Genomic DNA, 249,764 nt, shown 5'->3' with positions numbered 1-249,764 from the left:
GTAAAATGTAGTATGTATATATATATATTTTTTTTTTTAATTTATTTTTTGGCTGCATTGGGTCTTCGTTGCTGCACCCGGGCTTTCTCTAGTTGTGGTGAGCGGGGGCTAGTCTTTGTTGCTATGCGCGGGCTTCTCATTGCAGTGGCTTCTCTTATTGCAGAGCACGGGCTCTAGGCGCATAGGCTTCAGTAGTTGTGGCTTGTGGGCTCTAGAGCGCAGACTCAGTAGTTGTGGCGCATGGGCTTAGTTGCTCCGCGGCATGTGGGATCTTCCTGGACCAGGGCTCGAACCCGTGTCCCCTGCATTGGCAGGCGGATTCTTAACCACTGCACCACCAGGGAAGCCCAAAATTTAATATTTTATGTGTTCTATTTTTAATTATCTTTTACATTACCTGGCTTGATATAGAAGACTAAAACTTGGATTGATGAGAAGTCAGAAGACATAGTCTGAAGCCATTGTTTCTGAAATAAGTGTTATATGAAGTTTGGTAAATAAAATCATTTAGCCATGCTAAGTGGGAACTTGAAGTGTGAGCAGCACAGGGTGTGGGTAGTAAAGTATCGAACAATGAAGTTACAGAACTAAGGAGAGGTAAGTATAGAATTTTGAGAATTTAAATGTGTAGAGAGTGGAGGGACCTTAAGGGATTACTGCACGTTCAGTCTGACTGCTACTAGAGGATAGATTTAAGTGTGTCAAGAAGAGGATGTTAGTGCAATATAGTCTCAGGGATGGTTAGAGCCTGAACTAGGATAATGATGGTAGTAAGGATAAAGAAGATTGCAGAGATTGCAGATGTATTTAGGAACTAAAAACAGCAAGACTTGACAGTTGACTGATAAGGTAAAAGAAGACAGTTGTCTAGAACAGCTATCGGGTTTCTCTACTTTAGATGACGAGGTTCAAGTTTAAATATGTTGAAAGTGAGTGCCTATGGGATGTTCAGGTGTTGTGCAAAAGGTGGGAACATGGCACTTTCGGGGGGACGTTTGGTCAGGGGCTACACTTGGGATTCATCAGCCACGGAAGCTGTAGTTACAGCAATCAATGCAGAGCCAAAGAGCAACCTTGGAGGCTACTAACATTTAAGGTGCAGCAAGAAAAAATGCATTTGTGATGGAAGCAGGTGAAATGATTAGAAGACTCTGGAAAGAATCCAGAACTAAGGGATTAGAGAGTTTCCAGAAGGTAGAGAGCAGCACGTGAAATGCCACAGTAAGACTGAGAATGAAAAATGCTTGATCTCGCCGTTCAGGACGTAAATGGTAAATTTTAGGGAGAGTTGTTTCAGGGAGGATGAGAGCAAAGCCAGATGGTGGTTGAGTTGAGAAATAAATGAGAATCAGGGAGAGTGGCAAGGGCGGGAAGAGAGACAACAAGAGTACTGAAATGCTGAGTAGTGAAGCTAGAGAGAAAAGCAGATAATAAAAGGCCTAAAACCCCATATTTAAGAGTTTGGAAGGGCTTTAAACAGTAAATATCCTCAGGGCCGTGGTTCAGAAAAAGCACTCACTGGCTACAATGTGGAGGATTGTGAAGATGCCAAACTGCATTATTTTCCCCAGCAGCACTCAGCTGCACAGCAGGAGTGACTCATCAGTGAGCCAGGGGCAGGCCGGCCTTTGTTGGGGGTATAGTTGAAGAGCTGGATTGAGAGAAAATGGAAAGATCAAAGTTTAGAGGTCTGCATGAAGTGGGAGAGCAAGTAGAATGAGAGTGGCAGAAGCGGAATAGTGGAGTGATAAAGTTGGAGAGAGGAGTGTGGGATTTCTGAGGGAGAGTGGTTCTGGAAACCAGGTAGGGAAGGTGGCCGTAGGAATGAATGAGTCAAGCAAACAGGTGGAGTTTGGTGCTGCAGAGATGAAGGAATCACAGGCTACATTCTGCACTTCTTTCCTGAGCTTAAAGCATTAGATTCTACCTCTTTTTTTCCTGTCATACTCTTTGTCTTGAAGATCACTTGGTATTGACACTGGTTCATTATTTTTAGTTTTTGCAAATTCAGTCATTTTACAAGTATTTGCTGAGTGCATACTATCAGCAACAAACTGTGCTGGACCCATTGGCAACAAGCTTGTGTTTCTAGTGGAAGAGATAGGAAATGAACCACAAAGTACACAATTATACAGTTATTAAGTTACAGTTGAAATGAGTGCTTAAAAGGAAAAGGAAAAGAAATCATGAGAGTATGTAGCACTAAAATAGTCTGGAGGGCTGGGGGAGACCAGAAAGTCTTCCTTCTCCAAGTGAAACGAACGCTCGGATAAAGCCTGACATGTAATATATATAATAGACACCAAATAATGTTGGCTGAACCACTGATAAAAGGGAAAACTTCTCTTTTTTTTTTTTTTTTTTTTTTGTTCCTAGCAGTTCATTCCTTAGGGGACATGATGGTTGAACTCTATAAAGTCTGAGGGGAAAAAAATTAGATGAAAGAAGGGGATGCAAGAAGAATCCCAAATTGATGACATGGCATATGCAAAGGGCCTGAAGAAAAGAGCATATCGCTTAAAGCTTTGCAGTTCCTGTGAATGGCAGAGAAAAAAGAGTAATGATGAAGCTGATGAAATAGATGATGGGCCAAATCATGCTTTTGTAGGCCATGTTAAGGATGTCCTATGAGCAATGGGGAGCCATTAAGAAATTAAGATAGGTGGGAAGTGGAACGGGGATTTGGTTCTGTGAAGTCAGATTTGCATTTTTAATTATTTATTTTTAAATTTATTTATCTTATTTTATTTTGGCTTTATTGGGTCTTCATTGCTGTGCACGGGCTTTTTCTCTAGTTGTGGAGAGCGGGGGCTACTCTTTGGTGCTGTACGAGGGCTTCTCATTGTGGTGGCTTCTCTTGTTGCGGAACCCAGGCTCTAGGCACGCGGGCTTCAGTGGTTGCAGCATGCAGGCTCAGTAGTTGTGGTGCACAGGCTCTAGGGAGCATGGGCTTCAGTAGTTGTGGCGCATGGGCTCAGCAGTTGTGTGGCTCGCAGGCTCTAGAGCGCAGGCTCTGTAGTTGTGGCACATGGGCTCAGTTGATCTGTGGCCTGTGGGATCTTCCCAGACCAGGGATTGAACCCGTGTACCCTGCATTGGCAGGCGGATTCTTAACCACTGCACCACCAGGGAAGTCCAGATTTGCATTTTTTTAAAGAGCACTGACAATGATATGAGGGGGACCAATAACGCCCTGTGGAAGGTGATGATGATAACTCTGGCTGGGGTGGTGGTGGTAGAAGGAGAGAAGTAGCCTTATTTGTAGAAGTGGTTAGGATGTTTAAGTGGGTCACATAGCTTTGGTAGGCTAAAATAATGGCCAACAATTAAAAATTAAATTGTAATGAGGAGAGAACAGGTGTGAATTTCCTTAGTAAGTTTTGATGAGTGAGACAAGTATTCCTGGGTAGATATCCACATAAAAGACAACATGACTTACCCCTGATTCATCTGGAGGACAGCCCATGAGGAATAACCATGATTTGAAGTGAGGAAAGGAACCAAAAAAGAGAAAAATAGTCTTGGATAGCTTAAAACTGTCAACTGAATCTTTAAAATCCTGCTTTTTATACAGTTCAGAGTAATTCCAAGATAGATTTTAATGAGACAGGCTTTTAATATAATTACAGGCAACCACTCTGATTTCTTTGGGTAGTTAACATGCATATTTCTAAAGAATGTACTGTTGCAATTTATTAACTCTGGAACTTAGATATTGAATTATATTATCATCTATTGACTTTTTTTAGTTTATTTTTGCGGCACACGGGATCTTTGTTGAGGCATGTGGGATATTTTGTTGCAGTGTGCAGGCTTCTCTCTAGTTGTGGCATGCAGGCTCTAGAGCACGCGGCCTTAGTTGCCCCACAGCATGTGGGATCTTAGTTCCCTGACCAGGGATCAAATCCGCATCCCCTGAATTGGAAGGTGGATTCTTTATCAGTGGACCAGCAGGGAAGTCCCCTATTGACTTTTTTATAATAGATAAAGACTTGGCTCTTATAGTCTTTCCCTCTCCTCCCAGTATGGATATCACTATATTTAATAAGCATTTGTGTAATATAAAACTATGTAAATATTGTTCAATCAGAGCTGTTTACTATGAATACATTTCCTTTATTGTATATTCTTGTTTTCCTTTTAGTGAAATTGCTTTGCTTTTTCACTTACATAATTTCCACATAGAGCTCCAAAAGAATTGCAGATTTCTTTCATATCATTCATTTGTTTGAGTCTTCTCCCCCCTGCCCCTCCTGCATTCCTCCATCAAGAAACTCCTTCCTGGAGCTGTTCTTACTTTTGCACCAATCTGGACCAATTTTTCAGGACTGCTGCAAAGGTGTTCTACCAGACTTTTTCTACCCCTCTTCTGGTAGGATCCAGAACCCATGTCTCGAACCCAAAACTTCCTCCTTTTTGCTTAAAAATGTTCAGTTTGCTTGAGCATATCCTGCAGTAGTTTCCTAAGAATGGACACATAAGGACAAAATTTTCGAATCATTAGATGTCTGAAAATGTCATTATTCTCACCTCATGGTTGATAGCTGGGTCTAGAATTCTAAATTGAAAATTTTCCCTTTGAAAGTATTTTCACCATAATCTAGCCTGTGTTGTTGCTGTTAAGAGGGCTGCTACCATATTGATGATTATTCCTTTGTTTATGACTTGTGCTTTCCCGCTCTAGAAACTTAGGATATTTTCTCTATTTCTCATATTGTAAAATTTCACTATGAGGTTTCTTAGTGGATCTCTTTGTGAAATTCATTCTACAGGGCATGTTATAGACTTTTGATCTGTGTTCTTAGCTATGGAGAATTTTCTTTGATAATTCCTTCCCCTTGGTTTCTTCTCTCTATAATTTTTTTAAATTTATTTATTTATTTATTTATTTATTGGCTGTGTTGGGTCTTCGTTGCTGCGCACAGGCTTTCTCTAGTTGTGGCGGGCAGGAGCTACTCTTCATTGTGCACGGGCTTCTCATTGCGGTGGCTTCTCTTGTGGAGCATGGGCTCTAGGTGGATGGGCTTCAGTAGTTGTGGCACATGGACTCAGTAGTTGTGGCTCACAGGCTCTAGAGCGTAGACTCAGTAGTTGTGGTGCATGGGCTTAGCTGCTCCGCGGCATGTGGGATCTTCCTGGACCAGGGATTGAACCCGTGTCCCCTGAATTGGCAGGCGGATTCTTAACCACTGCACCACTAGGGAAGCCCCTCTCTATAATTTCTGTTAGATATTATTCTTCCTGGACTGATCTCCTCAGTTACGTTTTTTGTTTTTTTTTTTTTTTTTTGGTCTTTTGAGTCTATCTTTGAGAGTTTTTCAACTTTATCTTCTAACTCTGCTATTAAAATTTTTATTTCAGCTATATTCTAAATTTCAAAGAGTTTCTTCTTGTTCTCTGATTGCTCCTTTCATACAGTAACTTGTTTTATTTTATGAATGCAACAATCTCATATCTATCTATCTGATTAAAAAGTAGCATTGTCACCATTTGGAGGCCTGGGCTCAAGCCACAGCCAATGCTTCACGTGTTCAGATTTAAGGAGGCTGATAAATCACATTCCTCACTCCTTGGAGTTCTGATTAGAATTATAAACTGAAGTCAGATACAGATAAAACTAACAGCTTTATTGTCAGTAGAGCCAGAGTAGAGAACATATTGTAGCCTGGACCGGCAACCACAGTCCAGCTTGCTGCCATTTGCCCCAAATCTAGACACCCACCCATCTTCTGGTGGAGTGCTCTGCCAAGCAAACATTTAATCTACTTAGCTTCCTGAAGTAGCTGCCCCTCACTCATCAAAAGCCAGAAGTAGGGACAAAGAGACCACACATATACTTGGGGAATGCGTGTATACTCGTTTTTAAAATAGGAATCAATTGATGTTGAACTCTTGCCACTCACCAATAAGAAATGTCTTCTTTATTAACAGATATGTGAGAATAGGGCTTCCTCTGTCATTGCCTGAGCCTTCCAATTTGTTAACTTTAAAAAAACCACTTGTTCTATTTCTTGCATGATCTTTTTGTCTGTTATTTTGCCTATTTAATTTTGACTCTCCCTTTCATGAAAAGGGCTTTCTCTTTGCGTCAAGTGATGCCTAACTGTCCATTCAGGTTTTTGAGCAAGGTACTAGAAAGTTTATTGAAGCTCTTTATTGAAGCTCTGAAAGTTTATAGGTGGATTTCATCTGGTGAGCTCTACTCTAGAGCACTGGTTGGCAAACTTTCTCTAGAGTCAGAAAATAAGTATTTTAGGCTTTGCAAGTCACAAGGTCTGTGTAGCAACTATGCAACTCTGCCACTGACGAGCAAAAGCAGCATAGATATCATGTGAATGGATGGGCAGGTTGTCTTTCAGTAAAACTTTATTTACAAGAACAGAAAGCAGGCCAGATTTGCTGATCTCTGCTCTAAGGTAATCAGGTGGGAAGTTGGACTCCTGCCTCGGGCATAGCTACTGGGAGCTCTTTGCACAAGGGATACGGAGATGAGAAGTTGCAACTGTTCTAAGACTTACACCGTGATTGTCTCACTGGGTCCCTTTTTGTGCTTGTCATCTCTGAGTCTTAAATTCACTTTTCATCACTATCCTCTTCTGCACAAATTCAATTATGGCTTCCTCACCCTCTTACACCTCCTGTGACTTCTCTCCTCCGGTGATATCTCCTCTCCAATTCTCTTCGTTTGTGTTGATTTATACATTAAAAAATTCTTTTATTATCCTTTCACTTAGTTCTTAGAAGGAATAAAAATTTATCAGAAGGTAAAATATTTTACCATTTTAAAATTCTTAACGCTGGTTATTTTAATTAGCTTGTTTTTACTTTTACTGACTTTGAATATACTTTAAATACTTCTTTTTAAATTAGTATCAGTTTTTTAAAATCCTACATAAAATTTTTCCCTTCAACTAGGCAACTCCTGCCATGGAAGTTGGCCCTAGGCCCCATATATAAAGATTCATTCCTAACCTACACACTGAGATGTGGCTTTAGTTTAGATATACATGATACTAAATGCTGTATAACATATTTTCTAATAAAAATGTGAGCAAAATAATATTGTTTTGAGAAATTGGGGAATCCTTTTGATAACTGGAGGTATTCCCAAGCATGGTAAGTGATTGAAATCTAGATACGGAAACTGCTTCTTTTAACCCTTGTTTGGAAGGTATGCAGTCTAGACCCTTCCTTGTAAGGATGTTTCCTGTCAGGCACACTACAAAACTGCCATACTGCAGTTTTTTGAAGACTAAGAGAACATATTCAAGCTAGAGGCTGGAGACTGCCTAGGACCATCAGTCTTCTGCTGACATGCTCTACCCTCCTTCAGTCCTTATTTTCAGGTTTGCTGTATGGATGTAAAATTGACTGAGACCAAGACAAGACTTCCACTTGCAGCTATGACAAAGTAACTGGCACGTGACTAGCCTGCATGCCTTAACCAGAAAAATTGGACAAAATATGTGAGGCAACTGCTTTTAGATACTGGACAGCAGCATGCAGTGTGAGGTGGTGATCCCCGAGGGAAGGGAAGCTCATGAGGTAAGTCTCATAAATGCTTGGCTCTCTGCTTTAAGGGTATTATCCCGACTCCAGCATAACGAGCTATGTCCAAGCAGACCACAGTGGTCCCACTGAGCTGACAAGGCAGAGATCAAAGTGCAGAGTAGTAGCAGTGGCCAGACTCTGCAAGGCACCCAAAGCATCCAACTCTTTCTTCCTCCAAGGCTTTTCACGATACAGGGCAGAGGCCAGAAGACCTGGCCCACGTGGAACATGTTTTATTTAGAAGTTCAGGATTAGTGGAAGGTGGCTGGTTCCTTTTCACTCCACAGCCAAGCCCTACACAACTTTAGGATATCGTTTAAAATGGAGTTCATTATTGAGCGTCTCTGGTGAGAGTGTGATTTTCTTCACCTCAATGAAAGAATTTTTTTTTCCTATCAGGTTTACCCAGCTAAGGTGGTTTCTTAAAACTCAGGGGGTAAATGATGAGGCAAGACAGAAGATTTTTATTGAAAGAAGCTTAAATATTATACAAGCTTGGCTTGAAAGGTACTGTTTATTTCACCATTTAAAAAATTATACCTAAAGATAGTAAGTCAAATGCAAAAACATAACACATCTATAGTTAACCCCTTTCCCTTGAAGGCAAACTTATTGAGAAATGTTTATTTTTCCTCTTAAAATGTCTAATCGAGGTAATAATATGCCTGCAGGTGGTAAATTCATATTGCTTCTTTCATTGCTTCTCTCCCTTAAACCCACAAATCTCAGAACTACAACACTGAGCTGCTGGCCTTTGTGTGGAAGCAGAGTGACATTCAGGTCTTACAGGTCCAGGGCCCAGTGGACAGACGGGCTCTTGTCCTCCACACCGGCCACCATATCTTCGAGAGCATCCCAGTCAAGCTTGCTGAGGATGCTGCCCGTGCTCTCAGACAAGCTGTCCGTGCCACCCACCCCAAAAGGAGGCTCTGGCTTTTCTTCAGTTGGTGATGAGTCCTGTCAAATTGAGAAAAACAGTAAGTTGTGGTCCTAGCCTGAGAAAAAATAAATGGAACATGAACTAAATTTTCCAAAGTTTCTAGAGCTGCTCATCCACCCAACACTGAAGGAAATATGAAGGGAACCAGGGCTGTGGTTGCCCAGCACATCTGGCTTGGCAATGGGCTGAATGAACATCACCTGACACAACAAGATGCTGGCACCAGGTCTGAGAGTGGACAGAATAGATTTTTATATCTATAGTACAGTGATCTGTTCTTACATTTTTGTTGTTGTGTCTTGTTTTTTTTTTTTTTTTAGGTTAAAAAGAAAATACACAGTCAAGGAAAATTCTGAATGACAAATGCTGGAGTACTAAGCCCAAAGTGTAGATGCTACTTCAAACTGACCTAATAATCTTTGAGTATGTCTACATCCCACTAAATAAATAAATAAACAAACAAACAAAAAAAACTGACCAACACAAGGAACCACTAGGCAAACTGTAACCTGGAACAACGTGTACCTGTAGAAGGGAACTGTGACTCTCATAGAGAATCGCACGGATGTCTGAAGGTACTGTCCAGGGGCTCACCACAGTCTCCTCTCTCTCATGCTCTAAACATACCTCCTTGGTTTGAGGTGCAAGACCAGCACTTGTGTGATTTTTTGTACACTGCAGACAGGGAGCATTAGACCCTTTCAAGGGAAAAGAACAATGCATACATTAGGACTGATTCATTTATAAGTTTGTTACTTACAGTAACTTTTATCATCAAACCCAAGGCGGTCACACCTTACCTAATATTTAAATCACAAGGTCTGGATATGGTTGGCTTTAGGGTTCTAGCAATTCCTGTTCTGTCTGTGTGAGAGAAGGAAATTGAATTCTGGCCACCTCTTTTGTTTTACTTTTTATTTTATATTGGAGTACAGCTGATTAAAACTGTTGTGTCAGTTTCAGATGTACAGCAAAGTGATTTAGTTATACATATACATGTAACTATTCTTTTTCAACTTCTTTTCCCATTTAGTTTATTACAGAATATTCAGCAGAGTTCCCTGTGCTATAGTAGGTCCTTGTTGGTTATCTATTTTAAATATAGCAAGTGTGTATACATCAATCCCAAACTCCCAATCTATCCCTCCCCCCCACCCCTCTCCCCTGGTAACCATGTTTGTTCTCTAAGTCCGTGAGTCTGTTTTGTAAGTTCATTTGTATCATTTTTTTTTAGATTCCGCATATAAGCGCTATCTTATGATATTTGTCTTTCTCTGTCGGATGTACTTTGCTCAGTATGATAATCTCCAGGTCCATCCATGTTGCTGCAAATGGCATTATTTCATTCTTTTTAATGGCTGAGTAATATTCCATTGTATGTATGTACCACATCTTTATCCATTCTTCTGTTGATGGACATTTGGGTTGCTTCCATGTCTTGGCTATTGTAAACAGCACTGCAATGAACACTGTGGTACATGTATCCTTTCGAACCATGGTTTTCTACAGAAATATGCCCAGGAGTGGGGCTGCTGGATCATATCGTAGCTCTATCTTTAGATTTTTTAGTAACCTCCATACCATTCTCCATAGTGGCTATACGAATTTACATTCCCGCCAACATTCCTTTTCTCCACACCCTCTCCAGCATTTATTGTTTGTAGACTTTTTGACAACGGCCATTTTCACTGGTGTGAAGTGATATCTCATTGTAGTTTTGACTTGCAATTTTCTAATAATTAGCAATGTTGAGCATCTTTTCATGTGCCTCTTGGCCATCTGTATATCTTCTTTGGAGGAATGTCTATTTAGGTTTTCTGCCCACTTTTTTGTGTGTGTGTGGTACGGGGGCCTCTCACTGCTGTGGCCTCTCCTGTTGCAGAGCACAGGCTCTGGATGCGCAGGCTCAGTGGCCATGGCTCACGGGCCTAGCCGCTCCGCGGCATGTGGGATCTTCCCGGACCGGGGCACGAACCCGTGTCCCCTGCATCAGTAGGCGGACTCTCAACCACTGCGCCACCAGGGAAGCCCTACCCACTTTTTGATTGGGTTTTTTTTTTTTATATTGATGAGCTGCACGAGCCGTTTGTAAATTTTGGAGATTAATCCCTTGTTGGTCACATTGTTTGCAAAAATTTTCTTCCATTCTGTGGGTTGTCTTTTGTTTTATGGTTTCTTTTGCTGTGCAAGTTTTTGAGTTTAATGAGGTCCCATTGGTTTATTTTTATTTCCATTACTCTAGGAGAAGGATCAAAAAAGATATTGCTGTGATTTACCTCAAAGAGTGTTCTGCCTATGTTTTCCTCTAAGAGTTTTATAGTATCTGGTCTTAATTTAGGTCTTTAATCCATTTTGAGCTTAGTTTTGTGTATGGTGTTAGGGAGTGTCCTAATTTCATTTTTTTACATGTAGCTGTCCAGTTTTCCCAGCATCATTTATTGAAGAAATTGTCTTTTCTTCACTGTATAGTCTTGCCTCCTTTGTCATAGATTAATTGACCATAGGTGTGTGGGTTTATCTCTGGATTTTCTATACTGTTCCATCGATCTATATTTGTTTTTGTGCCAGTACCATACTGTTTTGATTACTGTAGCTTTGTAGTTTAGTCTTAGGTCAGGGAGCCTGATTCTTCCAACTCTGTTTTGCTTTCTCAAGACTGCTTTGGCTATTTGGGGTCACTTTTGTGTTTCCATACAAATTGTAAAATTTTCTGTTCTAGTTCTGTGAAAAATGCCATTGGTAATTTGATAGGGATTGCACTGAATCTGTAGATTGTCTTAGGTAGTACAGTCATTTTGACAATATTGATTCTTCCAATCCAGGAACATGGTATATCTTTCCATCTATTTGCATCACCTTTGCTTCCATCAGCATCTTATAGTTTTCATAGTACAGATCTTTTTGCCTCCACAGGTAGGTTTATTCCTAGGTATTTTATTCTTTTTGATGCAGTGGCAAATGGGATTGTTTCCTTGATTTCTCTGATTTTTCATTGCTGGTGTATAGGAATGCCAGAGATTTCTGTGCATTAATTTTGTACCCCGCAACTTAACCAAATTCATTGATGAGCTCTAGTAGTTTCCTGGTAGCATCTTTAGGATTTTGTATGTATAGTATCACGTCATCTGCGAACAGTGAGTTTTATTTCTTCTTTTCCATTTGCATTCCTTTTCTTTTTCTTCTCTGATTGCTAGAACTTCCACAACTATGTTGAATAAAAGTGGTGAGAGTGGACATCCTTGTATTGTTCCTGATCTTAAAGGGAATGCTTTCAGCTTTTCACCGTTTTGTGTGATGTTAGCTGTGGGTTTGTCATATATGGCCTTTTTATGTTGAGGTTTGTTCCCTCAATGCCCACTTTCTGGAGAGTTTTTATCATAAATGGGTGTTGAATTTTGTCAAAAGCTTTTCCTGCATCTATTGAGATGATCATATAGTTTTTATTCTTCAATTTGTTGATATGGTATAGCACACTGATTTGCAGATACTGAAAAATCCTTGCATCTTTCAAATAAATCCCACTTGACCATGGTGTATGATCCTTTTAATGTACTGTTGGATTTGAGGTTTTTCGTTTGTTTTTTATTCGGCTGCATTGGGTCTTAGTTGTGGCAGGTGGAATCTTCACTGCAGCATGTGGGATATTTGTGGTGTGCAGGCTCTTCGTTGTGATGTGCAGGCTTCTCTCTAGTTATGGTGCATGGGCTCCAGAGACTGTTGGCTCACTAGTTGCGGCATATGGGCCCGGAACGTGCAGGCTCAGAAGTTGCAGGGCGCGGGCTCTCTAGTTGTGGTGTGCGGGCTCTAGAGTGCAAGGACTCGGTAGTGGTGGCACAGGGCTCACTAGTGGCATGTGGGCTCTAGAGCATACGGGCTCAGTAGTCGCCATGAGTGGGCTTACCTGCCCTGTGGCATGTGGGATCTTAGTTCCCTGACCAGAGATTGAACCTGTGTCCCCTGCACTGGAAGGCGGATTCTTAACCACTGGATCACCAGGGAAGTCTCTGGATTTCGTTTGCTAGTATTCTGTTCAGGATGTTTGCGTCTGTATTCATCAGTGACATTGGCCTGTAATTTTCATTGTGTGTGTGAGTGGTATCTTTGTCTAGATTTGGTATCAGGGTGACAATGGCCTCATAGAATCAGTTTGGGAGTATTCCTTCATCTGCAATTTTTTGGAATAGTTTCAGAAGGATAGGTGTTAACTCTTCTCTGATTGTTTGATAGAATTCACCTGTGAAGCCATTTGGTCCTGGACTTTTGTGTGTTGGAAGTTTTTTAATTGCTATTTCAATTTCAGTGCTTGTATTTGGTCTGTTCATATTTCCATTTCTTCCTGGTTCAGTTTTGGGAGATTGTACCTTTCTAAGAATTTGTCCATTTTTTCCAGGTTGTACATTTTATTGGCATAGAATTGCTTGTAGTAGTCCCTCTGTATTTCCGTGGTGTCTGCTGTAACTTCTTTTTCATTTCTAATTTTACTGATTTGAGCCCTCTTTTTTTCTTGATGAGTCTGGCTAAATATTTATCCATTTTGTTTATCTTCTCAAAGAACAAGCTTTTGGTTTCATTGATCTTTGCTATTGTTTTCTTTGTTTCTATTTATTTCTGCTCTGATTTTTGTGATTTCCTTCTACTAACTTTGGGTTTTGTTTGTTCTTCTTTCTCTAGTTGCTTTAGGTGTAAGGTTAGGTTGTTTACTTGACAGTTTTCTTGTTCCTGAGGTAAGATTGTATTGCTATAAACTTCCCTCTCAGAACTGTGTCCCATAGGTTTTGGATCATTGTGCTTTCACTGTCATTTGTCTCCAGGTATTTTTTGATTTCCTCTGATTTCTTCAGTGATCCATGTTGTTTACTATTATATTGTTTAGCTTCCATATGTTTTGTGTTTTTTACTGTTTTTTCCTTGTAGTTGATTCTAATCTCATAGCATTGGTGTCAGAAAAGATGGTTGACATGATTTCAGTTTTCTTAAATTTACTGAGGCTAGCTTTGTGGCCCAGCATGTGACCAATCCTAGAGAATGTTCCATGTGCACTTGAGAAGAATGTGTATTCTGCTGCTTTTGGATAGAATGCTCTATAAATATCATCAATTATGTCCATCTGGTCTAATGTGTCATTTAAGGCCTCTGTTTCCCTATTAATTTTAGGTCTGGATGATCTGTCCACTGACGAAAGTGTGGTGTTAAAAGTTCCACACTATTATTGTGTTACCGGCAATTTCTCTTTTTATGGCTGTTAGCATTTGCCTTACATACTGAGGTGCTTCTATGTTGGGTGCATATATTTATAAGATCGTTATATCTTCTTCCTGGATTGATCCCTTGATCATTATGTAGTGTCCTTGTCTCTTGTTTTTGTTTTTGTTTTTGCGGTATGCGGGCCTCTCACTGTTGTGGCCTCCCCCGTTGCGGAGCACAGGCTCCGGATGCGCAGGCCCAGCGGCCATGGCTCACGGGCCCAGCCGCTCCGCGGCATATGGGATCCTCCCAGACCGGGGCACGAACCCGTATCCCCTGCATCGGCAGGCGGACTCTCAACCACTGCGCCACCAGGGAGGCCCTAGTGTCCTTGTCTCTTGAAACAGTCTTTATTTTAAAGTCAGTTTTGTCTTATGTGAGTATTGCTACTCCAGCTTTCTTTTGATTTCCATTTGCCTGTAATACCTTTTTCCATCCCCTCACTTTCAGTGTGTATGTGTCCCTAGATCTGAAGTGCATCTCTTGTAGACAGCAGATGTATAGGTCTTGTTTTTGTATCTATTCAGCCAGTCTATATCTTTTGGTTGGAGCATTTAATCCATTTATGTTTAAGGTAATTATTGATATGTTCTGGTTGCCGTTTTGGATTTGTTTTTGTAGGTCTTTTTTCTTCACTTACTCTTGTTCTCTTCTCTTTTGATTTGATGACTACCTTTCATGTTGTGTTTGGATTCCTTTATTTTTTTTTTTGTATATCTATTGTAGATTTTTGGTTTGCGATTACCAAGAGGGTTTGATACAGCAGTCTACATAAACAGGATAGCTTTAAATTGCTGGTCATTTAATCTCAAATTCATTTCCAATATCCTCCATTTGTACTCTCCTCACGATTGCTGGTATTGATATCATACTTGAGTGTGGATGACTTTCTACCTTTACTGTATGTTTGCCTTTACTGGGGAGCATTTCTGTTTATAATTTTCTTGTTTCTATTTGTGGCCTTTTCTTTTCCATCTAGAGAAGTTCCTTTAGCATATATTGCAAAGCTGGTCTGGTAGCACTGAATTCTCTTAGCTTTTGCTTGTCTGTAAAGCTTTTGATTTCTCCATCGAATCTGAGTGAGAGCCTTGCTGGGTAGAGTGTTCTTGGTTGAAGGTTCTTCCCTTTCATCACTTTAAATATATCGTGCAACCCCCTTCTGGCCTGCATACTTTGTGCTGAGGAATCAGCTGACAACCTTTTGGGAATTCCCTTGTATGTTATTTTTTGCTTTCCCTTGTTGCTTTTAATATTTTTTCTTTGTCTTTAATTTTTGCCAATTTGATTACTGTGTGTCTTAGCATGTTCCTCCTTGGGTTTATCCTGCCAGGGACTCTCTGGGCTTCCTTGGACTTCTATGGCTGGTTCCTTTCCCATGTTAGGGAAGTTTTCAGCTATTATCTCTTCAAATATTTTCTCAGGTCCTTTCTCTCCCTCTCCTCCTTCTGGGACCCCTATAATGCAAATGTTGGTGCATTTAATGTTGTCCAAAAGGTCTCTTAGGCTCTCATAATTTCTTTACATTCTTTTTTCTTTATTCTACTCTGCAGCAGTGATTTTCACCATTCTGTCTTCCGGCTCACTTGTCCATTCCTCTGTCTCAGTTATTCTGCCTTGTTTCCTTCCAGTGTATTTTTCATTTCAGTTATTGTATTGTTCATTTCTGTTTGTTCTTTAGTTATTCTAGGTGTTTGTTAAACATTTCTTGTAACTTCTCGATCTGTGCCTGCATTCTTTTCCCAAGAACTTGGATAATCTTTTCTATCATTACTTTGAATTCTTTCTCATGTAGATTGCATGTCTCCACTTCACTCAGCTGTTCTTCTGGGGTTTTATTTTGTTCCTTCACCTGTCTCATTTTGTCTAACTTTCTGCAATGTGGTTTCTGTTCTGCAGGGTGGTAGTTCTTGCTTCTGCTGTGCCCCCTGGTGGGTGATGCTAAGAGGCTTGTTCAGGCTTCCTGGTGGGAGGGACTGGTTCCTGACCACTGGTGGGTGGAGCTGGGTCTTGTCCCTCTGGTGGGCAGGGCCGTGTCAAGGGGTGTGTTTCGTGGGTAGCCATGTGCTCAGGAAGACTTTAAGCAGCCTGTCTGCTAATGGGTGGGGTGGGGCTGTATCCATCCCTGTTGACTGTTTGGCCTGAGGCATCCCAACACTGGAGCCTACAGGCTGTTGGGTGGGGCAAGGTCTTGGAGACAAAACGGCAGCCTCCAGGAGTGCTCACACCGAAGAGTACTCCCCAGAACCACCACTATGTCTTGTCACCACACTGAGCCACAGCTGCCCCCCCACCACCTCTGCAGGAGACACTCCAATAGGAGCAGGTAGGTCTGGCCCAGGCTCTTATGAGGTCACTGCTTTTTTCCCTGGGTCCTGGTGCACACAAGACCTTGTGTGTACCCTCCAATAGAGGAGTTTCTGTTTCTCCCAGTCTTGTGGAATTCCTGCGATCAAACCCCACTAGCCTTCAAAGCCAGATTCTCTGGGGGCTCCTACTCCGGTTGCCGGACCCCCAGGCCGGGGAGCATGACGTGGGGCTCAGAACTTTCACTGTTGTGGGACAGGTTCTGTGGTATAATTATTTTCCATTTTGTGGGTCACCCAAATTTTGTGGGATTTGATTTTATCGCAATTGTGCCCCTCCTACTGTCTCACTGTGGTTTCTCTGGATGTAGGATATCCTTATGGTAGGTTCCAGTGGGGTTTTTTCTTTTTTTTTTTGTCTATGGTCGTTCAGCAGTTGTTATTTTGATGCTTTCCTAAGAAGAGGTGAGCTCACGTTCTTCTCTGCCATCTTGACTCCATCTCCTCTGGCCATCTCTTTTGATTTTAAAAGTAATGGTAACCGAGATTGGTTCGAGATGGCACAGTAGAAGGATGTGTGCTCATTCCCTCTTGCAAGAGCACCGGAGTCACAACTAACTGCTGAACAATCATCGACAGGAAGACACTGGAACTCACCAAAAAAGATACCCCATATCCAAAGACAAAGGAGAAGGCGCAATGAGACGGTAGGAGAGGTGCAATCACAATAAAATCAAATCCCATAACCACTGGGTGGGCAACTCATAAACTGGAGAACAATTATACCACAGAAGTCCACCCACTGGAGTGAAGGTTCTGAGGCCCACGTCAGTCTTCCCAACCTGGGGGTCTGGCAACAGGAGGAGGAATTCCCAGAGAATCGACTTTGAAGTCTAGTGGGATTTGATTCCAGGACTTCAACAGGACTGGGGGAAACAGAGACTCCACTCCCGGAGGGCATAAAGTAGTGTGTGCACCAGGACCCAGGGAGAAGGAGCAGTGACCCCCTAGGAGACTGAATCAGACCTACCTGCTAGTGTTGGAGGGTCTCCTGCAGAGGCGGGGGACGGCGGTGGCTCACCGTGGGGACACGGACACTGGTAGCAGAAGTTCTGGGAAGTACTCCTTGGCATGAGCCCTCCTGGAGTCCGCCATTAGCCCCATTAAAGAGCCTGTAGGCTCCAGTGCTGGGTCACCTCAGGCAAAGCAACAGGGAGGGAACTCAGCCCCACCCATCAGCAGACAAGCATATTAAAGTTTTACTGATCTCTGCCCAACAGATCAACACCCAGCTCTACCCACCACCAGTCCCTCCCATCAGGAAGCTTCCACAAGCCTCTTAGACAGCCTCATCCACCAGAGGGCGGAGAGCAGAAGGAAAAAGAACTACAACCCTGCAGCCTGTGGAATGAAAACCACATTCACAGAAAGTTAGACAAAATGAAAAGGCAGAGGAATATGTACCAGATGAAGGAACAAGATAAAACACCACCAGAAAAAGAACTAAATGAAGTGGAGATAGGCCACCTTCCAGAAAACGAATTCAGAATAATGATAGTGAAGATTATCCAGGACCTCAGAAAAAGAATGGAGGCAAAGATCGAGAAGATGCAAGAAATGTTAAACAAAGACCTAGGAGAATTAAAGAACACGTAGAAGAACCAAAGAGCAAACAAACAGAGATGAACAATACAATAACTGAAATGAAAATACACTAGAAGAAATCAATAGCAGAAAAACTGACGCAGAAGAATGGATAAGTGATCTGGAAGACAGAATAGTGGAATTCAGTGTGGTGGAACAGAAAAAAGAATGAAAAGAGATAAAGACAGCCTAAAAGACCTCTGGGACAACATTAAACTCACCAACATTCACATTATAGCGTTCCCAGAAGGAGAAGAGAGAGAGAAAGGACCAGAGAAAATATTTGAAGAGATTATAGTCAAAAAGTTCCCTAACATGGGAAAGGAAATATCCACTCAAGTCCAGGAACTGCAGAGAGTCCCAGGCAGGATAAACCCAAGGAGAGACACGCCAAGACACACAGTAATCAAATTGACAATCATTAGAGACAAAGAAAACTTATTAAAAGCAACAAGGGAAAAATGACAAATAACATACAAGGGTACTCCCATAAGGTTAACAGCTGATTTCTCAGCAGAAACTCTACAAGCCAGAAGGAAGTGGCACAATATATTTTAAGTGATGAAGGGGAAGAACCTACAACCAAGATTACTCTACCCAGCAAGGATCTCATTCAGATTTGAGGGAGAAATCAAAAGCTTTACAGACAAGCAAAAGCTAAGAGAATTCAGCACCACCAAACCAGCTCTACAACAAATGCTAAAGGAACTTCTCTAAGTGGGAAACACAAGAGAAGAAAAGGACCTACAAAAACAAACCCAGAACAATTAAGAAAATGGTATTAGGAACAAACATATCGATAATTACCTTAAAGGTGAATGGATTAAATGCTCCAACCAGAAGACACAGGCTCACTGAATGGATACAAAAACAAGACCTATATATATTCTGTCTACAAGAGACCCACTTCAGACCTAGGGACACATACAGACTGAAAGTGGCGGGATGGAAAAAGATATTCCATGTAAATGGAAATCAAAAGAAAGCTGGAGTAGCAATACTCATATCACATAAAATAGACACTAAAATAAAGAATGGTACAAGAGACAAGGAAGGACACTACGTAATGGTCAAGGGATCAATCCAGGAAGAAGATATACAATTATAAATATATGTGCACCCAACATAGGAGCACCTCAATACATAAGGCAAATGCTAACAGCTATAAATGAGGAAATTGACAGTAACAGTAATAGTGGGGGACTTTAACACCTCACTTACACCAATGGACAGATCATCCAGATAGGAAATTAATAAGGAAACACAAGCTTTAGATGCCACAATAGACCAGACAGATTTAATTCATACTTATAGGACATTCCATCCGAAAACAGATTACACTTTCGTTTTTTTATTTTTATAAATTTATTTATTTATTTTTATTTTTGGCTGTGTTGCGTCTTTGTTGCTGCACGCAGGCTTTGTCTAGTTGCAAAGAGCGGGGGCTACTCCTCGTTGAGGTGCACAGGCTTCTCACTGCAGTGGCTTCTCTTTGTTGCAGAGCACAGCCTCTAGGCACATGGGCTTCAGTAGGTGTGAAACATGGGCTTCAACAGTTGAGGCTTGCGGGCTGTAGAGCACAGGCTCAGTAGTTGTGGCACATGGGCTTAGCTGCTCTGTGGCATGTGGGATCTTCCTGGACAAGGGATCGAACCATGTCCCCTGCATTGGCAGGCGGATTCTTAACCACTATGCCACCAGGGAAGTCCCTACACTTTCTTCTCAAGTGCATATGGAACATTCTACAGGATCGACCAAATCTTGGGTCACAAATCAAGGCTTGGTAAATTTAAGAAAACTGAAATCATATCAAGCATCTTTTCCAACCACAACGCTATGAGATTAGAAATAAATTACAGGGGAAAAACGTAAAAAAAACCAACACATGGAGGCTAAACAATACGTTACTAAATAACCAAGAGATCAGTGAAGAAATCAAAGAGGAAATCAAAAAATACCTAGAGACAAATGACAACGAAAACACGATCCAAAACATATGGGATGCAGCAAAAGCAAAGTTCTAAGAAGGAAGTTTATAGCAATACAATACTACCTCAAGAAACAAGAAAAGTCTCAAGTAATCAATCTAACCTTACACCTAAAGGAACTAGAAAAAGAAGAACAAACAAAACCCAAAGTTAGTGGAAGGAAAGAAATCATAAAGATCAGGAGCAGAAATAAATGAAACAAAGAAAACAATAGCAAAGATCAATAAAACTAAAAGCTGCTTCTTTGAGAAGATAAACAAAATTGATAAACCTTTAGCCAGACTCACCAAGAAAAAGAGAGAAAGGACTCAAATTAATAAAATTAGAAATGAAAAAGGAGAAGTTACAATGGACATCGCAGAAATACAAAGAAATACAAAGCATCCTAAGAGACTACTACAAGCAACTCTATGCCAATAAAATGGACAACCTGGAAGAAATGGACAAATTCTTATAAAGGTATAACCTTCCAAGACTGAACCAGGAAGAAATAGAAAATATGAACAGACCAATCACAAGTAATGAAATTGAAACCGTGATTTAAAATCTTCCAACAAAAAAAGTCCAGGACCAGATGGCTTCACAGGTGAATTCTATCAAACATTTAGACAAGAGCTAACACCCATCTTTCTCAAACTCTTCCAAAAATTGCAGAGGAAGGAACATTCCCAAACTCGTTCTATGAGGCTACCATCACCTTGATACCAAAACCAGACAAACATATCACAAAAAAAGAAAACTACTGACCAATATCATTGCAGAATATAGATACACAAATCCTCAACAAAGTACTAGCAAACAGAATCCAACAACACATTAAAAGCATCATACACCATAATCAGGTGGGATTTATCCCAGGGATGCAAGGATTCTTCAAATCAGTCAATGTGATACACCATATTAACAAATTAAAGAATAAAAAGCATATGATCATCTCAATAGATGCAGAAAAACTTTTGACAAAATGCAACACCCTTTTATGATAAAAACTCTCCAGAAAGTGGGCATAGAGGGAACCTATCTCAGCATAATAAAGGCCATATATGACAAACCCACAGTAAATATCATTCTCAATGGTGAAAAACAAAGCATTTCCTCTAACATCAGGAAGAAGACAAGGATGTCCACTCTCGCCACTCTTATTCAGCAGTTTTGGAAGTCCTAGCCATGGCCATCAGAGAAGAAAAAGAAATAAAGGGAATACAAATTGGAAAAGAAGAAGTAAAACTGTCACTGTTTCTAGATGACATGATACTGTACATAGATAATCCTAAAGATGCCACCAGAAAACTACTAGAGCTAATCAATGAATTTGATAAAGTTGCAGGATACAAAATTAATGCACAGAAATCTCTGGCATTCCTATACACTAAAGATGAAAGATCAGAAAGAGAAATCAAGGAAACACTTCCATTCACCACTGCAACAAAAAGAATAAAATACCTAGGAATAAACCTGCCTAAGGAGGTCAAAGTCCTGTACTCAGAAAACTATAAGGCACTGATGAAAGAAATCAAAGATGACACAAACAGATGGAGAGATATACCATGTTCTTGGATTGGAAGAATCGATGTTGTGAAAATGACTATACTACCTAAAGCAATCTACAGATTCAATGCAATCCCTATCAAATAACCAATGGCATTTTTTACAGAACTAGAACCAAAAATCTTAAAATTTGTATGGAAACACAAAAGACCCCGAATAGCCAAAGCAATCTTGAGGGAAGAAAATGGAGCTGGAAGAATGAGACTCCCTGACTTCAGACTATACTACAAAACTACAGCAATCAAGACAGTATGGTACTGGCACAAAAACAGAAATATAGATCAATGGAACAGGATAGAAAGCCCAGAGATAAACCCACGCACCTATGGTCAACTAATCTATGACAAAGGAGGCAAGGGTATATATACAGTGGAGAAAAAACAGTCTCTTCAATAAGTGGTGCTGGGAAAACTGGGCAGCTACATGTAAAAGAATGAAATTAGAACATTCTCTAACACCACACACAAAAATAAACTCAAAATGGATTAAAGACCTAAATGTAAGACCGGACACTATAAGGCTCTCAGAGGAAAACACAGGAAGAACACTCTTTGACATAAATCACAGCAAGATATTTTTTGACCCACATCCTAGAGTAATGGAAATAAAAACAAAAATAAACAAATGGGACCTAATGAAATGTAAAAGCTTTTGTATAGCAAAGGAAACTACAAACAAGATGAAAAGACAAACCTCAGAATGGGAGAAAACATTTGCAAACAAATCAGCAGACAAAGGATTAATCTCCAAAATATATAAACAGCTCATGCAACTCAATATTAAAAAAACAAACAACCCAATCAAAAATGGGCAGAAGACCTAAATAGACATTTCTCCAAAGAAGACATACAGATGGCCAAGAAGCACACGAAAAGCTGCTCAGCATCACTAATTATTAGAGAAATGCAAATCAAAACTACAGTGAGGTATCACCTCACACCAGTTAGAATGGGCATCATCAGAAAATCTACAAACAACAAGTGCTGGAGAGGGTGTGGAGAAAAGGGAACCCTCTTGCATAGTTGGTGGGAATGTAAATTGATACAGCCACTATGGAGAAGAGTATGGAGTTTCCTTAAAAAACTAAATATAGAATTAATATATGACCCAGCAATCCCACTACTGGGCATATACCCAGAGAAAACCATAATTCAAAAAGACACATGAGGGCTTCCCTGGTGGCGCAGTGGTTGAGAGTCCACAGGCCAATGCAGGGGACACGGGTTCGTGCCCTGGTCCGGGAAGATCCCACATGCCACGGAGCGGCTGGGCCCGTGAGCCATGGCCTCTGAGCCTGCGCATCCGGAGCCTGTGCTCTGCAACGGGAGAGGCCACAACAGTGAGAGGCCCGCATACCGCAAAAAAAAAAAAAGAAGAGAAACCAACAGGTAGTTAAGCAGTATTGTAACTACAAGGGTAGGCTGTCCCTCCAGAGTAGATGAAAATAACGGAGGCGGGGTGCTGAAGTTGTTCCTTCAAGTCTTCCAGGTATGATAAGAGATTAGCAAAGATTGTGACCATTAACTAATCCCACCCCTATCTCCGCTGCAATTAATTTGGTATCTAATCTTTGCTACTCTTGTTGTGTCAAATGAACATAATTACTGCTATCTAGAAAGAATGACAGATCATCACCAAGTCAGCTGATACTAAGGTTAATAAGCCTACATTTTAGGGTAAACTTTTACCTATGGGGTATCTACAAACCTGGAGAGGTTAACACTGGCTTTCTCTCACCTTGCTTTACACAGGGATGGCTTTGTAATTTCCTTTGCTTCAGATCAAAGTGCATTTCTCTAGATTTATTTGGATATCCAATTTTGAGATAAAAATACAATATGAAAAAAAATTCTGTGAAATGGAGCATGTGCAAAGCTTCTCCTTTGTGGTAGGTGGGGTGTTCCTACCCCAACATGGCCAGGGAAAGCTTTCTAAGGTCAAAGGTAAGTGATATATCAAGAAGAAACCCCACAGTGGAAACTAGTGGGAAAGTGCACCAGCTTCCCCTAAAGTAGCATCTTTCTCTGTAGGAGAGTGAATGCCGCCTCTGTTTCTTTATTGCCAAACAACTCTGTAGACTCTTGCCTGAGGAGTCTGAAACTGAACAGTAACCCTGAGTCCATTAGCTCCACCTCCCCTAGAAGAAAACCCTGCTCCTCCTCTTGCCCAACCTGGGCCAATTATTAGGCCACAGTCTAGACAAACACCCAAGCTAGAAACCTGGAGTCATACTCTCAGGGGCTGGACACTGGACAGTGAAAGAAATACTTCTCTTTGCCTTTATATGGGCAAGGCCTCATGCTAGGTCATAACTCACTTCAAGAACACAAAACCCTGAGTCTCTGGAGGCTTCATAATACAATACAAAGGTACATATAATTTCAGCTATTTTTAGGGGTAACATTGTATGCTATTTTTAGGGGTAACATTGTGTTTTGGGTCATTTTATCTGTTAAAATAAACATTGCTCCATATTTGCTTAGAAAAGAATAAAAAGCTATGGGGTATTCTAAATTAGAAAACATCTTAACAAAAGATTAAAATGAGAGACTTTGAAAGAAAAAAACTAGCCTGGGATTATAAAATTAAAAGCACAGGAAATGATGCTTCTAGGACTCAAATTAATCCCAGTAACTGGAGGCTTGGGTTTTAATGCATACAATGGGGGAAAGTATGGAAAGGACCAAGTAGAATTTCTAGAAGGTATAGCCATCGACATTAAAACTTGATAAATGAGTTAAACAGCAGATTAGACACAGCTGAAGAGAGATGTGATGTGAACTGAAAGAAGAGTCTGCAAAGACAGGAGACAGCAGTGGAGAGAGGCGTCAGAACAGAGTAACTCACATCTCTCATCACTTTTATGGTATATATGAATCAGTGTTTTCATCATTATTCCCATCAAATTTAGTTCTTTAATTCACAGATACCTCACTGGGTTAAATGAGATCATGCACATAAGATGTTAATACAATGCTTGGCATCAAGTAAGTTCTCTGTAACTGCTAGCTGTTCTTTCTACTGTTCTAAGGGGATTTGAGCAGGCTACTTGACTTCTCTACACCTCAGCTTCCTCAGCTGTAAGATGGGGATAAGAGTTGCCCTGACTATCTACCCGGGTTGTTACAGACAGCTAATAGGAGGATGAATGTCAAACTGTTTTTTAAATTGTGGAGAGTAACAGCAGTTGAGGGGTGGGCTCGGGGAGATGTTGGGGACTGAGATAATGACGTATAGTTTCCCTCTCTCTCCATCAGAGCAGAGCTAATTGGGCCAAACTTATGGGTCTGTCTGCTCCATGGCTATGTGATCACAGCACCTTCCTGAGTACTTGTTTTTATGTTCAGCACTGTGCTTATTAAGCCCATTACCACCACCTAGCCACACTCTTCATACTGAAATCCGTACTTGACATTTCTAAGAGTGATTTATGATTTAAAAATTTTTAGTATTAAGCTCAAGAACATTCTAATCTTTATCCCATACCTTTTCGGATGGTAACTGGAGACTGCACAGCCTTTCTTACTGCCATTTTGGCTCCACCAGTTTTCCTCTGTATGGTAAAAGTAGCAGTTCCTATAAAGACAGGTGAAGTTCTTTAGCCTTCCATATGCACCTTTCATGTTGTAGGTTCTTTGAGGACAGAAATCTGCTTAGTAGGGGCCCAATAAATCGTGGTTGATTTGAACCAAGAAAGCAAAACAAAAGTGCAGATGAAGGAAGGGAAAGTCTACTTTGAGACTTGGTATCCTTATAGCACAACCATGGACCTTTCTCATATGGCAAATGTACGCTGACAACATCTCTGGCAACTGGAAAAGCCAGGCATATAAGCCTATTTCCAGTAAACACCTAGACAAAATGCGAAGAGAATGATCAACTAAGGTTTCTTAAATTCCAGGATTAGTAGCAACCATTTACTGTTTATGTTATGTAAAATGTTTTATGTATGATCCTCAACAGCTCTATGTGGTAGGATTTAAAAAACACATCTGAGAGCACAAAGTAAGCGGCAGAGCTGGGCTATGAACCTAGGCCTGGATGATTTCAAAGGCTAGACCTATTATTTACGCTTATAATGCCTCTCAGATACTTATCATATAGTCCTTATGTATTGTTTTTGACAGAATTAAACACAAAACAAGCAAAAAAAAAGAAAGAAAACTCTAACAGTTTGCGCGCAGGGCTGAAGAAGTTAGCCAAAAACTGTATACTGCTTTATAGAACACAGATAGTTGGGACTTTCCTGGTGGCGCCGTGGTTAAGAATCCGCCTGCCAATGCAGGGGGCATGGGTTCGAGCCCTGGTCCGGGAAGATCCCACATGCCGCGGAGCAACTAAGCCCGTGCGCCACAACTACTGAGCCTGCACTCTAGAGCCCACAAGCCACAACTACTGAAGTCGCGCACCTACAGCCCGTGCTCCACAACAAGAGAAGCCACCGCAATGAGGAGCCGGCGCACCACAACAAAGGGTAGCGCCTGCTTGCCGCGACTAGAGAAAAGCCCACCCGCAGCAACGAAGTCCCAACCAGCCAAAAATAAATTAAATAAATAAATAAATAAATAAATAAATAAATAAATAAATAAAAGACAGCAACATATAGTCAAACTCAAAGAATTTTCAGGAAAACTTCTTTTACAGAAGAATTGCAGGGAATTTTAAAATCTTGATGGATCCTCACTTCCCACCTGTGTAACAACTAAACTTGCCCCAGCGGGCTCATGTTGTCTGTATCACTGACTGGAAGAGCCCAGTTTCCCCCATTGCCGCTGAATGTTGTCAGGGGAATGGCTGGGTTCTGGATGTGGCAGAGGCAGTCAGGGAGGTCAGTGTGTTCACAGTCCCTCAAGTTGCCTCTCCTACCTTTGCCTTGGAGGTCCAGGAAGCTGAGTGACGGGTCAGCTCAGATAATAGTTAGGCGTATGGTGTTCTATGACACAGTATAAATACTGCAATACCTGCCCATTAATATTCTTGAACAATAATTAGTTTATAAATAGCTATTTTTAAGCAAAAAAGCTAAATAGGCTTTTTTCCCCCATTTATCCAGTTATTCAATTATTTCGTTTGTTCAATGTGAAGGGGTAACACAAGATGTAGAGAGTGTGGCTACCCTCAAAACATTCAGTCTATCCTGGGACATACCCAAGTTTATAAGTAACTACGACATAAGACCTGTTGCAGTAGTGCCTCAAGTGGGGCAGAAACACATGACTGAGGGTTCAGAGGACAAAAAAATAACTATATTAGTTACCGATGCTACCATTTGTCTCTAATATTCACAACTACCATGCAAGTTAAGTATTGGCCAGTTTAAAAATGAAAATATGGATGTTAAAATTCATTACACTGGGTTGGAAGAGCTAAAGAATTAAAATTAGGGATGTCTTCCAAGACACAGAGGGGAGGCATTTAAGGTATAAGGGAAATTTTCAAGGCAGGAATGGGAGCACACAGCATGCGTCTGGAAAACAAGCCTGTAAGTGCTATGGATCATCTGGATTATATGCGGAAAGGAGGCTAAGGAGGCAGAAGGGGACACATTAAAGGCCAGGGAGAGGGTTTGGACTTATCTGTGTGGGGTACGGGTCACTGAGGACTTCTGAGTCCCTGGGCAGCAGGACCACCTCATCAACCACAGCTCAGCAAGGACAGGTAAAGGGACCAAAGAGCGCCAAGGCCTCAGCCCAGCCAAGTGCAAGGTAACAATACAGGCCTGACATTGGACAGGTCCAAGAAAAAGACATATTTCCACATAATCCAAGACTTTTCCATCTGACGTTAAGAAACCATGATTCAAGTTTAAAATCTTTTCCAATTTTGGATATTTCTTTTATTTAATTTTGGTAAATGTATCAGGTATAAAATAAAACTTAAAAAAAATTTTAAATGGTTACTATTTTGAAATTCTAGTTTAAAAAAGAACAGTGTTTTCTTACTGTAATTCATCAATCAAAAGCAAGAGTTAACCAAACTATAAAGTTCCATCAAAAAGACTGCAATAGAGCTTCCCTGGTGGCGCAGTGGTTGAGAGTCTGCCGGCCGATGCAGCGGACACGGGTTCGTGCCCCGGTCCAGGAGGATCCCACATGCCGCGGAGCGGCTAGGCCCGGAAGCCATGGCTGCTGAGCCTGCGCGTCCGGAGCCTGTGCTCTACAAAGGGAGAGGCCACAACAGTGAGAGGCCCGTGTACCGCAAAAAAAAAAAAAAAAAAAAAAAGACTGCAATATATGGATACTTCAATCTTCTCAGTTAACGTGCATACTAAAGTTCAGGTTCTAGGTGTGGAGGCTCTAGACCCAGACTGGGTTTAAATCTAGACTCTACCACTTCCTAGATATCTGATCTTAGGCAGTTATTTCAACTTTCTCTGCCTTGGCTTTCTCTTGCTTAAAATGGGAACATAATAGTACCTTTCTCACAGAGTTGTAATTCAAGTGCTTAAATGGAACCTGGCACATTAGTTATTATTATACATTCTTAGCTGTATATATGTATACTACATATTAACTATGATTATACATTTTTGAACAAATAAGTATGTTTTACTTTAGTAATCAAAACCCACATATGGCAAAATGAACTAAAGGAAGGCTAGTAATAAATAACAGATACTATAGCTTCAAATGTGGAAAAGAATATTCAAAAAGGGTAAAAACGATACTATTTCAACCTGTGCCTGTTCTATTCCTACTCTATGATATATCCATCCAGAAATCTATCAGAATTTAATTTGTAAAAATGCCTACATCTTTAGCCACACAAAAGAAACAGATTCCCAAATAAGTCATATCACACAGAACTGACTGTTCAAATTCTATTACAAAAAGGCCATTAGTTTAAAAAGATTCCTAGGGTCTTCTCATTTCAAAGCAACAGAACAAAATCCCAGTACCACTAACTCTTTATCAATCCCTTGCATTCTGTTGAAATGGGAACTGCTTTTCACTAAGATTTACAACTTTTACTAACGAAAACACAACTTTGGAGACAAGAAAGAATAGGTCCAAATTACACAAGATAAAAAAAAAGTTTTCAGTCTTACCACATGGCCAAGGTGAGCCTTGAGTTTGCCCCAAAAGTCTCCCCTTTTGGGTATAACTTGGTTTGATGGATATATATCTGACTTTTCCAGGTCTATGTATTGGAAAATTGTGATCATGTCGATTCTCTCTAAAGTAGAAATTACACAGTTATTATATTCCTAGAATCTTCTATCAGTGATAAACTACCATATTTCAAAAGATGTAAATTCCAGCTCAGATTAATACGGTCATTTTGTACCTTAGTGATGCATTCAGTGTATAATTCTCCTCATAGCTCCAACTTCACTCATTTTTTTCCAAAGAAATTGTTTTTATCTCTCTATCCATTTCAACTGCATTTGGCAGTTATTTATGTATTAAATACCATGCATTAGTCTAGGAAATATTCAAGGGGAGTCTCTGCTCTTTTGATTACACCCCAAATTACACACACACAAGTAATCTGATTACATCTAGCTTTGTGTCAGGTAGCATTTCCTCTAGGCTCTTAAGTTACGTGATTATGTTTACAATCCTAATCAATTATTTTGTCAAAGGTGGTAATTTTTAACAACACTATACTGGCAATTCATTTCTTCCTTATGGGTCATTAACAAATATAATTTTGTGTTTGTTTGCCATATATAAGAAACTTTACACTTGGGTACTTTTCTTTAGTATCTATGTTTAATTAATTCTTCCCTAATGAACTAATATCCAAACCTAATGCAGGCCATTAATTTAAGAAGAAACATATAACAGTATCTACAATTGAATCAGCAATAACTGGGTGGGAAGAAGAGGAAAAAGTGGTAAGCTGGTGATGACTATCTGTTTCTACAAGAATGGAGCCCAGCAGAGAAACAAGGGAGCAGTTAGGAGGCAAATTACAGAAGGAATTATTAACAAAAACTACAAAAAAGAAGAAAACAGGATTGAATGGATATAATAATTGTATTAGGCATACAGAAGTGCTTTGTTATATCTTAATTAGACACTTAATGCCATTTTTGTCTTTTTCCTTGGTGATTAAAACTAATGAAGACCTCATAATTACGGCACCATTTTCCCCTTCACTTTATTATAATTCAGAACACGTCCACTGAACTTGAGTCACAACAGCGCTTCACACTTATCACACTTGACATTATCTTGCCAAATGACGTGCCAAACCTTGTCTTACCCTCTTGGAGAAAGGGAGCATTGCCTTCTGGGAATTTGAGCAGGTCTGGGTTTGTTAGGCAATGGTTTCTGTGCAGTTGCTGGAGGCTGTACTGATTCAGATAACAGTTCATTCATCAGACTGTATGCTTGTGAGATTCGACGACTATAGTGGTCAGAGAGCAGCAATCTTTAGAGAAAGAATTAAACAACATTTAGTAAAAGAGTCACTTTCAGTTCATATTTCTAGAGGGAACATAGCATTCAAAGACTACATAGCATTTATTTTCTTCAATGCATTTCAATACAAATTCAAATTTCAGATATCTGAAAACCATTGGGAGGTATTATTAAAGGCATCTGTAGTTATGGCCTTTGGGGTATTTTCAAAATGCACATACATATCTGGATTGTGAGAGGGAGGGGAATAGCAGAAATAAGGTATAAAAATTGAATGGAATAAATAATATTTGAAAGCAAATTCTGAAAAAGGCTATTGGAATCTAATTATTTTCCTTGCAGTTAGCTCCCATAATTTTCTGTTTATCAACAAAAAAGGGACTACTGTGCAAACCAGAATCCCTAAGGCATTATCTATGGCCTTGAGCGAGCAAGCAAGAGAGAGAATGATCAGGGTGCAACCACCAAAATCACCTGTCTTTTTCGTGCTTCATCTTTTGTCTCAGCCTAATTTCCCTTGAAGTCATGTAAAACTGCACAAGAAATAACCAGTTAGTTCATTACTGTTGAGTTCAAATAATTAAACCATTATGACCCTTGGAAAACATGAAAATTCCACTAATATATTTTAATAGGCAGTTAAACCATAATTTTGTTATTTAGTAAACAGTACAAAACACTGTCATATTTGATGAAGCTTACTACCCCAGCACAAAATATGAAAATGTTAAAGCATCATGTAATTAAAATAAAATCCAATTTAATAAATGGAATGCAAAGTCTATTTTAGTAGTTAAACTAATGTATTTTCTCAAAAGGAGAGATCCTTATCAGCTGCATTTAAAATGGAAAATAGGAACATTTTAAGGATGGAGACACCCATACTTTGTACTCTGTCTTATGATTAATCTCACCAACAGCTTGGTTGATAAAAGCAGAAATGAGTCAGACATTTAAAACCATCACTTTAATGTTTTAAAATGTTCACCAGAAACCTACTATAGTGGGTTCATTGTGACTTGTAAACTCTTCAAAACTTATGCACCACAGGGTAAACTGGCCAACATCAGCTATATATGTCTTATTCCAGAACATTAAGAGTTACTGTTGAATTACTAATGAGGGTAAGTCCTTTCACATACAATTATGTATATAAAAACGTACGTGCAGAAGTGGATTCACTTTCTCAAGGTCCTATACAGTAGTCAACAATAAATTTAAGGTCTTATTGATTTCTGATAAAAATGAAAATTCTAATTACATTAACCCCTCACTAGTTCCATACCTTTACCCAAACAGAAGCTAAAAATAAACAATTATCTGCGATACTGAAGGAGATGTCACAAAGTCTATGAACAAAACAGTCCCAATGCCCTCAGAGTTCATTTATTCTAAATTTGGATACAATTCTAACCATCTGGGGAATCTGCTTGGCTGACAGGGAGGGTGATATGCAAACTCACCCTCCGTGGGGTGGAAGAGCACACATATACACCCACACTGTAAGATTCTGGTCTTCGAGTAGCCCTGAAGGTCATTACCATGTCCCCAGAGCTATCAACAAAATGTCATCTAACATCAGCATGCTCTCTCCAGACACACGTAAGTAAATTACACTCTTTAAGTAACAGTTCATCTACTTTTGCACCGTTTGGTGCTGAAATGTGACACCCTTATCTAGAAAATTCACTTACAGAATATGTTCCTCTCATGATGCTGAAAAAAGATGAAGTGCTATTATATTTTATTTCAGGTGACAAAGTAAAAGATAAACTATAATCCAAGTGTAATCTAAATGTGAGTTTCACAGTTACGTAATCATCAAAGTAACATTGCTTTGTTTCACCTTCTGAAGAAAAACACTTCTGACCTGGCCATGGTGATGTCCATAGTCAGGGCTCAGGAAACGAATGTTGACAGTTTAAAGGACAGTTGAAACACACACACAGAAGTGCCACTGTTCTGTGGGTTCATAACTGGACCATACTTTAATAGATTTTTTTGTAGATAACTTATGGAGAGAAAATTGATTTTTAAAATAGCTTTACTACACAAACTGTTGTTCAACTGCCACTGACTTTCTTTGAAGATTAAGGGAGTGACTCCAGCTGGTCACCCAACCCCTCGACCTCTTCATTTGGTTAAAATGCTAGAGCCACGGGACTTCCCTGGCTGTCCAGTGGTTAAGACTCTGTGCTCCCAATGCAGGGGGCCCAGGTTCAATCCCTGCTCAGGGAACTCTATCCCACACGCAGCAACTAAGAGCCCTCATGCCACAACTAAGACCTGGTGCAGCCAAATAAATAAATTAATTAATAAAAAATAAAATAAAATGCTAGAGCCATAATTAGCCTCAGGGAGAAAAAACACTCTAAGATAGTTCAACAGAACATGGTTTGTAGAATTCCCTGCTATATTTTGTTAAGGTAATTTCTTAACTTTTCCAGGCTTAAGTAAAATGCTGACTTTTCTATCAAACAAAAAAATGCATCCAAATGATGTTAATCCTTTTCTTGAATACTTGCCAGGGAAAAAATTACACATATTCTGTGATAATTCCATTACCCTTGACACTGCAGACTTACTGGGTTGCTCCTGGGGCAGAAAGGATGACGCTCTTGCCCTCTCTTTTCTGCTAGCTGATTCAAGTACTCTGCCATCCTTTCTTTTCGTTTTCTTTTCATCCAGACTTGAATCGCTTTTCTCTCCTTCTCAGTTCTTTGTGGACGTCTACCAGAGGAATGCTGAATCCTAAGAAATTTAACCAGCAGGGCATCACTTGATGTTAAATTTGTTATGGAGATAAAAAGTATCACAACTAAATACTGTTTCTTTGGACTGATTCTGCCCCATCTTGAAGAGTCATACACTCATGATGTCTAATCAACTTGCTACAACCTGTCCCATGAAATCCACTGACAATGATCTCAGGTCACTGACAGCCTCTTCAGTCTTCACCTTACTGCACTTCTCTATACATTTGGTACAACTGGCTTCTCCTTCCTGCTTTAAACTCTCTCTTACCTGGGTCTTTCTCTAACTCTCAAAACACGATGCAGCCTCTTAAATTGGTGCCTTTCTTCTCTGCTCACCATGAGATATTAATGTCTTTAAAGGTTCTGGTTTGGATTTCTTCACTTATAATCTATTTCTGGACTATCTCAGTCACTTCCAAAACTTATACTACATAGATGACTTCTAAACTGATGCTTCTCCGGATCTGGCCTCACGTTTGTGCCCAGGCCGCACCTCCCAAGGGCCAATCCGAGCTAACAACCGAGTGTGGAAGGGATGTTGTGGCTGGCCCCGATCTACAGAGACAGGACTCCTCTGATGGGCGATTTTGGCATGATGTCTCACCGCTGACCCAGCTGAAACACGCTTAGAGCTATACTATACTCTGGGATTGCTTACCCAACCCTCTCTCCTTCACAGGCAGGGGTCAGAACTGCATTGGGGTCTGATGCCTCGCCCCACTTCTTATTTTTCCCTTCACAGGCATTTCTCTCAGTAAATCTTTTGTACATCTAATCCCATCTTGGCTTCTACACAAAGAGTACTGAGAGTGGCCCCAAAAAACAGGCGTTGTAGACGGGAATTTGGGGCAGACTCATCACCAAGTATGCGAAGAAGACACCATCCTAACTGGAAGATGGGTCATGCATACAGACAATGTGGCTGATACTGAACACCTGCTTTCCTTCTGAAAGACTGGACTCTTTGTACATGCCAGGCAGAGGGTACCCTACCCAACCAGCCCCCAATGAAGCAATAAGCCAAAAGGCATATGTATCCCAAAGAAGCATTAGTAGAAGAGGCAGCCTTTATTCTATCAAGAACGTGTTGTGGGCCCAGGAAAGGCTACAAGGAAAAACATTTTAACCTAATGTTCCAAGGAAAAGCTGTTTAAAATGTATTCTAAGGGTTCATATTTAGGGTAAAGTACTATGAAATAAATCATTAATCCTTCTAAGAAGAAATAGGATTAAATCTATGTTGTACTCAGGGTGATGAGACCTTGGGAAAACTCAAAGGATACAGATGTGCTATATTAGTTAAATAAAACAGTCTATATATTGGAGGAGGGGGAGGAATGACACACACACCACAAAATGTATTTACAAAGAAAAAAGTCTATTTTAAGCTTTGAATTTGTTTCTTAAAAAATCAGAAAATTAGAAATCAATTAGAAATCAAATACAGGAAAAACAAACTGTAAAAAACACAAATACATGGAGGCTAAACAGTGCACTGCTAAATAACCAAGAGATCACTGAAGAAATCAAAAAAATTTTAAAATACTTAGAAACAAATGACAGTGAAAACACAATGATCCAAAACCTATGGATGCAGCAAAAGCAGTTCTAAGAGGGAAGTTTATAGCAATTCAAGCTCACCTCAAAAAACAAGAAAAACCTCAAATAAACAATCTAACCTTACACCTAAAGCAACTAGAAAAAGAAGAACAAAGAAAACCCAAAGTTAGTAGAAGGAAGGAAATCATAAATATCAGAGCAGAAATAAATGAAATAGAAAAAAAGAAAACAATAGCAAAGATCAATAAAACTAAAAGTTGGTTCTTATAAACAAAATTTATAAACCTTTAGCCAGACTCATCAAGAAAAAAAGGCAGAGAACTCAAATCAATGAAACTAGAAACGAAAAAGGAGAGATTACAACTGACACTGCAGAAATGCAAAGGATCATAAGGGACTACTACAAGCAACTGTATGCCAACAGAATGGACAACCTGGAAGAAATGGACAAATTCTTGGAAAGGTATAACTTTCCAAGATTTAACCAGGAAGAATTAGAAAATATAAACAGACCAATCACAGGTAATGAAATTGAGACTGTAATTAAAAATCTTCCAACAAACAAAAGTCCAGGAAGAGATGGCTTCGCAGGCGAATTCTATCAAACATTTAGAAAAGAGTTTGAACACCTATCCTTCTCAAACTCTTCCAAAAAATTGCAGAGGAAGGAACACTCCCAAACTTGTCCTACAGGGCCACCATCACCCTGATACCAAAACCAGACAAAGATATCACAGAAAAAGAAAATTAGAGACCAATATCACTGATGAACATAGACACAAAAAATCCTCAACAAAATACTAGCAAACAGAATCCAGAAACAGATTAAAAAGATCATACACCATGATGAAGTGGGATTTATCCCAGGTATGCAAGGACTCTGCAATATACGCAAAAAAAATCAATGTGATACACCATATTAACAAATTAAAGAATAAAAACTGGGCTTCCCTGGTGGCACAGTGGTTAAGAATCTGCCTGCAATGCAGGGGACACGGGTTTGAGCTCTGGTCCGGGAAGATCCCACATGCTGTGGAGCAGCTAAGCCTGTGTGCCACAACTTCTGAGCCTGCGCCCTAGAGCCTGCAAGCCACAACTACTGAAGCCCACGCGCCTACGGGCTGTGCTCTGCAACAAGAGAAGCCACCGCAATGAGAAGCCCGCGAACCGCAACGAAGAGTAGCCCCTACTCGCCACAACTAGAGAAAACCCGCGTGCCACAACGAAGACCCAACATAGCCAAAAATAAATAAAATAAATCTATTTTTTTAAAAAAAGAATAAAAACCATATGATCATCTCAGTATACGCAGGAAAAGCTTCTGACAAAATTCAACACCCATTTATGATAAAAACTTTGCAGAAAGTGGGCACTGGGGGAACCTAACTCAACATAATACAGGCCATATACGATAAACCCACAGCAAACATCATTCTCAATGGTGAAAAACTGAAAGCATTTCCTCTAAGATCAGGAACAAGGCAAGGATGTCCACTCTCACCACTCTTATTCAACATACCATTGGAAGTCCTAGCCACAGCAATCAGAGAAGAAAAAGAAATAAAAGGAATACAACTGGAAAAGAAGAAGTAAAACTGTCACTGTTTGCAGATGACATGATACTATACATAGAAAATCCTAAAGATGGCACCAGAAAACTACTGGAACTAATCAATGAATTTGGTAAGGTTGCAGGATACAACATTAATGCACAGAAATCTCTGGCATTCCTATACACTAACAATGAAAGATCAGAAAGAGAAATTAAGGAAACAATCCCATTTACCATCGCAACAAAAAGAATAAAATACCTAGGAATAAACCTACCTAAGGAGGCAAAAGACCTGTACTCAGAAAACTATAAAACACTGATGAAAGAAATCAAAGATGACATTAACAGATGGAGAGGTATACCATGCTCCTGGATTGGAAGAGTCAATGCTGTGAAAATGACTATACTGCCCAAAGCAATCTATAGGTTCAATGCAATCCTTATCAAATTACCAATGCCATTTTTCACAGAGCTAGAACGAGAAATTTTACAATTTGTATGGAAACACAAAAGACCCTGAATAGCCAAAGCAATTTTGAGAAAGAAAAACGGAGCTGGAGGAATCAGGCTCCCGACTTCAGACTATACTAAAAATCTACAGTAATCAAGACAATATGGTACTGGCACAAAAACAGAAATACAGATCAATGGAACAGGATAGAAAGCCCAGAGATAAACCCACACACATATGGTCACCTTATCTTTGACAAAGGAGGCAAGAATATACATGTAGAAAAGACAGCTTTTTCAATAAGTGGTGCAGGGAAAACTGGACAGCTACATGTAAAAGAATGAAATTAGAACACTCCCTAAAACCATACACAAAAATAAACTCAAAATGGATTAAAGACCTAAATGTAAGGCCAGACACTATAAAACTCTTAGAAGAAAACATAGGCAGAACACTCTAGGACATAAATCACAGCAAGATCCTTATTGACCCACCTCCTAGAGAAATGGAAATAAAAACAAAAATAAACAAATGGGACCTAATGAAGCTTAAAAGCTTTTGCACAACAAAGGAAACCATAAACAAGATAAAAAGACAACCCTCAGAATGGGAGAAAATATTTGCAAATGAAGCAACTGACAAAGGATTAATCTCCAAAATATACAGCAGCTCATGTAGCTCAATATTAAAAAAAAACCCAATCCAAAGATGGACGGAGAACCTAAATAGACATTTCTCCAAAGAAAATGTACAGATGGCAAACAAATACATGAAAAGATGCTCTCAACATCACTAATCATTAGAGAAATGCAAATCAAAACCACAGTGAGGTATCACCTCACACCGGTCAGAATAGCTATCATCAAAAAATCTAAAACAATAAATGCTGAAGAGGGTGTGGAGAAAAGGGAACCCTCCTGCACTGTTAGAGGGAATGTAAATTCAGACAGCCACCATGGAGAACAGTATGGAGGTTCCTTAAAAAACTAAAAACAGAACTACCCTATGACCCAGCAGTCCCACTACTGGGCATATACCCTGAGAGAACCATAATTCAAAAAGAGTCATGGACCAAAATGTTCATTGCAGCTCTATGTACAATATCCAGGACATGGCAGCAACCTAAGTGTCCATCGACAGATAAATGGATAAAGAAGATGTGGCACATATATACAATGGAATATTACTCAGCCATAAAAAGGAACTAAACAGAGTTATCTGTAGTGAGGTGGACGGACCTAGAGTCTGTCATAGAGGGAAGTAAGTCAGAAAAAGAAAAACGAATACCGTATGCTAACGCATATATATGGAATCTAAGAAAGCAGTACTGATGAACCAAGTGGCAGGGCAGGAATAAAGATGCAGATGTAGAGAATGGACTTGAGGACACAGTTGGGGAAGGAGAAGCTGGAACAAAGTGAGAGAGTGGCATGGACATATATACACTACCAAACGTAAGGTAGATAGCTAGTGGGAAGCTGCTGCATAGCACAGGGAGATCAGCTCGATGCTTTGTGACCACCTAGAGGGGTGGGATAGGGAGGGTGGGAGGGAAGCTCAAGAGGGATGGGATATAGGGATATATATATACATATAGCTGATTCACTTTGTTGTAAAGCAGAAACTAACACAACATTGTAAAGCAATTATATGCCAATAAAGAGGTAAAAAAATCACATAAAATATGGTCAATTTTAAATATTCTTGAACCATAAACATTTTAAGCAGGTTGAAAATGAATTATTCAATGATTACCTGGAGATGCTCCTCGCCTGTTGTTCTGTTAAGCCAAGCTCTTCACTGGAAACTCCATCTTTTGTTATAAGGTCATTGATAATGTCTGCAATATCAGTCAGTTCACTCATCTGGAGTGGATCTACTGAAACACTTCATTCCCAAATGCAGTATGAGAGATATAAATCAGTATCTACAACTTAATTACATTAAGCAAAAATGAACATGTAAAACTATGCTCTCCAAGAGTATAAATGACCACATAAAATGATAAACATATAACTAATTTCCTTCTATTGCTTTAATTCCAGTAATCCTCGGTGGAAAAGCCTCATCATCAGTAATTGATAACTTCATATGCACTCTCAAAGGAGCAAACATAAGGCCTAGGGGACAATTGGGACAACAACCTGTCCTGCCTATTGAAATATAATACATACTTAGTAAAAGAAAATGTAGCAAATATAAGCTACTGTATTCTAATTACCTATGCTGAACAGTAAGGGATACAATATAACAATCCTCAGTTTCTTAAAACAGGAGGCCCCACCCTGGGGCTGTGGACCACTACCCTGCTACCGGTCCGTGGACTGTTAGGAACAGGGCCACACAGCAGGAGGTGAGCGGTGGGTGAGCGAGAAGCTTCATCTGCCACTTCCCACTGCTCCCATTACTATCTGAACAATACCCATCCCCCAGCCCTGACGTCTGTGGAAAAACTGTCTTCCAAGAAACGGGTCCCTGGTGCCAAAAAGGTTGGGGACTGCTATCTTAAAACACCCCATTCCCAATGTGAATTACCTCCCTTTAATCCACAAAAAATATGTAGTGTAGAAGTTTACATACATATGAACAACAAAATTTCCAGAACACATAATTTATACCTAACTTTAAGTAAAACTGTGAATTAATTCTTAAGATATTTACCTCTCAAATAATTCATCACTGTTATTCACACCTTAAAAAAAAGCAACATTACTATTAATAAAAATTTCAGGTCAGTTATTTTTTCTATTTTCGATTATTAACCTGATCTAGAAATTATATATACAGAAACTGAAATATTTTTAAACCTCCATTTGGTAGTGAATATTGTCCACATTTTAAGATTATTACTTTTCTATCCAGAGTACTCTGAATAATTCATTTTAGGAGGTACAATCTTTCTTTGCTTCATACACAGTTTAGAATACTGGAGTGAGATTTACTAAAAAAAACAAAAAACAAAAACTTCTGATGATCTAACAAGAATACTTTTGGGAGAATATCTAATTTAACTCCAAGAGCCTTTACTTGGAAGAATATGCCCCAAAGAATAATTTTTAAACCTTGTCCAATATTAACAACACGTCTTTAAAGCAAAACACTTGGTCTACTCAATTTTCTGTATGTTTAACCCTCAAAGAGAATTGAGTTAATACAGGGAAAAGTGTCCTGACATCTCTTGTCAAAAACACTTCCTTGTTAAGATTTTCTTATACTAAGATAAATCCACCCTGCCTCTAAGACTTAGAACATCCACATTTTTTTTTTTTTTGGTTTAAGGTCCATGTTCATCATGTCCTTTATTATATCATCCATTCCCACATGTTTTTAATATTAAAACAATTCTGCTTTCTTAAGCACATGTTGTTTTGTTTGTTAATCCTCAAATCAAGGATTTTACATTATCTTTGCTCTCAGAGTCTGGTCCTTTGTGAGTTCTTCGATAATGGTGTATATATAGGCTAACGAGATATAAAAGATCTAAGAAATGAAACAGATTCCTTTCATCAAAAGGCAGAGAAGTGTTATATTCAAATAACTACTTTTGAAAGTAGTTACATAGGAAGATTCTATCCTTACTTCATTTTCAAACCATTTTTGGAACTTTTTCTTTGGGACAGGCTTCACAATTTACTAAACACAATGGATCAGCTTCATTCCTTGATAGTCACAATTCCTTTTTAAAAAAAATTCCAAACAGTGACACTCAGGCTGATCATCTAATTCACTTATCAGAAACACCTCTGAATAACTTATGGCTGTTAACAAAAATTAAATTCATTCTCAGTGACTAAATTATTTGGCACTGATAAGAACACTCAGAAGAATTTGCTAAGAAGTGAAAGTCAATTTCAAAAGAGTAAATTTGAGCTGTTTGTGAGCACTAGAAGTAAAGGAATGACTGCACATCTTTCCAAGAAGCCAACCTTGGAGAAGAAAACACCCATTAGGGCATCTAAATTCTGCACTTCTAAAAAAATACTAATTAGGTTTCTTTTTTAATTTATAATTAAACATTGGATACTAGAGAAAAAACATTTTTATTTATCCATCTTGACATGTGTTATGACATTTATTGACACTTCTCCTTGTTTTTTCCTCTTGCCTTAGAGTTTAAGAAGCTATTACAATCCTGAATGAATCTTCGCCTTAACCTGGTACTCTCAATTTCTCTTCTCCTAGTACTTTCTTTTCTTCTGCCTTTAAACATAAGAGTTTGTATTTATCTCCAACTCAAAATGATCTTTGACTTCATTTCCTTTATCTCATTTCTATCTTCATTCTTCTCATTTCCTTTTACTGTCAGAATTCTTAAGTTGCCTATACTTACAGCTTCTTGAGTCTGTCTTCGTCCCCAACCTGCCTTCTTCTACCCTTGATATTACCCTGAAAGTCCTCTAGTCCTTAAAAAAAACTCAGTCTTCATTCTTGACTTTCTGGCGGCTTGTGAAACTGTTAGCCACTCACTTTTTCTTGAAAATCCCTTTACCAGAGTCTGCTCATCCATTTCCCTCACTGGAGGCGGGGGCTCCCCTTGCTCTCTAATGGGTGGCATTTCACAGGTTGGTCCTCATCTTTTCTCCTTTTTCCATCTTTCTTGCAGAAAACTGATGCACTCTCTAAGTCTTAACTATATAATTAGGTAAAAGGCTCTTACAGCTGTTTATTAAGCCTAAAGCTCTCAGCAAGCTCTACTTCCTTATCAAAAACTAGATCCTAAATATGACATGGCCCTGCATCTCCTTAAATGCTACATGTGGTCCGAAGGTGTCCTAGAGTTTGACGTTAAGACCTGGTGATATCCTTGCTCTTAGTCCAACAATGCTAACTAGCCATTCACGTTCTCCTTCCTTTCCAACCACTTAATCAGTGAGTATCATCAGCTGCCTATTCAGAATGTCTCTTGTTTCTTCTCCTTTCCCACAACACTGCACAGGCCCTCATCACTGCACAGGTCAGATTAATTTAACAGTTCACTAACTGACCCAGGCCTCCATCCTAGTCTTCCTCCTAACCTCCACCGCTCAGAATTTACCAATGATTCCTAAGTACAAAATGGAGTTTAGACTTCTCAGATACAGCTAGAACCCACTAAAGCCTCTTTAACCTAATTTCTCAATTCTCCCCCCACCCATAAGAGGGAAGAGGAAAGATACTGGTAACCAAGAACCTATAGGAATCAAACAGATTCTCAGCTAGTTGCTCTATCTATAGTACTTAATCCTCACAGCAACTCTATGAAGTAAAAATAATTATCACCATGTGATGATGACTGAAATACAAACAGAATCTAGGAAGAACTTAGAGAAAAAAATTTCAAAGTTTAAACCAGCTTCTTAATAGCTTTTGTTTAAATAACAGCAATGTCATTTAAAAATAGCATTTCTTAACTGATTATATTAAGTTAATAATGGTAATAAAACATACTGTAAACATTCAGTAGAATCATCATTATTGACCATAAATATCTGAGGGCAAAAAAAATATTTAAAGCCACTGTTAGTGGTCCAACTGTGATATTTAGTATGCCCTGCTATTTATATGACACCAAGTACTTGTTAGGACCAAGGAATAGCATTTTGAATTGCCAGCTCCAAATGAAATGGAATGAACAGTGGCACTGAACTTGTCTAAGGCTCAATATCCTCAACTGTAAAATGGGGATAATAATGGTAGCTACGTCACAGGTCAGGCTTACACCAGGGTCAATGCATGTAAAACAACAATGTCTGGCACATGGCAGAGGCTCAATAAATTACAGCTATTATTTTGTTTTCAAATCAAAACTCTCATAGTTGACAGAGTTGGAATTTCTTAATTTTTACAAAAATCAAATATTATAGTGTTATAGTATAATATACCAGTATAATGGTATAATACTTTAGTTGCAATGTATTTAACATTAATAAGTTACACAGAGATATGACACATGCTTGCAGTGTATCTTATGAAGGTGACAAGATGACGTAGCTCTTCATGTGAATAGCACATTTTTAACATCCCTTTCCCGAAACTTATAAGTATTGCAAAATGGCTTCACGAATCCTTCACAACTATATTCCTAGTAAGTACTCTTCAGTAAGAGTATTGGAAAATAAGAGTAAATGAAAAAAGTTAAGAACGATACCAGGAGAAGTCACATTCTGGTCACTGGAAAGGCTGACAGCTGAATCGGCAGAAGGAAACACACAGGTTTTCCGACTAGGATGAGTTTCCGTTACTGAAATCTGTTCATTGTCCCTTTGATCTTCTTTATTCATATGAGTCAGGAAATGCACTATCCATAGTATATATTACAATTAAAAGAAAACAGAAGAAAAAAGTCACATGGGAAAGACATAGCACTTAGCTAACACTTCCACATGGCAACAGACACATTAGAAGTTTACAACATATTATTCTGATAGCTTTCTATTTACCCCATAATAAAATAATTTAATACAATATTTAAAATTTAAACTCCCTCATGGTTAAAAAAAAAACTATTAAAGTTACTATCAACTTCAGATTGAGCTACAGTGGATAGGCCCATGCCCTGTTATAAAACAAAGGAGAAATGCTAAATTAAAAAAACAAAACAAAAAAGATTCATACACAACCAAGACCTGTAAATAAAGAAATCTTCTGGTGCCATAAAAGCAAAAGGAATTCAAAGCTGGGCAATAAATGGACAATGATGCTGGCATAGTCCACGGAGGAACAGGAGACGTGGTTTCTGCAGACTGCAGTGAGGGGAACTGAGCTACCTTCCTATGGCTCAGAGTGCTGAAGGACAGTTCTGTCCATAAAATGTGGATAAGAGGGCTTCCCTGGTGGCACAGTGGTGAAGAATCCGCCTGCCAGCGCAGGGGACATGGGTTTGAACCCTGGTCTGGGAAGATCCCACATGCCATGGGACAACTAAGCCTGTGTGCCACAACTACTGAGCCTGAGTTCTAGAGTCTGAGAGCCACAACTACTGAAGCCCATGCACCTAGATCCCATGTTCTGCACCAAGAGACGCCACTGCAATGAGAAGCCCGCGCACCACAACAAAGAGTAGCCCCCGCTCTCCGCAACTAGAGAAAAACCCACGCGCAGCAACGAAGACCCAACGCAGCCAAACAAATAAAATTTTAAAAAAATGAAGATAAGAAAAACTCTGCCCTAAAAAAGCAGCAAAGAAGTTTTCTATCTCTGTGGATAGTGGATGGGACAAAAATAAAAGTCAACTCTGAGAAATAGAAACCCCTGTCTTGCTACAGGCAAATGTGGGATCTGAATTTATACTATCTATGTAGTACAGCAACTCCAAGCCAAAAATATATATATATAAACTTGTCCCCACTTTTTTATACTTCAGTAACAGCAAGAAGTAAATATAAAACCACTCCAAAGAAAAACATATACAACCTAGCAGAACCACCCCCTGCAAAATAAGCTCATGATAAAAAATTAAAACTCACACAAAGAAGGAAGCAACCCTGAGGACAGTATATAGATTTCACAATTGAGAATATGCACACAAGAAATAAAATAACCTGAAAGGGCATAAAATATTACTAAAATAATTAAATTGATGAAATAAGGTATAGAAACCACAATAAAAGAACAGGACAGAGTACATCCAAAGAACAGATAGATTTGAAAAACAAACAAAACTTCTAGACATTAAGAATGCAGTCACCAAAATTAAAATTCTACAGCAAAGGAGACACAGCAGAAGAGAGAATTCGTAAACTAAGAGAGAGAGATCTGAGGAAACATCCTGAGCACATCACTGAGAGATAAAAAGGTGGAAATTAAGAAGTGATTAAAAGACAAGAAATAGACTGAGAAGTTCCAACATACCTCTAACAATTGTTTTAGAAAACAGAACAGAAAGAATGGGGAAGAAGCAATACTCCAAAAGAAATCAGATGAAAAAATCCCAGTGTTAAATCTGCAAATCATTCCTCCGAAGGTTGGTCCCCTGTCCTCCAAAGCCCCCTCCAGGTGGCATGGGTCCTGGGGGCGTAGGAGGGAGACCCGGGGAGATCAGGAGAGGCAGGCAGGAGAGGCCCTCCGGACCGGAGGAGCAGGAGAGGAGAGGAGGGCATTTGCCCCACCCACTTGATGTGGGTCCCTGAGCATTGACCCTGCCCACCACCCAAACCTCACCCTTGCTTAGGACCCACCCTCCACAGCCAAGGCCTTTTCCCTGTTTTTTTTTTTTTCTTATTTTCTTTTCTTTTCCCCTCTTTTCCCTCCTTTTTTTTACTAGTGTGGTACTGTTGTACCTTCTGGTTGTTGATTCAACTATATTTTCATTTTTATATTCTTTCTAACATATCTGTTAGTTTCCTAGTCTAATTTTATTTTTTACTTTTACTCATTTTTTTTTTTTTTTGCCACCACATGCGGCTTGTGGGATCTTGGTTCATGAGTGGGAGGTCAGGCTGAAGCTCCTGTGGTGGGAGCTCCGTGTCGGAACCACTGGACTAACAGAGAACCTCAGACCCCAGGGAATATTCATTGGAGTGAGGTCTCACGGAGGTCCTCATCTCAGCACCAACACCCAGCTCTACCCAACAGCCTATAAGCTCCAGTGTTGGAAGCCTCAGGCCAAACAACCAGTAAGACAGAAACACAATCCCACTTATAAAAAAAAAAATGAGATGGCAAAAAAATATGTCACAGATGAAGGACCAAGGTAAAAACCTACAACACCAAATAAATGAAGAGGAAATAGGCAGTCTACCTGTAAAAGAATTCAGAGTAATGATAGTAAAGATGATCCAGAATCTGGAAGTAGAATGGAGGCACGGATTGAGGAAATATAAGAAATGTTTAACAGTGATCTAGAAGATCTAAAGAACAAACAAACACAGATGAACAACATAGTAACTGAAATGCAAAACACATTAGAAGGAATCAATAAAAGAATAACTGAGGCAGAAGAACAAATAAGTGAGCTGGAAAACAAAATGGTAGAAATAACTGCCAAGGAGCAGAATAAAGAAAAAAAAATGAAAAGAATTGAAGACACCCTTATAGACCTCTGGGAAAACACTAAACGCACCAACATTCTAATTATAGGGGTCCCAGAAGAAAAAGAGAAAAAGAAAGGGTCTGAGAAAACATCTGAAGAGATTATAGTCAAAAACTTCCCTAACATGGGAAAGGAAAGAGTCACCCAAGTCCAGGAAGCCCAGAGAGTCCCATACAGCATTAACCCTAGGAAAAACACAACAAGACACACATTACTCAAAAGAACAAAAATCAAATTCAAAGAAAATATATTAAAAGCAGCAAGGGAAAAACAAAAAATAACATATAAAGGAATCCCCATAAAGTTATCAGCTGATTTTTCAGCAGAAACTCTGCAGGCCAGAAGGGAGCGGCAGGATATACTTAACATGATGAAAGACAAAAACCTGCAACCAAGATTACTCTACACATTAAGGATCTCATTCAGATTTGAGGGAGAAATCAAAAGCTTTTCAGACAAGCAAAAGCTAAGAGAATTCAGCACCACGAAACCAGCTTTACAACAAATGCTAAAGAAACTTCTCTAGGCGGGAAACACAAGAGCAAAAAAAGACCCACAAAAACGAACCCCAAACAAGTAAGAAAATGGTAACAGGAAGATACATATGGATAATAACCTTGAATGTAAATGGATTAAATGCCCCAACCAAAAGACACAGACTGGCTGAATGGATACAAAAACAAAACCCATATATATGCTGTCTACAAGAGACCCACTTCAGACCTAGGGACACCTATGGACTGAGGGGAAGGGATGGAAAAAGATATTCCATACAAATGGAAATCAAAAGAAAGCTGGAGTAGCAATACTCGTGTCCAATAAAATAGACTTTAAAATAAAGACTACTAACAAGAGACAAAGAAGGACACTACATAATGATCAAAGGATCAATCCAAGAAGATATAACAATTATAAATGTTTACGAACCCAAAATAGGAGCACCTCACTACATAAGGCAAATGCTAACAACCACGAAAGGAAAAATTGACAGTAACACAATAATAGAAGGGGACTTTAACACACCATTTAAACCACAACACACCACTTAAACCAATGGACAGATCATCCAAAAAAAAAATAAATAAGGAAACACAAGCTTTAAGTGACACAAAAGACCAGATAGATTTAATCGATATTTATAGAACATTCCACCCAAAAGTGGCAGAATACACTTTCTTCTCAAGTGCACATGGAACATTCTCCAAGACAGATCACACCTTGGGTCACAAATAAAGCCTTGGTAAATTTAAGAAAACTGAAATCATACCAAGCATCTTTTCTGACCACAATGCTATAATACTGCAAATGAATTACAGGAAAAAACACTGTAAAAAACACAAATATATGGAGGCTAAAGAGTGTGCTAGTAAATAACCAAGAGATCACTGAAGAAATCAACAAAGAAATAAAACAATACACTCAAACAAATGACAATGAAAACACGACGACCCAAAAACCAATGGGAGGCAGCAAAAGCAGTTCCAAGAGGGAAGTTTATAGCAATTCAATCTCACCTCAAGAAACAAGAAAAATCTCAAATGAACAATCTAACCCTACACTTAAAACAACTAGAGAGAGCTTCCCTGGTGGCGTAGTGGTTGAGAGTCTGCCTGCCGATGCAGGGGACAGGGGTTTGTGCCCGGGTCCACGAAGATCCCACATGCCGCGGAGCAGCTAGGTCCGTGGGCCATGGCCGCTGTGCCTGCGCGTCCGGAGCCTGTGCTCCGCAACGGGAGAGGCCACAACAGTGAGAGGCCTGTGTACCGAAAAAAACAAACAAACAAACAAAGAAACAACTAGAGAAAGAAGAACAAAGAAAACCCAAACTCTGTAGAAGGAAAGAAATCATAAAAATCAGAGCAGAAATAAATGAAATAGAAACAAAGAAAACAATAGCAAAGATCAATAAAACTAAAAGCTGCTTCTTTGAAAAGATAAACAAAATTGATAAACCCTTATCCAGACTCATCAAGAAAAAAAGGGAGAGGACGCAAATCGATAAAATTACAAATGAAAAAGGAGAAGTCACAACAGACACCTCAGAAATACAAACGAATATAAGAGACTACCAGAAACAGCTATATGTCAATAAAATGGACAACCACGAAGAAATGGACAAATTCTTGGAAAGCTACAGTTTTCCAAGGCTGAACCAGGAAGAATTAGAAAATATAAACAGACCTATCATAAGTAATGAAATTGAAACCGTAATTAAAAATCTTCCAACAAACAAAAGTCCAGGACCAGATGGCTTCACAGGTGAATTCTAGCAAACATTTACAGAAGAGCTAACACCAATCCTTCTCAAACTCTTGCAAAAAATTGCAGAGGAAGAAACACTCCCATTTTCATTCTACGAAGCCACCATCACCCTGACACCAAAACCAGAAAAAGATATCACAAAATAAGAAAATTATAGTCCAATATCACTGATGAACATAGATGCAAAAATCCTGAACAAAACACTAGCAAACAGAATCCAACAGCACATTAAAAGGATCATACACCATGATCAAGTGGGATTTATCCCAGGGATGCAAGGATTCTGCAATATATGCAAATCAATCAATGTGATAACACCACATTAACAAGTTAAGGAATAAAAACCATAAGATCATGTCAATAGATGCAGAAAAAGCTTCTGACAAAATTCAACACACATTTATGATAAAAACTTTCCAGAAAGTGGGCACTGGGGGAACCTACCTCAGCATAATAAAGGCCATATATGACAAACCCACAGCGAACATCATACTCAATGGGGAAAAACTGAAAGCATTTTCACTAAGATCAGGAACAAGACAAGGATTTCCACTCATACCACTTTTTTTTTTTTTTTTTTTGCGGTACGTGGACCTCTCACTGTTGTGGCCTCTCCCGTTGCGGAGCACAGGCTCCAGACGTGCAGGCTCAGCGGCCATGGCTCACGGGCCCAGCCGCTCCACGGCATGTGGGATCTTACCAGACCAGGGCACGAACCCGTGTCCCCTGCATTGGCAGGCGGACTCTCAACCACTGCGCCACCAGGGAAGCCCCTCTCACCACTTTTATTCAACATAGTTTTGGAAGTCCTAGCTACGGCAATCAGAGAAGAAAAAGAAAGAAAGGGAATACAAATTGGAAAAGAAGAAGTAAAACTGTCATTGTTTGCGGATGACATGATACTACAGATAGAAAATCCTAAAGATGCCACTAGAAAACTACTAGAACTAATCAATGAATTTGGTAAGGTTGCAGGATACAACATTAATGCACAGAAATCTCTGGCATTCCTATACACCAACAACGAAATATCAGAAAGAGAAATTAAGGAAACAATCCCATTTACCATCGCAACAAAAAGAATGAAATATCTAGGAATAAACCTGCCAAAGGAGGCGAAAGACTTGTACTCAGAAAACTATAGAACACTGATGAAAGAAATCAAACACAAAATAAATAGATGGAAGGATATACCATGTTCTTGGATTGGAAGAATCAATACTGTGAAAATGACTATACTACCTAAAGCAATCTACAGATTCAATGTGATCCCTATCAAACTGCCAATGGCATTCTTCACAGAATTAGAACAAAAAATGTTACAATTCATATAGAAACACAAAAGACCCCAAATAGTCAAAGCAATCTTGAGAAAGAAAAACGGAGTTGGAGGAATCAGGCTCTCCGACTTCAAACTATACCACAAAGCTACAGTAATCAAGACAGTATGGTCCTGGCACAAAAACAGAAATATAGATCAATGGTACAGGATAGAATGCCCAGAGATAAACCACTGCACATATGGTCACCTAATTGACAACAAGGGAGGCAAGAACATACAATGGAGAAAGGACAGCCTCTTCAATAAGTGGTGCTGGGAAAACTGGACAGGTACATATAAAAGAATGAAATTAGAACACTCCCTAACACCATACACAAAAATAAACTCCAAATGGATTAAAGACCTAAATGTAAGACCAGACACTATAAAACTCTTAGAGGAAAACATAGGAAAAACACTCTTTGACATAAACCACAGCATCATTTTTTTGACCCACCTCCTAGTTTAACAGAAATAAAAACAAACAAAAAAACCAAATGGGACCTAATTAAGCTTAAAAGCTTTTGCACAGCAAAGGAAACCATAAACAAGACAAAAAAACAACCCTCAGAATGGGAGAAAATATTTGCAAATTAAACAACAGACAAAGGATTCATCTCCAAAATATACAAACAGCTCATGGAGATCAATACCAAAAAAAACAAAAAATCCAATTAAAAAATGGGCGGAAGACCTAAATAGACATTTCACCAAGATAGACATAGAGCTGGCCAAGAGGCACATGGAAAGATTCTCAACATCACTAATTATTAGAGAAACGCAAATCAAAACTACAATGAGGTATCACCTCATGCCTGTCAGAATGGCTATTATCAAAAAGTCTAGAAACAATAAATGCTGGAAATGGTGTGGTGAAAAGGGAACCCTCCTGCACTGTTGGTGGGAATGTAAATTGATACAACCACTATGGAAAACAGTATGGAGTTTCCTTAAAAAACTAAAAATAGAACTACCATATGACTCAGCAATCTCACTACTGGGCATATACCTTGAAAATACCATAATAAAAAAAGACATGTACCACAAGGTTCACTGCAGCACTATTCACAATAGCCAGGACATGGAAGCAACCTAAGTGTCCATCCACAGATGAATGGATTAAGAAGATGTGGCACATATATACAATGGAACATTACTCAGCCATAAAAAGAAACAAAATTGAGTTATTTGTAGTGAGGTGGATGGACCTAGAGTCTGTCATACAAAGTGAAGTACGTCCGAAAGAGAAAAACAAATACCGTATTCTAACGCATATATATGGAATCTAAAAAAAAAAAAAAAAAAGGTACCGATGAACCTAGTTTCAGGGCGGGAATAAAGATGTACACATAGAGAATGGACTTGAGGACACGGGGTGGGAGGGGGAAGTTGGGCAAAGTGAGAGTAGCATCGACATATATACACTACTGAACGTAAAATAGATAGCTACTGGGAAGCAGCAGCATAGCACAGGGAGATCAGTTCGGTGCTTTGCGATGACCTAGAGGGGTGGGACAGGGAGGATGCGAGGGAGGCTCAAGAGGGAGGGGATATGGGGACATATGTATGCATATGGCTGACTCGCTTTGGTGTACAACAGAAACTAACACAGTATTGTGAAGCAATTATACTCCAATAAGGATCTATTAAAAAAATAAAAGAATCATTCCTACCCAGACAAAGTGTATCAAAGATGCAAAATAAACCAAACATAAAGAGGAAAACTTTAAAAGGAATAAGAGATTAAAAAACAGCAATTAGAACGACAGCACATAGGTATTATAAACTCAGCAATTAGAGATGTCAGTGGAAAATGGAATAATATCTTTAAAATCCTGAAGGAAAATAAGCATCAATCTAGAATTCTGTACTTGGCTATAAGCCATCACTCACATTTGTAGTAAAATTAAAACTATTTTCAAAGACTGGGAGAACTTGCTACTAACAGACTCTAGTTGAAAGAACTAATAAAGGAAGGAAGAAGAGAACAATCCTCGAAGAAGTGGATGCAAGAAGCAATAATGGCACAGAATAGAAAATGCCAGAGTGCATCTCAGGCAATAGGGACAAGTATTATTTGATGAAACTTGTGTTTTGGTTTCATATATTTATTGTTTACATAAGTACACTATTCAATTACCAACTTTTTAAAAAAGAGAAGCAACTTAGGGGAAAGAAACTGGCAAACGTGCTGATAAATTCAAATTAGTATTTACTTAAAAAAATACAAGACAGTGCAGTGGTTAAGAATCCACCTGCCGATGCAGGGGACACGGGTTCAAGCCCTGGTCCGGGAAGATCCCACACGCCACAGAGCAACTAAGCCCATGCACCACAACTACTGAGCCTGCACTCTAGAGCCCACGAGCCACAACTATTGAGCCCGTGAGCCACAACTACTGAAGCCTGCATGCCTAGAGCCATGCTCTGCAACAAGAGAAGCCACCACAATGAGAAGCCCGCACACGGCAACAAAGAGTAGCCCCTGCTCGCCACAACTAGAGAAAGCCCGGACACAGCAACAAAGGCCCAACCTAGCCAAAAATAAATAAATTAAAACCAAAAAAAAAAAAAACGTTTAACAACAACAACAGCAAAAATACAAGACAAAGGAGACTAAGTGGGTGGGTTAAAAACAAGGTAGAACAAAAATACTAGAGAACAGTATCAGAGAAAATGTGAAAAGGCATATCAGTGTTAAAAGTCTAAAGTCCTTATAGTGTTTGGGAGGTAAATATATTCATCTCAACACTCAACTCTGAATGTTGAAAACTGAAGAATAATCACTAGGAGATTAAAAATAGAATGTATAATTTCTAAACAAATAGGGAAAGAGAGTATATAGAAAACTCAATACAAGAGAAGGAAAGGACAGAAAGTAAAGAAAAAATAAGGAGTAAACAGGAGGCACAAAATAAGATAATAGAAATAAGCACAAATATATCAGTAATCACAGTAAATGGAAACTGATTATACTTGATGATTAAAACACAAATTATGTAATTATTTAAAAGAATGAAATCTAGCTATATGCTGGACACAGCTACAACATAATCACTCAGCTTGAAAGTAAAGGGATGTCTAATGTACAGGAAATACAGGGAATGGAGGAACATGTTAAATGACACGACAGAGATTCAATTAGCAAATTACAGACTCCAAAAAATACTTAAGGACAAACAACGAGGTTTCTTCAACAAATAAACTGGAAGGGAAAAAGAGAGATAAAGGAGTAACACAGAAGTTAAAGGAAACTTTTAAGCCATCAACCAACTGCCATGTATAGACCTTATCTACTCCAACTAGACCAAATAAACTATTTTTTAAAATGAGGCAACTGGCAATAGTCGAACACTAATTAGATACATGACAGTATCAAGACTTTTTAAAAAAGAAATGACGATACTATTATTTTTTAAAAGGAGACCTTACCTCTTAGAGATACATATAAAATATTTATGGATAAAATAATGTGCTGTCTGGAATTTGTTTTAAAATAACTCAGGAAAAGGTAGGAAGAGTGGGTGGGATTGGCCATGAGTTCGTAATTGTTAAAGGTGATTGTTGGGTACATGAAGGTCAATTATACTATTCTGTCTGCTATTGAAATATGCTTGAAATTGTCCATTAAAATTTTTTAAAAATGAAAAGTACTAAAAAAGATATGCCAGGCAAAAGAAAAGCAGGAATGGACATATTAATATTAGACAAAATTGACTTTTGAGTCTAAAAAGCATTACTGCAAATAAAGAGAGTCATTAATGATAAAAGGGACAAAATTCAACAAAAATAATCATCATGAACTATATTCATTTTATAGCATAGCCTCAACTACATAAAAAAACTATTAACAGAATTATAAAAAGAAATAATTAATTCCACAATCATTGTGGGTAATTTTTAAGGCACCCTTCTGAACAGTATAATTTAGAAGTCTGACTATTATATATGTGTGTGTGACTACATATATGAATTTATTTATTAATTTATTTGTTTGTTTGGCTGTGCCGGGTCTTAGTTGTGGCATGTGGGATCTTTGTTGCCATGTGCGGGATCTTCGTTGAGGCATGCAGGATCTTTAGTTGCGGCATGCAGGATCTTTAGTTGCGACATGTAGAATCTTTAGTTGCAGCATGTGCGCTCTTAGTTGCAGCATGCGGGATCTAGTTCCCTGACCAGGGATTGAACCCGGGCCCCCTGCATTGGGAGTGCAGAGTCTTAACAACTGGACCATCAGGGAAGTCCCCACATATGAAATTTTATGTAGGATTTTATGTAGGAGATGTGTGTGTGTACATATATAAACCAACATAAAAGGCTTATTCTTTTCAAATAAACATATAGTATTTACAAAAACTGACTGTATATACTGAGGGAAATTTTAACAAATATCTAAGAATGACATTATTATACACTCATCTAATCACAATACAATGAAAATGGAAATAAATTACAAAAATATAGCCCAAGCCCCATAATATTTGGAAGCTAAAAACTCCTTTTATGAGCTAAAGAAGAAACCTTAATAAAAACTGCTAACTATTTCAATCTGAACACCACCAAAAGATGTAACATATCAACACTCTTATCTGGGTCCTTTCAGAAACATGTTCAGCCTCAAATGCATTTATTAGAAAAAATAAAAAAAGAAAGAATGAAGTTAGGAAAAATCCAACAAGGTAAGGCCCCAAAAGCAGAAAAAATAATAAAGCTAGGAGTAGAAATTTATGAAAAAGAAAATTAAGAAACAATAGAGAGAATCAATGAACTAAAACCTGTTTTTTGGCAAAATGCATTAAACTGCTGACAAGACTCAATGAGAGAATGTAGATAAAAACAACTATAGTTACAGTAGAAATTTATTTAAATAACTACCCTAATTCCATTCATTCAATAAGAAATGAAAAAACTTAATACTTCACCATTGCCGTGTCATTTAACCTGAACCTCAAATTCTAGCTCAGCTGATGACCACAGACAAACAAGCACCTCAGCACAAAGCTCTGTGTGACCCTCAGCAGTGTGTGGCCGCGCAAGGTCCAGCCCACAGTGTCCACCTCTGGTACAAACACCAGGGGAGGGGACAGCATCGGGCTTCTCAGAAACAACACTGGCCTGAGGTGGATGCCCTCATCTAAAAATGAGGGGACGGACGGCTTCAGCTCCCATAAGAAAACTATTCCCAGTTCTGGCACACCAAAAAGAAATACTTATTCTTTCAAAGAAAGGCTTCAGTCCCACCCCCGACCCCTCACAAACCTTCTTCAGGAACGTGAATGGTTTTTGAAGGCAATGGTTTTTCAGATTCGGGGACAGAAGACAGCTCAATGTGATCTACAGGTTCAACCTGTCGAAAAACATGCACAACAAAATAACTGCTACAAATTTTATGGTTTGATAATTTCAAAACATCATAAATGATTTTATGTAGGTTTTACACATTTGTATTAATGCAACAAATGAAAGAACAGCATTAAATCCAATATGAGCTAAATGGTGAGAACTGATGAAGAGGAGTAAATTTTTACTTATTTTGTATCTTAACCGATTTAACCTTTTAAGAGGTTCAGGAAAATTGCATTATAAATTTTACAATGGGGAGGAATGATAACTACCATCTAGACAAAACTTTTCTTTTTTTTTACATAGTTCACCTTTATTTTATTTATTTATTTTTTTATTGAAGTATAGTTGACTTACAATGTTATATTAGTTTCAGGTGTATAACATAGTAATTCAATATTTTTATACACTACACACCATACAAAGTTATACAATATTATTGACTGTTTTTCCTGTGCTGTACATTACATCACCATGACTTACTTTTTTTTTTTTAAATAAATGGTAGTTTGTGCCTCTTAATCCCCTTTACCTATTCCGCCCATCTCCCATCCACCTCCCCTCTGGCAACCACTGGTTTGTTCTCTGTATCTATGAGTCTGTTTCTGTTGTATATGTTTATTTGTTTTGTGTTTTAGACAGTCTCTTCAACAAATGATGTTGGGAAAACTGGACAGCTACATTTAAAAGAATGAAACCATTTTCATAGACCATTTTCTTACACCATACACAAAAATAAACTCAAACTGGATTAAAGACTTATACGTAAGACGTGAAACCATAAAACTCCTAGAAGAAAACAGGCAGTAGGCTCTTGGACATTGGTCTTAGTGATATATTGTTTGGATCTGTCTCCCCAGGTAAGTGCAAGAAAATAAACAGAGACTACATCAAACTAAAAAGCTTTTGCACAGCGACGGAAACCAACAACAAAACAGAAAGGCAACCTACAGACTGGGAGAAAATATTTGCAAATACTATCTCCAATAAGGGATTAATATCTAAAATATTTAAGGAACTCATACAACTCAATATCAAAAAAAACAAACAATCCAATTTAAAAATGGGCACAGGACGTGAACAGACATTTTTCCAAAGACAACATACAGGTGGCCAACAGGCACATGAAAAGATGCTCAACATCACTAATCACCAAGGAAATGCAAATCAAAACCACAATGAGATATCACCTCATGCCACACAGAATGGCTATTATCAAAGACACAAGTATTGACAAGGATGTGGAGAAAAGGGAACCCTTGTGCACTGCTGGTGGGAATGTAAATTAGTGCAGCCACTATGGAAAACAGTATGGAGGTTCTTCAAAAAAAATAAAAATAGGTCTACCATACAATCCAGCAATTCCACTTTGGGGTATTTATCTGAAGAAAACAAAACCTTTCATTTTAAAGATGAGGGAATAAGGCCCAGAGAAATTCAGTGACTTGCAAATCCAGAACATGGACTTGAACCCGTAACTTTAAGGCATGTAGTCGGTGTGTCCACGGTGTCCCTCAGCCTCTTCCAGACCTACAAGCTGTTTTCTTAAACTAAAATGGGCAAGTAAAAATCTTTGTATTTATGTGTGCATTATAATAGGGTGAGAACATTTTAAGCCAATATGCCAAACCTTTCATTTAAATCAATTTTATTTCCTTCAAAGTAGTCACCTCGGAAGAATAGAGTTTGATCAACCATTTTTAGAACTCTTCTTTTGAAATTGTCTCCCAAGCTTGTGCTACAATTACTAATAACTATTCCATTAGTAAGTCTTTATTATATGAACATGATTTTATTTCTGTCAGAATCTAAAAATGAGAGCACAAAAACAGACATTAAATAAAGTTATCAATTGCCTGCCACGCACCAAGCAAAAGACATAATTCCTACCTTCCAGTTTGGAAAGGCTTGGGCTGAGAGGGGACCTGTATCAGAAATTGCGGGAACTTTCAAAAAATACAAGTGTGTGACCTACGCCCTCCTCCTTGCAAAGTCACTCCCCTTCCTCTCTCTCCGCCCCATCCCTTTCAATAGGGTTGGCATGTATATTTTGAAAAAGCATCCCAAGTGATCTTGACATGCACAGCTGTCCTTTTATCTAATGACCCAGATCTGTGGAAATTCTTCTTGAAATTCCTCCTCTGGCTTGCTTTCTCCTGAGCCTCTTTTCTCCCTCAGATTATTCCTTCTTAAGCTTTGTTGTTGAATCCCCATCCTTAAAAGTTAGTGCACCCACAGAATTCTGATCTTAACCCACTTTTTCCTTACTCAATATGCTCTCTCTGGGTGAGTGCCCTCACTATTATAATTTGAACTTTCTCCTATCTGATGACTCTAAAATCTGTACCATCACCCCGGATCTAGCTCCTGAGCTCCAGAAGTACCAATAGATATCCAAATGCCTGCTAATCTCACAGCACCTCAAATTTCACATGGCCCTCAATGAAATCTCTGTCTTACTCCTCCCAAAAGACATACACTTCCTCTACCCTAGTTTAGAAAATGACTCCAACATTCACCCAGGCTGGAAATCTGGACTCTACTGTGAATCTCTGCATTATTCTTCACCTTCCCACAGCCACTCAACCTCTGAATCCTGCGACATTCTCCCTCCATCCCCAGTGCCAAAGTTCAGGTTAGTGGTACTATTCACCAGATCCCAAACACCAATCAACAGACCTGATATAGAGCTAACTGATTAAGAATCATTTATGAAACTTGTTAGTAATACAGATGCCTGGGCTCTAACCCAGACCTACCTAAAATCAGAATTTCATAGGTATGGGGCCCATGAGTTTGCACTTCTGACAAGTTCCCAAGTTGATTCTAACAAACAGCTAGCCTAGAACTACTGTGACCCAACCAATCTCCCTGTTCCTAGTCTTTTCCTCTCCATTCTATTCACCACATGGCTGCCAGAGTGTCTGATCATATCATTTCAGTGCTTAGAATTCCTCAGTGGTTCCCTATTGCCTGCTTATAGAATAAAATCCTACTCTCTTGGCACGGCAAACAACACTTTCCATCCTTCCCTATCTGCCCTACCTACCTCTCCTGCCAGGCATCTTAAAGCCCAGTTCCATCAACTGCTTCCTTCCGCTAACACTGATATAGTTCCCCAAATACTCTATGCCATTCTGCTTTTGCTCACAATGTTTTCATCAGCCCTTGCTCATCGAACTGATGAATATCAATTCATTATCAGTTCAAGAATCACCTCTACGAAGCCTTCTCTGGTGCCATAGCTTCACTTACCTATACAGTCACAACAGGCCATATGTACCTGTGTGTCCTTACAGCACCCTGTTCACACGTATTTTGGGTGCATACATCTATCTTCTTTTATTAGATTCTAAGCTCCTTGAGAGTAGGGACTATGCCTTATTTACTTTCCTATTCCCAGAACTTAGCACAGGGCCTAGCATGTGGTAGAAGGTCGATAAATGTTTGTTAAAGGAATGAATGATTCATGGGTTCTGGAGAGAGTGAACAAGCCAGGAACGAGACTAGATTCAGGTGTAAGTAACATATCTGGCTTTAGATACGCTTAATAAACTAGAAGATAAGGGATTTTGAAAGTGATTCCTTGGAATATGGACTTCCAAGGACAACTCTGACCCTCAACATTAATTTGGATGTAACAGATCTAAACCTGGATTAAAAACAAAAGGAGAACAACCAACAAAACACCATAATGTCATTACTTAATAGTAGTCCTGAAACTAACACAACATTGCAAATCAACTAAACTCCAAAAAAATTTTTTTTAAAACCCCAGTAGTCCTACTTCATGTATTTTTTTCAGTGTAGTTTCACATATGTTTAATCTTAACCTTTTAATAATTGTTAAATGTTTGGATTAAACAAATGCTATAAACCTAATAAATTTATCTTTTAAAATATCAACATCTTAGGAACCTGGAATATTTGTTAGACATGTCACTGATGGAATTCTTTTCCTGCAAACCAATTTGCATTTCTCAATATAAGGCTTTAACACATACAAAATATTTTTACCATTTGTTGGTTAACCATTTTTATATAAATTTTATTTCCTAAAAAAAAGACAGGATGTTTGTGCAAAGTAATTAACGTTTGAGACTTCCTTTCTATTGGTCTAACTACCATGATATACCAATATACATAAACATTAATCTCTTTATTCTGAATACTTTTTAAAGATACAGAAAACTTCTAAGCACTAGTAATCCCATTGTATAAAGTATCTGAAAGAAAGAGAATTCAAAATATAAGGACAGCAATGTTTGTAAAGTTATAAAAATCTTGCTGAAGAAAATGATACTCAATTATGAGCAGGGTTTATCTAAAACCACATTCTGGTTTTGTAATTCATATATTTATTTTCCTGGTAGGAAGCAAGAGTTCACTTCTTAAAAGCTTAATGTTTAAGTGGTTCTCAACTGGGAATGATTTTGTCCCCCAGGGGACATTTGGCAATGCCTGGAGACATTTTTGATTATTATAGCTGAGGGGAATGCTACTGACAGCTAGTGGGTCAAGACCAGGGATGCTACTAATCATCTTACAATGCATGGGACAAAATCCCACAACAAAGAAATATCTGGCTCAAATGTCAACAGTGCTGAGGTTGAGAAACCCTAGCCTAAAGAAACCAAATTTCTCATTATTTTGAAAAATCAAGAGTCTAAAATTATATCACACTACAAATTTAATAAGTAGGTAACAAACAAACAACTAAAATAAAGACAGCCTACCTTAATACAAGGTCGGCCTAGCATGACATGTCTCGGGTAATTCTGCTCTATGTTGTCAGCAATGTTCTGTATTGTTAACAGCTGTTCATCAATTCTCTGAAGCTTTGAGGTGAGATGCTCTAGCCGGCGAGCCGCAGAGCTTGGCGCAGGACGAGTGGCAGAGACATCCTCTTGTAGTTCCCACAGCAGGTAATCTGCGGCATCTGACTTTGAGCTTCGTTCCTTGAATCGAAGATCTGGTTTCAGAGTATCTAAATATTAATAAAGGTAATATCAGAATTGACTACAATTAAAACAGAAGTAGGGCTTCCCTGGTGGTGCAGTGGTTGAGAGTCCGCCTGCCAATGCAGGGGACACAGGTTCGTGCCCCGGTCCAGGAAGATCCCACATGCCGCGGAGCGGCTGGGCCCGTGAGCCATGGCCGCTGAGCCTGCGTGTCCAGAGCCTGTGCTCCCCAATGGGAGAGGCCACAACAGTGAGAGGCCCGCGTACCACAAAAAACAAACAAACAAACAAACAAAAAAGAAGTAGATGCTGATGATCTAATTTTTTGAAGACCTCATTTTAAGTCAGCATAACATTCCCTTCCAAATCAGTTTTAACTTAATATACTTAGAAATACCATTTCAGCTTCTTGACTTCTGAGATTTGTCTTTGTTGTGAGATAAGAATACATAACAGTGTTACCATTACCACGAAGTTCCATATACAATGCAATTTGAATGTTACTTTTATCTTCTGCTACAAAAATACACTTCATCAAAAAGCAACCTTACTATCTTTATGACTTTTTAAAACTCTACTTGAAAACCAACAAAGTAAAACCTAGGTCCAGTGTTGGCCATTACTGCTTCTACGTGGGCTCTTAGGCAAACATTAAACCTCCCAAGGCCATATCAAAGCCAATGACTGACTCTACTCTTAAGCCCAACTGATTCTTGTCCCAAATTTGAAACACTTTTGGCTTCTGGGTCTTCTCCTCCCTATCTCGCTCTCCCTTCTCAGTTGTCGCCTTGGTCTTCCCTTCCACCACCCACTCCTTTTACCCTTCAGTATTTCCAGGGCGCCGGTCTCAGCTCACGTCTCTTCTCACTCCACCCACCCTCTCTGGGTGAGGTCTCAGATGCACTGCTGACTCTCACATCCAAATGGCACTCTTTCTGAGCTCCAGCCCTTAAATCCATCTCTATCCTGGTCATCTCAGTTAGGCTGTCCCCAAAGCATATAAAACCAAACTCATCACTTCAGCCCTTTCACCTTGCTCCTTCCTCCTGATTCCCCAGCTCAGGGAGTAGCACTATCATTCACCCAGCTTCCCAAGCCAGAGGCCTGAGACACATTCGAGGTTCTTCCTTCCTTCAGTTCCAACGTGACACCAAATACTGAGGATCCACGTACCTATCATCTCCTCATTCCTACTACCAGTGCTTAGCTGAAGCTTTCACGACCAATGAACCCCAAACAGTATCCTTATCTCTAACTTATTTCACTTCTCTCTAGCCCAACTTCCACACAGGCCCTAGAGAAATCTTTTAAAACACAAATCTGGTATTTTTCCTTTTCCACTTGAAATCGTTCAGCGTTTCTCTAATGCCTTCACCTTAAAAGTTCAAATGTCTCAGTATGAGAGACAATGGCATTGTCTTTCCTTGGCCTACCTATCCAGCTCATTTCTCGCTATTTCTTAAAAAAAAATTCCAAGCACACTGAACTTTAATTTTCTCAAACTCAGCAAGCTCCATCAAACCTCTGAGTCACTGCACAATCTATTCTCTACATCTGTATGAACCTTTCCCCCGCTAGATCCTACTTTTAAGATTCCATTTAGGTGGCTCTCCCCTAAATAGCCCCAATCCTCCCCAGATATGGATTAAACGCTATATTTCCCAACAATCTCATCCTTTTCACCATAACTGCACTTACCATGCTGTATCATAATCACCTCTTTACTTCCCTGCCTTCCTGCCCCCCATATATGAGCCCAAGGACACAGAGCCTGGTATTACTCTCTTCTTCAGTCCCAATATATTGTCCCTAACTTACTGTTGAGTGAAGAGTTGGTCAAATGACGATTATGATGCCTGTCCTACCTAACTCATAGAGGTTTTGTGAAGATCAAATTATCCAAGAAAATACTCTGAAAACTGTGAATTACTAAACAAATGTTAAGTAGTGATTATATTTCAGTCCCAGTATAAGGAGAAGCTTCCCATGAGAAGATAAAGGTAAATTCCAGTGTTGGCAATGGCAGTCACATAATCTTTCCCTACCTGTTTTGGCCCTACCCTTTTTTTAGCTTGACTCTCACAGTACTTTGCCACCTATCCTTCTTGTTTCTTGGCAGCCTGCAGTATCTCCCTTATTCACATAGGAAAGAACCTGGTGTGCAAACTTCAAGTAGAAAATACAGCAAAAAGAGATGGATGTGCTCAAAACCTGGAATGGCTTACATACATAATGAAACTAGTTTCCCTTCCTATAGAGAAACTGTTCCACTCTAGCTGACTAACTGAAAAAAAATCACCTAGGAGGTGATTTATTTATTTATTTATTATTATTTTTTTTTTTGCTATTTTTAAATTTTTATTTATTTTTTTAATTTAACAAATTTAATCAGTTATACATATACATATGTTCCCATATCCCCTCCCTTTTGCGTCTCCGTCCCACCCTCCCTATCCCACCCCTCCAGGTGGTCACAAAGCACCGAGCTGATCTCCCTGTGCTATGCGGCTACTTCCCACTAGCTATCAACCTTACGTTTGGTAGTGTATATATGCCCATGCCGCTCTTTCACTTTGTCACAGCTTACCCTTCCCCCTCCCCATATCCTCAAGTCCATTCTCTAGTAGATCTGTGTCTTTATTCCTGTCTTACCCCTATGTTCTTCATGATATTTTTTTTCTTAAATTCCATATATATGTGTCAGCATACAGTATTTGTCTTTCTCTTTCTGACTTACTTAACTCTGTATGACAGACTCTAGGTCCATCCACCTCATTACAAATAGCTCAGTTTCGTTTCTTTTTATGGCTGAGTACTATTCCATTGCATATATGTGCCACATCTTCTTTACCCATTCATCCGATGATGGACACTTAGGTTGTTTCAATCTCCTGGCTATTGTAAATAGGGCTGCTATGAACATTTTGCTACATGACTCTTTTTGAATTATGGTTTTCTCAGGGTATATGCCCAGTAGTGGGATTGCTGGGTCATATGGTAGTTCTATTTGTAGTTTTTTAAGGAACCTCCATACTGTTCCCCATAGTGGCTGTACCAATTCACATTCCCACCAGCAGTGCAAGAGTGTTCCCTTTTCTCCACACCCTCTCCAGCATTTATTGTTTCTAGATTTTTTGATGATGGCCATTCTGACTGGTGTGAGATGATATCTCATTGTAGTTTTGATTTGCATTTCTCTAATGAGTAAAGATGTTGAGCATCCTTTCATGTGTTTGTTGACAGTCTGTATATCTTCTGTGGAGAAATGTCTATTTAGGTCTTCTGCCCATTTTTGGATTGGGTTGTTTGTTTTTTTGTTATTGAGCTGCATGAGCTGTTTATAAATTTTGGAGATTAATCCTTTGTCAGTTGCTTCATTTGCAAATATTTTCTCCCATTCTGAGGGTTGACTTTTGGTCTTGTTTATGGTTTCCTTTGCTGTGCAAAAGCTTTTAAGTTTCATTAAGTCCCATGTGTTTATTTTGTCTTTATTTCCATTTATCTAGGAGGTGGGTCAAAAAGGATCTTGCTGTGATTTATGACATAGAGTGTTCTGCCTATGTTTTCCTCTAAGAGTTTGATAGTGTCTGGCCTTACATTTAGGTCTTTAATCCATTTTGAGCTTATTTTTGTGTATGGTGTTAGGGAGTGATTTAATCTCATACTTTTAAATGTCCCTGTCCAGTTTTCCCAGCACAACTTACTGAAGAGACTGTCCTTTCTCCACTGTACATTCCTGCCTCCTTTATCAAAGATAAGGTGACCATATGTGCGTGGGTTTATCTCTGGGCTTTCTATCCTGTTCCATTGATCTATCTTTCTGTTTTTGTGCCAGTACCATACTGTCTTGATTACTGTAGCTTTGTAGTATAGTCTGAAGTCAGGGAGCCTGATTCCTACAGCTCCGTTTTTCGTTCTCAAGATTGCTTTGGCTATTCGGGGTCTTTTGTGTTTCCATACAAATTGTGAAATTTTTTGTTCTAGTTCTGTGAAAAATGCCAGTGGTAGTTTGAAAGGGATTGCATTGAATCTGTAGATTGCTTTGGGTAGTAGAGTCATTTTCACAATGTTGATTCTTCCAATCCAAGAACATGGTATATCTCTCCATCTATTTGTATCATCTTTAATTTCTTTCATCAGTGTCTTATAGTTTTCTGCATACAGGTCTTTTGTCTCCTTAGGTAGGTTTATTCCTAGATATTTTATTCTTTTTGTTGCAATGGTAAATGGGAGTGTTTCCTTGATTTCACGTTCAGATTTTTCATCATTAGTATATAGGAATGCCAGAGATTTCTGTGCATTAATTTTGTATCCTGCTACTTTACCAAATTCATTGATTAGCTCTAGTAGTTTTCTGGTAGCATCTTTAGGATTCTCTATGTATAGTATCATGTCATCTGCAAACAGTGACAGCTTTACTTCTTCTTTTCCGATTTGGATTCCGTTTATTTCCTTTTCTTCTCTGATTGCTCTGGTTAAAACTTCCAAAACTATGTTGAATAAGAGTGGTGAGAGTGGGCAACCTTGTCTTGTTCCTGATCTTAGTGGAAATGGTTTCAGTTTTTCACCACTGAGGACGATGCTGGCTGTGGGTTTGTCATATATGGCCTTTATTATGTTGAGGAAAGTTCCCTCTATGCCTACTTTCTGCAGGGTTTTTATCATAAATGGGTGTTGAATTTTGTCGAAAGCTTTCTCTGCATCAATTGAGATGATCATATGGTTTTTCTCCTTCAATTTGTTAATATGGTGTATCACGTTGATTGATTTGCATATATTGAAGAATCCTTGCATTCCTGGGATAAACCCCACTTGATCATGGTGTATGATCCTTTTAATGTGCTGTTGGATTCTGTTTGCTAGTATTTTGTTGAGGATTTTTGCATCTATGTTCATCAGTGATATTGGCCTGTAGTTTTCTTTCTTTGTGACATCCTTGTCTGGTTTTGGTATCAAGGTGATGGTGGCCTCGTAGAATGAGTTTGGGAGTGTTCCTCCCTCTGCTATATTTTGGAAGAGTTTCAGAAGGATAGGTGTTAGCTCTTCTCTAAATGCTTGATAGAATTCGCCTGTGAAGCCATCTGGTCCTGGGCTTTTGTTTGTTGGAAGATTTTTTATCACAGTTTCAATTTCAGTGCTTGCGATTGGTCTGTTCATATTTTCTATTTCTTCCTGATTCAGTCTTGGCAGGTTGTGCATTTCTAAGAATTTGTCCATTTCTTCCAGGTTGTCCATTTTATTGGCATAGAGTTGCTTGTAATAATCTCTCATGATCTTTTGTATTTCTGCAGTGTCAGTTGTTACTTCTCCTTTTTCATTTCTAATTCTATTGATTTGAGTCTTCTCTCTTTTTTTCTTGATGAGTCTGGCTGATGGTTTATCAATTTTGTTTATCTTCTCAAAGAACAAGCTTTTAGTTTTATTGATCTTTGCTATCGTTTCCTTCATTTCTTTTTATTTCTGATCTGATTTTTATGATTTCTTTCCTTCTGCTAACTTTGGGATGTTTTTGTTCTTCTTTCTCTAATTGCTTTAGGTGCAAGGTTAGGTTGTTTATTCGAGATGTTTCCTGTTTCTTAAGGTAGGATTGTATTGCTATAAACTTCCCTCTTAGAACTGCTTTTGCTGCATCCCATAGGTTTTGGGCCTTCGTGTCTCCATTGTCATTTGTTTCTAGGTATTTTTTAATTTCCTCTTTGATTTCTTCAGTGAGCACTTCGTTATTAAGTAGTGTATTGTTTAGTCTCCATGTGTTTGTATTTTTTACAGATCTTTTCCTGTAATTGATATCTAGTCTCATAGCATTGTGGTCGGAAAAGATACTTGATACAATTTCAATTTTCTTAAATTTACCAAGGCTTGATTTGTGACCCAAGATATGATCTATCCTGGAGAATGTTCATGAGCACTTGAGAAGAATGTGTATTCTGTTGTTTTTGGATCAAATGTCCTATAAATATCAATTAAGTCCATCTTGTTTAATGTATCATTTAAAGCTTGTGTTTCCTTATTTATTTTCATTTTGGATGATCTGTTCATTGGTGAAAGTGAGGTGTTAAAGTCCCCTACTATGATTGTGTTACTGTCGATTTCTCCTTTTATGGCTGTTAGTATTTGCCTTATGTATTGAGGTGCTCCTATATTGGGTGCATAAATATTTACAATTGTTATATCTTCTTCTTGAATCGATCCCTTGATCATTACGTAGTGTCCTTCTTTGTCTCTTCTAATAGTCTTTATTTTAAAGTCTATTTTGTATATGAGAATTGCTACTCCAGCTTTCTTTTGGTTTCCACTTGCATGGAATATCTTTTTCCATCCCCTTACTTTCAGTCTGTTTGTGTCTCTAGGTCTGAAGTGGGTCTCTTGTAGACAGCATATATATGGGTCTTGTTTTTGTATCCATTCAGCCAATCTGTGTCTTTTGGTGGGAGCATTTAATCCATTTACATTTAAGGTAATTATTGATATGTATGTTCCTATTCCCATTTTCTTAATTGCTTTGGGTTCGTTATTGTAGGTCTTTTCCCTCTGTTGTGTTTCTTGCCTAGAGAAGTTCCTTTAGCATTTGTTGTAAAGCTGGTTTGGTGGTGCTGAACTCTCTCAGCTTTTGCTTGTCTGTAAACGTTTTAATTTCTCCATCAAATCTGAATGAGATCCTTGCTGGGTAGAGTTAATATTGGTTGCAGGTTTTTCTCCTTCATCACTTTAATTATGTCCTGCCACTCCCTTCTGGCTTGCAGAGTTTCTGCTGAGAGATCAGCTGTTATCCTGATGGGGATTCCCTTGTGTGTTATTTTTTGTTTTTCCCTTGCTGCTTTTAATATGATTTCTCTGTTTTTAATTTTTGACAGTTTGATTAATATGTGTCTTGGCATATTTCTCCTTGGATTTATTCTGTATGGGACTCTCTGTGCCTCCTGGACTTGATTAACTATTTCCTTTCCCATATTAGGGAAGTTTTCAACTATAATCTCTTCAAATATTTTCTCAGTCCCTTTCTTTTTCTCTTCTTCTTCTGGAACCCCTATAATTCGAATGTTGGTGCGTTTAATGTTGTCCCAGAGGTCTCTGAGACTGTCTGTTCTTTTCATTCTTTTTTCTTTATTTTGCTCTGCATCAGTTATTTCCACTATTTTATCTTCCACCTCACTTATCCGTTCTTCCGCCTCAGTTATTCTGCTATTGATCCCATCTAGAATATTTTTCATTTCATTTATTGTGTTTTTAATCGATGCTTGATTCATCTTTAGTTCTTCTAGGTCCTTGTTAACTGTTTCTTGCATTTTGTCTATTCTATTTCCAAGATTTTGGATCTTGGAAATAGAATCTTGGATCATCTTTACTATCATTATTCTGAATTCTTTTTCAGGTAGACTGCCTATTACCTCTTCATTTGTTAGGTCTGGTGGGTTTTTATCTTGCTCCTTCTCCTGCTGTGTGTTTTTTTGTCTTCTCATTTTGCTTATGTTACTGTGTTTGGGGTCTCCTTTTTGCAGGCTGCAGGTTCGTAGTTCCCGTTGTTTTTGGTGTCTGTCCCCAGTGGCTAAGGTTGGTTTAGTGGGCTGTGTAGGCTTCCTGGTGGAGGGGACTAGTGCCTGTGTTCTGGTGGATGAGGCTGGATCTTGTCTTTCTGGTGGGCAGATCCACGTCTGGTGGTGTGTTTTGGGGTGTCTGTGGACTTTTTATGATTTTAGGCCACCTCTCTGCTAATGGGTGGCGTTGTGTTCCTGTCTTGCTAGTTGTTTGGCATAGGGTGTCCAGCACTGTAGCTTGCTGGTCGTTGAGTGAAGCTGGGTGCTGGTGTTGAGATGGAGATCTCTGGAAGATTTTCGCCGTTTGATATTATGTGGAGCTGGGAGGTCTCTTGTGGACCAGTGTCCTGAAGTTGGCTCTCCCACCTCAGAGGCACAGCACTGACTCCTGGCTCCTCAATTTGGGATGATTTGTTGTCTATTCATGTATTCCACAGATGCAGGGTACATCAAGTTGATTGTGGAGCTTTAATCCACTGCTTCTGAGGCTGCTGGGAGAGATTTCCCTTTTCTTTGTTCCCACAGCCCCCGGGTCTCAGCTTTGGATTTGGCCACGCCTCTGCGTGTAGGTCGCCGGAGGGCGTCTGTTCTTAGCTTAGACAGGATAGGGTTAAAGGAGCAGCTGCTTTGGGGACTCTGGCTCACTCAGGCCGGGCGGGAGGGAGGGGCACGGAGTGCGGGGCGAGCCTGCAGCGGCAGAGGCCGGCGTGACGTTGCACCAGCCCGAGGCGCGCCGTGCGTTCTCCCAGGGAAGCTGTCCCTGGATCCCGGGACCCCGGCAGTGACGGGCTGCACAGGCTCCCAGAAGGGCGGTGTGGACAGTGACCTGCGCTCGCACACAGGCCTCTTGGTGGCAACAGCAGCAGCCCCAGCGTCCCACGCCCGTCTCTGGGCTCTGCGCTTTCAGCTGCAGCTCAGGCCCGTCTGTGGGGCTCCTTTAAGCAGCGCTCTTAATCCCCTCTCCTCGCGCACCAGGAAACCAAGAGAGAAGAAATAGTCTCTTGCCTCTTCGGCAGCTCCAGAGCTTTCCCGGACTCCCTCCCGGGTAGCTGTGGCGCACTAGCCCCCTTCAGGCTGAGTTCTCGCCGCCAGCCCCCGTCTTCTCCCTGCGCTCTGACCGAAGCCCGAGCCTCAGCTTCCAGCACCGCCCGCCCCGGCGGGCGAGCAGAGAAGCCTCTCGGGCTGGTGAGTGCCGGTCGGCACCGATCCTCTGTGCGGGAATCTCTCCGCTTTGCCCTTCCCAGGTACGTGGGGAGTTTCTTGCCTTTTGGGAGGTCTGAGGTCTTCTGCCAGCGTTCAGTAGGTGGTCTGTAGGAGTTGTTCCACGTGTAGCTATATTTCTGGTGTATCTGTGGGGAGGAAGGTGATCTCCGCGTCTTACTCTTCCGCCATCTTCCCCGGAAGTCGGATAGCACTTTTTTATAGGAGGTTATTTAAAATGTTGAGTTCCACGGACCCTGCAATGCTCTCCCTCTGCCTAGCAAAGCTCTGCTTGCTGTTACTGATAGTATTCCTGTTGGACATGGTTTCAAAAATAGTAAGCTACTGTCATTCAAAATGGTGAGGTCTCACTAAAACATAAATGTATTGTTTGTTTGGCTTTTGCTTTTGTTTTAAATACCTAAGAACCCTGTCCCTCCCTTCTCCCAGCCTTTTCTTATAATACAAATTCCACTCAACTTTACTGTGACTATATTCTGAGTCTTTAAAGCATACTATGTATATACCATGATGGAATTTAATTTCAAAATATAAAACTCTTCCTTTTAAATTGGCATTTTTAAGTTATCTTTAGTAATAGTAGAATGGTCCACTGACATATTTTCATGACCGACCTCCTCAGAGAAGGATCTTCCAAAAGGTTGAATATAGACTTGATCTCACTGATGGAGGAAATTAACCTGTAGCTTATAGTCATTTAAAATGCTGTCCTAAGATATTCTGAGGTCACAGGGAGATCAGTCCGGTTCTAGTTTGTCAGAATTTCAAAAGTCAAGTTGGTGTGAAAATGAAGGGAAACTAACAGGGTACTTAAGTGGTCACAGGCATTTGGCTAGATGCAACCCTCATGACAACCCTATAAGGCTGTATCCTACAGAGATACAAGTGAGGATTGGATAAAGTTAATTACCTGCAAAAAGTCTCCAAGCTATTAAGTAACAGGGCTGAGATTGAAAGCCAGGTCTGTCCTATTTGAATCTACTGATAAAAGCCAAGGTCCTTTCATTTCCCCACACACTTCCCCAGCCTGAAAGACTGTCAGCTTCATACATCCTCCCTCCACGACCCATGCACCTAGCAGTCCCATGGCAGGGGAGAGAGAGGGCAAAGGCTTCAAAATCTGAAATGCTGGCACTTATTGTATACACAGCTGTAATACACATGCTCTAACACATCCTAAGGTGAAGTTTCCCTGCTACCCATCCCTTCCTTGCTCCTCACATCTCCTGAGTGTCTGCTGTTGATGCACAATGAAAGGGCAGTGCTGGACTTTGCACCCAAGCAGCTGATGACCACAAGGCTAGGTCCATTCCTCCCAACAGTTGTGGAAGCCAGAAGAGGCATTAGGTCTCTGCTGCAGGAAGTCTGATTACATACTAGATTAACCTAATAATTCGCAGCATGTAGTAAGTTTAGGTTTTGGAGAAACATTCTTCTAAATCTTGCAAATATTTTACAATAATGCAACCTAATTTATGACTATAAAACTGAATATTTTGCTAATACAGTACTATTGGCTACCAAGCCTGTGTATTTTCTATGTGCTATTCTAGAACTTCCCACCTTCTAAAATATGAGAATTCCTTTTTAACACCAAAACTCTCATGAATTTCCACAGGATATTTATTTTTAGCCTCATTAATTGAGAAAAGACATATGCACAAACAGATCTGTAGCTTCCTTGCACAATATCCCTGGGTCCCAGGCTTGGAACCTATCTGCCCCTACTCTCCTTAGCAAGGGAAAAACCCTTCTTCTGGTTTCCTCTGCAATGATCAAGTTTTAGTGCTTATTTCTAATATAACAGTAATTCAGAGAAAGGGGAAAGTTATGCTATAAATCTAGGGCATGCACCTTTGTCCTGCTGTATGTCTGATGGTGGAGGTGAGGTGATGCAAGGCTCCTTCACTTCTGGAATGCCTGCTCTCCAGCTTCTTCCATCTAGACAGGTTGGAGACACTTGTGCAGGTTTAAAAAATAAATCCATAGCGGAATTCCCAGATTCTATCAAGAATACGAAAGGCATAAAAAGATCGATTCTAAACTTATAAACAAGGTATTTAAAAGATTAATAGAACATTTCTAAATGTGAATATAAACATCTAAAATTACAGTGAATTTGGACTTCCCTGGTGGCACAGTGGTTGAGAATCCACCTGCCAATGCAGGGTACATGGGCTCGAGCCCTGGTCCAGGAAGTTCCCACATGCCATGGAGCAACTGAGCCCATGTGCCACAGCTACTTAGCCTGTGCTCTAGAGCCTGCAAGCCACAACTACTGAGCCCATGTGCCACAACTGCTGAGGCCCACGTGCCTGGAACCCGTGCTCCGCAACAAGAGAGGCCACTGCAGTGAGAGGCCCGCACACTCCAACGAAGAGTGGCTCCCATTCGCCACAACTAGAGGAGGCCCGTACATAGCAACAAAGACCCAACACAGCTAAAAATAAATAAATAAATAAATAAATAAATAAATACGTTTATTAAAAAAATAAATAAAATAAAATTACAGTGGATTTGGAGGAGGAGAGCTAAGAGACATAAGTAGGGGTAACAATGCTATATTAAAGAATTTTTCAAAATGTTTTAAATTTATTTTAAAAGTAGAAAAAATTATTACCTTGACTCTTAAAATTGTGCAGGGGAAGAGCATTAGTAACTGAAGCTGCCACGTAATGTAATTGTGCAGAAGATGGGACTTTTAGATGATCGCTTTGCTGTTTGATACTATTATCATCTGAAGGCTCTTCTCTAACAGGTAACTTGTGTAGATCATCAGCTTCAATGTCAATAACATTTATGTAAGTGTGTCCAATCTGAACCAAAACACACAAAATCAATGAGGGTTACATTCTTTTTACTTATAGTACGGCCACTGTACCCTACCCCTGCCCCAAAAAGGTTTAATTCTCAAGGCAAGAAGAGCTTATATAAGCCTAACTTAGGGCAAACTGCAGGAAGTATGTGTGATGGTCTTAGTTTACAGTATTTGGGGGCACAATATTTAAATTTTAAACTAATTTTTGACCTTTCCAACAAATCTATGTAGATGAGATTTTTGGCCTCATTTCACCTATACAACTGAATAATGCAGATGACCATAATAAAATTTAGCACAAAGGTATTGTTAAAACTTCTTATTAAAACTTCCAAATTTAGTACCGTTTCACTTGTTGAAGGTGACAGAGGTTTCTCTGATATTTCAGTGGAAAGTCTGAGATTCAGATATACATCTGGTGCCAAAAGTTGAGGAACACTGAAAGATTCGCGTTCTAAAAATAAGAAAAATCAGGATAGTAAAAAAATCTGTAAATAGCTCTATGTCATTAACTTGGTAAGAAAAAGTTAGCAACAAACAACATTAAAGACATTTGTTGGAGGGACTTCCCTGGTGGTGCAGTGGTTAAGAATCCACCTGCCAATGCAGGGGACACGGGTTCAATCCCTGGTCTGGGAAGATCCCACATGCTGCAGAGCAACTAAGCCCGTGCGCCACAACTACTAAGCCTGTGCTCTAGAGTCCATGAGCCACAACTACTGAGCATGCGTACCACAACTACTGAAGCCCGCACACCCTAGGGCCTGTGTGCCGCAACTACTGAGCCCACGCACTGCAGCTACTGACACCGGCGTGCTCTAGGGCCCGTGCTCTGCAACAAGAGAAGCCACCGCAGTGAGAAGCCTGCACACCACAACAAAAAGTAGCCCCTGCTCGCTGCAACTAGAGAAAGCCTGCACGCAGCAACAAAGACCCAACACAACCAAAAAAAAAAAAAAGGATATTTGTTGAAAATCTAAGTAGAAGTTTCATAGATATAAATAAAGCAAATTGTATTCTATTCTAAGGGCAAACTACTCTAGAATAATCCAGAATTGATGCATATTGACTATTGCTTTTCTCATATGAATGGCTCACATGAATAATGAAATATCTAAGTCATACCAAGAAAATGCTATAATTTCATTTTTTAATTTCAGATATATTAAGTCATTTTTGCTTGTTTAAAATTTCAATAAAACCAGGCTTTAGGAAATTAATCATAACTAATTTATTCTTTTTACTTTCAACACTGTTTCTTGTTGTTTGTTCACTTGTTTAACCAGCTTTGAGATGTAATTCACCTCCTTTAAAAATGTACAATTCAGTGGTTCTTAGTATATATAAAGACCATAGCTAAATTTTACCACTTAAAATGTTTAATATCTTAATTTTACAAAAGTCATTAGCTTCTTATTCAAAACAATATAGAAGCCTGTCACAATAAGTCAGCAGTCTAACACTGTGCCTTTTGTCCTACAACTGTAATCTTATTTCCTAGCATTGTATTTTTAATAGAACATTACTTTCAAGTTTCACAAGCAAAATATAACTCGTCGCAATACTAAGTACTGGAAACTTGGCACCAAGGCTTGAACTTAAACCACATGACAACCAAAAAACTAGAAAAAAAAAGGGCTTCCCTGGTGGCACAGTGGTTAAGAATCCACCTGCCAATGCAGGGGACACAGACAGGTTCGAGCCCTGGTCCAGGAAGATCCCCCCATGCTGTGGAGCAACTAAGCCCATGCGCCACAACTGCTGAGCCTGCGCTCTAGAGCCCAGAAGCCACAGCTACTGAGCCCACGTGCTACAACAACTGAAGCCCGCGTTCCTAGAGCCCATGCTCTGCAACAAGAGAAGCTACTGCAATGAGAACCTGATGCACTGCAACGAAGAGTAGCCCCTGCTCGCCGCAACTACAGAAAGCCTCCGTGCAGCAACAAAGACCCAATGCAGCCAAAAATAAATGAATAAAATAAACACATTTTTTTAAAAACTAGAAAAAAAGAAAGTGAAAATACTTAAATTATCTTTCTATCTCTATTAAATCAATTGATTGGTTTAATTGCTTTTTTTATGGGGGTCGGTAACTCCTGTTTCAGCCGTCATGCAGACATAACCTTTAACTAGTCATGGTGTTCTCAGAAAAAAAAAAGAAAGAAATCACACCTGATGAGGAAGAAATGATTTGCTGATTTTTATGACATTCAGAAACAACTTCTTGAGAAGCAGCATCTTTATCTTGTAGTCAATTAGGAGATTTGGAACAAAAAGAAAACAGAAAAAGGATTTCACAAGCACAGAAAAAATTAAATATACAAGTGCAGATTTTTATATATTGTGTATAAAACATGGTAGAAAAGTAGACTGACAGCTTAAGAATTTAATTTTTTAATTAATATGATAATTTTAGATTTTATTACTATTTATATCTTGGGCCTGATCACCTGAATGAATAACAAACTTCTAGCAAATAGGCTGCTGACTTTAGAAGACTACAGAGCAGTCAAGTACCTCCAAGGCTTTCTCAAAGCTACATTTAAGAATGTTTCTCAAATGCGCACTCACCATTTGCATCAAAAAAATCTTATTAAAAAAAACCTGTACATGCTCAACCTCATTCAGAAAGAAATAAAAATTAAAATAACAGTTAGAGGCCTTTTTCTTTAATCTACTGGATTGGTAAAGGATAAAAGAGTTAGCTAAATCATAGTGATGAACAATGACAACAAAAAAGGCTCTATGCAAGAAGTTACTCATTGAAGCATCATTCATAGGAGAAAAATACTGGAAACCACCTAATACATTCATTCATTACATTAATGAAGAAGTCTGTCAGGCAAAATTCGAAATAATAGCTCCTCCAACATTTATTTCCTCTATTTTTGGACACAGTTACATATATTCTTCCCACACTAAACCCAATCTAGTCCTTCTCTTCCTAACTCAACTTCAGTAGCCACGGCTTCAGGCCTCTCAATCTTAGGCATGAAATTCTAGTAAAGTCAATTATGGCACAGAGAACCCAAATTCAAAATATTATTTCTACCAGGACTTCCCTGGCGATCCAATGGTTAAGACTCCGCTCTTCCAATGCAGTGGGTGCGGTTCAATCCTTGGTCAGGGAACTAAGATCCTATATGCCGCATGGCGCAGCCAAAAAATAAAAAATTTTAGAATATATATATATTATTTCTACTGATTTAGGATGTAGTCCATGGCATTTTAAAACAAATACCTATTACATTTTAATAAAGTTACCATAAATTCAATTTAAAATTTAATTTTAGTTTAAAATTTGTAAAGTATACACCAGGGCTGGGGACAAGAAGCTGGGATGAGTAACTAATATCACATAATTTTATTCATTTATATTTTACTTAAATATTTATTTATTTATTTGGCTGCGCTGGGTTTTAGTTGAGGCATGTGGAATCTTCATCGCCATGTACGGGACCTTTAGTTGTGGCATGCAGGATCTCTCAGTTGAGGCATTCGGGATCTAGTTCCATGACCAGGGATTGAACACAGGTCCCCTGCATTGGTAGTGTGGAGTCTTAACCACTGGACCACCAGGGAAGTCCCTATCACATAATTTTAAATTCCCTTTAAATCACTGCTTTGAAAAAAAAAGTTGATATATTAAATATTGCAAAATGTAATGAATTTTAAAAATTAAAGTGAAATAGCATTTTACCTGGGTCTGTATTTGTACTTGCATCCTGACATTCTTTAACTTTCTTTTTTACAGAGGCCATGAAATGCAATCCAGCTGAAGTATTAACATCATCCTGGAGCTTTTCTTAAATATAACAACAAAACATTGGAAGCAATCATTAAGAAGCCAACATATTACCAGGAGCCCAGAAGCAGAGTACCTAACTCAAGGGAGGTGAGGAATTCAGTGTCAAGATGTTACTAAAATGGACTTTCTGAGTGAAGTGGTATCTAAGTTGACCCTCACAGGCAGCTCAGTAGAATTAAAACCAAAATTGTGAAGGACTCTGTATGCCCAGGCTAGAAACCTATTCTTCTGACTGATGAAGATCCAGTAGAAGTTGTTGAGCAGGGAAATGATATGCTCAGACTGATGTTCCAGAGAAACCACTGCAGCCAGTGTGTGGAAAATAAATTTCAGTGGATAAAATTAAAGTAAGGCAATCAGATAGATGAGGCTGCTGCAGCAGTCCAAGTAAGTACCCAGTAATGGTGAGGAATAGACAAGAGAGGATAAATTTAAGAATTACAATGATAGTAAAATAGGCAAGAACTGGCTACTGACTGGTTGAGAGGGGGAAGGGGAAAGCAGAACTCAGAATAATGTGTGTTTTGATGTTAAGTTGGTAGTGACACAAATGGAGATAGAGAACACAGAAGAACAAACCAGTTGGTAGGGAAGGGATAATGAATTCAGACTGCACATGCTGTACCTGAGGTAATTTCCACCCTGGAGGAAACATTCAGCAGGAAGTAGAGTCAAAGTCCAAAGACTATTATGGGAGTTTAGGTTTTGATGTGGATATTCCTGGGAGAGTACCCAGGGAGTCTAAGTAGAATAAAAGAGTATCAATGATGGCTCTTGGTAGTATAATAAAAAATATTTGTATTTGGTCTTTGTCCTTGGTTCCAGGAACAAAACTCCTTACACCCTTGGATTTTCCTGAGTGGTAGGAGTATGTTTTGTTATTCATGATGAGCCCCTTTTGATCATATCTGAGTTTAGGCTAATGACTCCTGGCAGGCCCCTAGATAGTTTCAGGATGGGTGCTGGTCACCAGAGGAACCAACTATCAGCCCCGCCTTACCCCCGCCTCCATGGAAGGGAGAGCAGCTGGAGTTCAATCACCAATGGCCAATGATGTAATCAATCATGCCTATGCAATGAAATTTCAGTAAAAACCCTGAGACAACGAGGCTAAGGGGGCTTCTAGGTTGATGATTAAGTGGATGTGCTGGGAGTTGGTGCACCCAGAAAGGGTGTGGGAGCTCTGTGTCCTCAAACCCCATACCTTGCCCTATGCATCTCTCCCATTTGGCTGTTCCTGAGTTGTATCCTTTATAATGAAACTGTATCCACAAATAAAGTGCTTTTGTGAGTTCTAGAGTTGTTCTAGAGAATTAGTAAACCTGGTGGCAGGGGGTGGGGGTGTCATGGGAATCCCTGAATTTATATTTGACCAGACAAAAATGCAGGTGTTGGGGGACCCCATTTGCAGATGGTGTCTAAAGGGAGTCTTTTGGGACTGATTCCTTAACCTCTAGAGTCTGTGCTAACTCTAGGTTATTAGTGGTAGAATGGAACTGAATTATAGGACACCCAGTAGATGTCACAGAATTGGAGAATTGTTGTTGTTTGGAATGACACAATATACATTCACTGGAGTACTACGCAGTCATTTTAAATGACATTGTAGAAGAGTATCTAGTAAAATGGGAAGATATATACCTTAATACTAGTATGTAAAAACAAGTAAGTTATAAACAAGTAGAGGAGGTATTCTTTTTATATATAAATATATACACACACACACATATATATATATATTTATAGATATATAGAGTAGGGATATTCAGAAAAATAAACCCTAGAAGAATATTAACACTGGTTATCCCTAGACAGAAGGATTATTGGAGATTTTAATATTGGTCTTATTTTCTACTTGCATTTTCTAAATTTTCTCCAGTGAATATGTACCACCTTTGTGAAGAGAAAGAATGTTATCATGAATGAAAAAGAAAATGGTTTTAAGACAAGTGCATGGAAAAGAAGAACACCAGACAGATTAAGAAGCTGAGAAACAGAAGCTAACCAGGTCAGTGAGGAGACAACTGCTCAGCACACAGAGGCCTGATGCTGGGTCATGGCACCGAGAAAGGGAGGGAGCACCAGGTCAAGGATTAAGTGAAGGAATGGGGTAACAGACATGAGGGATAAATCAGGGGTGACTTCCAAGGTAAAAATCTTGTCCAATCAAATGAGTGGTGATATCACTAATAGGAAAATGCCAGTTTACAATGTGGACATGTTTTTTTTTTTGTTTTTGTTTTGGCCACGCCGTGCAGCTTGTGGGATCTCAGTTCCCCAACTAGGAATTGAACCCGGGGCCACCACAGTGAAAGCCCAGAATCCTAACCACTAGGCCACCAAAGAACTCCCGTGAACATGTTGAATTTAAGGGGAAAGTAGAAAAGAAAGAGAGGGAAGGTGTATATTTGAATGTCACCAAAAAAATTTAAAAGCTGAAGTCATGAGAGTGAATGGTTGCAGAGGCACAAGAGTGTTTGTGTGTATATGTGTGAAAAATACTGAAGAGAAAGGCTTGGAGAACATGTACATTCAGTGGCAAGAAATGAATTGACCAATTCAAGAAAGAAAAGAATTTACTATGTATAAACAAGTTCTTTTTTCTGAACTGATGCCTTTACTTTAATGTACATGTATTTTCTATGATTAATTTGACTCCAGGCGCGTTTTCCAATAATTTCCTTTTAGGCCTTATATATCAATATCTTATTTGAGATTCTAATTAATTGCATTGCTCTACTATAGGGGTTGGTAAACTCTGTAAAGGGCCAGATGATAAATATTTTACGCTTTGTGAACCATATGGTCCCTTTTGCAATAAATGGAACCTGCTGCAATGCGAAAGCTGTCATAGACAATGTGTAAATAAATGGGCATTGACTGTGTTTCACTAAAACTTGATTCACAAAAGCAGGTGTAATCCAGATCTGGTCTGTGGGCCATACTTTGTCAACCACTGCTCTAACGGATAACACATCAAAACAAACACATGTGCATACATACACACATATACACCATCCTGTCAAAGATAACATTAAAGCAATTTGGTCTCATTTTTATCTACGTATTTTTATATTTATTTTTTGTTTTATTTTTTTTCATATATCATAACTAACATTTTAACAGTGCTTACAACATACAACACTTACATAAACATTTCCACTTTTCCCAGTATCCCTGGGAAATGGGTAGGTATCTACATATTTTTAGAAAGCTGATTTTAACTCTGAATGGAGACATGACATTAATCATGCATATACATACCAAAAGGAATGTCAAAGTCTTCCAAAGGCTGGGAACCATGATGTTCTTGTTGCTCCTAAATGAATTCCCAAATGATCAAGTTATGATTAACTCAAAGACAGTCATTATTTTGAAAAAAAATATTCAATAGCTATGAGAAATGTTGATTTTTTAGGTATAGTTTAAAATCCTTTAATTCTAGAAATATTTATTCTATCAAATTATTTACTCTATCAAAGTAACTCCACAAAGATGCTTATGAAATTCACAAGTCAAACAATAAAAAAGAGGATTACCAATTTAATGCAGTTACTAAATTACAATATGCAATTCTCTCCTGCAAGACTAGCTTTAACTCACAAATAATAACAAAACTGTTCATGGACTCAAAATTTTACTAAGTGCCTCTAGACATGTTCTTGAGGACTTACTGAAAAAAGGGTGCTAAGATTCAAGTAAACAAAACTATTTCTGTTTATTTAAACTCTTGTTGCAAATACAGGTAAATAGTCACCAAATTTAGAATGAATGTTTGCAAAGATCTGATATAAAATATAGGTTGCATAACAAACCTATGTTTGGGAAATCCTAGAGGCACCTAAAAGAGTGAGGTGAAACTATCATAGGAGAAACCCAAATAACATGATATGCATTAAGATGTCATAGAAAAAAGGCAGAGTGATTTCAAATATAAGTCACACAAGCAGATGCTCTAAACTACAGTTTTTGATTTACCAACAAGTTGCTTTTCACATTCACAACTGTTTGTCTACTGTTGCACAGAGGGATGCAGCAGAGATTTATGTGCTTAATGATGTTAAGGTTCTCCTAGTCACTATCAGAAGCTTCCAGCAATCAGACAACTAGATAAACCACAGACATTCCAAACTCTGTGTACATGCAGACCAGGGAAGAATGTATTATAGTTTTTCTATACCTTGGGTTTCATAACTATTTCTGAATCATTATCATTAATGATGAAATCCTCTGGTTGGAAAGTCACATTTAGTTTTCTCCTTAGTTTCTCTGATCTTTTTTCTTGCAGCTCTTTTTCAGCTCGTCGTCTTTGTCTATTAAAAACAATAGTGTAAAATATATTTTTACTATTTTAGTAACATCAGTTTTTCATTTGTATCATGCTATGCAGTGGGGCAGTTATCAAAATTTTGTCAATAAATTATTTTCAGTGCCATTTAATTAAATTAGCAAGATATTCTGCTAGAATACAAGCAAATATAAGCAGAAGTCAGGGACCCATGAAAGTTATTTCTAGCTCCTTTAATACTGAACTGACTTTTCTGTGTTAGTCACTAGAGTCCCAGGTTAGAGTTACACCTTTTAGGTAATTTTCAAATTCTCTTTTCTGCAGATTCTAAGCTGGCCCCAGAAACCCTACTGGATACCTCCATTCACCTATCTGAAGAAGTTAGGCAAACTGAGTCACCTCAGCAAGGAGGAAATCCCAGCAAGGAGGAAGGAGAGCCCAAAAAGTTAAGGTGAAAACTTACTTTGAAGAGGGTTTACCTGGAAAAGATGGAAGGAAAGACCATTTCTGGAAAGAGAGCACTGGTAGTAGATTTTAGGGTCTGATAAATGTAAAATTGTTAAAGTATTTTCTAAACTAAGTAATAATCTACCAGTTAATACATGTTTTGAACATCCATTATGAGTAAAACATTATAAATGCTCTTCATTAGAAGTCACAGCCTTGCTTTTTACATGCGCATTTCTTAGTGCCCTGAAACAATTCACATCACTGCTTCCTGTAAGAGTCTGGAGGATATGGTAAGATGAATAACAATTAACGTTACTTCAGTGTATTGGACAGTATACGGAAGATTTCATGATATCAAATATTTGTGCTGCAAAAGATGACTGCTCATCCTGTTAGAGAAAAATGTAAAAAGAAACCTCTAGCCTATGAATGCCAGGAAAGAATTCCTTAATAAAATGTAAACAAAAATAGTATTTGTTTCTCACATTATAGGAATTTTTCTCATCACAAGATGTGTTCAAATGCATGACACTTGACAAGGAAACTGAATATGCAATTGTGTCAGGCTGGGAGGTTGAACCAGATAACTTCTGTCTTATAACTATATTATTGTCACTAATAATAAACTTGCAGGTACGTTTGCAGGTATATGCTCAAATAAAATTTCACGTAAAACTTGCCTTTTTTTACTGTCCTTTCCTTGTCTCAATTCAGATGATTCTATTTTGACCTGTAGAAGCTGGAGGTGTCCAGGATTGCCTTGTTCAAATAAATTATGTGTTAATTTTTGTTGCATTTGTTTAAATGCAATAAGGTTTTCAAGTGGAATAAGTTGTGGGTTTTGGTACTATAAGAAAGAAACAAAGCATAGTAATTTAAAATTACAAACCTCAATTAGGCAATATGTTAATAAAAAATTGAGAAAAACATTGGTTTAAATTAAACTAAGATGTGCAAGAGATAGAACATATCAAAGAAAACAAACTGATTTGGACTGGTAAGACGAGTACGCACATCTTAAAGTACAAATGATTTTAGAAATCATTTCCTGAAATTTTCAACTGGGCATTTTATTTCAGAAATTATGTTAAAAGTCCTCATCTTCTTAATTTCTTTTTCATATTAAAAATCTTCCTTAAAATTATAAACGAAGTTATATAACATCTAGCTTTGATTTAAAATTCTTTGGAATAGGGAGGATGGACACAGGTGGAGATTATGGATGGAACAGAGTAGCAATATGTTGATAACCACTGATGCTGGGTGATGGTAACTTGGGGGTTCATTATACTATTCTAATTAAACATATTTCTTTAGAACCTTCCCAAAATGTCTACTTTTCCACTCCTTTAATCCTTTCTTTTTTGTTCATAATACATTCAGAAGAAAGGAAGGCACGATAAGTACTTTTTCTAAGGAATGACCATTTCTTTTCCCGGCACTATTTTCAAATCTTAAAAGTGTACCAGAGAATGAATTACTCAATTACTCAACTATACTGACTTACAAAACTAGAACCTAAACAGTCTTAATTTCATAAGTCAAAGGTTACAACTTTAAAGATGATTTGGTAGATTTATAAAGCTTTAATCTTTGTGTTTAAAGTATTTTAAAAAGATACAATTTTTTAGTATGTAAAACTACTTACAGATCTGGGTCTAAATTTAACAATTTTAACCTGTAGTAGATTTGAAGGGAATCATATCACAATTGCTAGGAACCCCAAACAATGCTCTCTCTCTAGACAGACAGATACACACACACACACACACACACAGAACGCTGGTCATTTTACTTCTTATTTCTTCTCTGAGAAGAATCTCAGAAACATCTTTTTGAAAGAGTCTAGAAAACTCTGGTACTGATATACGAAAAAGACCTAAAACCTTTAAGGAACTCCATTATTATTTTAAACCAAATTTTGTATGTTGTTTTCAATAACAGAAGCATTATTTCTTTAAAAAGAAGTGTGTAAGAGCTTTTCACTGAGTGTATATTTATGGTATGAAAAAGGCAGGACTGTGCTTTCGTATCACTCTGCAAAAATCATTACCATATTTCCTTGGGATAGACATGAATGAAGTAGTGATAGTCTTGGGTATTTGCTTTCTTCTGCTACAGTTCTAATAGGTATTGATGGAACTGTAACTGATGCTCTTGAGGCAGAGGAAAATACAGAAGGAGGTTTAAGTTGCAGGTGCAATAATGGAAGTCCAAAAGAATTCTGAGGAGATATCTCAAAGGGCCCTGGCTTAACATCAAACAGTTTTTCTGGTTTTATAAATGTTGGAGAGTCCTGCTGAGGTGTCAAGTTTTCTTGTCCAACATACTGATCCAAGTTCACATGCTTAGGGATTTCTGTAATTATTGTTTCTGTCCATTTCTTCGGCTCAACTGCTTTTTTTATGGCTTCAGTATTATACTGGCTCAAATTCAAATGGGACATTGAAGTAGTGTCCATTGCTCTCTTTGGCAAAGGAGGCTGGAAGAAATCAGATAATCCCCAAGCCACTCTTGGCTGTGGCGGAGGACTGAAGGGAACTTGAGGAACTCTTTCTGTATGGAAGGAAAGGGGCTTAAATTCAGGCTTGGGCTGAAATTGAAGCAAAGGAAAACCATCACCAGGTCTGAAAGCTTTTGCAATGGGGATAAGTTCAGGTGTCTTCAGAATGGCAGAAGGCATAGACAAAAGGTGGAGGTGAGTATTTCCAGCAGGGGCTGGAGACAACGAAGTGGTTGGTAAGCTCTGAGATGCTGGAGTTAGTCCTCTATTCTGGGTTTGGCCTTCTAATTGACAAAAAGGAACACTCTTATGTGGAACATTCTGGAAGAGAAAAAAATATTATGTAAGATTAAAATATATTACGAACTCTTACTTTTTAAATGATGTTCAATATGTTTTGGAGGAGGTGGAATATAATTACTAAATAAGTTATTTACTCAAATAACCAACAACTGAACTACTAGGACAACTTTAATGGTACTTTAAGATGCATAACCTGTAAATTTCCATTACTATTTTCATCAGATTGCACAATTTCTTTATGGCAGTGTGGGCTGTTCTTGCCAGGCTCTCTGGTGTACTCTCCCATGGGTTGTGGTTTAACGAAAAATCTCTCCTTCAGATTTCTACTGGTGTCTTCAACATCATTACTCCCTCTTGTGGGGTTTGATCCCTGGCTTCCCACCAAATGCACAGACTGAGACTGCTGTAGAAGTTGATGTATATCCGGGAGGTTAGCAAAGGATGATCCTACTATTTGCATTAGGCTCATGAAGTTGATCTGTTGCAGCTAGGATAAAATAAAAATTAAAGAAACATCTTAAAATATAATGAAAAGAACCTAAAGAAGCAACAATAATTATATGAGTATTCCAGAATAGTCATACTTCCGTCTTAGTAACTGCTGGACCCATAAATGCTGAATAGGAAGCAGAGCTGGGAGAGATTTAAAAAAAAAAAAACCGGAAAAGAAGAATAGCTTCCTGTCCTTAAGGAGCTGTCAACTAGGAATATGAACTCCTAGTGAGACTTGGGACTATCTGTAAAGCAGTTTACATAAACATCCCTGGGACCATAAAGGAGTGGTCTGATGGAGTGGGTGAGGATAATTAAAGAATTCCTAAAATGGGTGTGTTGTGACCAGGTTTTTCAGGAAAGAAAAAAGCAGAGATTAGCAACAGGTGAAGAGAGAGGAATTCCTGTGGAAGGGCTGACCCAGTGAAAGGCAAAGGTATGCACTGTGGCTGACAAACCTTGAATGACAAAATCACTTGAGGAGCATTTAAAAAGTCCCAATGGCCAGGTCACACCCTCTACCAATAAAATCAGAGTATCCGGGGGATGTGAGCCAGGATTAGTATTTTTTAAGATGACTAGGTGATTTCAATGTACAGAAAAGCTTGGGAACCCCTAGCATGTACACTGGCTCAGATGGAGCAGGAAATTTATAGCTCATGAGGAGAGAGGTTAGTACAGTGGTTCCCAAACTGTAGCATGCATCAGAGCCACCTGTAGGGCTTCTAAAAGCACTCTTTGTTGAGCCCCATCCCCAGAGGTTGATTCCAGTAGGTCTGGGATGGCAGCCTGAGAATTTGTGTTCCTAATATCTAAGTGATGCTGATGTTAATGGTTCAGGGCCCACACTTTGAGAACCACTGGACTTGTGAGAGTATGGTGGGAAAAGAGGGAAGATAAAAGCTGTCCATGGGGGTCTTTCAAGCCCAACAGAGGAATCTGCACTTCTTAAAACAAGCCAATAAGGAAACACTGCGGTTTTTTTAAAAAAAATGTAGGTCCCTTCAATTACAAAAGAAATATATGCTTATTACAGAAAAAAAGGATAAAAAAGAAAATAAGAATGATTCATCTTATTCCCAAAGATAACTAGTATTAACGTTTTTTAGTGTATATCCTTTCATTCCTCGTATTTATTTATTTGTTTGTTTATTTATTTATTTTTGGCTGCTTTGGGTCTTCGTTGCTGTGGGCTTTCTCTAGTTGTGGCGAGTGGGGGCTACTCCTCATTGCGGTGCACATGCTTCTCACTGTGGTGTCTTCTCTTGTTGTGGAGCATGAACTCTAGGCACATGGGCTTCAGTAGTTGAGGCATGTGGGCTCAGCAGTTGTGGCTCATGGGCTCTAGAGCACAGGCTCAGTAGTTGTGGCGCATGGGGTTAGTTGCTCTGCAGCATGCGCCATCTTCCCAGATCAGGGCTCGAACCCGTGTCCCCTGCATTGGCAGGCAGATTCCTAACCACTGCGCCACCAGGGAAGTTCCATTCTTTGTATTTTTAAAACATGATTGATATCATATAGTATACAAATTTGTGCCTGAAATTTACTGAAGATTTTAAAGCAGGAAAATAAGAGTATTAAAACAATATCTGGGGAAAAATGTCTCAGAAATGCATATATGACACAATGGAAGTATGAAGTTCTAAGAACCTAAGGTTGGCTACCACTATAGAAATAGCAAGTAACTGTACTGACATACAATGTGGGCAAAAGAGTCAAGAGGGCACAGTACAACACTGGATATGTGTAGTGAAAGAAGGTGAAGATGACTCTCTAAGGCAGTGATTCTCAATCTTCTCCAGAATCATCTGGAGAATGTGTTAGATATACAGGGCAGTGACCAGCAAAGTCCCTAGGTAATCCAAAAAACAAGTTTGACAAATGCTTCTAAAACCTTAAGCAGGTAAAATAGGTCATGCTAGTAAACAGAAAAGGGAAAGAAGAGACTCAGAAGAATAAGAATAAAATCACTTTCAGTAAGTTCCATGGGACAGTGGGACATGCTGAAAAAGTATTCCCATCAGGACCCATAGTTCAAAGATTTTTTTTTTTTAGTATAAACATCCCAGCAACAGCACATGGGGAGCTGTCACGGAGGGCATAGGTCTCTATTGGAGGAGGGGTGTGGGCAGGGCATGAGGAGGGGTATGGGCATGCTAGGAGGATGGGAACAGTCCTGGCTGCCCCACAGTGGGATGTGTGAGGGTCTCTGGCCAGGCCACAGTCCACATGGGAAGACACCAATCAGTCATGAAGTCATGGGAACGCCACACAAGCCTGGCTGTGAGCCCAGGCACCACACAGGCACATTCACTGTTAAACTATACAGGATGAGGTTGTACATGAGTTAATTACAAAAGAGTTGTATTTATAAAAATCGGTACACATATTTGAAAAACTCACAAAATTAGTGCCCAGAATTATCCATATAAAAATGGTATACTGCATCACATAAAAGGATATGAGGACTTCCAGGGTGTTGCAGTGGTTAAGAATCTGCCTGCCAGTGCAGGGGACATGGGTTCACGCCCTGGTCCATGAAGATGCCACATGCCGCAGAGCAACTAAGCCCGTGCGCCACAACCACTGAGCCTGCGCTCTAGAGCCCACAAGCCACAACCACTGAGCCCACGTGCCACAGCTACTGAAGCCCGTGTGCCTAGAGCCCATGCTCTGCAACAAGAGAAGCCACTGCAATGAGAAGCCCATGCACTGCAACGAAGAGTAGCCCCTGCTCGCCGCAACTAGAGGAAACCCACGCACAGCAATGAAGACCCAATGCAGTGAAAAATAAAATAAATAAATAAATAAGAAAATTGTACAATTAAAAACAAAAAGGATATGAAAGTGAACGTAGAACACATGAAGAGAAGATAAGATCTGAGGGAAATTAATGTTTAAGGAATAAAATAGAAAAGGGAAATATTTAAAAATTGTTGGTAGACAGAGGAAAGGATAACCAGGTGAGAAAAAGATGATGGAAGGCAAAGTGAACAATACTTTTAAAATGCAGCTGACAATTTCAAACCAAGCCAACATTTGGTTTGGGGATGATAAATGTGATGTGACAGACTGTGTTAAAAAATGAACTTTGGGCACCTTTGAGCAGGGGCCGCTGGTCTGGTTTGATTATCCCCCACCTCACTTTTGTGAGCAGCTCTGCATCCCCAAGAGCTCAGTAAAAAAGTCGTCATGGGAAGTAGGGAACTCAGCCTAGACCCTAGTCCCTAGAGTTAGGACTTCTGAATAACAAAGCAAGAGTGCCCAAAGCAGAGAAGCCCTGCAATTCAATTTTAACTTGTCCGTCTCTGGAAGTTTGTTCATATTTTAAAAGCTTACATATATATCATGTGTAGACTTACTTGTTTATATGAAGATGTGCTTACCTGAACTAATTTAAACATTTCATCTTGAAGCATTTGCCTAACAGAATCGGAATAATATGATAACTGAGCCCTGGGTTCGTTTCTCTGGGTTGGCTGAGCTGTTGGCCCAGGTGTTTGTGAAGCAACAGTGACTCTATTTGATACCAAAGGTGGCGCTGAGGAAGATTTATCTTTACATGCAGAGATCCGTGCACTATGTGGAAGCATATAAATAAAAAACACACATTAATCAAGAAAGAAACAAATTAGATGTCTATGAGCTGAGTATTTTGATCCTACTTTTTTATTCTACTTTAAAAGCTTTCTGGAAGTTTTCAGGAAATTTAAACCCTAAAGCCGATCTCACTCTATCCCTCAGCCCCCAGACACATTTGTCCTCAGCACAGTTATTCATCCAAATGCTGTAATTAAGGGACATGTGATGTCTAGTCAGCCATGGTCCCCTCCCTATGGTGTTACAACCCAGGACAGTTCTCACGTTCATTTTATTTGCCTGGGCCCTACAGGCATCTGAGTTTGAGACCTGTGCAATCATTCTGATTAGGTGTACAGAGTACATAATTTTGCTTAGGAATATATTTCTTGGACTAAATTTAATGATCCAGAATGGATTTAAGAAAACTGTGGAAAGTATGGGTTAAAAAAATGTTTAATTCTAACATGGATAGAGCAAACTCCTGTCGTTCTTCATTAAATGTGAAACAACAGTATTGTGAACATTTCATTTCCAAACAAATCAGAGAGTTGATGTTAATAATTAAACCCTAACAAAAATGCTTATTTAGAAATAAAAGTTAAAAATCAAAGTCAGTTTTGTTTTATAAAATGATTGTTTGGGGATGATTCCTTAAAACACAGAAGGGGCTCAATGTTGTACAAGCAAATCAATTTTATAACCTAAATTAGGGAACATGCACTATCATGTCCAAATAAACTGATCATTGTCTCTAAAACGAAAATAACACATTAAACTGTGTTTATATTTATTTGGATTTACATTCATTCCCTTTCAGCAATAACATTTGCCTTTTATCAAGCATCTCACATCCTTAATAACAAAACTATATTTGGGAAATCCATAAAAAAACAGGCGTTACAACTGACCTGCCTATTTTAAGACAACTTTATTGGCCTTTGCTTTCAACAAGTAACGAGATAAATTCTAATACTGGAGAATTTTTTTAAAGTAAATTTGTGCTATATCATTCTCCTATTTCAACATGATTTGTAAACACTAAACACACTGTTCAACTCCTGTAAAACAAATTCAGAAGACAACTGGATGACTCTTTTCTATGAGAGAATTAGAAGCATTTCATATGCTATTAGAGATCTGCTAGAGGCTGAAAATGAGCAAGAACTACATCTTTCAATAATATATCCACTACTTCTTTTTTCCAGAAAAGATTTGTTCTAAAATAGTTCCTGCATGTCTTTAAAACACAACTGTTAGAGGAAAATCTTTTACTCTCTTAGTTTTTGGTCAAGATCTTAGTAATTATTTCAAAATGGTACAGTAGGCATCATTTCATTCTCTTATCTATTTGTAATTATATCAATATGGTGCAGTATGCAAAAATTCTCACCTAGAAACTTCTGAACTTGTATCTACACCAAATGAATGAGGAGTGATGTGTTCTGGATCTATAGAGCCTTCGATCATACTACAATTAAAGATTAATAATCAATTAGGAAGCAAGATATTCTTCACATTATCTAAGGTCCAGGTGATCTAATGCTCCGCGATCTAAGAGTCTAAACATCCTCTAATCTTCTGTAATGCTTAGCTCGTAATTACAATCTATTTACATCCGTCTCTATAGCAATAGTAACAGATTCAAACAAAAGCAAAGAATATGTCTGGATGGCTTTAATATACGACTTGAACACTATTAAATGCTTGGCAACAGAAATAATATAATCTAAAATGAGTGGAAATGAAGTTAGCTGGGACCTCAAATTTTACCTAGGAAGAAGCAGACACTTTGCTCAGGAACACTACAGAGCCCATTATCACATCTGAAACTGTAACGACTAGTTTTTTATTAATAGAAATATCTATATTACTTGTAAAGGCACAGGACATTAAACATATTTTTTTGTTAATTATCCACAGAAGACCCGAACAAAAAAGAAGAGAAAGAAAATCTAATTATGTTGCCTCTCTTATCTGAGGTAATTCTAAAATTCTAAAACATCAAAAATTCTAAAAATTAAGAAATCATGCCCAAACTGCAACAAATGAAAACTGCCTGCAGCTATCCTTGAAGCAATAATAAGCTAGCGGGCTTCCCTGGTGGCACAGTGGTTGAGAGTCCGCCTGCCGATGCAGGCGACACAGGTTCATGCCCCAGTCTGGGAAGATCCCACATGCCGCGGAGCAGCTGGGCCCGTGAGCCATGGCTGCTGAGCCTGTGCACCCGGAGCCTGTGCTCCGCAACGGGAGAGATCACAATAGTGAGAGGCCTGCGTACCGCAAAAAAAAAAAAAAAAAAAAATAATAATAATAATAAAAAGCTAGCAGAGTATGTGTCCATCAAAGCCCTATGGACAGCATGCAGTAATCATACCATAACAGTGAAAGATTATACATATATGACTCATAATGATTCTTTACTTGACCCATGAAAAGTGGAATTAGTATGGAAAGGGAGTACCCTAATTAGCAGCTGAATAAACTCTGGTCTATTCATAGCTATATTTTACTTTAAGGTTGATAGTGACAGGAGAACAAAAAGCATTTTAGACATCATTATTTATTTCACTCTACCAAGATTTAGAAGTATAGAATTTACTAAAAATCATCACTACCACTACTATTAAATTGAGGTTACAATTTCACTAGGAACACAGTATCACCATAAAATATATACTGTTAATGATGAGGAAAAAAAAACCCCTCTTCATCAAGTTAATCCCAGATGAGCTTTGAAAGCTTTCCATACTTTTTCCCCCTTACCCTTTCTGTTCAGTTGATTTTTCCTCCATACATGTCTCTAACAGTTCTTCCCTTGGACACTGAACCTCTCCTGTGGAATGCTGTTAAAATTAATAGCACCCAAAAAGAAAACAGGTGAAACAAACAGGTATTACTGTCTTAGTTATCTTGAGTTTCACATTAGCCATTCGCCTGGAATAAAAACAGTCTAAAAGCAAGTGCGAAACCAAACATTAAAATGTACTCCCAGTCCTGCTCTGACTAGACCTTTATATTGTGATGCCTTTGGCCCATCACCCTGAGCCATTGAGCATATTAAACTACAAAGACAAATGATGTCACTAGAAATCATTCACAATGTATTTACAATGTATTTGTAAATTACACACACATCACTGCATAAGTAAGTACAACTGACCTTTGAACAACACTGGTCTGAACTAAGGGGGTGCACTTATATCAGATTTTTTTCAGTAAATACACTACACCATCTGGGGTTGGTTGAATCCACGCCAGGTCCTGGAACCAATCCTCCGTGAATACTAAGGGATGAATGGATGAGGATTTTTTACTGCATGGGGGTCAAAGCCCTTAACTGCCATGTTGTTCAAGGGCCAACTGTACGCTGTGAAAACAACTAGAAAATCAGAAAAAAAAAATCCTTCTTAAAGGAATTGTTTCAATAATTAGAGATGTCTGTGTTCTACCTGGAAATCCAGCGTATAGAGTTTTGAGAAAACAAGTAATACATAAAAGTCCATGTATGTGTAAAAACTGCACACTATTGCTGAATTATACATTCTGAATATGGAACACTTGCATCACTCTTGATTAAATTAATTTAGTACAGCAGTTTATGAAATTAACATTTCATTGCCTGAAATTATTAGACATCTAACTAATAATAGAATTTCAGTGAAAGAAAAATGCTGCATGGCTACACTCTACAGCCCACAGTACACTTTTAAGAGATAATAGCCTTGGTTGGATATATTGAATAAAACACTATAGTGTTACCATAGCATAATTTAACTTTATCCACTACTTATAGACTTACTTCTTCTAAATGCTGTGGTAAAGTCTGCATCTGCATGTAAGAGGCAATACTGGGACTTTTAACAATTCCAACAGATTCTTTGGCGGATTCTACACGGAAACAAGAAGGAAGAGAAAACTGACCTTTTGAAAAATAATCAATTTTCTTTTTAGAATGTTCAGAAATATTATAGGAAACAAATATAATGGCAGAAACATTTTCTATCCTCCTTACAAAAATATCTTTAAACACCTAGAGACAACCCCTCTTCATCAAGTGAATCACAGGTGAGCCTTGAGAGGCCTCATATCAGTGTGTATAACTCCACATAAAGCTCTGAGAGTTTCTGTTTTAAAGAAGACTGCCAAGGAAAGGTTCATAGAATTGGTTCACAGCAATGAGGAGACCCATAATAATTACACAGCAAGGCAAAAGGCCCCAAAATTGTATATTCAGGTTATAAGTTAATATGCTTAACGTTTCATAAATATTAAATACTCTTTAAATATTTGGCTTTAGGCTATTATAAACATGCCAATTTAGATGTAAGACTAAGTTATCTCAGATAATCATTCACCAATATCAAATTAGTAAGGTCAAACAAAAAGATTAGCTAAATGAACTGACCTTCATAGTCTGATGAGTATATATCCATTTCCTCCTGTGTAAATGTTTCTACTTCTAAAAGATCCTCCTCAATATCTACAAATACTTTTTCAGTATCATCAGTGACAGAAATAATCTCATCATTGGTTCCTTTTATTTCAGGATTTTTTACTTCAGTTGGCATTCTACTGACAAAAATGAAGCAGCTAAAATTATAACTCATTCTTGGGAACAAAGAGCTTGCTTTCAATTGATTCAGTTTATTGAAAAAGAACAAACTAAGCTTTCGTATTTATAAAGTTTGTTTTTTAACCATGTATGGCAAATACTAGAAGCTTAATAAAAGGTTGTTCAATGAGTAGCTGAACGTCCCGTTTTTATTTACTCAAAGGATTAGAATAATTTCGACTTTTCTAAATTTGCCATTCTCACAAAGGAATCTTCCTGCTACCAAGGCTTCAGCTTTAGTATTCAAAGATACATTACTCGTAATATTACTTAATATGTAAAAATGGATGAGATGATTAGTTCAACTTCCTCTGACACAGGAAATCAATGAACATAATAAAGGGATCTCTTGGGATGAATTAGCTCCTCTCTTACAAGATATAAGCTAGACCAACACGTAAAGAAACAAAATTTGTAATGAATTGTTAAAGTACTTCAGAAAGCACTCTCTTACCGCTTCTCTAGTTCAAAGAAATGCTCATTTCTTTAACTTTCAAGGGTTCAATTCGCCTTTAAGCCCAAACACCATCAAACAAGGTATTTGAAAAGGAAGGTATAATCAGCAACTTACTTCAAGATACTTTGACGAGATTCATTCTGATCATTTCTTTCCTCACTCTCACCTTGAGTGGATACTGAAACTGAACAGCCAGCATCTGTTTTAAAATCACTCTCTATATTGGGTCCATTCTGAGGCTCAGGGTAATTATTCTCTAGCACCTAAAACAAACCATTTATAGTACTTAATATTCATTTAATTTTCATTATATATATATATATATATATTTTTTTTTTTTTTTTTGCGGTACGCGGGCCTCTCACTGTTGTGGCCTCACCCACTGTGGAGCACAGGCTCCGGACGCGCAGGCTCAGCGGCCATGGCTCACGGGCCCAGCCGCTCCGCAGCATGCGGGATCCTCCCGGACCGGGGCACGAACCTGTGTCCCCTGCATCGCCAGGCGGACTCTCAACCACTGCGCCACCAGAGAAGCCCTCATTATATTTTTAGATTATTAATACTTTCTACAGAACTTCTCCTGATTAAGTCTCTTATTCATTTACCAAGTATTTACTGCATTTCTAATACTCAATATTTGATGCTGAAGCAATGTCTGTCTTTATTCCACCTAGAAAAAATAAGCTTGACTACCTAAAGAGTATTCAAAAGAAATCAGCCTTACAAACTTGAAAGGTATATCACCAGTGTTTTCAGGCACAGAACAATAGCAATAAAAATGTAAAGTTGCTTTCATTTCACTCTCTTTACAGTTATAAAGACATTTAGTAATTATTTCAAAATGACATAGTGGGCAAAAATATATGCAGCTAAAAATACAAGGGATGTATCTCTTTTGTTTTACTTAGAAATTTAGGTATGCATCACCTAGAAACACTTAAAAATTTCTATGACAACAAATATCACAGTATCTTCTAAACTACCTTACAATAACAGAAACTGATCTCAAAAAAAGGAAAAAAAATACAAAAAGAAAACATAAAACAAAACAAAATTTCTTCAACCCAGAATAAACTAGTTTAAAATGAAGGCAATTCAAAAAAGAACAAATGAAGAATTAAAAAGTGTGGAGGGGTGTTGACCAAGACGGCAACACAGGAGGCTCCTGAATTCTCCTCCTCTCACAGACACACTGAATGTACAACTACACACAGAAAATTACCACTGAAAGAAATCCAGAAACTCACTGAGTGACTCCTACACATCAGGGGAATAGGAAAACACATGTTGAAACAGGTAGTTAAGGCTGAAACACAATCTGGCCATAAACCCCAACCCTGGAACAGCACTCTACAAGCGGGAGGGAACTTCTAACTTCCAGCTTCTAAAAAGCAAAGGGTTTGGACCCTACATTTAGTGCCCAGACTTTTAAGACTCCTACTTGAGAGTCAGGCCCCCAAAACACCTAGCTCTGAGAGCCAAAGAGTCTTGTATCCATGAAACCCACAAGAGTATAGCAAACAAAGCAGCAGTTATTAACAAGTGTGTGAGCACTCCACTGCAGCTATCCCCACAGGGCTTAGCACAGAGGGGTGGGCAAAAACAGCCATCTCCCAGTCTTCCCCTGGAATGAGTCCATCCGCATACTTTGTAAGCTGCTGCCTGGGGAGCCCGCACCTGAGCACTCATCTAGGCCTGGCTACAGCCTTCCCCAGAGACCAGGGAAGCCAATGGACACCTCCTCTATCTTCTCTATCTAGCCTGCTCCAAGTCACCAGTATCTCCCTAGAAGGAGCCTATACACACATATGTTGCCCCAGTTTTTGCAGCTGCTGACTGAGGGGGAGGTCCCTGGATCACCTGCCTCTGATAGCCAGTAGGGCTTGTATTCACAAGTCCTACAGAACTGTAGCAAACAAAGAAGCAGTTCTTAATGGGTGCAGGAATACCCACAATGGCTATATACGTGGGCCCAGACCACAGGGAGCAGGCAAAAATACCCATCTCCCGGTTACTCCCCAGGAAGGGCTTAACTACATACTTTGCCACATGCTGTCTGAGGGTCTGGCTTCCAATCAGCCTGCATCTGGTGCTAAATGCGATCTACCCCTTTGGGACACTGACAGTCTTCACATAACCTCAATTACTAGGAATCACTAAGAACAAAGGAGGCTTAGATAATCACAAAGGTTTCAGAGACAACCAAAAGCTCAGGCCAGGTTAACTGATGAGGTTCATCTCCTACATAAGACCACTCTGTTCAGACTGGGCGATGTGGCTATTTTATCTAATGCTCAGAAATCAACAAAGAGACTCAAAGAAAATAAAGAAACAGAAGAATATGTTCCAAACAAATGAATAAGATAAATCTCCAGAAACAGATCTTAATGAAAGAGATAAGTGATTTACCTGACAGAGATCTAAAAGAACAATCACTGAGATGAGGGGAACAATGCATGAACAAAGTGATACTTTCAAGGAAGAGATAGAAAATACAAAAAAAGTACAAAACGTAAATTAGTACTGAAGAACACAATAGCTGAACTGAAAAAGTCACTGAAGGGATTCAGTAACTGACTAAATCAAGCAGAAAAAAGGACCAGAGAACTCAAAAATAGGGCAGTGGAATCAAAGAAGCAAGAAGGAAGAAGAATAAAAGAGTGCAGATAACTTAAGGGTACATTACAGAGGTCCCAGAAAGAAAGAAAGGGGCAAAAAGCTTATTCAAAGAATTAATGGCTGAAAACTACTCAAACCTGGGGAAAGAAACAGACATCAGATCCAAAAAGCCTATAGAGTTCAAAATAACATAAATCCAAAGAGACCTACACCAAGAGACAAAAGTTAAAAACAAGGAGAGAATCTTAAAAGCAGCAAAAGAAAAACAATTTGTTACCTATAGAGGAACCCCTATAATGTTATCAGTAGATTTTTCAGCAGAAATTCTGTAGTCCAGAAGCGAATGGCATGATATATTAAAAGGGCTGAAAGAAAAAAACTGCCAACCGAGAATACTCTACCCAGCAAAGCTGTCCTTCAGAATTGAAGGAAAGATAGTTTTCCAGACAAGCAAAAGCTGAAGGAGTTCATGACCACTAAACCAGCCTTACAAGAAAAGTTAAAAAGAGTTCTTCAAGCTGAAACAAATAGATGCTAATTAGTAGCAGAAAAACATACGAAAGTATAAAACTCATTGGTAAAGGTAAATATATAGGTAAATTCAGAATATTCTAGTGTTGTAATGGTGGTGGGTTAAACACTCATAACTGTACTATGAAGAATAAATCACAAAAGTATTAAAGATAACTATAACTACAATAATTAATGGATACACAATGTAAAAAGATATAAATTGTTACATCAAAAATATAAAATGCAGGGAGAGGGGTACTGTAATAAATATGCAGAGCTTTTGTATGCATTCGAAGTTAAGTTATCAGCTTAAAACAGACTATTACAAATATAACTTGTTTTAGTATAAGCCTCATGGTAACCACAAAGCAAAAGCCTATAGTAAACAAGCAAACAAAAAACCCACAAAAGATTTTTTAAAAGGAATCCAAGCATACCTCTACAGAAAATATTCAAATCTCAAAGAATAGAGCAAAAGAGGAAGAGGGAGTTCCCTGGTGGCCTAGTGGTTAGGATTTGCACTGTCACTGCTGTGGCCTGGGTTCAATCCCTGGTTGGGAAAGAAACTGAGATCCTGTAAGCCATGCGGCATGGCCAAAAAAAAAAAGCAAGAGAGGAAGAAAAGAACAAAGGAAATACAAAACAACCAGAAAACAATGAACAAAATGGCAGTATTAAGCCCATACATATCCATACATATCTATAATTGATTTAAAGGTAAATGGACTAAATTCTCCAATCAGAAGACATGGAGTAGTTAAAAGGATTAAAAAAAAGACCCAACTGAATACTGCCTACAAGAGACTCACTTCAGCTTTAAGGACACACACATACTGAAAGTGAAGAGATAGAAAAGTATTCCACGCAAGCAGAAACCAAAGGAAAACAGGGGTAGCTATATTTAGACAAAACAAACTTTAAGCCAAAGACTATAACAACAGACAAAGAAGCTCGTTATATAATGATAAAGGGGCCAATTGATCAAGAATATATAACATCAATTAATATTTATGCAGCCAACATAGAAGCCAACACAAAAATTAACTCAAAATGGATTAAAGACTTGAAAGTAAGACCTGAAACCATAAAGCTCCTAGAAGAAAAGACGGGCAGTTAAGCTCCTTGATGATGATTTTTTGGACACCAAAAGCAAAGGAAACAAAAGCAAATTTGAATTATACCTCAATAAAACTGAAAAAAAGAACAAATTTAGATACTATTGGAATTCTCCAAATATTAAAAAAAAAGTCCATGTCCCAACTACTTTACCATATAGAAATTTGTTTTCCAAGAAATTCACCTCCATCTTTTTCTGGAGTACAACAGCAAGTACTCAATCAAAAGATATTTATGAAAAAAATACTTGCCTTGCAAACAGTTAGGTTAAAAGAGCAGCCTTTTACTTGCCACTGGGTAGAGAAAAGAAAGAATAGCCCGGGCTGCCCTGGTGGTTGAGAGTCCACCTGCCGATGCAGGGGACACGGGTTTGTGCCCCGGTCCGGAACGATCCCACATGCCGCAGAGCGGCTGGGCCCGTGAGCCATGGCTGCTGAGCCTGCGCGTCCGGAGCCTGTGCTCCGCAACGGGAGAGGCCACAGCAGTGAGAGGCCCGCATACCACACACACAAAAAAAGAATAGCCCATAAGCATTAATTTCTCTACTGATATCCATCTGCCTTTCTAAGTTTGGTCCTCCAACTTCATCTGCCAGATAGTATAAGAAAAGATGATCCCCTAATACATACGATGAGATATCAGTAATAAAAACTGGACAGCTGCCTAGTTCTTCCTCATCTGAACAAAACCCTAAAACTTTAAAAAGAAATAACAGAAATGTAATACCACTTATAATATAACTTAAAATTATCTCTTCTTTTTTTTTTTTTTTTTTTATTTTGGCCATGCCATGCAGCTTGCAGGATATATCAGTTTCACGACCAGGGATTGAATCTGGGCCATGGCAGTGAAAGCACCAAATCCTAACCACTAGACCACCAGGGAACTCTTTTTCTTTTTTATAAACACACATGAAACCTCAAAACCTCACAGCCTCTCTGAAAGCACTTTAACCCTAATTTATCATTTTTAAGAATTAAAGGAACCACTTTAAAAAATTAGGTGATACAGGTTATAATCAGCATTGTCACTAACTTTGTTACTTAGTGACTCTTTATTAGATAGGGAAATATAAATACAGTTTTAATCTAAAATGAGAATTCTCATTTGTATGTAATTAACAATTCAAGTATTTACCTTAATAATGGCATTTTTTGCCTTATATGTAGCAAAGTAGGGTTGTTTCAAAAGCCACAATGATGTAAGAATGGCAGCCGTAGAGGTCTTTACACGAATGACAGGACTGTACTCACAGGATGACGCAGTGAGACCAAAATCACAGAGCAGTCTTCTATCAGACCATCTTATCATCCATTCCAACAGCCTTCTTATACTGCCAAATGTGTTATTTAGTGCTAGAGGAAGATCTTCTTGAGGGTTAATATCGTTGCATTGAATTGCTTTGAAAATACATCTTCTAGTTTCAGTAGACTTGGGAGTGCAAAAACTATGGTTTGACCACCTCTGTATTAAAGTTTTCTCTGCATTGTCATCTTGTATTCTGTAAACTGACTTCTGTTTTAAACCAAACAACCCACTCTTCCCTTCATTTTTATTGACTTCATTCAAAGGGTTCTCTAAAAAAGGCTTGATCCCTTGATTAACCAGTACAGAAGCCGAAAGTGTCTGGTTTTCTGATTTTTCATACTCATATGACTCAGGAGCAACAACAAAGCAAGAGCCAGCTCTAAACACATTCTGGCTTTTGGTTTTGCCCTGACGTCGTTTTAATGTTGTATGTACATCAAAAAGTAAAGAATTAAGTTCATGTTCTCTAAGATGTCCAGAAAAGCTAGTTAGAAATGGAATGCCAGCATCCTTGGAACCAAGTAGGTCTCTTTCAAGAACATAACTCAAGAAGAGTTCAAGGAATTTAATATATTCATCATCGTCACGTTCAAATTCCCAAACACCTATTATAGGAAGTGCATTTTGTAACAACTTTTCATGATCTTCTTTTCTTTTAGGGTTTTCCTTCTGATTACATATTTTCTTTTTTCCATTGGGCTTACCAGTCAATGTTAATTCCATGTGATTTGGGGCATTCCTATAGCAAAATAAAATTTAAAAAGACAAAATTAAGATCACTTAATCACTAAAAATGATCTTAGCATTGACAATAAAAATTCTCTCTGCTGGTTAAGTCATACCTCTTGTTTTCTGATGCCTTGGTAACCTATCTTTCAAATAAGGGGCAAAGATCTCTAAGTAGTCACTCGAGCTGAACATTCTGAGTCCAAAAAATATAACAGATTAATATCAAAAGGGAAATTTTATGTTAAAAAAGATTAAAAGGTGTTCATAGAAATTTCACTATTAAAAAAAACATGACTTTTTCTGGGAAAAAAAAAGCTGGTCCTCTAACAGGTCAGAATTTAGAAATACTATACAAAGTCAATAAAAAATCACAAGCCACCAATACACATCATAGTTTACAGTTTTCTGTTTCTCTCTTGCATCCACCCCTTTCAGCTTCCCTGTATGATATGCAAGAAGCAGGACTGCCCTCAGGATTCCACAGGATACCACACAAAAGTTGGGTATTTTTCTAAACACTTTCTGCTGCTATTAACCTGTTGGGCAGGCACCTAACTGCCAGCCATAATTACTTTTAAATCTGTTTCCTTTCAACATGGTTCTTAGGGCAGAACACAGATCCCTAGTTCCCTCAATAAAAGAAAGCTTCCAGTTAGGCACATGGGCTGAAGCCTCCATGTCTCTTCCTATTAAGAATGCAAAATAAGCAGTCTCCAAGGTATTCCTGTGCTAACACTGAAGTTGTTTGGTGAAACAAGCACATCATTTATGACACTACCAGATACAGTTTAAGCAGACGTTTGAAGTAGATGATACTATTTCACTTAAGCAAGATTATGGTTGATTATATAGTCTTTCAGTCACAAGAAGGATAAACTGCATTGTAGATACTGAATTATAAAGAAAAAAATCTGCTTAAATCAAAGTAACAGAGGTTTAACTGATAAGCAAGAATTTCTCAACAATTTACAGACAAGCTTCAAAGATGAATGTGCAAAAAAAAAAAAAAGATGAATTTGCAAATTCCTTCCCTGGAAACTCTAAAAATAATATAGCTAACCAAATAATCCTGAACTATTTAAGCCTAAAATTGCTAAAAGAACTAAAAGTCCTCCAGTGAACTCTAGAATTTCATCTACTCATTTTATTTTATACCTTCAGGTGGCAAAATTATTTTGTATCTCAGTAATATTTTAAATGGATTTTCAACAGTCTCATCTTACACTCCTCACATTCTTGTGGGTATGGAGGGTGGTAATAATACAATCAGTGAGGTTGCTGGAAATAAAAATCAGGTCATCAGTTGCATGAAAATACTGAAAGTACTTTGTTCCCAAAGGAAGTGAATGCTTTCTATTACGAGATCTCAATTGTACCTTTGAGAGAAATGTATCCTACTTTTTTCTTCAGCCAACAAAGCTTCTGAGAAAGTATCAGCTGTATCTGCATCACTGTGGACCAGAGAATTCCCTGGTTCTGTGAGTGTGCTCCTGCTCAAACTAGTTCCCAAGGAAAACTTGTCAAAACCTAGAACCTCAGCTGGTTTTTCTTCTTCAGTTGGCTCCCATATATTCATCTCAAAAGAACCTATATTTCTCTGCACACGTTTCAGAGCTTTCACCCTCACTTTATGGATAGAATGCATGATAACAGACATCATTTCCTGAGTTTGGGGACCTAGAAAGAAAAGAACAAAAGGCCTTAAAGTTCATTATAATGTTTCAACTCAAGACATAAGGGGATCCAATTCTGGTCCCCCCTGGGAACATGAAATCTAACTGATGGCTAAGGCTTAGTTCTACAATCTTACAGATCATACTTTTTTTCAATATCTGTTAGAAAGGTACGGTCCATATTTTTAAGGCAGAACAGCAGAAGCTAGAAAAGGTCCATTAAAGAACAATAAAAGTGACTCCATAAAAAAGTATGCCCTGGAAAACAAAAAATTTAGAAGCAATTTAACTGTTTCAAAAATCGGATAATTAGAGAAAGAATCACTAACATTCTTCTCATTCCCACAGAGTGGCACACAAGAGAAAATAAGTATAATTTTAGCCAAAGAAACAAAAACACCTTTCTGACTTCAAGTAACAGAAAACAACAGAAAGGGAAGTTTTTCAAGACTGCCTACATAAAAATTTTTAAATATCAGTAATACATTAACATGACATTTTAGAGATTTCAAAAAAGTCTGAAAAAATATAAATCACAAATACAATGTAAGTACATTAATGCAATAATGTACATCATAGGATATTACTAGACTTAAATAACTAGACTATAGTTCTAAAACAGAGAGTAATTTTAATTCTTTAAAAATTTCTATATTATGAATACCTCATTTTATTATACTTCACAGATATTGCATGTTTTACAAATTGCAATATCTGTGAAGGTTTGGGGCAACCTTCAAGCAAGTCTACTGGTGCCATTTTTCCAGCAGCATTTGCTCACTTCATGTCTCTGTGTCACATATTGCTAATTCTCACAGCATTTCAAACTTTTTCATTATTATGAGATTTGTTTTGGTGACCTGTGATCAGTGATCTTTAATGCTACTACTGCAAAAAGATTATAACTTGCTTATGATTATGACTCGGATAATGGTTAGCATTTTTTAGCAAAAGTACTTTTTTAATTAAGGTATATACATTGTCTTTTTTTAGAGCACACTTAATAGACTATAGTATACTGCAAACATAACTTTTATATGCACTAGGAAACCAAAAAATTCATGTGACTTGCATTACTGCATTATTCACTTTATTATGGTGGTCTGGAACCAAACCTGCAATATCTCCAAGGTATGCCTGTGCTTAATGCCATTGAACTGTACACTTAAAAATGGTAAATTTTATATTATTTATATTTTACCACAATAAAAAAATTTTTCATAAGGTCATCTTGAATGCATAGTATAAAATAAGGAGCATAAATAACCATAAAAGGAGAATACTAGTCTTCAATAAAATATCTGATTATACAAAGCATTATATATTCATTTTATATATTTTATCTTGTTTAATCCTCTTTCAATACATATTCATAAAGAAATATTAATATACTCATTTTACAAATAAGGAAAAGAGGCTCAGAGATACCGAGCAACTTGCCTATGGTCACACAGTTACTAACTGACAGAGCCATGACATGAAGTCAGCTTTGTCTGGTTCCAAAGCAACAGAATTGGTGCTTCCGTAATGGGGAAGTGCTTCTGACTTCTCATACTCCTATCTCCAAAGAGAAATGCATAAAAACATAAGCACTAGAAAATAAATGCTTTCAAAACAAAATGAGAATCTTCAGCAATTTATCTAACAGATATCTAAGAAATGACAGATCATACCTTTCACAACATAGTGTCTGAGTCTCTGTTGAAGAGAGTGATATTTTTCTCTTAAAGGAACTCTTATGTCCTCAGGATTGGGAAATGCTTTCACAAAAATTTCTGCTACCTTCAGAAAAATTTAAAAATGAGTTTTATGAGCATCATTCTTAATTATAAATAAAATTAAAATTTTTTAAAGTCTCTGATTCTGATTTAGTTTATTTTCACCTACATTTACATTACCTCTCTGATTGGTGGCAGTTCTCCAATGAGGCTCAAAATTAGATCCTGAATAAGTTCTTCAATATTAGAAAACCGAGAGAACGGTAGCATTCTACAAGCCCATTCCACTGCACTGAGACAGTGCTCAACCATACAAGAATCAAACTTCACTTCGAGGTCCTAAATGGATATTGAAAGATATCATTTCCTTTTCACTTTAGATGGATAGACTAGATTCTTCGATCAAGCAATTATTTCCCAAGTAATATTTATTATTCTTATTCTTGTGTAATTGATACCTTTTTTCCCTCCACATTTTCTCTTGCCTTCTGATATTGCCTGCAACTATAGGATAACTTATCACGGACATGCAGCATCCAACACAAAGCACAAAGTTCTCTGAAGCAACCTAAATCAGGAATGGAAATATGAAAGAAGACTGCATGAGTATATACATTAATATTATAACAACTGTTGGTTATTTTTTTTCCAAAATAAATGTCTTTATACTGTTGATTATAAAAGAAACATGTTCATCCTCAATACTTTATATAAAAGTTGTGGAGATCCCTACAGAATTTTTACACATATTATTCCAGAATATTTCATACATGTCACACTCACATGAAAATATTAAAAACACTTTATAGAGTAAATAAGCTACTCTATTTATTGGTAGTTTACTTCCTTTAAACTTAGAGTATATTGTAGATATTTTTCAAAGCCAATACACATAGCTCTACTTAATACCATATTGCTAATTTATTTGGAAAATCACTTATTAATAGGCATTTAAGGGACTTCCTGGTGGCACAGTGGTTAAGAATCCGCCTGCCAATGCAGGGGACACAGGTTTGAGCTCTGGTCCGGGAAGATTCCGTATGCCACAGAGCAACTAAGCCCATGCGCCACAACTACTGAGCCTACACTCTAGAGTCCACGAGCCACAACTGCTGAGCCCGTGTGCCACAACTGCTGAAGCTCACGTGCCTAAAGCCTGTACTCCACAACAAGAGAAGCCACTGCAATGAGAAGCCTGCAACAAAGGGTAGCCCCTGTTCACCACAGCTAGAGAGGGCCTGAGCACAGCAACAAAGACCCAACACAGCCAAAAATAAATAAATAAATTTATTTATTTAAAAAAAAATAGGCATTTAAGTTAAAAATTTTTCAATATTAGAAGTATAACTTCCAATATAAATTCCAATAATATAATTTCCAATATAAAACAATTTTTATTAAAAGTAATACAAGTACACAAAGATATATAAAATCATACTATGTATATACAGTTTTGCAACTATCTCTTTTTTTTCCACCTAATGTATCTTAGATATATTTCCTTTCTTTTTTTTTTCCCTGGCCGCACCACGAGGCACGCGGGATCTTAGTTCCCCAACTAGGGATCAAACCTGTGCCTCCTGCAGTGGAAGCGCAGATTCTTGACCACTGGACCACCAGGTAAGTCCCTCAGATATATTTCCATGGTGGCAACATACACATACGGTCTTTTCATTATCAGCACAGTATTCTGTTACATGAAACTTCCCCAAATCAAATGTAAAATATATCATTACTAATATTTAGGCCTAATTTATAAGCAAGCAGCTCATTTTGGACAAACCTATTGCTTTAATGGACACTTCATCAAGCTTGCGGTCTCCAGTTGCCCCAGGTCGAAAGAATCCTACACCTTCTTTACAGAAATTAAGTAACGACTGAGGGAAAGGACTCAATGAAGGAAGGGATCCTTTCATTCGAATCTGAAAGTAAAGAAATAATATGTTAATTACCAGTCATATAAGTCAACTTTTAAGGAAACTATAAAGCAACAAACAAGGCAGGTAAGATAAACCATAAAGAGTGGAAAACACAGCATGGTTCCCATACTATGTAAGAAAATATCCCTGAAATCACTTGTTCTTTCAGAAACTTAGCTCACAAATTTAACCAACAAATTCACTAGGCTAAATCTCAAAGGGAAAAAAAAAGGTTCTATCCAAATTAACCTCTCTTGTCACTCAGTTTTGCCTAAAAAGTTCTGTATAGAAAGAATTTAATGCTATTTGCCCTGACTTCCCCCAAAGGAATAGTAAAGAAAATAAACTTAAGTATCTAACTCTACCTATGTGCATTACCTAAAAACTAATACAGAAAAAGGTATATCTACATACAAAACTTTAAAAAACTAATCTATAAGTGACAGAATTATAAAGTCATCATTTGGCAACTCCTAATAAAAAAAATGACTCTAGCGAGGATCATCAATAAATGCTAAATTAAGTGAAAAATTGATGGGTTGATGGAGGACATGATAGTGGGTGGAACATGACCCAAATTCATTGATCCATCTCACTATCATGAAAAGTGAAAGAAAAAAACGTATGTGCAACATGATATGCTGCAGAAGGGAAGTATACAATACCACTTATGAAGGATTCAATTCTAAGAAAATGTTAACCTGAATTTAATCAAACCTGTCTACTTTGATGAGGATAGATTAATTACCAGCTTATAGAAAATGAAAAGAAAGAGGAACAACTTAAATGACACTAAATGAAAAAATGACAGACAAATCCAAAATATGGTTTAGGACCAACTACCTAATCTCTCTAACAAATCAAGAATAGAAAATAAAGGAAACTACTGTGTGTTAAAAGGAAACTGTGATAGAATGAAAGAAAAGGGGGACTTCCCTGGTGGCACAGTGGTTAAGAATCTGCCTGACAATGCAGGGAACACGGGTTCGAGCCCTGGTCCGGGAAGATCCCACATGCCGTGGAGCAACTAAGCCCGTGTGCCACAACTACTGAGCCTGCGCTCTAGAGCCCATGAGCCACAACTACTGAGCCCATGTGCCACAACTACTGAAGCTCACGCACCTAGAGCCCGTGCTCCACAACAAGAGAAGCCAACGCAATGAGAAGCAAGTGCAGTGCAAAGAAGAGTAGCCCCCACTCGCTGCAACTAGAGAAAGCCCGCACGCAGCAACAAAAACCAAATGCAGCCAAAAATAAATAAATAAAAATAAATAAACTTATTAAAAAAAAAATAAAAGAAAAGGGATCTAAGAAACATAAACCTGGGAAGAAAAGGATTAACAGTAGGCTTGTAATCTATTTTCTCCCTCTATTATTCACTTCCAGAAAGACATGATCTAGTCAAATCCCCATGTAAGCATGCAAAGGACAGACTTCTTGTCAAACAAATTAATGGTATTTACCAGACGTACAGAGTCTGTCTAGGCTGGTTATTAGAAACAAATCTAGAATGTATGGATTTATGGAGTATGACCCATGGAAAATGTTACACAAGCTATATAATTAGAGAGATATAAAATGGAGATGTTAAATAACTGAAATAGCTCCCTTTTGTGTCATGACGTTAAAAAAAAAAACCAGGACACATTCTTCTACAGTGAGAAAAGACTTGGAGTGGTGTATGCAATTCCAGAGTTCGCTACATTTCATCTGTATCTTTTGGCTACCTATATCCTTGCAATTATTGGTGCAGTTTGACCCATGGATGAAAAACATGTGTCTACACAAAAACTTACACATAGGGGCTTCCCTGGTGGCACAGTGGTTAAGAATCCGCCTGACAATGCAGGGGACACGGGTTCAATCCCTGGTCCGGGAAGATCCCACATGCTGCGGAGCAACTAAGCCCATGCACCACAACTACTGAGCCTGCACTCTAGAGCCCATGAGCCACAACTACTGAAGCCCGCGTGCCTAGAGCCCATGCTCCACAACAAGAGAAGCCACTGCAAGGAGAAGCCTGCGCACCGCAACCAAGAGTAGCCCCCCACTCAACACAATTAGAGAAAGCCCGTGAGCAGCAACAAAGACCCAACGCAGCAATCAATCAATCAATCAATAAATACACTGCACCCCCCCAAAAAAAACTTATACATAAATGTTCATAGCAGCATTACTCATAATAGCTAAAAAGTGGAAGCAATCCAAATGTCCATCAATGGATGAATAAACAAAATGTTATATATCCATACAATGGAATATTATTCAGCCAGAAAAAGGAATAAAGTACTGACTCATGCTACAACATGAATGAACTTTAAAACCATTATGCTAAGTGAAAGAAGCCAGTCACAAAAGGCCACATGTTGTATAATTTCACTTATATAAAATGTCTATAGTAGGCCAATTCGTAGAGACAGAAAGTAAATTAATGGTTGCCAGGGGCTGGAAAGACAAGGAAATGGAAGTTACTACTAATGTGTTTCGTTTTTGGGGTGAAGAAAATATTCTGGAATTAAACAGTGGTGATGGCTGCACAACTCTGTGAATATACTAAAAACCAAGGGATTGTACATTTTTAAAAGGTGAATTTTATGGAATGTAATTTATATATCAATTAAAAAATAGTAAAGAAATTAGCTAAAATAAAGATTCTGCATTATATTAGTTTCCTATTACTACCCTAAAAAATTACCAGAAATGTGATGGCTGAAACCAACACCCATTTAATATCACACAGTTTTTGTGGATCAGAAGTCTAGGTACAGCTCAGCTGGCTCCTTGCTTAGAGTCTCACAAAGTCAGTCAAAGTAACAGCAGGGCTGCCTTCCTTTTTAGAGATTCTAGGGGAAATTTATTTCCAGGCTCATTCAGGTTGTTGACAGAATTCCATTCCACATGGTTACAGAACTGAGGTCCCCCATTTCCTTACTGGCTATAGGCTGGGGAAACATTTTCAGTTTCTAAAAGCTGCCTTCTTTCCTCGGATAATGGCCCTCTTCAAACCAGCAAGGTTATCACTCTTCTAATCCTCCCTTGTGCCTCATTTCTCCTGCCTTCCTTTTCCACATTTCACTTGCCTAGAGCCTGTGCTCCGCAACGAGAAGCCACCACAGTGAGAAGCCCGCGCACCGCAACGAAGAGTCGCCTCCCCTCGCCGCAACTAGAGAAAGCCCATGCGCAAAAAAAAAAAAGAATAAAGGAAACCGTTTTCTACAACAAGCAATTTTTAAAATAAAGTTTCCTATAACAAACACTCAGGCTCAACAGATCTTGAAACTATTAAAAACAATCTTTCAATAATACAGGAAAACTCTTTGCCCTTCTTAGTAAACATCCTTAAAAACACCTTTGGGATAACAAGATATAGAATGAGTATAGTTTTAATAGTTTTAACTTGTACTTTTATGGTAGCTGTATGCAAATTTCACAAACCTTTCTCTCTAAAAAAGGATAATTTTCAAAAACAACTTGATAAACAACTTCTCATTCTCTCTTAGGGTTTCTACTAAAATAAGCTGTAAACTCTCGTTACATTTAGTAATTTAATCAAGGGCCAAATTTTAGATTTTGGGGGCTAATAATATTTAGCTCCACATTTTACAGAGAGACAGACAACAAAGGAATTGCAGCTGGGTAAGGGATATAGAAGCAGATGTCCCATCTGGCTGCAGATCAGGCAAGAATGCAGCTACATCTCAGCTGAAGTCAGTGTAGAAAAGGATGACAGCCCCAGAATCAAACTGAACTGCCCATCTCCAAAGACAGGAGGGGGAGACTCTGACTGGGGGTGACTACTGCAAGGAAACACACCACCAAGAACTAACTCTAATGCTCCACGGTTTGACACCACAGAAGCCCCCACGGAACACAGATAACGTCTCAGGAAGAAGTGGGGTAAACCCTGAACTAAGCTCAAATCTTCAATGACTGTGGGAAAAGAAAGTAACTAGGGGAAAAAAAAAAATAACTGAAATTACCTAGAATTAACTGACTAGGTTACACTTTCTATTGTCAGACCACATGGGACTAACACTGAGCTCCAGTTCAGAGTCCTTATCTTTCAGCAGAAACCACCCGGTCTGTCCAGGTTTTGTACTATAAATAAGCCTGAAATTTATGGATTTACAGGGCAGGACTCCTTGGGAAAATATCACAATTATAAATATTAATAAATATTACTATATTTAAATTGTTTACCATACCTTTACCGAGTCTAAGCTCATACTGCTTGCTGCACTACAGGCCAATAATCGAGAAATGAGTTCTTGGGGCAAGGAGTAACGACTTTATTCGGAAAGCCAGCAAACCGAGAAGATGGTGGGCTCATGCCGCAAGAACCATCTTGCCTGAGTTAGAATTCAGGCTCCTTTTATACTAAAAGGGGAGGGAGTAAAGTCAAACACTTCCTGGTTCCCATCAGCCTCTGGAGGGCATGTGTTAATTTCTTCCTCCCTGCAGTCATTCACAGGTGGGCCTGGTCGGGACGTTTCCTGTTAGCTAAAAAGAGGTATTTTAGCTTAATGCTCATTACCAGTGAAGCAGGGTTCCCAAAGATGGGCCATTATGTATAATTTAAGGTTAGAGGCAACAACCCTTTAGTGATTAACTTGTAATAGAATACAAAAGGTTCTTCCCTATTTCAATAGCACATAAGTGACTAGGACATTTCCATACCTTCTGCATGACTTTTCTTGCCCATCTCAACTGCAAGATGTACCACTGTGCTATAGGAAAAGAACACCGAGCTGCCCGGAAAAGCAAGAGAACACGTTGAAGGATTCCAGACACCTTTTGGCGATTAGCTTTTTCAGCTTTTAAAAGAAGATCACCACCATCTTCCTAAAAAAAAAACAGTAACAATTTTAGTAGCTACTAAAACTTAAACTTAAAATGTTAAAGTGAAAATAAAGATAGTGCTTCTCAAAGTAGAATACTCCTGGACATTTATAAAGGAAGTTTTCAGGCATGGCCTCAGAGATTAACTATAGCTATTTCTAGTGTCAAGGAAACACTTCTCTCACCTCAAACAATGTAAAGGGATAAGTCGACCCTAATCCCAAGTCTTCTACTACAACAGTTGAAGCCATCACCCCCGACTCCATGGGTGGAATGTTACAGAGAAAGCTCCTTTCAAAAAGAATGACTTTTCCCTTCCTCTTCTTGGAAAAATCCCATTATATTTCAATGTCACCTCCTCTGTGAAGCCCTCCCATTCTGTGCTACTATGACACTTTGCTCAGACTTCCATTATAGCTTTCACTAATCTATTCTTGCTGATTTATGTATCTGTTTCCCACACTATTGAGAACTACCCAGGAGCAAAGGCCTTGTCATATAGTGCATAGAGTAAACTCCAATATGTGGTAGGATCCAACAAATGTTTCTTGAATAAACACAATTCAAGTCAGTAGCTACAGATTAATTTCCCAGAGAATGAGATAATGTGAGTACTGTAAACATTTGCTTCCCCAACCTTCTCCTACCATTGTCACTTCTTAAGAGTATTCAGTTTTTATTTGGGTATCTGCCCCTCTCCTACATAGCCAAATGATTCAAGGAGAGCTAATCCCATATCCCTAGCTGCCAAGGAAGGCCCTAGTCAACTGGCAAGCAGTACCTTGCATTAGCCCTAGCCAAGGTGTTTGATTTGAGGACAGGGAAGTGACCTCAGTCGGGCTTACAAGAGTAACTCTCAGTACTCTTGCTTGGAATGCTGGGAGAGAAATACTTTTACTGCTTTTCTTTCTCCCCTTCCCACTCCCTTTGGACATGGACAAGGTACCCTTAGAAGCTACTGGCAGCTATCCTGCTCCCACAAAGGGAGCCAGCCTTAAACTGAAGCTGACACCTTAGAAAACAAACTAAAAGAAAGAGCCCAAGCCTTTGGTAACATAACTGGGCTTCTCAATTATGCCAGCCAATATTTACCAAGTTTTCTGTTACTTACAACCCAAAGGGTTCTAACTGATACAGAGGGACATTTAAGAGAAATCCTACCATTGGAGATTATTTTACTGAAAAATAATAAAATGAAGTACTACTAAGGATAGTTACCAAACTAATATCAGCATAGCATATCCAAAAATATCTTAAATGCTATTTCTAATTCCTAAACCAACATACGGAAGACTCAGATACGAGAGGAAAGAGGAATTACTGAGAAATACCATGGACTACTTATTCTTTCCATTTGTAATATATTACACCTGAAATATCAACAAATGAAATATTTTAACCTACTGAAACGTAACTTGAAATATAACAATGAGAATACAGCAAATAAGTCTAAAAAAAGAAAAAGAAAAAAAGTTGCTAATTCTGGGCTTCCCTGCTGGCGCACTAGCTGGGGGTCTGCCTGCCGATGCAGGGGACGCGGGTTCGTGCCCCGGTCAGGGAGGATCCCACATGCTGCGGAGCGGCTGGGCCCGTGGGCCATGGCCGCTGAGCCTGCGCGTCCAGAGCCTGTGCTCCGCAACGGGAGAGGCCACGGCGGTGGGAGGCCCGCATACCGCAAAAAAAAAAAAAAAGTTGCTAATTCTGAAAAAGTAGTAAAGAAACAATACCAGAATCAATTTAAACTGCTAATTGAATATTAAAACAATTTAAATGTAAATAATTTACATTAACACTTTAAATCCTAAAACCAGCTATGTTAAGATTTTCAATAAGAGCAGAGGAAAAGCTCCTGAGAGGAATACAGTATTGCTATTTATAAGACAGAACTATCAATTGAAAAGTGTAGGAGAAAAAAATGATCTTTCAAATCAAAGAAAAATCAAACTAAGTCTTTCAAAAGAGGCACAGACAATGAGATGAATAAAAGACTAAAATAATGTATGGCTTGGGACTTCCCTGGTGGTGCAGTGGTTAAGAATCCACCGGCCAATGTACGGGATACAGGTTCAAGCCCTGGTCCTGGAAGATCCCACATGCCACAGAGCAACTAAGCCCAAGCGCCACAACTACTGAGCCTGCACTCTAGAGCCTGGGAGCTGCAACTACTGAGCCCACATGCCACAACTACTGAAGCCCGCATGCCTAGATCCCATGCTCCACAACAAGAGAAGCCACCGCAATGAGAAGCCCACGCACCACAACAAAGAGTAGCCCCCACTCGCCACAACTACAGAAAGCCCGCACACAGCAACGAAGACCCAACACAGCCAAAAATAAATAAATAAATAAATAATAATGTATGGCTTCTAAATTCTGACATTCTTTTTGCTACCCTAAACAAATGTTTATTTTTTAAAAATCTGGATACAGAGAAATATCTCTTAATTTTGTTTTATTATTGAAATAATTTTAACATTTATTGAATGCTTACTATGTGTCCTAGGCCCTAAAGTAAAAGCTTTTTACAGGATATCTCATTTAATACTCTCAGTAATGCTGTCAGAGGTACTACCATCTTCATTTTACAGATAAGGAAACTTAAACATCAGTTTAGTACATTGCCCAATATTACACAATAAATAAACAGCAAAGCTGGAATCCAGAAGTTAGCTTCAGAGCCTGCATTTTTAACTTGATGATTATTATCAAGTTGATTATGTTAAAAACTGGACAAAATCAACTTTAAATTAATTAAAAGATTAAGCACTAAGCTTACTTCACTAAGAATAGCTGGCTGAGGACAATATAATGGAGGAGCTGGAAGATACAAGCCGACCGGCACTAAGCCCCACAGTCTCTGACTGAAGTCCTTGGCAGAGTTTATCAGAAGCTGAAATGTCTCTGAAAGAATATCTGCATCAGCCATAACTGCTGCTTTCAGTACTTCCTGCACAGAACCAAATAGCAGATCTGCATCTTCTTCTTCAATGGGATCTAGCAAATACACAATTAGGTAAAGTAGTTAAAATTTATATTATACTTTTCATGCTATTTTGTAGGATAAAATTTCATATCTGAAAAAGCTGATTGCCAAAAATGAACATATTGGTTGACATGCAAAACACCCAAACTTCTAGACAGAAACTTAATAAAGGTTCTCTTACTTTTAAGATTATAGGTAATCAGAGCACAAAGACTTTTCCAAAATTATACGAGACACTGTAATAACAATTATATAATAAAAATATTCTTGGAATATAGTCGTGACTCAAAAATAATAATAAAAGAAAAAAATATTAATGGGAAAAATAAAATGACAAGACTCCAAAATAATATACAACATTACATGAAGGCAGTGAGAGAGTAATTATTTTCTTTTTCATAATGGTCCATCACAGTACTTTTATAATAAAAAGGACTTGTGAAGCTAAAAAAAAACCCAGAAATATAGAAAATAGTCATATAGTACAGCTTCAATTATATAAGTGTATGTATATATGGAGACATGTTCCAGAAGGCAAAATGCAGAGATGCAGGTGGCAGAATTGGAGACTTACGCACTTTTATATTAGGAAATATTTTAAGCATACTTCAAGGTATAGAATATAATATGAAAACACTCACGTACTGACTTTTCATCCTTGTCTGATATTAACATGTTTCCTACATTCAATTTCGATTAAAAAAAATGTTGCAAATACAGCTGAAATTCCTTAGGTACCAGTCCTATTTCACTTCCTCTCTCCAGAGGTAGTCACTATCCAGAATTTGGTGTGGCTCTATTGAAACTCCTATTAGACATATGTTGTGTCTTCCACCACATTCTATACAAAGTTTAACTTCTCTTTCATATTTTCCAACTCTTTTCTTTATATCTATACGTTTTTATCTCTCTCTATATATTTGTGTGTGTGTGTATATATACAGAGATAGATCAAATTCATTTTCCAGTTCACTAACCATCTGCTGAGTTTTTTTTTTAAATCAGTTTGTTGAGGTATAATTTACATACACTAAAATTTATCCTTTTTAAGTGTACAGTTCAATGAGTTTTGTTTGTTTTTTATTTTTTTTATTTTTTATTTATTTATTTTTTTTTTTGTGGTATGCGGGCCTCTCACCGTTGTGGCCTCTCCCGTGGTGGAGCGCAGGCTCCGGACGCACAGGCTCGGCGGCCATGGCTCACGGGCGCAGCCGCTCCGCGGCACGTGGGATCCTCCCGGACCGGGGCACGAACCCGCGTCCCCTGCATCGGCAGGTGGACTCCCAACCACTTGCACCACCAGGGGAGCCCTGTTTGTTTTTTAAACTATTTGTTTGGCTGCGCTAGGTCTTAGCTGTGGCACGCGGCTTAGTTGTGGCATGTGGGATCCAGTTCCCTGACCACGGATGGAATCTGGGCCCCTTGCCCTAGGAGTGCAGAGTCTTAACCACTGCACCACCAGGGAAGTCCCCAGTTCAATGAGGTTAGGCAAATCTATACAGCCTATAAGAACACTTTCATCACTCCAAAAAAGTTCTTATACCCTTTTGTTGTCAATTCCCCCCTTACTCCCATGTAACCATTGATCTGTTTCTTGTCCCTATAGTGCTGCTTTTTATAAGATCACATAAATGGAATCACACAGTGTGGTTTTATTTCTGAGTTCTTTCATTCAGCATAATGGTTCTTCAAGTCATCCATGTTGTTGCATGTTATCAGTAGTTTGCTACTCTTTATTATTTATTATTCCATTGTACAGATAAATTGCAATTGGTTCTTCCATCCACAAGTTGATAAGCATTTGGGTTGTTTCAAGTTTTTGGCTATTATGAAAAAGCTGCTATGAACATTCATATACAGGTTTTTCAGTGGACCTATGTTTTTATTTTTCTTGGGTAAATACCTAGGGGTGGAAATCACTGACTTCTTCTCTTTGTTTCTGACCCCTGGAAATTTCCCTTACTTTCTTTAAATCTTAGCCTTTAAATGCATATCTTTATAGTTTATCTAGAAACACACTGTATCTATGTATTTACTGTGGGAGAGTTTTCAGATCATCTAAAACAATATATTGCCAGAACTGGAAGTTCAGACTGGGAATTTTTTAGTCCTTTTTTTCAAAATCAACTTTCATGTAGATACATTATCTTTTCATTTACTTAAAAAAAAATTTGACACAAAATTATCAAAGAAACTTTCAGTCTGATTTCCAAGTATTATGAATTCTTTCCAGAAAGAGAAGTTATAATTAATAAGCTCTAGGAATCTAGAGAAGTCTTACTCCTTAATGGAGACAAGCACTAATAAAACAAAACAGCTATCCTGGTTTTATCATTAAATATATGACTTTAAATAACAGACTTCATTATTTTTTGTCTACATTTCCCCATCTTTAAAACAGACGAGTTTTATAGGGCTCCTGGGTAAATCTATACATTACATGTAATATTATATTATTTTTTTATAATACCACTCAGAACTTTTCAAATTAAAAGCAAAAAACAACTCTGATTTATTCATTAGGCAAGAGGTCTAAGTACGCCTCGACGTCTGAGATTCTACGATTCTATGACTGCAAAAGAAAACAATCTATATGCAGCAAAATACCACTAGTATAAAGAAATGTTATGTATGGAAAATCAGAATATCATTCAGATACTGAACATTGTATTTTGAACTGCATCAGTTTGGGATGCTCCCATTATTAAGAATAAATAGCAAAATTTTATTTTTGATAAGCTTATTACTTCAAAGCATTAATATATGTGTGGGTACTTAAAAGCTTTTTAAAATACCATAAGCTTTATATTAATTAAGCTGATACATGTGTCGACCATACATAGGTAACACACCTGTAAACTGTTTGTATTTTGAGCCCATTTCATTTTTTGCTTCCAAAGAGGCTGGCTGACCTAAAAAACACTGCAGTTTTTCCTGGAAAATCTGTGCTGGAGTCATATTTAATGGTAGATTCAGACCCTTCTTCCTGGACCTGAAATCACATCAAATTAAGGGAAAAGAATACAAATTTTGAAAAAAGGAAACATACACACATCAAGAGCTAAACATGAAATTTTAAAGAACAGAGATATTCACTTTATTCATCCTGTATTTAGACAAGAAATAAGCAAGGAAATACTGTATTAAGGATAGTATTAAGGTTTTCCATAATTATGGTACTAATATATCTCCTCATCCTTACCTCCCACTGCTGCCCTACATATGTACTCTATCCAAACCAAACCAAACTTGCTTTTGCCATATGCCTTTGCTCACATTTGGAATGTTCTCTCTCCCTACAGCTACTCAGTTTGTCAAGATGCCATCTTCCCTTCAATGCCCATCTCAAATGACATCTCCCACATAAAGTATTTCCTCTCCTTCCCTCACTTGATATTACTGCTCTCCCTACTGTACCACGGGCACTTTTCTTACCATACTATGTAAATTGTAATAATGTTTTATCCTGTTTTCTCTATTAAACTATAAATGCCTAAGCATAGAAACTTTGTACCATTTAAGTTTACAATCCACTAAAATACCTGGCATAGAGCTTGATACAGAGTTACCTAATAAATAAACATATATTGAATTATTGAATTAAAAAATATAGAAGACACAGAAATACCATAACCTTCAGAATAGTTAAAATATAGGGATTAGTTTGATTAGCTTAAAACTCAAATCCTTGGGCCTCCCTGGTGGCGCAGTGGTTGAGAGTCCGCCTGCTGATGCAGGGGATACGGGTTCGTGCCCCGGTCTGGGAGGATCCCATATGCCGCGGAGCGGCTGGGCCCGTGAGCCATGGCCGCTGGGCCTGCGCATCCGGAGCCTGTGCTCCGCAGCGGGAGAGGCCACAACAGTGAGAGGCCCGCATACCGCAAAAAGAAAAAAAAAAAAAAAACTCAAATCCTGTTTGGGAAAGACAAACTTTCCCATTGACTATAGGCCCTTTGAGGGCACTACTAACAAATTAATGTGCTAAACATATGTTTTAACACCATAAGTAAGCCTCTGATCTGTCCAATACAGTAGCCACTAGCTGCATATAGCTTTCTAAATTTAAATTAATTAAAATTAGATGGAAAATCCAGTTCCTTGGTCTTACTATCCACATTTCAAGTGCTCAATAAATACATGTGGCTACTAGCTATCAGATTGGATAGCACATATAGAATAGTTCCATTACTGAAAAAAGTTCTATTGGACAATGCTGAACTAAGGATTCCACAAAATGTGTAAATACCAGCAATGAGTGAAATAAAAAATATTTTAGATGACACCATCATACTTTCCTAAAAATACATACCTTGTGAAATTGCTATCATGTTTACAGAACAGTTGCAAGGCCACACCAATGGAAACAGACGTCTTCCAGTCTCCAAGTTTCTGTGCCAACCACACAGCTTCTGGAACCAGGCCACCAATAAATAATAACTCAAGGGCATATTCAACTGTCCACACATTAGAAAGATTCTGCGCTCTAACAACACTGGCCACCTTCGAGTGTTGCAGAGGAATAAGTCGAAAGGGCTGCTCTGTGAGTAAATTAAAGAAAATGGATTTTACAGTTATATATACAAGAACTCATATCTCCTTTTATAGATCTCTTCAATCAGTATTTCCTACACAAAACCACAACAAGGAAGATACATACAAAATGGCCTAAAACAATGCTTAACATACTCTAGAATAGTTTTTTCAACATAGAACACTGTGTCTCTCTAGTGGGTCATGAAGCAAATGTCAGCATTCCTAAAAACATGAAACAGAGTAGACACAGAAACAAAAGAGACAGTATCAGAGGGCATTACACAAAATAAAGGTAAATAAGTACAGTTTAATGAAACTTTTTGGTCAGATAATATAAACGTACACACACACGTAAATGTACCGGTCACAGTGTACAGTTTACTACTGTGGGCTGCTCTGAAATATATAGCTATTTTTCCTACTGCATTATGAAATCTGGAGGGCAGAGACTGCATTTTACCTGACTTTTCATTCCTCATAGTGCCATGGGATAAAAATCTAGTTTGAGGTAATACTCAAGCATATGAAATGTTCAATGTATTAGTGTTTAACAGAAAGTAGAAAACTGTGATTTTCAGTAATCCTGAACAAATGACAAGATTTCAGTCCGGCCTGAGATTAAATACAAAGGGTAATAATATCTTTCTCCCCAGCCTTCTGTATCTTTCCCTAATTAAAGTAACTTGAATGAGACATTTGAAAATACTATGACAGAACTGTTATCTTTTAAAAAATACATATTGCTAAGATTTTCACTCACTCCCTCAAAATAAAACTGGTAATTAGTATCTGTAGGTTTTTGCTCCTTGAAATGAAATGATGAGTTTCTTATGTGATCTGCATAGGCTCTGCCCACAACAAGCACTAACATTTTAGCTCTTTGACAAAGATATGGAAAGAAAGGAAAAATTTAGTCAGTTGATGACTGTTTGATTCTGCATAGGCAAACAGCCAGGAGATTGATGAAATTTTTCCAGTTTTTAATTTACTATGAGTAAGGCACTGTACCATTAAAAGAACTTGAATGATTTAATTTTCTGAAATTTTTACTGCTTTCACACAGCAAACATCATACCAAATAAGCAACTCAAATCCCCAGTACATTCTGCCACTAGTTCTGATTTAAAAGATTAACATGAAATATATTCTAAGTCAAGCCTGCTAATATCATTTTTCAAGACAGAGGGAGATTAAAGAAATTAAAGGATATATAACAAGTTTCAGATATTTAAATTTTCAACAATCATAGTCTAGTCTCGGGCATAGGAAAAGAACACAAAGTCTTCTCTCCTACTCTCTCCTCTAACTGGGAAGATATTTATGTAGGGAATAAAAAGGTGTGTCTCTGAGCTTTTATGAATGTTTATGAATCTGCCCAGAAACAATTCAATAACTCTGCCACTTTTCTTCACAAAGTGTGATAAATATCAGTCTCCCTTAGGTATGTAAAGTCATCTGTAAAGATAAAAATCATTAGCAAAGGGCAAAAGTCCTATAAATACTGTAGGACAGAAAGATAAGAAATTGAGATAAATCTTCTGAATATCAGGATTGTACCTTTTTTTTTTTAGATTTTTCTAAAAACCACATGAGGGCTTCCCTGGTGGCGCAGTGGTTAAGAATCCGCCTGCCAATGCATGGGGCACAGGTTCGAGCCCTGGTCCAGGAAGATCCCACGTGCCGCAGAGCAACTAAGCCCGTGCGCCACAGCTACTGAAACTGTGCTCTAGAGCCCACAAGCCACAACTACTGGGCCCACGTGCCACAACTACTGAAGCCCGCATACCTAGAGCCCGTGCTCCGCAACAAGAGAAGCCACCACAATGAGAAGCCCACGCACGGCAACGAAGACCCAACGCAGCCATAAATAAATAAATAATATATTTAAAAAAATAAAAATAAAAACCACATGAGTTCTGCCTCTCTCCTTCAGTAAAATTATATGGATTAAGGATACAATTTGTTATCAGAACCATTATTACCAAAAATAGGGAGCACAAGTAGTAAATACCTCAGTTGTGACAAAATAAAGAGGGCTTAAATAAAAAACTATTGTAATAATTAGTGTCAAATGTACAAGGAAATAAGTAATATCCAACTGAGAGGGGTTCAGTCAGAGGAAAGCATAAAGGTCAGAGAAAGCAGCACAGGCTGTTCTCAGGGAGAAAAGGAGGGAGCATCAGCTGAAACTGAGTTAGTGGCCAATGGAGACGGAAAGGGGAGAAGGTAGATCCTGGAAAATCAGAGCACCTGTTTCTCTGTTTACACCAGTTCCCTAAGAGAAGCCATAATCAGGTCAGGGCCAACTTTTCTTCCCCAGGGAAGCAGATACCTATGAAAAGGAACCTCTAGACAATTTCCTTTCTGATCCTACCTTACATATAAGGCTCTCTAGGGTCTTAGAAGCTCCTGAAAACCCTGATGACACTAGAGTCTAACACTACTGTTGAAGCACCCAAGTGGGTGAGGACAGTCCTCCACTCCCACCCACACCCTGAGAAAATTACATTAGAGTCCGAACACATAGTTCAAAATCCACAGTTCTGTGATTAAATCTGATGACCACTTGTTGCTACTTCTACTAAACTTCTAATTATATTACAACTTGTACTACTCTCATCTATGTGTGCCTTGTACCTGTTTATCGGTTCATGTTATTTCTTGCTTAAAGCCCTCCAATAACTTCCCACTGTACCTCAAATAAAATTCAGATTTCACACCCTGGCTTACATCACCTGGCCGTCTATCTCTGTCTTCATCTCACACCACTCTCTACCTCACCCTCTGTGCTCCAGCTACACCAGTCTTTCAGTTTCTCAGACACATCAAGTTTGTCCTTGCTCTAGAGCCTTTGCACAGGCTCACATTATAATGCTCTAAGTCCTACGCGTCCATGGCTGGCTCTTTCCTGTCATTAAGAGTTCAGCTTAAATGTCACCCCCGCAGAGAGCTCTTCCCTAAAGTCACCACCTCAACTACCGACTCAGTCACGATACATTTCTCTACTTCAGTTCTCTGCAGGATAATTATCACCATTTGATAGATCTTTGTTTATATATGCATCTATTTCATTTTCTGTCTCAATCTATTAGAGGTACTTCCATAAAAGAACAGGTATTTCATCTGCTTTGGTCATGGCAGTTAGGATAAATCTGTTCCAAATGTCAAGACAAGACTACAGATGTTTTCATATTATTAATTTCATGTGGTGCGAGCTAATATATCTCCAGCACCCACAACACTACCTGACACTTAGCAGGCACTAGTACACAGCATTGGACTGAAGGAATATCGTAGAAATCCGTGGACATGTCTACGTCCATTACGGTAGGGCACTTACCTCACACAGATTAGGTACATGTTGACTCTATTAGTCAAAGGAGTAAGTAGAGCAAAGAAAATGATCCAAATAAAATTATAAAAGTAAACTGTCCACATAAAATTAAATTCTAAATTAGCATACTCAAAATTTGTTAAATTACCACATTTTTATAGCCCTTTTACTTTAAAAATGGAAACTTTATAAATGACGATGTGTCCAAAATTTGCAATTTAAAAATACATATTCAGGGCTTCCCTGGTGGCACAGTGGTTGAGAATCCGCCTGCCGATGCAGGGGACACGGGTTCATGCCCCGGTCTGGGAAGATCGCACATGCCGCGGAGCGGCTGGGCCCGTGAGCCATGGCCGCTGAGCCTGCGCGTCCGGAGCCTGTGCTCCGCAACGGGGGAGGCCACAACAGTGAGAGGCCCGCGTACCGCCAAAAAAAAAAAAAAAAAAAAAAAAAACATATTCAATAAAAACAAGTCCAAAGCAATTACCTTTCTCAGATTATATTCATTCGTAAATAGTCACTTGTGTATCTCCTCTTACCGTTCAGGCACTGAGCTAGAACAGTTGTATTTCCATAGACTAATGATCACCGTATAATATGATTTTAAATATTACGTGCAAAAACAAGGGGAGAAGATTATTTACCTGTTTTAATATGAAGGGGAGGAAGAACATTCACATGGTGAGGTGGCAAAATGCAAAGCAGCCGATTGGTGAAATAGGCAGCCATGAAGCGAGCCATGGACTGGATAACCCTCAGCGCCGCTTCAGGATGAACATTTCCAGTCACTCCAAACTCACAATGAGACTTCTCAGGAACTGCAGGATACACCAAATGACCAAAGGAGATTCTGATCAAACTATCAAAAGTAGTAATATTTAAGTTCCCAACATTACGCAAGAAGAAAATTATAATTACAACTTTTTTCTGAGATGAACACCCATGGCCTACACAAGTTAATTTATAATAGCTATCTACACTTCTTGAAGACAATAGAACAAAAATAATTAGCTCATAATTATGAGCACATACACTTAGGAACTCTTTTAACCTCAAGCTTCTAGTTTTATCTAAAAACACGGAAGCATCTATACAAACAATCCAGCCATAATGGACTTGCAAGTTTAGCATTTCATTATTTATTTTCCCTTCTTTCTTCCCTTTCTAATTTTCTTTCTTTAATGAAAGGAGGCAGGGTTTACTACAAAGATAATCTGAAAAGCACCAGAGCAGTGATTCTTCATGCTTTTTTCTGTACCGTTAGGTCTGGATATTATGATATACTTCCATTAGTAAGAGTAAGTCCTTACCATAAGATTCTTCTGGGAGGTATGGACAAAAGCAACACGTGGAGTGGAGGGAGAAGGCAGGGGAGGGAGAGAGTTACATCACTATCTCTAGGGTGATTCTGACATAAACTAGTAGAAGCAAACATGTGTCATCCCTATTTGAAAATCAAAACTCAATAATATAAACTGGCATTCAGATATATGAAAATAAACAGTTAAAACTATTAAACACAGATAAATACTAAGTTAACATTAATTTTTATAAAATGTATGGCCCCAACAATGGCAAAGTATCTTTCTTTCTCAGAAGTCACTTGGGGGAATTCCCTGGTGGGCCAATGGTTAGGACTCTGTGCTTCCACTGCAGGGGTCCCGGGTTTGATCCCTGGTTGTGAGAACTAAGATCCCACAAGCCACATGGCACAGCCAAAAGAAAAAAGAAAAAAAAGAAAGGAAGTCACTTGGTAGGTATTCACAATAATATTAAGTTCTATATGTGTATGGCCATTTCTATCTTGTCACTTCTTGGAAGCTTGTGCCTGGTTTCCTCCGGACTTCACCCCATGCTCCTTATCCCTTTGCTGATTTTGCTTTGTATCCTTTCATTGTAATGAATCATAGGTGTGAGTACAACTATATACTAGGCCCTGTGAGTCCTCCCTGTGAATCCCTGAACGTGGGGGTAGTCTTGGGGACTCCTGACCCAGTAGGGATATGATTAATATACTCTAAACAATTGTCATTAAAAATTAAAACAAACACATTACAATAGGTTCAACTTATCTTGAAATTTATTATGTCATGACAATACTACTGAAAAAAAAAAGAATATCAGTCAGTTAAAAAGTCACACATAAAAAAAAAAAAGTCACACATAAAAGTCTTCCACTCATACACAGCTACCAGTCCTTTTGGAGGGAAATTTGACACCAGGCATCAGAAGTCTTAAAACCATGGATTCTCTTTGATCCTGTAACCTCATTTCTCAAAATTTAACCTAGAGATATTATTAGTAATGTTCACAAAAATTTATGTACACTACAGCATTATTTAAAATATCAATAGTAAATAGGTGGCACCAATCTAAAATGTGCAATAATGAGGAAAAGGCTTAATAGGTTTTTAAAAAGAATATTATTTACATTGGAAAATATTCATCATAATATTAAGTTTAAAAGATTACAAAACAGAATATACATATATAAATGTATATAGACAAAAAGTGGTAGAATTAAGTGATTTTATTTTCTTCTTTAAACCTTTCCATATTTCAAAATTGTCTAAAATGAACTTGTATTACTTCTGTAATGAACACAAAAATTTAAAAAGACAAATATCACCAAAAGTAAGAAATCTATAAACAGTGGCTGCATATGACATCACTTATATGTGGAATCTAAAAAGATGATACAAATGAACTTATTTACAAAACAGAAACAGACTCACAGACATCGAAAACAAACTTATGGTTACCAAAGGGGAAAAGTGAGGGGGAGGGATAAATTAGGAGGTTGGGATTAACAGATACACACTACTATATAAAAACTAGATAATCAAGAAGGACCTACTGTATAGCTCAGGGAGCTCTACTCAGTATTCTGTAATAACCTACATGGGAAAAGAATCTGAAAAAAAATGGATATACGTATAACTGAACCACTTTGCTGTATACCTGAAACTAACACAACATTGTAAATCAGCTATACCCTAGTATAAAATAAAAATTAAATTTAAAATGCAGAGAAAATATGAATACCAGAATAAAAATGTCATGGTATTCTACCATCTATCTCACCTCAAAAAAACAAAACAAAACAACAACAACAAAAAAAAACAGTGGCTGAAGCCAAAGAAACTAACACTGTTCTGATAAACTAGTGAAAATCAATTCAAAGAAAGGGTTTTACGTAAGAGATGGGCCCCATTTCTCCAACTATTTTTAGAAGTCTTTGTAAACTAACTTCTTTTGATCACTATTTTCCAAGAGTAAAATGATGTTCTAAACCAATAAATAATCAGTTATTAGAAAAAAAAACAAAACAAACAAACAAAACTCCATTAGAGTCATGAACTCCATTTAGAAAGTTCTGATACATTGAGCCTTTCTGACACATTCATACGCATAGTATACATCTAACGGTCTATGACCGTATAACCATTATAACTATATTATGTGTTCATTCATATATATCTTTTTTTTTTTTTTTGCGGTATGTGGGCCTCTCACTGTTGTGGCCTCTCCCGTTGCGGAGCACAGGCTCCGGACACGCAGGCTCAGCGGCCATGGCTCACAGGCCAAGCCGCTCCGCAGCATGTGGGATCCTCCCAGACCGGGGCACGAACCCGCGTCCCCTGCATCGGCAGGCGGACTCTCAACCACTGCGCCACCAGGGAAGCCCCATATATATCTTTTACTCTGGTTACTGCTTAATTTAAATACACCTCTTTAAAAAGGACAATCCAAGTATTCTGCAGCCTATTAAGCAATTTTAAAAAGACTCAGAATACCTCAGAAAGTGATTTTCATCACTTTACTAAACAACCTTAAGCAACCATTAAAGAAAATATAAAAATATCAAGGAAAAGTACTTGGGTAGCTGATATTATGTCTAACAAATAGGGCTGTGATACAACAATTGTATCAGTTCAGCAGGCAATTACTGCTAAGCCTAGAGACCCAAAGATTAAAAACAAACAAAAACATGATCCTTGCTACTGAGAAGCTGACAGTCCAAAATTTACCACAATAGGGCAGAGCAACCAACTTTTATGCATAAGCAATTTCATATCTACACTTATAAATACAAATTACTAACATTAAACATACTGATTTTTGAAAAGCATACCTGAACAATCTTCATTTTCTTTTACAGGTAGGTGGGACGATATCAGTATTTCTCTTACTAGCTGATCACATAATCCTTGAGCATCATTTAAATTATAGTTATACAGATGGCAGTACAAAAGGGAAAGATAATAGCGTATCTGAAGAAAACATATCCTTCTTCCTCCTTAAACAGGGAAGAATTACACTTACATTAAAAACATGTTAGCTAGGTAATGTTCTTGATATGGGTGCTGGGTAGACAGGAATGTTCAGTTTATAAAAATTCATCAAGCTGTACATTCATGTTATGTGAACTTTTCTGCACCTGTTTTATACTTTAATAAAAAAACAGGTAAGCAATATTTTGTTCTTTTTCATTTTAAGCTCTGAACAATTTTATTTTCTTTGATCAGGCCCTAGGCTGACTAAGAATTTATCCAAAGAGAGGTGCACATCCTCCTCATCTTGGTACTAAGGTCCACTAACGACATCTATCTCAAGTACACATGGTATGAAACAGAGGGGAACATGCTAAAAATAAAAATTTTTTTAAACCACACAAGAAATCATACAAATATCAAACAGTCAGTCAAAGAGACTTTCCAAAGGAGAAGAAACACTACCCAATAAGATAGGAGCCCCTGACCACTGCCTTCAAACATCTGAAGGGTGCTTAGGACTGAGACTGCTGGCTGCCTACTCCTTATCTATTCTTTCTGAGTAAAAGAATTTTAATTTTATTTGAGGTTACAATGCACCCAGATCACAATTTCTTGCTAGATGTGGCCATGTGAAAATATGACAAGTTCTGAAGCAAGAGATAATATTGTATAGAACTGCTAGAAAAGCTGCTTCAAGAGAGGTAACTCAATAGGAGGTACACCCTTTCTTACCCTTCCTGCCTTCCTCCTTTCTGTTAACTAGATTATGTACATGATGCCTGAGACTTCAGCACCCATCTTAACTCATGTAATGGCCTTGAGACAGGAAGCAACGCACTAAGCACGACGGTGTAGAAAAACTAAAGGAGCGCGAGTCCTTGATGAGACCACAGAAACACCGAATCAGCCCCAGCCTATCAACTTCTGGCCTCATTTCCTAAGAGAAATAAACTTCTTTCTTGTTGAAGCCAGTTATTTTCAGTCTCTATTACAAGAATCCATACCAACTGGATACAGTTGGAAATGAAATTAAATGAAAAGGTCTACAATGAGACTCACTATGAAAACTTTTCTTCATGAGAACTTATCACCTTGAATGCCACTCTTCTTCACCCAGTTGGACAATCCCCAAATCTGAGAACTACATTAGACTTCTTTCTCTACTCAAGTCCAATTGATCAAACCTCTTAAATGTCTGACAAATGTGACTTCTGTCCTCCAGTACTCTTGACGTTGCTTTGGTTCAGGACCTCCTCAAATAACTGTCTTGCTTCTAGGTAAAACCCACATCTCTACACCACACTCCTACAAATGGCCCTCCATAATGTACTAAAGTGATCTTTCCAAATGGCCTATATTTATTTGAAAAGTTCTCTTTATTACATAAAGTATCTTAACTGACCCCACTGTCTTCAGGATAAAATCTTAATCCCATGGCACTGCAGAATATCCTCCTTTTTCATCTGTTCTCTACCTCTCACTTTAGCACTCGCCACCCTATCCTCAATATTACACACATATTTCAAATAATCTGGTCCTGTTAAAACTACCTGCAGTTTACCAAACTGCCATGGTTTCTCATGCCTTTTTGCTTTAGGAATGCTATATCATTTGTTAAACCATTCCCACTCCTTCAATTGGACAATTCACTCAATTTTAAATGTCAGCTCCTCCAGGTTTTCCCCAGACTGATGTTTGCACTCCAGCTCAGACTGTGTGCTTTCCCGGCACCTACCATAAAACATAATTAGAAACATGCTAGTTGTTTATATGATCTCTCCTCCAGATTGTAGGCAACTTTAGGGTAAACTTGTTTATTTCAGTTATTCCTATTGCCTAATACACATAGCAGGCCCTCAATAAATACCGGTTAAGTAAATAAATTAATGAAACATACAAAGCCACATCAGTCAGAAAATAAATTTAATAATTGGCCAAACCTGACCAGGTAGTAGCTGCAGTCAAGGATAGCTCCAAGGTCACTAGCTGAGAACCTCTGTCACCCTACTCATACCCTCAGCCCTATATCATAAAAGCTATCACCAGTTTCTAGAATCAACACCCCTAGATTCTCATCAAAAACTCCATGTAGGAGACCTTCCCTGTTGGTCCAGTGGTTAAGAAACCGCCTTCCAATGCAGCAGACACAGGTTCAATCCCTGGTTGGGGAACTAAGATCTCACATGTCACGGGGCAACTAAGCCTGCACACCGCAACTTCTGAGCCTGCGAAACGCAACTACTGAGCCCATACGCTCCAGAGCCTGAGTGCCACAACTAGAGAGAAGCCCACGTGCTGCAATGAAGATCCTGCGTGCTGCAACCAAAACCCAATGCAGCCAAATAAATAAATATTAAAAAAAAATTCCATGTAGCCCATAATAAGTCTAACTCACAGGAAATTCTTTTTAAATTCTTTAATTTATTTTATTTTTGGCTGCGTTGGGTCTTGGTTGCTGCGTGCGGGCTTTCTCTAGTTGCAGTGAGCAGGGGCTGCTCTTCATTGCAGTACATGGGCTTCTCTTTGTTGCATAGAACGGGGTCTAGGGGTGCAGGCTTCCGCAGTTGTAGCACACAGGCTCGGTAGTTGTGGAACGCGGGTCCAGTTGCCCCATGGCATGTGGGATCTTCCCAGACCAGGGCTCGAACCCGTGTCCCCTGCACTGGCAGGCGGATTCTTAACCACTGCGCTACCAGGGAGGTCCCACAGGAAGTTCTTAAAGTTGAATTACTTAAGAGCAGAGAGCCTTAGCTCCATGTTTCTATAAGTCTGTAATAAGGTGACAAATTATCTGACCCATAGTTTCTCGTTTAGATACTTACAGTCCACTAAATGACAAAATATATATTTTTTTAATTTGGGATTAAGTCTCATTTTTTCCCGATCAACAATCAATCACAGGTTCCACCACTAACCAAAAAAAGGACAGAGAAGCCTTATCTATGGATAACAGAAAAAATTCTTAGTGCTACAATTTCCGAGACTAAGAATAATTTTAAATAATTATTTCTGACAGTAAAGGTACCTACAATATGTATGCTATTTGAGCATTAAGAAATTGTGAGCACTCAGAAATCTGAAATAATTTTAAAGCTCAACAGCATGCTAAAATATGGTCCTACCAATATTATGGCAAATATTATTTTTTAACACTCCCCTACCTTTCTCTTGGGTTTCTTGAAGAGCTTTCTTCCATAGTTGAACAGACTTTTCATATGATCCTAATAGGAAACACTCTTCCCCTACAAAGTTTTTAACCAAAAATTAGTGCTGGTTCATTAAATTCCTTTATAAACATGTACTTATTTTAAAATTTAGTGGATACAGCTCCACCAGAAATTATTTTGAAAAGCAAATAATTGCAACCAATTAATAAAATCAAAGTCCAACTAACTATATCACTTATTCCTGGAGTTAGAAATTGTTTATAAGATACTGACCATTGATAGATTTAAGTTCTAAGGCCTGGTTCAAGAGAACTCCAGCAGTCTGTAATTTAGCCTGTATATGACATAACAGGGACTTGACAGTAGATGCTTCGTCTGTCATCTTTTCAGTTAACTGTACGTCATCTTCAGGAACTCTTTGACTTAATTGTGTTTGATACCATAAAGTTTTTCTGTACAATACTCTCCAGAGAACAATCAATCTGCACACAAAATTAGGCAGTCATAAAAATCAAATTTCAGACTAGGGATAAGAATGAATATAGCCTCCTCATTAGCCTTTTTTTTCTGCATGTATTCTTCACTGAGGTAATAACATGTATACAAACTGATCAGATTTAAATATACAACAAAGTCCACTGATCGAAAAATGCATATTTTTAAAACTTTCATAAATGCTTTATGTACCTGTGGTCATTTTTCTATAGCGCTTATCTAAACCAAAATCCTTCAACAGTATCATAGATGCCCAAGACTAATAAAATATATGTGTTGAATAATATTTGGCATAAATCCTATAACGTAAAATCTATAATGCTGAGTGCTAATGGGTACAAGGTTTCTTTTGAGGGTGATAAAAATATTCTGGAATTTGTGCTAATAGTTCTACAAGCCTGTGACTATACTAAAGATCACTGAATTGTACACTTTAAAATGGAGAATTTTACAGTATGGGAATTATATCTCAATTTTGAAAAATCTATAAAGCTGATGGTCTCCTAATATTAAAGTCATTATACCTGTGTCCTGGCTGTTGAACAAAATTTAATGTTTGAGGACGAATCTTGAAAGATGAATTCCATGACAAGTTTTTCCAAGCACCACTATCTTGAAACATTTGAAAAATGGGTACCACCAATGAGTCTTGCTTTGCTGTTCTACTTCCATCAGTTGATGCTGAAATAACTTCTGGTTGAAGACTGTATATGCCATTTAAATGATCAGCTACCATTCTGAGTAAATGAAAACAGGCTAAAAGCTTCTTTGAGAATAACTGATTCTGTTGTTGCTGTGTCAGCAAAAGCTTTATAGTATTTGAGGTCAGCTTTACCAAATGTCCTACATCTTGTCTGTATCTCATATCCCAGTACTGGATTGATAAACACTGATGAAAAAGTTGAAAGATACAAAGTACCCATGCATTACGTCTTGGGCTCTTGCTTAAAAAAAGATCAAGTTTGGGGAAAGGACATTTTATAAATTGAAGAATGTACAAAAAATGAGTGATACAAATTACTGTGTAATTTAACATTAAGTTTTTTTCTATCACATTTTTTGAAATTCCTATAGTCCATGCTGCAAGGAGATTTTTCTGGACAGAATGCAGTTCTGTAACAGTTTTATCTGTCTCCTCAGTATTATCTTTTGCATGTATGGTATCAAACATAGAGGCAAATTCCAATCTTCCTTCTTTGGCACTACTAAACAATAGATGATTCTTTTGGTTCCAAAAAGAAAATAAGTTGTTTGGAAAATGTTCGCCTTCATTAGTTTCTTCGGCTTCAAAATCCTAAAACATGAGTGAAAAAAATTATACTTAATATCATTTGATTCCTTACAAGTAGAATCACTTTAGTGCTCTCAAATTTCTCTTCCCTTTAATGAAAGAAAAAGAAAATATGTTTCTTGGAATAAAGTCAATATGTAACTGTTCAAAGTAAATAAAACATTGTTACTAAGTACCTGCAAATCTGCTGTTTTTTCATTTAACTTCATTGTTTCTTCTGCCTGCAAGAATCTGGGAACAGTAGAATCAGCTAAATTTTCATTTCTGTGGTGTTTTAACAAGCTAGATCTTAGGGAATCCAGTGATTGCAAGTTCAGCCCTTGGCCTTTTGGCTATAGAAGAAAAAAGATTTCCAAAGCAAAATTTTATCGATAATTGTACTACAAACAATTAAAACATCTATAGATAACTGTATACAATCCAAGGCTATCAGTACAGTTTTAAATTTGAAAGGACTAAGAAGTCAACTTTTACTAGTGGTACCAAAAAGCACTATACCTTAGACAATATCAAACTTCCGTATGTTTTCTCAAGCCTCTGTGTTGAATCAAGTAGAAGGGATCTCATGAGCACTGATGGAGACAGATTATCAAGAAATCGAAGGGTTGTGACCATGTATCCATCAGAAATAATGAGGTAGGGTAACCGTGAATGTGCTTTTATAGAAAATCTCTGTCTCATAGGGTCACTATCAGAAGCTGATGAATCTACAGAATTATCTGAATCTTGAAGTGTAAACTGCTGTGGTCTAGCAAACAAACACCAAAATTCAAGAATTAGTAAGAGAAAAATCTTAAAGGAAACAATTATGTTATTCCAAAGAAAAAACAAAACAATTAAAAGTTCCAGAATGATGAAAAAGCAAGCAAATTAAATGCAAAAATATTAAATGTGCATATATCTGTGAGGAAAACATAAGTGATTAAATAATACAGAGGTTTATGTGTTTTTTAAAATTTTCCCAGCGTTGTGGCACTTACTCTGTCTTGCTTTTTGTTTTTGTATTTTTGCGGTACGCGGGCCTCTCACTGTTGTGGCCTCTCCCACTGCGGAGCACAGGCTCCAGACGCGCAGGCTCAGCGGCCATGGCTCACGGGCCCAGCCGCTCCACGGCATGTGGGATCTTCCCGGACCGGGGCACGAACCCGTGTCCCCTGCATCGGCAGGCGGACTCTCAACCACTGCACCACCAGGGAAGCCCTCTGTCTTGTTTTTAATCTAGTTTTATACAACCTTTTTCAGAAAATAATTGAGGCAGTTCATTTTTACTATTAAAGAGTTAGTTACCTTTCCTTCTTACTATCTATTTAAATATACTTATAAGAATATAATTAGGAGCTATGAGTATATTTGTTATTAAGGAGGAGAAAGAAAAGAAACAGGACATTTGGAGAGGATGGTGATAAGTATAATTTTATCAGCTTAAGATTAAATCTGACTGAGTTTCCACATAAGTGTAGTTATTTATTTTTATGGTGGAGTACCTGATTCTGATTACTTAATATCACTGATTTTTAACTTTGGAGCTTTATAAATATAAAGAGAATAAAGAAAATATAATTTTTTTTCTGGTTAGGAAACTAATCAAATATAGATTTTATTAGCCAAATGATCCACAATAGAAGATTGGTTTCAGAATGTACATGCTGTGAAATTTATAAAACCATTAAAAAGTGACTCCATGGAAAGATGTATGACATACTGTTATATCAAAAAAGCAAAATAGTAAACAACATATATCATATAATTTATTTTGTTTTAAAAAAGAAACTAATATTGTTATAAATGTAATATAAAATTTTAAAATTTAGAGGACAACACACTAAAATGCTAATAATTGCTATCTCTGAGGAACAGGATTACAAGTCTCACTTTCTTCATTATTTACTTTTGTAGCATTTGATTTTTAAGTTTTTTTTAAAACAATGAATATGTATTATTTTTGTAATCAAAAAAAGCAATCCATTTTGAAAGCCCCTAAATACTCATTTTAAAGGAAAATGTGAGGAAATTTAAGTCAATTATGAATCAGACCATAAGAAATAAGGAAAAACACTTTCACTGCACAAAGTGACAAGTTTTTCCATTAGAACTTTCTATTGCTAAAAATTAAGCAAAACTTTTGCTAAATATAATCAAGGACACATCCCTCCTCAGTTTCTTTTCTATACAGCAAAGGGAATGGATTAGTTTCAAAGACCTTTTCCAATGCTTTTGATTTGTAAATAGGTGTCTATATGTGTCTAGCCATATATAATAATATTAACATCAATAACAGCAAATATTTACTGACCACTTATTTTATGCCAGAACAGTGTTAAAGCAATTTATAATTATTTACTATCTTACTTCATTCCCTCAACTCTAAGAGACAATTACGGTCATCTTCATTTCACAGTAAAAGAAACAGAGTCTTAAGAATAACTTACCCGAAGTCACACAACTAATAAGTAGAACCAAGGTTTGAATCTTGTTCTGACTCCAAAGCCAAAATGCTTCATGATCTCACAAGTAGAAATTAAAATGTGGCTAAATTCTAAAGTCTACTACCCATTTCCAACAACTTTTCTCCTTTTTCCCTCTGGGAGAAAAGTAGATACATATGTGCTCTGCTTTTCAAACAATAAAAGATATACCACACTCCTATTAATTGTTATATCAAAGAAGTTACTTTTTTTAGTGCTATTAAATATTTAAATAACATATACTTACATAGTCACAATGTCAAATTTTCACCAGGATTAAGCCACAAAAAGAAACAGAAGAAAACTATAAATAAGAAGCGGATAGTGAGATGACAGACTCAAAGAAAGAATAAGACAATTTGAAAGACGAAATTATATTTTAAAAATACACAGTAAAGTAATACCAAAAGAGAAAAACTTCTGTAAATATATTAAAACAATTCAAATGTCTCACCTATATGTTATTAGTGGGTGAAGAGGAATAAATTCTGCTGGCCCAAATTCTATAGAGCAACCAAACGTAATTAACGTTAGCAATTCACCTTGGCAGGTCAATAAAACCAGGGAGCCACGTTTTAACACACAAGCCAGAAAAAGACTATCATGAGTCCAGCTGATATCACCTACCCAGTAGGACCTAGAAAAAACAAGACAATATGTTTAGAAAAGGACTCTCTACAATGTCTTTGACAATTTATAATGGCCAAGAAGGGCTGAGACGCTTTGAAAAATAAGGTCAAAAGAATGAATAGTAGGCAAATGTCACATACATTTCATGTATTTTACTTCCCAGAAAAAAAGGTAAGAAAAAAGGAGTTCGCTCATAAACATCTACTCCATACAACATGCAAATTATAAATTTACTTAGATTCATAAGCAAATCATAAGATGAAAATAAGACCTAACAAAGTAAAGTTTTTGTCACTTACATTATAATTAGAACAACTTCTAATCCTAGTGGTGTCCAAAACTAAGATCTACTGGTAGATTTGAAGGTCAATACCACACCTGTCTTCTCTGCAGCCTGCCAGAGCTCCACTCAGTAGCAGACTCCCTCTTCCCAAAGCCATCTTTACTACTCCTTAACTATCTGGTAATATTAATGTTTCTTTCATGGAGACAAAAAATAGCTCCTCCTCATGTGAATGATGGATACCCTAAGTCAAACAGACCACTGAACTGAGACTAGTAATATTTCTAGAAAGGAGATTTTGGGGAGAGAAAGAAAATAAAAAGGCAAGGCTGGATGAACCTGAAAACTCTGGAAATTCAGAGAGCAGCAGAGAAAACAATTCAGAATAGGAACTTAGAGGAAACTTTCCTACTCTATAATCCTTCATAGGTCCATGTGCCATCCAAAATCACCACTTATGGTACTATCCACCCGTATGCAGAGAATGTTAACTTTGTTTAAAAAGCTAGAAACACCTCAGCCTGAGTATACAATGGTCTTCCCAACCCAGGTTTTTTCATTTCAGCCTCTCTAACTTAGCCCAGTATTTCTCTACCCAGTCATAACTCCACTCTTCCCAAGATAACACAGAAAGAAATAAGAGAGAAAAGAAAATGAGTTCATGTATCTTCCACCCTTCCTTAAAGTATTTAAGCCTTTCCTTATACAAAGCAATTTTTAGAATCTATCAAGCACAAATGCTGAAAGTTGCATCACCTATCTAAACATCTATTTAGACACCTACTGAATTATCAGTGCCTTAAACTTATTAAACTATTAAAAAAGAAAATAAAAACACTATTCAGAAATACAAAAAAAACCCTTACCTGATAAGTGTAGCTGGAACCACAGGATTCTTATTACTACATCCTTTAAGGCTACCACAGAGTGTAACAAAATTCAGTGTGTTTATAAATAATACCTGAGTTGCCTAGAAAGAAAAAAAAAAGATTAAAAAAACCATTAAAATTATTTTACTTATAATTCTGAAGACCTAGAGATCTATTATATCAATGAACTACCTAGTCTTTGCCAACTGGCAAGATAATACTGACCACCTATAACTTTTCTCTCTTTTATACTACATTTTAAGAATATCAGTTACCACTTTGCCCTTCTTTCTTCCTTTTCCATTATCCTCTTTTCACCTCTGAAGGCCAAATTCTGAAAATTATGGCAGCTAATGTAAATAACTTTACCAATTTACAATGTTGAGGTGGATCAGAAAACACCAATTTAAAGAATATAAAGTAATATTAAGGAAAAAAACTATACTCAGGGGGAAAAAGATCTCAAAACTGAACTAAACTCTCTCTTTTACAGGTTACTTCCAAGACAGATTACATTTACTGACCTTTGGGTCTTTCTGATTAAGAGTTACTGCCAGGGTAATGCCATCTCTTGAAAATGCAGAAATTAGAGCTCCTCTTGACTTTACTGGTTCACATTTAGGAATCAGACTGCACAGAAGGCAATCTTGTTGTGCCCACTGAACATGGTATGTCAATGATCTAAGTAGTGAAATCATTGAAAACAGAAAGTATAGTAACTTTTAAATTAACATATACTTCATTACAAAAAATTAAAGGGTTCAACTAAATTCGTACACGTGCACATATATTTGGGGTCTCGTAGCAACTGTTCACAAGTTTTATCCAGGACACAAAAGAGCAATTGCTAGTTAAACAAGGTCCGTATCAGAGTTTTGTTAATAATGGCATGTTCTGTAGCCAGCCCCAAACACATCTGCATCCACTAAAAGTTTAGATACACATATTTCTACATTATTACAAACATTTTTACAGGTATTAAATAGGTGAGAAGAGGGGATTTTTAGGATAGTGGCAATGTTCTATATTTGATATGAGGATGGTTACAGGCGTATGTATATTTATCGAAGTCCACCTAGTTGTACATTTAAGATTTGTTCATTTTACTTTATATAAATTACACCCAAACAACTGCTAGCATAAAAAATAAACAGAAAAAAACAAAAAACCTCACTATTTTACTAAATCTTAGTCATTATATGCTTTTAATGCATTCTTTCTATTTCATTGGGCTTTTTAAAATAAATAAAATTACTTTTAATTGAAAAAATACTTGAGCATTTAAAAGGTACAGTAGTAAATTCAAGTTATTTCCTTTTCAAAATTCAATTGATTTGGAACTTCCCTGGTGGCACAGTGGTTAAGAATCCGCCTGCCAATGCAGGGGACATGGGTTCGAGCCCTGGTCTGGGAAGATCCCACATGCCGCGGAGCAACTAAGCCTGTGCACCACAACTACTGAGCCTGCACTCTAGAGCCTGTGAGCCACAATCATTGAGCCCGTGAGCCACACTACTGAAGTCCGCACACCTACAGCCCATGCTCCGCAACAAGAGAAGCGACTGCAATGAGAAACCCGTGCACTGCAACGAAGAGTAGCCCCCACTCACTGCAACTAGAGAAAGCCCGTGTGCAGCAAAGACCCAATGCAGCCAAAAATAAATAAATAAATAAATTTATTTATTTTAAAAAATTCAATTGAATTACTTTTCAAAGGAGTTATTTTTATAGTCTTAATACAAGTAAGACCAGAGTCTGTCTGCCTTACCTTTTATGTGTTCTTGATTCCAAGAAGAGAAACAAAATAAAAACAAGAAAAACTTTCTATAATAGACATTCAAAATGAAAAGTAAAGAAATAGAACAATACTTACAGGAAGAAAGAATTTGTAAAGCCTCAGAAGTTGATATTCACATTTCACTTACTAATCTTATTACATATTTATGGGCCAAAAGATAACAATGTTTTAAAAGGGATAGAGGGACCTCCCTGGTGGTCCAGTGGTTAAGACTCCATGCTTCCAATGCAGAGGCACAGGTTCAATCCCTGATAGGGGAACTAAGATCCCACATGCTGCATGGAGTGGCCAAAAAAAAAAAAGCAGATAGAAAACTAGGAAGAAGAAACATTTACCTCACCTTATAGATGTAAATACATTTTCATGCCAGCGAATTGCTAGAAATGTTAACTTCAGGCATTCCCCGGAATAGAAAGTAAATGAACACAAGCAGCAGTCTCCAAATAACTGTAGATAAATTTAATATACTTTAGTATATAATTAATCTGAAAATAAATCAAGAGGACCTAGAGATTGTCATACTGAGTGAAGTCAGACAAAGAAAGAGAAATATCCTATGATATAGCTTATATGCGGAATCAAAAAAAAAGAAAATGATACAAATGAACTTATTTACAAAACAGAAACAGACTCACAGACTTAGGGAACGAATTTATGGTTACCAGGGGGTAAGGGTGGGGAGGAGGAATAGTTAGGATGTTTGGGATTCACATGTACACACTGGTATGTTTAAAATAAATAACCAACAAGGAAAAAAAATAAAATAAACTAATTAAACTATAAATAAAATAAACTAATGCCTGAAAGAACAGCAAAAAAAAAAAAACCAAACAACAAACCCCCCCCACATATTTCTCATCATAAATAAAATAAATGAAATATATCAAGAGCCTGCTCATATTTTTATTAACATGTAGCTGAACATTAAGCTAAAGACTAAGTAATTAATTTCTGAGCCACAGGCATATCTCAAATGGGAAATCAAGGTGCAGTTTACTCTCTTTAGAAAACACTGCCTTTACTCTGGCTATAACTGGAAATATTCTAATATATTTATTTTTCTCTTCTTTTACAGTTACATATTATTTATTTATTTGTAATTAATTTATTTTATTTATTTGGCTGTGTTGGGCCTTAGTTGTGGCATGCGGATCTTCGTTGCAGCGTGCGGGCTTTTCTCTAGTTGTGGCTTATGGACTCTAGAGAGCACAGGCTCAGTAACTGTGGCTCTCGGACTTAGCTGCCCTGCAGCACGTGGGACCAGGGATCGAACCCACATCCCCTGCATTGGAAGGTGGATTCTTAGCCACTGGACCACCAGGGAAGTCCCTATAGTTACATATTATTTAAATTAGGGCACTACCCATGGGGCTGGAGGAAAACAACAGAAGTTCAAAATGCAATTTCTAACAATAGTAGATTGGGTAATAAAATGTTGGTCCATACATACAAAGAGTACCATGCAGCTATTCTGAATGCTTTTAGTTAATGAACGTGTTATTTCCTGGGAATTAAATGGCTTACTTAATATCACTAATTCTAGCTTTTTTGAAATCCTTCCAACAAATATTTATTTATTTTTTTATTTATTATTGCAGTATAGTTTCTTTACACTGCTGTGTCAGTTTCTGCTGTAGAGCAAAGTGAAACAGCCATATGTATAAATATATCCCCTTTTTTGGATTTGCTTCCCATTTAGGTCATGACAGAACACCAAGTAGAGTTCCCTGTGCTATACAATAGGTTCTCATTAGTTATCATTTTATATTTAGAAGTGTACATATGTCAAACCCAATCTCCCAATTCATCCCACCACCCCCTTCCCCCTTGGTATCCATCCATGTTTGTTCTCTACATCTGTGTCTCTATTTCTGCTTTGTAAATAAGATCATCTATACCATTTTTCTAGATTCCACATATATGCGTTAATACACGATATTTGTTTTTCTCTTTATTACAAAACTAGTTATATTCTAAAACTAGGGAAAAGTATAACTAGGAAGCTCTAAGTTCAAACCATTTTTAATAAACATCTTTTAAAATGTGACCAAGAAATATAAAAATACCTTTTCTGTGATAATTTCACCATTACTATGACAATTAATGATGCCTGGAGATATATACCTATGCCATTACACACTGCTCAACAGCTTCCCAGATGGTGTCTGTTCTTAGAGTCTGAGATCTCCACCACTTCTGATTTGGATTTTACCTCATTTTTTATAAAAACAGCATGCACTACAGCTTCTTTATCTTCAGTGGAAGGCAAATGAACTGCTTCTTCAGGTACGATCTGGGACCACTGGCCCACCAATGAAGGGCTTTTAGAAGATAAGATATTCTTGAATTCCAAATGTTCCCAAAGAAATAGGCATCCCGAAGGAGTTATAAGCAGAACTCTTTTCCCATTGCCAGATACATACAAGTACAGTCTCAAAGAGCTTGCTAGAAAACAATAAAAAAAAGTAATTACACCTCTGAAGTCTGAATTCCCACAAAAAAGTACAAATTTTATCTATTCTGACAATAAGGAACCTAAATGATGCTTCCATTCAGAATGTAAAACTAAGACACTAGTAATAAACTAAAAGTACAAATTATAACATTTATCATGTACTCATATGTGGTATTAGGAACCCACTGTTATCACAGATATGTAAGGCATGCCAGATTTTTCTTCTTCAAGATGAACCTAATTGTCACAAATAAACAACACCAAAAAAATACTTACAGATATAAGGAAAAATACATATATATACAGACATATATATTTACAGAGATATATTTCTTTTCTCCTATATATCAAGTTAAACCAATTTAAACAAATAAAAAACTCCCACCTACTGCAGCTTTAATCATTTCTTTAGGCTTTTCAGTTGCTTGTATAGTTTTCAAACAATCTTGATCTTTGTTCCAGAGGAAAAGCTCCCCTGTAGTAAGTACCCCAGCCAGCCAGGCATCTGCTTCCAAAAAGGAAACACAATACTTATAATCTAACATTTCCCTTAATATTACTCCCAAAATTATTTTTAAAAATACAGTTAATCTAGCCTTTTGAAAATATCAGTACTACTTAACCATTACTGGACGTTGTTAGGACTGTAACATCCTTCAACAAAGGCTGAAGACTGGGAATTTTCTTCTTTGTCCTTCCTGATAGCAAATTAATTTCATTTATGAATTTATCATCCAAAAGAAAAACAGCTTCATTTTCCTAAGAGAAGAAACACGTGAGAGACTTAAGAGATGCCAGAAGTTAATTCAGCCTCTTACCTAAGTAAGTTATCCCAGAAAAGAAAACAAAGTGACATTTAAGAAAGATTGTATATTTGTACTACACATCATAAAATGAACAATAAGGTTGATTATGTAACCTTAAGATTTTTCATTCTATCTTAAAGTACCTCTTACTAGAATTACTAGGTAGGATGACCTAACAGTTGCACTGAGATTTCTTTGGAGTTTAAAATTATAGGAGTGTCTTCCAATTCTGCTAGCCCAAACTGAGTTACCTGCTGTTATCTCATCAATCTGAACAGTAGTACGGGTAAGTTTTAAATTATTTACTTAGATTAAAATAGACATGGCTTCTCATGTCTGAAGCAGTGACATGCTGCTCCTAGACTTCAGTTTTAGAAAACATCGAGAAAATGATCTGAGCTTACTGGAAACCTTCCAGTTGGACACCACACTGCTTCATCACCTGTGTGGGCGTTCCAAGATTCACCAGGACATGAAACTCACCAAACATGTGCCTTTACTCAAAAAGACCCTGTAGTTGTTAGTATGCAGAGTGAAAGCCATGCTCATCCTCAGCAACTGCAGAGAGGTCTTCTGGCTGTGCAATCTCAAAAACCGGGACTTGCAGGGTGAAGAAATTATGTCCCAGCATTCCCAGGAGAGCACAGCAAATGAGAGTGAGGATGATACATCATCCCAGGTCTCCAAGAGCAAAGAAACAGAGGACTGTGAAGAAGATTAAGCAAGTTTATGGAGAAAAGGAGCAAGAGAGTGATGAGAGTGGTGGCAACTCTGATTAGACCACAGAAAGACTGATGCTCCCTCCCCACCTCTGCCAGCCTGTTACCACACAAATACACAAAACCCTGTTCAGTAGGCAGGTGATCCTTCTACAGATGATACTGTATTTTGTGAAGGCCATAGAACATTCTTTGATCTTAGAGGCAAAGCACACAGTTAACACATATTAGAACTGATATTGTAGGATTAAAGAAAAACCTACCTGTCCCAACCAGGAGACTCGTGGCCAGGGTTTTTTCTGCTTGATACTCGTTGAGGTCAAAACTTCTAATCTTATCTCCATGCTTGCTGAGATATCAATGACCAATTAAGTCAAAAGTCACAAGATGCTGTAAAAATCAAAACAAACAAAAAAATGATAATAGCCCATAATACTTACTGAGGATCTTAATTTAGAATTTTCATAAAGTTTTAGTAGATTACTTTTTCATCAGCTCAAGTTAACTCTTTTTAAGGTAAGATGCTGACAATTTATTCGTATCTCATCTTGAATAGTCAGACAAAATGTATTTGCTTTTCGACAAGTTATTTCTCAGACTATGAAGATAAACATGAACTAGGAGAACATCTTGACAATATAGTTTCTATGTGATTTGATTTTCTCAGTGTGGCAGGTTGTATTTTCCAAAGATGGCCACAAAAATACCTCCCATCCCATATGCTCTTCTTACACTATGACTTTAATACTCCTCTCATTGAGAGCTCTGGTCTATGCCTCATCCCTTGAATTTGGGTGGTTTTTGACTACTTTGACCAAGAGTAAAATGGAAGTGATGCTATGCACTTCCCAAGGCTAGCTCATATAAGGCAATACAACTTTTACCTTACTCTATGGAATAATCACTCTTAAAGCCTTCAATCACCACATAAACAGTCAAACTGCCCTAAGTCACAGAGCTGTAAGAAAGTCCAAACTAGTTGACGTAAAAATGAAGCCTTGAGATAATATGAAGTAAAGATGCCCAGCAAGTCCCCATGCTGGTTGTGGGGATAGTGTGGTAGAGGCCATGAACAGTTTGTTAGAGCCCTATTTGGGTGAGGGAAGCATAATCTTGGGTGAATGGTCCATTCTTGAGTGAATCTTGGGAGGATGTTCACACCGTGGAAGAGCCTGGTACAGTGTATTGGAGCCAGGCACAGTTGAGGACACAGAAGCCATAATGAAAGGGATCCCATAGACCAAACTGAGGACAATTTGAGCATCAAAACAATTATATTAATGGATTTAAAATCCATGGAATAGGGACTTCCCTGGTGGTCCAGCAGATAAGACTCCATGCTCCCAATGCAGGGGGCCCAGTTTCAGTCTCTGGTCAGGGAACTAGATCCCGCAGGCGTGCCACAACTTAAGAGTTCACATGCCACAACTAAAGATCCCACATGCCGCAACTAAGACCTGGAGCAGCCAAAATAATAAATAAATAAATAAATAAATATTTAAAAATAATAAATAGGGGGCTTCCCTGGTGGCGCACTGGTTGAGAGTCCGCCTGCGATGCAGGGGACATGGGTTCATGCCCCGGTCTGGGAGGATCCCACACGCCGCGGAGCGGCTGGACCCATGAGCCATGGCCGCTGAGCCTGCGCGTCCGGAGACTGTGCTCCGCAACGGGAGAGGCCACAACAGTGAGAGGCCCGTGTACCGCAAAAACAAAACAAAACAAAAAAAACAAGAATGGGGGGAACTAAAACGTAATACAAAGAAAAGTAAATAAATAAATAAATTTTAAAAACCACACTGAAGAGAAAAAGAATTCAAGCAACTTTTACGACAGTATTTTGACTATATACTCTCAAACTAAAAATAAAAAGAACTACAAACGAACCTCAAATTCTTTTTAGTAGGTTTATTTTTCCTAGGGGTATGAGTATAGATTTATGAAGCAATTTTGTGTGTAGTTTAGGATTGAGTAAATCAGCAAATCAGCACGCAATTGACCTTGAACAACTCGGGGGTTAGGGGCACTGATCCTCTGTGCAGTTGAAAATCCAAGTATATAGTCAGCCCTCTGTACCTGCAGTTCCTTTGTACCCAAGGATTCAACCACCTGCAGATCTTGTAGTACTGTAGTATTTACTACTGACAAAAATCCAAGTATAAGTGGACCCACACAGTTCAAACCTGTGTTGTTCAAGGGTCAACAATATACTGACAATGAGAGCTACCATCTTCATTGTGGAAGAAAGGGGAAACAATTATAGAACAGGGAAAGGTAAGGAAGAGCCCTAAGGGGCTGGATTAGAATTGGAGGTACAGTATAAAAATCATGATTTCTAGCTCTGTCCCCTAAAAGGGCCTAGAAGCAACGACACCCCAGTAACCATGAGCAAAGTTAACACCCAGATCTCGGTTTCCAAATACCATTCTTCAGTAGGAGGAACCAGAGCTCCTAGGAGAACCTGGTGATTTCAAGGCTGGGGTAGGAAAGGAACCAGAAGAACCTGGAACATCTTGTTGTTTCAAAGTGAGGAAGCAGACACACAATGGGGCGGGGGGGGGGGGCGCGGATGTCAAAAAGAAAGAGAAATGAGATTGGTGGTGTGTGGTAATTCTATTTTTTTTTTTTTTAGAACCCCACCTCTCCCAGATATGAGAGATTCTGTCTATACTTAAGTATTTATGCCAGGGATTTGCTTTAAAATACTCCCTTTAAATCCTTATGAGTTTGTCAATTAAAATGTAAAGGATAGGAGCTTCCCTGGCAGTTCAGTGGTTAAGACTTGGTGCTTCTACTGTAAGGGGCACAGGTTCCATCCCTGCTCACGGAACTAAGATCCCGCATGCCAGGAGGCCAAAAAAAAAAAAAAAAAAAAAAAAAAAAAAGTAAAGGATAAAAAGATAGCTAATCATTTCAAGATGTAAAGACAGAGCCCAAAAGAATTTGATGATGGATGGTCTTCTATCTTTTACAACTCTGAAAATCACCTGTTATATAGCAAAGGTTATTTCTGCCTCATACCAAACTGGCATTCAAAACAATAATGTTACGTACGGATGGATACTAAAAAACATCACGAAACAAGTCAAATTAGTTCATGGAAGAAAGAGATAAAAGGAAGCTCGATCACACTCACAAAATATGTGAGGAGGAGAAACATGTTAAGTCTACCCCCCCTCCAAAGTACCTTTATTTAAAACACATTAAAAACTGCGAAAGCAGTTTCAAGTGAATCCAATTGACACGTACACACTGCTATATTTAAAATGGATAACCAACAAGGACCTACTGTATAGCTCAGGGAACTCTGCTCAATAAAAGAGAGAGAGAGAGAGAGAGAGAGAGAGAGAGAGAGAGAGAGAGAGAGAGAGAGAGAAGAGGAGAGGAGAGGAGAGGGAGAGAAATCCAAGTTGTTCTGTGGCTTCCACTACAGACGAGTCTGAGAAATCGTGTCCATTCATCCGTGCTCAATTTATCACCCACTAAGGTCAAACACAGGAGCTTCCCCACTTCGCACAAGTCATCCCCAGGGGACCCCTGAGATTCCCTACCCAACCCCGCGGGGCAGCGCCGCCCTCTGCCCCGAGAGGTGCCACCGCGGTGCCCACCCGGGACAGGGCGGGAGCTGGAGGACCCCGGTGCGGGGCCGAGGTCTGGCCCGAACCGGGCGTCGTTCCCAGCCATCCGGGGGGAGACCCGGGCCCCTCGGAGCCGCCCAGCCTCCGTCAGGCTGAGGGTGCGGCGTCCGGAGGACGACTCCGGGGAAGCTGGGGGACCGGGCAGTGGGAAAGGACGAGGGAGCTGGGTGCGGCGGGGGATGGCGGGGCTGGGGAGGTCGCGGGCGCGCAACACTCTAGCGGGTGAGAGAGACGGAGGAGCCCGAGGACCCCGCGGGCCGGACAGCGTGGGGAAGAGGCTGGGGCCGTGAGGGGCAGGAATCTGCGGGCAGTTACCTCCGCCAGGGTCCGGCCCATCCGGGAAGGGGGAAGCGCGGGGAGGCAGAAGGCGAAGCCGGCAGCGCAGGGTAGAAAGCACAGGGTGACGGCCGAGGGCCCAGCCGCCGGCGAAGACGCGAGCCTGCGCCCTGGCGACGGCGGAGGTGGGGGAGGGGACGCGAGCGAGCGCCGCCAGTGCGCCTGCCCCGAGCCGGCCGGGAGCGCGGGCGGGAAGCTGGAAGTGCTCCTCCCTCCTTTTCTCCTCCCGGTCTCCTCGGGTTTCCCCCGCCCCTTCCTCTCAGCTGTCCCGCATCCCCTCCAATCGGCCGCTCCTCCTCCCGTTCCCGGTCTCCTCCTCAGCTTCCGCGGGTCCTTCTGTGTTCACCGTCTCCGTGCGTTCCTCAGACACTCGCCTTTGAGTGCCCAGGCGATGCGCGCCGCGACTAAGATGTAAATCACGGGATGTCAGCACGCTAGTGGATTCCTCTAGAGACCTGAGAATGAACGGGTTGTACACTGCCCTCCACGGATCAAGTGGGCAACTTAAAGCGCTAAGGAAAGCGTTTCTGTACTCACACTCCTAGTGACTTCTATTTACAGCACTGTTTTCGCTCCTGTCCCGCTCCTGCGCACGGTCTGGAAACAGGGGGCAAGAACACGCAGCTCGAGATCTATATTTGGTCTGGAAAAGCATTTTTCTGTACCTTACATTTGTATGCCTTAGGCAGGGGCAAGCGTTCCGTTCCCTAGCCGCCCTCCTCTTCACTCACTGATGTCACTGGCCTGGTGTTTGAAGGCATTTTGGCTTGTTACCTTTGGCTAGGCTAGGTATGTTCTGCTGAGTAAATCGCTCAGCCCTTTCAAATGGAAAGATATCGTTATCAGATTGGTTTATCTTGGCACAAGCAAAGGGTACTGGGCAGGAGGACTTCCCACAGCATCGTAAATCACAACTCTCCCTGTGTCTCGGTGTGGGATAAGTGGCAGCTGGGATAATTACCACTTAGCACCATTTACGTCAAAGGTTATAGAACTGAAGTGGTCCAAGGCTACTCAAATCACAAACATCTTACATAAATCTTGCTGGAGTTAGCCCAAGAAGTCTGAAGCAGAACAAAGAAATCCTAACTTATTCCCACAATTTTGTGTTTCTATTTCTAGGTCTTCAGATGTGATAACAATAGGATAACTGTGGCTGACTTTGCTGTGTGGCCATCAGAACTACGGGTATTGGTGCAATTCTGGAGTTGACTGTTGTGCACATTTATTCTTTAAAATTTCATGGGAATGCCTACAATTGGCTAACATAGAAATTATTGGATTCCTATTACGTGTCATGTGTCAAACATGATGCTAGGTGTAAAGAGAGGAAGACGATGCTGTTCCTATTCAAAAGAGATTCACAGACACTTAAATTACAGTGCAGTGATAAATTTCATGATAGCAGTATGCACAGAACACATTTTTTTTCTCTCTGGGAGATGGGCAGGTCAGAAGTATCTAAGCTAGTTTTTCAACAAGGAATAGTTCAATTTGAAGCACATTCATTTTGTGGTGCCTCGTGGACTTGCAGGTGAGCAATTAGAGTCATGGTTCAGAAGCCCAATGGGAGAACTGTAGATGTAGGACATGTAACCTAACCATCTGTCTCTCCATCAGCCTGCCCTGCACTTTTTTAAAGGTCACCTCTCTTTAATATATATTGATGAATAAGGGTTTAATGGAGAAGACCACTTCTTATGAGAGCATCAGAGGGGTGAAGAGAACCAAAAAAGTGGTGTCAGGAAGGCATGAAAGCCTAGGAGGGAAGAGTCTAGGAAGGAGTGGTCAACCATGGGAAAGTCTGAGTAAAGTGAAATAGAAATAAGCTCGAAAATTCCCCCATCAGATTTGGTGTTTCACAGTTATAGTGCAAGATATATAATAACCTAGGTCCTTTATGTAGCAGATAGTGAAATCAAATCTTACTAGCTTGAGCAAGAGAAGGAATTTATTGTAGGGAGTGTGGAGTATCCCACCGAATCTAAGGAATGATTTCAATAACCAGTTCTTAGGAAGTACTGCAACCAGGACAGATCATAGACTTTCTCTCTAAAAGAATGCTATCCAGTAGAAATTTCTGTGATGATGAAAATGTTCTATGTCTGCTTTGTCCAATATGGTAGCCATTAGCAACAAATGCTATTGAGCACATAAAATGTAGCTAGTGCAACTGAGGCCCCGAATTTTTTATTTTAATTAAATTCAAATAGCCACATGTGGCTTGTGGTTCCTGTATTGTACAGTGCAGCTTTAAAGCCTTTCCATTAACGTGACTCAGCTCCAATTTTTCTCAGCCTGTGTCTCAGTTCAGAATTGCACATCTCTTGGAGGGAAAAATGCAAGTGATGCAGTTTGGGTAAGAGATCTACTCCTGGAGCAGTCAGCTATGGCTAGGATCACATAGTGCAGAAATGGCTGCTGAGGTCTTGTCTGTGCGTATCTGAGGCCATTCTCCCCTGACAAGGGGAATCATTATAAGCTGAGATCTATTATAAGATGGAGTTGTGAGTTATTTAGGGTAAGAGTAGGCTGCCATATCAAAAAGCCTCTACCATAAATTAGTGGCCTAGAGAACATAGGCAATTATTTCTTTCTTGCGTAACTGTTACAAGGTGAGTGATTCAGTTTGTTAGGGTAGCTTTGCTCCACACAATTATTCAGAGATCTGGGTTCCTTCGACCTACTCACTCTGTAATTCTCCAGTATCTTGTTGCATAATCAAGACTGGGTTCCAGTGGATTCCAGCCAAAGGAAAGGAGAAAAAGAGAGAGCATACCCACAGGTTTGAGACCTGGGCCCAGAAGTGGTACACAGTATTTCTGGTTATGTTGTATTGGAGAGAACTTTATCACCTGGCCATACCTAACTGCAAAGCAGGCTGGGAAATGTAGATTAGCAACATACCCAGTAAGACTGAAAGAATAATTTTGGTGGTCAATTAGCAGTTTTCATCACAAGTGGTTAGAATATAAAAAATAGTAATACGTATTTCCTGCCTTCAAGGGTATCACAGGTTTGGTGAGGAGATAGAAGAGTACGTAACTAGCAATGAATAAGGAACATGCTGTAAGAACCCAAAGAAAAGAGTGACTTAAAACTATTTCTCAAACTTTAATGTACCTATGAATCATCTGGGAATCTTGTTAAAAATGCAGATTCTGATTCAGTAGGTCTGGGGTGGGTGGGGCCTTAAGATCTGCTCTCCTAAGAAGCCCCCAGGTGATGCTGATTCTGCCAGTCCTTGGACCATACCTTGAGTAGCAAGCAGTTGCAGGTGCAGCAAACACCACAGAGGGAATGGCATTTGAGCTTTGTATTATGGTACAGTGATTAAGAGTCAAATTTTGAATGTTAGACATTTTCCGTTCAATTCCCAACTTTGACTTACTGGCTGATTTAAATTGCTTATCTTTAAGCCTAATAAATATCTTAAGTAATAGAGAACCCCACACAAACTAGATTTAGCAATAAGAGACGTTGATTGTCTCATTAACCCAGGGGTTCAGCAGGTTTCTTGCAAGTTTTGATCAGGCAGGGCTCTTGTTCTATTTTTCGCGAATTCTCTTCTCTCTGCTCTTTGTCTTCAGGCTGGCTTCTCTTGTGGTAAAGTAAGAAGATGGCACATTTACACTTATTTTGCAAGGAAAATGTAGTTTAAAATTTTTTTCTGTAATTAAACATTCTTCTTGAGCCTCCAACCCAATGTATAGCAGGGAAAGTCTTTACCTTGACAATTAATGGTACTTCCATTTCTTCTTTGGTAAAGTCTCTTTCAAATAAATGCTGTATCTTGCAGATTGTCTTTTTCTCATTCTGCTCAATCTACAGGGTAGATTCATAAGTGATAGTGGTAGGAGGGCAATGGGGGAAAGAGTGCTTGCATTCAAATTTTGTTTTTTATATTCTTAGTCATCCCTGCTTCCGGATGTCTGATGTTGGCTCCTGGGTCTCTTGCATTGGTGTCTACTGTGGTGTCTATAGCTAGAGAGTCTCTAATTTCTCCCTGGATGATGCCACTATGCCCACGAAGCCTCAGCCACATCCTTCATCTGTCTATTCTGTTGCCTTTACAGTGGGGTCCCCTTGCTCTCAAGTCCCCCAGAGCATGTGAGAATGTTCTATGTCTTGAACTAGACGTAAGAGCTGAGAGCAGGTCAGGAATGATGACTAAACTCTTTTCTCTAATGATGACACGTTACCATGTTTTATTCTGCTGGGATCACCCCCTCCCCCCATATTGGGAAAGGGGGAACATCCTAAAGGATAATCTTTTCCAATAATTTGGAAAAGCTACTCTGCTCTCAACATTCTCGTCAACCCCATCCCCATGAGATTTTACCCTGAAATACATGCATGTCTGATTCCTTGTTTCCACTAAGCCAGAGGGGCTTTCTTCTTCCTCCTGGAGAGTGTCCCTCTTATGTATTTTCTGAGTCGTCTCGTGATTGTCCCTGCATTGTGGCAAAATTCCATATTCAGACTTTAATGCATTGTATTTGATATAACAAGAAATTTAGAGAGTCCCTTTCTCTGTGAATAAAGGTGACTTTTTTAGTATGTGCAAAGAACGGGTGTGTTACCCTGGAGGGCAGTGGCTGTTAGGCAGAGGGGGCCCAGTCCCCCTGAGGGTCTCTCAGGGGTTCAGGATGACATCAGGAGCTGAATTGCAGGGCCTGAGACCAAGGAGTTGATTCACAGCAAACTCTTTGGCTTGATGATGGCCCGCTCTCAAGGCTTCCATGCCCTGAAGCATACATGTTTGGCTGCTGACATACAGACAGAGGTGAAGCAAATGAAACAGAGGCAAGATACCTCGCAGGGTCTCAGGTAGCATTGCCCTTGTCCCCTGTGAGCCTGTGCACCTTCCTCAGGCATGCGTGTGTCTTCTTACCCCCACCTAGGAAAAAAGAAAAAAAAAGTGAACTATTTAGACAGTTGTCTCGCTAAGGAATTGAATAATAATTTTGCTTGGAGACTTGAAGCTGAAAACAAACCTTTGTTCTAGGTGGTTTCTATCTTCTCTACAAAGAGGTGAATGCCATTGATTCAATGAATGGGTAGTGTGGTGGCTTTATAATGTGTCAACTTGGCTAGGCTGAACTACCTTTCCCAGAATTCCCTTCCCTGTGTGTTGCTAGGTAGAACAGAACACAGGAGAGATTATTATGGGAGATTTGAGGGCAGAATGAAGCAGCAGCTATTTTGGAGCTCACATATGTGGTCACTGCTAAGGCAGTGGGAGAACTTGCAGCTGCTCTAACTTCCTTTGGATCCTCTTTCAGAGGCTCCAACTCCTGTGACAGGTGTAAATATTTAGCTCCAGGAAGGTCCCAGCCTCTGCAGGACACCAACACCATTAAGGTGACAAACAACAAGAACTGACAGGGATTTGGGTCCATCCTCATGAACTCCAGCTCAAGCTTTCAGGTCCCAGACTTCCATTACTCTCTTCCACTTTGCAGCCATCTTCTCTTGCTGATCAACTGCTCTGTGAACTTCACGCTCCAGCATCTGACACAAAGACAACAGTTGTACAGAGACTACTTGAACCAACTCTCATGACTGTGTAAGGTCAAATTCCTGTAAACATGCACACACACACACACACACATTTTCTGGTGCTCCTTTCTCTTTGATTGAACCCTGACTGATATAGTGTGCAAAGCAACAAGATTTAACAAATATAAAATTAATTTCCAAAATATTCTTTTAAAATATCATCTCTGTTTTGGTAGCAAAGAGGCTACAGATGAACCAGACCTTAGACTGTCACACCCTACTATCTAGAAAAAAAGATCTATTTCCCCAACCTGGGCTTCACTCTGATTGGAACAACTTAAGTCACATACTCACTTTGAGTCAATCATCTGGCCTTAAAAACAATGCATTGATTGCTTTAGGCTTTAGTTAAGTGTCACTGTAACAATGTGAGTTGCAGGACTGCAGTGGCAATAGTTAATCCCAGACTTTCCCTGTCACCTGAAAGGCAGCCATTTTACATTTTAAGTATGCCTTCCATTACTTGTCAGGTGGAGGGTTAATTTATCACATACTTGGACAAATAATGAGCAGGTGGCCAGAAGCCATTTTGACTATTAAACTTAGTTATATAATCAGTTGGAGTTGCCAGAGTTGTCAGAGACAAAGGACTTTCTCATGGTGAGTGCTATGGATCCGTATGTCATCCCAAGAGTAGAGACCATCCTCCGATTTCTCTTCCAAGGTTCTGCTTCAGAAAGTGGACCCAACAACTGTAACCTGGTAAATGAGTGGCTATGCAGGGATGCCTCAATAGTTTATCCAGCCACTGTTTGGACCTTATCTTTAGATGAGTGTAACAGTACCATCATAACATGCAACCTTTTAATTTCAAGTCCTAAGTTATCTTCTTGTTTAAATGGCAGTTGGAGTTATTCTACTTCCAGAAAACCCGTCAGAAGGAAAAAGACAACCATTATGGAGGGAAAAAGTAAGTCAAATACTAAGACCTGGGCTGTCAGGACAGGAAACAGGAAAGAACATGTGCTTTTAGATAAGGTTCTGTATTTTGATTGAGGTGGTAGTTAAACAAGTGTGTTCACTTTAAGAAAACTTAATATTCTATGATTTGTGTACCCTTCTGTACACTATTTCAAGTAAAAGTTTGTTTTTTATTTTTATTTATTTTTTAAAAATATTTTATTTATTTATTTTGGCTGCACTGGGTCTTAGTTATGGCATGCAGGGTCTTTTCATTGCGGCATGCGAGCTCTTAGTTGTGGCATGCATGTGGGATCTAGTTCCCCGACCAGGGATGGAACCCGGGCCCCCTGCATTGGGAGCGTGGAGTCTTATCCACTGGACCACCAGTGAAGTCCCAAAAGTTTGTTTTTTAAAAACATGTTGAAAGCTACAAAACAAAAATAAAAATTAAAGTGGTCCTCTATTGGCTCCCAAACAGATTCACCTTTAAAGGATGAGTAGGACTTTGATAGCAAAGTGGAGAAAGATTGTGATTTCAGTTACATCATATGGAACGAATGTAGGACATATTCAGGGAATGTAAAGTGAGCTCCTGTGGCAGATTCTAAATACAAGGCATATTTTGGGTGCTACCTTAGCAGACTCTCTCTTTGAGAACTGCTGTTCTACACACTCAGAGGTGGATCTTAGCAGCCATAACCCTGTCCTCTCATGTCGTCCCATCCCCAGCTAACTAACTAGCCCGATAGGAGTTAAGGCAGTGGCAGATTGGTAAATATGTAACAAGCTTCTCTAGGAGGTGGGGGAGATGTCATGATTTATAGCATTTGCTAATTTCTGTGGGGTAAATTTTCCCACCATGACTGCTTTCAAGTTAAAGCCTGACATCAACCGGCTCACAAATTTCCTGAAAATTTAACAATCAGCTCTCAAAACCCAGTACTAGGGGCCCCAGAATACCACTGACTTGACTTAAGGCAGGCAAGCCACAATCATCCTGAGAAGGAGAACAATCCTTTTAATAGATTTATCAGAAGAGTGAAGAAGTGTCTTTCCCATAAGCCCACCTCCCCTCACATCTCATTCACCTAGATTGAATCACATGCCCTGGATATAATGTGTCTCAGGTTTCATGAGACACAGACACTGTGTGAAGATGGGTAGGTTGTGTTGGCTTTTACCTGTGAGGACCTACTCTGGTGTATGCAGGGGAAGGGAAGATAATCTAATGAAACTGGGTTCCTGTTAGGAAGGTGAAAGAGAAAATGAATGGATAGAGTTTAAAATTCATTATACCAGACTTCCCTGGTGGTGCAGTGGTTAAGAATTTGCCTGCCAAGGCAGGGGACACGGGTTCGAGCCCTGGTCCAGGAAGATCCCACATGCCGCGGAGCAACTAAACCTGTGCGCCACAACTACTGAGCCGGCACTCTAGAGCCCGTGAGCCACAACTACTGAGCCCGTGTGCCACAACGACTGAAGCCTGTGCGCCTAAAGCCCGTGCTCCACAACAAGAGAGGCCACCGCAATGAGAAGCCCACGCACCACAACGAAGAGTAGCCCCCGCTCGCTGCAACTAAAGAAAGCCCGCGCGCAGCAGCAAAGACCCAAAGCGGCCAATAAATAAATAAATAAATTATTTTTAAAAATTCATTATACCAAGTTCCCTTATAATTAGGTACCCCAAATCAGGTTGCTAATCAGGAAGCTGAAGAACGGGTCATGAATAAACAAAAAATATCCATTATACCAAGTACTGTATCCATTCTAAGATGCACTGCCCATTTCAACATCTCAAACTGGGATGAGTTTTAGAACAGTTGTCAGCCAGGTGGCGGTAATTGCCTTGGTATGCATGTCAAAATCTGCAAAATGGCTGTCAGCAGCTTGGCAGGAAATTCGTGAGTCATTAGTAGAACACTTTTTTTTTTCAGGAATATATATATATACATATATTCTTTTTCATATTCTTTTCCATTATTGTTTATCATAGGATATTGAATATGGTTCCCTGTGCTATACAGTTGGACCTTGTTATTTATCCATCCTGTATACACTAGTTTGCATCTGCTGATCCCAAACTCCCACTCCATCCCTCTCCCACCCCGCCTTCCCCTTGGCAACTACAAGTCTGAGTAAAACACTTGTAAGAAATACCTCATCACCATTTTTGATGGTCATAAATTGTTATTTTCAGGGTTTGTGAAGATTGGGATTTTACCCTACTCACAAGCTAACAAGCTCTCCTGTTACTGTTTTTCATGGATGCTGGCAGAAAACATCAGACTCCTGTGGTTAGAGAGAAAGGACTTTATTTCTTAAGGCAAAAGCAGTAGGCAAAGTGTCAGTATGATATTCATGAGGTTCCCCGTGACTCCCAGTTCCCACAGGGGCAGCACAGGTGCCTAGATGGATGAAGAGGGTTGTGTTACAGGAGAGGAATGTTGAGCTGGAGGATTTCCTGCTTTTATAGTGAGTGACAAGTAAGGCCAGCTCGTTGTTTGGGACATTACCTCAGCAAAACCCTCAGAAATGGCCCGGACAAAGAGCAGTCTGGGTTTTGCATTCTTGGCATATCCTGCAAGGGCATAGGACGCACAGGGTCCTGGCGGATTGCCTATCCCATCAGTGAGTCCAAATATAATTCAGAAGACTTGGTCTGATAGTGGAAAACAATCTAAAAAAGAATATATATGTATATGTATAACTGAATCACTTTGCTGTACACCTGAAACTAACACAACATTATAAATCAACTATATTTCAATAAAAATTAAAAAAAAAAAGAGTGATGCCCCACCCCAGAAGAGTTAGTCTGTCAGTGTAAAATCGTTTTAGGAATACGTTAACTGATTTATTTAGCTTCTATTTTCTTTTTTATGAATGTGCAAAAATGATATAAAACTCTATTTTATAAATCTAATGATCTCTCAATAAACATAAAATAAAAATTCTAAGTGATGAGTCCATTATGTCAGCTTGATTGGCAACATTTTTTCCTTCTTGGTAGTACATTAAAAAATTAATTGATGGCATTTGAGACTAATTAATTAATTGATGGCATTTGAGACTAAATGAAATATTTAATATTTCCCATCATTAGGCATGTCATTACTTTCACTATAAACTCTATTTTTTTTTTTTTAGATGTTGGGGGTAGGAGTTTATTAATTAATTAATTAATTTTTGCTGTGTTGGGTCTTCGTTTCTGTGCGAGGGCTTTCTCTAGTTGTGGCAAGCGGGGGCCACTCTTCATCGCGGTGCACGGGCCTCTCACTATCGCGGCCTCTCGTTGCGGAGCACAGGCTCCAGACGCACAGGCTCAGTAGTTGTGGCTCACGGGCCCAGTTGCTCCGCGGCATGTGGGATCCTCCCAGACCAGGGCTCGAACCCGTGTCCCCTGCATTAGCAGGCAGATTCTCAACCACTGCGCCACCAGGGAAGCCCTATAAACTCTATTTTTTAACTGGAGTATGGAAATACATTGTAGTCAATTTACCCTACGATGTTGCTAGCCCTCTTATTTTCTTATCACATTGTGTTTTTGATTCACTTAGTTTCTCAAAATATGTAATCATGTTGCCTTCACGTGGAATTATTTTGAGACTTTTACTTATATTTATCCTTTTACATTATGAAGTTTATAGAATTCTTTTTTTGTGTATCTTATTACAATTGCTAGCATCTGAATTATTGTGTTCACTAAAAATGGTGTCAGAATGGATGGACTCTAGTCCTTTTTCTTCAGGATATGAATTATACAAGAGAACAAATACACTGGCAAAACGTTAACTGTGACAATATGTGAAAACAACGGGTACTTTGATTTGATCTGCAAAATTCTTATGACTCATAAAAGATTGTGTTGTCCTGGTCTGGACATTGTTTTGAAACATGGAATTTAGGAATTAATGTGTATTTAAGTCACTTCTCAGAAGTGACATAATCACATGGATATAGTCTCCATTAATCTGACCCAGTACATTATTAATTCTAAAGCTATCATGTAAAGTTATTTTTATTATAAAATATGTATTAATTCAATTCAGCAAACATTTGATGAGGCTCCTATTACATGTAGACCATTTGTTAGGCTGAGAAATAGATACAGAGGAGAATATGACAGTCCTTGTCCTTAAAAAGCTTGTGTGTTGTTTTTTTTTAAACATCTTTATTGGAGTATAATTGCTTTACAATGGTGTGTTAGTTTCTGCTGTATAACAAAGTGAATCAGCTATACATATACATATATCCCCATATCTCCTCCCTCTTGCATCTCCCTCCCACCGTCCCTATCCCAACCGTCTAGGCGGACACAAAGCACTGAGCTGATCTCCCTGTGCTATGTGGCTGCTTCCCACTAACTACCTATTTCACATTTGGTAGTGTATATATGTCCGTGCCACTCTCTCACTTCATCCCAGCTTACTCTTCTCCCTCCCTGTGTCCTCAAGTCCGTTCTCTATGTCTGTGTCTTTATTCCTCTCCTGCCCCTAGGTTCTTCAGAAACTTTTTCTTTTTTTTTTTTTAGATTCCATACATATGTGTTAGTATACAGTATTTCTTTTTCTCTTTCAGACTTACTTCATTCTGTATGACAGTCTCTACATCCATCCACCCCACTACAAATAACTCAGTTTTGTTTCTTTTTATGGCTGAGTAATATTCCATTGTATATATGTGCTACATCTTCTTTATCCATTCATCCGATGATGGACACTTAGGTTGCTTCCATGTCCTGGCCATTGCCTCGGCAGGCGGACTCTCAACCACTGTGCCACCAGGGAAGCCCTATTTCCACTATTTTATCTTCCAGGTCACTTATCAGTTCTTCTGCCTCAGTTATTCTGCTACTGATTCCTTCTAGAGAATTCTTAATTTCATTTATTGTGTTGTTCATCAGTTTGTTTCCTCTTTAGTTCTAGTTCCTTGTTAAATGTTTCTTGTATTTTCTCCATTCTACTTCCAAGATTTTGGATCGTCTTTACTATCATTACTTTGAATTCTTTTTCAGGTAGACTGCCTATTTCCTCTTCATTTGTTTGGTCTGGTGGGTTTTTACCTTGTTCCTTCATCTGCTGTGTAGTTCTCTGTCTTCTCATTTTGCTTAACTTACTGTGTTTGGGGTCTCCTTTTCACAGGGTGCAGGTTCATAGTTCCTGTTGTTTTTGTTGTCTGCTCCCTGTGGCTAAGTTTGGTTCAATGGGTTGTGTAGGCTTCCTGGTGGAGGGGACTGGTGCCTGTGTTCTGGTGGATGAGGCTGGATCTTGTCTTTCTGGTGGGCAGGACCACGTCCCGTGGTGTGTTTTGGGGTGTCAATGATCTTATTATGATTTTAGGCAGCCTGTCTGCTAATGGGTGGGTTGTGTTCCTGTTTTGCTAGTTGTTTGGCATAGGGTGTCCAGCACTGTAGCTTGCTGGTCATTCAGTGGAGCTGGGTTTAGCATCGAGATGGAGATCTCTGGGAGAGCTTTCGCCGTTTGATATTACATGGGGCCGGGAGGTCTCTGGTGGACAAGTGTCCTGAACTCGGCTCTCCCACCTCAGAGGCTCAGGCCTGACACCCAGCCAGAGCACCAAGACCCTGTCAGCATCACAGCTCAGAAGAAAAGGGAGAAAAAGAAAGAAAGAAAATAAAAAATAAAGTTATTAAAATTAAAAAAAATTATTAGAAATAAAAAAAGTAATTAAAAAAAAGAAAGAGTGAAAGAAAGAAGAGATCAACCACACCAAAAAACAAATCCACCAATGATAACAAGTGCTAAAAACTATACTAAAAAGAAAAATGGACAGTCAGAACCCTAGGACAAATGGCAAAAGCAAAGCTATACAGACAAAATCACAAAAAGAAGCATACACATACACACTCACAGAAAGAGAAAAAGGAAAAAAATATATATATACATATGTGTGTATATATATATATAAAGGAAGAGAGCAACCAAATCAATAAACAAATCTACTGATCATAATTAACTCTAAATACTAAACTAAGAGATACATAAAACCAGAAACAAATTAGATGCAGAAAGCAAACCCCAAGTCTACAGTTGCTCCCAAAGTCCACCGCCTCAATTTTGGGATGATTTGTTGTCTATTCAGGTATTCCACAATTGCAGGGTACATCAAGTTGATTGTGGAGATTTAATCTGCTGCTCCTGAGGCTGCTGGGAGAGATTTCCCTTTCTCTTCTTTGTTTGCACAGCTCCTGGGGTTCAGCTTTTGATTGACCCCACCTCTGTGTGTAGGTTGCCCAAGGGCATCTGTTCCTTTTGGGAAGTCTGAGGTCTTCTGCCAGCGTTCAGTAGGTGTTCTGTAGGAGTTGTTCCACGTGTAGATGTAGTTTTGATGTATTTGTGGGGAGGAAGGTGATCTCCATGTCTTATTCCTCCACCATCTTGAAGGCACCACCAAAGCTCGTGTTTAAGTGCTTTATTTACAATGACTAAATGATTTATAATAATTCGTTCAAAGGTTTGTTTTCATTTAATTGTAAAATGTAGTATATACACAGAAGTATATATAAAATACATATGTAAGGTTTATAAAATATGGAGTAAATATCTATGACACATTACCAACCAGGTCAAGAAAGAACATTAACTTCCTAGAAGGCATGCACATCCCATACCCATGAAGTTCCCCTCTCTCCCCACAACCATCTCTCTCCCTACTTTCTGGAAGTAACCACTAGACCAACTTTTATGATAACCTTGGTTTCTTTAAGGTTTTGCCACCTATGTATACATATCTAAACAATCCAGGGCAGTTTTTTTGTTATTGTCTGTTCTTGAACTTTGTGTAAATGGAAACATACTGCATATATTCTTTTTGCTACTTAACTCTCTCTTAACACCATATTGTTGCTTATACTGGTATGGTACTTCATTGCATGACTATACTACAATTTATTATTTATTCAACTGTTGTTGGAGATTTTGGTTGTTTCAGTTTCTGGCTATAATGAGTAAAGCTGTTATGAACATTCTCATACAAGTTTTTCTGTGGACCTAAGTTTTTATTTCTCTTGAGTAAATATTTGGAGCAATAACTAGGATTACAGGGTCACAAGAGTATATGGTTAACCTTAACAGAAACTGCTGGTTTTCCAAAGTGGCTATACTGTTTTGCATTCCTACTAATCATATACAAGTTCCAGTTACTCTGCATCCTTGCCAATGGCCAATCTTTTAAAATTCTAGCCCTTTTTGTAGACGTCTAGTGGCATCTTATTATATTACATTTCCCTTGTAACAATGTTGAGCATGTTTTAGTGGGCTTATTTGCCATTCAGATATTTTCTTGGGTAAAGTATCCAAATCATTTTGCCCTCATTTATTTTTTGGGGGGTGGGGGGTTGTCTCTTTATTGAGATCAAGTGTTTTATCAGATCTGTGGTTTGCAAATATTTTATTCCAGTCTGTGGCCTGGCTTTTCATTTTCTTAATGTGTTTTTTTGAAGAGCAGATGTTTTAAATTACAGTGATGTTCAATTTATCAGCTTTTTCTGATTTGGGTTTTTTTTTTTTTTTTGTCCTAAGAATTCTGCCTAAAGTCACAAGATTTTTTTTATCCAGTTTTCTTCCAGAAGTTTCATAATTTTACATTTTATATTTAGGTCTGTGATGCATATTAAGGTAATTTTTGTATATGTTATGAGGTAAGGGTTGAGGATTTATTTCCATGTAGTCAATGGTTCCTGCACCATTTATTGAAAAGACTGTTCTTTCTCCTACTGAATTACCTTGCCACCTTTGTTGAAAATCCATTGTCCATATATGTGTGCATCTAATTCTGTACTCTTACTTTGTTCCATTGATGTGTATATCCTTATACCGATGCCACATTATCACAATTACTGTAGTTTTATAACAAAATCTTGAAATCAGAGTATATTCTCAAATTTTATTCTTTTTCAAAACTGTTTTGGCTATCCTAGGACCTCTGATTTCCATTTAAATTTTAGAATCAGCTTGTCAATTTCTACAAGAAAGTGTACTGGAAATCTGGTTGACAGTGCATCAAATCTATATATCCATTTGATGAGATTTCATGGTTAATAAGTTTAGCCTTCCAATCCATGAGTATTGTATATTTCTCATTTAGGGTTTCTTTAATTTCTTCCAGCACTATCTTATAGTTTCCAATGTATAGGTCTTATATATATTTGGTTAACATTAATCTTATTTAATGGTTTTTCATGATATTTTCAGTATTTAAGATTTGATTACTTGCTGCTAGTATATTGAAATGCAATTGGTTTTTATACATTGACCTTATATCCTGTGATCTTTGCTAAACTAGTTCTAGCAGTTTGTTCTAGTTAGTAGTTCTACTATTTTCTGTATATTCTATAGGATTTTTTACATAATTATGTTGTTTGTGAATAAGCACACCTTTAATTCTGCTTTTCCAATTCGTGTTTCATTTCCTTTGCCAAATTGCACTGATCAGGACCTCCAATCCTATGTTGAATAGAAACATTCGTATTTTGTTCTCAACTTTAAGGAAAAAGTGTTTAGTCTTCCACCATTAAGTGTAATGTTAGCTGTACATTTTTTCATAGATGTCTTTTATCAGGCTGAGGAAGTTCTTTTATTTCTAGTTTGCTGAGAATTTGATTATATTGTGCTTAGGTGTGATTTTGTGTCTGTCCTACTCTGGGTTCATTGAGTTTCTTGGATCTATGCTTTTATAGTTTCCATCAAAACACAAGGAATTTAGTGGTAAGTAAGGTAGGTGGTCAGATACAGTGGACTGATGTGTGCCGAACATCCAGTTCTTTAGGAAAGCATTTCTTTCCTGTTATGTATAGTTTGGGAATGATTATGTACCCCAAAACTGAGTCCATAACTCAAGCTGGGTCAATCAGCACCCTTCCTGGGACTTGTCTGTTGACTATACCTCTGGGTTAGATTAAATAGAATGAAGTAACTTGACATTGCCTGCACTCTCCCAGGGCTTATGGAGCAAACTGCAGAAAGACAAAAAAATAAAGATGGAAAGAAAAGCAGAATTGACCTAGAGACAGCTGTGAAGATATTGAGGTTCTGGATCTAGTCATGTGGAAGTAGCTCTACATTTGGACTTCTTAGTTTTGAGGGCCAATAAATCCTTTGTTTGCTTAAACTAACTTGAGATTCTTGTTATTTTTATTTTTGTCAACTTCAGTGGAGTCCTTGTACGTCACACCAGGAATCTGAAATTTCTTCTGAAGAAGGTGGGGGTATAATATATTTAGGTTTACATTTTTAAAAGAAAACTCTGACTTTAGTGCAGGGGAAAAATGAAGACGGGGTCCAATTAGAGGTGGGAAAACCACTTAGACACTATTGTAAGCATCCAAGTGAAATAGGGTACCTGATTAAACTCTAAAAAACTAAAATAGTGAGGTAACTGGACAGATATTTCTTCATCAAGTAAATAGACTTGCTTAGAAATTGGTGACTAACTGGATTTGGAGGGAGGGGAAGGAATTTAAAGATGAGACCTGTATTTCTGATTTGAGTAATTAGATGATAAAGACAGGTAGAAAATAGAGGAGGAACAGGAGGAGGCAAAGGGCAGAGAGATAGAGGAATGAGTGCAGATTTGGTCACATTTTGAATGAGGATCTTTGGCAGTCATTCAAGTGGAAATGTTGATTACACAAGTAGACACTCAGGTGTGGGCTGCAGATATGATAGTCCTAGTTCCCACATGGCAAACTGATTAAACTTAAAAAGTTATTCTTCCTGCTAATAGGAGCTGCCAAAATACAAGCATAGCTGAGTTCTAAAACAAATGTTTAATTTCATACATGCCATAATGCAGTAGAAATGTTTATTTGAAATGAAAAAGAGTAAAAACAATAGTATTTTAACTAATATGTGAAGCAGAACAACAAAACTGAATAAAAATAGATTACATTAGTTCTTACAAATTTTTGGATTTAAAGAAGTCTTATCATTTAGCTTCAACCTCCTTATGAGGAAACTTTCCTTATGAGGAAAATAAAACTTCAAAGAGTTTAAATGATATACTAGAAGACTCAAAAATATTCTGCAAAATTTTTTTATTAAGAGAATTTAAATGAAAAAACTGATAGAAAATGAAAGGAAAGCATGTGCCTTTCAAGACCTTCAGATTCAATGTTCTATTTCTTTATTTTCCTGATACAACTGTATCACTATCATAATTTCCCCCTCATGAATAACAGGAAAAAAGATGGAGGTGGGAAGTATCCTGAGGAAAAGAATGAGTAATATGTGAGTCCTGAGATGAAATCAACTATAAAACATATAAGTGGAGGAAGTTTATGTGGTTAGCAGAGAGGTTTTCAATGAACAAGTCACTAGTAAGTCCAGGTATATTATACTGAAGAAATGCTGAACGTACATTTCATGAATTTCAGGATCAATATCCCATACCTTGTACAGTTAACTCAAAATAGATTTTTCTCTTTCCTAAACATTTTGCCATACTAAAATGATGTCTAAAATATAAATATATGTCAAAACCAAGACTTTCAGTGACTCCTCACTGCCTACAATGAATGCACTGTTTCATACGTTCCACTTATTATTCATTGCCTATATATGTTTAATAGTCACTATAAAGAAATACTGTGTTGAATGAACACCAAATACAAAACGTATAAATGAAGTGGATGAATGTGCTAGAACAATGCTACTCCAAGTCTGATCCACTTACCAGTTTCATCATCACATTGAAGGTGGAACATGTTTTAACAGGCTATCGAAGTGATTCTTATGAAAAAGTTTTAGAAACACTCTTCTAGACAACTAAAAAGGAGGGGATCTTAATTTCTCTTAGAAATCTTACCACCCTCCAAAGGATACTGAAAAGATCTGCTGTGTGGTTAGAATTCTTAAACCCTCTCAAAAGATGTTATGTAAATGAAAGAAACAGGGTTCAGATTTCTGATTCTTAAGGACCATTTAGCCACATTAGCCCTAATGAAAGATGTAGCTTCATTATTTTCAGTTCAGTATACTTAACATATATATTAATGTGCTTATATGTAAATGTGCTTAAAACAAAAACATGTAGCAGAACTGGAGTTGTGGCTAAGTACAGCATTTAAGCAAGACTTTCATTTTAAGTAGATATGACAGAATTTTAAATTTACAGAATTAACAATGTGTAGCATACATTCATTTTACATATTCAAAAAATCTAAACTCAGGGAACTGAAAAGCTGAAAAACATGAGAGGTAGTGGTACCTAATGAGTGGTATTTTGACATTCTATTAAATATTATAAATTAGAAGATTATAGGAGAAAGGGAGTTAAATTCTAAGAGAATATGGAAAGGGCAACTCATGGTCTTGGGAAAAACAAGTGCAAGGAAAAATATTTTCAAAATGTATTTTGAAAATTGTTAGACATACATTAGTGACAACAGGTAGAAGGTAATTACTCTTGGTAGCATAAAAGGTAAGAGGAAAGGAGTCCATGTTCTTGCTTTTTCGTTAGACCTGGCCATTCCCACTTTTTTCTCCCTCCCTGTTGCCATGACTTGGGGGCACTTGGTTTTGTCATCCTAATTTTGAAGATAAAAAACTATTTTTAAACTATTTTTATATTACTATTTTGCTTCATATATGGTGTGTCTTGGGTGAAACGTGTGTTGTGGTTATTGATGGGGGAGGGAGGAGGAGGAATCAGATAGGGAGCTCAATCCATAAACTAGTGTATCTTCTAATGCAATGGTTCTCAAACCTGACATGTACCAGAATGTCCTGAAGGGCTTATTAAAACGGAGTGCTGGGACTCATCCCAAAGTTTTGGGTTCAGCAGGTTTGGGACTGGGCTGGAGAATTTGAATTTTTAACAAATTCCCAGATGATGCTGATGTGATAGTTGGGTGCATACATTTTGATAACCACTGCTTTAAAGGAATCAGTAGTCCCAGGCCAAAGAAGAGCTAGGTGAACACTGAGGGAAAACAGTATCTCCCTGCATAGGTTTTTAAGACATAGAACATTAGTTACAAGTTTATCACTTGCTCAGAAAACAACCAGGTGTGTATTACAAGGACTGTAACTGACCAAATCAGTAGTTGGAAGAAATTTCTTTCCAAGGTTAAACCCAAAACCTAAATAACTTCTAAAAAGAGACAGTGTTTATTTGCCTATTTAGGAACTGTTGTAGAATCTAGTATTATGGGACTGGACCCGCTCAGCTAGCCTATTTAAGTTTTGACACTTGAACTAACTTGAAAATGAATACTATAGATTCAAAATAAGAGTTTTTTATTTTTTATCTTTGTGTTAAAATCATAATCTTATTTCGTTTGTTTAAACTGATTATTAAAAAACAAAATAGTATTATGTAGTAAAAAAGAATTCACCTGCAAATGTACTGTCTGCTGATACCAGCCACTTATTAAAAACATGTTTCTACTAAAATTAGTCTTAAATTCTTAGATTTATAGCACCTGAAATCTGGACCCAACTGAGCTTTTATTTTACAGATCAAAACGCATGGATGAAAATACATTACAATAATTAATGAAGCCGTTCTAGTTTAGCCTGAAGAGATTTAAAATTCCCAGTGATGGCCTGTACTGCTACTGAGGAGCTCATAGACTGGAGCTCAACCAGATAACCACAAACGGCATCCAGGCAGAGATTTGTGAATCTTCTCCTGTAATGAAAAAGACACCTGATCAACCATCTACATATTTAGAAACATTTCCTCCTATAGGACTTCCCTTCAACTTCTGCTAACCTTACTTTATTATAGTCCCACATGAGAGCAAGGATCATGTGATTAAGTAAATGGCAAATAAATGAAAATAGAGAAGGAAACTCAGGGGGTAGGTGGATTATACCACATCATCACCATTTCCCTTTTGAAGATAATTATAATGAGAAGGAGGCAGTAAGGGATGACCCCTTAAATTAATATTATTTACATTCATTTGGCCTTTTCAAACAAATGTATCTTGAAATGGCCATTAATATCACAAATACATAATTGAACTTCTTAGGCCACTAATTCAAAGTGAAAGGAGTTTAGGAGTAATTCATTAATTTTATCCTGTCACCTTTAGAAAGCCTTCAGGGCAAGGGTTGAAAAATGGAAAGAACTCTAACCTTTCATAAATACTGACTGATATCATTCAAATAGTTATTGCAAATATGCACAAGAGCTTACATCTCCCATACTTCTTTTAGTTTCCATGTCATGCCCCACTGTCTCCAAATGTGTTACCCAGGTATTTATTAGGTGCATTTAAAAGCCTTTGGTATATAATAAAGTATATCTAATTCATACTTACCTCTCACAGTTTAAAACTTGGCTAGGATTTTCAACATATCTTGTCAATAGTACATGTATACAATCCAAAAGGTGCAGTGGCTTCTTCATTCTGTTCCAGAATGGATCCTATAAAGAAAAAACACATCATGAGTTGTAAGGCAAATTGTGTCAAATGATTTTTTAATCATTTACGTTAGTTAAAATAGTCATCAATGTCCAAAGCAAAATTTACTGATATTAAAATAAGCATTTAATATTATGTGGTTACTAAATTATATATCTGATTATGGTTAATAATGAATAGCACTGAAAACTTCATTGTGATGTTATTTAGAAAGAATATTTGATGTATCGATCTACTGTGTAGAGCATATAAATTTCCTGCTTAGGAACCTGAAGAGAAGAAAATCCATCTGTTCCTATTGGCTGTGACACCATTTTTACTTTGAACTTATGCAGACTTAATCCGATAGTGTGAATAAGAGACTAAATCAGTAGTCAGAGAATCTTTTTTTTTTTTTTTTTTTTTTTGGTGGTATGTGGGCCTCTCACTGTTGTGGCCTCTCCCGTTGCGGAGCACAGGCTCCGGACGCGCAGGCTCAGCAGCCACGGCTCACGGGCCCAGCCGCTCCACGGCATGTGGGATCTTCCCGGACCGGGGCACGAACCCGTGTCCCCTGCATCAGCAGGCGGACTCTCAACCACTGTGCCACCAGGGAAGCCCAAAGAGAATCTTAATTCTAGTTCTGGCTTCATCATTACTAGCCATGTGACTTGAGCAGGTTATTTAACCTCTCTGCCCTTGTCAGATGCAGTAGAAGATGGGGATACTCCTACTTGCTCATTTCCATCATGGGCTCATTGTGAGTTTTAATGAGATATACAAGTGCCTTGTAAAGCACTGTATGAATGTTTTGACGATGGTACTATAATCATGACTAGTATTAAATGCAATCCAGTTCAACAGGTTTTGTTTGGTTTTTGATCTTAGGATAAAAATTACAAAATATACAGTCCAATAAGGTTAAATATGGTGAGAAAGATCATTTTAAAAAAAATTGAGGTATAATTGACATATAACATTATATTGGTTTCAGGTGTACAATACAGTGATTCACTGTTCGCATTCACTGCAAAATGATCACCACAGTAAGTCTAGTTACCACCCGTCACCATACATAGTTAAATTTTCTTGTGGAAAGATCTTTAAGCACTGATATTTTATATGAGGTTACAGTGAATAAATACACTGATATTTTGTTCCTTTAAAGTAAATGATAATTCTTCATGTATTTAGCCTGTTCCACTAAAAGTAAAGCATATATAATTATGTTTATTAATATTAAAAAATATTTGATTTTTATCACGATATATAGCAAAGCAACTCTCATTATCGGTTTTAAAAGTCTGAAGCATAATTTGCTTAACCAATGAAGCAAATTTCTGATACAACTGTATTAGATGAGGTACTTACAAACACACAAGCAAAATACTCCGCTCCTGTATCTAGAAAGTTAATTGATTTAACTAAATAAATTATTTTATTTTATTTAATATTTTCCTTACCCGTGACTTGAACAAGTGATCATATACTTCCAGTAGTCTAGGTAATGGCACTCCGATTTCATTCATTGTCTGTATCACAAAACCCACATCCCAGTTCAAAGTACAAACTTGCTGCTCTAAGAACTGCACAATAAAATCTGGGGAGAGAAAAGGACCAGAAGTTGGGATTGTTAACTCTTTTTTTGCCCCCAGTGTTACTGAGATATAATTGACATGTAACGCTATCTAAGTTGAAGGTATAAATGTGATAATTTGATATACATATATATTGCAAAATGTTTTCCACAATAAGGTTAGTTAACATGTCCTTCACCTCATATAATTACCATTTTTTTGTTGTTGTAGAATTGTTAACTCTTCATACTAAAAAGTAGACCTTACTCATAATTGAACAGTTTCTACAGGAAACTCTTTTAAAAAACAATTTAAAAAATTTTTAATAAAAAATAAGGCATATACCAAAATATAGGCAAACCTATAGAGATAGAAAGTAGAACAGTGGTTGCCTAGGGCTGAAGGTGGATATAATTTCTTTTTTGGGGTGATGAAAATAGTCTAAATTTAATTGTGATGGTGGTTGCACAACTCTGTAAATATGCTAAAACCATTCAATTACACACTTTAAAGCTATTAGAGAAAAAACTTATTATAGTGAATTTGGAAAACAGCAAAAGAACAAGAAGAAAATAGAGACCATTCACAATTCCACTATTGGAGAGGACCCACTGATAACATTTAATATCTTGAAATACTATATCTTCAATTTAACAGCTTTTCAGAAAAGCACTACTGCATCCAGATTTTAGAAATATTAAATGTAATATTCATAAGATTCATAAGTTATTTATTTTGATGATTGTAATTGTGGTCCCAGTCTCACTTTTTACTACCTGTTACATCATAAATAAGATTTTTTGTTTTAAATTGATTGATTGATTGATTGTTGCGTTGGGTCTTCGTTGCTGCGCGTGGGCTTTCTCTAGTTGCGTCCAGCGGGGGCTACTCTTCGTTGCGGTACGTGGGCTTCTCATAGCAGTGGCTTCTCTTGTCGTGGCTCACGGGCTCTAGTGCGCAGGCTCAGTAGTTGTGGCACATGGGCTTAGTTGCTCTGCGGCATGTGGCATCTTCCTGGACCAGGGATCGAACCCATGTCCCGTGCATTGGCAGGCAGATTCTTAACCACTGTGCCACCAGGGAAGTCCCATAAATAAGATCTTAACAGTAAGAATCAAATTCTTATTTATGGTACCTAAAATCTGAGACTGACCAATGTGAGTAACCATGGGCAAGAGGAGTCACTGAAAAAAGTGCCACTGAACCTGCATCTCCCCTACAAGTTACCATACAGAGATTCTGGAAAGGTAATAAAAATTCTAAAGACTCAATTTGTTCTAGTTTGAAGCCCCCTGGAACCTGTTTGCCATTGAGAGAGTGATAGAAAAAGGAAGGCCTCTTCTACCCTAAATTTTATTGGGTTCAACAATTAAAAATCTTAAGTCAAAGCAGAAATACCCTCAAAAGGGATTGTGTACAATGTGGCCTTTTTGCTATTAAAATTGTCAGGTTTCACATACTCATAAGACATATATATACAGTTGCTCTTTATTTTCTCTTTATTTTCCTGATCAGTGAAATGGCATGGCGTTTTTTTGTTTTTTTGGCATGGCAGTTTTTAATACTGTACTTACAAGAAATAATGGTATGATTATAATAGTTTTATTTCTTACCATGTCCAGGGAATAAACCCTAAATCAGAAAAGGTCTATAAACAAGTCTGGATCTTCATATTTTAAAAACAATTTGATGTTATGTTATAAGCGTTTTCATGTTTCTCAACATTTTTCAAAAACAGAAAGTGCTTATTTAACATTCTACTGTATGATTACATTTATGTTGAATCTATTGTTTTACAACCGAAGAAGACATTATAGGTTGGCAAATGGCTTATAACAGAGTCTCCTACATAACAAATAAGTCAGTATATCTGGTTAAGAAAGGAGTTCAAAAAAATTACATTTTTAACACAACTACTTGCTATTTTAAAGAAAAATATGCCCCCAATATAATAGGGGGCAGTTGAATCAATCACAGATCATCCATGCACAAAAACATCAGCTATTTTTCCCTTCTCTTCAAGCGTGTATAAGGTTACCAATAACATAACCACTATGGTCTGTTAGTCAGACTATCCCAAGATAGATATATCAACTTGGAAGGTCAAGCAAAGAGAGTTTCATACCCAACTATTCATCAACAAATTCTGCTATTCTTTGGAGGTGTCTCTTTCTGGAGAGGTAGAATGAAACTGCAGAGCTAATAAATAGCAACAACAAAATGATTTTGCCCTACAAACCATTATTTTTCCATGTCAATGAAGAAAACCATCAAAACAAAAAGATAAAAGCCCCACGACCGTAGCTAAGGTCATGGCTTACCTAGAGGAAAGAAACGAGGTGTGCCGGCATACATCTTGCCAAGGAGCACAATCTTGAGACTAAGAGCATGCATCCTGTCTGGGGAGCTCAATGTCACGCTTTCATTCAGTTCTGTAAGAAAGAGATATGTCATTAGAAACCCAAACTGTTTTTATTGTGAAAATTTTAAATTGACGATTTTATTCTGTTTCAAGGTACAAAATACTAGAACTTGTACGTACGTTAATATAATGAGCAGATTCTGTGTTTCTGTTACTGTCTGATATACTTTCCACTTACCAGGGCACTAGTTATGAGATTCCGAGCTAAGAGTCTCAGAATCCCTTATTAAGCAGTATAAACCACCAAAAATGACACATCTTTTCTGAGGGTCCTCTCAAATATTTACTGGGATCATTCTCTACGGGATCGCCCTCCACCATATCAAGTACCCTCTACTTCCCTCTGTTTAGGTATATACAATTCTCATGAGCCCTAAATGTATGACCGTTAGCAGCTTGCATTCACTCTTCTACTACGTCACTAAATAACGTACAGCTAATACACCTATAAATGAACACTTACCTTTCTCTATGATATCTTGCCAAAGTGTCTGCACCAGTATAGGGTCTGAATAACCGGCACAATGAATTATTGCAAGCTTACATTCTGCAAGTTTAAATGGGTCAGCAAATTCCCCATAAAGCTGTAGGAGAAAATGTCAACATTCAGACAGAGATTAGTATTCAGAAATTAACAGTGAAGAACTCCCTCAAAGTTAAAAGTAACCAAAGATTTTATCTAAAGTTCCAAAAATATGATACAAAGATGTGATGACACGTAGGTGGTCGTAATGCCAGGTTAAGAATGGTAAATGCATGGAAAACACATTTAAACAGATTTAAATATGTGTGCCTTTTTTTTTCTTGGCTGAGAGCAAGATACTGCAATGACATTTCTTTTAGAATTAGTGTCTAAACTAAGGTTTGAAAAATCACGGAAATACTGACAAATCTAACGGTGCTTCAGGGTACTTAGAGAAATGTCCATGAATAATTGAAAAAGAAACTGTTCAGAAGGGTACAGAGTGGGAGAGGCTTGGAGAGTTAAGCAAAGATAAATTACTTTTTCAAGATAAGAAATAAGGCCATAAAATAGGTGGCAGGAGTTTTAACAAAGCCCCATGTGAGGCTGATAGATTCTTGATAGAAATTGGCCTGGAAAGAGAAACATAGCTTTTTCTAAGAGTGAGATACCACAGTGGTGATGTGTCAGCCCAGTGATGTGCTTCCAAAGATGGCTTATCTTAAACACAAAATAAAATGCAAAAGAAACAAGATAATAGGTGACTACTATAGGAATTTCACTTGCTTTTTTATTACCTTAGTTATGTCCATTAGCTCAGAGTCCAGCTGAGAAATTGCATCCTGTACAGAAGAATGATGGGAATATTGCCTTTGTAGTGTCTCTTGTATCTGAAGTTGGATCCTAGCAACCTAGTTTGGGTAGAAAAAAATCAAATCTTAAGTTCTTCATGATAAATCACCAGGTACTTGAAGGAATGACTCCTAGTATCTGACTTTAAGTTTGTTAAAATAAAAATAATATATAAATAACAGCATAGTGACTACAGTTAATCATACTGTGTTGCATATTTTGAAAGTTGCTAAAAGAGTAGGTCTGAAAAAGTTCTCATCACAAGAAAATTAATTTTTTTGTAATCATTTATGGTGACAGATGCTAACTAGACTTACTGTGGTGATCATTTTGCAATATACAGAAAAATTTAATCATTATGTTGTATACCTTAGCAACTGTTATATGTCAATTCTACCCAAATTTAAAAAAATGTATAAATAAAGACTTTTATCATAACAGACTAGCAACCCTTCATTACAACATAGAAGATTACATAGGGACTGTGCTGTGACAGAGAGCCTTTGCTACTCACCAACACCTGTTTTGCCCATGATTATAGCCAGACAAAATGGCCAGCCTCTACTTCCCAGCCTCCTCTGCTAGGAGTATGGCCGTAAGACTATGTTCTCTTCAAAGGAATGTGAACAGAAGTACAGTATGGCACTTCAGGGTTGAGGTTTTTTAAGAGTGAATGTGCTTCTTACACGCGCTTTTCACCCTTCCTCCCTTTGATCAAAGAAAAAGGTAAGGCCATTGGAATGGTAGAGCCAGAAAATAGAACTTGGGAACTGACATCAACCAAGTGGAAGAAAGCCACATGCCAATCAGGAACACCAACTCTGGATTTTGTGAATGAGAAATAAGCTTTTGTATGTGGACCATTATACATTTTTGTGTCTCTTAGTAAAGGCAGTTTAGCCCACTCTACACATCTACTTATTAGCCTCCAGAATAAACGGTGAATGTGACATAATCTGCTTGATGTTAGAATAGTTAGAATAAATCTTTAGAAATGCCATAGAGGAAACTTTTAGATTACAGCAATGTCCTAGGACCCAAATGCTGTATCATTAAAATCTTTTAAAAGAGTTATATATAAATATGAAAAGAAAAAAAGAAGGTATAAGAGATTAAAATTAATACTGACTGCTACAGACCTATTATTTACTAGGGGAAGAGAGGAAGTGGACTAACACGTGGCTACTAATCAATGTGGATAAGACTTAAGTGTCGTTAGCACTTACTTCCATTTTTTCTTCTAATTCATGAAGGAATTCACCATCTGCAGCTATTGATGAAATGGCAGTGGAACTTTTGGCACTAAGAATGGCACGAGCAATGTACTCTAGTCGCTGCTGAAGTGAAATTTCTGTGCTGGGGGGAAAATCCTTATTTTTATTCATGTGAATTCTTAAGGATCCAATATACATATATATCAGCGATGATGTACTATTTATGCCAAATTAACATAAAAAGCCATTTGAAACTTGAAAAATTAGAGGATTTCTAATAAAAGAGATCCACAATTTAAGTCAACACATAAATACTTATATTTACATCCAAAAAGTAACTTCCTATTTTAAAACTTCAGTATATTAAAACTTGGATTATTCTAAAATTAAATTAAACTTTTTATTATTCCTCATATTCTTCACTTCTCTACCTTAATGTGGCAAATACTACATTTCATTTTCCACACAGCAACTAGAGTGACCTCTTAAAAACAAAAATCAGGGCCTCCCTGGTGGCGCAGTGGTTGAGAGTCCGCCTGCCGATGCAGGGGATGCGGGTTCGTGCCCCGGTCTGGGAGGATCCCATATGCCGCGGAGCGGCTGGGCCCGTGAGCCATGGCCGCTGGGCCTGCGCGTCCGGAGCCTGTGCTCCGCAACGGGAGAGGCCACAACAGTGAGAGGCCCGCATACCGCAAAAAGAAAAAAAAAACAAAAAAAAAACAAAAAAAACACAAAAATCAGATCACGTCACATGCTTTCTTAAGACCCTCCAATCTCCTTTACCTACTCCTCCAACCTCATCTCATTCCTCCCTTGTTCACCATTTCCAACCCCACTGGCTTTCTTTTTTGTACCCTAAACATGATAAACTTAAATCTGATGCAGTGCCTCTTCAGAGACCATCGCTTCTGTGCTTAAACCACTTCCTCCATTTCTTTAATAGCTGCCTCTTCCTGTCATTTGAGAATCAATTTTAATGACAATTTGCCTGAGGCCTTCTCTGACCAATCTTAACTAAAGCAGCTCCCCATTCCCCAAGGCACTTTCTACTGTAATATCCTGTTTTTACTGTATTTATAGAATCTGAACTTGTCTGTCTATGGTCTTTGCCCACTAGAATGAGAGCTCCTTAGGAGCAGAGATGGTGTCTATCTTGTTCACTACTCCCTTCCTCAATGCCTTGAATTATCACTGGTACTCAAAATCTATTTGCTGGCTGACTGACTGACAGGTGTCAGAAAGCCCTAAGCATGTATCCACCTCCATGATTACCATCTTCAGTCCTTTCTAATCCCCTAAGTCCATCAGACCTGGTTCTTTGACATTATAAAGCAACTTGGCATTAAAAACAAACATACTAACTCATTTAGCTGTTGGCAACCCCTCAGATCAACCAGTATTAAATGAAACTTTTGATATCCCCACTAATGCCAATCTGAATCAGGAAAAAACTGGCTTTCTTTTACTTTCAGAGAAGGTCTTACTTAAAAAACTGTCCTTCTACATAGCTATGGCTCCTGTAAGTTTTCCCCTTCCAAAAAGAAACCAAAAGAAAGGATTAACTCCTTTCTCCTATCTTGCAAAGTACGTGTGTGGATGACAGTTAATTAGCACTGACCATCTCTTAAGATCAAATATAAAGGACTCTGTACCTTTAGGAGCTTTGCTTCTAAAAGGCTTTCCTTTACCTCCCCTCTCATCTCTTAAAAAAACCCCACTTGAAACAAACATTTTAAACATGGGTAATATTTCCAAATTATTTACAGTAGAACACTCTATAGCCGCCAACTTACTTGGTGCAGCCTACGTATGTAAAAAGAGTGTCGTGAGGGCTTCCCTGGTGGTGCAGTGGTTAAGAATCCACCTGCCAATGCAGGGGACACGGATTCGAGCCCTGGTCCAGGAAGATCCCACATGCCGCGTAGCAACTAAGCCCGTGCACCACAACTACTGAGCTTGTGCTCTAGAACCCATGAGCCACTACTGAAACCTGTGTGCCTAGAGCCCGTGCTCCACAACAAGAGAAGCCACTGAAATGAGAAGCCCGTGCACTGCAACGAAGAGTATCCTCCCGCTTGCTGCAACTAGAGAAAGCCCACACACAGCAACAAAGACCCAACGCAGCCAAAAATAAATTAATAAATGAAAAAAAAAAGTGTAGTGAGAAAGAGAGTAACATAATAGTCGGAAAAAGATTTTATTGTGGAAAGAGATGGTAAGCTGAGAGCTGGTAAGACGTATAGGGTCTCTCACATGAGGAGGAAATTAGGTTATGTGTTTGTGTGTGAAGCAGATATGAACAATGGGCACTGTTCTTAAAAGTTAGAGGATTTCTGAATATTTTATAACAAGAATATAGTAACTGTTATAACAAGGAACAAGGTCAGTAAATATTAATGAAAGGGCAATTAAGAGCCACTCTAGGGGACTTCTGTGGTGGCACAGTGGTTAAGAATCCACCTGCCAATGCAGGGAAAATGGGTTCGAGCCCTGGTCCGGGAAGATCCCACATGCCGTGGAGCAACTAAGCCCGAGCACCACAACTACTGAGCCTGCACTCGTATAGCCTGCAAGCCACAACTACTGAGCCTGTGTGCCACAATTACTGAAGCCCGTGCGTCTAGAGCCTGTGCTCCACAACAAGAGAAGCCACCGCAATGAGAAGCCCACACACCACAACAAAGAGTAGCCCCTGCTTGCCGCAACTAGAGAAAGCCTGTGTGCAGCAACAAAGACCCAACACAGCCAAAAATAAATAAATAAATGTGTGTGTGTGTGTGAGTGTGTGTGTGTGTGTGTGTGTATGTATGTATAAAAAGAGCCACTCTAGGGAATTCCCTGGCAGTCCAGTGGTTAGGACTCTGCGCTTCCACTGCAGGGGGCCCAGGTTCGATCCCTGGTTGGGGAACTGGTATCCTGCAAGTTGCAAGGTGCGGCCAAAAAAAAAAAGAGTCACTCTAACATTGAAAGCATTGAGCAGCATGACAGAAATGACTTACAAAGATTTGTATAGTAATGGTATCTAGGATGCACTAAGAAAAATGACAAGAGTAATCCAGAAATGAGATACTGAAGGCCTGGATAAGGGCACAGTCCACACGTGCCTCTGAGTACAGAAAATAATAGGCATTCAAACACTGGATAAAGGAATGAATTACATAACCTTAAGACAGAGCTACAGTGAATTAAATATTTAATAATGCTTTCAATTTTTTTTTATTTGAACTTTTTTTTTCCTTTTTTTAAACATCTTTTTTTTTTTTTTTTTTTGCGGTACGTGGGCCTCTCACTGTTTTGGCGTCTCCCGTTGCGGAGCGCAGGCTCTGGATGCGCAGGCTCAGCGGCCATGGCTCACGGGCCCAGCTGCTCCGCGGCATGTGGGATCTTCCCGGACCGGGGCACGAACCCGTGTCCCCTGCATCAGCAGGCGGACTCTCAACCACTGCGCCACCAGGGAAGCCCTAAACATCTTTATTGGAGTATAATTGCTTTACATTGTTGTTTTAGTTTCTGCTGTATAACAAACTGAAGCAGCTATACATATACTTATATCCCCATAGCCCCTCCCTCTTGCGTCTCCCTCTCAATTCTTAATTGTATAAAAACTATGAATTGACCAAGGCCTTTACTAGAAACTACCTTTTAGGCCTTTACTAGCTTAAATTCCTTTTCTTTCCTTTTATTAAATCAAAGACAAAGAAATTAAAGTCACTTCGATACATGTGAGAGAAGATGTATATGAAGGGAACTTATAAAAACCAAATGACTGGGCTTCCCTCGTGGCACAGTGGTTAAGAATCTGCCTGCCAATGTAGGGGACACGGGTTCAAGTGCTGGTCCGGGAAGATCCCACAGGCCGCGGAGCAACTAAGCCCGTATGCCATAGCTACTGAAGCCCGCGAGCCTAGAGCCCATGCTCTGCAACAAGAGAAACCACTGCAATGAGAAGCCCGTGCACTGCAACGAAGAGTAGCCCCCACTCGCCACAACTAGAGAAAGCCCACGCACAGCAACAAAGACCCAACACAGCCAAAAATAAAAAAAATAAAAAAAGGAAAAAACCAAATGACTATTATGACCAAAGACAGCAAGAAGACCAAAAATGCCTTGGGCCCATACATGCAATAATTACAACTGCATGAGCACACACACACAGATACACAAACTCTCACACTTGCTATTAGCCATATCTGGGTGATTTAAGTAACCATTCTGATTAACTTGGTTTAATAACAACCTTGTCTCAAACACCTCCTTGTCCTAACTTAACCAATCTCCAGATTTTAGAAATAGCACTGCACTATTGTGGCAAAGAAAATTCCAAATGAAAAGAGGGTCAAATTAATGATCTGTCCAAAATTTTAAGTTGTCTTTTGATACGACAATCTAATTAGAAATTTCAATGCACTGTTTAACAGGACTCTTAACAATCCTCAATACATATGCTCCAAGACCTATTCAGTAATTTAAAGAGAGTAGAGGAAACTGGCCTGGAATTTGTTAAACGTTTAAAAATATAAAGACTTTGAGAAGTATTTTTTGTCCTTTAGTTAAGAATAGTAATTAAGGGACTTCCCTGGCAATGCTGTGGTTAAGATTCCACGGTCCCAAGGCAGAGGGCCCGGGTTCAATCCCTGGTAAGGGAATTAGATCTCACATGCATGCCACAACTAAGGAGCCAGTGAGCCGAAACTAAGGAGCCCACATGCCACAACTAAGCAGCCCGCCTGCCTCAATTAAGACCCAGCGCAACCAAATAAAAATAAATAAATATTAAAAAAGAAAAAGAATAGTAATTAATTGCTGTTAATAGGAAAGAATCTAAAGACATACTTTAAAGAAAAGGATTTACAGGACAGTTTGAATAGAGAGTCTATTTAGTAGGAGGTATTTGGTACCTGCTACACATTATTAAAAACAAATAAAAAGAGAAAACTATAAACTTTAGGTAAATCCAAGTAAAAGCATAAAAATTCTATATATCTATAACCTGAATAAGGTTTTATTTAATATCTAAAATCTGGATGTAACTAGATATAGCCCAGTTATCAATTATTTGTCACAGTGAGAATATTAGGCCATACCTATGCATGTCAGCCAATTTGGATAGGACACGAGCAGCATTGCTAAAACTTCTGTTCTTCTCATAATACCTCCAGAGTAAATCCATGTAACGAACTTTGTTTTGATCAACTTTGGCCATTCGGACTAGATGTGGCTCCAGAAATGGAGAAGCAATCTGGAAATTGTAAAGTTACTCAGAAACATTTTCTGACTACCCACTTGCTCTTCAGATAGTAAATATATCATTTTATAGGTGTGCCTTGTTTTATGAATACATAAGCAATATTATAATCCAGTAACAGATAAGAGAGGGCAATTTTTCTCATTATAAATGATTGTTTTACCACAGTTAATCAAAGAATTGCTATGATAGTTGCATTAGGTTGATAAAAACAATTTATTACAATCCAATTACAAATCTTTTAATAAACTTTGAGAACACAGCTATTGATTCCTAGATTCTGAGTTCAAAAGCATCTTTGCAATTATCAAATGCCATATATTCATTTTACAGAATGAGGAACACTATGACTTAGGGTAGTGAAAGGACATTTATTTGTGAAGTGGCTTAATGGCAGGGCTACGACAAAGTTCATGTCTCCTAACTCATAATCCATTGATTTTCACCCCACAATATAAACAATCCCAATCAGCTTCTAAATAACAAGAAAACTAGACCAACAGACTACCTTGCTCACTAGGAAAAGGTATTACATTACTTGGCTTTTCACTAATACCTAACGGTTGGTACAGGGTGAAATACTGAATTTCCTTATGACTATATATGTGCTTAACCCACTGAGTTATGCTACTTAAAACTATAAATTAACAACATTGGTATAAAAAATATTTTTTACCTGTAGCAGTTTATCTGCAAGGTCAGCTTGTATTAACCAATTATACAGGGCAATACTAAAGAGTTCATCTTTGGATCTTTGAGACAATTTAAGCATTTGTTCAAACTAAAATAAAGAAAACAGTAAAAAACAGTAAAAACAGTAAAAAAACAGTTAAAGGCTCGACATGACTCCTTAGCCTTATAAGCTTCTGGTAAGAAATCAAGAATCCTTAAATGGTAAGTTCTAAGAGTTACTACCCTTTCCAAGATGATTATGCCGCCACCACCACACAGAACATCTAAACACAGTGTATTTTCAGAACGAAAATATGCTATGTCCCTTACATGATGGCCTGCTTCTTCATTACTCAGCATATTGGGATCAGATGACAACACTGGAGGTCCGGGTTTTTTGGGCACGCTGGGAGACTGAGGAGCAGCCTTACTTTGATTTACCAGTTCTTGAAGTGTATCTGTAATACACTTGTAACTGTTTAATCTGAAAAAGAATGAAAAAGGAGCAATTCCATGATTTAGTTATCAATTGGTTTATCTTATCTAATTGAAATATAAACTAAAGAGAATTTTGGAGAAAATACACACACACACACAATTTGGTGTTAAAAGTAATACAAATCATTAGTTATCTATTTTATACATAGTATCCATAGTTGAGAACCTACTGTGTAGCACAGTGAACTCTACTCAATGCTCTGTAGTGACCTAAATGGGAAGGATATCCAAAAAAGAGAGGATATATGTATATGTATAGCTGATGCACTTTGCTGTACAGTAGAAAGTAACACAACACTGTAAAGCAACTATACTCCAATAAAATTAAAAATAAATAAATAAAAATAAAAACAATACAAATCATATGCTTTTTCAATAGGTTTGAGAAGCACTTCTTTAAAAGGGTAAAGTCATAAAAATGAAACACATCTTAGATTGGTTATCTATTTCCTTTATGGACATACTTTTTAAAAAATATTGCTTATTTTACTGTTTTTTTTTTTTTTTTTTAAATAAATTTATTTATTTATTTTTGGCTGCATTGGGTCTTCATTGCTGTGCACTGGCTTTCTCTGGTTGCAGCGAGCGGGGGCTACTCTTTGTTGTGGTGCGTGGGTTCTCATGGTGGTGGCTTCTCTTGTTGTGGAGCACGGGCTCTAGGCGCACAGGCTTCAGTAGTTGTGGCACGCGGGCTCTAGAGCGTAGGCTCAGTAGTTGTGGCACACGGGCTTAGTTGCTCTGCGGCATGTGGGATCTTCCCGGACCAGGGCTCGAACTCGTATCCCCTGCATTGGCAGGCGATTCGTAACCACTGCGCCACCAGGGAAGCCCTGGACATACTTTTTTTTTTTTTTTAAAAACAGTCTCTAATAATCTGTGAACATTTAAAAATCATCCTTTAAAATACTAATCCTCATCCAGAACCAGACATTGGGGGTGGGGCGGGTGAGACAGCAATTTTGTTTCCAAAGTTGTTCTTGCATTTCCAATTGACATTAATACAACCTCAGGAAAACCAGAGGCAAGTTCAAAAACATTTAGGTCCTTAAGAATTCCCACCGGGCTATAATTTTATCCCTAGGCTAATAATTAGAATACTGATTCACACCTTTGATAAAACAAGACATTTTTAGCTGAAAGCATAATTCAATTTTATGAGTGGTACTTGAAATATTATTTTCCTAATAGCATCAATCAAACTTGACACAAAGAAAAGTCTATATCCATAAAGTTGCATCTGCTAAGGTGATAAAACTCACCTTTCTTGGAAAGCCTGAAGTCCTACGATGTCTTCTTCTGGTTCTCCATGTTTATAGAAATGAAGTCCAAGACCCTGAGGATCTTTTTTCTCTGCAGAAGTAAGAGAGAGCTCCACCACACCCTCATAAAAACGCACTAATAGGAAAGACAAAGGACAAAGAGTTAAGGCATATTATTAAGTGGATACATTTTCCTTAGATGGCTTATAAAAATACTGATCAAGGTTATTATGTTGACTACTATGAGGTTTCTACTGTATATCCGTCACCCAGGTGATAACATCATATAAAATATTTCTGATGAGTCTACCGAAGAACTAGGTTCCAGCATGCCTAAAAGGCAGCTATTAAATGTATTTTCTTCATTGCAAAAAAATGTCATATTTAAAATAGCAAAAAGGAGGGTTGCAGTTCCTTGATGGAAAAAAAATCTTAGGATTCAAAGTAGTACCTGTACTAACAGTTACTACATTATGTTAAACTTGATTTAAAGTAATTTTAAAGTGAGCAGACAGGCAGTATTTTTAAAATGAATCAAAAGAATCTAAAGCGGGACTTCCCTGGTGGCGCAGTGGTTAAGAATCCGCCTGCCAATGCAGGGGACACGGGTTTGAGCCCTGGTCCGGGGGGATCCCACATGCCGCAGAGCAACTGGGCCCGTGCACCACAACTCCTGAGCCCGTGCACCACAACTCCTGAGCCTGCGCTCTGGAGCCCGCGAGCCACAACTACTGAGCACGTGTGCCACAACTACTGAAGCCTGTGCGCCAAGAGCCCATGCTCTGCAACAAGAGAAGCCACTGCAATGAGAAGCCCGCGCAACGCAACGAAGACCCAACGCAGCCAAAAATAAATAAATAAATAAATACATTTATCAAAAAAAAAAAAAAAAAAAAAAGAATCTAAAGCATCTGAAAAATAAATGTAACCCAGAAAGCAATCTAACACAGGTAGTAGTTTAACTGGAATAGGACCGAAACCCCAATGTTAAAAAGTTACACATTTCAAGACATAAAAAGAGAGTTATAGCTTTTGTAGAAGCTGGTGCAGTCATCAAATACTAAGACATAAGAAATGAATTCCCTGTGTCATATCACTTGGGCTACTGAAAGCTGAAGGAAGATCTCCCTCTGAGTTAAGCAGAAGGTATGAAGAACATTTTGTTTCTCACCTTGTCTATACTGAGCACAAACACTGGACAGGTCCACTTGATTGCTGATTTTTTGATACTCCTTTAATGATTCCCTTAACATTCTTTCCTTTTCAATCTTATTTTGAACTTGTCGGGAACGCTGGAGAAGCTCATTTGCCTAGAAGCAGAGATGACAAGAACTTAAAAAGATACAAGCACATGGACGATGCTGTCAATACAAGTTTTGTTTAGTCTATGTCTAAATTTACATCCGGTTGATTATCATCAAAGATAAAAACAACTCTACAAACTTACTTCTTCTTAATTTTAGGCAGAAAAGTTTTTGACCAAAAAATGCTAGCTATTCTTAATTCCTCTCACAAACATGTAAGCAAGACAGCTTTTGACTGGTAAATCTCTTGCCTAGTCAATACATTATTGGTCAGCAGGCAGTCCGAGCGACACTGATTTTTAAAATTTTTTTCACCTGTAGGAAAGGATCAATAAAAATTGCCCAATTAGCTCTAATTTATTACAGACAAAGTTGTAGTGATTTTTTCTTACTTTTTAAGGAAAGGCATAGTTAACCATTTTTAAAATACAATCTAGAAATACTATCAAAGATTCTTTATGAAGAATTTATATACGGATTTTAAGAAATAATATATTCCAATGTCTTTCTTACACAGATGAGGATCCTGACGCCACAGAAGGTTAAAAGACCTACCCAAGGTCGTATGTCAAACAAAAGACAACAGTTCCTGATTACAATTCTAGTGTGCTTTCATCATACCATGAAACCTCCTGTAGGAAACACTGAAACGGGTAACAGAGCATCATACCTTAGAACAAACTGCATCATCAGTGCTATACAGAAGTGGGCAGATGTCCTGTAAGTGTAAACTAATGCCATCAACAGCAGCATTATCTCTGATGTAACAGTTGATTAGAGAAGCAATTAATGCCCCAGTCAGTTCCTTGTCTCTGATTACCAGATCTTTAAAGGTGGTGATTTTCAACTGTTCTTGAAATTCCTAGGAGTATAAAAGAAAATCCTCTTCCGATCAAAAATATAGGAATATTGTATTTCCACACAGAATGAAATTTCTTTAATAATTTAAAATATCAAAACATTAATAGACTCTATAATTCAAAGATAAAATATACTAAACTATAAAAAATAATAAAATTTTACAGATTTTCATAGAATCATTGAGAATTGTAAAAGAACCCACAGTATGCCTATCCCAAATCTCTCACTTTACGAATGAGAAAAGCAAAACCCAGGTGGAGTCAAAATTCGAGACAGGCCTCCTGACTTTAGTTATAACCAGGAAAAAACAATCAGCTACATTAAAAAATCTTGGGCTTACATTTATTTTTCCAAAATAACATTTGAATTCTATTATTCAAGGACTTCTGACATTAGAGTTTGATCTTATTTAAACAAATCTGCTTGCTAAAATGGAGTTCTAAAGTATTGAGGTGATTTATACTATAGTAACATTCTGTTTAGTGATCTGACGGCTATTTCTTTTTTCTAAATTTCAGCAAATATACAATCTATGTTCAAATTTTTTGGATTAATATTTAATTTGCATTCCTTGAGCATATAGGGAAGGAAAGCTTTGAAGGTGGATCACAAAAAAGATACCTAGCTAAAAACTGACCTACATTATTCTTACCAGCCAATAAAACTAAAAATCATTATTCTACCTGGCATGGAAAAGGAAATAGCTTTCATAATTAAACATATTCACTTGAGTTTTTAAAAGAGGAAAAAAAGTATGTGCTATTCTTTCGCAAATAAATGGACCTGGGGATTCCCTGGTGGCACAGTGGTTAAGAATTCGCCTGCCAATGCAGGGGGCATGGGTTCGAGCCCTGATCTGGGAAGATCCCACATGACGCAGCGCAACTAAGCCCATGTGCCACAACTGCTGAGCCTGTGATCTACAGCCCATGAGCCACAACTACTGAGCCCGTGTGCCACAACTACTGAAGCCCATGCACCTAAAGCCTGTGCTCCGCAATAAGAGAAGCCACCGCAATGAGAAGCCCATGCACCGCAATGAAGAGTAGCTCCCACTTGCTGCAACTACAGAGAGCCCGTGCGCAGGAACAAAGACCCAATGTAGCCAAAAATAAAATACATAAAATACATAAAAAACAAACAAACAACAAAAAACCCTGAACTTATCAAGCCTCTGTAGATTTGACTTCCATTTCATAGAAAATTCAGGAAATAGACGAATAAGTTCACTACAAGTAAGGTAAAGACAACCTCAGAATGTTGGGATTCTACAAGATTGATGACCCGATGCCTACAAGGCAATAGCAACACCCCCCCACCAAAAAGAGAGAGACAGAGAAAATTGCTCTAGACTGAGAGGTTTAAGAGAAAAAACAACCAAATTCAATGAGTGAACCAACTGTTCAGATTTTGATTAGAATGAACCAATCTATAAAGATATTTTTAAGACACAGAAATTTCATTATTTTAGATGTTACCCAAAAGAATTAGTGGTAATATTGTTAAATGTGATAATGACATTGGTATTCAAGAAAATGGCCAAAGGAATACATATTAAAATATACAGGAATGAAAGGACATGATGTTAGGGATCTACTTTAAAATAATTCAGTAAAGAAAAAGAAAATAAGGCAGAGATTAAGTAAAGTTGGTAAAATTGTGAAAATGTTGAATGCAAATAAATTGTGTATGGGGGATTAGTTGTACTTGCTGTACTTTTGTGATGTTTAGAAATGCTCACAATTAAATTAATAGGTGGGAATACATTCCCCCTAAATGACCTAACATTTAGATAAATGCAAATTACCTTTATCCTTAAAAAGGATTCCAATGAGGACAGCAAGAACCATTCATTTTCCACAGTGGCAAACATTTTTCTTTAAAGTAGGAATGTTTAATTTTAATTTAGGTCACTGGACTTCTTGAAATTACATGCAAAAATTTTATGTATGTATCTTTATGCATTCTTTGAAGGTGGGGAGAAAGAGTTTTGATCAGATTCCCAAAGGGATCTGTAGCCCAAGTAAAGGTTACAATCTACTGTTTGAAAAATATTTTTGGTAAAGTAAGAGTTCATTCACATATCACAACAAAGTTCTCATATACTGTAATAACTTGTGGTTTTGATAATGAATCCCTCAAGTTATCATGCTTTAGTGCAATTTTCTCATAACACATTAATTTGATCATAACCTAAATGCTTCCCCAAATAATGATCATAACCTAAATGCTTCCCAAAATAATCTCCTTCTGAACCTAAGTGAAAGATTACAGCTCACGCAAAAGCAGACAAACTGGGATTCCCTGGTGGTGCAGTGGTTGAGAGCCCGCCTGCCGATGCAGGGGACACGGGTTCGTGCCCGGCTCTGGGAAGATCCCACATGCCGCAGAGTGGCTGGGCCTGTGAGCCATGGCTGCTGAGCCTGCGCGTCCGAAGCCTGTGCTCCGCAATGGGAGAGGCCACAACAGTGAGAGGCCTGCGTACCGCAAAAAAAAAAAAAAAAAAAAAGCAGACAAACTAAGCACGGAATTAACAGTACGATCTTAGGGGGAAAAGTATCCTACCTTCTGAAGTTCTCCTACAAGGGCAGTGAACTGATGTTCACAAAGAAGTTTCCATAAAGCCAGAGCCTGGTATGATTTTCGAACCAACTGCTGGATTGCCTGAAGTGAAACCTTTTCACTCAGTTGAGCCTCTAGTTACAAAACACAACTCATGAAGTTTTGAAAAATGACAGGTTAAGTTGTTTTAAGTAAAACACTTTATCTCAAATAACAACAACTACAGTTAAGGTTGAAATCCTCATTGTTCTCCTTCCTCCCCTCATAGGCAACCATGATCGTGAGTTGTTGAATTCAGTTTTATCCTCTCACTATATATAAGTGCTTCTGTGTGTACGCATACATAAACAGTAAAAATGTTGCTGTTTTTAGACAAGTTACACCATTGCTTTTTCTGCCCAGTTATATTTTCACAGGCTACCCATACTGATAAGTAAAAATCTAGTATCAATACATTTATTTTAATTGCTGAGTGTTCCATTATGTCAGTATACCACAATTAGGTCCATTTTCCACATGAAGGACATTTCTGTTGTTTCCAATGTTTTGCTACTACAACAATAATGCAATAAATATCCTTAAAAAAGGTCTCCTCAAAAACACAGTCAGGTTTTGCTATGACTGTTTTTCAAATTAAGATGCATTGGTGAATCATGAAATCAATTCAGTCAATCATGACAGATTTTTTTCCCCCTTAAAAAGGAAATAGAATGAAAAAGGAAAAAAAAATATTAGAGTATAAACTAGGTATAGTTATTTCTTAAAATTTTGTTGTGTGTACATGCTTTTAAACATCTGGGTCACAATATAAAAATTATTACTTATTGTGGGAAAAACGTCTGGTAAAGACTGTTCCTGAATATATACCTAGAAGTGAAACTGCTGGCTTTGAATGCATATGCATTTTTAGCTTTTAATATATATGATCAAATTGCTCTCCAAAGTGGTTATTTCAGTGCATACTGTCAGCAATTTGAATGCTCCCCTTTGTATAAATCCTTACCAATGCTTGTATTTTGTCAAGTTTACTTGAAAAGAAGCACTGAAAGAAGAATTTACAAAATAGTGCACAGAAAACTAGGTCCAGCAGGAAGGAAAGGAAGTACGTTGGAACAAAAGTAAATAGCTGAGTCTTAACTAGCAAAGTTCTATCAGCCTGAATAACTGGCTCAAACAATAGAAGGCAAAAGAACTTAAAACAAACCCTGAATGGCAGGCAAAATTTAAACAATATTTTATTACTATGCCAATTCACATCTGGAATAATTATTGGTTATAAGAACTTTTCAGTTCCCTTGCTATTTCCTTAGTTGTTACTTTTTTATAATAAATAAAAAAACACAACCTAACATTTGATTCACATTTTTAACTCTCCAAGAAATACCACTTCACACACATTAGGATAGAAATGTTTTTAAAAAAAAAGAAAAAGAAAAATTATTGGTGACAATGTGGAGGAATTGGAGTATTTTGTGTACTACCGGTGGAAATGTACCAATACAAGGGTATAGTTGCTATGGAAAAGTTATGGTGGCTCCTCAAAAAATTAAAAACAGAATTACACATAATCCAGCAATTACACTTCTGGATATATAATAAAACAATTAAAAGTAGGGACTCAAATTTCTATTGTACACCATGTTCATAGCAGGATTATTCACAATACCCCAAAGATGAAGGCAACCTAAGTGTCCACCAGCAAATGAAAGGATAAGCAAAATGTGGTTGATACACACAATGGAGTACTATTCAGTCTCAGAAAGGAAGGAGATTCTGACACATGCCACTACACATGTGAACTCTGAAGACATTATATGCTAAGTGAAATAAGGCAGTCACAAAAAAACAAATACTATATGACTCCGCTTACATGAGGTACACAGGGTAGTAAAATTCAAAGACAGGAAAAAAAAAAGGTGACTGTCAGGAGCTGGGGGCAAGGGAAAACAGGGAGTTATTGTTTCATGGGTACAGAGTTTCAGACTAGAAAGATGAAAACATTCTGGAGATGGATAGTGGTGCTTTTTGCAATCACCATGCTACAGGACATCATGTGAACTTAACTTACTGAATGCCACTGAACTGTACACTTAGAAATGGTTAAAACGGTAAATTTTATGTTATATATATTTTAGTACAATAAAAAAATTCATTAGAAAAAGGTGTGTATTGGGGAATTCCCTGGTGGTCCAGTGGTTAGGACTCCTCACTTCCATTGCAGGGGCCCTGGGTTCGATCCCTCGTCGGGGAACTAAGATCCCACAGGCCACGGGATGCAGCTCCCCCACTGCCCCCAAAAAAGGTTAAAAAAAAAAAAGTGTGTATCATGTTTTCTGGTGGAAGAAATGAAAACCTTTTATGAGCTGAAAGTTGTGGAAATACATGATGTCCATATCATCTTACTTTTCAAATCACACTAATATTATTTTAATAAAAATATTTGTTACCACAAATGATCTTATCAAGAGATGTCCACTGTTTTCTATTCACCTAATAAAACTCTTTACTGGGGTCATGTACATTTAACTGATCAGAAGCAATAATTTACCATGAAACTTCCTCTGCAGCTCCTGTTGCATTTGCTGGGTATTTCCATTTTCAGGGCGCATGAATCCTGTCAGCCTCTGCTGCACTTTGGCAGTAGTACTGAAACAAAAATTCCAGAAAGTATATTCATAGGGTTGTGCAACTATCACCACAACTTAATTTTAGAACATTTTTACTCACTTTCCATTAACAGTCAATTCTCATTTCCCCCGCCCTACCCTAAGCAACAGCTAATCTACTTTCTGATTCTATAAATTTGCCTATTCTGCATATAATGAACTGGAATATGTTGTAAATATTCTTTTCCTCTGTAGATTAGTGAAATAATCACTGACAAATCAATACAACAATTTACACCTGGAGCATTTTAATCTCTCAGATGCTTAAATTTTCACTGAGAGTAAATGGTTAATAACAATAGCTTCCATTTATCAAACACTTGCTCTCTGTCCCCACCAATGATTTAACGTAATACAACAACTCTATAAGGTACGTATTATTGAGAATACCATTTTACAGATATGAAAACTTCAGGACAAAAGTGAAAAGCAAAGAACCTGCTGTCAGGAAATACTGGTCACTGAGAGATATGAGCTAATAAAAGCATTTGGTACTCATTTGGTGAAGAATCTGATTATTTCAGCTCTTAATGCAACTTCAGGGATGCAAAGAAAAGAATGATGAACTTAAACAAAAAATCTATATGCAAAACAGAAACAGACTCACAGGCATAGAAAACAAACTAGTGGTTACTAAGTGGGAGAGAGAAGAGGGGAGGGGCAAATTACAGGTATGAGATTAAGAGATACAAAATACTATGTAAAAATTAGATAAGCAAAAAGGATGTACTGTATAGCACAGGGAATTACAGCCATTATTTTGTAATAACTTCCAATGGAGTATAATCTGTAAAAATACTGAATCACAATGCTGTACACCTGAAACCAATATAATACTGTAAATGGACTATACTTCCATTTAAAATAAAAAAGAGGGGGCTTCCCTGGTGGCGCAGTGGTTGAGAGTCCGCCTGCTGATGCAGGGGACACGGGTTCGTGCCCCAGTCCGGGAGGATTCCACATGCCGCGGAGTGGCTGGGCCCATGAGCCATGGCCGCGGAGCCTGCGCATCTGGAGCCTGTGCTCCGCGACGGGAGAGGCCACAACAGTGAGAGCCCGCGTACAGCAAAAAATAAATAAATAAATAATAAAAAAATAAAAAAGAGGGACTTCCCTGGCAGTCCAGTGGTTAAGACTCCATGCAGGGAGCATGGGTTCGATCCCTGATCGGGGAACTAAGATCCTGCAAGCCATGGAGCATGGCAAAAAAAAAAAAAAGTATGACTACTGAAGCTATAATAGGTACACTGTCGGATGAAGTTCATAAGTGAATATGTCAATGTTGTTAGAAAACAAAATTTTTAGGGTAAAAGCAATACACCTATACTATAAAAGAAACTGAGCAAATTCCCTTTAACCTTAAATCTGAACTGAAAAACAATACAAACTCATAATTTTGTTTTACTAAAAAAAATAAAAAACAAAACAACATACAGCATGACCAGTAGGAATTAATACCTCTAGCTGTAGTCTCTAATACCCTTTCCTACCAAAAGAAACCAGGGCTCCCTAGAGAAATGGCCAAATCCAGTTCTAGGGCAAGAATTGTACCAAATGAGCCTGAAATGTCCTGACATGCTAGAAAGCAAAGACGCTACCAAATACTGTCAAAAAGGACTCCAGAGCAGTTAGAAGAGGCAAGAGGTTGGGATAATTTTCCATTGAAAAAACAACCTGCAATGGATTGAAACACATTAAATACGTTTGAAACCAGATCCACATAATGATACTAAATAAAAAACTCAACTGATGGTGCTGGCCAAGATGGAGTAAGCCTGTTGCAGTCTCTCTCACTGACTACAAGTGGGAACTTTGGACACTATACGAAAAGCAACTATTCACCTGAGGACTCTAATAGCACACAGATTGATGAGGGGAAGTCAAAACTCGAATGATAATCCATATGGAGGTGAGTATACTGGGTTCCCCCCCACTCCTTTATCTTCAGGCTTTGTCCAAAGGTGAACTGAGTCTCCAAACAGTATGGTGAGGGCTTCCCTGGTGGCACAGTGGTTGAGAGTCCGCCTGCCGATTCAGGGGACACGGGTTCGTGCCCCGGTCCGGGAGGATCCCACATGCCGCGGAGCGGCTAGGCCTGTGAGCCATGGCCGCTGAGCCTGTGCGCCCGGAGCCTATGCTCCACAACGGGACAGGCCACAACAGTGAGAAGACCGCGTACCACACACACACACACACACAAACAAACCAGTATGGTGAGTAAAACTCCCAAGGAACATTCAGCAACGTCTGGAGACATTTTGAGTCATAACTGGGGAGAGCTACTGGTATCTAGTAGGCAGAGGCCGAGGATAATCCTAAACATCCTACAATGCACAAGACAGCCCCCAGCACAAAGAATTATCTAGTCTACAATGTCTACAGTGCCAAGGTTGAGAAACACTGGAGCAGAAGAACTGAGAAAAGGGGGCCGTGTGGTCCAAAAAGTCTGGAGGGAATCAGTTATCTCTCTTGATGCTTTGCCCCAAAGGCACCACCACTTCTGCAAAGCTGTATGACAAGACAGTGAAAACTGAGAGAAAACACTGACATTCTATCCAGAGGACCAGTAAAAGAGGCCTCTGGGACCTAGGGAATATATGGGAAATCAGAGCAAGAAGAGGCTGGAGGAGGAGATCCCCTAATTCTGAGGAAGATGAACACAGCTTCTGGGCTCACCTCCCAGGCTGTATGTGCATGGAACATACCCAAAGAAGCAAAGCAAAGATACTAAGTCTCTGAAGACCACACACTGTATGATTCCATTTATATGAAATGTCAAGAACATGTATATCTACAGAGATAGAACACATTAGTAATTGTTTGGGGCTGAAGGGTAGAAATGGGGAGTGAGTGCAAATGAACAAGATGGATGTGGTCTAAAAATGGATTGTTATCATGACTGAAGAAATTCTATATATTTACTAAATCACTGAACCGATTTAAAACAAGTGAATTTTATGGTATGTAAGTTTTATCTCAAAAAGCTATTTAAAAATTCCCATACTCAGTGAGACTAATGTTGTGAGGGTTGGTTGAAATTAGGAAATCTCTTAATAAAGGTAAGGAAAAAAATTATACAATCATCTCTATAAGATGTAGACAATACATTTGACATACTTCAATACTCACTTTATAAAAATACTCAGTAAAATTGAAATGAATGGATACTTTCTTATCATGTTAAACTATATCTAGGCATCTTCTTTAGTGGGGAAACACTACACACTTTCCCATTAAAGTCAGGAATAAGGGCAGGATGCGCACCATTATCTCCACTCTTTAACACTATGTTGGAGATATTAGCCTATGCAGACAGGAGAAAGCAACTAGAGTTATAAAGAAAATGGTAGAACTATCTCTATTTGTAGATGACAGGATGACATATTTGAAAAATCCAAAAAACTCAATGAAAAAAAACTACTAAAAACAGTAAAGAGAAATTAGCAAAGCAGTAGGTTACAAAATCGAAGGTTATAATTGAGGCTATAATTGTAAATTCAATAAACTGCTTAGAAACTATTAACAGAAGAATATAATGGTGGAAAAGAAAAAGAAAAAAACCCACTTTCCAACTAAAATTCCAGCTATGTAGGAAGAAGGACAGTGGTAGAGGGCAGGGGAAGGAGGTAAGATAACAGATTCTGTTCAATTATTAATGATGACTGGGATGTATATTTTTCAAAATTTAAAACTATCAGAAGAAGAAAAGTCATACATAAAACTTTTAATCAATCCAGTAAAATGGAAGGGGAGAAAAAAACCCAAACAAACCCAAAACCACAACAAAGCCCACAAGTTCAGGATGGTGAGAAATAGATCAAACATTTAATTAACCCCAACAAAATGAGATGGGGTTAAAAAGACAAAGATTCTTAAACTGAATTAAAAAGTGGCAGGGGCTAGAAATCAATATATACATGTTAAGATACACTTAAAGGAGTTCTGAAGGCTAAAAATAATTGGTATAACCTTCTCAGGGGACAACCGAATACTACATACCAATATTTTTAAAAGCTCTTATATCCCAATATTTTACTTCTAAAGAAATTCATCTGAATATTACTGAACAAGTACACAAACATGTATAAAGAATACTCACTGAACCCTGTTTATACCATCAAGAAGTAGAAACAACCTAATTACGCATAGAGTTATACCACTAATTGCTTGAATATAATGGAATAACATGCAGCCAATACAAACAAAATTTATTCTATTGATTTGGAATGCTCTAAAGAATATAATGAATGTAAACAATGTTTCACAAAAAGTATGCCTATGGGCTTCCCTGGTGGCGCAGTGGTTGAGAGTCCGCCTGCTGATGCAGGGGACATGGGTTCATGCCCCGGTCCGGGAGGATCCCACATGCCGCGGAGCGGCTGGGCCCGTGAGCCATGGCTGCTGAGCCTGCGCATCTGGAGCCTGTGCTCCGCCACGGGGGAGGCCACAACAGTGAGAGGCCCGCGTACTGCAAAAAAAAAAAAAAAAAAAAAAAAGTATGCCTACTTAGATCCTATTTTTACAGTGGACTACTACTCAGCCATAAAAAAGAATGAAATTTTGTCATCTGCAGCAACATGTATGGACTTGCAGAGCATTATGCTAAGTGAAATAAATCAGAGAAAGACAAATACTGCATGATATCACTTATATGTGGAATCTAAAAAATACACAAGCTGGTGGATATAACAAAAAAGAAGCAGACTCACAGATATAGAGAACAAACAAGTGGTCACCAGTGGGGAGGGGGTGGGGGGGTGGGCAATATAAGGGTAGGGGAGTGAGAGGTACAAACTTCTCGGTATAAGACAGGCTATGAGGATGTATTGTAGAACACAAGAAATATAGCCAATTATTTTTTAATAACTGTAAATGGAGTATAAGCTTTAAAAATTGTATTAAAAAAGAAATGTAGGGGCTTCCCTGGTGGCACAGTGGTTGAGAGTCAGCCTGCTAATGCAGGGGACACAGGTTCGAGCCCTGGTCTGGGAGGATCCCACATGCCGCGGAGCAACTAGGCCCGTGAGCCACAACAACTGAACCTGCGTGTCTGGAGCCTGTGCTCCACAACAAGAGAGGCCACGATAGTGTGAGGCCCGCGCACTGCGATGAAAACTGGCCCCCATTTGCCACAACTAGAGAAAGCCCTCGCACAGAAACGAAGACCCAACATAGCAAAAATAAATAAATAATTTAATAAACTCCTACCCCCAACATCTAAAAAAAAAAAAAAAGAAAGAAATGTATATTCATATATGAATATACATTCATATACATATGTGTAAATTCACATATTCATGTATGTTCACATATGATTTGAAAGTTTATATTGTCATACTTCAAATTAATTCATCAGGGGAGTGATGTGAATTTTTTACAAGTCCATATTACTTTTATAACAACAGCAACAAAAAATGTTCATCCTAAACATGTGTCCACACAAAAATTTTTACAGGAATGTCCATATCAGCATTATTCATAATAGCCAAAAAGCTGAAACACAACATTGTAAATCAACTATACTTCAATAAAAAACAAAAAATCAATTAAAAAAAAGAAAAAAAAAAAGGTGAAACAAGACAAATGTGCATCAAACTATGAACTGAAAAATGAAACCAAGTACTGATATACACTACAATATATGAACATGAAAATATTATGCTAAGAGAAAAGCCAGAAACAAAAGGCCACATACTGTGTATCTGCATTTACATAAAAGATCCAAAATATGGCAGATCCATAGAAACAGAGAGTGGATTAGTATTTGCCAGGGACTAGGGGAAAGACAACTTTGCAGTGTTACCGACTGAATGTTTGTGTCCCACCAAATTCATAGTAATCCCCAAAGCGATGGTATTTTGGGAGGTATGGCCTTTGGGAGGTAATTAAGTTTAGGTGAGCTCATGAAGGTGGAAACCCATGATAAGATTATTACCCTTCTAAGAAAAAACCAGAGGACTTGCTGTCTGCTTTTCTCTCTGCCATGTAAGGACACAAAAAGAAAGCAGCTGTCTGCAAACCAGGAAGAAGGTCCTCACCAGAACCTGACCGTGCTGGCACCCTATCTCAGACTTCCAGCCTCCAGAACTACGAAAAATAAATGTCTGTTGTCTAAGCCAGTCAGTTTATGGTACCTTTGTTATTTCAGCTTGAATTAAGACATGGAGTGACTGCTAATGGGCATAGGGTTTCTTTTTGGTGTGATGCGAATGTTCTGGAACTAGATAGTGGTGATGATAGTTTAACCTTATGAATATATTAAAAACCATGAAACTTTTTAAAAGGATGAATTTTATAACATGTAAATTAAATCTCAGAAAAAAAAAGGGAAATAAATCTTATTTATTCCTACTTTGGATTTCCTAATGGTCCTCCTGTAAACTGGGAGTTTCTGTCTAGAAATTCTTGCAAACCTTTCAGTTCCTGTAGCACTGACTCCAGCAGCTGGGAAGGAACACTACTTTCAATCTGAAAGAAGGGAAATAGTTTCAAACATTTAAAAACAGTGAAAAAAAAGTTTCTATAAAAAACACATATGCTGTATACCCATAATTGAACATGGAGTTTTAATTCTGAGGTACCCTATCTTCATAAACAGTAAAGTTATTTCTTTTATCAGTTTATACTTGGTGACCAGAATAAAGGGCTAGACACCCACATCCCTCCACCCCCTGCTGCTCTGGTTTTAATGAGGTATAATTTACAGACAGTAAAATACACAAATCTTAAGTGAATACCTTGATAACTTTTTACATCTTTATATAGTCACCACCCAGATCACAACATAGGGTATTTCCAACACCCAAAAAAGTTCCCTATTGCCCCTTTTCTAGTCATTAGTCATTCTACCTCCTAGGTAACCGACCACTTTTCTTACCTCTATCATAGAATATAGACTGGTTTTGCCTGTTCGAAACGCACACAAATGGAATCACATACTATGTTAAGTAAATACATTCTGAGTCTGAGAAACTTTAAAATTTAGAACTTTAAAATAGAGTATCAGAGTTAAGAAGATATTTAGTATCTTTCCATTTTAAAAAGAAAAAAAGCTTAAAATAAACTGCATGCATACTTCACATTAAAAAAAAAACCCTTAATACCTGAATTTATGATAGTACAATTTTCTGTGTTTCTTAAAGCACTCTGGAAAGTACGCCAATACATGGAAATTAGTGCTAGGTTCTTGGAGTTTGGGGGCATATAAGCAAAACATTAAATTGTAACTTTGAGCAATATTAAGTATTAGGACTGATTCTATTTAGCCCTCATAACAATGTTATGAGGGAGATACATTCTCATTTTACTGTGAGATATCAGGCTCTGAAATGTTAAGAAATTTACTCATCATTAGTAAGTGACAGAGCTGAGATGTAACTCAGGGGGTGAACAGTTTACTAGATGAGGACACAACCATGTATATAAAGGAATAATCATTGCATGTTGTTTATAACATCAAGAAATATGAAACAATCTACTTCTCCATTAATAACATAAACTGGCTCCACAGAGATAATGGAATACTGTTATTTATATAACGCACTTACTGCAGTGATCTCTCTGTTGCCACTCTTGAATACTCTCTCCACAACTAAACTAGCATCCCAGATGTTTCTGGAACAAAAAATGTTTTAATGATTGTGCTGTAGATGAATAAAAACAATTACAATAAGTAGTAAATTCCTTTCTATGTGTTTATTTAGTTTTTAAAGTGTAGCAATGACTTAACATTTTACTAAGTTATCTGAAAGAACCAAAAAAAAACAGGAAAATTTCCAAACCTGACAGATCTAAGTCATTTCACATAATGAAATACTGTTGAAGAAAAATCAAAGACCCTGGGTAATAAATTGTAAACAAGGAAGCTTATAAATTGAGTTCTGCACTGCTTCCCATTTCTATGCAAATGATTCATATGAAAGCATACATCTCAATTCTAAGAAAAATACACACCAGACATGATAATTAAGTGGATCTGGTAGAATGATTGAAAAATGGCTGTAATTCTTTATCCCTCCCTACACCTATCCTCTTTACAATATGACTCTGATGCCTCCCTTATAACGAGGAGTCCATTTCCCACCTTTTGAATCTGGGCTGGCTTGGAGATGTCCCCCTGCCAAGTAAGTCAGGCAGAAGTGATAGTAGACCAATTCTGAGCCCAGGCATCCTGAGGCTCTGCAAGTTTCTACTCTCTTTCATGTAACCTTGCCACCACCAAGTCTATGATCCCTGACTAGCGTGCTAGAGGATGAGAGACCATGTGGAGAACAATCCAGCTGTCCCAGCTGAGGCCATTCTAGACCAACACACAAACATAAGCCTAAACATGTGAGAGTCCAGCAAGAGTGACAGAACTCTCTTCAACCTCAATGCTGATTTCAAATGCACTGTGCACCTAGCCAAGACCAGAACTGCCTAACTGACTTGCAGACACATGTCACTGAGTTATGTGGTGGTTTGTTACACTACATATTAGTATATGTAGATATATTTTGAAGATATATATACATATATAAAACACAGTAACAAATATAGATGGTTAGATAATAAAAAAGCTGAATGACAGAAAACAATCTTATTAATGGACAAGTGAGCTTAAACTATAAGTAAAATTTAGTAGGGACAAATGATGTCCCAAATTTAAAGTTAAAAATGTTCAACTATACACAATAGAACAAGGTAAGCAATAGTTAATTATCCCATGAAAAACTTACCCCATGATTCGAGAAAAGTAAATGCAAATACCATTGTGTTTTCCAGAGTACACAATCTCTGGTCCAGCCATACAACTCATACTTGTGGCCTGAGTTGCTGGATTTCCCACAGTACACACTGGAGTTGACATAGCAGGAGGATGAACACCTTGTACACACGTAAGAAAAACAAATCTTAAAATTTAACCTTAAATATTCAGAATTCTCAATAACCCAAGTCAGTTGTCCCTAGACCCATAGGTAAAAACAATTACAGAAGTACTGAAATAAATAGTTATTTAATTTGGTTTTCCTCGATAAGAAGAGAGATTTAGACTTGGAGAGGAACTCCCAAGTTGGCTTTCAAGCGTGGGCAATGCAGGATGAAAAGGAAAGCAAGCTTGCAATCACTGCACCTTAATGCTGGGAGTAAAACAGGACTAATTATACAGTTCAGGGCTGGTAATTAAGGTCCTGATACTCAAAAAGGGGGCTTTCCAGGTCCACTAAGTAAAGGCATTCATGGTCAAACGCCAATACTTGCTTGGATGCCACTTCTATTAAACTACATTATTTTCAGGGGAATAGGACAGGTTGATCTTTCCCACTCTAAGCATTAAGAATAATAATTCACAATGTTAGCTTCTCAAAAAGAATAGTAGTAGCAACCTAAAACAAAGAAAAGAGGTACCTTGAGATGGTGTTCCCAAAAAGGATGGATTCAGGTATGTACTACCACTAGGAACCAGAGAACCTAAAAAGAAAGAAGAATATAAAGATTTATAAAATTATCACCCAATTTTTTGGTATCTGATCAAAATTAGACACAGAAACTGGTTCTAAGCGTAAGAGTGAGGAGTGGCACCACCCATAATATATTCAAGAGTTAGGGACTCATTCCCCAGCAACTTTCTAACAATCCCACTTTGGAAAACACTGAGGTGGGAGCTTGTTATTAAACCACTCAACTCTTTCCTTTTGAATAAATAACAAATGAGTTCTGTAAATACTACTGGTTATATCTTATTTTGTTTCCCAGTACACACTAAAGATTCAATATTAATATATCATAACACTAAGAGTCAGACATCTATAGAATTATTCCCTAATAATGCAGGAGCAGTAAAGAAAATACAATGAAGTTTTTTATCCATTAAAATATGCTACAAAGCTTCTAAAATTCAACTCTATTAGAAATAGTTTCATTTCAATGTTTCATACTCACCAGAGTAGACAGGAGACCCCAGGATGGGACCAACATTACTCGGAGTGGGGAGAGTGGCTGGAAATCTCATCTGTGCTTCACCACCATACCTATTTTTATGACAACAGGGGCTGAGTTTATTCAGTGAAACTATACACCTTAAAAGCTAGAACTGTTTCAAGTCCTGCTTAGCTGCAAAATAAATGCTTTAAACACTAGAGACTTTCCTGGTGGCACAGTGGTTAAGAATCGGCCTGTCAATGCAGGGGACATGGGTTCAATCCCTGGTCCAGGAAGATCCCACACGTCACAGAGCAACTAAGCCCGTGCACCACAACTACTGAGCCTGCGCTCTAAAGCCAGCAAGCCACGACTACTGAGCCCGAGCGCCACAACTACTGAAGCCCACGCGCCTACAGCCCATGCTCTGCAACAAGAGAAGCCACTGCAATGAAAAGCCTGTGCACCTCAATGAAGAGGAGTCCCCTTTCGCTGTAACTAGAGAAAGCCCGCATGCAGCAACAAAGACCCGACGCAGCCATAAATAAATAAATAAATAAATAAATAAATATTAAAAAAAATTAGAGACTTTAAATGCATTGTGTAGACAGTGAAATATACACAGATACATAATAAAATACTTATTTAGTAAATGTTGACTTCAAATTGCTAACAAGAAGAATCGTAAGGGACTCTGGCAATTTCTAAAAGAGTCTGTAATGCATAGAATGTATTTAATAAGTATATGGTACTATCATTTTCATACTAGATTATGGTTAGACCACTCAAAAAATTCTTTTAAACAAAACTGCATTTTAAATTTATTCTTAGCTAAATATTTTCCAAATAATCTCTCTTTGATACCACGTTTTCTTGAGGTGACTCAATCTCTCGGTGCAAATGATACACATAAAGCAACAAATGGTAGTGTTTGAAGTAGAAAAGATAGAGGAGATAATAACTGAGGTGGAAGACTAGACAAAAGAAGTTGGAGAAGAGAATCCAGAGGAAGAGTAGCAATGCGCACATTACGCTCATCTAGTTGCTTCCAGTAGTATTATCACCTTTCCAGTTTAAATGTTACTAAGTTGCCTATATAGTTGCTCAACTGTTTTGCAAACCCTTAAACAACCACATTAGCCAATGCAACCATTAAAAAAAGTGGCCAAGAACAAAAGGAAAGTGATATATACCTGAAGAAAGCCCGAGTGGCCCAAGCAGATACTTCTCTGTCACAGGCAGCAGTGGAACAAGCAAGAATAAGGCAAGTTGCACAGGCCTGGTCTTCCTGTAAAAAAAGAGTATCTTTCCTTATGTAAAACATAAACATTTCAAAAGAAGTTTTGTTTACTTCTGTATCCAATGTTTAAACCCATGCCTAGCACAGAGCAGGTACTTGATAAATAATTGCTGAATGAATGAAATCAGCTGGTATGAAGAAGGAGAAGTAAACACTATTGGTTTTAAAGTTTGTCATAGGCGCTGTTATTAAAGGATGTTCTCTTTTTCTTTTTATCTAGATTCTACTTTAGTATCTGGTTTAGTCCCCCACCCCCACCCCGGGTTTTTTTCTCATGGTGTTTTAACCTTTTAGAAAATAACAATAATAGCTAACATTTATTAAGTACTTGTCATGTGCCAGGCACTACTTTAAGAGTTTAGAGCATATTAATCCTCACTCCACATATTATAATTTAATACACATTTTACACATGAGGAAATGGAAGCTCAGAGAATTCAAATAATCTACTCTGATGGAGGAGCTGTTAGTTTGAATTCGGAGTGTGTATATTTAACTTTGATCTGATACTCCTGATGTTAAACTAAGCATTCCCAGTTTTACCTCATCATTTCTAGTTGTGGCTTTAAAATACTAAAGTCCCCATCATTACTGCCTCAAGTTTTTTCCTCATGTCATTAAGCAAAAAAAAAAAAGCAAAAAAAGTTTTTAATTAAAAAAGTTATTTATCTATAAATATCTTGTCCTTTTAATAAAAATACATTCATCATATAATTTGAACATCACACTCTTATTAGTACACTTTAATGATAAGAATTTATCAAAAACAGAACAAAAATCTGACCATTTACCATAAACCCTTATAGCATGTTAATACTGCCCCCAAGTACCAGTACACATACAGTGATTAAGGCAAAGAAAGGAAGACTGGTATTAATCACAGTATTTTGATCCTAACTTACATAATATCATCACAATAAAAAAAAAAGGTACAAATAATTACCTGATGTAATTTAAAGAATCTTTCAATCTCTTCTCCATCTCCACCCACATTACTCACAAGTAGATGTCTCAGTTGATCTACAGGTCTAAGTTTATGAAACATAAGACTCCCCTAAGAAGTTAAAAAAGAAAGAGGATGAATAATAGATTTATCAAGCATAGCTAGTAAGCAACTGACCTTGCTACCTTATTTAATAAAAGCAATGAAACAAAAAAATAACTTCAAGAATACGAAGTAAACTGGTCAAAAAGATCATCTACATTTCAATTCCTAACCTATACTAGATCTATATATCCATGCAGAAAACTTAATAAGAGAACACTGCCCTTTCCCCCTAAAAAGTAAAGCAAAAGGGTGCAGGCTCTGTCAGACAGAAACACATTATAAACCTTTATCTTATGCATGGTATTAGCACATGAATAAAGAGTCAGATAAGTGGAACAAAACAAAGTTCTGATATAGGCTCAAGTAAGCACTAGAATTTAATATATGATAAAAAGCTGCCCTCCAAACTAAAGGATCAAAGTTAGATTATTCATTAATCATGTTAGCACAAGTATGTCCCCTTAGGGAAAAAATGAAGCTGGATCCATACTCATACTTAAAACAGGATAAATTCCAAACAGACAGGACAAAATAAAATTGTAACAGTACTGGAAGCAACTCTGGGTGAATTATTTTATGAACTTCAGAGTGTGGACTTTTTTTTTTTAAACTTTAATAGAAATCCCCCCCCAAAACTGAATATTTCAACTACTTATAAACTTATCCACACGAGGAAAAAAAATCTCAGTAAACAAAATAAGATGGCAAACCAGGAAAAATGTTTGAGACTAAATCACAAAAAGTTAGTTTCCTTGACATATAAAGAGCCTCTATAAATAAAAAAGAAAAAGACAACTTAATAGAAAAGTGGATATAGAATAGGAACAGATAATTCACAGAAAAATAAACACTAGAACAGACAGTCAATCTCACTCTTAATAAGATGGCATATTGTACTTGCACAGGATGTAAGGAAACAAGCACTCAACATTCACTGATAGTGAATGTATGTGTATATACAGGGAACCTGGCAACATCTATCAAATTGATAAATACACATACTTTTTGATCCAGCAGATGTAATTCTACAGCTTTACTCACACACAGGCAAAACGATATATGCACAAGGTTGCAGCATTATTATTTTTTATTTTTTTATTTTTTTGTGGTACGCGGGCCTCTCACTGTTGTGGCCTCTCCCGTTGTGGAGCACAGGCTCCGGATGCGCAGGCTCAGCGGCCATGGCTCACGGGCCTAGCCGCTCTGCGGCATGTGGGATCTTCCCGGACTGGGGCACGAACCCGTGTCCCCTGCAGCGGCAGGCGGACTCTCAACCACTGCGCCACCAGGGAAGCCCGCAGCATCATTTTTAAAGGCAAAAGATGATCTATTAATAGGGGCCTAGTTAAATATGGTACATCCATATAAAGGAATGTCTTTCAAATATAAAATAGAATGAGAAAGTTCTTTATATATTACTATGTAAAGATATCTAAAATGTATCTTTGAAACATAAAAAGCAAAGTATAAAACAGTGCACACAATATGCTATTGTTTGTTTATAAACATACTTGTATTGTTTGTATATTGATATCATAACATATCTCTGGAAAGATATAGATTCTGATGACATGGGTGTCTGTAGGGAGGGGACCCAAACCAGAAGGGAGATTTTATTGCGTATACCCCTCTGCTTACCAGTGGGATTTTGTTAATGCATTGCTACTCAAAAAATAAATATTAAAAAATTGTTTTTTTAACAAGTGAGGACTACATGATAAGAAATAAACATAGCTTGTTTTACTAATTTTATGCTGAATACTATTGATAGAAATGCTACTTTAGAAAAAGTATAATATCAATACTTTATAAACAGCAAGTTCTTGGGACTTCCCTGGTGGCGCAGTGGTTAAGAATCCGCCTGCCAATGCAGGGGACACAGTTTGAGCCCTGGTCCAGGAAGATCCCACATGCCGCGGAGCAACTACTGAGCCTGCACTCTAGAGCTCTAGAGCCTGCGAGCCACAACTACTGAGCCCACATGCCACAACTACTGAAGCCCGTGTGCCTAGAGCCCATGCTCCACAACAAAGAGAAGCCAACGCAATGAGAAGCCTGTGCACTGCAACGAAGAGTAGTCCCCCCTTGCCACAACTAGAGAAGGCCCGCATTTTTGGTATTTATAAACTATTCCTTAAGAATATTTTAAGAATAAACATTCCTAAGTACTTAGGTAAACAACTCTATTAAGCAACTACTGCAGAATACTTTGACCAAAACGTTACATATGGCTTCTCTTCTTTTTCTCTCCACCTTAACAGATGATGTACATACCTGTGCTGAGAGGAGAACAAACTTCTTTGGAGGCAACATGTGCTGCTGTACAACAACTGGTGAGTCAGTTATGGGAATATGATCCTTATTTAAAGGTGTGATTATCTTATCTACTTTGAACTCATCTATTGCAGAAAGAGCCCAGGAATGACCATCAACACGAGTAGTCATCTATGTAGAAGAAATAAACGTTTTATACATATTATTAAAGTTACATGAGGCAAAACCTTCTAAAAAGAAAAAAAATACAATCTTTAAATAATGTAGGGTTTAACAGATTAATAATAATACATTAGCATGAATATGCTCAAAAGTCTGTATTTAATTTTCTAATGTCTATTCTTTTAATCAGGCAGCTTCTATGACAGTAAACCTTTTCATACCAGAAGACAAAGGCAAAATTTTCTTACGATAAACTATAAATAGTATTTACTAAAATTATAATTTTTTCAATAACTGAAGACTATACCTTCTATGCTCTTTCCAGGGTAAATTGATCTACACTGGTAGGTTCAGTGCTTAAATCTGCTGACATACAGTTTTTGTTTTCTTCTGAAGTTATATCTGCTTTCTAAACTAAAATATCTCTAAAAAAAAGTGTCTAGTCTTCTAAAATATTTTATTATTAAAAATTTTAAGCATTAATAAAATGTTGAAAGTACAATAAATGTCCATATGCCTGATACCTAGATTCAACAGTTGACAGCATTTTGCCCTATTTGCTTTCTTCTTTCTATATTTTTTCATTAACTGAACCATTTGAAAGTTATGAATATCATGTCACCACTAAATACTTTTGCATGCACCTCTTAAAAATAAGGATGTTTTCTAACATAACTGCTATACTATCCTAACATGTAAGAATATTAACATTTCTCTAATACAATCTGATGCCCAGTCAATACAGAATTTTTCCATTGACCTAATGTCTTTTACAGCTGTTTTTGGGAGACCAGAATTTGATTAAAGTTCATGAGCTATATTTATATATTTATATATATATATATTTAAAGTCCACATTTGTTTGAGAACTCAAGTATTATAGAGATGAAGTGATATGATGTATAGTATCTACTTTAAAAGTAAAAACGATAGCTAACGTTTATCGAGTGCTTCCTGTGTGCCAGGTAGTGTTCTGAGCACCTTACACACATGAACTCATTTAATCCCACAACCACCCCACAGAGGTAGGTACCATTAAAACTGTTATAGATTAGGAAATTGAGGACCAGAGACATGTTAGTCCTTTGAGTCACTGCTTTGAGGAAACAGAGCCAGATTTCAAACCTGCACCCCCTAACACTGTGCTCCCATCAAGACAGGGTTTATATCTTCCTGAGTTCTGAATCCTTACAGTCTGTCGCATAATGAGGCGACACAGTATGTGCTCAGTAAAGTTCAAAGGATAAAGAAAAGAATTTGAGAAAGGTGCTCCTTGCCTCCATACCTACCTCCTGACTCTACCCCAGCTGCTTAGGCCATGTCAGAAACTTGGAAGAGCCCAAACTATGCCCCCATTCCCAGGAATTGGTTCTTCCTCCTCCCATCTATACACACCTTTTCCCACTCCCCCTCACCAGAAGGGTTCATGTTTGAAAATAACCAGAAGCAGCTAGTGACACTAGAACCAAAATGCCTTTAGAGATGGCTCCAAAGAGAGTCTCAGACATTCACACACTAGTGGGGGTTGGTCTATCTCGTTTGATCAGCAGCCTCTGGGGGCAGGTAACATGAGCTATGCTAGGGCATCTAGGACAGATGGGAGTGGAGTAGGGGACAGCAAGGGAAGTGAGTAGAGATGGCCTCCTCTCAGTATCTCCTGGGCTGGGGGCTGGGGTGGGTGGCCTAGGTGTGGGATTGGGCCAGGATAGGCCGGGGCTGCACCTCTCACCTAGGACCTCTCCGCTGACTTCGTGGTATACATGATATTTACTTTTAAAATACAATCATGTGTTTGTGTGTATACATTTATATATGTGGGGAAGAGATATGAAACAAGATGGAGAAATGGGTAACTTCTTAATGTGGAGTTCAGTTTACCATTCTATTTTTTGCATATATTTGAAATATTCTATAATTAAAAGAAAAAACGTTAAATGTTTAGGTGGAACTACAAATTAAAGAGATCATAAGAATAAAATTCTAAGTCATAACTATAATGGATGGCCTCATAATAACTAAAAATATATTTAAGTGGGACAAAGATCATTTCAGAAAAGATATAGGCATTTTCAGGTACATTATGAAGAACATTCTAAAAGGGTTCCAATGTTTTTGTTAAAGGTTTTTTTAACGAGTACCATAATGACTTCTAATCTCACAGAGGAAAAACAAAAAATTAACAGTATATACTTCTTTTCAGTATGACTGCTAATCATATAAGATTATTAGAAGCAAACAGTAATAAATCAGAAGATAAAGTTTCTCATAATTTTATTCTCCACTTAAAATTATGTAAAAAATTCTTTATAATCTCTCAGGATAACTTACCTGGGTTTCCATCATTGGCTTTTGGAAAGGAAATGTATCATGGTTGACACACCACAAAATGTCATTATCTTCATTTTCTGAGGCTGCCATCAGTAGAATACCTAAAAGTTTAATATGTAAAATCTTATATGATGTCAAATAATATATATCCTCAATAATCATAATTATTATGATTAGTGACATTAATACAAATACATAAATATACAGCATTAATCTTTATAAATAAACAAGTCGCAAAATAAACAAAAATAAATCCCCTAAAAGGATATATAATTAGTGCCAGGGTAGCATTATTAAGTGTTCTAGACCTTATACTGCATTTCTTTCAGGTAAACACAACTTTTTTTTTTTTTCACATTTTAACATTTCTAAAGTTACCATATGATCCAGCATTCCATTCTGAGGTACATAGCCAAAAGAAATGAAAATATGTCCACTCAAAAACTTGTGCATAAATGTTTATAACAACATCATTCATAATAGCCAAAAAATAGAAACAACCCAAATGCCCACCAAATGATGAATGGGTAATTATAATGTGGTACACTCACACAATGAATTATTCAGCAAAAAAAAAAAAAGAACCTGCTACAATAGATAAACCTTGAAAGCATTATGCTAAGTGAAAGAAGCCAGTCCTGTATTTTCCAACTCCATTTAAATGAAATGTCCAAAAGAGGCAAATCCATAGAAACAGAAAGTAGACTAGTGATTTCCCAGGGCTGGGAGAAGGGGGAAATAGGGAGTGACAGCTAATGGGTACAGGGTTTCTTTCTGCAGTGATGAAAATGTTCCGAAATTAGATAGTAGTGATGGTTGTACAACTCCGTGAATAAACTAAACACTAATAGATTGTACATTTTAAAAGGTATGTAAATTATATCTCAATTAAAGCTGTTATTAAAAATGCTATGAAGGTACACGACACAATGTACTTGAAAAAATTCTATTTGTAAAGGAAAGTTTAATTTGGGTGTTGAAAAATAAAATATTAGAAGACACAGTAGAATAAGCAGAGAAGAGGCTTTAAAATGATTGGAAAATAAAAACAAATTGTTTTACAAATGCTTTCTCATATTGGGGAAAACCACATACAGATTTTTCAAGTTTTGATGTTTAACTAGAATCTCATTTTTTAAACTTGATTATGAATCCAAAAGAGTTTGTTATTAAAATTTCATATTTTGACAGGCAAAACTCTCCATATCCATAAAGACACTGACAAAGCAGGCATGGTATCAGAAAAGTCATTTTAAATTTATAACTGTTTATAACAGTTTATAACACTGATTTTGACCAGTGAGTTCATGTACAAGACTAATAAAACAATTTTAAAAGTACTTAGATACTTTAAAAAACTATATTTTTAATATATATGCCAATGAAAAATCTGAAATATAAGCTAATATAAAAAAAGAGTTCCTGGATTAAAAAAACCCAAAACATCCTGAACTTCACTGGAAATCTGTTATTTTCAAATGCCTCAAAATGCATTCTAATTTTAATAATTTTAAGAATCTAATATTACATCTGATAGTATTTCAGAACTTACCTTTACTATAAAGAGCTTTATGTACTTTTGAAGGCTTTTCCACCGTTGAAGATGCTGAGAATCCAGGAGGTAAGCGGATGTGGACCAGTGTCAATGTATTAGGGCGTGCCCATGGCTGTCTGAACGGACAAGTGCTGAAATATAGTCTTACACCTGATGATGGGGTAAAATTATCCATCATTAACAGGAAATAAAAGACATGAGGTACATGTGTTGTTAAAACAATTCCACAGAAAAACACAGAACTCTGTTAAAGCCATACATCACTTTCCTGACTGATCTTAAATCACCAAGCGTACTACCAGCTGAAGTGGTTTCTAAGACATCACTTGGAATTGAGAGGTAAATCAACACATTTCAGTAGAAAGAACCTACAAGTATAAGACAAGGGAGTCTGCGTTCCAGTTCAGGCTCTGTCACTAAATGTTAGCCACTTTACCTTTCAGGCCTGGTTTTACATCTATAAAATGAGGAGACAGAGGGAGTGGAATCTTCTGATTTTTCAAAAGACTTAATTTTATGAATTATTAACATGGCTTATAATTGATACAGAAGTAAAAACATATTTTCAGTCATAAATTTCCAAACCTGAAAATTATAAAAAGTTATCACACTAAGAGCACACATATAAATAAAACAACATACCTGCATGTGTGACAGCCAATAACTGACAGTCCAGTGATTCGGAGTTTTCAATCACTGCTATTTGAACAATTGGTTTAAAAACAGAACGATCTATGGTCCTAGAAGAAAGAAAAACTAAAGTTTATTCTTAAAATATATCTATTCAATTACAAGGAATATATTCCACCAGGATTTTTTTTTTTTTTTTTTTTTTTTTTTTTTTTTTTTTTGCGGTACGCGGGCCTCTCACTGTTGTGGCCTCTCCCGTTGCGGAGCACAGGCTCCGGACGCGCAGGCTCAGTGGCCATGGCTCACGGGGCTAGCCGCTCCGCGGCATGTGGGATCTTCCCGGACCGGGGCACAAACCTGTGTCCTCTCCATCGGAAAGCAGACTCTCAACCACTGAGCCACCAGGGAAGCCCCTCCACCAGGATTTTTACACGTTTAAACATGCTAAAATAGTTTTAAGGCTACTTTTTTAGGAAAGTAGTGGAAAAGGAGCAAGAATTGGCAAAAACCCTTGAATGTGTGTTCTTCACATTAATATTGTTAAGAGTAACCTTTTTTCAAAGACTATAAAAGAAGGCTAAATCCATTGGGTGAATGGTTAATGGGGAATAAGGTGTTCTTAGAGCATCAAAATATCATTGAAAAGATTATCACTAATTAAAAAGGAGGAGGGTTTCCCTGGTGAGGCAGTGGTTGAGAGTCCGCCTGCCGATGCAGGGGACACGGGTTCGTGCCCCGGTCCGGGAAGATCCCACATGCCACGAAGCGGCTAGGCCCGTGAGCCATGGCCGCTGAGCCTGCACATCCAGAGCCTGTGCTCCGCAACGGGAGAGGCCACAACAGTGAGAGGCCCACGTACCGCAAAAAAAAAAGGCGGGGGAAATGAACCTTCATAATGGTGAGATCTGGTGAATACCACTTTAACCAAGTGTTCATAATAGGAGAACTGGTACTATGTGCCTCTTAATGTAATACCGTAAGAAATTCGCATCATGTATGTGATATTGGCTAAAAACAATATTATCCTGGGACTTCCCTGGTGGCGCAGTGGATAAGACTCTGTGCTCCCAAACCTGGGGGCCTGGATTTGATCCCTGCTCAGGGAACTAGATCCCACATGCATGCTGCAACTATGAGTTCTCATGCCACAACTAAGGAGGCCTCGTGCCGCAACTAAGGAGCCCTGGAGCCACAACTAAGACCTGGCAAAATCAAATAAATAAATAAATAAATAAATAAATAAATAAATAAATAAACAAAAGACAATATTACCCTGAATCTATAGATAAGGAAAAAAAAATTCAGAAAATGGGATATTCTACAAATAACTCTCCTGCCCCTCCCCACTAAATGTCAACATTTGAAAAAGGCAATAAGAGGTCCGTTTTATATTAAAAAGACTAATGACCAACGTAGCTCATGTGCTCTGGCTGCATGTGGAGAAAAATGTAAAGAAAAACAGCTATGAAAGATTTGGGGGAGTACTGAATAATTTTAATATGAACTATATAATTAGGATAACATTACAAAATTATTAATTTTTTAGGTGTGGTAATGATAATGTAGTATATAAGAGCTTAGAAGATGGAAGCTGAAGGATTTAAGGGTGAAAGTCATGTCTGCAACTTACTTTCAAATAGGTTTTAAGAGTGAGCAAATAAGGCAAAATGTTAACAACTGGTGAATTTAGATAAAGGGTATATCAGATTTTATCATGCTATTCTTTTCATTTTTCTGTGGATTTGAAAAAATCTTTCCCCAAAAAATTAGGAGAAGAAAAAGGAAACTTTGTTTCAAATTGCCTGCCTTGAGAATTTTTTGGTCATTGAAGACCAAGGAAAACATGCTATCACTAGGATATCTGATTGTAGCAGTGACCCAGGCACACAGAAAACAGAAATGGAAAATCTGAGGTCTTTGTTAGGTGATGAGAGTTTCTGCAGCTAAGTCACTTGTGACATATGCAAATAGCAGTGTATAGTGTCTGAAAACTTGGCTTTTAGGTTGGATCTCAGCACTTACTTAGGAGTTAGACCTCAGGCAAATCCTAACAGCCTTAGTTTTAGTTTCCTCAAGAATACAGTGAGGCTAATACAACTGTGAAATTCTGTATTTCCCGAAACGTACTTGTGTCCATTATCAGACCAATGAAACTACCATGTAGACCTGTTAAAAGGGTGGAGTAGTTACAAAAGGGGAAATTTTGAGACTTGCAGTTTCCTAGTCATAATACCTATAATGCCTGCACAGACCACTTAGAGCATAATTTCAAACTCCAAGGAAAATCACAGGTCAAGCTGTCCTTTACACTGTAAAACCAGTCTGCTTTGTGTTTCAAACCATCCAACATAAGAATAAAAGGAAGCATTGCTAGCAACTGTTTCAAACATAACCTACAATGTCACCTCCTTCAACGTTTCTTATTTTCTGGAGATATTTCGAGGAGGTAATAATTTTAGTATACTGCATATAAATAATATAATTATGCCTGCAAATGAAATGCCTGAGAATAAATTACATATTACCTAGCAATGTTTCCAGCAGCAGAAACAATAGAATTCTGTGACACTGAGGCAACTCTGTTCATTCCTTGTCCATCATGGCCCAAATCATACACCTGTGAATAAAAAATCATACCCACTTAACATGATTATAAACTGTATACACTTTATAAAATAACCTTTTAAATAAACTTTTATTAAATAAACTATTCCTTTTTAGGGATCATTTAATTTTGGTACTTCATATAAGTATGAAAACATTCAGAGATTAACAATTTCATAAAAAGGGGGCCTTAAGAAGCGGTTTGGGTTTTTTTTTTTTTTTTTAAAGCACACAGTTCATAGGAAAAGCCCAAGAGTGACTAAATCTTGTTCCTTAAAAACAGGGATGGGGCCTTCCCTGGTGGCGCAGTGGTTGAGAGTCCTCCTGCCGATGCAGGGGACACGGGTTCGTGCCCCAGTCCGGGAAGATTCCACATGCCGCGGAGCGGCTGGGCCTGCGGGCCATGGCCGCTGGGCCTGCGCGTCCGGAGCCTGTGCTCCGCGATGGGGGAGGCCACAGCAGTGAGAGGCCCGCATACCGAAAAACAAACAAACAAACAAACAAACAAAAACAGGGATGTTCTTCCCCTCTTACATGGTGGTATAATATTAATACTTACCTGTATTACTCCTTTCTCTGAACGTGTATATAAAATATTTCTTGAATTATCAATTGCAATTTGAACAATAGGATCTAAAATAAGACAGAGGAAGAAAAAAAAAACAGAGGTTAACAAATCAAACACAGTAGCCACTTACAACAAATTAAAATTGCTGATTTACATTCAGGGCTTTTCTTTTGTTTTGTAGGTAAGTCTTAGGGTAGTTGCACAAGGACAAGGCCAAGAAGCATTCAGGTCAGACAGCACGCGAAAGAAAGCAAACATCAAATACTGTGACTGGGTTAAGAGCATCACGAATAAGTTATTCTGTCCTTTAAATTAATTTTAAGCCAAACCAAAAACAAGTTCCAAATTATTCCTTCATTCAACATTTAATGAATGCTTACTATATGCTAGAAACACAAAATAATTATACCTGGTCCATTCCTTCAAGAAACTTCCAGTTTAGTTTAATAATTCATTGTGTAAAAGAAAATAATTAAAAAATTCAGTCATATTAACATTTTTAGATATATTTATCTTACTTTACTGAAGCATTTTAAAATTACTTCACCTGCCTAAATCTCTCAATTAAAAACTCAGATATATTCATTTTATGCTGGGAATTTCTTTCAGACCAGGCAAAACATGTATTAAATGTCTGAAGGTCTAACTCTCTCACAAATACAGACACGGGTGGTTTAAGTATATATAGCTATTGTAGACACATGTTCTATGGTGCTACATTTATAGGAACTTGGGTTCCTATAAACTCATGCTGTCTGTTTTATCATCCCTTCTCCCTTTAAAAGATGATATGAATATATAACAAATACTGTTTAGTAGGAAACTGTTTCAATTAAGAATGAGAATTTCTGAAGAAAATGTTAGGTCAGTGATTTGTTAAAATTTTTTGTTTGCCAAATTTGTTTTCTACTCACCATCTTCTGAGAATGTGAACTGTAGTAATGAAGGAACAAGGAAAGAAAGTGTACTCTTTGAGTGGTTTATTTTCCTACACCTCTGGCTAAACCAGCCTGCTTCTGCCTTAAAAGAAAAAATTGAAAGACATAAGACTTGTAAATGTAGGTACCTCCATCATAGCAACTATTATATACTCATGTTTATAAAGATTCTCAAATCTTAGTAAAATACCAATAATTGTAAAGTAAGACATACTACTCAAAAATAAGTACTGAGAAGTACTGAGTTCAGTCCTGTAATTAAAAATAGAAAATGTATTTAACGAAAATCAAATAAATCACTGCTCTCAATGAAATCAGCTATGTCTATTCCAGCAACCTCAGTAATGCTATGTTAGTGAACTCATTTTAATTATCTTAAAAACTCCTATTTGAAAGCAGTAAGGGGAATAATAAGCATAGTTTATAAGTGTCAAAAGTACACAGGACAGAGGTATTTTTATCTCTTCCCACTACTGCTAAAAGGAAATTTAAAAAATAGTAGCCACCACCATCATAATCTACAGTCTGCCCCTCAATGATCGAGTTTTGCCATACTAAAATCTACAACAAAATCTTTTTTTTGTAGTTAACAAAACCAAGAGAAATTGGGTAAGGAAGGGATACAATATAACATAAAAAAGCTAATCTCAGTTCTAATCCTATCTCTGCCACTAATTAGCTGTGTGCCTATGAGAATACTTCTCTTACCAGTTTCCTACTGTTTACCTTATGATAAAGGCAACAGTACAGTAGGGGGAAAAAATAATGGAGCAAAGGATACAAAGACATTTCAGAGTAAACACAAATGACCAATAAATACATGAAAAGATGCTCAACCCAACCAGTAATAAAAAACAATTGTCTTCTATCTGACTGGTCAAAATTAGTAAGTTATAAAATACCAGGGTTAGTGAGAGTGAGGAGGGAGAGGAAAGGGATACAATCACAGATGCCTGCTAAGAGTCTAAAACTCTTAAGAGGGCAAAATGAAAATAGAAAATTCAGTTTTAAATACACATATACTATAATACAACTATTAGAATTCTAAGTCTCCACACTAGAAAACTCGTACACGTGTGCACAAGGAGGCTTGCAAAAGAACACTTATCACACCATCACTTCTGAAAGGTTTAATAAAAACCTAGAAGTCTATCAAGAAAGGAATTGTTCAATCATGTATCAATACATCCATTTTACGGACAATCATGCAGCAATCACAAAACATAACACATATCTATCTACCAGATACTGACAAGGAAAGACTTTCAAGGCACAGTTAAATGAAAAAAGCCAATTATGGGAATTCCCTGGTGGTCCATTGGTTAGGGCGCGCCACTTTCACTGCCTTGGCCCAGTTTCAATCCCTGGTCGGGGAACAAAGATCCCGCAAGCCACATGGCGTGGGGAAGAAACAAACAAATTAAAAAAAAAAAGGCAGAAAAAGGAAAAAAAAGCCAATATGAAACAAAACTTAAGCAATAATACAAGTAAAAACATACATACACAGAAGTGTACTATGTATTAATATACATGTATACACACAAATAAATACATATGTATTATCTATAGATATTTAAAGACAGTTATAGGTATTTAGAAATGTATGCATCATATTCTACAAGGACATATACAGAACTGATAATGGCTGTTATCTTTGCGGGGAGGACGGGGTTTTACAGGTATGGTGTAGTCATGAAGGACTACAGCTTTAACTGCATGTTTGACTACTTACCATAAGAATATATTAACGTGCTATATAATTAGAAGATAAAGACTAAAGCATATCAGAAACTAACACAACACTGTAAATCAACTATCCTCCAATAAAAAAATTAATTAAAAAAAAAGACAGAAGCTTAGCTATTCTTACTCCATCAAGAGGGAGGAAAATGAAAATGTTTACAAATGCCAGACTTACTTGGTATGCTACTTCATATAAACAGCCATCCTTTCCAGCCAAGAAAATTCTGCCATTATCAGTGGAAGTTATTGTTAAAAGGTAAGTATTATCAGTAGGAAGAGAATACAAAGGATCTGGAAGTAACTGCATTCCACCACACATACTGTCATTGAGAACTCCAGAACCTATTTTTTTTAAAAGAAAGAATATAGGAATCACTTTAAGAGTTTTTTAAAAGTTTTAAAACAATCACTGTATTATCTTCAGAATTGATATTCTTACTGAATTCATGATATGCTCAAAAATTTCAAAATAATGTATGTATAACATACATTTCAAAATTACTATAAAAAGTCTGATATGAACAGTTTTATAATTCATGTTAAATAGAACCTACAGTATGTATATATAACACATGTAAAATATATAGCACATATATATATAACATAGTAAAACATCAAACAAAAAAACTAACCCGAAGTATTAAATTTTGGAAAAAAGCCTAGGGATACGGTAGTAATAATCATTAATTTTTTCTTTTTTCCTCCCACCCCACCCCAATAATCATCAATTTGAGGCTCTGAAATTCAACATTATTTTACCTAAAACACTGGCAGAATGCAAAAGAAACCACTGAATGTGCATGTAATAAATTAATTAATGGCTTCTTACTTTAAGGGAAAGAATAATATATATTTCAATGTTCCATATGTTAAAATGGCCATTCAAAAAATTAAAAATAAAGAAATTGAAGGCATTTAAAAAATATTACTGGGGAAACTATTTCTCTTCTACTACCTTTCCTTTATATTGGACATTTAAGGAATGTACACTGATATGGTAAATAAATCCAAAATAATTTCTGGTGGAGTTATTAACCTGAAAGATACCATACCTACAGGGAAATATTTTCCTATGAGCAAATAGCCCAGAAAGTTAACTTAGTGAAAAAGATTAGTTTTCAATTATAATATTAAATTGGGCAACATATTTTTATTTTAAAAAACACAACATGTGGGGACTTCCCTGGTGGTCCAGTGGTTAAGACTCCGCACTTCCACTGCAGGGGGTTCGGGTTCCATCCCTGGTTGGGGAAGTTCCACATGCTATGCAGGATGTGGCCAAAAAAAAAACCCCCCAAACCCCCACGACACATGCGGGTTGCTATACCTGTTTGCAAATTAGTATAACTGAGTCCAAGAATCACTATATCCACAGGGGTTGCCAAAACCAGAAGATGTCGTACGTGAGGTTGAAAGATGCCTAAGATAAAGTAAACATGAGTTAGGCACTATTTTCTGGAAAACACTCATCATTTAAGCATTAACAGAATATGGTTACCTTTAATATGAGCTATGGGTTAACCAGCATATGAAAAGTGTGAAGCTAATTAAGTTAATGTTGATGTTAAAACATTACCACTTTTGATCATTTAAATAAGTAGATACTAGTAAAAAACCAACCAAACAAACAAGAAACCCAAATCTTAGACACAAACACTTCAGTATTTAATGACATTTAAAATCAGTGTTACAACAATCATAGTAGGGGACTTTAACACCCCACTTTCACCAATGGACAGATCATCCAAAATGAAAATAAATAAGGAAACACAAGCTTTAAATGATACATTAAACAAGATGGACTTAATTGATAGTTATAGGACATTCCATCCAAAAACAACAGAATACACTTTCTTCTCAAGTGCTCATGGAACATTCTCCAAGAGAGATCATATCTTGGGTCACAAATCAAGCCTTGTTAAATTTAAGAAAATCGAAATTGTATCAAGTATCTTTTCCGACCACAATGGTATGAGACCAGATATCAATTACAGGAAAAAAAAAACTGGAAAAAACACAAACACATGGAGGCTAAACAATACACTACTTAATAAACAAGAAATCACTGAAGAAATCAAAGAGGAAATAAAAAAACACCTAGAAACAAATGACAATGAAAACAGGACGACCCAAAACCTATGCAATACAGCAAAAGAAGTTCTAAGAGGGAAGTTTATAGCAATACAATCCTATCTTAAGAAACAAGAAACATCTTAAATAAACAACCTAATCTTATACCGAAAACAATGAGAGAAAGAAGAACAAAAATCCCCCAAAGTTAGCAGAAGGAAAAAAATCATAAAGATCAGATCAGAAATAAATGAAAAAGAAATGAATGAAACAATATCAAAGATCAATAAAACTAAAGCTGCTTCTTTGAGAAGATAAACAAAATTGATAAACCATTATCCAGACTCATCAAGAAAAAAAGGCAGAAGATTCAAATCAATAGAATTAGAAATGAAAAAGGAGAAGTAAAACCTGACACTGCAGAAATACACAGGATCATGAAAGATTACTACAAGCAACTATATGCCAATAAAGTGGACAACCTGGAAGAAATGGACAAATTCTTAGAAAAGCACAACCTTCCGAGACTGATCCAGGAAAAAACAGAAAATATAAACAAACCAATCACAAGCACTGAAATTGAGACTGTGACTAAAAATCTTCCAGCAAACAAAAGCCCAGGACCAGATGTCTTCACAGGGGAATTCTATCAAATATTTAGAGAAGAGCTAACACCTATTCTTCTCAAACTCTTCCAAAATGTAAGAGGAAGGAACACTCCCAAACTCATTCTACAAGGCCACCATCAACCTGATACTAAAACCAGACAAAGATGTCACAAAAAAAGAAAACTACAGGCCAATATCTCTGATGAACATAGATGCAAAAATCCTCAACAAAGTACTAGCAAACAGAATCCAACAGCACATTAAAAGGATCATACACCATAATCAAGTGGGGTTCATCCCAAGAATGCAAGGATTCTTCAATATACGCAAATCAATCAGTGTGATAAACCATATTAACAAATTGAAGGAGAAAAACCATATGATCATCTCAATAGATGCACAAAAAGCTTTCGACAAAATTCAACACCCATTTATGATTAAAAACTCTCCAGGGCTTCCGTGGTGGCGCAGTGGTTGAGAGTCCGCCTGCTGATGCAGGGGACACAGGTTTGTGCCCCGGTCCAGGAAGACCCCACATGCCACTGAGCGGCTGGGTCCATGAGCCATGGTTGCTGAGCCTGCGCGTCCGGAGCCTGTGCTCCACAATGGGAGAGGCCACAACAGTGAGAGGCCTGCGTACCGCAAAAAAAAACAAAAAACAAAAAACAAACCAAAAAAACACAACTCTCCAGAAAGTGGGCACAGAGGGAACTTACCTCAACATAATAAAGGTCATATATGACAAACCCATAGCCAACATCATTCTAAATGGTAAAAAAATGAAACCATTTCCTCTAAGACCAGGAACAAGACAAGGCTGTCCAATCTCACCACTACTATTCAACATAATTTGGGAATTTTTAGCCACAGCAATCAGAGAAGAAAAAGAAATAAAAGGAATCCAAGTCAGAAAAGAAAAAGTAAAGCTGTCACTGTTTGCAGATGACATGATACTATACACAGAGAATCCTAAAGATGCTACCAGAAAACTACTAGAGCTAATTAATGAATTTGGTAAAGTAGCAGGATACAAAAGTAATGCACAGAAAACTCTTGCATTCCTATACACTAATACTGAAAAATCTGAAAGAGAAATTATGGAAACACTCCTATTTACCACTGCAACAAAAAGAATAGAATACCTAGGAATAAACCTACCTAAGGAGACAAAAGACCTGTATGCAGAAAACTATAAGACAATGATGAAAGAAATTAAAGATGAAACAAAAGATGGAGAGATATACCATGTTCTTGGATTGGAAGAATCAACGTTGTGAAAATGACTATACTACACAAAGCAATCTACAGATCCAATGCAATCCCTATCAAACTACCAATGGCATTTTTCACAGAACTAGAACAAACAATTTCACAATTTGTATGGAAACACAAAAGACCCTGCATAGCCAAAGCAATCTTGAGAAAGAAAAACAGAGCTGGAGGAATCAGGCTCCTGGACTTCAGACTACACTACAAAGCTACAGTAATCAAGACAGTATGGTACTGGCACAAAAACAGAAATAAAGATCAGTGGAACAGGACAGAAAGCCCAGAGATAAACCCATGCACCTATGGTCACCTTATCGTTGATAAAGGAAGTAAGAATATACAAAGGAGAAAAGACAGCCTCTTCAGTAAGTGGTGCTGGGAAAACTGGACAGCTACGTGTAAAAGAATGAAATTAGAACACTCCCTAACACCATACACAAAAATAAACTCCAAATGGATTAAAGATCTAAATGTAAGGCCAGACACTGTCAAACTCTTAGAGGAAAACCTAGGCAGAACACTCTATGACATAAATCACAGCAAGATCCTTTTGACCCACCTCCTAGAGAAATGGAAATAAAAACAAAAATAAACAAATGGGACCTAATGAAACTTAAAAGCTTTTGCACAGCAAAGGAAACCATAAACAGGACGAAAACACAACCCTCAGTATGGGAGAAAATATTTGCAAATGAAGAAACTGACAGAGGATTAATCTCCAAAATTTATAAGCAGCTCATGCAGCTCAATATCAAAAAAAAAACAAACAACCCAAACCAAAAATGGGCAGAAGACCTAAACAGACATTTCTCCAAAGAAGATATACAGATTGTCAACAAACACATGAAAGGATGCTCAACATCACTAATCATTAGAGAAATGCAAATCCAAACTATAATGAGGTATCACCGCACACTGGTCAGAATGGCGGTCATTAAAAAATCTACAAACAATAAATGCTGGACAGGGTGTGGAGAAAAGGGAACCCTCTTGCACTGTTGGTGGGAATGTAAATTGATACAGCCACTAGGGAGAACAGTATGGAGGTTCCTTAAAAAACTAAAAATAGAACTACCATACGACCCAGCAATCCCACTACTGGACCATAATTCAAAAAGAGAAAACCGTAACTCAAAAAGAATCATGGACAACAATGTTCATTGCAGCTCTCTTTACAATAGCCAGGACATGGAAGCAACCTAGGTGTCCATCAGCAGATGAATGGATAAAGAAGATGTGGCACATATATACAATGGAATATTACTCAGTCATAAAAAGAAACGAAATTAGTTACTTGTAGTGAGGTGGATGGACCTAGAGACTATCATACAGAGTGAAGTCAGAAAGAGAAAAACAAATACCGTATGCTGACACATATATATGGAATCTAAAAAAAAAAAAAAAAGGTCATGAAGAACCTCGGGGCAGGACGGGAATAAAGATGCAGACCTACTAGAGAATGGACTTGAGGACACGGGGAGGGGGAAGGGTAAGCTGGGACGGAGTGAGAGGGTGGCGTGGACATATATACACTACCAAATGTAAAATAGACAGCTAGTGGGAAGCAGCCGCATAACACAGGGAGATCAGCTCAGTGCTTTGTGACCACCAAGAGGGGTGGGATAGGGAGGGTGGGAGGGAGGGAGACGCAAGAGGGAAGAGATATGGGAACATATGTATATGTATAGCCGATTCACTTTGTTATAAAGCAGAAACTAACACACCATTGTAAAGCAATTATACTCCAATGAAGATGTTAAAAGAAAAAATGGGTAGGCAAATGTAACATAGATAACTAGTGGGAAGCAGCTGCATTGCACAGAGAGATCAGCTTGGTGCTTTGTGACCACCTAGAGGGGTGGGATAGGGAGGGTGGGAGGGAGACACAAGAGGGAGGGGATACAGGGATATACGTATACATATAGGTGATTCACTTTGTTATACAGCAGAAACTGACACAACACTGTAAAGCAATTATACTCCAATAAAGATGTTAAAGAAAAAAAAAAGAAGATATGGCACATGTATACAATGGAATATTACTCAGCCATAAAAAGAAACGTAACTGAGTTATTTGTAGTGAGGTGGATGGACTTAGAGACTGTCATACAGAGTGAAGTAAGTCAGAAAGAGAAAAACAAATACTGTATGCTAACACATATATACGGAATCTTAAAAAAAAATGGTTCTGAGGAACCTAGGGGCAGGACAGGAATAAAGATGCAGTCGTAGAGAATGGACTTGAGGACATGGGGAGGGGCAAGGGTAAGCTGGGACGAAGTGAGAGAGTGGCATGGACATATATACACTACCAAACGTAAAACAGATAGCTAGTGGGAAGCAGCCGCATAGCACAGGGATATTAGCTCGGTGCTCTGTGACTACCTAGAGGGGTGGTCTAGGGAGGGTGGGAGGGAGACGCAAGAGGGAGGAGATATGGGGATATACGTATATGCATAGCTGATTCACTTTGTTATAAAGTAGAAACTAACACACCATTGTAAAGCAATTATACTCCAATAAAGATTTTTTAAAAAATAAAGAAAAATAAAATCAGTGTTACATTACAAAACAGTTCAGGTTTACTACAATATAAAAATTTCTATTTGTATACTCATGTTCATAGCATTATTCACAATACCCAAATGGTGGAAACAACTCAAGCGACCATCAACAGATAAATGGATAAACCAAATGTGGTATGTATATACATGGAATATTACTAGAACTTAAAAAAAAAGGAAATTCTGACATATCCTACAATAGCGATGAACCTTGAGGACATCATACTAGGTGAAACAAGCCAGTCACAAAAAGATAATACTATATAATTCCACTTATATGAAGTTCCTGGAATAGTCAAATTCATAGACACAGAAATGAGTTTATAGATCAAATGAGTTTATGTACCAAAGCTGGAAAATTTACAGTTTCGGAGAGGGCATGAAACCAAGAACAAAATTTTTAAATGTTAATTCACTCTAAGGTATCATTTAACTTTAAAGAGTGGTATGAGATGCTATGTGTAATTATGACTCTCTTCATGTTATAACATCCAAAAATAGTGTCACTGATAAGAATAAAAGGAAATATATCTTATCTTATGATAATGGACATCTCTTTATATGTATACGTTTGGGTGTTAAATGTCAGAAAATTCAACAAAGCTCCTATTATCACTTGGTTTTACTTTCACTGATGAATACCAAGGGGCACAAAGGCCACAATTGTTTGTTTCAAGGTTCAAGTCAATAAAGCTGAAGGTGCAGACCTTCTACTTAATGACCTCAAAATATACCTGATATTTCAGGATTTGATTTTAAAAAGCTTGAGCTTTATGAAAACTTATCAAAGATAACACCTTTGCTGCCAAATCAAAGACTATGCCATTTCAATTCTGTACTGAAATTTACATTTGAATACAACAAAATTTTACTATTTGTTTCAGACGGACAATCAATATTTATTATGATAGAGAGCATGAACAGGTGTTGATGTGTATATGAATAAACTTTTAAATTAAGGAACAAGATAGAGAAACATACAACTGGGTAAAGACTGCTTTAAAATTCTATGTAAAGGAAATACATTTCCAATGCAATCACATAAAAACAGTGTATAAAACTGCATGTTGGGGCTTCCCTGGTGGCGCAGTGGTTGAGAGTCCGCCTGCCGATGCAGGGGACACGGGTTCGTGCCCCGGTCTGGGAGGATCCCACATGCCGCGGAGCGGCTGGGCCCGTGAGCCATAGCCGCTGAGCCTGCGCGTCCGGAGCCTGTGCTCCGCAATGGGAGAGGCCACAACGGTGAGAGGCCCGCGTACCGCAAAAAAAACAAAACAAAACAAAACTGCATGTTTATATTTATGTGAATTAGTATAATTTCAGAATGGCTGTGACCTTCAAAATTCCTATTTAGGCCTTGTAAACAAGTAAATTTCATCTATTATTTCCTCTTGTAGGAAGTTGCTTTCAAGGGATGTATATTAAATTTAAATCAATCAATTCTGCTTATCAGTGGCTATGATAAAAGATCTAGTGTACTGAAGTTGAAATTGTAAGTTAAACAATGCTCGTGACTTCTCTTAGGATTTATTCTGAACTCTATTCTCACTTCCATGGGCTATCAGGACTAAAAAAATACAGAGACAAAAATGGTTTTAACATTAAATTCAGTAATTAGTGAAAAATGTATAATGCAAAAAACTTTAGGTAAATCAAGAAAAACTAAGAAAAAGCAAGATAAAATTCAAGAATTATAGTTTAACAATTTTAAAGGCAGACTCACTTATACCATAAGGTGAGTAAATTGTTAAATATTCCTAATCACTTTTTATATTTCTAATTAAAAGTAATTTAGAACAAAACTTCAATAGGAAATTTAATTACTTAAAATATGATATCATTTAGTCCTAAAACATTTGGAATCTTATGTACAAACATAATTTAATCTTTATATTTTTATTTCTTACCAGCTTTTGGTTTCACAAGCCCCACAGCAAGAATAGTCTCATTAAGTCCATCAAAATAGGCAAGGTCTCCTCTGTCAACAGTTGAAGAAAAACATGTTATACATGTAAAGGAAAAAGTTTTATAATGTTCTTCAAGACTATGGAATATAAAAAACTGTTTTAGTTCCAAGACTCAGGCACACAGCCCTACCTAAGGCTAAGCATAAACCAGGAAAAAGGGGAATGCTGGTCCCCATTCCAAACATCCCCCCACCAGGTTGCAAGTCTCAATAACAACAATCTACTGCTGCGGCAGGGGCAAGAGGACCCTCTCAGAACAGGCTCACAGGGAGAGCCTATTGCTGGGGGAGAAACAGGAACACTGAGAAAAAATCCATCAACCCAGTCTGTACGCCAAGTGCAAAATAATTCTAAAGGAATTTGAAACCTGTGGTCCACTGAAGGTAACCACTGCAACAACAAAACCACTCGGCTTAACTCCTGACTTGGAAAAAGTCAACTCCCTCACAGTAAAGGCCTACCTGCTAAGCTCCAGCAAAGGAAGAGACATGCCCATTTCTAAGGATAAAGGGTATTTATTGCAGTATTCACTGTCCTATACATGGTGTCTGGTTTTGAGTAACAAAACATGAGCAAAAAAGCAAGCAAAAAAAAGCCCCAATGTCAAGAAACAAAGCAATCAACAGAACCAGAGTCAGATGTCTGAACTATCAGACAGGAAATTTAAAATAAATATAATCAATATAGTATAGGCTCTAATAAAAAACATGAGCAATATGTATAAACAGGTAAGGAATTTCAGCAGAGCAATGAAAATAATTAGAAATAAGCCAGTGAAAATGTTAGAAATAAAAAGCACAGCACAAAGAATGTCTTATATGGACTTTTCAGTAGACTTGAGGAAAGAATCAGTAAACATGAAGTTAAAGGTCAATAGAAATTGTCCAAATTGAAATAAAAAGAGAAAAAGGAGTGGAGCATCCAAACAGAGCATCCAAAATTTGTTGGAAAACATCAAGCAGTCTAACAAAAGCATAACAAATCTCAGAAGAGAAAGGAAGAGAACAGGAAAGAACAAATACTTTAGTAAGACAATGGTTGAAAAATTTTCAAAAATAACAAAGACTTCAAATCTAGATCCAATAAACTCAGAGAACAGCAAGCAGGATAAATACCAAGAAAAAAAATGATCCAGACTTTGAGGAAAACTTCTGGTTGTCCTGCAAAGGGCCACACAAGTGGACAGAAAACACCTACATGGCAACCTACGTGGGGCCAGGTTTCCCCATTTTCCCAATGCTGTGGAATTACACAGGCTCCTTCAACAACTGACACAGCCCCCAGAACTAAGAACAATATTGGGAGAGCTGGGGATTAGAGAACAGTGAGTTGAACAACATTATGTTTCTATCATCCAGATGGAATTGGGATTTATAATAGAAAGCTATCGGAATAACTGAAATTAAGGCTAAGGTTTTTACAGAATTGAATTTAGGAAGTAAAGATTTATATCCAGTACCTGTGTCTTGATTTTTTTCAATAAACACAATGTTCAAATAATTTTTCTTTAAATGAGTTTAGTTTGAACACTCAATAAGGTTGAACCACACTTTCCATGTGGGCAGGGACTATGTTTATTCAGTACTGTTCAAGCACAAAAAGTGTCTGATACATGATAAGCTCAATGTGGTTGTTAAATGAATAAGTTAGAAGTCAATGGAAATATAAAAATTTCATTGAAGTGAAAACCCTTTTCAATGAAATTATTCTCACATTTATCCATTTTGTAATTTTCTTGTATTAGGTTTTCTTGAAGAGATCAATGCCTAAATGAACAGGTTCTACTCTTTAGTATAAAAATGAATATGTTATGTGTAATATAACAAACTGGGGCAACGTTTATGATACTTGAAGAACAATCACAACCTTATATCACTATTATTATGACTACCATTTCAACAATAAAAATAGCTAGGAAAATTTCTAATTAAAAAAAAAGCAGCAAACAAAAATGGTTTAAGCTACAAGTTCTCATATAGTGTCAATTTTGATTCAATGACACTGTATGTTTCTAACAAGTATGTTAATTACTCAGGAGCAAGAGTAGCATCTTAATATGGATCTTCCTCTGGTTATCTCACCCCTCACCTAAAGATAATATGATGGAGAACTGGAAGGTAAAATTTTTCTCCAAATAGCCAAGAGTAAGTTCATCAGATCAATAAACTTTATTTAAGCAAGAATGCCTTCGGACTTCACTCAGACTCTTTTATACAAATTTAATTTACACAAGGTCAAGCCCACAGAATAACAAAACTGTTAAGATACTTCAGTAAACATCCTCCCACTCCATGATATGCAGGAAAAACAGAGGTCTTTAAAAATCTCAAACCGTCCCTCAAAGAATTACTGATAGACTATCATTATTATAGGAGTTTGGGAAATAAGACTGCTGCTACTCAGAGTGGTACCCAGATCCCCAGCATCACCTGGGAGCTTTTTACAAATGCAGACTCCTGAGCCTTAATGACTAAAACATAATCCACATTTTAACCCCATCCCCAGGTTGCTACGTATACTGAGAAGCACTGACCCGGATGTTAGAAGAATGAAAGATAAACCAGGCGGCTTTTAATGAGTAGAATACTAGTTGTAATAAAGATAATTTAAATTCTAATCATGCTAAAGCAAACCAGTCATAAATACATACCCATCTTCGTAGTTCCACATGAATATGTCACTGTCGATTGTGAGCCAAGCTCTACTGATAGGAGGGAACACGCCCATCATGCAGTTACACTGCATATCTGAGGTAGTATGGATGTAAGGTAGAAAGATTTCAATCCCACCTTTCTTAAACTTGTTTCAAAAGATTTGATTTAAAATGTATGATTAAAAAATCATGACTTATTCACTCTTCAATCAAAAGAGCAAATGAAATATCTTTATTTCCAATGAGTTTAATGAAAGCCATAGTGTATGACAAAAATATTTATTATAATTTCTAAATAAAGCTATCTGACCATTTAAAATGTACTCTAAATAACAAATGTAATGTTTTTGCCATTACTAACAAAAAAATATTGATTCTGAGTAATACCATTGGACTTTAACAGTATAAACTGTTTCACTGGACCAGTTTTTCCAATGGTATAAAAGAGTGATAAAAAAAAACAAAAAAACCCAAAAAACAGGGACTTCTCTGGTGGTGCAGTGAATGAGAATCCGCCTGCCAATGCAGGGGACACGGGTTCGATCCCTGGTCCAGGAAGATCCCACATGTCGCGGAGCAACGAAGCCCGTGCGCCACAACTACCGAAGCCTGCAAGTCTAGAGCCCGTGCTCTGCAACAAGAGAAGCCCCCGCTCGCCACAAGCAGAGAAAGCCTGCACCCAGCAACAAAGACCCAACGCAGCCAAAAATAAAAATAAATAAATTTATAAAAAAAGAAAAAACAAAGAAAAACAGTCGGCATGCTAAAGTCACAGCCAGGTGACAATCTACAAGCCTTGTATAAACTGAAAAATAGACAAAGAATTATTTACGTAATTATAAGGAAACAATTGTGAAAACAAAATAATTTCCGAATTAAAGAAATATCCCTTGTAGATAGTATAGTATTATCAGAGAATTAAAGAATATTAAGAAACTAAGCAATGGTAGAGTATATGATAAGGTGTATTATTTATTTAATAACACTATTTTACAAAGTCTCAGAGAAACAATGAAAATATAGATTAGATTTTACTAGTTTTTCTATTTCTTTTACAAGCATTTTCCCTAATTTTTCATTTTTTTTTCTAAATCACACTGTATTGAAATATGAAGCCCTTTACCCGCAACAGATTAACATACTTTTAAAAGTCAGATTAAATTTTTATATAGCATCTTGATGTCTTTATTATGAGAATTACAGACTGATTTTTATAAAAGCTTCCTAGCAAAGAACTATAAATATAGTCCTGCCAGGAGGGGTGGGATAGGGAGGGTGGGAGGGAGGGAGACGCAAGAGGGAAGGGATGTGGGAACAGATGTATATGTATGACTGATTCACTTTGTTATAAAGCAGAAACTAATAAAAAAATATATATATATATAGTCCTTTTATAGGGTATGCCACACTTTAAGAAAAACAAATAAAATCTTATTTTTAGAGGATAAGAAAACTCCTCTAACTTCTCAGTCTATGAAGATGGCATTAGTATCAATACTTCAGTTTCTTATACCTTTAGATACAGATTCTTACTGTAATCCTTAGAAATACAATAAATTATAAACTTCAACTCTAAGACACCAGTAAGTGTAAAAACACACCAAAACTGGGGCTTCCCTGGTGGCGCAGTGGTTGAGAGTCCGCCTGCCAATGCAGGGGACACGGGTTCGTGCCCCAGCCCGGGAGGATCCCACATGCCGTGGAGCGGCTGGGCCCGTGAGCCACGGCCACTGAGCCTGTGCGTCCGGAGCTTGTGCTCCACAACGGGAGAGGCCACAACAGTGAGAGGCTCGCGTACCACAAAAAAAAAAAAAAAAAAAAAAAACCACCAAAACTTTTTGGGGGGTATTTCTAGGAGAGAATACCTAGCAGTTTTATTTTAAACATTTTCAGAGCCACTTCCCAGTTTTAAAATGTTAACATACAGGAAAAAATAAAAACAAAAATCATGGGTCTTTGAACTGAAGAAGAGTGGTAGTAAAAAATTCCCTGTATAGCACTTAATTGGAAAGTAATGCCTTGCTATATGTCATTCAAAAATGCAGAGTTGCTTGTAAACAATTTATTCTCCTCAATGTCCCCAAACAATTAAAATGTGACTCAATTTTCAACATTCAATTTTACATGACATTTTCTAGGCACATGGCAAACTACCCACATACTTAAAATGTACTTTAAATAAAACCTTATATGAACTTATACACAATGTGCTAATTAAACACAAAACTAGAATTATAATAATGAGAATACCAATTTTTAAATTTTTTAAAGAGTTAAACACAAAGTAATAGGATACGGCCAAACTGTTCAACAAGTTCAGGTGGAAGAGGAACTCTTCGAATGGAACTGATCTCTGGCAGGTTGGGAACTGACAGCAAACCAGGTCCTTGTAGAGGATAATCCATATCTGACATGCCAGAAACAGTGGAATTATCTACAAAAAATAAAATAAAATAAAGCATTTATTTAAAATAATAATGTATTGGGCATCAAATGGGCATACAGAAGTATTGCAAGCTACAAAAAAATTGTGCATCTGGTTCTAAAGGTATACGGAGAATAAAGTAGTTCTGATCTGACACAAAGGAGGCCTGAGAAATTCCAATGTTAAGATGGGGTGCAATTACTGGTTTCAACACTGAACAGAAGGTTATCTTTCACAAAGACTTTCTCCATAAGAAGAGAAATGTTTAGTTCAATAATTTATAGTGTTTTCCTACTATTTTACTAATCTGAAATGGGAAAAAAATTATAAAACCGCTTTGTTATTCTCAGATAAAAACAACTGTGGACAAACAAAATACTGACTGGGGAAAATACAGCATTTCCTTTCCCACTTAAAAATTTAAAGATTAAAACAATCCATGCCTTTTCCCATTATGTATCCACCCCCCACCCTCAGACCAATATACAAATAAAGGCATACCTCAGATATGTTGTGGGTTTGGTTCCAGACCACTGCAATAAAATGAACATGCCCAGAAGCGAGTCACTAAATTTTTTGGTTTTCCGGTGCATGTAAAAGTTATGTTTACACTATACTGACGTCTAAGAGTGCAACAGCATTATGTCTAAAAAAAACAATGTACACACCTTAATTTAAAAAATATTACTAAAAAATGCTGTCACCTGACAAGGCAGGGGTGCCACCAACCTACTGTTAAAAAAACCAGTATCTGCAAAGCGCAATAAAACAAAGCACAATAAGATGAGGTATGCCTGTAATACCACAAAAGCAATATTTTATGGCGGGGGGGAGTGGGAGAGAATCAGACTACTCTATAAACTGCTCTCAACTGGCAACCTTCTCTTCCTCTAAAGCCCAGACACTAAGGGCAAGAGCAGGCTGGTCTATTCAGCCTGTCCTTCCTAGTCCTGAGCAAGGTGTTTTAGTTCTATTTACTATTACTATTTACTCAGGCACCTTTTCAGCCTCTCTAAAGTACAAAGATGTTGGGGGAAACTGACATATAAAACAAATTTTTAAATGTATTATGAAAAATTTTTAAATTTATACAACTAGAGAACAAATGCAATCAATCCCTATGTATTGAGTATCCAGTTTCAAAAATTACCAGTAACATGCCCAGTCATATTTCGTATGTCAGTCACTATCCACTTTTTCCCTAATGTATTTTTTGAAGCAAATCCCAGACGTTCCATTTAATCTTAAAACATAATTTTAATAGAACATTACACATCTTAAACTGCAGCAGGAACACAAAGGATGGAGTTAGTAACTCTGGTGAGGATATAAACCTCACCAGAGTTATTTCTGGTTGAGAAAGCCTTCACAGAGAATGTGGTATTTAACGGAGTCTGGAAGAATAGCTTGTCAGGCAAAGAAGAACATTCTAGAAATGATGAAGAGTACATGTAAAATGAAATCCTGAAGAGGGGGTTCTTATGGAAAACCTGTTAAATTTGGTATAACTGGAACAAGGAAGTCGAGAATAGGATGGAAGAGGGAAAGGAAATTTGGTTGAAGAGGTGCATGTGTGTAAAGGTGGATAGGTTGGACTGGGGTCAGATATGATGAGAAGACCAGAATGTATGGACTGTTTTTACACCTTGCTTTCAGAAATAAGGAGTACAAAGGGAAGAGTGCTATTCAGGATGAGAGCTGCTAATAGGCCACTCAGTTCTTTTAAGACAAGCCCACTGGTAAGTAGCTGTCAGGAGTAAATACTCTTTGCTTTGTTTCTGTCTTTTCTCTGATTATAAGTCAATTAATAACTTTTTATAAATCGTCAGAGCTGTCTTTTAGGTTTACATTGCAGATTAACCTGGTTAGATTATCTTGGTTCTTGCTTACCCCAAATCTTGTTTGTATCTTACTTACTCTTCTCCAATTTCCACCTCACAAAGGGGGTCACTTTTTTTCTAGCAACTTGTGTGATTCTATATGCCTTGAGGAGCCTGGCCTTAATTTAAAACCGATAAACAGAATATTTTACGGACACCTCTCTTTGTTGGCACAAAAATCTGCTTTACCCTCCGTGTTCACCCATCATCAGTGCTGATTTCCCTATTCCCTTCCTTCATTGCGCTGGTAGTTCTTTTTAACACCTTTAACACCTTCATATTACATTAACTCCATACATAACAAAGCATATCTCTGAGCGAACACAGTAAATTTCCAAATTAACTCCGTATGCTCTTCAATTTTACTCCAACATTAATATGAGGTATTAACAAGAATGAGAATTGGATCAGGTGAACCTTCTCATCTGGTCTTAGCGATACACACTTGGAGGCCATGAGAAGCTCATTAAGGTTGGAAACTTTGCCTCTTTCTGCTTCAAATGGGGGCTTGCTCCTCATTCCTATCCCCTGAGGTGCCTGTAACGAAGAAAGTGAGAGAAGGAAAAACATTGAAAATGGGCTCTTTTCCGCCCTTCAAAATGCAGCAAACAGCGTTCCAGATCTCAGGATATCTTCGCCGATTCACCCTGCGGATAAGGACCTATTTAGGGAGTCAGACGAGAGTCTTTTGGGTTGAGAAACAGTCACCAACTGGGCAACGATCACTCACTTGGGGCAGACACCATGAGCAGATCGGAAAGGTCCGGGTACATGCGGTCTTCTTGCAACTGACGGTCGATGAGCCGCCCCGCATTTTCCAAAGCTTCCTGCAGGGCTGCGGCCGACGTGGAGGCCGGCATTACCGAGCCCAGCAAAGAAGACGGCATATCGAAAATCGGAGACAACAGCGACCGGAGAAAGTCAAAAAGCGAGGAGAAATAAGAGAAAAATCCAAGAAGCTAGGTCAGCCCCAAAGCTTAGGGCGCGCGCGCCAAACAAGCGCCCCGGCGCCAGTGCATGACGCACTTCTGGTTCATGGGGCGGGGAATTTGAAGCCAGTTTTTCGGCTCTGGGAAGAGGAAGCTGTTAGAGGGGGCTGGACGTTGAGGGTGGAGCTAGTGAGCGGGAGGTGCTTCGAAGTGGGCTGGCTGGTTGTTCTGGGCGGGAGGGGGAGATCGGTGGTGGGAGTGGAGGAAGGGAGGGAAGGAGGGAGGAAGGGGAAAGGGGAGGGACTGGGGAAGGGGAGAGGTGGGACGGGGTCGGTAGGGGTGGGGAGGAGGAAGGAGCGGGGTCCGGGAGGGTGGGAGTCGGTTGTGCGGGGGCAGCGCAGGCTGCTCGGGTTCTGGTGGGTTTAGCGCGCGCTTGGATCTGAGTACCTCGAGCTTCGGGGATCGGAAACCGGCAACTGCAACTATTTTGAGTATGCGTGTCAATTTGGTGCTGCAAATAACTTGTCTTCTGAGAGTGGATAGGAGTTGGTAGCTGTTTGTTAGAAAAAGTTTACATATAAACCAAAATTTCACTAGAAATATGGGCTTCGGTGTAAATTAAAATTCATCAGGTTTTCTATTTCTGTGTCGTTACCACTTGACTTTGTGGTACGTTACTGTGAAAAATTATGTTTATGGAATCTTCACAGCGTGCAGGGACCTGATGCCTTGCTTTATTTCCCATTTCAGAGGGGAAGCAGGTGGTTCTTATTCACTGCTTCATCCCCAGCACATAGTAGAGGGACTGGTATAGAGTAGGCCACTTAATATATCATTTTCTACAGCAACTGAATTCTGAATTTGTGTCAGGCATTGTACCTGTGCAGGGAATATCAAACTGAAACAGCATTCCTCTTCTCCAGGTGCTTTATGCAGGGACACACAGGCAAAAAAAAAACAGTGTGCATCACCATATTTTGTCTATGGGGTATGTATTAACTGCAGTAAAAGGGTAAGAGAAATGAGTGAGGAGAGGCAGGATGGGCTTCATTTCATGCAGAAGGCAGCTGGAGTGGTTAAAACAAAGCAGTAGTCTTCAAAGAGCAGTCCTTATTTAGAATACTTAGAATTAGTCCTTATTTAGAATCTCACCTAAGTTACTTCCGATTATATTCATAGTTTAGCAAATCAATAGCTGAATTGCTCTGAAGTGGTCTTTTGCTATTTGAATTGCTTTTTACTGCCTCAAATAAAGGGTTGACTAAATTTCTGAATATTAAAAATACTGTGATATTACAGATCTATACATATAATTTAAGACATAGCAAGTACACCAAGAAAAATTAGATTTGTATTACCGGTAGATAAATAGGCAGAGGGGTCGCCAGTTGTCAATTTTCTTTTATTTGGTAGACTACAGATTGAAAACTGACAGTCTGTCACGGGGTTGGTTTGTTTTTAATTTGAGACAAAAAAAATACAATAGAAAGTTTTCACCTCTACAAATTGGATATCTAACAATACTGGTCTAATAGTCCTGCACACAGCAACAGCATTTCCAAGGGTCTTAAGTCCAAGACCCTCCATTCATTTACATATTGCAGTGGCTGCTTTTCAGCTGCAACTGTTGAGTTGAATAGTTGGTACACAGACCACATGGACTCAAAGCCTCAGATATTTACCATCCAGACCTTTATGTGAAAATTTTGCTGAAGACGTCTCAAGAATAAAGATTCTAAAACTTTTGATACCTTTAAAAATTATTAAGGAGGGCTTCCCTGGGGGTGCCGTGGTTGAGAGTCCGCCTGCCGATGCAGGGGACACGGGTTCGTGCTCTGGTCCGGGAGGATCCCACATGCCCTCGAGCGGCTGGGCCCGTGGGCCATGGCCACTGAGCCTGCACGTCCGGAGCCTTTGCTCCGCAGTGGGAGAGGCCGCAACAGTGAGAGGCCCGCGTACCGCAAAAAAAAAAAAAAAAAAATTATTAAGGAGTCCAAAGAGGTTTGGTTTTTGTGTGGATTGTTGAAAAAAAGTTAATCAGTCGATCTAAAAAAGAAATGGAAAATTTTATTTGTGCCAAGCTGAGGATTATAACCCAAAACAACATCTCAGAAAGCTCTAAGGACTGTTCCGCTCATTAGAAGTCAAAACACAGTTATATGTTTTTCGAAACAGAGGGCTGTACATTAAATGATGTATTACTGACAGTTTACACAATCCAGCTCTAACCATCATCTTGGCCACTTTCAAGATCAAGAAGGAACGTTATCTTTTAGGGAGTTGTCTTGTTGATGCTAGGAGAATGTTGCTCTTTATGGTTGAGCAGGTATTTCTGCTGATGGAGGAGCTTTGGTTGATACAAAATGCATATACACAATGCACAGTAGAGGGGAGAGAGGAGGTCAAAAGGCAGAGAAATGTTTTTGTGTTTGAATTTTTCTTGTCTTGCGATAAAATATGAATTTTATTTCATAGGGTTATTTTTGTTAATAATTGCTATCTCATAAAAATGAGAAATTTAAAAATAACTTATTTAAAAGAATAAGCCTAATCCTCGTTTATATAAATAACACATATTTTATGAAAAATCGCCATAGTTTCTAAAACTAAACCATTAGTGAGAAGAATGCTGTTATTTTACATTTTTGCAGATCTCTTAAATGTTTGGCTAAATAAGATATAACCAGATTTCATATCTCTTGTTGTTACTTGTTTAGTTGAAGTCTACGAAGAAAAGGGGGCCTCACAGAGTTATGTAGCTGGAAATGGGAGTATTTTAATAACCTTTTTAGACACTTGTGAATATTCTCTGACAGCATACCAAAACTTAACAAATGGTAGTCTCTTAGTGGTTAGTTGTGACGTGGAATTTGAAGCCATCTTTAGATTTCTGAGGATTAAGTGTCACCTTGGCAGTAAACGCGTCTCTTGTGGAGCACGGGCTCTAGGCACGTGGGCTTCAGTAGGTGTGGCGCGTGGGCTCAGTAGTTGTGGCTCGTGGGCTCTACAGAGCAGGCTCAGTAGCTGTGGCACACGGGCTTAGTTGCTCAGCGGTATGTGGAGTCTTCCCAGACCAGGGCTCGAGCCGATGTTCGCCGAGTTGGCTGGCGGATTCTTAGCCGCTGCGCCACTAGGAAAGCCCCGATAAATACGTCTTACAAAGTAAAAAGTGTTACAGAAACTCCAGATACTATTCCCCTTCCTGTGGGTTCAATTTGAAGCCAGCTTCTGTGGCGCTTATACTCCGCCAGCCCGCTAGGGCGGCGCTGCTTAGGAGGCCTCTTTCCCTCCGCGGAAGGCGCCGCTCTTGGCCTTGGCGGCGAGGCTGACGCTCCGAGGCGATACTTCCTGCCTGGTTTACCGCTAGTCTTTAGCAGCTGTTTGGGCTGTGGGTGTTGCTGGTTCCGTCGCGGGTGGCAGACCATGGAGCGCCCCGGACCCAGCGGCGGTGGGTTCAGTGAGGCGAGCGCCGGCGGGGTGGGTCGGGCAGGGCCGGCGGCGCTGGGGGCGCCGCACTAACAAGGCCTTCTCTCTTTTCTCTTGTCCCAGTGACAGGCTCAGACGCATCAGGACCGGACCCGCAGCTGGCGGTCACCATGGGCTTCACGGGGTTCGGTGAGTGACTGCCCTAGGCATGGTCCCGTTTCATTTTGCGGAGATTTTAAGAGCCGCAGGTTGGAAGGGGGGCCCGAGCTGTCACCTGTGTTCCGCCCCTTCCGCAGTGCTAAGTTCTCATTACTTCAGCTCTAATGTGTTTATCTTGCAATTTTTAGACACAGTCTTCCCCATCCATTTTCTAACTCCTGCCTGTCTCTTGGGACCAGCTCAGGTGACACTTATGAGAAGGCTAGTGGGAAAGAAAGATTGCTTTGTGACCCACGCGGTGGAGGGTGTTGGTTGATGGAGGGAGTTGTCTCTTTGCCTCCTGAGACTGAGCGCTAACCACTGACTGTGGTCTGTAATAAGGTGGCCCTTTTGGCAACAAATGGGCCATTAGGTGATGTTATAATAGTAAATCTTTTATTAAGTTATAGTTGATTTATAATGTCATGTTAGTTTTAGGTGTACAGCACAGTGATTCAGTTATATATATTCCCTTATATATGAATATTCTTTTCCCTTTTAGGTTATTACAAAATATTGAGTATAGTTCCCTGTGCTATACAGTAGGTCCTTGTAGGTTAGTAAGTCTTTTTTGATTCCAGGTTTTCTACTCCAGAATCTTCATTTCAGTCTCTCTTTTGTTCATTCATACATTCATTTATTCTGGTAATGTCTTGAGCCACAAAACATATTTACTATCTCCTAGGTGGTCATGGCTACAAAAGTACTGTATACTTCTGTAGTATTTTGGTACTTATTTTTGTTTCAGTTCTTTTAAATAGCTTTCTCCCTAATTTCTAAAGGAGCACATGTAAATAGCAGGAAAATATAAAGAACCCAATAAATAAGAAGGAAGAAAGTAAAATCATTCATAATTTCATGATCTAGAAATCAAGACTTAAAAGTTAGTTTGTTTTCCAGTTTTTCCTGTTGTAAGATCGTATATATGTACAGTTTTATATTATTCTTAATTATATAGAATTTGTTTAATTCTTAATATTTTGAGGATTTTCCCATATTATAAAATGCTTTTCCAAAACATGATTTTTAATGGTTGAATAGTAGATAGAAGTGCTATAATTTGTAATATTTTTAACTTTATCCCACATAGTTTCTTTTATCAGTAATACTAAAATAAACATTTTTATAAATAACTCTTTTATCTCCTTTTGTAAAAGGAGTTTTATGCATATTTCCATAGGGTAGATCTAAAAGAGGGACTACTTTGATAAAAAATACAGATATTAAAAAGTAACAAAAAATTGGGCATATAGCTTTTAAAGCTTCTTGATATATATTGTCATAATGCTGTTCAGAAAGGTGGTTTCAGTTTATAACAAAGTCAGTAGTGTGTAAGAAAGCCATTTTTACCATATTCTGGCAAACAAACACAGAATAGGTATTACTATTAAAAAAAAAAAAGGCAGTAAAAGCAAATACAACATTGCTTCCAAGCAGATTCAGGTTGTCAGAATGTCAGTTCCTTGTGGTTTCCTTATTTCCTTATTGACTGTCTGGTGGGAGTTTCTTAGCTCTTTTAGATACCTGCATTACTTGTCTTCTTGCCCCCTTCATCTTCAAAGGAACTGCAGCTCTTCTCAAGTTTGAGGTCTCTCTGACTTCTGCTATATCTATTCTGCATCTTTGCATGTAATGGCTCCTGTGATTAGATTGGGCTGGCCAGGATAATCTCCCAGTTTTTAAGTCCATAACCTTAATTAATCTGCAGAGTCCCTTTTACCCTGTAATGTAATATATTCACAGGTTTCAGGGATTAGGATATGAACATTGTCTATTCTGCCTAGCACACCAGTGTTGTAGTTTCAAGGAGTAGGGTCTAGATGAATTACAGGAGGATGGGAAAGTTGGCTGGTTAATGTTATTTAGCGATGAGATTGTAATTAAAAATTCCCTGGGAAGTTAACTCTTTCTTCATTGATATTTTATGGTTATTTTGTAGCCCCACTATAAATTAGGTAGACTTAAGTGGTTATTGGTCAGTCAGTAAGTATTTATTTAGTACCTAAAGTTTGGCCGACTTAGTTCAGGAAAATCATAGTCTGCTACTTATTTCTGTTTTAGGGAAAAAAGCTCGCACATTTGATTTGGAAGCAATGTTTGAACAAACTCGAAGAACAGCAGTGGAAAGAAGTCGGAAAACACTGGGTAAGAAGTTCAGTTACTTGCTCTTTTATAGGATTAAATACTGTATCCAGCTTACACCAGTGTCCTACCAGTTATAAAATTATAAGACTGAAAAAAATTTCAAAATTGTTAAAAGACCATATGTGCTGGTTCCTTTGGAAGCAGACGCTTTTTTGTCTTCGTTTTTTAAAACACGATCAAAGTTGCATCTAAACAGGATAAGAAGGTCTGAGAGCTAAAATCTTTTAGTACTGTGAGCTATGAACAAACAAGGATTCAAAATTAATTTATAAGAATCAGAATAGTGGTTTCTTTATTACCTCTTCTCCCCCCCTCTATCTGATTCTCATTTCATTTTTTTCTTTCCTGCTTACAGCGGAACCAGTATTTGGAAGGCTGGGCGAGAGGTGGCTCTCAGAGCTGTGTACACCACTGACCGTTGACCCAGACAGTATAGAAAATTGAGACATACAGTGAATGTGGCTGCTGCTGTTGAATCTCTGCATTAATAAGTTGTATCAGATATTTAATGAAGGCCTTAACTTCCAGACTGTGTGGTTTGATACCAGGTGGTTAGCAATTCTAGATACCACCTCAGGGTCTTAGAAGGAGACTGACTCCTCTACCGCTTTCTTTAGATCTGATTCAGATCATTCTTACACTAGAGAAAGGATAGATGTAACCTGACACAGCAGAAGGGGCTAGAAGCCAGAGACAGGACTCCTGGAAAAATTTAAGTGCATGTTATTCCAGCAGTTGTCATTGTTGGTTTTAAAATGATAAATTGTATAGCAGTAATATCTCATATTTGGGAAGTGCACTTGACATGAAATGTTTTTGGTTTTTGGAAGAATAACAGTTTTTGTTGTGTATGTGTTGTGAAAAGACAGCTAGCTATCTACATATAGTATGTATAGTATGTATTGTTTTTTTTAAAAAACACTTTCATTTCTACATGCAGTGTAACATAGTAATGAACTCCCATATACCTATCACACAGATTTAACTACTGTAACAGTTCATGGCCAGTGTTAGTTCCATTTACTTCTCCTCTCAGATTACTTTGACACAAATCCTAGGTACATTATTTCACCCATAAATATTTTAGTATGTCTTTAAGAGATAAGGATTTGGAAAAATCTTAACCAAAATACTGTTACTACACCTAAAAATATTAAATAATTTAATATCATCAAACAATACGTAAAGACATGCTATCTGCAGCATATACACGAATGCGTTATACACTTAATTTTTAAATGTTTTAGTGAACGCATATATGTTACAGTGTAACTTTCTTGTATTTACCTCTTTCAGTGTGTGATACAAAATGCTTTGAATAGGAATTGTCTTATTCCCCTACCTAAGTTTTATAGTCCCCAGTACCATGCCTTCCAAGATAGTTTCTCAATATATATTTGTGAAGACTGAATTGAATTTAAAACTGCAATACTGCCTTTAAAAAAATAAATCCTGCATCTTTGGAGAATGTTTTTAAATGGCATGATGAATAGTAAAGAGTTTGGGATTTGGAGGTGGAGGATGCAAGTTTAAGGGTTAGCCCCACATTCCACTAGATGAATGACATTGGATGGATTTTCAAATTTCAGATCCTTAATTTCCCCATCAGTTTGGTGGCAATAATAATAAGATCTCTCTTAGAAGATTCTTGAAGGAATTATGATGTTGGGCAGAGTACTTTTTAAACAGCAGTGTTATAAATATCACCTTTAATTCCTGTCATTTTTCTTAGTGAAGTATGTATGCATTTAGCACCTAAGAGGAATTCCAGTAAAGTTATTACATTTTTAAAATTTTGAAAAATTATCTCAAGACCATGTACTCCTATTGATATTTGTGGATGAATTAAATGCATTGAACTTTCTTGATTTAGTGTTACAGTCTTGGATATGGACTGCTGTTTCTACCCCTGATCTAAACTCAAGAATCCAAAGTTTGACTTACTTTTCTTAAAAGAAAAGTTAAAAAATTCTGATATGGGCATATTTTATTTAATGATTGGTATTGGAGTCTTTTCCTGGGCTTTGACATCAGACTTGAGGAAAATAAGAACTTTGGTCCCTTTTAATGGCAAGTTTAATTGTCTGTGTATACGGACGTGAAATTTTGGTTGTTAAATGCTCTAACAGAAAGGATGAGTTACTGTAAAACTTCAATAAAATATGTGTTATGTAAAATGTCAGGGAATAATGTTTCAAATTTTTTTCTTGTTAATCTTTTACTTTTAAAAAATTAATTAAGTATATGTTTTGGCTGCATTGGGTCTTGGTTGCTGCACACAGGCTTTCTCTAGTTGCAGTGTGCGAGCTTCTCATTGCTGTGGCTTCTCTTGTTGCGGAGCAGGGACCCTAGGCGCACAGGCTTCAGTAGTTGTGGCACGCGGGCTCAGTAGTTGGGGCCCGTGGGCTCTAGAGCACAGCCTCAGTAGTTGTGGCACCCGGGCTTAGTTGCTCCAAGGCATGTGGGATCTTCTTGGACCAGGGATCGAACCTGTGTCTCCTGCATTGGCAGGCGGATTCTTAACCACTGTGCCACCAGGCAAGTCCTTGGCTAGTTTGCTGTTAACCTAAATGAGAGTTGCATACATCTGGGGTGCTTTTGCAGAAATGGCTATCCAAAATTGGTAACTATCTGAGAGTAGAGAGTTAACAATAAAATGAGGTACTTGGAAGAATAAAATGAGGTGATCGGGGGTAGGTTAATTCACTTTTGTTAAGGGAACATGTGGAGCATTTTTAGAGTGTTTACAGTGTACTTGGTCCTACGTTCAGTAAAAATACATGAAAATGATCCCCTTGGTCAGGGAGCTGCAGTTTATTGAATTATGTTTCATTTTGGTTTGTCCTCAGTCAACAATGAGGAAAAAAATAGTTTTTTCCTCAAAAATGTCTTTTCTTTTTTTTTTCTTCTTTTATGAAGCAGCAGGTGACAGCAGAAGCCTCTCTGAATAGAAAATCCTTACTATTGTTTAAAAAAAAGTTAAATTTTAAATTAAAAAGTTAGATCTTCACCAGGATGGGGCAAATAACTTGGAGTATTCATCCCCTGGGAAGGAACTCTAGTTAGGTGGGTGGGTCATAGTTCCCAGATAGTCTGGAGACAAGTAAGCAATAAAGGGCTGTACTTTATGGCCCATTGGAGAGAGAGGCAGGCTCACTGTTTTATAAGGTAGGTGGTAGTCGGATAATTTTACAGTCTCTGGAAAGTCTGGTCACATCAAGGAAAGTTGCAGTTGTGGAGCCTCAATTCACTGCTTTGAGGCTTAATAGCTCTATTCTCTGCCTTGGATTCGTCAACTATAAAGTGAGGATAGTAGTATCTACTTCAACTGTATTGTATAATTGAAATTTGCTAGGATAGTAGAACTTAAATGTTATTCCCCCCCCCCAAAAAAGGTAAATATGTGGGGTGATGGTTGTGTTCATTGACTCCATGGGGAGAATTCTATCACAATGTATTTTTGTACCAAATCATCACATTGTGCACTTTACATATCTCACAGTTTTATTTGTTAATTTTACTCCAATAAAGGTGAAGAAAAAAAGTTTCTACTTCAGGGATTGTTATGAAGATTAAAGGAGTTAATTTTTTTTAACATCTTTATTGGAGTATAATTGCTTTATAATGGTGTGTTAGTTTCTGCTTTATAACAAAGTGAATCAGCCATACATATACATATATCCCCATATCTCCTCCCTCTTTCGTCTCCCTCGCACCCTCTCTAGACCACCCCTCTAGGCGGTCACAGAGCACTGAGCTGATCTCTGTGTGCTATGCAGCTGCTTCCCACTAGGTATCTGTTTTACATTTGTTAGTATATATAAGTCCATGCCACTCTCTCACTTCGTCCCAACTTACCCTTTCCCCTCATGTCCTCAAGTCCATTCTCTACGTCTGCGTTAAAGGAGTTAATTTACAGGAAATGCTTAAAACAATACCTAGTGCATAGCATAGTAAGCTCCATGTATTAGTTGCTATTATTTTTGTTAAATTAAGGTTGATATTAAGATGCTAATGGCTACTTTCAAAGAAGTCATAGAAGACCTAATAAAAAATTGCTTAAATAAGAAAGGTTTAGTATTGCACTATGACAAGAACTCTGGAGTGGGGCTGGTCTGTCTTCTGCGTCCTGATATGAAGGACATGAAGTTTTTTCCCCTTTTTTCTGCTTTGACAGCTTTAGAGTGTTGGCTTGTCCTAAGCAGACTGTCCTCATGTCTCAAAATTTTGTCAGCTAAATTTTGTTACATGCAGGTGACCACCTCCACAGGCTGAAAGGAGACTTCTATGTAACACTTTTTAGGAGCAAGAAAACCTTTCTCAAATGTACCTTCAGCTGACTTCCCCTCACATGTTATTAGCCGGTATTAGTGTGGCACATCAGTTGCAATAAACAGCCATTGCAAGAGCACAATGGTTGACTTGGAATCAAACTTCAGCCCTCCTGGGCAGGGAGGGGCCCAGCAGCTCCTGAAACACAGTGTTGATTCTTACCTAGGGAGAACTGTGGTTTTCTTAGCAAGGAGAAAGCAAGAAGTGGCTGTTGTGTAGGTGGCTAATAATGTGCCTTAGTATCGTTTCCTGATTAGGGTCAGAACTGCCCCTAAGACCTGAGCCTACAGTCCCAAGTGTGGCCTTCCCTGCTTCACTCTCCAATCCCCCCTTACCCTAGAGGGAATGGAGGGAATGTCTGGAGAAGCAGGATGAAGGTAGGAGCCCAGCAGGCTCACTCTTAAATTTGGGCATTATCCTTCTCTTATTGTTTTCAGCCTCCTCCAGCATCAGAGTGCCAAACTCCTAACCCAGCCCAGTGGAGAGCACAAAAAAATTAACCTGAGCTATGCCTTACCTCTTCCTGGAGAGTTTTATCTTCCATGTTTGAAACAAAAGACTAGTTGACACTAGTTGCTGCCTATCTCCTTGTTACTCATCCTCTACATCCTAGCAACAAAAGACCTAAAGAGTACAACATTCCAATTAATAAGTGCCCTTTGATACCACTTAACTTTGGGTGTATTATTCTTCATTATTAAGAAATAAATGTTAAAGATTATCTCAGGTTATTGAGGATGGTGGCAATTGAGAACAAGCCTTATTCATATAATTAATTTCCTTCCTATGTGCTTCCCGCCCCAATTGTTGAGTGAGATTATCAGAGGAGAAAGATAAGATTTCCTTGGATAAATTTTTTTTTGTCTTTCCAAGGTAGACAACTCTGGAAGCTAAATGTAATTCAACTTTCCTCATAATTTTGGTAGGAAGTCTCTGACCAAAAATCCAGTTTGGGAAATTCATAAAGGAATGAAGTACTGAATTTTTGGTTTAAAACATTAAAAGTAAAAGGTGAGATTACCTAAAATCTTACCTTTGAATACTTTCTTCTGGTCACTTGCCACATCTTTTTACATAGTACAGTCATGGTTCATACACTGTTCACGTGTTAATTTTGCTTAGCATATCTGTTTATATTTTCTCAGATTTGTACATTTTCCATTACTATTTTTTTTTTTTTTTTGGCTGTGCTGTGTGGCTTGTAGGATCTTAGTTCCCTGACCAGGGATTGAACTCAGGCCACTGCAGTGAAAGCACTGAGTCTTAACCACTAGACTGCCAGGAATTTCTCTTCTATCACTATTTTTATTGGCTGTATTTCATATTATGTTGATACACAGTAAACTTCAATTATTTTCTCAGTGTTGGGCATTTAGATTGATAATTTTTTTGCTGTTACTGGTAACATGTCTATGTTACATCTTTGTAACTATGTTAATTTATAGTGTTTTAAATAATAACAAATTTTGAAGCCTAACTGTTGAAAAAATTTTATCATCTTTTCAGAAGCAAGAGAAAAAGAGGAAGAAATGAACAGAGAGAAAGAATTAAGAAGGCAAAGCGAAGATCTTGAACCAACATCTTCAGGCTCAAATGTGGCCAGAGATTGCTCTAAATCATCTTCCAGGTGCTTGTCTTTCTCAAAAGAATGCTTTTAAACTACCTTTTTGTAGGCGTTCATAACACAATTTAGGCAAAGTTCCTGATACTAAAAGCTTGCATAATTTCTCCCATTTCAGGCAATTGTGTATGTCTAGGATCAGGAAAAAGTCATTTGTCACATTGTAAATCAATTGACTTTTTCTAAAGTATTCCAGATGTAGTATTAAAATCTATGCCTTTTGACTGCAGAGCATAACTATGTAAAGTTGGAAAGATGTTGACAAGTTTATTATTTTTTTCATGTTTATTTTGTCATTTACATCTTTTGTCCCTTTCCCCAGACTCTGCATTCATAACCTTTTTTGGTAGGATCCTTTATGGAAATAGATAATAAGAAAGAATATAAATAGAGGCACATTATAAAGTTTATCGACTTAGAGGAGAAAGCAGCCATTAAAATTACTTTAAATTGAAATTTAATACTATGTAACTTAATTACTAAGAACTTTAAACAATATAAATAAGTATATAGATATCAAATCTGGGTAGAATAATATGAGAATTCTAATGTTGTTTAGATATATATATATATATATATTTTTTTTTTTTTGCCGTATGCAGGCTTCTCACTGTTGTGGCCTCTCCCATTGCGGAGCACAGGCTCCGGACGTGCAGGCTTAGCGGCCATGGCTCGCGGGCCCAGCCGCTCCGCGGCATGTGGGATCTTCCCAGACTGGGGCACGAACCCGTGTCCCCTGCATCGGCAGGCGGACTCTCAACCACTGTGCCACCAGGGAATAATCAAATTGGTTACATAAACTATTCATGGCAAATTTCACCAGTGGATTTCATTATTTCCTCTTTTTACAGTAGAAAAACATAAAATATCTAAATACACAAAATATCACTTATACTATGTAATTTCATTTTTTGTTCACCCAGAAGGTGCATTCTTTGGTATCTCAGTCTAGGCTCTTGAGCAGAATATCTCTCCATAAGAGTGTTGGTTAGGGCTTCCCTGGTGGCGCAATGGTTGAGAGTCCGCCTGCCGATGCAGGGGACACGGGTTCGTGCCCCGGTCCGGGAAGATCCCACATGCCGCGGAGCGGCTGGGCCCGTGAGCCATGGCCGCTGAGCCTGCGCATCCGGAGCCTGTGCTCCGCAACGGAAGAGGCCACAGCAGTGAGAAGCCGGCGTACCGCAAAAAAAAAAAAAAAGAGTGTTGGTTAGTCTTTTCTATAGCTTCTCTTTGCGGAGGGAGGGGATATCTATATGGGACTACAAGTCTGGTTCTCCCTTTTCATAGACGACACGTAAATGAATGGGCTTATCTGTGTTCAGTAAATCTTTAAAAAACAAACACTGGGCCAAAGTTTACCAACCCCTGCTATAGAGTGTCCTTTCTTTATATTAGTCAAAAAATTCAGTTTAGCATTATCTATGGTTTTATATCAGTTATCAGTCTCACAATGTCCTTGGGTTTCAATATGATAGGAAAAAAAACCCTTTTTCCTAAGAGGAACATTTAGTATTTACCTTTAGTTTCTTACTTTTGGGATGATTTAAGATGTCAAAAAACTACTGTTGTGTTTTTGGAAATTTATCTTATTGCTAAGGTTTTGACAAACAAATGATTCCATTAATTGAAAATTGTAAAAATTTCAGTAGTTTCATTGATTCTGTTTTTTCTGCAATACTAACTTTAAAGTCCAAAGATAAAGAACGTGCAGTATTGGTATTGAGAATAAATTTTATTGATATAACAAAACCCAGCATTACTTTTGTCATTAGTGATTAAAATTACAGAACTACTGTTAAGATTATAATTACAGATCTTCTTGACTTATGATGGGGTTATGTCCAGATAAACCCATCATAAATTGCAAATATTATAAGTTGAAAATGCATTTAATACACCTAACCTACTGAATATCAAAGCTTAGCCTAGTCTACCTTAAACATGCTTGGAACACTTATATTAGCCTACATCTGGGCAAAACCATAGAACACAAAGCCTATTTTATAATAAAGTATTGGCTATCTCATGTAATTTATTAAATACTATACTAAAGTGAAAAACAGAATGGTTGTATGGGTACAGAATGGTTGTAGGTGTACTGATTGTTTACCCTGATGATTGCGTGGCTGACTGGGAGCTGTGGCTTGCTGCCACTGCCCAGCATCATGAGAGAGTTTGGTACTGTTTATCGCCAGTCCTGGAAAAGATCAAAATTCAGTGCATGGTTTCTACTGAATGCTTATTGCTTTCACACCATTGTAGAGCTGAAAAATCGTTAAGTCTAAATTGTAAGTGGGGACCATCTATATCAAATATAAAGATAGAAATGATCATCAAGAAAAATAAAATAATACAACTTTATTACAGTATTTTGTTGATCAAAAGAATGGAAGTTTACTTATCCCTGTTTCAGAAGGCCTCGAATGAATAATCCATGGTAGATGAATAAGCCTGTCAGAAGCTTAACTGAGACTATATTAATATCAGATATATTTTATGTAGATTTTCTATCTCTGTTATAGGAGTCTTTAAGCTATTTCTGCTTAAGCATTGAATCATGTTACTATGAAATAATTTCACTGTGGCTAAATTAAATTTGAAGTCCGTTTTAAAAAAATAGCCATTTTAAGAACATCTTTAGGGACTTCCCTGGTTGCGCAGTGGTTAGGAATCCACCTGCCAATGCAGGGACACGGGTTCGAGCCCTGGTCCGGGAAGATCCCACATGCCCTGGAGCAACTAAGCCCGTGCTCCACAACTACTAAGCCTGGGCTCTAGAGCCCGCGAGCCACAACTACGGAAGCCCACGTGCCTAGATCCCGTGCTCCATAACAAAAGAAGCCACCGCAATGAGAAGCCGGCGCACCGCAACGAAGAGTAGCCCCCGCTCGCCACAACTAGAGAAAGCCCGTGTGCAGCAACAAAGACCCAGCGCAGCCCAAAATAAATAAATTTTAAAAAAAGAACATCTTTATTCACTACAAGTTGTAGTCCAAGATATTTTCTTTCTTTTTTTAAAATTAATTTTATTTATTTATTTTTTGGCTGTGTTGGGTCTTTGTTGCTGCACACGGGCTTTCTCTAGTTGCGGCGAGCGGGGGGCTACTCTTCGTTGCAGTGCGCGGGCTTCTCCTTGCGGTGGCTTCTCTTGTTGCGGAGCACGGGCTCTAGGTGCTCGGGCTGCAGTAGTTGTGGCACGTGGGCCCTAGAGAGCAGGCTCAGTAGTTGTGGTGCATGGGCTTAGTTGCTGTGCAGTATGTGGGATCTTCCCGGACCAGGGCTCGAACCTGTGTCCCCTGCATCGGCAGGCGGACTCTCAACCACTGCGCCACCAGGGAAGCCCGACAAAAAATTTTTGTTATGGAGTTTGTCATACATATAAAACTTTAGATATCCTTCATTTAAAGTAAAGAGAACAATGAAACAAACATCCAACATGTGAGACAGTTGTAGAGCTTTATCAGTGCTTTGAAATTCTACTCCTTTGCTCCACAAGGGAAACCTTCCTTGTATTTATCTTTCCCCCCTCTTTTTAATAATTTTATTATATATGAGTGTATTCCTAAATACATGTTGTTTTGTATGATTTCTATTTTATATAGATGTCATTAATGCTGTAATGAATGTGTTTTTCCAATTTGCTTTTTTTATTCAACAAGAGGTTTTTCACATTCGTGTTGACAAGTGAATCTATAGTTCATTTCATTTTCAGTGCATTTTAGTTTTCCACTTAGAAATATATTACAGTTTATCCATTGTCTAGTCAATTTAGGTTGCTGTTTTTCTATACTATTATAAACTATGCTTTTAGAGATCTCCTTATAGCTATCCTCTGTTTTACTGTACAAAAGTTTCTATAGAGTATATACCTAGTAGTGGACTTGCTAGGTCTTTGAGTAAGTACACATTTATCTTTAGATTTGGCTCAGTTGTTTTCTAAAGAGTTTGTACCCACTTACTTTCCCACCAGCAGAGTGTAAGAGTTCCCGTTGCTCCACATCCTCATCAACACTTGTTACTGTTAGACATTTTTATTTGTGCCAATCTGATTGTTGTGAGGTGGTATCCTTATAGTGTTCATTTGCATTTTGATGATTACCAGCGTGGTTGTACATCATCATTTCAAAAGTTTATTCGTCATATATTTTTTCTTCTGAAGATATAGTAAGAACTATGTCTTCTGCAAGATTTTCTGTCAGGTTCCTTGTGTTCTCCCCTTAATTGGTGGTTTACTATGACTTTTTTTGTTTTTCAGTGGTATTTTTTAAAAAAATAAGTTTCAAATGTTAATATATTCTCATTTTAACCTTTTCTTTTGTGATGTGTGCTTTTGTGTTTTGTTTAAGAAATTAGTCCTTACTCTGAGGACATAAAGATAACTTTCTATATTTTTATCTAAAGTTTTTAAGTTTTATTTTCCATATTTAGGTCTTAAATCAACATAGGATTAATTTTTTGTGGATAATGTAAAGATGTTATTCATTTTTATTTTTTGCTCCATATGAATAATCAATTTCCCCAGCCCCTTTATTTTTAATTAAAAAAATTTAGTAGAGTTTTTTTTAGAGCAGTTTTAGGTTCACAACAAAATTGAGCCGAAGGTACAGAGAGTTTTCCATATATCACCTGGCCCAGTACATGCATAGCCTCCTCCATTATCAACAGCCCCCACCAGAGTGGTATATTTGTTACAGTTGGTGAACCTACACTGACACATCTTCATCACTCAGAATCCAGAGTTTACATGAGGGTTCACTCTTTGATGTTGTACCTTCTGTCAGTTTGCACAAATTTGTAATGATGTTTATCCACCACTATGGTATCAATCAGAGTAGTTTCACTGCCTTCACCATCCTCTGTGTTCCACCTCTTCATCCCTCCCTCCCCACAAACCCTTAGCAACCACTGATCTTTTAAATTTTTATCGAAGTAGGGTATACACATTACAAAGTCAAACATTATAAAGTCTCATTTCTCCCTGCTCATGATTCTTGCTTCCCAGAGGAAATGATTAAAATTTTTTTTAGCATTTTTTTTCTTCAATTTACCTCTGTATTTCTAAATGTTTTCTTTTACTATGGTGTCTTGATTTTTTGAATTGGGGCAAAAATGTTTTTAACATAAGAATTTCCATTTTAAACAATTTAAAGTATACAGTTTAGAGGCATTAGTAATGTTTATAATGTTGTACAGCCATCATCACTGTTTCCAAAAATGTTATCACTCCAAACAGAAACTTTAGCCATCAAGCAGTAATTCCCCATCTTTCATTGATGAACACTTGGGTTTCCATCTTTTGGGTATTGTGAGTGCAGTGAACACTGACATACAAGTATCTGTTTCAGTCTTTGATTTTAATTCTTTTGGGTATATGCCTACGAGTGAAATTTCTGGGTCATATGGTAACTTTATGTTTAGCTTTTTGAAAAACTGCCAAGCTGTTTTCCACTATGGCTGCCCCATTTTACGTTCCCAGCAGCAACGTGTGAGGGTTCCAATTTCTCCACATTCTTGCCATCACTTGTTACTTTCCATTTTTTGTTTTGTTTCTATTATAGTCATCCCGGTAGGTGAGAAGTGGTATCTCCTTGTAGTTTTTTTTTTTTTTTAAATATATTTATTTATTTTTGGCTGTGTCAGGTCTTGGTTGCTGCTTGCGGGACCTTTCGTTGCAGCATGCGGGCTTCTCTCTAGTTGTAGTGTGTGGGCTCCAGAGCACATGGGCTCTGTAGCTGGGGTACGTGGGCTCTCTAGGTGTGATGCGTGGGCTTAGTTGTCCCGCTGCATGTGGGATCCTAGTTCCCCGACCAGGGATTGAACCCACGTCCCCTGCATTGGAAGACAGATTCTTAACCATTGGACCACCAAGGAAGTCCCTCCTTGTAGTTTTTATTTTCATTTCCCTAATGTCTAATGATGTTGAGCATTTTTTGATATGCTTATTGATCATTTGTATATCTTCTTTTGAGAAATGTATATTCAAGTCCTTTGCCCATTTAAAAATTGTGTTGTTTGTATTTCTGTTGTTAAGTTGTAGGAATTCTTTATACATTTTGGTTATTAACTCATCAGATATGTGATCTGCAAATATTTTATTCATTCTTTAGATTGTTTTTTTACTTTCTTAATAATATCCTTTGATGCATGAAAGCTTTTAATTTTGGTGAAGTCCAACTTACCTATTTTTTCTTTTTGTTGATCTTGTTTTTCATGTCATATCTAAGAAGCCATTGCCAAATTATAGGTCATGAAGATTTCTCCTGCTTTCATCTAAAAAAACATAGCTTTAGCTCTTACATTTTGCTTATTGATCCATTTTGAGTTCATTATGTATATGATGTGAGGTAGGGGTCCAACTTTTTTTGTTTTTGTTTTATTTTTGACCCATCTTGGTGATTCTTTTTTTTTGTTTTTTTTAAAATAAATTTATTTTATTTATTTTTGGCTGCATTGGGTCTTTGTTGCTGCGCGTGGGCTTTCTCTAGTTGTGGCAAGCGGGGGCTACTCTTCATTGCGGTGCATGGGCTTCTCATTGCAGTGGCTTCTCTTGTTGTGGAGCACGGGCTCTAGGTGGGCAGGCTGCAGTAGTTGTGGTGTGTGGGCTTCAGTAGTTGTGGCTTGCGGGCTCTAGAGCGCAGGCTCAGTAGTTGCTCCGCGGCATGTGGGATCTTCCCAGACCAGGGCTCGAACCTGCGTCCCCTGCATTGGCAGGCAGATTCTTAACCACTACGCCACCAGGGAAGTCCCGTCTTGGTGATTCTAATGTGTAACGTAAGGTGTGATTCCAGAGTAGTTTTCTGTTTTATTTTATGAGTGTTCAGCATTCATTATATGGTGATCATTTTCTTCACTGTTTTTTTTAAATGCACACTTATTATATATAAGTTACTTATTATAATTTGAATTCAGTTCTGGAATTGGTCTTCTGCTCTCTTGGCTGTATTTCATTTGGGCCTATATATTTTAAGTATGTTTCATGTTAGTTTTTCTCCTTTGTAGCATGTTGAGAGTCTGTTTCACAATGCATACAGATAATTTAAAAAACGTCTACAATGTTGTTAAAATTTGGTTTAGAGAAAGACAGTAATCTAAAACTACCCTTTTTATTGGCTTAAAGAAATATTATATGGGTGTAAGTTATCATTCAGAAATCAACTACTGAGAAGAAATACATCATTTATCCTATGAAAAATAGCTGTAGGATAGTAGAGAAATACTGATATACTCCAGATTTGTAAGGTAGGAATCATTTAGACATTTGCACTTCCTTTTAAGAAAGTAGTACCAGAAACAATGAATTTTGCCTATGAATTTAATGAAATTGTACAACCATACATCTTATTTAATGCCTAGCTAAAATCTCACTTAAAAAGTCAGGTGGAAAAAAAAGTCAGCCGAGGAAAACGTTAGGATTGACTCAACTGTTTTCTCATTGAGTACATATTGTTTCTCAGGCTCTGGTTCATATTTGGGTACCACATTGAATCAAGGCATATTTTAAACATGGAATGTATTCTGTTTTCAGTCAGGGACATTTTTGGACATAATTTCATGGACTTTGTTTCTCAGGATATTGAAAATATGTTAAAAATGCTTCATTTTTTTTTTTGGCTTGTGCACATTAGCAGCAAAAAGCCAGAAGCAGAATTAGAAGCTTATACATTCTATCAAGTTTCATGTGGGTATTAGGCCTGCATAATCAGCCATGAAATCTATATGGATCTGTTTAGTTCTCAGTTCAATGATTATTTTTGAACTGGTTAACTGGGTTAAAGCATGGGTGCTAAGGGTTAACATTTCAATTTAGAGCTCTCCGTGGCCTTAATTTTGCATTAAGGAAGTCTGTGACTTGTAACCAGTACAGTCAGAAATTTGTGATCTGATCACAAGAGAGAAAATTTGGGAGCATGAATACTTTAATACAAATTTATTCAGTAATTCAAGTATTTATTGAACATCTTCTGTGGGTTAGGCACTGCTTTAAAAATTGGGGGTATAGCATTTAACAAGTCAGATGAGATCTCAGCTCATATTGCTGTGGGGACATTTGAGGGGATGGATAACAGATTACAAACAACTAAATAACTAATCAAACAATATAATTTAGCAATGTACATAATAAAGACCATCAAAGTAAGGTAATTAAGGTAATGGTGACTGATGGGGGTGTGTTTGAAAGTTTAGAAAGGGGTGTGTGTCTGAAGGCCTCTTTGAGGAGGTGACATTTGAGGAGAACTGAATGATGAGAAAGAGGCCATGTAACAAGTGTTTTAGCAGAGGGAGCTGCGAGTGCAAAGACCCTCAGGCTGAACCAAGCTTCAAGTGTTCGGTTATGAAGAAGGCCTGTGGGGCTGGAGCACCTTGAGCTTAACTGTTGAAAAAAAGAGATATTCTCTTTATGGAGGTTTGCTAGCTCCTGTCTTTGTATAAGGATAACATGTATGTGAGTATGTATTCCTTTTAATATTGAACCTAGATGAAAATAAAAAGAAAAATCCCATTTTTTTTTCTTCAGTAGATATTGACTGCCTATGTCAGGCATCATGTAGGTGCTAGAGCCACAGCAATGAACACAACAGACAAATTTCTGCTTTCATTGAGCTTATATTCTAGAGATACTTCATTAGAAGGCAGTGACACTTTGAATCCTAGAAAATATTTGATAGATTAATTGATACAATTAGGAATGCAATTCTCCACCTTTTGGGACGGGGTGGGAGGTAGAGGGATGGTGGATGGTGGTGGCTTCGGAATGTATAGAGGTGTTTCATATAGACTTTAATGAGAGTGTGTAATAGTCCTCAGGTGTGTTGGGTAGAAAAACAGTTGAGAATCAATATGATACTCCCTAGGGTAAGGTATCTTTACAATCCAGGACAGCTATCAATATGTTTAACATTCTAGCAACTCAGCAAACTTGGATTAGCACTGAGAAATAATTTGTATTTCAGAAAATATATTGAAACATTTTGACAGTAATATTAACTTTCTTACACGACTGACTTTACTTACTCCTATGGCAAACAGTGATCGTATTCACATATAGTGAATAGAAACATTGGTTATCTCAGTAGTTTTCTTTCTTATGGTGTAGTATCTAGTAGTTTTTCTTCCACATTCCAGTTGTTCTGCTGGCTCTTTATGAATGAGGATTATCTAATGGGCCTCTAACATGTAATTGCTCTGAGCTTTTGTCTCTGACTTTATATTTAGGCAAGATAGATAAAAGAAGTTTTTTACTTTCTTTAGGTGAAATAATATTTGAGTCACACATTCAATGTTTGAATTACAAATTTAAAAACATTTAAAAAACTCAGTTGTTTAAAGGAGAGTCAGGGTTTCCTGAGATATCAGTATTATCTCCAGAGTACGTTCTTTGTTTCAGCAAAGGCAATGAGTTTCTGTTTCTGTATTTTCAGGGATACAAGCAGCAGTGAAAGTGAAGCGAGTTCTGAATCTTCTGATGATGAGTTAATTGGCCCCCCTTTACCCCTTAAAATGGCAGAAGAACCAGTTAATCATATGGAGGAAGATATCCTCGGTCCTTTACCTCCACCTCTTGGTGAAGATGTGGAAGAAGAAGAAGAAGATGATGATGATGATGATGATGATTCAGAAGAGGAGGAAGTAAGTATTTCAGTAGTAATTTAAGAATTCAGTGGAGTAGTGTCTTTTAGAGTAATGTAGAGATCAGTTCCCTGCTAGACAGTTATTCATGAATGAGATCAAATAAAAAAAAAATCTGAGTTTACTGCTGACAGCCCCTTGTTGAAAGAACTCTAAAGAATGTATTTCAGGATAAAGAAGTAGAACTCAAAAATAATAAATGGACAGTAGGAAGCAATGTGTTAAAAAGCTAATAAGCATTTTGTTAAGTTTATGTAGCCTTGAGTGTAATGTTGATGATGAATAAATCTGGGAAGATTTAAAAATAAAGTGGATCTAATATTATTTTGAACAATAATGTGGAAGATAGGAGAGTGGAATCAGTTCAATCATTTTGAAGTCATATTATTTGGGTGAAGGCTAGAGATGTTAGTTAATTTTAGATTAGCTTAGGTCAAGTTGCAAGTTACAATTTTAAGAGTAAATGCCCAAAAAATAGAAATTGTGTAACCTCTAAAATAGTAAAAGGAAAAACATATAAAGAAAACCATTGATGTACTTTGTATTTTTGATACCTAGAATGGATCATTTTTTTAATACCACCTTTCTCTATGTGACAGATTATTTTCAGTAATAATTATGAGTTGAAACAAATAATAATGGCCAGAAGAGAAACTGACAGCCTTTGCAGATCTGTCAGTGACTTCATCAAAATGGACATTCTTTGCTTATTTGTGTTTACTACACAGTATACCAAATTTGTCATTCTATGTCTATTCATAGTTTATTAAAGAAAGCTTTTCATGCACACATGTGTATGTGTGTGTATGTAAAATTAGGAAAAGAGGAACGTAAGGATAAATCAGGCAGTTTCATTAAAAATTTTGTTTTACAATAAATCCCTGAAACTGCAGTGTTGACCATATCATTTTTCTTTTGATGTCAGTCCTAGTGGCTTTTAAATATCTCTGTTCTTAAAACACTTTCACTAAAATTTCTTCTTCCAGAAAATCCATCATTTTCTAATATATTTGGTAAAAACTTCTAAAGTTTCTTCTGTAAAAATCAGAGAAAATGGCTAAATAATGACATATGTTGTCATTAAATGGCCCATTGCTTTAGAATGTTTTTGATGAAAACAATTGAGGTGTTTAAACATTCCCATTTTGAATTCTTCTGCCGACCTAGTCTACCATCTTTTGTCTTTTCCTCCTGGCCTTGAAAGTATAGCAGAATGGAAGACCCTTTTTGTTTCTTTGACTTTATAATCATTGTTTATTTTGAACGTACTGTTTAAATGCAAGAACATGAAGTACACCAGGGATTGGAGATATGAAACCACCCTTGAAGTAAGCTTGAATGATTCTGAACCATTATAAATATTATCTGAACATGTGTGTAGCTGAGTATATTTGTGCATGTATGTGGTGCAGATAGTATAACTGGGAGTGCGCCAAACTAACTTCGTGTAGAATGCAATGTTTATTAAAAGATAAGTAATAAAAATATGCTAATTTGAAGCTTACATATGTGTTATCAAACCTCGGCACTAATCATAGCAAAAAACAAAAAAACAAATTTCTAAACTGACAGTTTTAGAATTGCCAGCACCTGGTGATAATAAAAAGTAGTCTCATCTTTAGTTGATTTTATTTTTGTTTTTAAATTCTCTAAAGAAAATGTACCCCCTTATTGGTCTGCAATACCACCACTGAAATGCTCTTGATATGCCATTGAAGAAAGAGCAATCATTCCAAAAAAAGACAGGAAAGGGGAAAAAAGAAGTAGATGAAAATCTTGATAAACAGAGATCACAAAATAAGATGGTAAGCATGAATACAAATACAGTTGACCCTTGAACATTGCAGGAATTAGGGGCACCGACTCTCTGAGCAGTCAAAAATCCGAGTATAATTTACCGTCAGCCCTCCATTTACATGGTTCCTCCACATCTGAGGCTCCACATCCTCAGATTTAACCAACTGTGGATCATGTAGTACTGTAGTATTTACTATTAAAAAAAAATCTGCTTATAAGTGTACCTCTGTAGTTCAAAGTCATGTTGTTCAAAGGTCAGCTGTATGTCATTATTCACAATAGATGTAAATGGCTAAACTTGCCACTTAAAAGACAAAACTTCTCAGATTGGATTAAAAAATTCAGGCATATTCTGCTTATGAACGATACATCTAAAATGTAATGACATAGAAGGGTTGAAAGAAAAAGGAATAAAGGAGACTAGCAGGAAAATACCAACTGAAAGATAACTGATTAGTATTATAAAATTAATGTAAAGATAAAATGAGTGTCATTAGCTAATGGTAAAAGAAACAATTTATTCTCCAGGGAAATTTGATAGTTCTTAACCTGTGTGCATTTTAACACAATATAATCAAAGCAAAAATTGACAGAATTATAAGGAGAAATGGACAAACCTACAGTGATAATGGAAGATTGTTCAGAAACAATTCAGGAGTTGTTAAGATGGCAATTAGTAAGAGTATAGATTTTAGCAATACAAATGCACAAGTTTTATCTATTGAACATATATAGAACCTTCATCCAGCATTTTCTTTTCAAGCATACATGGGTAATCAGAAACAATAGCAACCACACAACAACAGGCCACAATGTGTGATGGACAAGGAAAAAATGTGTTTAATTATTTTGGGTAGTTCATAGAGTAGGTAATATTTAGGTTGAACTATCATATGTGAGAATGACTTATGTTTGTTTGTTATGAATGTTTGTATGCCCCCCAAATTCATACGTTGAAGTCCTAACCTTCAGTGTGACTATTTGGAGATGAGCCTCTTTGGAAATAATCAAGGTTAAGTTAGGGCATAAGGGTGGGTCCTGATCCAAACAGGATTAACCTCCTTATAAGAAGAGAGATACTAGAGAGCTAGGTCTGCACATGACAGCAAGAAGCTGGCTGTTTATAAGCCAGGAAGAAAGTCTGCAACAGAAACCAAATTTGCTGGCACTTGGTCATGGACTTCTAGCCTCCAAAACTGTGAGAAAATAAAATTTTAATCTTTAAGCCACCCAATCTGTGGTCTTTTGTCTGAGCTGATGAATGCAGGTTTGCAATGCTGGCAAGGTACTGGGGAAGAGAGAATAGAAGTATGAAGGGTGTTGTGAGGAGAAAAAAAGTTGCTATAGTGAGGACTAAATGTGTGCAAGTACATGATAGTGTGGTGAAATGTCATGTGATTAGTGCATGGCTGTTTTTTCTTACTAGGGGGAAGTGGAAAGATGAGGCTGATGAGATCAGATCCAGAGAAGAAATACAGTAATTCCCCCTTATCCAGGGGGATATGTTTCAATACCCCAGTAGATGCCTGAAACTGTGGATGGTACCAACCTTTACATATACACTATGTTTTTCCTATACATATATACCTGTGATAAAGTTTAATTTATAAATTAGGCACAGTAAGAGATTAACAATAGTAACTTATAATAGAACAATTATAACGATGTACTGTAGTAAAAGTTACTGGCATACCTTGGAGGTATTGCTGGTTGGGTTCTAGACCACCACAATGAAGCAAATGCTGAAATAAAGCAAGTCACATGAATTTTTTGGCTTCCCAGTGCATATAAAAGTTATGTTTACACTATTCTGTACTCTATTAAGTGTGCAATATAGCATTATATCTAAAAGAAAACAATGTACCTACCTTAATTTAAAAATATGTTCTTGCTAAAAAATGTTAACCATCATCTGAGCCTTCAGCGAGTTGTAATCATTTTGCTGGTGGAGGGTTTGAAATATTGTGAGATTTACCAGAATGTGACACAGAGACATGAAGTGAGCAAATAAATGCATTGGAAAAATTGTGCCAATAGACTTGCTCCAAGCAGGGTTGCCACAAACCTTCAATTTGTAAAAAACACAGTAAAGAGCAATAAAACAAGGTATGCCTGAATGTGAATGCGGTCTTTCCCTCTCTCTCAAAATATATTATTGGACAGGTATAATGCCTTTTCGATCTTAACTAAGCATTTATCATGCACTATAGTCATAACTTTTGCAGTTTGAGGTGCGACAGCAAAACTAGCGTGAATTTTTTTTTGCTTCTTCATGATTTCATAGATAGGAGATTTGTTCTTACTGTAGATCCTAGCAACCTCTGTATACCATTTTTTTCCTTTCCTTATCAAGTTGAGAACTTTTCAACTTTTCACTTAAAGGAGG

At 37.9% G+C, this 249,764-nt stretch overlaps 3 protein-coding genes across 11 annotated transcripts in view; 1 reads left to right on the top strand and 2 right to left on the bottom strand.

Annotated features, from left to right (window-relative positions):
* Positions 1-8,046: 8,046 nt before the first annotated feature.
* CPLANE1 (ciliogenesis and planar polarity effector complex subunit 1) lies at positions 8,047-141,577 on the bottom strand. Of its 7 annotated transcripts, none has more exons than XM_082623134.1 (54): positions 141,365-141,577; positions 137,675-137,801; positions 136,510-136,645; positions 136,272-136,391; positions 135,644-135,876; positions 133,772-133,878; positions 132,158-132,314; positions 131,631-131,734; positions 130,306-130,488; positions 127,885-128,134; positions 127,563-127,718; positions 126,620-127,389; positions 125,874-126,082; positions 125,595-125,675; positions 122,292-122,456; positions 118,801-118,974; positions 114,599-114,827; positions 113,142-113,281; positions 110,083-110,300; positions 107,145-107,309; positions 102,332-102,470; positions 101,007-101,116; positions 100,729-100,887; positions 100,504-100,612; positions 98,534-98,834; positions 96,258-97,167; positions 90,987-91,135; positions 90,209-90,375; positions 89,603-89,691; positions 88,567-88,646; positions 87,194-87,271; positions 85,608-85,800; positions 81,923-82,216; positions 80,977-81,747; positions 79,604-79,770; positions 78,366-78,498; positions 77,450-77,504; positions 74,078-74,182; positions 72,550-72,621; positions 70,722-70,831; positions 70,180-70,375; positions 69,414-69,563; positions 58,579-58,829; positions 53,759-53,846; positions 42,034-42,183; positions 38,568-38,598; positions 37,662-37,793; positions 32,173-32,338; positions 30,062-30,120; positions 29,430-29,597; positions 28,267-28,394; positions 24,705-24,794; positions 9,017-9,189; positions 8,047-8,508 (listed from the first exon to the last, which is right to left on the bottom strand). In XM_082623134.1, exons 2-54 carry the CDS (start codon positions 137,753-137,755, stop codon positions 8,335-8,337), a joined length of 9,825 nt encoding a protein of 3,274 aa, XP_082479260.1. In that variant the 5' UTR covers positions 137,756-137,801; positions 141,365-141,577; the 3' UTR covers positions 8,047-8,334. The 7 variants fall into 7 exon arrangements, with proteins under 7 accessions (XP_082479260.1, XP_082479261.1, XP_082479262.1 ...); XM_082623135.1 differs by having other exon boundaries at positions 90,209-90,372; XM_082623136.1 differs by lacking the exon at positions 72,550-72,621.
* An 18,721-nt stretch (positions 141,578-160,298) lies between these two features.
* NUP155 (nucleoporin 155) lies at positions 160,299-224,336 on the bottom strand. The gene is made up of 35 exons (XM_082623141.1): positions 224,034-224,336; positions 221,295-221,432; positions 218,996-219,092; positions 216,286-216,356; positions 209,195-209,287; positions 208,043-208,209; positions 206,101-206,206; positions 205,178-205,251; positions 204,540-204,631; positions 202,027-202,124; positions 201,382-201,534; positions 199,830-199,930; positions 197,340-197,510; positions 194,961-195,071; positions 193,911-194,005; positions 192,739-192,827; positions 192,205-192,267; positions 191,535-191,682; positions 190,365-190,431; positions 189,170-189,285; positions 182,700-182,797; positions 180,155-180,285; positions 177,399-177,590; positions 176,596-176,734; positions 175,425-175,560; positions 173,998-174,151; positions 173,672-173,776; positions 172,835-172,989; positions 167,763-167,892; positions 166,482-166,595; positions 165,685-165,805; positions 165,121-165,231; positions 162,686-162,822; positions 161,139-161,245; positions 160,299-160,501 (listed from the first exon to the last, which is right to left on the bottom strand). The coding sequence occupies exons 1-35, from the start codon at positions 224,188-224,190 to the stop codon at positions 160,363-160,365; spliced, it is 4,176 nt and encodes a 1,391-aa protein (XP_082479267.1). The 5' UTR covers positions 224,191-224,336; the 3' UTR covers positions 160,299-160,362.
* Positions 224,337-227,546: 3,210 nt separating this feature from the next.
* WDR70 (WD repeat domain 70) overlaps positions 227,547-249,764 on the top strand; it is a 315,980-nt gene continuing 293,762 nt past the window's right edge. The window contains exons 1-5 of one of the 3 annotated variants that reach the window (XM_082623147.1): positions 227,560-227,680; positions 227,788-227,847; positions 229,918-230,001; positions 235,840-235,960; positions 245,374-245,581. In XM_082623147.1, coding sequence (XP_082479273.1) covers positions 227,656-227,680; positions 227,788-227,847; positions 229,918-230,001; positions 235,840-235,960; positions 245,374-245,581 — 498 coding nt within the window. In that variant the 5' untranslated portion in view covers positions 227,560-227,655. Of the gene's footprint in view, positions 227,681-227,781; positions 227,848-229,917; positions 230,002-230,356; positions 232,184-235,839; positions 235,961-245,373; positions 245,582-249,764 lie in introns of those variants that run through there. The other 2 variants (XM_082623146.1, XM_082623148.1) reach the window with 2 other exon arrangements.

This window comes from Mesoplodon mirus (genome assembly GCF_964341445.2).
Source record: "Mesoplodon mirus genome assembly, chromosome: 5".
NCBI classification, from domain to species: Eukaryota; Metazoa; Chordata; class Mammalia; order Artiodactyla; family Ziphiidae; genus Mesoplodon; species Mesoplodon mirus.
This window is presented reverse-complemented; position numbering and strand designations above follow the sequence as displayed.

Excerpts from the sequence above, each read along its gene's own strand:
- CPLANE1 (XM_082623134.1), bottom strand. The coding sequence starts at position 137,755 with ATGGAGATAAGATTAGAAGTTTTGACCTCAACGAGTATCAAGCAGAAA. Across the intron at positions 113,282-114,598 it reads CATGATAGCAATTTCACAAG|GTCCAGGAAGAAGGGTCTGA; the intron begins GTATGTATTTTT and ends ATGTGATTTCAG. Across the intron at positions 100,888-101,006 it reads AAAATGTGGAGGGAAAAAAG|GACCTCGAAGTGAAGTTTGA; the intron begins GTATCAATTACA and ends ATATCCATTTAG.
- NUP155 (XM_082623141.1), bottom strand. The coding sequence starts at position 224,190 with ATGCCGTCTTCTTTGCTGGGCTCGGTAATGCCGGCCTCCACGTCGGCC. Across the intron at positions 191,683-192,204 it reads TTTGGGAACACCATCTCAAG|GTGTTCATCCTCCTGCTATG; the intron begins GTACCTCTTTTC and ends CGTGTGTACAAG. Across the intron at positions 165,232-165,684 it reads GCAAGATATCATAGAGAAAG|AACTGAATGAAAGCGTGACA; the intron begins GTAAGTGTTCAT and ends TCTTTCTTACAG.